At 53.0% G+C, this 242311-nt stretch overlaps 80 protein-coding genes across 80 annotated transcripts; 41 read left to right on the top strand and 39 right to left on the bottom strand.

The window, feature by feature from the left end:
* Window positions 1–1597: 1597 nt before the first annotated feature.
* On the bottom strand, window positions 1598–7354 carry JN550_007233 (uncharacterized protein; the record flags this gene model as incomplete). Its single annotated transcript, XM_049319061.1, has 1 exon — window positions 1598–7354. The coding sequence occupies one exon, from the start codon at window positions 7352–7354 to the stop codon at window positions 1598–1600; it is 5757 nt and encodes a 1918-aa protein (XP_049170807.1).
* Window positions 7355–8183: 829 nt separating this feature from the next.
* JN550_007232 (uncharacterized protein) lies at window positions 8184–10022 on the top strand (the record flags this gene model as incomplete). Its single annotated transcript, XM_049319060.1, has 4 exons — window positions 8184–8363; window positions 8424–8509; window positions 8563–9283; window positions 9354–10022. The coding sequence occupies 4 exons, from the start codon at window positions 8184–8186 to the stop codon at window positions 10020–10022; spliced, it is 1656 nt and encodes a 551-aa protein (XP_049170806.1).
* Window positions 10023–10226: 204 nt separating this feature from the next.
* JN550_007231 (uncharacterized protein) lies at window positions 10227–11113 on the bottom strand (the record flags this gene model as incomplete). The annotated part of the gene is made up of 2 exons (XM_049319058.1): window positions 10227–10433; window positions 10535–11113. The coding sequence occupies 2 exons, from the start codon at window positions 11111–11113 to the stop codon at window positions 10227–10229; spliced, it is 786 nt and encodes a 261-aa protein (XP_049170805.1).
* Window positions 11114–11566: 453 nt separating this feature from the next.
* On the top strand, window positions 11567–12552 carry JN550_007230 (uncharacterized protein; the record flags this gene model as incomplete). The annotated part of the gene is made up of 4 exons (XM_049319057.1): window positions 11567–11756; window positions 11829–11848; window positions 11905–12012; window positions 12073–12552. The coding sequence occupies 4 exons, from the start codon at window positions 11567–11569 to the stop codon at window positions 12550–12552; spliced, it is 798 nt and encodes a 265-aa protein (XP_049170804.1).
* Window positions 12553–15286: 2734 nt separating this feature from the next.
* Window positions 15287–23172, bottom strand: JN550_007229 (uncharacterized protein; the record flags this gene model as incomplete). The annotated part of the gene is made up of 11 exons (XM_049319056.1): window positions 15287–16513; window positions 16568–16733; window positions 16787–18219; window positions 18289–18501; window positions 18561–21406; window positions 21687–21765; window positions 21829–22039; window positions 22097–22405; window positions 22463–22700; window positions 22836–23069; window positions 23139–23172. The coding sequence occupies 11 exons, from the start codon at window positions 23170–23172 to the stop codon at window positions 15287–15289; spliced, it is 6990 nt and encodes a 2329-aa protein (XP_049170803.1).
* A 1019-nt stretch (window positions 23173–24191) lies between these two features.
* Window positions 24192–25162, top strand: JN550_007228 (uncharacterized protein; the record flags this gene model as incomplete). The annotated part of the gene is made up of 7 exons (XM_049319055.1): window positions 24192–24226; window positions 24283–24504; window positions 24568–24575; window positions 24629–24802; window positions 24855–24927; window positions 24984–24999; window positions 25058–25162. 7 exons carry the CDS (start codon window positions 24192–24194, stop codon window positions 25160–25162), a joined length of 633 nt encoding a protein of 210 aa, XP_049170802.1.
* A 560-nt stretch (window positions 25163–25722) lies between these two features.
* On the bottom strand, window positions 25723–26384 carry JN550_007227 (uncharacterized protein; the record flags this gene model as incomplete). Its single annotated transcript, XM_049319054.1, has 2 exons — window positions 25723–26064; window positions 26124–26384. 2 exons carry the CDS (start codon window positions 26382–26384, stop codon window positions 25723–25725), a joined length of 603 nt encoding a protein of 200 aa, XP_049170801.1.
* A 505-nt stretch (window positions 26385–26889) lies between these two features.
* Window positions 26890–27897, bottom strand: JN550_007226 (uncharacterized protein; the record flags this gene model as incomplete). The annotated part of the gene is made up of 4 exons (XM_049319053.1): window positions 26890–27146; window positions 27201–27483; window positions 27549–27796; window positions 27861–27897. 4 exons carry the CDS (start codon window positions 27895–27897, stop codon window positions 26890–26892), a joined length of 825 nt encoding a protein of 274 aa, XP_049170800.1.
* Window positions 27898–29595: 1698 nt separating this feature from the next.
* JN550_007225 (uncharacterized protein) lies at window positions 29596–30787 on the top strand (the record flags this gene model as incomplete). Its single annotated transcript, XM_049319052.1, has 2 exons — window positions 29596–30300; window positions 30356–30787. 2 exons carry the CDS (start codon window positions 29596–29598, stop codon window positions 30785–30787), a joined length of 1137 nt encoding a protein of 378 aa, XP_049170799.1.
* A 1444-nt stretch (window positions 30788–32231) lies between these two features.
* Window positions 32232–34609, top strand: JN550_007224 (uncharacterized protein; the record flags this gene model as incomplete). Its single annotated transcript, XM_049319051.1, has 4 exons — window positions 32232–33796; window positions 33851–33914; window positions 33969–34233; window positions 34296–34609. The coding sequence occupies 4 exons, from the start codon at window positions 32232–32234 to the stop codon at window positions 34607–34609; spliced, it is 2208 nt and encodes a 735-aa protein (XP_049170798.1).
* Window positions 34610–35448: 839 nt separating this feature from the next.
* On the top strand, window positions 35449–38125 carry JN550_007223 (uncharacterized protein; the record flags this gene model as incomplete). The annotated part of the gene is made up of 2 exons (XM_049319050.1): window positions 35449–35738; window positions 36160–38125. 2 exons carry the CDS (start codon window positions 35449–35451, stop codon window positions 38123–38125), a joined length of 2256 nt encoding a protein of 751 aa, XP_049170797.1.
* Window positions 38126–38813: 688 nt separating this feature from the next.
* On the bottom strand, window positions 38814–39203 carry JN550_007222 (uncharacterized protein; the record flags this gene model as incomplete). The annotated part of the gene is made up of 1 exon (XM_049319049.1): window positions 38814–39203. The coding sequence occupies one exon, from the start codon at window positions 39201–39203 to the stop codon at window positions 38814–38816; it is 390 nt and encodes a 129-aa protein (XP_049170796.1).
* A 623-nt stretch (window positions 39204–39826) lies between these two features.
* On the bottom strand, window positions 39827–41041 carry JN550_007221 (uncharacterized protein; the record flags this gene model as incomplete). The annotated part of the gene is made up of 1 exon (XM_049319047.1): window positions 39827–41041. The coding sequence occupies one exon, from the start codon at window positions 41039–41041 to the stop codon at window positions 39827–39829; it is 1215 nt and encodes a 404-aa protein (XP_049170795.1).
* A 1256-nt stretch (window positions 41042–42297) lies between these two features.
* JN550_007220 (uncharacterized protein) lies at window positions 42298–42798 on the bottom strand (the record flags this gene model as incomplete). The annotated part of the gene is made up of 1 exon (XM_049319046.1): window positions 42298–42798. The coding sequence occupies one exon, from the start codon at window positions 42796–42798 to the stop codon at window positions 42298–42300; it is 501 nt and encodes a 166-aa protein (XP_049170794.1).
* A 1106-nt stretch (window positions 42799–43904) lies between these two features.
* Window positions 43905–47318, bottom strand: JN550_007219 (uncharacterized protein; the record flags this gene model as incomplete). The annotated part of the gene is made up of 7 exons (XM_049319045.1): window positions 43905–44099; window positions 44153–44386; window positions 44438–45357; window positions 45408–45618; window positions 45679–46939; window positions 47008–47089; window positions 47285–47318. The coding sequence occupies 7 exons, from the start codon at window positions 47316–47318 to the stop codon at window positions 43905–43907; spliced, it is 2937 nt and encodes a 978-aa protein (XP_049170793.1).
* A 1090-nt stretch (window positions 47319–48408) lies between these two features.
* Window positions 48409–49308, bottom strand: JN550_007218 (uncharacterized protein; the record flags this gene model as incomplete). Its single annotated transcript, XM_049319044.1, has 1 exon — window positions 48409–49308. One exon carries the CDS (start codon window positions 49306–49308, stop codon window positions 48409–48411), a length of 900 nt encoding a protein of 299 aa, XP_049170792.1.
* Window positions 49309–50519: 1211 nt separating this feature from the next.
* JN550_007217 (uncharacterized protein) lies at window positions 50520–53084 on the top strand (the record flags this gene model as incomplete). The annotated part of the gene is made up of 4 exons (XM_049319043.1): window positions 50520–51004; window positions 51059–51276; window positions 51340–51766; window positions 51836–53084. The coding sequence occupies 4 exons, from the start codon at window positions 50520–50522 to the stop codon at window positions 53082–53084; spliced, it is 2379 nt and encodes a 792-aa protein (XP_049170791.1).
* Window positions 53085–53716: 632 nt separating this feature from the next.
* Window positions 53717–54713, top strand: JN550_007216 (uncharacterized protein; the record flags this gene model as incomplete). The annotated part of the gene is made up of 3 exons (XM_049319042.1): window positions 53717–54185; window positions 54241–54354; window positions 54517–54713. 3 exons carry the CDS (start codon window positions 53717–53719, stop codon window positions 54711–54713), a joined length of 780 nt encoding a protein of 259 aa, XP_049170790.1.
* Window positions 54714–56528: 1815 nt separating this feature from the next.
* On the top strand, window positions 56529–57049 carry JN550_007215 (uncharacterized protein; the record flags this gene model as incomplete). The annotated part of the gene is made up of 2 exons (XM_049319041.1): window positions 56529–56805; window positions 56889–57049. The coding sequence occupies 2 exons, from the start codon at window positions 56529–56531 to the stop codon at window positions 57047–57049; spliced, it is 438 nt and encodes a 145-aa protein (XP_049170789.1).
* A 930-nt stretch (window positions 57050–57979) lies between these two features.
* Window positions 57980–60260, top strand: JN550_007214 (uncharacterized protein; the record flags this gene model as incomplete). The annotated part of the gene is made up of 2 exons (XM_049319040.1): window positions 57980–58109; window positions 58171–60260. The coding sequence occupies 2 exons, from the start codon at window positions 57980–57982 to the stop codon at window positions 60258–60260; spliced, it is 2220 nt and encodes a 739-aa protein (XP_049170788.1).
* A 255-nt stretch (window positions 60261–60515) lies between these two features.
* JN550_007213 (uncharacterized protein) lies at window positions 60516–61039 on the bottom strand (the record flags this gene model as incomplete). Its single annotated transcript, XM_049319039.1, has 2 exons — window positions 60516–60637; window positions 60694–61039. 2 exons carry the CDS (start codon window positions 61037–61039, stop codon window positions 60516–60518), a joined length of 468 nt encoding a protein of 155 aa, XP_049170787.1.
* Window positions 61040–64856: 3817 nt separating this feature from the next.
* Window positions 64857–67203, top strand: JN550_007212 (uncharacterized protein; the record flags this gene model as incomplete). Its single annotated transcript, XM_049319038.1, has 3 exons — window positions 64857–65585; window positions 65643–65793; window positions 65957–67203. 3 exons carry the CDS (start codon window positions 64857–64859, stop codon window positions 67201–67203), a joined length of 2127 nt encoding a protein of 708 aa, XP_049170786.1.
* An 8271-nt stretch (window positions 67204–75474) lies between these two features.
* On the top strand, window positions 75475–76425 carry JN550_007211 (uncharacterized protein; the record flags this gene model as incomplete). Its single annotated transcript, XM_049319036.1, has 1 exon — window positions 75475–76425. One exon carries the CDS (start codon window positions 75475–75477, stop codon window positions 76423–76425), a length of 951 nt encoding a protein of 316 aa, XP_049170785.1.
* Window positions 76426–76608: 183 nt separating this feature from the next.
* JN550_007210 (uncharacterized protein) lies at window positions 76609–77214 on the top strand (the record flags this gene model as incomplete). The annotated part of the gene is made up of 1 exon (XM_049319035.1): window positions 76609–77214. The coding sequence occupies one exon, from the start codon at window positions 76609–76611 to the stop codon at window positions 77212–77214; it is 606 nt and encodes a 201-aa protein (XP_049170784.1).
* Window positions 77215–78505: 1291 nt separating this feature from the next.
* Window positions 78506–79903, bottom strand: JN550_007209 (uncharacterized protein; the record flags this gene model as incomplete). Its single annotated transcript, XM_049319034.1, has 1 exon — window positions 78506–79903. One exon carries the CDS (start codon window positions 79901–79903, stop codon window positions 78506–78508), a length of 1398 nt encoding a protein of 465 aa, XP_049170783.1.
* Window positions 79904–80619: 716 nt separating this feature from the next.
* On the bottom strand, window positions 80620–82243 carry JN550_007208 (uncharacterized protein; the record flags this gene model as incomplete). The annotated part of the gene is made up of 5 exons (XM_049319033.1): window positions 80620–80923; window positions 80983–81027; window positions 81089–81217; window positions 81312–81783; window positions 81850–82243. 5 exons carry the CDS (start codon window positions 82241–82243, stop codon window positions 80620–80622), a joined length of 1344 nt encoding a protein of 447 aa, XP_049170782.1.
* Window positions 82244–83010: 767 nt separating this feature from the next.
* On the top strand, window positions 83011–84443 carry JN550_007207 (uncharacterized protein; the record flags this gene model as incomplete). Its single annotated transcript, XM_049319032.1, has 3 exons — window positions 83011–83189; window positions 83270–83352; window positions 83437–84443. The coding sequence occupies 3 exons, from the start codon at window positions 83011–83013 to the stop codon at window positions 84441–84443; spliced, it is 1269 nt and encodes a 422-aa protein (XP_049170781.1).
* Window positions 84444–85213: 770 nt separating this feature from the next.
* On the bottom strand, window positions 85214–89959 carry JN550_007206 (uncharacterized protein; the record flags this gene model as incomplete). The annotated part of the gene is made up of 1 exon (XM_049319031.1): window positions 85214–89959. One exon carries the CDS (start codon window positions 89957–89959, stop codon window positions 85214–85216), a length of 4746 nt encoding a protein of 1581 aa, XP_049170780.1.
* A 1100-nt stretch (window positions 89960–91059) lies between these two features.
* Window positions 91060–91917, top strand: JN550_007205 (uncharacterized protein; the record flags this gene model as incomplete). The annotated part of the gene is made up of 1 exon (XM_049319030.1): window positions 91060–91917. The coding sequence occupies one exon, from the start codon at window positions 91060–91062 to the stop codon at window positions 91915–91917; it is 858 nt and encodes a 285-aa protein (XP_049170779.1).
* A 5013-nt stretch (window positions 91918–96930) lies between these two features.
* JN550_007204 (uncharacterized protein) lies at window positions 96931–97380 on the bottom strand (the record flags this gene model as incomplete). Its single annotated transcript, XM_049319029.1, has 1 exon — window positions 96931–97380. One exon carries the CDS (start codon window positions 97378–97380, stop codon window positions 96931–96933), a length of 450 nt encoding a protein of 149 aa, XP_049170778.1.
* A 368-nt stretch (window positions 97381–97748) lies between these two features.
* On the bottom strand, window positions 97749–98861 carry JN550_007203 (uncharacterized protein; the record flags this gene model as incomplete). The annotated part of the gene is made up of 1 exon (XM_049319028.1): window positions 97749–98861. One exon carries the CDS (start codon window positions 98859–98861, stop codon window positions 97749–97751), a length of 1113 nt encoding a protein of 370 aa, XP_049170777.1.
* A 1483-nt stretch (window positions 98862–100344) lies between these two features.
* Window positions 100345–103995, top strand: JN550_007202 (uncharacterized protein; the record flags this gene model as incomplete). The annotated part of the gene is made up of 1 exon (XM_049319026.1): window positions 100345–103995. The coding sequence occupies one exon, from the start codon at window positions 100345–100347 to the stop codon at window positions 103993–103995; it is 3651 nt and encodes a 1216-aa protein (XP_049170776.1).
* Window positions 103996–104609: 614 nt separating this feature from the next.
* On the bottom strand, window positions 104610–106160 carry JN550_007201 (uncharacterized protein; the record flags this gene model as incomplete). Its single annotated transcript, XM_049319025.1, has 1 exon — window positions 104610–106160. One exon carries the CDS (start codon window positions 106158–106160, stop codon window positions 104610–104612), a length of 1551 nt encoding a protein of 516 aa, XP_049170775.1.
* A 727-nt stretch (window positions 106161–106887) lies between these two features.
* On the top strand, window positions 106888–107838 carry JN550_007200 (uncharacterized protein; the record flags this gene model as incomplete). Its single annotated transcript, XM_049319024.1, has 1 exon — window positions 106888–107838. One exon carries the CDS (start codon window positions 106888–106890, stop codon window positions 107836–107838), a length of 951 nt encoding a protein of 316 aa, XP_049170774.1.
* Window positions 107839–108434: 596 nt separating this feature from the next.
* Window positions 108435–109506, bottom strand: JN550_007199 (uncharacterized protein; the record flags this gene model as incomplete). Its single annotated transcript, XM_049319023.1, has 4 exons — window positions 108435–108595; window positions 108678–108704; window positions 108863–109255; window positions 109479–109506. 4 exons carry the CDS (start codon window positions 109504–109506, stop codon window positions 108435–108437), a joined length of 609 nt encoding a protein of 202 aa, XP_049170773.1.
* A 2405-nt stretch (window positions 109507–111911) lies between these two features.
* On the bottom strand, window positions 111912–112355 carry JN550_007198 (uncharacterized protein; the record flags this gene model as incomplete). Its single annotated transcript, XM_049319022.1, has 1 exon — window positions 111912–112355. One exon carries the CDS (start codon window positions 112353–112355, stop codon window positions 111912–111914), a length of 444 nt encoding a protein of 147 aa, XP_049170772.1.
* Window positions 112356–114812: 2457 nt separating this feature from the next.
* JN550_007197 (uncharacterized protein) lies at window positions 114813–115645 on the top strand (the record flags this gene model as incomplete). Its single annotated transcript, XM_049319021.1, has 2 exons — window positions 114813–114860; window positions 114998–115645. 2 exons carry the CDS (start codon window positions 114813–114815, stop codon window positions 115643–115645), a joined length of 696 nt encoding a protein of 231 aa, XP_049170771.1.
* Window positions 115646–123603: 7958 nt separating this feature from the next.
* JN550_007196 (uncharacterized protein) lies at window positions 123604–124047 on the top strand (the record flags this gene model as incomplete). Its single annotated transcript, XM_049319020.1, has 1 exon — window positions 123604–124047. One exon carries the CDS (start codon window positions 123604–123606, stop codon window positions 124045–124047), a length of 444 nt encoding a protein of 147 aa, XP_049170770.1.
* A 5496-nt stretch (window positions 124048–129543) lies between these two features.
* Window positions 129544–134824, top strand: JN550_007195 (uncharacterized protein; the record flags this gene model as incomplete). The annotated part of the gene is made up of 7 exons (XM_049319019.1): window positions 129544–129721; window positions 129772–130026; window positions 130078–130204; window positions 130255–130566; window positions 130634–131294; window positions 131430–131893; window positions 131941–134824. 7 exons carry the CDS (start codon window positions 129544–129546, stop codon window positions 134822–134824), a joined length of 4881 nt encoding a protein of 1626 aa, XP_049170769.1.
* A 1709-nt stretch (window positions 134825–136533) lies between these two features.
* Window positions 136534–137247, top strand: JN550_007194 (uncharacterized protein; the record flags this gene model as incomplete). Its single annotated transcript, XM_049319018.1, has 1 exon — window positions 136534–137247. The coding sequence occupies one exon, from the start codon at window positions 136534–136536 to the stop codon at window positions 137245–137247; it is 714 nt and encodes a 237-aa protein (XP_049170768.1).
* A 218-nt stretch (window positions 137248–137465) lies between these two features.
* On the bottom strand, window positions 137466–139172 carry JN550_007193 (uncharacterized protein; the record flags this gene model as incomplete). The annotated part of the gene is made up of 1 exon (XM_049319017.1): window positions 137466–139172. The coding sequence occupies one exon, from the start codon at window positions 139170–139172 to the stop codon at window positions 137466–137468; it is 1707 nt and encodes a 568-aa protein (XP_049170767.1).
* A 435-nt stretch (window positions 139173–139607) lies between these two features.
* JN550_007192 (uncharacterized protein) lies at window positions 139608–140304 on the top strand (the record flags this gene model as incomplete). Its single annotated transcript, XM_049319015.1, has 3 exons — window positions 139608–139675; window positions 139734–139959; window positions 140023–140304. The coding sequence occupies 3 exons, from the start codon at window positions 139608–139610 to the stop codon at window positions 140302–140304; spliced, it is 576 nt and encodes a 191-aa protein (XP_049170766.1).
* Window positions 140305–140391: 87 nt separating this feature from the next.
* On the bottom strand, window positions 140392–140898 carry JN550_007191 (uncharacterized protein; the record flags this gene model as incomplete). Its single annotated transcript, XM_049319014.1, has 2 exons — window positions 140392–140712; window positions 140767–140898. 2 exons carry the CDS (start codon window positions 140896–140898, stop codon window positions 140392–140394), a joined length of 453 nt encoding a protein of 150 aa, XP_049170765.1.
* Window positions 140899–142476: 1578 nt separating this feature from the next.
* JN550_007190 (uncharacterized protein) lies at window positions 142477–143831 on the top strand (the record flags this gene model as incomplete). Its single annotated transcript, XM_049319013.1, has 2 exons — window positions 142477–143403; window positions 143451–143831. 2 exons carry the CDS (start codon window positions 142477–142479, stop codon window positions 143829–143831), a joined length of 1308 nt encoding a protein of 435 aa, XP_049170764.1.
* A 1599-nt stretch (window positions 143832–145430) lies between these two features.
* JN550_007189 (uncharacterized protein) lies at window positions 145431–146096 on the bottom strand (the record flags this gene model as incomplete). The annotated part of the gene is made up of 1 exon (XM_049319012.1): window positions 145431–146096. One exon carries the CDS (start codon window positions 146094–146096, stop codon window positions 145431–145433), a length of 666 nt encoding a protein of 221 aa, XP_049170763.1.
* A 250-nt stretch (window positions 146097–146346) lies between these two features.
* JN550_007188 (uncharacterized protein) lies at window positions 146347–151502 on the top strand (the record flags this gene model as incomplete). Its single annotated transcript, XM_049319011.1, has 5 exons — window positions 146347–146608; window positions 146747–146905; window positions 146959–149756; window positions 149855–150417; window positions 150470–151502. 5 exons carry the CDS (start codon window positions 146347–146349, stop codon window positions 151500–151502), a joined length of 4815 nt encoding a protein of 1604 aa, XP_049170762.1.
* Window positions 151503–152060: 558 nt separating this feature from the next.
* JN550_007187 (uncharacterized protein) lies at window positions 152061–153134 on the top strand (the record flags this gene model as incomplete). The annotated part of the gene is made up of 1 exon (XM_049319010.1): window positions 152061–153134. One exon carries the CDS (start codon window positions 152061–152063, stop codon window positions 153132–153134), a length of 1074 nt encoding a protein of 357 aa, XP_049170761.1.
* Window positions 153135–154805: 1671 nt separating this feature from the next.
* On the top strand, window positions 154806–156509 carry JN550_007186 (uncharacterized protein; the record flags this gene model as incomplete). The annotated part of the gene is made up of 1 exon (XM_049319009.1): window positions 154806–156509. One exon carries the CDS (start codon window positions 154806–154808, stop codon window positions 156507–156509), a length of 1704 nt encoding a protein of 567 aa, XP_049170760.1.
* Window positions 156510–159108: 2599 nt separating this feature from the next.
* JN550_007185 (uncharacterized protein) lies at window positions 159109–160564 on the top strand (the record flags this gene model as incomplete). The annotated part of the gene is made up of 4 exons (XM_049319008.1): window positions 159109–159229; window positions 159284–159307; window positions 159369–159556; window positions 159614–160564. The coding sequence occupies 4 exons, from the start codon at window positions 159109–159111 to the stop codon at window positions 160562–160564; spliced, it is 1284 nt and encodes a 427-aa protein (XP_049170759.1).
* Window positions 160565–161655: 1091 nt separating this feature from the next.
* On the top strand, window positions 161656–162406 carry JN550_007184 (uncharacterized protein; the record flags this gene model as incomplete). Its single annotated transcript, XM_049319007.1, has 2 exons — window positions 161656–161922; window positions 161990–162406. 2 exons carry the CDS (start codon window positions 161656–161658, stop codon window positions 162404–162406), a joined length of 684 nt encoding a protein of 227 aa, XP_049170758.1.
* A 1670-nt stretch (window positions 162407–164076) lies between these two features.
* JN550_007183 (uncharacterized protein) lies at window positions 164077–165597 on the top strand (the record flags this gene model as incomplete). Its single annotated transcript, XM_049319006.1, has 3 exons — window positions 164077–164244; window positions 164299–164698; window positions 164768–165597. 3 exons carry the CDS (start codon window positions 164077–164079, stop codon window positions 165595–165597), a joined length of 1398 nt encoding a protein of 465 aa, XP_049170757.1.
* A 741-nt stretch (window positions 165598–166338) lies between these two features.
* JN550_007182 (uncharacterized protein) lies at window positions 166339–166713 on the top strand (the record flags this gene model as incomplete). Its single annotated transcript, XM_049319004.1, has 2 exons — window positions 166339–166446; window positions 166540–166713. The coding sequence occupies 2 exons, from the start codon at window positions 166339–166341 to the stop codon at window positions 166711–166713; spliced, it is 282 nt and encodes a 93-aa protein (XP_049170756.1).
* Window positions 166714–167188: 475 nt separating this feature from the next.
* JN550_007181 (uncharacterized protein) lies at window positions 167189–168592 on the bottom strand (the record flags this gene model as incomplete). The annotated part of the gene is made up of 1 exon (XM_049319003.1): window positions 167189–168592. The coding sequence occupies one exon, from the start codon at window positions 168590–168592 to the stop codon at window positions 167189–167191; it is 1404 nt and encodes a 467-aa protein (XP_049170755.1).
* A 977-nt stretch (window positions 168593–169569) lies between these two features.
* Window positions 169570–169848, top strand: JN550_007180 (uncharacterized protein; the record flags this gene model as incomplete). Its single annotated transcript, XM_049319002.1, has 1 exon — window positions 169570–169848. One exon carries the CDS (start codon window positions 169570–169572, stop codon window positions 169846–169848), a length of 279 nt encoding a protein of 92 aa, XP_049170754.1.
* A 318-nt stretch (window positions 169849–170166) lies between these two features.
* On the bottom strand, window positions 170167–171910 carry JN550_007179 (uncharacterized protein; the record flags this gene model as incomplete). The annotated part of the gene is made up of 3 exons (XM_049319001.1): window positions 170167–170936; window positions 171026–171578; window positions 171632–171910. The coding sequence occupies 3 exons, from the start codon at window positions 171908–171910 to the stop codon at window positions 170167–170169; spliced, it is 1602 nt and encodes a 533-aa protein (XP_049170753.1).
* Window positions 171911–172554: 644 nt separating this feature from the next.
* On the bottom strand, window positions 172555–173421 carry JN550_007178 (uncharacterized protein; the record flags this gene model as incomplete). Its single annotated transcript, XM_049319000.1, has 3 exons — window positions 172555–172736; window positions 172789–172930; window positions 172990–173421. The coding sequence occupies 3 exons, from the start codon at window positions 173419–173421 to the stop codon at window positions 172555–172557; spliced, it is 756 nt and encodes a 251-aa protein (XP_049170752.1).
* Window positions 173422–173868: 447 nt separating this feature from the next.
* On the top strand, window positions 173869–177245 carry JN550_007177 (uncharacterized protein; the record flags this gene model as incomplete). Its single annotated transcript, XM_049318999.1, has 5 exons — window positions 173869–173974; window positions 174025–174070; window positions 174123–174167; window positions 174220–176874; window positions 176927–177245. 5 exons carry the CDS (start codon window positions 173869–173871, stop codon window positions 177243–177245), a joined length of 3171 nt encoding a protein of 1056 aa, XP_049170751.1.
* Window positions 177246–178126: 881 nt separating this feature from the next.
* Window positions 178127–180501, top strand: JN550_007176 (uncharacterized protein; the record flags this gene model as incomplete). Its single annotated transcript, XM_049318998.1, has 4 exons — window positions 178127–178214; window positions 178279–178504; window positions 178583–179234; window positions 179314–180501. The coding sequence occupies 4 exons, from the start codon at window positions 178127–178129 to the stop codon at window positions 180499–180501; spliced, it is 2154 nt and encodes a 717-aa protein (XP_049170750.1).
* Window positions 180502–180925: 424 nt separating this feature from the next.
* JN550_007175 (uncharacterized protein) lies at window positions 180926–181186 on the bottom strand (the record flags this gene model as incomplete). Its single annotated transcript, XM_049318997.1, has 1 exon — window positions 180926–181186. One exon carries the CDS (start codon window positions 181184–181186, stop codon window positions 180926–180928), a length of 261 nt encoding a protein of 86 aa, XP_049170749.1.
* A 401-nt stretch (window positions 181187–181587) lies between these two features.
* Window positions 181588–185092, bottom strand: JN550_007174 (uncharacterized protein; the record flags this gene model as incomplete). Its single annotated transcript, XM_049318996.1, has 4 exons — window positions 181588–181896; window positions 181962–183476; window positions 183537–184963; window positions 185020–185092. The coding sequence occupies 4 exons, from the start codon at window positions 185090–185092 to the stop codon at window positions 181588–181590; spliced, it is 3324 nt and encodes a 1107-aa protein (XP_049170748.1).
* A 720-nt stretch (window positions 185093–185812) lies between these two features.
* Window positions 185813–186589, bottom strand: JN550_007173 (uncharacterized protein; the record flags this gene model as incomplete). The annotated part of the gene is made up of 1 exon (XM_049318995.1): window positions 185813–186589. One exon carries the CDS (start codon window positions 186587–186589, stop codon window positions 185813–185815), a length of 777 nt encoding a protein of 258 aa, XP_049170747.1.
* A 3283-nt stretch (window positions 186590–189872) lies between these two features.
* On the bottom strand, window positions 189873–193809 carry JN550_007172 (uncharacterized protein; the record flags this gene model as incomplete). Its single annotated transcript, XM_049318993.1, has 6 exons — window positions 189873–190099; window positions 190175–192398; window positions 192456–192557; window positions 192613–192679; window positions 192761–192920; window positions 193131–193809. 6 exons carry the CDS (start codon window positions 193807–193809, stop codon window positions 189873–189875), a joined length of 3459 nt encoding a protein of 1152 aa, XP_049170746.1.
* Window positions 193810–194760: 951 nt separating this feature from the next.
* JN550_007171 (uncharacterized protein) lies at window positions 194761–196506 on the top strand (the record flags this gene model as incomplete). Its single annotated transcript, XM_049318992.1, has 1 exon — window positions 194761–196506. The coding sequence occupies one exon, from the start codon at window positions 194761–194763 to the stop codon at window positions 196504–196506; it is 1746 nt and encodes a 581-aa protein (XP_049170745.1).
* Window positions 196507–198592: 2086 nt separating this feature from the next.
* JN550_007170 (uncharacterized protein) lies at window positions 198593–199594 on the top strand (the record flags this gene model as incomplete). Its single annotated transcript, XM_049318991.1, has 1 exon — window positions 198593–199594. The coding sequence occupies one exon, from the start codon at window positions 198593–198595 to the stop codon at window positions 199592–199594; it is 1002 nt and encodes a 333-aa protein (XP_049170744.1).
* A 4669-nt stretch (window positions 199595–204263) lies between these two features.
* Window positions 204264–205941, top strand: JN550_007169 (uncharacterized protein; the record flags this gene model as incomplete). The annotated part of the gene is made up of 3 exons (XM_049318990.1): window positions 204264–204442; window positions 204507–204953; window positions 205008–205941. 3 exons carry the CDS (start codon window positions 204264–204266, stop codon window positions 205939–205941), a joined length of 1560 nt encoding a protein of 519 aa, XP_049170743.1.
* Window positions 205942–206906: 965 nt separating this feature from the next.
* On the bottom strand, window positions 206907–208929 carry JN550_007168 (uncharacterized protein; the record flags this gene model as incomplete). Its single annotated transcript, XM_049318989.1, has 4 exons — window positions 206907–207193; window positions 207283–208741; window positions 208795–208834; window positions 208901–208929. The coding sequence occupies 4 exons, from the start codon at window positions 208927–208929 to the stop codon at window positions 206907–206909; spliced, it is 1815 nt and encodes a 604-aa protein (XP_049170742.1).
* A 1505-nt stretch (window positions 208930–210434) lies between these two features.
* Window positions 210435–211099, bottom strand: JN550_007167 (uncharacterized protein; the record flags this gene model as incomplete). Its single annotated transcript, XM_049318988.1, has 3 exons — window positions 210435–210560; window positions 210618–210740; window positions 210788–211099. 3 exons carry the CDS (start codon window positions 211097–211099, stop codon window positions 210435–210437), a joined length of 561 nt encoding a protein of 186 aa, XP_049170741.1.
* A 3182-nt stretch (window positions 211100–214281) lies between these two features.
* Window positions 214282–216080, bottom strand: JN550_007166 (uncharacterized protein; the record flags this gene model as incomplete). The annotated part of the gene is made up of 3 exons (XM_049318987.1): window positions 214282–215656; window positions 215734–215822; window positions 216057–216080. 3 exons carry the CDS (start codon window positions 216078–216080, stop codon window positions 214282–214284), a joined length of 1488 nt encoding a protein of 495 aa, XP_049170740.1.
* Window positions 216081–216851: 771 nt separating this feature from the next.
* Window positions 216852–218070, top strand: JN550_007165 (uncharacterized protein; the record flags this gene model as incomplete). Its single annotated transcript, XM_049318986.1, has 3 exons — window positions 216852–217041; window positions 217142–217850; window positions 217992–218070. 3 exons carry the CDS (start codon window positions 216852–216854, stop codon window positions 218068–218070), a joined length of 978 nt encoding a protein of 325 aa, XP_049170739.1.
* Window positions 218071–218840: 770 nt separating this feature from the next.
* On the bottom strand, window positions 218841–220018 carry JN550_007164 (uncharacterized protein; the record flags this gene model as incomplete). Its single annotated transcript, XM_049318985.1, has 3 exons — window positions 218841–219219; window positions 219291–219856; window positions 219956–220018. The coding sequence occupies 3 exons, from the start codon at window positions 220016–220018 to the stop codon at window positions 218841–218843; spliced, it is 1008 nt and encodes a 335-aa protein (XP_049170738.1).
* Window positions 220019–220740: 722 nt separating this feature from the next.
* JN550_007163 (uncharacterized protein) lies at window positions 220741–221535 on the top strand (the record flags this gene model as incomplete). The annotated part of the gene is made up of 2 exons (XM_049318984.1): window positions 220741–221019; window positions 221092–221535. 2 exons carry the CDS (start codon window positions 220741–220743, stop codon window positions 221533–221535), a joined length of 723 nt encoding a protein of 240 aa, XP_049170737.1.
* Window positions 221536–222572: 1037 nt separating this feature from the next.
* JN550_007162 (uncharacterized protein) lies at window positions 222573–223292 on the top strand (the record flags this gene model as incomplete). The annotated part of the gene is made up of 1 exon (XM_049318981.1): window positions 222573–223292. One exon carries the CDS (start codon window positions 222573–222575, stop codon window positions 223290–223292), a length of 720 nt encoding a protein of 239 aa, XP_049170736.1.
* A 526-nt stretch (window positions 223293–223818) lies between these two features.
* On the bottom strand, window positions 223819–224613 carry JN550_007161 (uncharacterized protein; the record flags this gene model as incomplete). Its single annotated transcript, XM_049318980.1, has 3 exons — window positions 223819–224001; window positions 224090–224494; window positions 224563–224613. The coding sequence occupies 3 exons, from the start codon at window positions 224611–224613 to the stop codon at window positions 223819–223821; spliced, it is 639 nt and encodes a 212-aa protein (XP_049170735.1).
* A 614-nt stretch (window positions 224614–225227) lies between these two features.
* JN550_007160 (uncharacterized protein) lies at window positions 225228–226760 on the bottom strand (the record flags this gene model as incomplete). Its single annotated transcript, XM_049318979.1, has 1 exon — window positions 225228–226760. One exon carries the CDS (start codon window positions 226758–226760, stop codon window positions 225228–225230), a length of 1533 nt encoding a protein of 510 aa, XP_049170734.1.
* A 1657-nt stretch (window positions 226761–228417) lies between these two features.
* Window positions 228418–230621, bottom strand: JN550_007159 (uncharacterized protein; the record flags this gene model as incomplete). Its single annotated transcript, XM_049318978.1, has 3 exons — window positions 228418–228793; window positions 228842–229523; window positions 229586–230621. 3 exons carry the CDS (start codon window positions 230619–230621, stop codon window positions 228418–228420), a joined length of 2094 nt encoding a protein of 697 aa, XP_049170733.1.
* Window positions 230622–234548: 3927 nt separating this feature from the next.
* On the bottom strand, window positions 234549–235607 carry JN550_007158 (uncharacterized protein; the record flags this gene model as incomplete). The annotated part of the gene is made up of 1 exon (XM_049318977.1): window positions 234549–235607. The coding sequence occupies one exon, from the start codon at window positions 235605–235607 to the stop codon at window positions 234549–234551; it is 1059 nt and encodes a 352-aa protein (XP_049170732.1).
* Window positions 235608–236474: 867 nt separating this feature from the next.
* On the bottom strand, window positions 236475–237927 carry JN550_007157 (uncharacterized protein; the record flags this gene model as incomplete). Its single annotated transcript, XM_049318976.1, has 2 exons — window positions 236475–237491; window positions 237550–237927. 2 exons carry the CDS (start codon window positions 237925–237927, stop codon window positions 236475–236477), a joined length of 1395 nt encoding a protein of 464 aa, XP_049170731.1.
* Window positions 237928–238561: 634 nt separating this feature from the next.
* On the bottom strand, window positions 238562–240814 carry JN550_007156 (uncharacterized protein; the record flags this gene model as incomplete). The annotated part of the gene is made up of 1 exon (XM_049318975.1): window positions 238562–240814. One exon carries the CDS (start codon window positions 240812–240814, stop codon window positions 238562–238564), a length of 2253 nt encoding a protein of 750 aa, XP_049170730.1.
* An 871-nt stretch (window positions 240815–241685) lies between these two features.
* JN550_007155 (uncharacterized protein) lies at window positions 241686–242044 on the top strand (the record flags this gene model as incomplete). Its single annotated transcript, XM_049318974.1, has 2 exons — window positions 241686–241833; window positions 241884–242044. 2 exons carry the CDS (start codon window positions 241686–241688, stop codon window positions 242042–242044), a joined length of 309 nt encoding a protein of 102 aa, XP_049170729.1.
* A 42-nt stretch (window positions 242045–242086) lies between these two features.
* JN550_007154 (uncharacterized protein) lies at window positions 242087–242311 on the top strand (the record flags this gene model as incomplete). Its single annotated transcript, XM_049318973.1, has 1 exon — window positions 242087–242296. A coding segment is annotated over one exon (210 nt), but the record flags the coding sequence as incomplete, so codon positions are not given.

Here is a 242311-nt window from a genome sequence, read left to right as displayed (position 1 = left end):
CAGTATCACCAAGCGCGACCAAGTTCTGCATTATGCTTTGCAAAGCGGGATAGTGAGGTGTATCGTGTTTGGGTGTGCGGATGCCGAAGACTATATACAGCTCACTTAGTTTCGGCCTGTCATTCTCTGTCCGTTTCCACTATCTTCAACTACTCACCCATGGCCATAATGATGCTATTACTTAGCCGCCCGGGATGATGCATGAACGCAGTCGACTCCACGGACAAGTCCTTCAATGTTTGTGCGATCTCCGCCTCGATAAGAGAAGAGTGTTCGCTGTCACACTTCGATGCATTCATCAACTGAGAGTATAACTTGCGCCGTAGCCTCCATCGGCTGTCTGCGTTCATCAGCATAGTGTGGTCACCACCAAAGACAAGTTGGTCTATCACATATAGAGCCGGCCTGTCGCTGTAGTGCGATGAACGCTTTGTTAGGAGTTGAGTGGCATAATATGCTGAATTTAGCACAACGATGGTACCGTGTCCAACTTTGAGGGAGAATATTGGACCATAGTCTTTCGCCCATTGAAGAAACCTGTTGTAGTCCGAGTCAGAACCTAGCTCAGAGTCATCGAATGTCGGGTGTACGTACTTAAATCGTATGCCCGCCCTAGGCAGAATATGAATGTTACCAATGATTGGCAGTGTAAGTGGACCTGATCCATATCTGTATAATGCTCCTAAATCAATCTAGTACCAGCAGACTCACCTGGAGGAAACCCCTTTCCACGATAACCTGGTAGCGTAATGATACCCGTGGCTGTCAAAATTGCAAGAATTGCCGAAAAGACCACCAACACCCCAAGCATCATGATTGTATGGACTCAATCGTTCCCTTGGCTTAATACAGATTCCAAGAAATGAAGGCGAAATCGATGTCTTTGAATAGGATAACTTTTATCACAGCGATTTTTGACAGTTTAACAGGCACTTACGGTGGGTGGCATGGAAAAACGGAATGGTTATGAAGAAAGTTTTCAAGAGCACCCGAACTTGCTCCTCACCATGTAAGTTGCGAAAGGATGAACAGAATACGACTGCCACTTTGGTTATAAGATCGGCGGTCAGCGCCAAGATTCCTGCACGATTTGGCAGAAGTACTGTTTTGCCAGAGGACTTCTAAAGTTTTGGGATTTCTGTACCACGTACCAAATGCACTGCGACCTCAGCCTGCAAGTACAGGTTTCTGGTAGTGCCGATATGAATTCCCTACCATTAGGCAAATCAGCACAGCCTGCTTTTGTGTTCCACTGACCATAAAGTTGATCTTATCTTGTAAATCCCGAAATGGGGCAAGTATGGCGAAGATCTTTATTTGGCTGACACATTCATCATTTCCAGCGAAGCCTTCTTTCTGTTTATGTAAGCTTGGTGCTGTTTACGTTCGGGCCCAATCATAACACTCTTTGGCTCCATTTTCACTAATATAGGTTCTCATGTATGGTAAGCGAAGACATTCATTCATAATTCTATTCTCATTAATCAACGAATGTGTACTCTCGATATACTGCTGAAAGACAGCACTTTTCCGCATGTAAATTCAATTTGGATCGAACAAAACACGAGGCGCTTGAAAGACAATATCCAAATCAACTCTACCTGCTCTGCTCTTGCTTAGATATCAAGGCACCGACCGTCAGGCCCCCCTTTGTCTCGGCGGACGCTAGGGCAGCTAAGAAACCATGAAATTTGACAAGTACTTCTCGTGCCGCTACATCATCTATAACCACCGGGTCATGTATCGTGCTGGCTACTACCTGTTCAGTGTCGAGGCTACAAGTCAGCACAAAGGCAACATAGCCTGTCATGTCCATAATTATGGACTCCTGTCCCAGCGGTAAGGGCCGCGACTTGGATGGTGCTTCCACCGGATGCACCACTAGGTGATTGTTAAAGCTGCGGCATATGTGACCAGCCTCGGCATTCAACTCTGCAATGGCGCCAAGCCCAATCGTCTCATGCTCTAGGATATCGGCGCCGTCCACCTGGATTTTCTCCAGGAATTCCGCCACGGACAAGCTCTGGTCAGTGGTGCGTATACGGATGGGGACGTTGGTGAGTGTAGGGCCGCAGACGCGGTCGATCTCATCGAGGTCTACGGTGCGCCCCGATAGCAAAGCACGGAACACGACATCAGTGGAACCTGTATACGACCCAATGGTGAGGCCCCAGGCAGCTCGCACGAGAGTCGCCGTCGTAACGACGGAGCCGTGGCTCCGGAGCAACGGGATCGCAAGGCTTACGCTGCTAGCAGGCCGGGTCACGTAGTCGGGCGCGGGATTAGTGGGGAACACGGTGGGCGGGGCGCCGTCTAGGTACCCGCTCCAGAACTCCCGGGCTGGTGCAAGATCAATGCCGCCGAGGTGATCCATCAGGTACCGGTATGGTAATAACGTCTGCGGGACCAGTCCGGACCAGTACCCATCGCATAGTGCATTCCACACGACGTCCAGCGAATCGCGGTCGTAGACACAGTGGCTCATCGCGTAGACAAAGGTAGGGGGATGCCCGGCGACGTGGACAACCGCGGCTCGAGCGAGCGCTGAGCCTAGAGTTCCCGCCTCGACGCGCAGTGTGTTGATCCATGCTTCGGCAGCCGGCAGGCTGTCGTAATAGCCAACTTCCAACTCTGTCGACGTTGAGAGCGTAACGAGGCATCCGGAATTCTCCTTGGAACTCCAGATGACGCGTGTGCGCATGCACGGCATCGCGGCGCAGACGAGATCCCATGCCTTGCTAAGGCGGTCATAGTCCATCTCGGGTAAGATGGGGTACCGGCGAAGGAAAGTCCCTGCGCCAGGTGTCTGAATCATACCACCTATTATCTCAGTCTGAAAAGGCGTTGCTGGTGTTAAGTCCTGGATAACGGCTGGATCCACGGGGAGCTGCGCAAGAACCCACTCCGGAAATGTTGGCGGTGCCGTTCGGTTCGCTTGTGAGCCCGGCCGATTTCTATGCTGGGTCGGACTTGGCATCCGGTAGAAGGCCGAAGGGACCATGTTCACCGGTAGTTCCTCCTCCAGTCTATCACAGACCTGGGTCGTCAGACTGGCAAAAGCCAAATCTGTTACATCGGCATCCGAGCTGATAAAGGCGACGAGCATTGGAGCCAAGTTTGGTGGCACAAGGCTACTAACTGCGCACTCGGCATCCTTCGGCAGCCATCTTCTTATACACTCCTCGATATGGGCGATATCGACATGACTGACAGATGATTGCTTCCCCAAGATACTCTGGATGGTCGACCCAGGCGGCGCAGACGCGAGTCTCTGCAACACATCGGTAAACTGTGCAAGCGCTTGGTCTACTTCTTCTCCTTTGATTATGTTCTCGTCGTATTGGGCAACTAAGTGAACCCCTTGCGGTTTAACAAGGCAGCTAATCGCCAATGCATGGGTTGACTCCTGAAAGGGCTGCTCTACGGATTCCGCCCAGCTCAGTGCCTCGAAACCAGTATCGTCAGTATCGGAGCCCAAAATTTGGATATCCAGGATATTTTGAAACTGGCATGCGCGAAGAATCATTGGGCTGATACTAGCCAGTTGCGCAATGGGCGTCTGGTCGAAAGCCTTGGTAGTAGCCATGTCTTTATGTATCTGATCGATGAAGTCGCTGACTTGTACGCCTGGGTCGACTGCAAGTCGCACAGGCACGACGTTACGCAGAGGTCCCACCACATTCGTCGATCTCATGTCATTCCTACCATTCACAACGGCACCAAAAACGACGTCATTGGTTTTCGTCGTCTTTGCTACCATCAAAGCCCAAGCGGCCCTCAAGAGGGCGGCGGTGGCGTGACACAACCCAGGCACCACACGTTTCAGGCTGGCGGTCGCACGTACGCGCGCAAGGTTGAGGTCAGAAACAGTGGGAAAAAGAACACTATGACATCTTCCCAAGGTAGTCTCCCAATATGCCTTTTCAGCTTCGGTTATCAGAGCGCTTGCACTCATAGATGAAAACGAAGTGAAAGATTCCAGCTGTGGCATGACGTGGCCTTTGTACGCCTTGTCGACAGCATTCATGACCAGCTTCGCCGCGTACTCATCTACCAGGGCACGATGCACAGTCCATACCAAAGACTGTTTGTCTTCGCCAGGCGCATGGAATAAGACCAGATCACTCAGATGACCATCAGTCTTGGCCATTTTCTGACGCAGGTGAAGGCGCGCTTCTGCAGAGGCAACCCGACGTCGGACTTCCCAGTGAAAGTCGTCAGCGAGGACAACTTGAAGCAGGCCAGCTGTCGACTGGAAGAAGCGTGTCCGCAGTACGGAATTTCGGTCGACCACACGTTGCCAGGCGCCAAGGAGACGCTGATGCAATGTTCTGGATGGGAGCTTGAATTCCCATTGCATGATGTTTCTGGCATTGTCAAGATGCGACAGCGTCAAAGAGCTCTGTTGAATCAGTGTTGCACTAGCAACATCTTCGATGCATTCTGGCTCGATGGCCCATGAGGCAACGATCTCATTCATATTGAATTTTTGTGTCTCGGGGCCCTGACGACGATCCTTCAGTACACCATTCAAGAGAGCCTCGTGATCGGACGAATGTTTAGTCGGGCCAGATTTCCCTGTGCCGTTGACAACCAGTGCTGGTGTCGTCGTGTCCTCGAGCTTGGCCATCGGCGATATTTGCAGAGAGTTATGACCGTCGCCAGCAGACCCCTGAAGGCCGGAATACGCATTGGCGTTGCTATCCAAAGGAGTGGGGGACTTGCTAATGGCATTCGAACTCTTCTGTGTTCCTGCTGCTTGCAATGGTCGAGCTGGGAACGGAGCAAGTTTCGAAGCATGCGAGTTCTGTGGCGAGGTAGATTGTGTAGTTGGAGGCGGTTGTGATATTGATTCTATGGACGCCACAAGTGCTTGGAAGGTAGGGGTCTTGAAGATCTGAGCGGAAGAAATAGATATGGATTTCTTTTTGGCCATTGAGACCAGCTTCATGGCAGCAACGGAATCGCCACCAAGTCCAAAGAAATGGGATGTGGCAGTAATCTTGTCCGCTCCCAAGCAGAGAACCAGGGCCCACAGTTCTCGCAACAGCTCCTCAAGGTCGTTTAATCCGCCATTGGTGATAATGGTCTGGTCATTGGAGGCATTGAGCGCAACAGGCTCTGCCGAGTTTGGTTCCAGCAACTTGGTTGCTGAGAGCTCCATGGGAGCAGCTTCAGCCATAGCTCTAAGCTTCTTCCTATCAGCCTTCCCAGTGTTTCCCAAGGGGATGCGATCGACGAAAAGGAACGAAGACGGAAGAAATGCTGGTGGTAGGTACGCTGACAAGTGGCTCTTTAAGCTCTCTACGAGAGCATATCGAGAGGCAGGTAACATGCTATTGTCAACCTGTAAGAAGGCCGACAAGGCTGTGGTGCCCGTACGTAGCGTAGCTGCATCAACCACGACACTGGATCCACCGGGCATGAAGGCCTTGATGTGATGCTCGACTTCAGAGAGCTCAACTCGCTGCCCACGGATTTTTACCTGCGAGTCTTTCCGGCCTCGGCAGAAAAACAGCCCGTCTGCATTTATATAGCCCAGGTCGCCTGTGCGATAAAACTTGCGTGGCTGGCCATCAACGGCCGGTGCCCAGGTCAGGTTGTCAACGAAGGTGTTGGCAGTTGCCTCCGGATTCCCTAGATATCCCGCTGAAACTCCGGGGCCCTCGACAATTATCTCGCCGACAAACCCTCGGGGCAGCCGCTGATGCGGATTGTCGGGGTTGACCACGTACACGCGCGACCCGAATGGTCGCCCGATGCACCCATTGCCAAAGCCAGCTGCATGTAGTATGCGTAGTCCACAACATTCGTTGGTAATCTCGGCCGGGCCATAGGTCACAAGCACTTCTGTTCTAGGTAACCATCTATCAACTAAGGCTTGCGTCGTCCACTCTCCGGCAAAGTGTATGTGTCTAAGTGCTGGGAGGTCGGCAGGGTCCAGCAGTTCGGAAAGCGATGGTGTGATATGGAGGTGTGTTACACCGTTTCGTGCCAAAGATGGACCCAGGTCGTTGATCCGCTCTTCTTCCGAAAGAATGCATAAGCAGGACCCCGTACAGAGGGACACCAAGATCTCTAGGACACTCACATCCCATGCATAGGAGAGGATATGGCCCTCTCGAATCTCAGGACCTCCAGGATGTCCACGCAGTTTGATCCAAGAGGGTATGAAACTGCATATATTCTCTTGTGAGATTGTGATACCTTTCGGAACGCCTGTGGTTCCGGAAGTAAAGACCACGTATGCGCAATCCTCAGGCTGAACATCGCCCCATTCCTCCGCTCGGGACGTCGAGTCGTTGTGCCCGCGTACCATGTGGTTAGTGTGGACACCATTGGCTTTCGTTGGAGAACATATTTTTTCCTCAACTTGGATCACCGTATGGATAAACGAGGCTGCTTGGTCACGCTGCCGGACGGAGCTTAGGCAGACTTGACTCATTCGTCCACCGTTATCCTGAAGCTGGTCGATAATAGCTTGTACTCGGCCTGAAGGCATCTCGATAGGGATCGTCACCCACGGTGCCCCTATTTTCGAGCAAGCGAACACAGAGACTGGGTGCCACCTGGACTTCTCGAAGAAGAGAGGAACGTAAGAGCCACGAGCGACGCCAGCCTGCTGGAGCTTGCGCGCCACGATATTGGACGCATAATCAAGCTCTGCGTACGTCAGGCTACCATCCGAAGCTTCTATGGCCTGCGAGCCAGGGCTTGAATTCTTCAACATCATGGTATGCAGCGTACTGCGATTCCTTGGGGGTCGTGCTATCTCATCTCTGGCGGCAACCTCCCAATCATGAGGACTCATAAAGTCAATATTGCCAATGCGTGACTTGGGTATGGCCTCCTGAAGTTTGGACGCAACAGTTTCGAACTGGCCCATGATGCGCTTCGGCAAACTTGCATCGTGCTTGCTCGACGAAAGTGCTTCGTCGACAAAGATGTTGACCCCATGATCCTTGATGACTAATACTATGTGACATGGAACCAGCTGAGATAAATCTGCAGTTCGATGGCAGATCGCCGTCATAAAGTTGATATTGCCAGCTTTTAGGCAGCGCTCAGCTAAGGGGTACGTTTGTACAGGACCGTACGTGAAGCAAGCATCACCAACCATGTTCTTGCGTACCTGCTCCAGAAATATATGGATTGGTCTATCAGCGCTAGTATGTAGCTCAACAGAACCAGCAGAGGCGATGTCCTTCACTTGTATCACATCTGCCGCTGAATAACGGGCGAGAGTGAGAAGCCAAGCCCCACGAAGAATGTGAGGTTCATAGGTCTGACTGAGGCTCGAAGCATGGGATGATTTCCCCTCAAGGCGATAAATATGGTCAACCATTTCGGCCATGTTGGGAAGTGCTCCAGTTCTGGGTCAGAATAGTGTCCAAGAATTCTGCTCTATACTAGAGAGTGCGTGGGCTATTATAAACTAAATCCGCATGGGTCTATCTTACTCTCGTCTCTCCTGAGTTCGTTCAGAATAGTCCCCTAAAGACCTGATGACCACTACACCAAAACCAACCCAACAAACCACATCAACGCAGTGCACAAGATCTGCCTTACCATATGTGCTTTGCGGTGCTTCCGCTATCAGATTCTATACATAGGATCAATAACTAGTGGCAGAGGAGAAGGATCAAGATGCCTGTAGAAAGAATGCGATCCGTGCGATCAATAAGCTTGCGTGATCAGTCATACCATTGAGGTCTCAGATAATGAGTTGTCTCTGTTTTCGGAGACAAGTCAGAAACGAAGCAGGCGGGAACCTGTGATGTACTCTGTACATAAGGCCTAGAGCAAACGACTTTGCTGAGTGGCGCCTTACCCATCCGCCCCCAACTACTACCTAACGTACCGGCTGAATCCCTCGGTTAGCCTGCAACCTGTGCATCAAGCGACAATGTCAAATGCAGGACTTTCACGGTTCTAGATTGCTAATTTAGTCACCTTGCCGAACATCCCACCCCCTTACCCCATTTGTGCGACGTAAGCAGCTCCCTCAGTCACACCTATGCCCACTGTTCGGTTGGCCACCCTTTGGCAGTGTCCGACCAGAGGTATCGCAGATGAGCATCCCTTACTTCGGCCAGGAACCCCCACCAGCATATGGCATGAGCAGTTCGGCCCTTGAAAACAGTTTTTGGAGCAAGTTTTGACGCAGCAGAGACGAGTCAAAGATGGCAGTGAATGCGGCAGAAGAAGGGCTTACGCCGGCGGAATCAGAAAAGGCCCGTGGACCAGATCAACTACTTCCAGATCTCGGCGCCAACGTTGAGCAGCAACCAAAGAAGGAATCTCCGGTGCGGTTCGCTCTGCTATTCATCGCCCTTGGCGTTGCTGTATTTACCGGTGGTCTAGTATGCACCCTTACGAGTGGACCGCGTTTCGCGGCGCCGTTGATCCTAACGATGTATTAGGATGCCAATCTAATTGCGCCTGCCGTGCCGGCCATTACGGACTCTTTTGGAAGCACTTCAGATGCTGGCTGGTATGGAACCGCCTAGTAAGTGTAGCGAGCATTCAGATTCCACGCTATCAACCTGACTCTGACGACAGTTACCTCTCGTTATCATGCTGCCAGATGGCCTGGGCCCAGATCTATAAGGCCTTCCCAGCCAAGCCGGTCTTCTTCAGTGCATTCATCCTATTTTTACTCGGCACCCTGGTCGGAGCGCTTGCACCTAGCTCGGCGGCCGTAATCATCGGGCGAGCTATATCCGGCGCCGGCATCTCGGGGTCGTTCGTAGGCGGCTTGATTATCGTGTCGTATATCATCACGCTCCGCTGGCGACCTATCATTACCGCCATCTTCGCCTTGGTCATAGGGTCGACGATGACGGCAGGCCCCGTCGTTGGCGGTGCCTTGACGTCGCGACTCTCGTGGCATTGGTGCTTCTGGATCAGCCTACCAATAGGCGGCTTCAGTTTACTGCTTGCTCCCCTTGGAAGCCCTGTCAAAGACCCTGAGGGCAGGCGCGACGGCTTTAAGCAACTGCTTGAAGAATTTGATATTCTTGGCTTTGCTCTCTGGGTTCTGGCCGTCGTCTGCTTGACGCTTTTCTTGCAGTTCGGGGGCACTCGTTACGATTGGACAGGAGGGCAGCTGATTGCACTTTACGTGGTGACCGGGCTCCTACTTGTTTTGTTTTCCTTCGTCCAGGTCCGCCGTGGAGAGCGGGCGCTCGTACCTGGGCGTATCATTAAGCAAAGAAGCGTTGCTTGCTCCGCATTATATGTCCTGTTCATGCAGACAGTCAAAGCCCAGATCACCTACTTCGTAAGTCTCCAATCGCTGCACTTGTCAATGTTGTCTAACGTCATGCGGCTAATGTACTTTTACGTCCTAGCTGCCTATATTCTTTCAGGCTGCGCAAAACAAAACCGCGCTGGAATCGGGCGTGGACACAATCCCGAGCTTCCTCAGCTATTTCACTTTCCAGATCTTGGCGAACCTTGCTATTTCTTGGTTAGGGCTCTACACGCCTTTCATGCTGGTAGGCAGCTTACTAGGTACGGCAGGCACAGCTCTACTGTCTACGCTTACCACATCTACTCCTGCTCCACGATGGATCGGATATCAAATACTAGCGCTGAGTGGCTTCGGCATTGGGTTCAATGGTCCACAGATAGCCGCCCAGACGGTCTTCCAAGATCCTAGCGATGTCCCCACAGCGCTTACTATTATCACGACGTGCCAAGATCTGGGTGGTAGCCTTGGTACCAGCATTGGCAGTGCGATATTCACAAGTGTCGTACGCCGACAAGTCCAAAGTGTTATTCCGAACATCACAGCAGAGCAAATCTTTGGCGCGGGAATCACTGGCTTGCAGGCCATGGTTAAGCCCGAGCAGAGGTCTTCAATAGCCGAAGCTTATGCATACGGCGTACGTGTGATATTTTATGGTTCAACGGCATTTGCGGCTGCAACTTTCATACTTGCCTGTTTCATTGAGTGGAAGAGTGTGAAAGAAAAGCCCAAGGACTCGGAACGAAGAAATGAAATGGCCGAGACGTAAGCCAGGCCTCTGCACGCTTCGACGGCCACAGTCGTCCAAGTATCTTGGGCTGTGAACAAGACTTATAGATTTAGAATACACAATGGCATTAGAAACAATTTTTTTGGCCGTAGCCCTCCATTTCTTCAAGCATCAAGGCTGACCATTGTCGGTCTTTGACGGTGAGAGTTACGAACCCATAGGTGAATGATTCCATGAATAATCCTACTCGTCTGCGACCACGTCTAGCTCCTCGTAATATCGATAGACTCCGTAATTTGAATATTTCTGGCGCTTTTCAGTGGCGAGATACTCAGCGATGCGTGGCCGTGCCTTGACAGCTTCGTAGTGTTGGAAAACACGGTTGTATTTGCCCGACTGCTTTGCGGCAGCCACGGCTTTGCGGAACATGTAGCTGGTGCCATCAAGAGTCTTGGAAAAGAGTTGGTTATCAGCGAATCCATAAGATTACAAATGGTGCTGTGCGACTGGGAATCGGGAATGAGATTGGAAAACAAGGCAAGGTAGAGTACCTGGAAGAAGACCAGGTCTGCCCAGGTCAGAACACCACCATACAGCCAGGGACCCTCGCCACTTGCCGTTCCCGACAGAACTCGTTCGAAATAGCCGAGATACTTGGGCAGCCGATGCTTCACCCAATCCTTGACGCGGCGCAGGCACTCTTCCTTCTGCTCTTCGTAGTAAAGGTCGATAGCAATAGGATGGTGGCAGTTATGGACCTCGTTGCTAAAACCATCAAGGGCGGTAAGAGCGAGGGCGTTGATCTTGTAGATGTCATTGCCCTGGCCTGCAGCCAAACCTAGCCGTGGACCCAGGTAAAGCAGGATGTTGGGCGTCTGCGAGATAACCAGGTCCCCGTGCTTCAGGATAGGAGGGGCCAGAGGCGGTGGGTTCACCTTATCACCGAGGTTCTGTTCGCTGATATAAGTGTGCAAGGTGTCCATTCCACCCTCGATGAAAGCCGTATCCGAGTACGGGACCCCAGCTTCAACGAAGCAGAGACGGATATGCTCACCACGGCCAGGAATGACATGCCAATAGATGAGTTCATAGGGGGGGTCGTTATTGGTGTCTGGTTGTGGCTCTGGCATGTTGAAGGAATCTCTGTAATCAGAAGGGGATATCGTGGAAGGGAGTCTGTTTCAGGCGCTGTAATCGTCAGTCGCAGGTGTTTTCTTGCAAGGGAGAGAAACGCCCGTTTTCTTGTGAGCTCACTGACTCTGAAGAACCCCGCCTCATCAACTTGCGTGTGTGTAACGAGGCGGGTAGCACCCACCCTCCCAAAATGTACCCAGCAGTCAGCAGCGCAGCCACAATCCTGCCTCACGTCGCACAGCGTGAACGAGCTGAACCACAGACTCCTGGAGGTTGCTAGAGATCCTGACGGCCGGACGGGAATTCTTGTGCCGCCCTCGTGCCACATTATGTCTTCTCACCACACCCCTCCTCTCGAGCCTTTTCGCTTTTGCCAACTTCGGAATCTTGTCTATACCAAGTCTCAGAGGCCTGCACGGTGATAGTTAGTATTGATTCGAATCTCCATCATGGCAGACCCGGAAGGCGCGGTTCTTCCCCCACCCGATGGCGTTGAGCCTAACCTCGACAACCCACCGAATGGCAACGCGCTCATCAATGGGCTTACTTCGCTATTCCTTGCCATCTCGCTCATTTTCCTTCTTATCCGCGCCTATGCGAGAACCTCTTACATGAAGAATCGACCCGCACTGGGAGACTGTAAGTATTCCATGCACACTGGTCTCTGCTGATCTCGTGTCTGCGAATGTTTACTGATACGTCTCCCAATAGATGTGATACTACCAGCGATAGTAGGAGATATCACCGAAGAATTAACATCTGAAGTAGACTGACATTATCACCATAGGGCACGTACATTGCCGGCTGCGTTTTCGTGTTCCGCGTGGCTGCTACTTCAGGCTTCTTTGTCCATGGATGGGACTTCCGGCTCAAGAACCTGGCGTGGTTCTACTACGTCAGTTTTCTCTTAAACGTCGGTCTAGCCACCTGGACCTCTGACTAAAATATACCGCAGAATCTTTTCCTGGGAACTCAGATGTATTTGGCCACCATGATCTTCTTGAAGACAGCCATTCTCCTCGAATGGGCGCGCATCTTTGGCCCAGGTAGTCGCAAAGCCTTCCGGTGGACATGCTATATCATAGCAGGGCTCAATTCGACTTACTATATCATCAACATCATTCTCGAGTGCACGTCGTGCACCCCGCGAGAATACTACTGGGACAAGACAATCCCTGGCGGTCACTGCCTAGACGCGGCCGTCCTATCCCTGACCTCTGCACTCGTCAACCTCCTGTTCGATCTTGCTATTCTCCTCCTCCCCCAAGGTGTCATCTGGCGCCTGAATATGTCCCGGAGGAAGCGAGTTGGCGTTTCTGTCGTCTTTGTCATAGGTCTCCTGTATGATCACCATTTCCCGTACTGTCTTACTTTCTATGCAGATGCTAACCCGCACGATGTTGCAGAGGCTGTATATGTGCGGCGCTCCGAATAGCCTTTGGAGTTGTATATGTTTCGAGCAACGATTACACATATGAACTCTCTAAGCAGTCAATACTGTGCAGTGCCGAATTGACTGCGGGGTTCCTGGTGTTCTGTGCGCCTGCTGCTCCGAAGCCCGTCGTATTCTTGGTACAGCAGGCCGGAGAATCGATGGATCGCCTGATACGTTCCACCCTAGGTAGCGGCCAAAGGTCGCCGGCCGCAACAGGAACCGACTTGGGAAATACATCCCAATCAGGAACGCTCAGGTCCCTGTTCTCCCGGAAAAGGTCTCGGCCGAACTTACACAATCGGTATAACGAGATAAACGAGCAAAACTCTATGCCTTTGAGGAAACTGAGCTCCACAAAGAGTAAAGATTCAAACTTGAGCAATCAACAGCGTCCTGCGGTGCCGCCACTTCCTTGACATATTGGCGAAGTATTATGTACTACTCGGCGCTAAGCCGTTGAAATTCACGCTTCTGCAGATAGCTATACGAGACTATATCTGATGGTGTTTCTGAATATGGGATTGCCGGATTTCTGTGCAACTGTCATGGAAGGTCACTCTTAGCATCGGAAGAATGCATGTTCCTTTATCAATAGATTCTTCTTCTGTGTGTATCGACCATTCATGTTCTGAAATACTTTAGCCACTAAAAGGCCCTACTGCGACTCTTCGTCCCAGGTGCTCAACCTCTGGGTGAAGTTGAGCCGGGTACATAAATGGACGCGGACTATCAATAAGGCATGTCCATCCGCAAAGCCTTCTGGTCCACCAATGGATTGAGGCTTGCTTACTCCCCATCATGATCGGATCCCGCAGTTGGGGGATGACGCGCTACGCTGCAAGACCCCCGCAGATGTGGTGCGTCGAAAGTTCACTGCAGCTTTTCTGTCCATTGCAATCTAACAATAGTATAGTCGGTTAGGCGAATTGTTCATACGTTGACAAATCCATTGAGGGTGCCATCAAACGATTCTTTTGCAGTCCTCAGGTCTTTAGAAAGGGTTGTGTTGCGTAATGTGCTCATAACGCGGGCGGGCGGGCGCAGCTGCAGCGTGGAGGAAGGACTTTGCATTGCTGATCGCTCGCAGGACGTCTCTGGCGAATAGGAAAAGGATCATCTGAACCTCATCAGCCAAGTCAGAGGCAAGCGATTGCTACACTGGTCAATGCGTGCAGTGTGCGGCCCGCTCCTGCGCCCGGCAAGAAGGCAACGTCAGCCCCACTGGGCACCTTATAGCTCAGGTTGCATTGGGTTATGTATAATAATCGGCCGACTGATGCTGTCATCTTTCTTCGGGTAGTGCCAAGCTGACGTGCATGAATATTGGGGTTTTGAAAGAACAATGCTTGGCCATAGTGTCCGGTCCGGCTGGCCGAGATAACGACATATTTCACTTAGGAAGCAAGCATCTCGGTATGGTTTCAGGGTGGTACCATCTGACCAGGCTTTCTGAATCCTTCTGAAAGATACGTCTATTTAAGGCAGCTATGTAGTAAGTGCAGCTTTTATTCATTGGCTATACAGTTTTGACAGCGCCGAAGTCCTGCATATCTACGTCCAATATCAGCATACTTGAGAGCGACGGCTGACCAAGGCCGTGAAATGTGCATTTCTATAGGTGCTCCCCGATCCTTCCAATGCTACTTGAGGTTGTACTAGATAGCTGTGATCCGGGACAATAAGACGATAAGTTTTACCCGCATCACCTTCCCGTGTCCAACGTAGGATTCGTCATGTGCAAATAGTCTAGATCATACAATCAGGCACAGCACCTCGGGGGCTCGGTAGTATCTCAATGTTACGTGGGACGACAGTGCTGGCAGCGGCAGCCGAGATGTAAGCCACGGCCGGAGCATCTCATGTTGTGTAAAGATGAATTAGTGGAACCGATCGCTATGTACCACACTGCAGCAGTACTTGCGGCAAGATAATGCAGGCTGAAATTGACCTCGCTAGATCGGCGGTGGTACGATACCCGTACAGATCCCTTTTCTAAGCGAATATGCACATCCCACTCACACCGATAGATCAATTACTCAGCTATGTAATAATGGAAACCATCGCCCCCATACCGGGGTCAAAGTCAAAAGTCAAGGACAGGGCACATATCTCGTGTCAATCATCAATCAGTCACACTGTGCTCGGCATTACAGCACATACTAGGCGGCTAACACGCTGCCTAGGTAGTATCTATGAGGGTGATGATATGATGTGGCTCCAGATTTAAGCTGGCTCTCTTAGTTGGAATACCACTAAACTTTCTGAACACGGTGTTATTTCACTGTAAACTGATGAGATGTGCGTAGGGCTTATGGCCTGAACGTTCGACGTCGAACTTCATATACCATTCACTATAGCTCGCTCCAACCACTAGTCCGTGGTGCCTATTCGATTAATTTAGGAACTTTAAGCTCGTTGCACTATCATAATGGACATCCTTGGCTTTCTTCCAATGCTGTATTGATGCTTATCGAGTGTGCTGAATTGACCTCAAGGACCGCGACAGTTCATCTTGATCTGTTTCACTCTTACATCCTCACCACGTACAGTCTAACACCTAAGATAAGCTCTCACATTCAAGCAAGTGTACCTCATATTCACATCACTTCATCGTCAATGGAAATTCTTGTAGCTTGCTCGAAATGTGAATGGCACGTTACGGACACTTTTGGTTCTAGAATCTGGCCAATCTATGAAATCAACTTTATCGTCCACTGGTATGAACGGACACTACTCAACTCTGAATCAACTTGGCCTTGATGAAAGTCGAAAGTGCAAGCAGAGACTTTTCTTGGCTAAGGATATCCAGGAATGGAACATCCACTTTGAACGCACTCCAGAACCATGTACGGAATTCAGACGCAATCATGCTGTCTACACCGTAGGCATTCAGCGGTTTGTGCTCGTCTATCTGATCTGGTGCAAGCAAGATCAAATTACCGAAACACTTCTTAGATAGCCGTAAAACCGCCGCTTCTAACGAAGGCGCATCAGCCTGCTGCCTTAGGGTTGCTAGGGCGTTAGATGGTACATCCTTCAGCCAAGGAGCAGTGACCCAGGTTTGGGTCTCATCAAGTATATTATCATCGTGTTCCCGATCAGCCTCCAGGGCAGCCGATAAGATGGATGCACGAGGGTCCTGCGCTGTGTTGTGGCTGATATCAAAGCCTTGGCTTTTCAGTTGACGAAGTCTTAGCGGTTCCAACCCGGTGAGGAGGTGGGCCAAAGGTGAATCCAATGATGTGTTTACGACGCTGTCTTTCGCGGAGAGTAGAGCGAAATCCACCATCTGTAGGAATTCTTCCTCTGTGAGCGGCTGGATCCCTCTACGTAGCAGCAGGGCCTCTATCTCCGGGTTCTCGTGCAAATATCCAACCTCGGATACCATTCCGAGGCCAAGCGAGACCGCAGGCATTTCATCTAGGCAGCACTTGCGCGCGAAGGCATCGAGAAACCCATTCGCCGCGCAATAATTGCTTTCCGTAGCTGTCCCCACGGTGCCGGATATTGAAGATAAGAGTAGAAAAAAGTCGAGGTCATTATCAATCCCACGTATAGCGGAATGGGTGTTCCATGTGCCTTTCCACTTTGGCTGAATGGCTTTCTGCCAGGCATCGCCAGTCATAAGCGAGAAAAGGCTTTCGGACAACCCCATAGATGCTTGTACAACGCCTCCCAAGGGTCTCCCCGTGTCAACGCAACACTTGACTGCCTGAGCTACATCGTGCGTTTCACATACGTCGCCGCGTACTGCAAAGACTGTCGCACCGCCTTCTCGGAGTTGCGCTATAAGGTTCTTGGCTGCCGGCTTGTCGCCGCCTGACCTCCCAAGAAAGACAAAATTTCTTGCACCACGGGACAATAACCAACGACTGAGGCTACGTCCAAGTCCCCCAAGGCAGCCTATGAGAAGGTATACCTTGTCTGGATTCAGCACCGTGAGACATGGCGCAGGAGACACCTATCGGTAGTTAGTTATATGGCTGCTTGTTATAGTAGTAATAAAGGTACACACCGGGATGGGGCTCTCTTGGTTTTCCAATGAGATCACAACTTTACCTATCCTATCTTTCGTCGAAAAGTATCGATAGGCATCTGAAACATCTGCAACATCGAATTTTCTGGTCGGCATGGGTTTGATTTCCCCTAAGCGGAATAAAGCAAGCACCTCTCTCATTTTCCTGCATTATGTCAGTAGGAGGGCCGCATCGCTTCTGCGCGGAGGTTCACTTACCCGACGAGCAAGTCGCGATAGTACTTTTCCCTATGGAAGAACAATTCACTCAGATCGAAAGCGGTGAAAGTGGCATTTCTGAGGAAGACAGCCATGTCTAACTTGCCAGCGTCAACTAGCTCGCGTTTACCGACCTCGATGAAACGCCCGAATTCAGCTATGCAGTCCCAGCTAGCATGCATCAGATCGCCAGTGAGAGAGTTGATAATCACGTCGACCCCACGGCCTTGCGTTGCTTCCCTCACACCAACGACAAAACTGGCAGCTTCCCGGGAGTGGAATATGTTTGCGGGCGCTACGCCGAGGTTTTCGATAATCCAGGTCTTCTTGGCTGGGGAGCTGACAGTGGTGTAGACAATAGCACCCATACGTTGGGCTAGAGTGATGGTCGCAATGCCGAGGGCCCCCGTTCCCGAATGAATCAAAATTGACTCCCCTCGTCGAAGGTGCGCGCGATCGTCTAGAGCGTACAACGCCGTGCTGTAGGCTATGGGGAGCCCCGACATAATGCTGAGGTCCTCGTCTGGCTTGATGCGCTGTGCCGCCCAAGCAGGAACCCGTACGGTGGTGGTGAAGTGGTTCGGGCTGACAGCTACAACTCTGTCGCCAATGTTAAGCTGGGTGTCGGGCACATCGGGCCCCTTCGCTATTACAACGCCGCCGAACTCCATGGCGATTGTCCCCTTCTGAGTCTCAACGCGGCCATTGAGTGCATACACGTCTTTCGCATTCAGGCTCATGACCTGCATCTCGATATCTACGAAGCCGGTCGGCGGGTCGGTTTGTGGTTCCCGCAGCTGCTGGAAATGAATCGTGTCTGTGATTCCTACTTTTCCAATTGATAACCTTGCGGGTTTCGCTGTACCCAGAGTACACATCTCCTTGCGATCCGCTGGCTGGAGTCGGCGTTGGAACAGGGAGTTGAGGTTGCTGTCCGGACTGAAACGACTAACGTAGAGTATACCGTGAAGTTGCACATACTCTTTATCGTCAATCCTTCCTGCATGGTTCAGTGCAGCTATGATGTTGTTGCATGTATGTTCCTTTGTGGAGCTTTCAAAGGCCTCGGTCCCAATGTCCATAACGACGAACCGTAATGAAGGCTGTTCCAGCATCAGCGCTCGAGAGAGTCCACTGGATAGGGTCAAGTCTGGCTTGAGTCCTTTCGGGCTCAGCATACCAGCCCCCGTCACCCAGAGCAACTGTGTTGCAACGTTGGTTATGCAGCGGAGAAGATCAAGGTCAGCCTGTCTTATCCTGGCCAGAAAGGGATGTTCAATCTCAATCAACGAGATGCACACTGAGTCTTCGAAACTTGTCACCTCTGATATATGACAGATGGGAATGACCTGCACTCTCATTGTCCCAGCTTGTCGTAATTGTTCGGCAAGGAAAGATGCGAACTCCAGAACAGTTCCAGAAGGGTTGTCAACCTGAAGGTAATGTCAAACAACAATCTTTAAACAGACGAAACGACTTAGTAACGGAAGACTACTACATACCACAATGACCACAGCTTTGTTTCCAAGTGAGCACATTCGAGGGATTCGTCGACAGAGCAGCGATTTGCTATCAACCTCGGTTGCCCAAAAGTCTGCAGCTTCAAGAGCTGACTGAGCTGTTGCTGTTTTATGGGTAATAATGATACCATCGTCGGCAAGGCTGGAGATAATCGAAGTCGAACAAGATTTCCAGAATTTCTCCGAATTACTCCGCTGGATAAGTAGTAAGCGACTGCGTAAGATCTCTCACATTCCTGATTCCTTTCACTCACCCCCGTGACGATGATAGAATCAAATGGTCCCTTATCCACACCATCGAGCAATAGAGTCCCATCTGCTGTCATAGTAGCAGTGTGCCACGATAGGTATCTTGGAAAAGGAGTAGTCTTGTCTAAGAAACTGTCCCATCTCTTTGTTTTGCAGCTGCAACTTTCTCCGAGCTGGAGAATGCGCATTTGAGGATTCTTGTGGCCTGCAAGGTCGAGCAATGCCCCAATTGTAGCGATGTCCTCATCTTCTGTTAGGTCTGGGTCCTGATGCTGAAGAAAGGAGGCAATATATTTGCTCAAGTTGAATCTCAAACCGGGCTGCAGAAGATGGGCATCAGGCTTCCATTGGACACGTAGGCATGGATGGCGTTGGGAATCCATGCCCTCCTCTGTTTTACTTGTGTCGTTGCCAATTTTTCCTACGTACAAAGACATCCGCACATCTCCCATCTCAATCATTGTTTTCCCTGCAGCATCTCGGAGAGTACAGTGTATCCGTTGAGTAGAGACCCCAGTTCGGCAGGATCGAACATGAATCGTGGCTTCCGAGTCCAGCCTTGAAGATCGAGGTACAGTCTTGATAAGGCATCCCTTGATGAAGACAGGCAAATACCCTTGAAGCTGACTAATTATTCCTGCACATGTACTCATAATTCCTGCTTGCAGGCACGCATCAATAGTGATAGGATGCATGGGATAGTATGTGCCATGGCCTTCCGTAGGGTGAGTGATGAACTTTGTAATCGCAACGGCTTCGTATCGATCTCTACTACCGTTGACCTCAATGAAGGGTACTGAATGGAAGCTTTTACCGAAGTCCAGTCCTTCCAAAGCGAATTTTTCATACCAGCGGTCTGTGGGAATTCTCTCTAATCGATCCGCCTGATGGATGGTGGTACTTCTATCAGGTACCATATCATTAGTCTCCCGAACACTGCCAACGCAGTGTAGCCTTGATTTTCCGGTTTTCCACGAAGAGATGGAGAAATCATACCAACTGGAGGATATGCTTGTCGTGGAGATCTTCCGTGGCGATATAACCGTATGCAGCTCTGTATCTGCGGTCAATAGGCTATCTTCGTCATCGATCACCAGGGCGGCGTTGAAATTGACGTCGCAGAAATCGAATGCAGGCACTACTGGATGAGACAAGGCTTCATCGTCTCGAATTTGGCTTAAGCCCTCCATGACCATTGCAAGGTAACCCGCCGCAGGAAAGACAATTTGACCTCCAACCTTATGATCTCGCAGCCATGGCATCTCTTTGAGACGTAGCCTATCATTGCGCCAACTGCAGTCAATGCCGTTGCCAGTGGGCTGTTGTGACCCCAACAACTCGTGGCGCATATGTTTTCGATTCCGCAGCTCATGACTTGAGCGTGATTCGTGGTAAAGCAGCTTGGTGTTTTTGTAGTCCCACGGATACGGAGGTATATTGTGTAGAGGGCTTCGATTGCTCATGCTTACAGAGTTGACGTGTTGCCAATTCAAACTATAACCATGCATAAACAGTATACCAGCCAATTGCTTCATACATAGATCCGCGTCTCGGCCGCGGATCAAGCTTGGAGCATAACGGAAGCGATCTGTACCACGTTCCATGCTTGTGCGAATCTGGTTCACGGGCCCTTTCAAAGTTGCGTGGGGGCCGATCTCTATGAATTGAAGGTCCTTGGAAGCGGTTACACTTCTCAAGGCGAGGTCGAACTGGACTGGCTTCTCGAGGTTTTCGCGCCAATATTGCGCCCAGTCTGTACTAGTATCCGGGTTCTTCGGTGTGTCACCGTAGTTCCCCACTGAGGAATACATTTGCGCAGCTGCGTGCCGCGATGGGACGCTCTGGTGTTCAAATAATGAACTCAACATATCTTCGTAGAGTTTGCTAGCATCCTTCATCATATTAGAATGATATGCCCGACCGTCTGTTGAAAGTACCCGACAGAACGTCTGTTGCTTTCGCAGTTGACATTCCAGTGCTCGAATGCCCTCTGTTGATCCACTGAGAGTCACGCTCTCCGGTGCATTGACACAAGCAATGCACACGGACTGGTCGAGATCGTTCTTCCGGATGAGATCATGGGCAGTTCGAACGTCAAGGCCAACCGCCATCATGGAGCCCGTGGCTTTCACCTGGTCGACCGCATAGCCTCTGAAGTAGGCGACGAGTATGGCTTGAGTGTTGCTCATGAGGCCTGCAGCATAAGCCGCCGCAATCTCCCCTGATGAATGTCCAACCACGGCCATGGGTTTCACGTTCCAGCTCTTAAGCAGATCAACTATAGCAATTTGTAGAGCGGTACAAAGTGTCTGGCTGTGTATGGCTTTCTGCGTTTGACTTGTATCTCCAGGGTTGAGGATGGACTGCTCTATGGACCAGCTTGGGGCCCTATCCTTGGGCAAGGCTTGTAAAGTGCGGTCCAATTCCCGAATCCCCGCTAGGAACGACTCATTCCGAGCAAGGAGTTCTTTTCCCATCCCTGAGTACTGGGCCCCTTGACCACTGAATACGAAGACGAAAGGTAGTGGGCCTAAAGAGACATCGTTGATTTCGACATTCACCAGCTCGGTGCCTCCATCCTGGCCGGACTCAGCCAGGAGAACTTGCCTAGACTTGAGTAATGATCTGCATGTCGTCAAAGTGTATGCTAGGCTTTCCAAAGTCTTGCTGTCACAGGATGAAGCGATTTGCGATATTTGGCGAGCTCGGTCATCCAAAGCTTTGTTTGTCGCCGCCGAAACGGGCAAGACAAGTCGCCGTCCGGAATTAGCCACTTGAGCTTCATGGCCTAGTGGCTGATCAAGTATCATAGAAACGTCGAATGCTTCGAGAATAGCGTGTGCATTTGCTCCTTTTCTATGTTAGCACTGGATTTTGTAGTTCCAAACCGAGGAATTACGGCTTTGCAATTTGGCTACGAGAAGGGGATGACTTGCCCCCATATCCAAAAGAGTTGATGCTAGCTCTGCGCAAATGTCTAGGCCAGTCTTCTAGTTCAGTAGCAATCTTCATCTTCGATGAATCAAGCGGTACTAATAGAGTCAAATCAGTGGTTCAAATTGGTATGTTGGGGCGTGGACATTTACGATTGGGATTTATCCTCGTCACTCCAAATGTAGGTGGAATTTTACCGTTCTCGAAAGCCAAGGCAACTTTGATGATGGACGTCAATCCGCTAGCTGCCTCACTATGCCCTAGATTGGTTTTCACCTGCGTTTAAATATTAAATCATCCGGTATAATATTCCAGTGTATGATCCGAAGGCGAACTTACCGCTCCAATCAACAAGGGCGATTCCCTTGATAATGAAAAGCAACGAGAAATTGCTTCAACTTCGATGGGATCTCCTACAGGGGTTCCCGTGCCATGGCATTCGATATAGTCCGTGTCTGTAAAACTTAGACCCGAATTGCTGTACGCTTTCCGAATCACAGCTTCTTGTAAGTTTGCACTGGGCTGAGTAATCCCAGGGGTTCTACCGCAGCTATACTCATGCATTAGGCCAAACATTGACACAGGACTAGTACCAGTATCAACTCACGCGTTTACAGCAGTAGCACGGATCAGTGCCCATATCTTGTTTCTATCCCTCATTGCAGAGGAAAGGCGTTTCAAATAAATGGCGTTCACACCGTCTGCTCGTCCATAGCCGTCGGCTGAAGCATCGAACGTGTGGCATGTAGATGTAGGGGACAGAACGCCAGCTTTCATTGTTGCCAGACATTGCTCTGGGGAGGTAATCAAGTTGACAGCCGCAACCACAGCGCCATCGCAGTCACCTCTCTTAAGGCTGTTGACAGCGCTGTCCAGACAGTATAGTGAGGAAGAACATGCTGTATCAGTTGTGGAGCTAAGTCTGGGGATCAGCAAGGCGGTTTGTGCTGCGTGCAGTTTGGATTTTGTTCACCTGGGCCCCTGAAGATCAAACACGTGGCTAATTCGGTTGGCAAGAATGGTCGTACTGCCCCCAGTCGCATTATACCGATGGATAGTATCTGGGTCCCGCGCTTGGATCGTTTGATGATCAACGGTAAAGTTTCCAACATAGACCCCAGTATTGGTCCCAGAAATCTCTTCGAGGGATACTCCTGCGTTCTCGAAGCATTCGAACACCACTTCAAGAAGCTTTCGTTGTTGCGGGTCCACTACATTTTCCTGCCATCAATACATAGTACCTTTGACAGAAGATAACATGCTTCCAGGGAAGATGATCTTTGGCGGGGTGCCACACGGGGAAGTCTCCTGGTGAGCCACGCAGGTAGTCTTGAAAAACAACTTACTGTATGCTGTCTCCATGCTGTTGATCCCGAAGAACCCATTCTCAAACAGACGCACGTCTTCTTGGAGGAAGTACCCTCCGTCAGCATTCATAACCCCCGCTCTACTCCCATCCGGATGATAGAAGCCTTTGATATTGAAGCGACTCGCTGGGACTCGTGACTGAGCGCTTCGTTTATGAATCAGGAATTCCCAAAGATCAGAAGGCGAACGAATGCCCCCAGGAAGGTGACAAGCTATACAAAACATATTTGAGCATTCGAGAGGCTAGCAGGAGCACCGGAAGAATAGAAATAAGCGCATACCTATTCCAACGACACATACCGGGTCGTCATCCATCTCTGAAGTCATGCAGGTTACAGTATCCGGCGTGGGAATGAAACTACTGCCCTGGGTAGTTGTTGGCTCAGACATACCGAGGCTTATCTCTATACACGTTTCCCAACACACGTTAGCTCAAGTAGACTTGAAGTATAAGTAGTATTCAGGCAGATTTAGTTGATGGTAGGCATAGTCTATCATGACGGGACGAGTAGTACGGACGGAGCACTAATATGGCGTTACGTCTCCCGCTTATAAATCTCAAATCGCTAAAGGAGAAACAGACTGTCTACATGAGCATGCATTGCGCCATAAACATTGTGGTGTCCCTCGGCTTATTTTCTTTTGGATATTCGAATTGATAGTATCAAAGTTCGATATCGGATAATGTTATGGGAAAATCGTGGTTATTGCAATTGATGGCTAATCTGGGTTTCGGGGTAGGATTGGGGAGACTCACAGCTGAACCCTGGCGGGTACTGCAGCAATCTGCGTAAGATGTGCCCGATCGAAAGTGCATCGTCAGCAGCACGGTACACTTTTTGTGTAACTCGATTTCAGTCTGTATTGAGTACCTCAAATCCAGATCTCGAAGAAGTATCCTTTAAGTTTCCTGATACCTCAGGAAACCCTCACACAACTTGACCTCAAGCGTTCTAGTCTCCTTGGCCGCATAGTGACGACAAGCGCAGGGGTCACCTACCAAACGTTTGTACTGAGAACTCGCACTTCAGAACGATCTAGACGTACCATGTGTTGATACGAAGTCATCCAGAGGGTGCTGCATTGCATATTTCTGTAAATCGACGGCACAGCATGCTTGCAGTGTGCAGTTTGGTTGCCCACGAGAAGATAAGGTACCTCATCTGCCCCTCTCGTTGTGTTGTATTCCCATTGGCCGTTTTCCGAGTATTTGTGTGCCATCGCTGGTCATCAGTAGGGTGGCAGCCCATCCTTCTCTTGGCTCTTATGCCTGCTTCGAAACGACAATCATCTGTATCTCTCTCTAAGCATCGATCATACTATTCAAGGCCAGCATGGCGGACAGGAAAAGATTTGCCTTGGTCACTGGGTGAGCTTATGTTGTCGTATCTTTGGATTGATTGCATCGTTTGCTGACAAGTGTAGATGTGGCCAGGGCGGCATAGGGGAGGCCCTCGTCCGGGAATACGCAAAGCAGAACTTCCATCCGATTGCTACTCTTCTTCCTAGTCAACCTTCAGGTCATCTTGATAAAGCCGGGATCATTTATTTTCGCCTTGATGTAACTGATGAAAAGTCGGTGGTAGAATTGAAGAGAAATGTGAAGATTCTCACGGGAGGCTTCCTTGAAATACTTGTCAATAATGCGTAAGATACCCCATTGTATAGTTTATCTCCTACAGATCTCTAAATAATGTTTATCGATAATAGTGGGATAGGTAAGATGCCGCACGGGGCAGTGTAGGTCTTTAAACTGAGCTAAGTTTGCCAGCCTATACCATGACTGCCATCGATACGGATGTATCTGCCGTGCAAGCCATGTTTGATGTCAATGTATTTGGGCCGATGCGTATGGTCCATCATTTTCATGACATGCTCATCAGGTCATCTGGAACTATTGTTAACATCGGCTCCGTTGGTGGTATCGTGCCTTACGTATACGGATGTAAGAAACCATCTTTTAGTTCCTGAAATCATCTTACCAACCAAGGAAATAGCTTCATACAATGCCTCCAAAGCAGCTCTACACCACTGGTCAAACACACTTCGGGTTGAGATGGCACCACTTGAGTAAGTGATCCAGCAAGCGCAATGAACGGTTCTGAGCTGCTCACTGTGACCATTAGCGTCAAAGTCCTTACCGTATGTGTAATCGTCAGTACTCTCTATACGTTAATAAAACTGATACGTTTCATGTAAGGTTATCAGTGGTGAGATTGGCACGAATATCCTAAGTAACGATGTGGATAGAGCATTGCCGGAAGGTTCGTACCAAGTACTAGCCTGGATCTCAACGTCGAGATAGTCCTTTTGCCGTTCACCGTTCACAAGCATGAACAGATTCATTCTATGCCCCTCTCTCATACGCTTTTCGACAGCATGTTAAGCGAAGCCCAAGTACGTATTTGATACTTGCCTTTTCCGTTTCAAGCGAAGTAATCGTCCTAGAAACCACCGACCGCTTCACATATGCGGAGAAAGTAGTCAAGCAAAGCTCGAGTCGGTCTCCGCCCGCTTGGTTTTGGTATGGAAACACAACCTTTCTGGTGCGCTTACTTGATATGGTTGGATGGCGCACTGTATGGGTAAGGTTTAGAAGCATCGCTACCCAGTCTGCTGGATCTGATCTCTTTAGGATTACATCTTCTCGCTTCTGTTCGATCTCGAGAAGATCAGAAACGAGAGGCAAAGGTGATATGAAAGTGGATAATTACAACTAGATGTGGGTTGTTCTTGCATAGTTACTAGTAGTGCCACTTTAAGAGCACTATACTTCAAAATGGAGCGATGCTTCATGTACACAAACTCCAAGTGGTCAATCGCACACCACATATATTCAGGCTTAAGGTGTAGTAACTGGATGAATCAATGCTGACTGCCTTGGTAGTACTGGCCCAATAAGCCAAGGTATCCTTCCATCTTCTTCCCCTCAACATAGACGTCCTTGCAGTCGAGAAGAATATACAGCATACGGCCTGGCATTGTGCCATTGCCGGTGATGTTGCGCCACTGGTGAGCCGCAGCCCTTTGCACACTGACGTCTCCCCTTCTCATGATGCGCGTCTCACCTGAGTCAAGCGTCAGCTCAAAGACACCTTCCAAGACGACGCCATAGTCAAGAGAAACTGCGCGATGCATAGGAGACTTGACTCCAGGAGCAAAGTCGACCATGCGAGCCACAGTGCCATTGGGGTAGTGAAGCGGCGGCTGAACAGGTGTCATCAGTAGTTCCCAGATAACAAGCGCGGTTCGGTTGGATCACAAACCTCGTTCTCCTTGGCATGCTTGATATCAACTTCACCATTGCATTCAACAGGGGTCTCGTTCGTCGAATAGATTATGTTAGCGACAGCCTGTTGTTCTCCCATTATCCGGTGGTGGTCTCCTGAGTCGGTACTGAGAAATACGGATTCGCCTTTCGAGTTGAATCCAGTAATATGACGCATCGTTCGGGGGAGTCCAGGGGCAGGAAAGCCATTAGTGACATATCCCGATCCCGTCGTGTCGAGCTTCTCGGTTGCATCCATTTCTGCCTTAGGCTATAACGGAACTTTTGAATTGATTGTGAGAGTAGATGACAATACCTTGTGGACCTGGTATCAACCCAAGCTTGTTCAGTGTGAAGTTATATGTGGCTTTGGAAAGCCAGGTTTCTATTTTCTGCCGATCTGCCTGAGCTAGCTAGGATCATAAAGCCAGGCAAAATGTGGCATACATAGTACCATGTACATTACATAAATGATACCTGCATAGCATGCATATGTGCAACCTGACACCATCTTGATAAGGCTGCTATGTTCAGTTGACTGCAACGTCGGGACAAGATCATTTCCAGGGGCTTCAATTGGAGTTAGCGTGGCCCCCAGTTCCGGACCTGGGATGACATACGCATATGCAGGTAAGCAATTGAAGTCGGGACAGAGGCAAATGCATGATTCGGTTCTTTGATACCCCGTTGATGTTTACTATTGAGAGCCAAGATTCCTCCAAGCTGACAGAATCTCCTCCTTGGCAGGATTCCCGAACGTAACATTAGAGTTTACCCGAGAGCGAAGTTCCACCATCCACAATGAAGGCACAGCCAGTCATGTAGCTCGACCTATAGCTACACAAGAAAATGACTGCATCGGCCACCTCTTCGGTGCACGCTATGCGTCCCATTGGTATCACGGATTCGATCGTCTGTTGTAACCCTGGTACGCTGTCCACAGCCTGCCTTACCATCGGAGTATCTACCCAAGATGGACATAGACAGTTCACGCGGATGGCATGTGCCGCATTATCGAGTGCTATAGTGGCGTCAGTCAAGGATGATATTTGAGGGAGGGTGGGATTCCGCTTACCGGCGTTCTTTGTGACACCCAACACTGCATGCTTTGATGCTGTGTACTGGACCTGTCCGGGTTGTGATATGAATGAAGCGAGTGAGCCGAGATTTACGATAGCTCCCCTCGTAAGACCACGTTTTCCGGCGGATGAAGCAGACACGGCCGTGGGTGCCTGAGTTCTCATTGCCGCAGAAACGTAACGCGTAACTAGGAATGTCCCCATGACATTGATGCGTAGGAAGCGATCGAAGTCAGAGGGGTCAGCTTCTGACATTTCTTTCGCGACTTTGACACCTATCTAAGTTCGATAATCGTCAAAACATGCGACTGGGTGATAGTGAATAGAACGGAGAGTCGACTTACCCCAGCCGAGTTAACGCAATAGTCGATGCGTCCCAAGTAGCGGACAGCTTCTTCAACGGCATTCTTTACTGACTCTTCTGACGCGACATCGACTTTGATTGCTCTGGACCTAAAGCTTTCTGCCGTAGCGATACCAGTAAGCCCTCTAGCAACCTCCTCTGCAGCATCAATATTGAGGTCTGCGATGATTACTTCTGCTGCGCCTTCTAGGGCAAAAGCCTCTGAGCACGCCTTTCCAATCCCACTCCCTGCAGAAGCCGTTAACTTTCAGGGGACTCAATGCTTAATACATAGGTAAGTTGCAATACTCACCTCCACCAAAAATCACCACGCTTCCGTTGATGTCCATGAAGAATCTTATGCTCTACGTAACCAAACTCAAGCAAAGCTTTGATATGCAATGTTCACGAGTGTCACTGTAACAAGGGCGCTGGCTGGAAAGGAGGACACCACAAACTTAGGTTGCCTAGACATGAAGCGTCCACTTGGGCGGATGCACATACCATATATATGTGTTCCATTCATACCTGTTATAGCGCGCGATCCAACATAGGCCGAGAACCCCTTGTCCAGCTGCAGTCAGCCACTGCCGGGTAGTGGTCTCCAAGAGTAGCATGCATGCTAGTCCCCTACAAATGGTCAATGGTCATTGGCCACCATTGAGAAATGGCATATCGTCACCGCATCCTAACATCTCATAACTTATATACTCAATTTGTCCGCTATACAGGAACGCCTGCGCCGCATGTCAAGCATATCTATCACCCTTATTACCTGATGTGAATATAAGCTCCCGGCGCAACGGAGGAGTGTAGCGGGAAACCCAGCCGAGTTCACAGTCGTATTGAAATTCGAGATATTTCTGGGCATGAAAAGCTTCATCACTGTCGGGGCCTCTGCTCTAGTCTTGAGCAATATATTATCAAGTGACAACAATGCCTGGTTACCTAGAGACGTTTATTGTAAGGAGACGATGGTAGTGCCAGCTGCCGACTGTGCGACAAGCTGCCTTCAGCTGCGGGATAGATAAAGAGATAAGCCAGCACTGGCATGGGATAAGTATGTACTGTACTGTACCTACACGCTGGTGGGCACAGTGGATAGCTGCGATTCCCGTATGTCAAATATCACTCATTGCACTCCGTAGGGATTGCATCAGCCTCGCTTCAGAGTGTACTGCTCCATAGTGACACAAAGCGCTACAACTGGGAGAATAGAATGTTCGAAAACTGGAGGCCAAACCGCGATTTGAGACTAGCTTCCTGTAGGTAGCTTCGTCCTGTAACTTGGGTTCCCATTCCAGTCCGCAAGTATCGGCTGCGGGGATAATCCGCTTGCCGACCTTTTGGTGGGTTCCACCAGAGACACCCCAGTCCGCGTCACGTCAGGAGTCTCTCTTGCACGTCAAACGCAAGTGAGTCAAGACGTGGCGGCTTGGGCTTTCCTTTCTCCCTCCAACCACGTAAACATGGCAAAACAGCGTCCAGACCACGCCACCATGGCTATACAACAATCGCTACCGATGATGTTCCCACGCATCTCTTTCATACTGGATAGCCCCAAGGGAGGGGTTTCCATCATTTAAACCCACGGAGTTGATCACCCTCCTCGATATCACGGGGGGTGAGGTTGGCGAAAGTTTGGAAGCATTGTCCAAATTTAGCTTTGAATTCGACTTGCTCAAGTCGACAGTCTTCTCATTCGTGAGAGCTGAGTAAACGTGAAATAGAGAGCAGTAGGAGGCCGGGATACTGCGTTTAGTAGACTGCAAACACGTTGCATTCTCGTGTCAGCGGTAGACCGTTATAGAAGGAAAGGAGTTCCAAGAGAGGATACGGCGTTCCGGAGAGCTGGTCCAACAGGCAACCCTGTCGCATTTGTTATTCGCCGTCAACATATAATCCAAGGTATGAAGAAGTCTGACGCCTCGGGTGTTTGCACTGGAAGCTCACTGTCTTCAGACTACCATTCAACTCTTTGATCGTGTCGCTTCATCCAGAGTCAGCAATATCCGAACAAGAATTATCTCATTAGCAGCATCGTCATCATGGCCTCCCGGATTTGTCGTCCCTTCGAGGTCATTCCTGCCGAGCTCATTCTTGCGATAATGAACAACATAGGCGTTCGTGATCTCACGACATTCGTCCTCTTGAACAAGAGGCTCTTCGGCATTTTCAAGGAGAATCAAGCTGCAGTCATGACGACCATTCTCGCTCGACTGGTAGAGTTCGAATCTCTGCTTCTCGTGTACACTGTTGATAAACGGGACTTTTCCCCAGATGCCATGCTGCACCCTCGGAGAATCAGCGTCGACGTCGGCAGAGGCCCAGGTAATCACGTGGATCTTATGCAATGTGCCGTCGGGTTCAGAGACGGCAAGCTGATCTGTCCACGAAAGATTGTTCTAAACTCTACTGATCTTGGTCGTATATGGAACATGGTGAAAGTAGTCGATTGGTGGGTCGAGGAGTACCCCAGGCATCGATGGCATAAAAACCGAGAGGACAGTCGCTGCCTAAGACGAAGCGAAGAGCTCAGGTTGCGTGGAGCCGTTGCGAGATGGTGGCTTTACTCTGAGTGTTTCCATGGTGTCTACGCCTCATACGCATGGATGCCCAAGATGTGGGAACCCGATGATAGGCTTCATCATTTGCGTGTCATGAGTTCCATGGAGATTCGGGAGCTGGAGGATCTCTGGGAGACGCTGCGGGTCACTGTTCAACGGGATATCTGCTCATCTATCTCAGTCGAAGTAAGTCCATCGTTGATCGACTTGGTGCCAGGAATCATCACTCACCTGACCTTAGGACTGGAAGCCCATACCTTGGGGATGGGACGATTGGCGCAGCAAGCATATCGTCAGCACTTACATGAAGTTGGATCCACGACAACTGAAAGACCTGATGGAGAATGCGCTGCGGCTTGGAAAAGCGGGTATCATCTATACCGCCAGGAAAACCCAGCCTGACTTCACCGCCGAGCAAGAGACGTTGTCTTGGTCCATTGATGTTGTTCTCCAAGAGAGACTCCTCCTCAAGTCAAACGCTGTTACAGATATTCCGTCAAGCGGCATCATTGATGATGACAGCTGGTGTGACGAGCAGGGATTGTTCACGGCAGATGCTTGGCCAACAGGAAAGCCTCCGTTGAGCAAGCAGGAACTCTTGTCGTATCCGAACTTACCCCATAGGCCCATCCCGTATGGCGACGATGGTCATGACTTAGACTACGAAGGCTAGCTCTTATGCTGTCATTACGCTTTCCAGCAGGCTTTCACGCAACGACTTCAATGTATTATTCCACCATGTACAGCCGTTTTGGATTGGATCAGTTCTAGATGGGTTACAAGCAAGCGTCTCTTGTACTATAGAAACAGACTCGAGCGTGTATGATGAATTGTTGAGAATAGACAAAAGAAATCCAAGTCATGAAGCATGGCGCATTACAAGAGATATTTACACCCGGCTCCGCCTTCCACTGGCTATCAATAGTGACTCGGCTTCAATGGCCATCCGGGCCATGGCCCTGGTATTGATAATCAATAAACAGTCAGAATATCACAGATGAATTGGAAGCCTTTCTCGAATACATGTGGGAAGTGTTGTGTAGATGTTCAAGATAGGTGCCTACAGGTAATTAGGCGGGGATGACCAGAGGTGGCTGGTGCCAATTGGCGGCTGCCCGGGGTGCCAATCAGCCGCGTTCTCCTTCCAGTTCTAGCGCGACTGTGGTGCATTTCCCAAATCCACGAAACCCTCAAGGTCCGAGTTGGCGATAGCCGTGTACCCCTAACGCATCGCGAGTTTGGACTGGCCTGTCCTGTACAGCATTTAGTCTGTGCCTACAGCCCTGACCCTTTCTGACTGATCAATCGCGACCGCACCGCAAAGGCCCAGGGCGTGCACCGCGCTTGCTTTTGTCAACCCGGACCTGCTCATCCCCGTGATAAGTGTAAGTCGGTCTCCTTCATCTACGAACGAATCCCTACAACCCCCAAACGACATCTCGGCTCGCGATGCGCTCGAGCACATATGTGTATCTACCCTACTAAAGCCCTGCGCCTGGCAAGGCTGCCTTTCATTCCACTGCGCGGCATCGGCATCTTGAGGTTATGGTAACCCAGATGCGACTTTGCGAGCATCATACACCACCACGTGCCACTTTCATATCAATCCTCTGGGATGGAACCGTCTCTGGAGTTGCTGACAGCCCTTTCAAGGACACTGAGGAAATCGGGGCTTTTTTCCCCTGAGAGCATGTGCGAACTCAACATTCACCTTGCTAGAAGGAGCAATTTTCACACCTGCTTCTACCAAGGTATCATTTAGGGATCTTGTTTGCGTGTCGCAATCTGGCATTTACCCTTGTGGAATCGAAATTGAGGAAAACGTCCAGCAGCTGATGAAGGTGGCTCTTTGGCACCGTCATCGGATGAAAGGAAAGACATAGGTTTCCCCCAAGAAGTTCGAGCATCGCCCATTCTTCGTATTGCACACAAAAGCCTGGGAAAGCGTCGTGTATCTTTGGCCCCAGACGTGGAGCTATTCAGAACGCAGGCAGGTGTTGCGATTGATCTACACCCTCATTCTGACAGTTTCTTCTGCCTACAGAAGCAAGTCAAATATCACTCTTGGGCCAGGCCACGTTGCTCAAAGCCAAGTGTAACTTGCCATGCCTACCATCATGGATGCCGAAAACCTCGAAGGTGATGATCACGCCATGATCGATGCACCCAATGGCTCAATCGATCCGCAAGGGAACGGTTCGGAAGAAAATGGGGAGGAGTACCCCGGTGAAGAAGGACTCATCATTGATGAATATGACTCCTCGTACGAGAACGATGATTTCATCAAGTCACTAGCTAACCTGAACATGTTGCCAACTGGATGCTGCTACGACGATCGCATGAAACTCCATGCCAATGCAGACTTTGGGCCTACACCTCATCATCCCGAGGACCCCCGCAGAATCGAAGAAATCATGAAGATCTTCAAGAAAGCAGGCCTTGTCTTCACCGGCAAAGACACCGAGCTTGCTGAAATCCTCCAGGCAACTCCAACAAAGTACATGTGGAGGGTACCCGCTCGACCGGCAACACAGGAGGAGATATGCTCTGTGCATACAACAGCCCATTATGACTGGGCCGCAGGGCTACCGGACTACGACACCCATACCTTACGCAACTTGAGTCACGCTATGGACCAAGGCAGACAATCGCTGTACATAGGCGCTATGTCGTTTGAGGCCGCCCTCCTCGCAGCCGGAGGAGCTATTGAGACATGCAAGAACATTGTTGCCGGTAGAGTCAGGAACGGCTTTGCCGTCATCAGACCCCCCGGGCATCACGCAGAATTTGATCAGCCAATGGGCTTCTGTTTCTTCAACAATGTGCCCATAGCCGCCAAGGTCTGCCAACTAGAGTACCCGGAGACTTGTCGCAAGGTACTTATCTTGGACTGGGATGTTCATCATGGCAATGGTATCCAGAACATGTTCTACGAGGACCCTAATATCCTCTACATCTCACTCCACGTGTATGACAACGGAAATTTCTACCCTGGAAGACCAGACAATGAGTATATCGATGACGGCGGTATAGATTCGGTGGGCAATGGACTGGGCAAAGGGAGAAATGTCAACATTGGCTGGGATAACCAGGGCATGGGAGACGGAGAATACATGGCTGCGTTTCAGAAGATCGTTATGCCCATTGCCCATGAGTTCAACCCCGACCTGGTCATCATCTCGGCTGGCTTTGACGCCGCTAACGGCGACGAACTTGGCGGCTGCTTCGTGACGCCCGGTTGCTACGCCCACATGACACATATGCTTATGTCACTGGCAGGCGGTAAAGTTGCTGTCTGTCTCGAGGGTGGCTACAACCTCAGAGCGATATCGCAATCGGCTTTGGCGGTCGCGAAGACTCTGATGGGCGAACCGCCTCCACACATGAAGATTCCACGAATCGACAAGGGAGCAGCCAAGGTGTTAGCCAAGGTCCAAGCCGCCCAAGCACCTTATTGGGAGTGTATGCGCCCTGGAGTGATTAATGTGCAAGACATGGGCGATGGCTCTTCGAGGCTCCACGACGTTATTCGCAATTACCAGCGCCAGATCTTGTCTGAGAGATTCGGACTAGTGCCATTGTTCATACAGCGCGAGGCTCTATTCAAGTCTTTCGAGAACCAGGTCATTGTCACACCAGGTATCTCGGAGAAAAAGAAGGTCTTGATCATCATACATGACCCGTAAGTACTACTACTACTACGAGATCTCTCTGCGGCATCAAACTGACTCCACAGGCCTGAACTCGTCGCCATGCCCGACCTGATCGATAACACTGTCGATCCTCACAACGCATTTGTTGTAAGTGTCTACTCCCGAGTTGAAGACAGGACTGAGTAATTAACTGCATTGAAGTCGGATGGGGTGATGAAGTACGTCGAATGGGCCCACAAGAACGATTTCGGCATTATCGATGCGAACGTACCACACTATATCACACACCCCGAGGATATGGATCCATTCATCCCAAGAGCGAGCGAGCAAACATTGTCAAACCAGATCAAGGAGCTGATGAACTACATTTGGGACAATTACGTTCAGCTATATGACGCCGATGATCTATTTGTCATGGGCGTTGGTAATGCTTACCTAGGAGTGAGGCATCTCCTAACGGAACGACGTGAGTAGTTTTAGGGTATTCTATGTCAGCTCTTGGGACATGTTGCTGACAAGCATACGCAGAATGCAAGGACCGGATCTCCGGGGTCGTGAACTTTGTTACTGGCAACTTACGACCCTTCAAGTCAGCGACGGACGAAGACCTGTCGCCGTGGTACAAACGCAACTCGCTGGTCTATGTGGCCAAGGATCACGCATGCTGGAGTGACCCCGAGCTGGAGAAGAAGGTCTACAAACGACGTTTTGGCGGCGTCCGCAAGAGCGACCAAGTTGGCCTCAACCGCATGATGCAGAGACATGCTGGTGAGGTATACGAGTGGATTGGGGAGCGGCTATCGCAGAGTGGTAACACAACAGAGGATGAGAAGATGATCTGAGGATGACGAAGCCTAGGATGGATGTTCTACAGATTTATGGTTGGGTTGGTTGGGTTGGTTGGGTTGGAACGGTGAAGTAAGGACCTGGTCGAACAAGGCGTTGTAAGTCGACGACGTAGTCACTGCAGTGGCCATCCGCGGCTGCCAGGGGCAGTATGTAACGACTGCAGTGTGACAGAGGGGAATGGTGCGCGCCAAACGAGAGATTCTTAGTCTAGTATGATGAGAGACAATACCCATGATTCTTGATCCCGCGGCTTGACAATGCTAGGACTCAACACGAATACATGCCTATGAGCGTTCATGTTCTGAGGAGTACAAGTCCAAGGCTCGATCAGATTTGTTGAGCCCAACTTGAAAATCCAGTCCTCCATGGTGTTTAGCTTGCACGCAATCTCCATAAATTTAATATTTAGCACTTGTTCATCGTAGAGATGAAAAATTCACGTCTCCAGACATCAACCTTGTATGGCTCTGTTTTTCACATGCGTTTGGCGATGTCATTTCCCGTGGACGATAACGGCAGTGCGGCAGAGGGGGACTGAGCTACGCTCCGCTTTAAATCGATTTGTGAATAGATGGGTTTCACTTGGAAGCCTCGTTGGGGCGGCAGGGAGACAAGGCAAACATTCGAGGGCTTGTCTAGGTAGGTAGTCTTTCATCCTGTTTTTTGAGGCCCGGTTGCCAGCCCATCAATCTCAACTTTGCACGCGAACGAGACATCCGGCCAAGGCTTGACTACTTTCGGACACGTTCAGAGAGCAGCCGAAGGACTTGTCGCAAGCCGGCTACTTATCGATAACCACCGCTAACTGCAGTGCCACCCGCGATAAGAAGAAATGTCCGAGCTTCGCGGGCGTCGCAGAGGACGCGGACGTCTAACGAACGCGGGTCGCATCTTGAGATCACACCACCACACGGACGCGGCGTTTCGACCCTACGAGCAGGACAGCTTCAACTACGACGAGACTACTCCCATAGACAGTGGTGAGCACCCCCGGCCCAGTCGCCTCGAGGAACTGCGCGCCAGGAAGCGCGATCTCGAGCTGCAGATCCTCAGCGAGGAGATCGGCCGCGAGCAGCGGAAGCAGCTGCCCATCATGGAGCGCGATTCACGAAGCAGCAGAAGGTAAGAAAGTGCAGCTCGAAGTTTGGGTGTCTTCTCTTTCCTCTTTCGCTCCCAGGTACAGGACGACCCCTGTGCAGAGCTGCCGTCACGGGTGTCCTAGCACGGGCGGTGGTAAGCCCATCTAGATGACACCTTGGTATCACAGTGCCATCTTGGGATACCTTCATGCTTATGTCATGCCAATGTGTTCCAAACAGACACTTGGGGCGGCGGACAACACACTCTGAACCACCCCTTTCAGCGGTGTCTCTCGTTGGCAATGGTACCCAACATCTCTGGCTGTCCTTGGCTGTCATGGAACCTACCTCCTATCCCTTCCGCCCCACATCATCATTCCTCGACTTCGCCGCTGCCTCAGATTGTGTGCGCGGTGATGACCCATAGACTTGCAAGAAGCACTGCTGACCTGGTACCCCCGCAGATACGACGATGGCGAGGTCACTAGATATGGCGCTGGCGAGTCGTACCGACCCTTCAATGCGACCGCTCGACGGGCTAGATCCCCTGAGAGGGAGCGAGCGAGAAGTCCCCCTCCGCGAGACCAACGGGAGCGAGACCGACCGAGAAGCCCTCCGCCTAGAGAGAGAGCCCGCAGCCCTGTCGGACACGAAGATCGCTACGTTCCTGATCGCACACCGCGGCGCCGCTCACGAAGCCCCGGCTTCAGAAGGGATCGATCGAGAGGTCGGGACATGAGAGGCCCGGCAGCTGATACATGGCGGCGACGTGACCAGAGTCGAAGCCCGGGCAGACGGCCCTCCCCGCGACGCTCACCCATCAGGCGCAACAGCCCGCCTCCTCGCCGGTTTTCGCCCCCGCGACGTGATATGAGGGACGACAGGGATCGCCGTGGTTTTGAAGCGAGGGACCCAAGGTCATTACCCCCTTCTCGTTCTCGTTCTCAGCAGAGTGATGCATTCGAGCCTGTCAGCGGAGGATGGGGCGACGATCCCAACGCCGTCCCCGTCAGCAACAAGCGCAGTTTCCAGCTGCCTGAGCGTCCGCATGACATGCCGTCAAGTGACTTCCGTAGTCCTTCTCGACGCTTCAACACGCCGAGAGGTGCTCGGCATATCTCTGGCCAGCGCCAGAACGATATGCGCCACCCCAACCCCGCCTCTTCAGACCACATGCGATCTGATCATGCGACTGATTTCCCCCACGGGTACGGTCCTGCTCATGGTCGTGGTCAAGAGCCGCACTATGCTCCCGACTTGTCCCCTCCCTCGAACTACATTAACACCTCTCACAGAGGCAGATCCAGATCTATAGAGAGAGATCGCCGTGATGTACGGGATCGCGACAGGCGAAGCCCTCCACGTCGGATTAGCCCACCTGGGGGCCGTGGAAATGCCTTCCGGCGTCGTTCACCTAGCATGGATCGGCGCGACGATCGCTTTGTCGGCTCATACAGACGATCTTCACCCCCTCGCGATTCTGCCATGTCGTCTGCCCTTCCTAGCAGAGATCAGTCTCGACGGCCTTCCCCCACTCCCGCTGTGGTCCGTCGTGACGATCGATCCAACGTCCAGTCACCTCGTTCACCCCGTCATCAGTCCAGATCTCCTCAACGCGCACCTCCCAGGGAGAAGAGTCCGACACGTGCTCCCTTAGACGGGCCTACCACCAGGTCGCCCCCGAGAGGCCCTGCAGCTCTTCGGCCGCCTCCCACCGGACCGCGAGGTGACAGAGATCGCCGGGACAGCCGAGATGCCAGAGATACCCGCAATTTCTCTGGTCCGCCCGCCTCTACGACTGGCCCGCCTAGTCGACCTGCACCTTCACCCGCGCCTAGTCGACAGGGTGCCACTAGTCCTGGTATTCCTCCCTCTGGCCCCAGAGGTTATGGTACCCCCCGAGGCGGCTATGGCCGTGGCGGACGTGGCAACTCCTGGACCCCGACAATATCAAGCAGGAACCTCCCCCCCGCAGCCGGCCCGGCTTCTGCTACTACCGGCAGCAACAATATCCCCAGTGGTCCCCGTGGACATACTCCGACCTCGTCTTCTCTACCTTCGACCCCCGTGTCGCAATCAAAGCCTTTCAACCCGCCCAAGGGGCCGGCAGCCGAGAAGCGTCAACTGTCCGTATTTGAACGGGAGGTGGCCACAATGACACCCATCATTCCTGGTGGGAAGATGAGTCTAGAAGACGAAGCAGCCATGGAAGGCGTTCTGCCGGAGCAGTTGGTGAGCCACAGGGCCTTAAAGGCCGAAGGCGAGCGGATCCGGGCGGAGAAGGAGAAGACTGACGAGAGGACTCGGTCCTTGTTGGCTGGTTGGGACAAGATCATGCGTGAAGTTGACCTCGCACGACTCAAGACCGAGCTCACCGAAGAGGCCCTAGCCAAATCATCCGGCGAAGGCTATACGGGGTCGGCCTTTTGAGGTCCCGAATAGCAGTCACGAAGTGCACAGAGCACTTAGGATCAGAGAGTTTTTCAGGGAAAGGCAAATTCTTCTGGCAACTGACAATATGGATCAGCCTGCCAGCACCCGTCCTAATTCGATTGCATAGATAGTACTTTCAGAATGTTGTATGAGTATTCATGGGAAGCAAGATACCCCAGATAAAGCCTGGCCATGGACCGCAGGCAGGCGTTAATGAGCCCCGATGTATTTGGCTGGACATTCAGCTGGAAAGGGTTTTCGATGCAGGATAGATACGAATCAATGATTGACCAAAAGAAGTTCAAATGTTGTTTCTGAGGTAAACCCCTGAACTAGTTATTTCACGTGACAAGTCTATTCAGTAAAAGCGCGTACTTACTAGATATACTGTAACACTTGCAGCATTTCTTCATGTTGTCATGACATTTTCCTACCTAAGGTTGGTCTCCTACCTCATCTAGCCAGCAGGCTCACCTTCTGCATCGCTCTCTGTTTACCTACGCCTTGCGTTCTTCATGCTCCTCCCTGCCATCCGCCATCTCAGAAGCATTGGCCGCCGGCACAGTCGCAGCAAAGCGCAACGGCAGGGAAGAGGTTACTCCACTTGACACGAAGTCGATGTTCGTGGTGAAGCTCGACGCGGTCGCGGCCGTGAACGGAGGAACCTGTGGGTTACAAGTCAGCTTCACGGGGCCCGGCGGCGTCTTTCGAGCGCGGTGGGTGTCGCGGCACGTGTGTCCGTAGCAGTCTCGGCCGCGGTGAAGTGCATGAGGCCGGAAGTCGCACCGCTCGGCACAAAGTCGACGTCCGTGGAGAACCGCATCCCAGTCGGGGCGACGAATGGCGGCACCTGCAGGTTGCTGGCCAGCTTCAGGGGGCTCGGTGGCGGCGGCGGCGTCGCCGCCTCGGATGCACTCTCCTTCGGGAATGGTGTGTTGGTCAAGCGCTGCTGCGACATCTCAGAGGCGTTTTCGCCCTCGGCGGCTGCCGTCTCCGAGATCTTATGTTGCTCGACGACTGCATCGACAGCGCGAGGCTTGTCTTTCGCTTCTGGCATGGCCTGGGAATGAGACATCTTTGAGTGAAATTGGAGACGGTCTGAAGCTGGGTAGTGGCGATGTGGTACTAGTCCGTATCAGTAGTCACAGAGCTCTGTACCTGTTCAGCCTTGTTAGACGGTTGGTGATCAGATGGAACCCATGGGCGGCTCCTCGCGAATATATAGACGCCGCGGGACTACAGAATGCTTGTTGAGTGCCACGGAGACAACTGCAATGTTACACACTCGATATAGAGACGAAGTGGATGGGTAGTATTATTCTCTACACAGAAAGTTGTCGTACGAACAATGACCGAGATGAACATTGTATCCATGTTCTCACCGGATATGAAGTCGCAACAACTATGCTGTTCTTTGTCCTGGCTATGGCTCTTTCATGAGCAGCGGACCATCAACTTTCTTCAACTACTTCAGGTACCTCTTCAGGTTGTCCCTTACTTGGAGCCGACGCAGTCCATTGTTGGTGACATGAGCTGATAGTCATCAAAGGCTGGGGTTACGCATAATGCGTTAGTCGCCCATAGTCAATAGAAGCTACGTTGTCTAAGCGTGTAGACAACTCACACAACAAGGACCACCTGTTTGGCTTCGCCAAGCCGCTGTCCTTGTGAAATATAGGGCAGGTTGAAGCGATTGGCTCAACCAAGCTTCAAGGTGAACTCGGCCAGCTCCCTGCTCACATTCTCATCCCGGGGCAAATACACTTTTGCGACCCTGAGCAGCTTCTTCGCCTGGTCCTTGACGCCGAGCGCCTTGTAGCCCATGGCGGTCCTGTAGTAGATCTTGCCCAGCTGGACGGCAGCCGGGAAGCCGAGCATGGCCTCGTCCTCGGGCGAGATGTCGTGCTCGTTCGCGCCCGTCGCCTGCTGCATCATGCCGATCGTCCGCATGCCCCAGAAGATGAGCTCCTCCCAGTCCTCCAGCTTCAGGTACGCGAGGCACGTGTTGGCGACGAGCTGGACGCGGAGCTGCAGGCGCTCGGCCTGCCCGTGCCGGCCCTTGTACGGCTCGTCGTGCAGCTCCCTCGAGAAGTACGCCTCGGCGTGCACGTGGCGCTGCCGGCCCTTGACAATGATGAACATGGCCTCCCAGGCCTGCGCGTACAGCCTGAGCGCTGTGTGGTAGTTGCCGGCCGTCAGCTCCTTGTTTCCTTCCGTCTTGAGTCTTGCGCATTCGCTCAGGCACTGCTCGGCGGTCGGGTATGGTATCTGCTGCTGGGCGCGGAGCTCGGTCTCGATGGAGGCCAGCGGTTTCGGGTCCCCCTTTATGGTCAAGGACTTGAGATTCTTCACGTCGCCGAACGGCATCAGCAGCTGGCGCTGCACCCACTTCGGCATGCGCTTCTCCTCCCAGTCGGGCGTGTATGGATCGCGCATATCAAGCTCGAGGCTCAGAAAGCGGTTGAGTCCGGGATTGGTGAGATCTGAGTAGAGCCATATCTTGGCGAACTTGTCCAGGTCGTCGAGGAGGATGACGATGTAGTTGGGCTCTGCCTCCTGTATCGGCGTGTCCGGGGCCCCAATGACGACGTTCAGACTTTGTCCCTGGAACCTGGCCGCGGGCTGGCCCTTCATCAGGATAGGGACGTGGCCCTCGAAGGCGACATAGTCCTGGGCGTTCGGAAACGGCGTCTGGATGCGCACGAAGATGTTGAGGTCGCGAAACACCTTGCGCGCCTCGTAGTAGATCTGGCGGTTCAGCCGGAAAAGCACCAGCGCATTGCGGTAGTTGTAGTCGGTGTACTCGTCGGGATGCGACAGGCGACTGGCGTCCGGGTTGAGAAGGAGGTGGTACACCTGCTCTCGAATCTCGGGCGGCAGCGTGAGGAAGTGCGGCGCACTGTCGCTAGCCATGGTTGCGCACACTACTGGCCCCGGTGGTCCTTGTCGGTTTTCTGGTCGTTGGACACTCGGACTTGACCTTGGAAGACGGACGTACTGCCAACGTGTCTCGCTGGTGACCAGTTCCGCATAACATCATGTCAGCAGGTGTGGAAGGTTCCAGTTGCCGAGGGCCTCCGCCGTCAGTCGTATCGTCGTCTGTCGCACAAGACGTGCCCCACCCCCTCCGCCTGGAGTGAACCGGGGTTAGGAGATAGCCGCTTGTGTTAAAGATCACTTACATACCTCGGCTCGATGTCATTGGTCTTCCACCGAACATGAGGATTTTGATGAACAAATGTCTGGCTTGCAGGAATCATATTTGTTGCCATGATGGAGACATTTGCCAAAGTGATGCGGAAAGGCGGGTTCACAAGCAGCTGTTGTAGACTTGTCCTAGGGTTTCCAGGGAGCAGGGCCCAAGATAGGTGTCCAAAGCATTAACACGAGTTGCCATTATAAAGACTATCGTGGCACGTACATTGTTTGACTCACTATATATAAGTATCGTGATGGTACCTTTGCTTTAGCCTGGGGCCATCCTAGGCTGCATGCGTTACGCTCGAATCTCAAGTGTCATGTAGCTACTGGTCTGACCCAATGCGCCACACCTTCACCTGCAGCGTTGACACTCACAAGAGGCCTTTCTGTTGATGTCCGTGCTGCCATTCCTGTTACTCACGTTCGCCGGATTGTATAGTGGAGCTCCGGTTTCCTGGTGGGGTTCTTTCCCAGTCAACGCTGTGAAGGTTGGATTTCAGAATAGACTTGGTCTCAAGGAATTGTTTGACCCAGTCAAATAACCATTGGCGTATAATTAAATACAGTCACAGCCTGCTTAGACAAATACACCGGCACCGCACCCAAGTAGATGAATACAGTTCAGTCAATTCAGTTTGCCAACATAAATATTGATGGAATGTTTTTATTCCTTTCGCCACCACGGCGAGTCCACCTCACGGTGTGTTACTGTCATCCTTCGTATAGTTATGTGTATTCTAACGTCCATGTGGAGGTCGGCCATCCCATTGTATTAGTGCCCAACGACGAATGAAGAACCCCCCAGTCTGTTTAGACGAGTTCGGTATCATTTAATTAATTAAACATTTTGACAGCTTGGGAAGCCGTAGATTGATAATCGCGGCTCTCTCTCTCTCATGCCTGTCTGCCAAAAACCTACTCTCAAAGCGACCCTGGTCTCCGGTATCCTCCCACACAGTACTTTTCAATTAGAGGAGAGCAGCCATACCACCGACAAGTCCGACCACAAGGCCAGGCACGAAAGGCGCAGCCGTGGCACCGGGGCCGGTGATGGGCGAGGTAGCACCGCCGACGGCGGACGTGAGGGTCGAGGCAGCGCCGCCGGCGCCCGAGGTTAGCGTGGCGCCCACACCCCCGGCGCCCGAGGTGACAGACGAGACGATGGCACTGCCCCCGGATGTGATTGTGGTCTCGTAGCCGCTGGTGTGAGACCCGGTGTCAGTGGCGGACCCGGTGTCAGTGGCGGACCCGGTGTCAGTGGCGGACCCCGTGTCAGTGGCGGATCCCGTGTCTGTGGCTGACCCGGTATCGCTGGCACTGACGGTCGTCGTCGGGTAGCCCGAGGGCGTGACCGTCGAGACGATTTGAGAAGTGTAGGTCGACACTTGGGGTGCGCCTGAGCCCGAGGAGGTGTCCTGGGCGACACCAAGATAGGCGAGGGTGAGGAGGATGACGGGTTGCAAGTACATGGCGGCGAGCAATGGGTCTGTAGTAGATTATAGAATCAAAGTAAAGAGTCTCTCTGGAGAAGTAGTCGATACCTTGGGACAAGACCGAAAAGCGCCGTTGCGGGATAGCGGCTTCCTGGCTTTATATAGAAGAGCGTTATGCATGAGCATGCTTCTGGAACGTGCCGGAGACAAGCTTTTCTCATCATCTTGCAGTGACGCTGTGCATCTCGTATTGAAGTTACTAAAGGCCATGCATAGAATCTCGGATACTTTGGTCTACGGCGTCAGCAAAGTGTCATCGTGCCTGGGGAGACGCGGCTCGAAATGTGTGGAACGCAGAGAAACGGCAGAGGATTACAACGCTTAATTCAAGGAGCAACCTGGTATGAGTCCAAAATTATCGTTGCGCTACTGAGCGGGGTATACATGAGACACGAATCTAAATCCAGATTTTCTCTATACTAGGCCCAACTTTCACGGCAACGCTATAGTCAGCCGGGCAGGTTTTTGCAGCAGGACTATGGTTAAGAAAATCAGGAAGCACGCTGGGCACGAGGCGCTGGTTCTGTATGGTGACATGCCCACAAAACTATGCTTGTCAAGAGAAGTCAGATCGCTGCCACGTTCACCTGAAGTTTTCGACAAGCTCGTCATGTGCAATTGAATCTCACATCTCCATGTGCCATTGGCAGCCTAATGGACTGGGACAGAAATGCAATCTGGTGTCATCCCTGATCCCAACCACGAACTTACGCGTCATGTTGGGGAAAAGTAATTTCCATTCATAAAATCCTCAATTAGCATGCAATTCAACGATTGCGAAATGTGATCCGTTCATAACTGGGAGATTTGCTCAAACGTCCCGGTATTCAAAATTTGCATGGGAAAGAACCATGACCACATGAGAGCTCACTGCTCCTGGGTAGGGGTATTTAGGAAGTTGAGAAATATGCTGTCAGATATGCAGCCTTTCATGCGCGATGCTTCAAAACATGCGGTTCCGTGAGCAGCACATGAATCTAGCCGCGAGTGCCTGAATTACGCCTGACATTTTTAGACCCTGAAACGCAAACTACCAATCCAAAAAGCATTGTCATCTCCGCAGAACAGTAAGTCATGACACATTACCCAGCAACGGCTGTTGTTGGTAAAGCAGCAGGTGCAGCTTCGGTGTCAGGGACTGCGGGCTGTTCGATGACCTTCGGTAGCTCTTTAGGTATCTCTTTTCGACCGTTTGCTTTGTAGTACAATACGACGTCGTTACCTCCCTTCCACACATGTGCCCGCAGAGTTGCAAGGCTCATTGTGTTTGGCAGCAGCTAATGACGTGTTAGCATGCAATGGGGAAAGAAAGTCAGGACTGGTGTCTAACCTGGTCATTACAGTAAAGCTCCAAATACTCCTCTGGTTTCAATGCGTTTTCCTCAGGCTCCTCGGGAGGGGGGTCTATCCGCTCAGCCACGTACGCCAATATCTTCTTGACTCGAAGCATCCTATTTGCATTCAAGCGATTGTTGCCGTCTGCAGTCGCGATACTAGGTAGTGTGTCTTTCCAAGGATGAAGAACGAAGGAGACCTTGACTGGATCTTTCGGCGGTATGTTGTTCTGCTGTTGTTAGTATTGGACAGAATTACAACAGATGAGGAGGTGTCTTACCAATAACAGAACCTCGCCCAGCCACATGGGTGCTTTCTGCTCAATAATGTCCGCATGTATACCAACTGTCTCAACAGTACCTCGATATAGATTGGCACTGCCACCAGACGTTTCTTCTTGGATGATGACTCTTGTCCCTGAAGGTAGCTTCAGAACCGGGGTGTCAATAGGTAAGCTTGGGTTGATCTGTGTTTCCACCAGCTGCTCCGGGTTGTCTTGCAGCTGCTTCTCATATTCGTTGTGAATCTTCTGGATCACTCCGTAGAAGCTATCATCTACTTCCTTTTCGTGGTTTGATGAAGACTCGGACTTGTTTTCCTCGTCTTTTTTCTCTTCTACCACAACCGGCTTCTCAGGCTGTGTGGAGGAGGCCGACCGGCCCAATTTCTTGGTGCCAAACGACATGCCCATCCGAAACTTCTTTCCAAAGGCAGTGGGAGACTTGCCGGTATCTTTCTCTTTAGCGTCGGTGGGTGACTTTGGTGTCTCGGGTTCTTTTTCCGCTGGCGCTGGTGTCGTGGCGGCTTTTGCTGGCGCATCCGCAGCACTGATGCCACTGCCGAAGTAATCTTCGGATGGGCGGCTGGTTTGCGAGGACCGCTTGTCGAGAGGGCTATTTGCTGAGTTCTCGGATACAGGTTGTAAGTGGCTGCCGAGACCTGGCGTGGCAACCCCTATCCCCAGACCTGGAGTTGCAGGTACATGAGCTCCGTTTGCCCTAGGTGTAACAGCGGCTGATCCATTCTCCTCCAAACCTGGTATGGGAGGAATGGGTATCGACATTGGAGGATTGGCCTGTGCCGCAGCCTGGCGGAGCTGTACGCTTTCGTTTAATTTCTGGCGGTGAACCTCGTCTTTCTTGATCTCTACGTCAATAAGCCTCGCAAACAAATAGCGGAGTACCCATCGACCAAGGTTTACTGGAAAGACATTAGCTACAAGCCTGTTACAAGGAAGTTTAGCGACTTACTCCTCTGGTCTTCACGGAAATCGACGGGCTCTTCCAACGTGAGCTCGTCAGCGTACATTTCCGCATCAAAGCAGTTAAACGGCTCCAGCACAACGGTCAAATTGCCGGAACTTGTGTCAATTGAGCACCATGGTGCCACAGCCTCGAGGGTGTTGACTTCGGGCTCCACATCTTCGAGATGCCCCTTGCCAAACCTTTGTATAACCTCGCACTAGCTGCTCATAAGCAGGTGTTTTATACTGGCTTGAATTGCACAAATCCATAGACTTACCTTGATTAGATCCCATAATAGGACGTCTCCGGCTGTATCCAGAGTCAAGACTCGCCTTCTGTCGTTCAGTAGTTTGTGTTTTACTAGACCGTTCTGGCCTTCGATTGTTTCCTCAGGCAGGTGGTCCATAGGTTCAATGGTAAGTGCATCGGGGTTAATTATCACGTCGGACCCCTTGCGACCGTGTGTAGCGGCTGCTGCCAAATTGGACTCAGACGGGCTGGCGAGGTGTGGTGGGAATGACGCCGTGTTTGACATGCGCAGGATCGACTTGGCTGGTATCTCCTTCCTCCCAGTTTTGTTGGTAGTCGGCGGCGGAGATTGGTGCGTTTTGGAGGAAATGCTACTCGCCCGAGCACGTCTGAAGGCCTCTGGTAGCAGGGCATCTGAGCCGGTATCGACATTCCTCCACCTGTTGATTGACGAGCTGGCACTGGCCGTCCATATGTAGTCCTTGGACGCAACGATCTTGCTAACACCGTTGTGCTCCTGGGCTACAGCGACAGACAGGCCTTCGTCCATGTCCACGGCGCCCCTGACATCAGTCTTGACAACCCACCCTGACCGGTCGCTGCTGTAGAAGACGCCCAGGTCGGGATGGTCCGAGAACAGTGACCACACGCTGTCATTGTGCATGGTAAGCGTGTACATGCATCGGCCTGCGGTGACGCTCCAGACTTTGACTGTCTGGTCCGAGCTCGCCGTCATGACGGTATCCCCGGCCTCGTTAACGAGAATCGAGCGCACGTTGTCAGTGTGACCGACGAACTTGGTGATTCGCTTGCCCGACTTGGGATCCCAGAGGCGAACGACAGACTCGGGACCGCCGCTAGCTAGGATGCTGCGGCCGACACTCAAGGCGTAGACGGACCCCTTCTCCGTGATCTCCTCGCCGCTGACATCGATCTCGAGCGATTTGCCTTTGCCGTTCAGGTCCCACAAGGAAATCTTGCGGTCGAGGCCGCCGGAAGCCACCCAGTCGCCACCCGTCGGAGTAGCAACGCACTTGACATAATCAGCGTGTTCGCCGAGGGTGTGGGCCTCGGTGTCGCCCGCCAACGGTCGCCATATCTTGACGGTGAGGTCGGAGGAAGCGGAAACGAGGGCTGAGTTGTTGGCGGCGAGGACAATGTCGTTCACCCAATGGGTATGCGCCTGGGTCGAGGCTCGGAACTTGGTCGTCGATTTGGCCTGCGGACCGGATGCGCCGGCCACGTCTAGGTCCCAGGCGCAGACGACTCCATCCCGGCCTCCAGAGTAGCTGTGGCGGCGGTGTTAGGCACTGGTGGACGTGGCAGAGGCCGTGGGAGGGGTGTGTTGGGAGCTTACAGCACAGCATTGTTCGGATCGACCGCCAAGCCGTTAACGCCGAGTCTGTGGCCGCCGGAGGAGCTGTGATCGAGCTCGCAGACTATATTGCATCGGGCACATGTTAGATATAGCGATTCGCACAATGTACATCTAGGTTACAATAGTCGGAACGAAATGTCTCGGGAGGGCTGTCAGGCCACGCGACGACTCGGATGCGGGGTTTCGAGCACATCGACGGCAGGCTTAGGGGTCCAAGCTGGAGAGAACAGACGGGATGGGACGAGGCGAGACGAACCGTAGCTTATCCTCTGACGCGCCTTCTTGGCCATATCGATCGAGAGAGCGGGCGGGCACTCATGCGAAGTTGCTTATTCTGAAACTGGAGCTCTCGCTGCGATATTGGGCATGCGACGTGCGGTACCGAGGGGGAGGGACCCGGGGACCAGTATCGAGGTGAAGGTAGGGGGAGGATGGCCCGGTGGTTGGCCAGGAACTCGGGTTCGGGTCGGTGGTCCAGTACCGTCTGGCCTGGAGTCCTGGAGTCTGGGAGTCTGGCTGGAGTTTGGCTGGCCCCGTCACCCACATGGATCCTGCCATCCACGCCATCCCCCCATCCCCCATCCTGCCATCCTGCACCGTCTCTCCTGCGGGCGGAAGCTTCCAAACATTCGGCGCTACTGCCGCTGTAGGGCCTAATGACGCCCATGCGCCAGGGCCATGCTCAGCGGGAACCCGTGGGAGGCCAACCACTGCCCTGCAAAAGACGGGGCCTGGGGGGGCCTGGGCTCCCCTGCCCTGCTGATCCCAGCTGCTCGGCGCCGCTAACTGTCCCATGCGGGTATAGCTTTTCCCCGCCATCCCATCATCCCCCGTCCATGGGTTGACCGGGTCCAAGCCGTTGGCCTCGAAAGGTCGGGGTTCGGTTGCACCTGCATATCACCAGCCCTCCACTACACCATAGTGCACGGATGGAATTCATGCCCGTTGATCATTGCTGGCGACACGAACAAGGAGTATACTTTCATCATTTTCAGAAGCCGTGGCTCGCATGGTCGTCTTCGACTCCGCGAGACCATCTTGCGAAAATGTGCCAACCCTTACGGCATCTGCTACCTAGGCCGACAACATTGACAGAAACCAGGGCCGCATCCAAGCCCGAGTCAGAAACGGCAATGAACCATGGTAGTTCATGGGTGATAATTAACATGGGGGTCAGTGATCCTTACTCGATAGTCATATCCCGCATCATCAAGGGCTTGAGTGGGGGTATGCTGGAGAGAGGGTATGATGCTCTATGAATTGATTGTACATGTTCCGCTGAGGGACCCTTCTAGCCTCTGCCGTTCTATGCATATTGTACAATGTATAATAAGACAGAAAGCCCTGTCGGCCTTCCATCTCATCACGGGAAGAGCCACCTCACAGCGCCTTGAGCTGCAGGGCGTTGACCGCCCACTGGTAACTTCCCAGAAAGATAGCGCCGCCAGCACTGATCCATCCGACTCTTGGTCCTATGCCGGCGAAAAAGGCACCGACGCCATGTGTCTTCAAGATGTTCCGCAGGAGAGGCAGCACCCTTTCCCTCTCCTTCGACAACATGATCCTCGTCTTCAACACATCCAAGGGGGTCGTGATGCCAGCGGCAACGGCACCCGATATGCTCCCGTACAGGGCGCTCTCTGCTGCGCTGACCTCCGAGCCGGTCCCGTTCCGCCTCCTTCCCCATGCCTTCAGCGCTTCCCAGAGCGGAAACTGGATGACTGTGAAGGGCACCTCGCGCATGACCGTGATCCCCCACCCTCTATACAGCTCCCTCCAAACCCCGCCGAACCCGACGTTCTTGTACTGCCCCAGTATCGCCCCCAGGGCCGCCGCACTCGATCCGCCGTGCAGCCCTGCCTGCGCGCGCTGCTTGACGACCTCGGTCGGGACTCGGACGGCGCAGGCGGCCACCTCGCCCAGACTGGCCGCCGCCATGTGGTCGCGAGCCTCCTTCCAGCTGCTGCGGGCATTTTGGCCGTGTACTAGGTCCTCGCCTGCCACGAGCAGCTGCCCCTCCTGCCGTCGCGCGGCCAGGAAACTCTTGACGCCCTCGTACGTGCAGAAGAAGAAGGCGGCACCTGGTGCCGAGCCCACAACCGCGGAGCCCACGCCACGGTAGATGCCTCGGAAGCCGCCGGAGGCAAAGAAGCCTGCCTCGGATTGGAGTCGGGTTTTGAGCGTGTCGAGCGGGAACAGCGACAGATCGACGGTCGTGCCGGCGAGTCCGCCTGCCACCAAGGCCGTCGCGAATGGCGGTTGTAGAGGTGAAGTCGACATGTTTGACGGAGGCGGTTTCCTAGATTAGGGCGGTTGACTTGTGAGCTTCGAGGCTCCAGCCCTTTGCTTTACTGGAGGTTTGCCGGCATCGGCGTGGGTAGTGACTTCAACTTGTGTCTGTTGGTGATGGACCCTTTTCCAAGCTCGTTGGTGGAGCTAAGAATTTTGGAGCTCAAGTTGCCTAAAGCGGCTAGAGGAACACTAACGCAAGACAGCACCTGGGAGGATTGATTAAAGAGACGCCGCAAAGGCACAACTACATGAGGCCGGAACTTCCTCCTAAGTTAGAAGCCTCTAACCACACGATGAGAGAAGCATATTCTCCATGATAGAGTCGGCGACTCAGATGGAGATCGTCACAGCCTCCATTTCAGGAGGATTTACCTATTCTCAGACTAGGCAGGGAAGCGATGCCGGATAATTAACTTCATCTGGGAATCCATTCCTCTTCAACCCAGCCCATCGGCTGCCCAATCTGGTGTCTCCATTACATGTACAAACCGCTCTCATGGTTTCAATGACTGGCCTGACTGGGGCCGGCCCAAGTCACTCGTTCAGTGGAGTTTCGACATCATCCCTGAGTTGCAACAATAGTGCAGGTAATCCACGGCGATCCGCACCAACCACGTCTCTCGGTTTACTTGAAGTAGCGCAGGGGGGCATCACTGGCGTCCCGTATTGCCATGGTAAATACCTGACGTCTGCCATCATTCTTCCAACAATTCGCGGGGTAAATCAGGCATCTATGATTCGCGGAAATCGGTTCTCCTCATAGTGTATGCACGTCCATGCTGATCCTGTCAAGCTCCCCCGCATTGTGAAATATACGACGGACCATCTCTATACATACCAGTCCATGATCTTGATTCACTATGATGGCATACACCAATGACGTCCAAGGATTTGATGTTGGGAACATCTGAGCTATACCAAGGTTGACTGTCAACTGAGCCGCCATGCTCAAAGCACTCTGGCGTATCCGACGCGTATAAGAACGTAACATGTCACTGCGATATGTTGTAGTGAGGGCCCACATGCACCAATGCCGACTGACATTCACTGCATGCTTGGAGCCCCGTCCGGGATGTAGCAACGTTTTGGAGAAGAAAGTTATATCAAGGTCATGGATCCCGTCTTCCCTCCTAGTTCCGTGAACTGTGGTCGGGTCACGTTTGGTAGCCTCCTTCTTATGTACTCTCAGAGTCAATCCAATGCGCTTCTCACAGAAACTCCTATTCGTGATCGGGCTATCCACCTTCGTGGATGGCCAAACCGGCAAATACTCTGCCGCTCGGCATCTGTGGTATAACACCCCCGGCGATGGGTTCAGCCAGGGGCTTGCCCTTGGGAATGGGCGTATAGGAGCTCTCGTGTTAGGGTCGGCCACTGAGAAGATCATTCTGAATGAGAACTCTGTCTGGAGTGGGCTCTTCGAAGATCGCATCAATGATGCCTCCTTGGAAGCAGTCCCTCGCATCCGTGGTCTGCTCATGAATGGCAATTTGACTGAGGCTGGACAACTCGTGCTCGCAAACATGGCAGCAAACCCTACAACAAGTCGAATGTTTGGCGTCACTAACGACCTCGTGCTCGACTTTGGTCATTCTGATGCAGACTGGCAAAACTATGAGCGCTGGCTGGATACACTCGACGGAAATGCGGGTGTCACTTACGACTACAATGGTGTCACTTATAAGTTCGTTCCAAGAGATTCCCCAATTTCGTAACTTGCTAAACTAATTTTCTACAGTCGTGAGATCACAGCCAAGTTTCCCGAGGGTGTACTTGCCGTGAGATTGAATGCCAGTGAGGCAGGCAGCCTCAACGTAACTGTCAGCCTGTCCCGTTCCAAAGGCATTATATGGCAGGGAGCTTCACTCGAGAACAACACAGTGACAATGGACATTGGTGGATCCGAGGCCGGTTCTATTGCTTTCTCATCGGCTGTACGTGTGATTGCAGACGGAGGTAGGCATATGTCAGCCTGAAGGCTTCAAGAAAAGAAAGTACTGACAATGTTTCATCCTCAAGATATTACAAGCAACGGTACAAGTCTAGTTGTGACCGGCGCAACTACCGTGGACCTCTTCTATGATGCCGAGTCGGAATTCCAATGGGACAGCGAGGACCTGTACAAATCCAGTGTCACGAGCAAATTGGAAGCAGCAGCTTCTGATGGATATGAGACCCTGCGGACTGAGGCCATCAGTGACCACAGTTCTCTTGTTGGTCGAGTGGTGCTCGACATTGGATCAAGTGGCGATGTTGGCCTCCTTCCGACAAACGAGAGGATTGAAAAATTCAAGGAAGAACCGGACAACGACGTGGAATTCGTGACACTCACGTACAACTTCGGCCGTCACCTGCTGGTCTCATCGTCCCGAGACACTGGAGGCGTAGGTCTCGGCGTGCCTGCAAACTTACAAGGTATTTGGAATGATAACTATACACCACCATGGTAAGTATGTACCCGAAGCTTTCACCCGACGGCCGTTCGCGCGGCTTGACTGACTTCTCACCTTCGCAGGGGAGGCAAATACACTGTCAACATCAACACCGAAATGAACTATTGGCTTGCCGAGTCGACCAACCTCGTGGAAACGCTCCGACCTCTTTGGGACCTTATGGAACGCAGCCACCAGAGAGGCAAAGACGTCGCGAAGCGTATGTATGGCTGTCCGGGCTATATGTCACATCACAACCTTGACCTATGGGGAGATTCAGCACCCCACGATAATGGCACCGAGTATACCATGTGGCCAATGGCGAATCTCTGGCTTTTGTCCCATATGATGGAACATTACCGCTTCACCGGGGATCGGTCTTTCCTGGAAAAGTCGTGGTCCTTATTCTACGACGCTGCTACTTTCTACAATTGCTACCTGTTCAAGTTTGAGGGCTATACTTCCAGCGGGCCATCTATCTCACCAGAGAACAACTTTGTCGTTCCCGATGATATGGCCGTTGCAAGGAAAAATGAGTCTATCGACATCTCACCGACTTTAGACAACTCACTGCTCTACGAGTTTTTCACGAACGTACTAGAGATTGCCTCGGTTTTGCAAATTTCCACGACCGGTGATGAAGTCCTGTCCAACGTGCAGTCCCTCAGGGATCAGCTACGACCTGCGCAGATCGGGCAGTTCGGCCAGATCCAAGAATGGCGAATCGACTACGAGGAGGCGTCGCCAGAACAACGCCATATTTCCCACCTCTGGGACCTGTTCCCCAACAGTCGCTTTACCCCGCTCATCAACCAGACACTCGCCGACGCGGCTCGGGTCTCCTTACAGCGGCGCCTCGATCACGGCGGTGCCGGGACAGGCTGGTCGCGCACTTGGACGGCAGCCTGCTTCGCTCGACTGCTCGATGGCAACCAGTTCTTCAACCACACGCAGATCTTACTGCAGAATCACCCGTTGCAAAACATGTTCCACAGCATTGATGGGTCGCCTACCTTCCAGATCGACAGCAACTTTGGAATCGTGGCGGCAGTCACCGAGTCGCTACTTCAAAGTCACGCTGGTGTGGTGCATTTGCTACCCGCTCTGCCAGACAAGATCCCGTCTGGGTCTTTCAAGGGCTTGGTGGCCCGTGGAGGGTTCGAAGTCTCTGCTAGCTGGAGCGACGGGCAATTAGTCTCTGCGAATATCGAGTCCCGGCTCGGTAACGCTCTGAAGGTCAGAGTTGCGGATGGTGTAGAGTTCAAGATTAACGGCACTGTAGGGGATGGTGTAGAGACTGCCGCGGGCGATATTTTCACCATTACTGTATAGTTTCACTGGTAGATCGGCTGGACCGTCCGAGAAAGCCGTGGTCACTGGCAGTAATTAAGTTTTCATTGGAGTACCTTGGCAGACGCTAAGTGGTACCCTTTGTTCCCATCCACCGGAGTTTACATTGATTGAACTGAAGTTCAAAATTTCAGTTTCACCAATATCTCTGCGTGTTCTCATTCCAGTATCTAAGCTCATGCCCAGCACTTCAAGGACGTGTGTGAATTCTTGTCAGTGTGGATACATTGGTACCGACTCATTGCAGACTCTTAGCCGTGCTTCAGGGTGACCTGCCGACGGATATTTAGGAATAGAGGAGGCTCCAAATATCCCCACCTATAGCAGGTGCAGCTTCTCCGCACCCCTGACCCCAATCCATCACTGGCTGGACTAAGACCGAAAGGAGGCAAGGGTTTCGGCGTCAACCTCGGACTGTGGAGTATCTGAGCGCGGAATTCACGATAGTTATACTGGATCTCCCAGATCTGATGGCCCCATCTGACAGCAGTGGAGTCGCTAGGAAGGGGTTCAAAAACCTCATACTATACATATAGTCTCGTGGCGACAACCGCACCTGCCATCTGATCGCCTTCAGTCTATCACATTTACTTTGGCGGTCGAACTTGGGCGCTATGTCATCCTCATCTAACTCCGGGCTGCCCCTCGAGGGCAAGGTCTTCACCATCACTGGCGGCGCCAGCGGAATCGGCCTCGCGACAGCCAAGATCTTGTCCAAACGGGGTGCGGCAGTATGTATAGCAGACGTTGATCCGGAAGCCATGAAGACCGCGGAGGCATACTTCGCCCCTCTGAAAGTCCCGTTCATGATCACCAAGGTCGATGTGTCGCGCAGAGCCGAGGTGGACTCGTGGATAGATGCCGTCATCGAGAAGTACTCAAGACTAGACGGATCCGCGAACGTGGCAGGCATCATTGGAAAATTTCATGGCATTGCGACCGTGGCCGAGCTCGACGATAGCGAGTGGGACAAGATCATAGCCGTCAACCTGACGGGGACGATGTATTGCATGCGCGCTCAGCTGCGCAAGATGGTCGACGGCGGTTCGCTTGTCAACATCTCATCCATCCACGGCATAAAAGGTATCACATGATTCGCCTACAATACAGACCAAGCCGGCTAACTGCTGGCCCTCAGGATTCGGAAAGCACAGCGCCTATGATGCGAGCAAGCACGGCGTTATAGGGCTCACTCGAGCAGCCGCGCAGGAAGTTGGTGCACGAGAGATCCGCGTTAACAGCGTGGCACCGGGTAAGTACAATTCAACGTCGTTCTCTACGTCTGTTTCCCTGGCCAAACTAGCAGCACACGAGTTTTGGCTTGAAGGCGGCGCGCGATGCAAGTGGCCCAGGCACGCAATGTACCCCTAGCAAGCTTGTTTTATACAGGTTTACTAATCTGCAATGTCAAAAGGGGCGATATATACACCACTCATGCAAAAGAACTGGGATGCACGAGGGCGACCAAGCGACGCCCCATTTGAAGAGCCCACTGCGTTTCAGAGGCAAGGTACAGCAGAAGAGACAGCCAATGTCATTGCTTTCCTGCTAGGACCGGAGAGTACCTTTGTCAGTGGAAGCGTCTATACTGTAGATGGGGCTTGGACGTAAGGACTGCTAAGTCGGCCGCGGTTGTAGGATGTTGTAGTTATCGATAGTGAGTCGAATGAGTTGACGATTTACGGGCCTAGATTATGCCTGACTTTCACAAAGCATCCGCTGTCATGTTTACGGGAATCGAATGCAGATGGACCATATGGAAGGACGAGGTCGTAACGCATGCCAGGTGATTGCTACGCCTGTTCTGTCACAGCTCTATGCACTCGCTCTGATTGTAAGAATTTCAATTATCCAGCGCGATGTAATCCGGGTGGCAAGTAATTCAGACAAGCACACTCACATGTTCCTTAGACGTCGATTCTGTTCTTATGAATGTAAACGGGAGTTGTTGATGGTTCAGAAACACAGGGCGAATTTTGCCCCGATCACGTAGTATGGTGGCAGCTAGTTTCGGTGCTCAAGTAGTATGAAAATATCCGTCGGGTGATTCTTTGGTGGCAACGACCCCGTCGGAATCCACCACTGAGACTCCAGCGTGCAAGGACAGGTTTTGGTCCAACAGTCGCAATTGGGGAATTTTCCTCTTAACGCGGTCTTCATTTTTGACCGATGCTCTGACAATACCAATTCACGTTCAGCGTTGGTGAATGGTTCACTTATTCGTTGTGCGATGATTAGTCCAATTGTAGAGCTTAGGTGCGGTTACGAACTCTGGGGATATTACACATCCAACATTAACAAACAACTTGACGATAATAGGTATTTGCATCTAGGCGCGTGGATGCGTAGAAATCTGGTCTTCATCTATACTTCCGTTCGAGTCATTATACGTATCCAGAAGCAACCATCATATCATCTTGTAGCAGTTACCCGACACTCAAGTCACTTCGCTTGGAGTACGAATAAAACCTGAGAAGACCTGAGAAGGGCGTGGTACTGTGTTCATCAGACTTCAGCTTCCTATTCAAGTCTGAAATACTCGGTAACAAAGACTCATTACCAGCAGGTGCCGAACTAACGTTATGAAGTCCGGGGCGACAGCTCTGGTCGAAGCCACTACGCAGCAATTACGAATGCTCAGCGACAGACTCCCCAGTCCGGCAGACCTTGGGGGGGAATTCCAATCCCACATTAATTCAAATAGTCCCTTTCGGAATCGTGGCTTGTTTAGAGTGGTCTCAAGCCCCCGAGAACCAGAGCTGGCCCTCACCCTCAGAGGGTTTTCAGACATTCTCAAATGGGCAATGTACCTTGTAGGTAGGAGAATGGTACACCACATGCAAACAGGTCATGAATTAGGCAAGGATATGTCAGAAATATTTGAAGCGCTTATTATTCTATGCATTAACACATCGCATCTACGATGTCCGGCTCTTGGTCATGTCTTGATGTCGACCATGGATATTCGTAGATAGATGGCTTGGGTTCTTGCTGACCATCACTGCAACTTGCTGTAAGTATTTAACTTGAGTAGACAGCGCCGTGTCTATGTAACTGAAAGGTAAGAGCGTCGAAGCGTACATGGAGGAAGACATCGAGCGTTGCTTGAAACTATCTTGGCAAGGCCGTGTGTACCTAACTAAGTATGGACAACCGATCAGGTGCTCCTTCCCAACAGTGTAATGTTCACTTTAAAGCAGTGAATCCATGGGACAAACACTTGAATTTTCTGCATGTGTTCACTGTGCCGCGCAAATTCAATGAATCAATTCACTGCGACACAATATCGGTCCCCCCCTCGGAGCCAACTCTACATAAATCCGTGACCACACTCTCTACTCATTGCATCAAACCCAATATCATCATTCTTCTGGTCGCCATACATCCTCAAAGAACCACCAAAGCCATCTGCATCAAGCCGACAAGATGAAGCTCGTCATCCTTTCCCTCCTTGTCACATCCCTTGTGGCTCCCGCCATCGCGCACAACTTCTGGATGGTACTTTACCACGGCTCATTCTCCGAGCTGGGCTTCAAGTTTATCTCGGAGGCACCGCAGTGCACTGCTGAGCTACACGATGCCAAGCTCTATGCAGACCGATCCGATGTCAGCGGTGACAAGTGGGGAGTTCGATACGAGCTTTACGGTGGCATTACCGACATCGTCGAGTGGAACACCAACGACGAGAACCTCGGACATCACAGTACGTCCACTTCACAGGCCTCTGGGAGCTTGTCATCTGTCAGAGCATTTTTTGGATTAGCATAGCATTTCTGACCTGCGCAGCTATGTACAGAGACCGTGATTACGGCATCTACGACACGAACGACAACAGGAAGGGCAGGTGTATTCCTGACAGCACCAGAGATTTCGATTGCCTGTTTCAGTTCACTCGCGTGTCCGGGTTCTCGATATTGAACTGCACTTCGGATTCTATCCACGTCTAGAGCTTCAGTATGGGTCCGAATGATGATCAGGGTTGACGGGCATGTGGCCTATGGATGAAGGTGCGAGCAGGGTGAAGTGCGGTGTCTTCCCAGTATATACACAGCGGGCACTACATCCAGCCATGAATTGACGGTCACATTACATAAAATGAATGTTAAGAAACGTTCTCGCTCCTTTTTGGATCTTGAATTCATTTTGACTACGGGTAGTTGTCCATCCTCGCTGGCCATCACGCATCACTACAGAATCTGGCTTCCGCTGCATCGTCTTATAAGACGGCCAATCGGAAAGAGTCCAAGTACAAGATAGCAGAGTGGCAAGAAAATCCAAGGGGTTGGAACCCAAGGTGGTGATAGAGCACCATCATGTCAATGCACCATCTCGATGAGCTTGGCACTGTGTTCTCGAAAGACCAAGTCACTATTCAGCTGCGTGCAACGGCGTGGCTGTAAATCTGCGTCATATTCCAGAATAGGATCTTGAACACCATTGGTAACTAAGTACGTTTGTGTACCTGGATGGTGAATGGTAAGGTTTTTGACTGCAACGCTGTGCACAGTGTAGTTTCTACGATTGGTGCTCGCCAGGCTGATGCTTCCATGTTGTCATAATCCGTGACTCTTCCCACGGCCGTATGCTGAAGTGGCAATTACAGAGGCGGGTCTCGTAAACCGGTCATTATTGCAAATAAGGCAGCGAGGAAAAAGGCAGCGTTCGTGAGAGGATTGGGCAAGCAGTACGGAGTACTGCTCCTGGCGTTGGTGCGTCTACCCAGGAACTACCCAATGGGGTTAGTATGTCTTGGCAGCCTTCTCGTCGCATCGGCTCCATGGATATTATTTTAACTGGCCAAAGCTCCAACAGAGCTCCGAAGTCGAGGTTCACGATTAACAATAGCCCCAAGGAAGCACAAGGACCCGGGGCATGGAATGCACGCGATTCAGCAAGTCTTGCACAGGAGTGCCCGGCCAATCTCGGTGCATGAGTTTCGCGATGCCATCCTCGCGACATGCAAGCCCCGATTCCCCGAGGCCAGGGGTTCTATGCACAGGCCCGTTGGTACGCGTTCAGCCTGACTTGTCGCCGCGTCAGTATAACAGCTAACCTTGCTGGATGTTAGGCCTTGCAATAAGCGGTGGTGTGGATTCCATGGCACTGGCCTATCTTTGCTCTCAAATCCGCAAGCTGGATCCTGATATTATGATCACTGATCATCCATGCGCTGGGTTCCGGGCCTTCGTTGTCGACCATCGCCTCCGCGAAGGCTCGACCGAGGAGGCACACAGTGTCATGAAGGCCCTTCATGAGATGGGTATCCCCAGTGATCTCTTACCAATCAACTGGAAGAAGGAACTTGGTGAGAACGTCGATGTCAAAAACCTATCGAACATCGAGAGCGCCGCACGAAGGGCTCGATATCGGAAGCTTGGCCATTTTGTCGCCTTCCGCAAGATGGCCACGCTGCTGTTGGCCCACCACCAGGATGATCAATACGAAACAGTTCTCATGCGCCTGATCAACGGCCATCGTAATCGTGCTCTGATTGGCATGCGGGAGGCATCTGATATACCTGAGTGTGAAGGCCTTTTTGGAGTTTATGGTAGTGGCTGGGTCGACGACCAGACCCGAAAGCACCCATTCTACAACACCAAGCTCTCCAAGAAGGAGCGCAAGAGTTTGAAGCAAGAGCTCAAGTTCCGCATCAATGAACTGATGCACGAAGACCAGCAAGCAGAGGATCAGCTCGCCAATCTTGGAGTATTTGATACTACTGGGGCCGACGATTCACTGGGGAAAACACCCATCAGGTTCAACTGGTCACCGCAGCTCGGATCTATGCCCATTGAAAACGGAGGTGTCAGTATACATCGACCGTTTCTGGAGTTTGGCAAGGATAGACTCGTTGCGACCTGCGTGGAAAATAATGTTCCCTGGTTTGAGGACCATACTAACACGGATCCGACACTGACTACGCGAAATGCGATTCGTCATATGTACAAATCTTGCGAACTTCCTCGCGCTCTCCAGAAACCGGCTGTTCTGGCGCTCTCCAAGTCTTGTCAGCATCGAGCTCGAGCCCAGGATGCCGAGGCGCGTAGACTACTCCAAAGGACAGTGCTCCATGACTTCGAGCCGCATGTGGGCACGATGGTGGTTCAATTCCCGAACTTGCAGGTTCATGGCTCCAAAGGAGCTTCGTCCTCGAACGAGTACCACCAACACCGGCTCTCCCAGAAGCGAATAATTGCAGCACTAGCCCTCCAGCGGGTCATCGCTCTTGTTAGCCCAGAATATCAAGCCCCCTCTGTCACGAACTTGCAGAATGTGGTCTCGAGACTCTTCCCATCTCTTGAGAGCCTGCCAGATGCGTCGAGGGCGGCACCGCCTAAAGCCTTCAACGTCGCTGGCTTGCACTTTATGCCTATTGAATCATCGCCGCCGTCGGTCGCTTCCTCCGCACTATTGCATCCCCAGATATGGTACGTATCGCGCCATCCATACGTTGCGACCGAGCCACTCCCTCAGTGGCGCATTTCAGCATGGTCACCCGGATTGGAGAGAAGGCGCAGACCTCGTAAACCGAGATCGAGATGGTCAGTTTGGCTACCTTGGCATTTTTGGGACGGTCGCTTCTGGATTCGGCTCACGCATCGTCTACCTTCCCGTCTAGTTGTGATGCCCTTCCTAGTCGAACACAGCAAGGACTTCCGGACCGCACTACCTCCGCAGGATCGTGCTCGTTTGGCCGCGGTGCTTAAGCAATACGCCCCTGGGAAAACCAGATATACACTGCCCGCCATCTATGCGGAAGAGCCTGTAGACTTCGACAATGTAGTTTCTCATCCCAAGCATCCAGAGCCTCGAAACGATTTAGCGATAAACGCAAGTCAGAGAATAATCGGCAAGCCCATACTGCCACCTATTGACCGCTCAAAGATGAGGCTACTAGCTCTTCCGACATTGGATTTCCAACTGCCTGGATTAGAGAAGTTGTTGCAACATGAAGTTCGGTTCAAGAAGGCAGACCGGGACACACTGCGGACGATGGGCAGTTTCGACGGCGGCTCTTTCGCTCCACTTCGAGCCTCCAGTATCACACATCGCAGTCGCAATATACGCAAGCTCTGTATCAACTCGAAGAGACGGGAGAGACTCCTTCATGAACGACAGGGTCACCTCGGTGAAGGTCATCAGGCAGCTGGTGGGTGAAAGCTTCATTCGGTAGCTCCATAGATACCAACGAATAGATGTTGTATACGTCAGTCTCGAAAGCTAGTCTGGTCCGTCTATCAAGAGTATTGGCTGTGAGTTTACTTAATTTTTTGTTGTTAATGGAATGGTGCAATGCCGATATCTCAGCTACCATGCTGTGCTATCAAGCGGAGTGCCCAATACCCTTATGGAGATATCCTCTACGCTCTTCCACGAAGACTTAGATTCGTTTATTATGTCCAGCACCTTATGTCATCTTTCAGGTGTCAGCCTTTGTTGCATGGACAAGCGGTTGAGGCTCTTCTGAACAGCCTTGAGGGCGTCAACATCAGGACTAGGCGTTTCCTCGCGAATCGTGCCACACGGTCCTTCACCTAGTTCTCGAATAGTTAGCATGTCTCTTGCATATGCCAGGATATTCTAATCTCACCTGATGGGCTTTGGTCCTTGTGATCGATTTTGCTCACCAAAGCGCCACTGCTTTCTATGTCGCTCCGCTGGTCCCGCGCATCGTGTGCCTTCTTTCTCGCCTCTGCTCTTTGTCGGACTTCTGCCTTTTCGCAGTTGGGGCATCGACCCTTCTTCGGCGCTATTAGAGTCCTCTGTTTGCAATCCAGCAAGCCAGGTGGTATCTTGGGCAATTGCGGCAGGAACACTGGGCTTTCGAGCAACATGTCGTCGGCAGGCTTGCAGCGGCGGGCGACGTGACAATGGGAAGTGTTCTGAAAATACCGGTGGTTGCACTCCTCGAAGTGAGTGTATATGTTATTGCACATGGTCACGATGTTTGGGTGCGAAGCACCTGGCGTTTGCTTGGGCGAGAGCGAGGTACCAGTTTCAGACTAGTAAGAGGACAAACGCGGCTCCCTCGAGCGGTAAAAGAATGACACAGTTCGAGGGGCCGTGTGGTGAGAGAGAATCTGAAGCAAGTAGTATGAACAAATTCATTCACCAAGTGGTGATTATCGGAGGCTTAGTTGTGTGGATAAAAGCTGACCATTGCAAGGTGAATGCATACCCACCTGGGCAGCTTCTACCAGAATAAGAGTCCCTTCAATTTTCCGACGGTTTCAATCAAATTTCATACAACATTCTCTTTTCAACATGCAATCTCAATATCAATGATTAAGTTTAAGTCTCGTATAAAGCAACAGAACTCACCGAGCCGTGACCTGCCTTCACTCCTTTTGTTAAAAAGGTTTGGTCAAGAATGGACAAGTTCTAGCGCCTGACTTAAGGCTGGGATGGATTTAATATGTGTAGTCTCTGAACCAGATTTTTTTTTTAATGGAATCATCTCCGAGCTCTAAATGTCGCATGCGGCCTCTGGCTCTAACCTTCAATGTATTCAATATGCATACTCAACGGTGAACGGTCGAAAGGGAACGTGACAGGCCGGGCCCCCATGTGAGAATCTAGCAATCTTGAGATAACGCTGCACTGAATCGAAAAGCGCATCAATGAATCATCCGACGCTGTCATCTGCCACCTGTGGTATGAGAAGGTGTCTCAAATACAAATTGTCGTTTTAGCGTTAGATGGTGGGACTAGAGTAGTTGCGCCTTCTGCAATACTGCATGATCAAATAGGATATAGGCCTCCATCATGGCTTCCTTCGGCATCCATTGACACAATACATCGGCAGCTGTGGAAACCACAATGGGAAGGCTAGTGATTCGAAGCATGGTCAACAGCAGTGGCTTTCGCTCGCGCAATACCATTTCTCGCATTTTCATGTGCTATTTCTCTTAGCACAACCAAAGCTCCTTATCTTCAGGCTTCTTCACACATTTCCACTGCTTCCTTGCTTCCTTGCTTGCCGCAGGGTTTGCAAATAGTCTTCGATCTTCGTCCCTCGCCGCAGCTTAACTTTCTGGACAACCTTCGCACTCTCGTCCGTTTATTGTCCTGCAACCACCAATGACTCCTGTCGATCTCTTCTGCTTCGTCGTTTCACTGCTCGTTCTTCTCTACTTACAGGGCTGTCGCAGAGTTCACCCATCTGCGTCCGGGTGGAGTAGAGCAGAGGAAATTGTGTAGATACCCAGGGCCCAACCCAAGGGGAAGATATCAAACTCCACGTCAAGTTGTCATGGCCTACACGGTCTGTGAGCGATGCAATACTTACATTGCTTCCGGCAGGGTAACATGCCTTGGCCCAAGCGACCCGAGGCAGTCAAGCCACTTCGACTGTACTTTCTGTCTAATGACTGCCCATTGGATCGCCCAGTACATGCGGACACTTAGATGGAGTATTTTGAGGAGACTCAGGCAGCTGCCTCCAGGGCCGTGTACGGTCGTTTTTGGGAGCCCTGACAACTTGACTGAGTCTGGGTAGGATCAACTCAGTGCCAATCGACTCCGCCAGCGGATTGGGGCAGTTCAAGTTGTTGTACGACCACAACACACGGCCCAGGTCCAAGGCCCATTTCGTGGGGGTAATTTGCAATCAAGTACCGCCATCCAACAAACCGACGAAGACATACGGCGACCACGAACATCTATACCGGCGCCAGGTTTATGGGTTCCTCGAATGAATGAGGCATTGACAAATGGCGGGTCCTTTGAACCTATGCTTCGCCGTGTCCGAAATAGGCCAAGACAGGTCGTACATGTCAACCGTGGCGGCGAGGGTACTGGTCAAGGCTACGAGGAGCACCACGGGCGTGAGACCAACGAACAGAGTGGAATTACAGAAGCAGACAATATGACGCGCCCATTCGATCTATCGAATGAAATGCTTGCGGTGCTATTGGAAGAAGCACCCTCTTCGACACCACAAGCCCGTGATAATGGACGACGACCTGATAGACCAGCTCGGTGAAAGTCAAGTGGTGCCCCAGGGCATCGGGACTGGTGCTCTCGCATGGAGTAGCGAATGATCTGCAGGCTTTTCTTGTTTGGAGTGGAAGATGTTCTGGATCGCCAAGGACTGTGGTTCTCTCGATAGGTTTACACTGGGACGAGTTTTATAGTAGACTACACTTAGTCCATAGCGATGTTTCATCAGTCTATTGCAGGTCATTGAGCCTTCTCATACCTCCATATCCCAGATGGACATGAAATCTGTACACAATGTGAATATTGTATGAGTACCATATGGAAAAGATACATGATCATTGCGATATCGTTGTCGGAAAGGTAATATTAAACGTGCTTCGCGGTGTATCACGCAATAAGTGACCGACGATATGACCCGGAACAGACCGGCAGACAGACCTTGCGCACGTGGGTACTTTACCAACAGTCTGGAACTTGGCAGACCATCCATGCGAGACAGTGTATGACCATGATTGAATTGTGAGCTGATCGGAAGGACTCGACCTTGACGTGTGAGGGTGACCAGGTAAAGTGCAGTACTAGCTAGACACTTGGGGCTTAGCCTGGTGAGACTCCCAAGCTTCTTTCAAGTTGAGTGAACAGTACTGTGTCAAGCCATGCAATGATTTACATGTACAGAGATGGGCTGTTTGTTTATTGTAGTATCTGATGACAGCATATATCTGGTAGTGATAGGCAACCCTTCGCGAAGACGCAAGTGATACATGGTCAAGGAACGGTTATCTCTACCTTCGCTTTGCAATTCAACCAAAAAATTTCGACAGAGTAGATATAAATATGTTCGACGACTAGGCAGCTCTTTACGAAGTACATCGGCCTATTCGCCGCAAAATGACCTTGAGCGTGAGTAAGACAGCCAAAGCTTGGCACTCCTTGTACGTTGTTGCAAACGTCACCGATACGCAAGCTGCATATGCAAGTAATCTGAGGGGTTGAGTGCCCATACCCTTGGGTTGGAACTATGCACGAATAGTCGCCGTTCGTCTAATCGTACAAGTCACGTCCGGGATGTCTCTCGTGTCGTCCTATCAAGCTTACAATCAAGCATAGGCAAGCATTGAGGAACACAGAGCGATCAGTTCAGACGGCGCAGCGGAGTAGTGGGGAAACATGGTTCACGAATTCGGTATAGTATACTCCGTAAGTTCCCCCGTAATCGCGGGTCAACTCGGCCAATCCAATGCCCACGTTGATAATGAGCTGCCTATTTGGCAACTAGCCCAACGTCTTGGAGGCTCTCTAGGACTCTGGGCAAGGCTTGAACTGAGCCAGCGACCCCGCTCAGTACTTCGCTAACAGCCAGCCTCTCGTGTGCAGTCTAAGTCACCGCAAACAGAGCATAGTGACTGCCTAGAGGTCTACGCAATCACACCTGCAGGGCTTACGCCAGGCCTTGGTTCTAACGGAGACTGGATCAATCGGAGATGCAGCCGACGAGTATCCTGGCCGCTGGAATTCGGTTATGTGATCAGGCAAATTCGGTCCCCACCACCGTCAGCTCGCCTGGCTCACTTTCCTTCCCATCCCAGATACACAGTCATCGTGAGAGTTGACGACTGCACATACGCGCCCTAGGCTTCCTTTCTATCCTATGCCAATTTGGTGCTGCATGCCATTGGCGATCTAGAATCCCAAGTCGCTTGCGGTAGGACGGGCAATCTGTTTCGAGTAACTACCGAGCACTCTTGGCAATAGTTTCAGCAGCCCCGCCAAGGCCGTTTCAACCGCCAAAGCATGCCTTACTCTGACAACATGTACTCCCTCGAGGCCGAGTCGGACGACGAGCCTGGGGATCAGCTCTCGCCCTCTGACGGCAACTTCGCGAACTCGTCATCCAATGTGGTACCCAACGTCCCAAACGTGGTAGTCCCTGACCCCACAGTCCGGGATTCAGAGACGCCCGCTGAAAGAAAAGCTTTGGAGGCAAAAGAGGACGAATTCTTAAATAGTCCTGGGCATTCACAACCCCAAGCCGTCTATCCTTCTAGAAACCCTTCCAGAAACCCTTCCGTCCTGGGACCTAGCACCTCTGCGCCGTCCACGCGGTCTTACTCGACACGTACATCGCACACGCCACCCACATCGTATGCGCCATCGTCACAAGCTCCATCAACATCACGGCAGCCGTTACGAACACACCCCTCCAGAGAGCGTACTCCCTCACTATATTCAGAGGCCCCTCCAGCATATACGCCTTCTCAGACAACACCTCTTTCTCCGACCGCTCCGAGTGACGAGACCAGGAGCTACAATACATTCTCTCCCAACATGGGTGTCGAAAATGAGCGTTTACTGGACCGGGACCCCGAGAGTATGGGTCCACCAGACGATGAATCATTGCACTCACCCCGATGGAGTAAGCGGATCAGAAGGAGGCTCCCGCCGTGGCTGAATTGGCGAGTTGGCTTGCTGGCAGTTGTTTTACTTGCAATCACTCTCGGGTTCTTGACGAGTGGATATAAAGCTTTCAAGGGAGGCGATGTAAGCTGGCTGGCTCTAGACATACATACATCCTTGATTACTAACATGATCATGCAGAAAACTACCATTAGGCCAACCTTGCCTCCTGACGGGGTTACGCAACCTCCAAAGACACCTGAAGAGCCGGCGCAGCCAGGGTCACCTGGCAAACAACCGTTGGAGCCCACATATTGTAAAAATGCCGAATTTCGGTTCCCTGACCAGATTTGTAAGTTACCTATACATATACTATTTCATGGCGTTGTTTCTTGGGCAGAACTATATTAGTCGACCCCCTCACTATCCGTGGGACTAGTATAACGAGAAGCTTGTCATGGGCTAGAGTCATGTTGTACGTCTGCAACAACATTACTGACATTTTCCAATCACAGTGGCCGTTGACTTTAGCAAAGGCAAATTTCTGAGTTTCATCCAAGAACAACATGGTCATGGTGGAAACATGCCTGTGAGAGTTGGCGGTCAAGTCAACATACGCCAGCTTGACGAGGGCGGCTATCCTCGAGTTGTTTTGGAAACTGTCACCAATGACGAAGCCCTGAGGCTAGAAGTATACATGTCGGAGGAGGACCAGAAGATGAGGATCAGCGTCCCGAAGAAGTTCGAGTCCGAAAATGCCGACAACCCACCATGCATTGAGATGCGCGCTACTGTTTGGGTCCCAAAGAATGCCGAGCTCCGAGAGCTCTCCATCGCGGCCCTCCACCTTGATGTTTTGACTCTCGATGACTTGTCCATTCATGTGGATGATTTTGCAAAGCTCTCATCAGTCGTGGGAGATGTCGTCTCGGCTGCCGCAACACCGCGCTCTTACGAAAAAAAAGGGTTATCTTTTGATAACACCCCCGATTTCACGTTCGTCCCAGCCAAGGAAACATATACCCTGGACTCCCGTGTTCTTGAGGTCTCTACAACGTCGGGGAACATTTATGGGAACTGGCCCCTTTATGATATGCTTGGCCTCCACTCGACTGCTGGAAGCATCAAAGTTAGCATCACGCCCGAACCAGTACTGGAGTCAAATCCCAAACCAGCCGTTTTGTCCATGAGCTCCATCTCGGGGTCTATCCATGCTACAGAGCCAATCCATGTACAGGATCAGATGCCCATTCGTGAATATCTCGTTGATGTCAAGTCAACGTCAGGAGGGATTCACTGTGCTCTTGCTTTCGGTGGGGGAGTCGAGTTGAAGAGCACGGCGAGCGACATTGCGGTCGACCTACTTCCCATCCTCGATGCTTCCAAGCTTTCTCCCACAAGCCCGGCGCAACTTGAGACTGTAACCACCAGTGGTACGACCGCGGTTCGCATCCTCGAGCCAACTTGGTTCAACGCAAAAGATGCTGCCGCACCCAGAGAGTTCAACTGTCTGCAGGCTGTGCACAAGTCTACGAGCGCCAATGTGGGCTTGAGATATCCTCAGTCATGGGTCGGAGACCTACGAGGCGAAACCACGAGCGGAAGACTCGCGGTCAAGGGCAAGGACGTGAGGGTCACGAAGTCAAGTGGCGGCTGGCCCGGGAGCACGCTGACGGCTTACAAGGGTAGGAGCGGCGGCGGCTCGACTATCTCGGTGAAGACGATGCTGGGAAGCTTGGATGCAGTGATCGGCGACGAGTGATATGGCCGTATGGCCCGCTGACCAGCTAAGGAGATATGGCAAGTCCATATGACACAAGCGTCGAAAGTGTGATGAGTTAGAACGATTAAAATACCCCAGCATTCGCTAAGTCACGGTTATGGTTTCCTCAATGGCGTTTGGGTTGGTTGCCCCGAGGCACTCTTGCAGCAAGAAAGTTTGAGGGTTTTGCAAGGCGATATATATCTATTAGTCTAGTATTTTCCAGGAAAATCGAACATTTTTGGTAATGTATGCTCTCAACACTGCATGGCATTGCTCGATGCCTAGGATTTTCGAGGTTTTTTTTTTTTTTTTTTTTTTTTTTTTTTTTTTTTTTTTTTTTTTTTTTTTTTTTTTTTTTTTAACGCGACCACCCGAGTGTTTTATTGTTCTTGTTCATTCGCTTACTATCTATCAATGAAATAGTGGAATGGAATAAGGCCCTGGTGATCTTCCTTGTTAGTTACGTTCTGGTGGGGTCGAATACAATAGCGGGATGTACGTTGGCCATCAGGCAAGGCTTTCCCTTTCATTTATGGCATATATTTACATCAGCGAGTTGTCACCACGTGGGACCTCTTGAAGAGGTATGGCAGTATTGATAATGATGTCTTTCACTATTTTGGAGTACACGGTTCAGGTGCCCAATGGCGCAGCTCGTGCACATACCAATAATAGTAGCTACAATCTCCACAACCGAAGGAAACGCTGCTATTCGAATTTTTTATGGGTATCACGTTAAAACTTGGAAGTTTTGGGGGCTAAGTTGTTCACTCTCGGTTCTTCACTTGCGTTCAAACATCTGTACAAGCACGGAACGCTTCGTATCGAATGCTGCACTAGTTCTGAGGTACGATCTTCGTCTGCCAGGTCCCGCTTAACGTCGGTCTGCGGTCTACAAGGTTGTTGATGAGAGATTGTTCGTTGTTACCCGTCCCCTGAGAAAGGAGTCTAATCGAACGCAACTGTGACGTCTTTCCGTTTACCATCTTGGGGGGTTCGACGCCCGAACGTACGATTCTTTTGCAGCGCCACTTTTCTGCCCTACACCAGGTCCGCAGGTCCAAGGCATTTCCAGGTGTTGGCATTTGTAATGGATGTAATGCCCATTTTGTTCACAAGCGGGTTTCACGAGACGGCTCGGTTTTCAACGGGTGTAACTATCTTGAACTACAGCGGATGACATACCTGGCAAGAAAAAAATCTCTGTAGCCTTGCATTGCACTAACCGGGAGGTCAATATACCAAAGAAGCCTTGCTGATCGACTGGAATACTACATCCGGCAGCCTTGGCGCTTCGTTCCGCCGTGCATGCGCAGGGCTTGGGTGCGTAGCGACTTCCCAGAGTAGCAGGCCATCGGAAACATCGACAGTTTATTCACGAAAAAAAGGCTTGTCGGTAAATGTGAGGCTCTTGCAGCTCGGCAACGCGGGATCCTTCGTATGTTTTTTTCTTTCTTCCACACCGGTAAGCGATACTTCTTTCCATTATTGGTTGCCAAATAGCATTATTGCCAAGCAGCATCTACGCCTTCATGCTCTATGACGGTCTCCATGTTAGCCACGGCCCCCAATCAAGGTCACCGTCAAGCTTTTCATGCTCAATCAGGCAGTTGAACGTTGATGGATCAGGAGTAGATTCCCGATTACTCATGGGCCTACAAGCCCAAGACCTCTGGAAACCTTGCGGGACTAGTGTGTAGGTCAAGGATGGAATATACTGTGCTGTACACGATAGATCCGACGCCTTGTTGGGACGCTGGAAATTCCTGAGCAACTTAAGAGATGAGACATGTACAGGCGCCGAGACACACATATGCAAGCCTCAAACCATGTTTGAAGCGCCCGCGGCCCGCAGCTGGTGGCCGGAACAACCTAGTTTTTGAGAAGGGTTTACGATAGTACTTCAGCCACGAGAGACATAACCATGATACAGAGAGTTGGTGAGGTGAGTCATCGACCCCTATACGGAGCAGAATTTACGTATTATGTAAAAACAATCATTAGAGGGCAAAGGCAAGAGTCGAGCCTCGTACGATACGAATAAATCCCATACAGTGCTGACGAGTATGATTGTCAGCCATAGGAAAACCGCGAGAGCCGCAGGACAACAGTATATGCCCGCGGCTGGATCCGGACGCCTTTGGAAAATCCAGTTGGGTGGCCTGAGCCGGAGGCGAGTCAGTGAAGACCCAGCCTGTGTCGTAAGGTCAGTGCGTACCCGAGTCAGCCCGGCTTCTGTGTCCCTTTGAGAAGGTGATTCTCTGGTATCCATCCCAGCAAACGCCGCGAACGGAAATTCCGGTAGACGGTTGGCAACCTCGGAACAAGCCTGCACGACCTTGGGGGCCAGTCCGTTCGAGGCTCGCGCGCCAGCAGAGCGCTTCCAGGTCGTGCAAGACACCTCACCTTGCTGGCTGCTGTGGCCGGTGACACGAGTGGCGTCCGGGAGCGGACAAGGCTGTCGGAAAATTCTGGAGTCGTACGAATGAGGAGCTCCGGAACAGGAAGGTGTGTTGGCTGGACACGACGCTGGCCCCTGGGGCGAGCGCTGAAAACGGGGCCACGAGCACGAACCAGCTACCAGCCAAGCATCTGGTCAGCATTGTGATCCAACGCAGCCATCGTGATCTGGACCGCGCCTCAGGGGACTGACGAACTGGAAGGTCATGCACTAGGCTGCCAAAGCTGAAATTAAGCGCGCCCACTCGCAAATCCATGCCCCATCCTCCCTAGGTGAGAGATCTAACGAAGACGTTTCAAACTACGGGCTACCGAGACCGAGGTGGCGGGCTGACCGTTCGGTGCCTTCTCACGACTTCAGGCTGGCGGCAGGCAAGCAAGCAAACTTGGCAGGGCTTGATCCAAATCCAAAGCGCGCAGGCCAAGCAGGGCGACAGGGCGACGGTTTGTGGGACCCGCGAGTGAATGATTCAGTGACTGCGCGGATCCTGGATCTCGGAACACGTTAATTCTGCGAGTCGAGAACCGAACAATTTCCGTGTGTCATGAGTCAAATAGAAAATCCCCGGAGTAACGCGGAGTAGGGTAGATGCCCCGGCCCCGAGTGTCCATCACGGATCGCGATCTGTGGTCAATGATCACCACGGACGGGACTGCAACAGGACCCATCTCGGGGTAATTTGGGCGGGGATCCCATCGCTGTCTAACATCGCGTACTTTTGCAACGTGCTGTCGTGGGACGCCCACAGGAGACCCAGAATGCCGAAACCAGCAGGCCATTTACTCAACCGCCCAACATCCCTGGCCTGCCTGGTGTCTCTTTTTTGTCGTTACATAAGTGAGCTCTGAGACCGTTGGCCCCATCAAAAAGACGAAAGAGAATGTAGTCAGACGGCACCATCAACGAATGACGGTGCCGAGGGGTAGATTACGGCAATGCCGTTCATTTCCAATACGTGTGATCGTGTATTCCTATTCTCAGAAATAAAAATAATGGCCCCCGGACCACCATCATGCCACGCATGCACCGCGACGGGCTTCCGGCATGACCGCATGCAACCCAATGTTAGCCCAACAGCCACTAGGCCGCAGGTGGAATCATTCTAGACGCTATTCGAAGCCTTCCAGAATACTGGGAATATTCTGTGGTTATACCATATACGGTTAGTGTGCGCATGGGGCCCCTGTACCCGCTGTTGAAGATTCCGAACTCTGACAGGCCCTGTCGTGTTCCAACAGGATCAATCAGGCTCGGATCAGCGCCTTGGACACCCCTGCAACATTCCCTTTGGGACCATAAGCAATCGTCGTCTGTGCTGTGTTCGTCAATAACTGGCCCTTGCCCCTTACCCCTGTTGTTTGTTCGGTACGAGTAGGTAGGTCTGTTGCATAGACGACTCTCATGACATTCCTGTGGTATATTGCCGGAAGAAATAAGATGACCATAGTACGATGGTGCAACGCTCCACATCATGCTGATACTACGTAACGCAAGCGGGCAATTTTGAATAAGTGAACGTAAGCTAAGGGTGCCCAGAATTTGCACTGAATAGGAGACAATAGAGGTCACCCGCGAACGCGAGTCTATACCGGCCAGACTATTATATTGTACAAGTCATTGACAGCCAAGATCGCGGGCGTCCACGTCCTCAGGGACGCCAAAGCCGGCAGATCATCATTTCCAGCTGGGTGGTTCCTGACCTTACGACTCAAGATAGCGCTCCCGGCGGACTGGCGACGACTTAGCCATGTTGAAGGGAGGCCGATGCTACGGTCCAATAAGCGGGGAACAACTTGCTATATGGCGCCTCTGGGGAGTAAGGCCGAGCTTGACACGTGAGCCCTGGAAGAGGGTCTGATCATGATTGATCCTGAATAGGACGCGTATAATCCCATTACGCGCTTGTCATCATCGCCGGGTTATTGCTGGCACCTGGCACCAATTGCGCTGCACAAGTTTTGCCCGGTTTGGCAGTCGTTATATATCGATAGAGTTCCTACGTCTGTTGCACACGACAGCCAAGCGCCTCACTATGGGGTCGGTTCACCAGGACTGAAATCACACTCTATGACTTCAATGACTTCGGGGACAGCAGTTGCATTGCAGGGCCGATCTTTGCTATGCTCAACCAGAAGCTTTCAGGTGCTCGACGTTTGTGGGGTTGCTCATACTAGTCGAGGTCAACGATCAATCACAACGGTCTTTGGTATCATTTCTAGTGCTTATGCCCGATGATGCAATCTGACCTCACCATTAGCAGCAACGCTTTCCAAAGCAGCGCTCGAATCACGGCATTGCTTCTAGAGGTATATACGGCTTATCTACTCCGTCGCACCAGAATAGTATTTAAATGCCGGCCTTATCACGGTCGACTCTATTTGCTCTAATCAGCCCCAACTGCCGATGCTAAGACGTGATCGACAACACCATCTCTCTGGGGGGATTGGGGCGCAATCGACACCAACGCTGTTTCGCGTGTCTGATCAGCGACGCACAGTTTAGTGACCTACCAGCGCTACCCCTCTAGCGGCTCTCCTCAGCGTTTCAATGGCTCCAAGCTCACCCCCTTCCTGTTTGCGTATGATGCTATGCACTGCCGCACACACGTTGTGTGGTTATGCACCTTTTGAGGATATGATGAGCCTTCTAGTGAGATACCCGAGGCCGCTAACGAGAGGCTGTCGTCTCATCGTAATTACAGCAGACAGATGGGGTGTCATCTAGCATAATATACAGCCAGCCAGTCAGAGGCTGCGGAAAGCCACATTATAACCTCGAGTGCGCTTGAAGTAGGCGCGGAGATAGGAAGTTAAGATAGGAAGGTGGCAGTTGGCGGGTAAATCGCAGCCTATGAGACGGGTAGCTAATCCAGAGCGTTCAGCTCTGAACCTGCAAAAGGGGGAAGCTTGTTGCGCGACGTTCCGTTCGCATCCAGACCTATGACCGCAGCGTGCGTGATGACATGCAACCAGAGCATCAACTAGGCTTCTCGCGGGTTGGTCGTGTCTTGCGAGCAGAGAGAAGAAGTCGACTCCAAGATAGATTATTAATTATTGGGCAGGGCCTATTCGGGAATAAGAGTACGATTGCAGGCGCGGGGAACCTTAGCCCCAGGCTCTCAGAACGAAAACCATATGCTATCCGACCCCCAAAACTGCGGAGTGTGGCAAGTGATAGGAAGCCGTCTCGAAGAAATTGAAGCACATGATATCCCGAACAGGTCTATATTGGGGCTTTGCATAGGAGTATTGTCAGTCAGTCAGTCAGTCAGTCGGTCAGTCAGTCAGTCAGTCAGTCAGTCAGTCGACGACGGAAGATCAGCCAACGGATCTCGTACGTCGGGAACAAGCCCCGGATGTGCAGCCTACAGTGGTAGAGTGGTACTGTGTAGGTGATGGAGTGGATACCAGCAGCCCACCAGCTGAAACATTCTCTCTGGTTCAGTGCGCCCTTCCAGATGGCAAACGTGCATGCACCAGGACTCATGGCTCCAGAATCGTGGAGACACAGCAGCATGGAGTGCGACGACTTTCGTGCATGCCCATGCCGTGACCACAACGGACATGCTAGTGGCGTGGGTTGCTGCTTTTTAACAGGCTACCGTCGGCGGGCGCTGGCTCTGTGCCGCCAGCGGCCGTCTTGGCCGTCCCATGAGGTGCAAGCCTGCTTCCAGCATGCTTCGATTTCTCGTCGCTGCTTTTATCGTGGAGGGCAGGGGGGCCCTGGGGGGCTGGGCCGCCACCGCGACAAATGGAGTATTCATCAGCGTCAATCTCGTCGGGGGCCAAAGTGGGCTTCGGCTGTGATTGGGCGCCGTCTGGTTCTGTCTCTCTTCTAGCGCCATTCTAGCGTAGCGCCACGGTGGCCATTCTTGCATCTTCCCTCGTCCAAGCCGTTCGCCGTGCGAATTGGATTGCAGGCGTGCCTTGTCCTTGTCCTTCCAGGTTGTCCTTGGGGTCTTGGCCGCTGCCCTTCCCGAGGCAAAAGCGAGTGAAAGCAGAGCGACGTTGGACGGGGGCACAGAAAGAAGGAAACGGGCCCCTTCTCAGCCCTTTCCAGAAGCCGCCGCCTCTTGTCGCCTGCGGGAAGAAGAAGGTTAGCAGCCGGGCCCTTGTCGAGCCAAGAGTCCCCTGGCGCTCCCCCATTGTTCTGCTGTTGTTCTCCCGTCGTCTCTGGAAAGACGTGAGGAGTACCGCTCCACTGTAGCGCGGCGGGGCGCCTCATTGGCCGTTGGCCCCTGTTGTCTGCCAAAAGGAAACCATCCACCAGACGAATGCAATGCTGGATCTTAGTCGATGGGGTCATTGGGATACCCATGCTCCCAATGTCAATCCCTGCAATTCTCTTACGGCTTTAGGCCTCTGGACAAGTACCCCCCCGGGCCTTGGGTACTTCTCCCTTTTCTTAATCTATCCGTAATGCCCGCGCCCTGCTTGCCTGCCTGCAACTTGACTGAGACTTGCACTGGCCCAAACAAAAACCCGGCTGCGTCGTTCTGTATCGCTTGCCTTCACACCTCGCTCCTCGTCGTCGTCCTCGTCGTCGTCGTCCTGGGCCACACGGAAGCTTCTCCTTCTCCAAGCAAGCCCGTGGCCCTCGCAAGGAGACATTGCAGGATCCGCCGTGTCCCTGAACTCTGTCTTCCCACGGGTCCATCGCGTGCGTCTTGCCGTGCGGTCATCGACGCCCGCCCTAGCAGCACTGGACAAGATTCATCCACCACACTAGCAACTCGCACCATCCGCGGCATCCACGAGGCTTAACACTAGATCGCTGTCGCCGGTCCAACGCCAATTGGACTGACCAACGCTGTGTCCTGTGTCTGACGACAGTCTCCACTCGTCACAAGACTGCAAAACGGGCCGCCCGTCCTCTTTTCTGCGCTCCATCGGCTGTGCAGTCGTCGTTCTGGTCCCAATCCCTTAATCGCGGACCACCCAGCCGCCCCTCGTTTCTCGTGCGACTCTTTCGTCTGCTCCTTTCCATATTTCTCGGATTGCACAATATTCGCCAAGAGCCTTTCAAATAAGTCCCCGTCGAACCCTTCGGATCCTGGAAACTTCTGCTGTGCCTCGAGAGCCAGCGTTGCAACCTTCCAGGGCGTTAGCACAAAGTTAATCTTGTACTATCATCGTACGCCGCTGCTCATCTAGAAACCCTATTTGCATTTCGACCAGCAGTTCTCCCACGGAGAATAGCTTTGCGGCCAATCACACAAAACTTTGGACTGGATTGCTCACAGCCTTCTGGTTAATTCCGCACTCTCTCCGAATCCAGGTTCTGTCCTGAATCGAGTCCTTCGCCTCTGCCATCATTCACGGTCCGGCCGCATCGGGTAGCAGTTTGGTGGTAATCGGAATCCGCCGAACGTGTACAGACTTCGGACGTCATCAGTTGTCGAGAGCAGGAAGTCGGCGCCTCATTTGGAGACGGCCATCTCTGACATCCGTGCTGGTAACCATACGACTCACCAGTCACAGGACATACGGGTCGAATCAATCACGGAAATCCCGGCTACTCGCAGAGAATCAAGGCAGCGTTGTTGTTGATTAAACGCACTTGGTAGACCTTTTTTTGAATGGAGCAATAGCCTGTTCGGGGCAGATTCGCGACTGCAGGACTACCTGTTTGTTTTCTGTCCAGCAGATTCAAGGCGGATTACCCCTGTCTCTTCATCCTCCCTTCCTTCGCGCGAAGAAATGGGTAGATCAAGAACACGCGGAAATTCACCAACTTACTTGAACCCATCACCAAGGCAGTTAACACCCCCGTCTTCAGTCCACGGGGACTGGGACGCAGAGACCGCCATGTCTACATCTAGGCCAACCAGCTTGGCCATTGCTCGCGCAGGATCACCAATCATCAAACTCCCCACCCTGAACGACATATTATCGAACACGGCACAACCACCATGGACCCTAAGCGCATTCACGGCGTACTTGTCCCAAAACCACTGCCTCGAGACCTTGGAATTCCTCATGGAAGCTGAACGCTATCGGGCAGCACATGCCAACCAGTCAGCGGCCCACGGGCGCCAATTGCATTTCGAAGACGAGAACATCTGCTTGCTGTGGCATAGACTCATGCAGGCATACATCATGCCGTACGGCCCGAGGGAAGTGAACCTACCGGCTCCAGTTCGCGATCGCTTATTGCAGCTCTCCTGTTCCCCCGCTTCTGTACCACCGCCGTCAGAATTAGATGAGGCTGTCGGCATCGTACATGAGCTCATGAGCGACTCGCTGCTGGTACCTTTCCTCCAATCCGTTGCAGCAGCCGCTAGCGAATCCTCCCAGCACGAGGAGGTAGCGGAGGGCAGACGGAGTAGGTCGAGATTACGCATACCCCGGGACCTCATCTCGCCAGCAGACGAAGGATCGCAGTCGCCGAAGACGCACTTTCTTCCGTTACTTCTTGGCCGTAACAGCCCCGTGGTCAACCGATCTAACTCGGGGTCGGGCTCAGAAACCATGGAAGTTGACCTCGTTACCGACGACAGCAGTCCAAACTCCACACCCGGCGCCGAGCCCATGACACCGCCTACCACTCCACCAACCTCGGACTTCACTTTCAGCGCCTCTCCGAACACATTACAGCGGGCGATTACGGGGAATAGCTGGAAGAGAATGGGTGCGCGACTAGGGCTGAGCAGGAAGAGCCGGTCCATTCGGCGCTCTGAACCGACCAATGTCCCACCAACCAGTACCGACATTGAAACGATGCCATCAAGACACTCGTCTGGGCCACCTCCCTTATAGGAATTACAGGCCATACCATTACATGAAATCACTAACAATCAAGAGGCTTCCCAACCTGAACAGGATGACGCTCAATCCTCCCCGAGAGGGTCATGGGAAGACCCACACCCAGGACAGCGGCTCCCCACCCCCGGGGTGCCTGCTGGAGTGTGTGGGCTTCCCCATGTTGTTAGTAGTGATCCAATGGGTGGTGTGGCCGCAAAAGCCGTGGGCGTACACTATACCGGCAGACCTGTGGTCCGCAAGAGCCTGCGGGCAAGGCAACGCAATTCGATGCCTAAGCCGCTCAAAATTCCTGCAAAGGTCCCTGAAGAGGCCCAGAGCAAGAGTGCCCCTCTTGTCATGTCTCATCAAATCAACTGCGTACCACCAAGCTGCCCACTGCGGTTACCTGTTCTTCCCATGCCAGAGACCGTGAAGGCTTTGGATCTTGATACGGACACGGAAACCGAGGTTGGCATTCCGCTTGAGGATGTAGACAGGGACGAGGCCAAGATGGCGCCAACACCGCCGTCCTTGACAGATTTCTCCAACTACCTTGGTATTTCCATCATGGACGAGGTTTGCGACGATTCGTCAGTGACACTGGCGGGCTCCGAAACCTACAGCCGAGTACAGTCTGTAGATGATCTGTATGGTTGGGAGGCGGAGTTGACTCGCAAAGTCAGTTGCGGCATTGCTGCGACCAACGCGTGCCACTGTGATTCCTTTGATTACAGGCGAGCCAATGGTCACAAACGAAGCTTGCTCCATCGAGTCTTCAGCATACCTTCAAGTCGCCGAACTTGATAAAATACCTTTTTGCATCTTGCCCCTTAAACCGGGGCAAGATTTGCATCATTTTTTCACCTCGTTTCACATTTACCCGGATATCAAAAACATGATTTTAGTTCAGGGCATCACACCACGGCGTTATCTCTAGGTTGACCAGGCGACTGGAGACCTGGGGTGTTGATTTCGCAAAGAAAAAACCGCAGGCATCGATAGACACGGTCGATTTGGATCCTTTGGCGAGGAGTTTACGATATCAGGACGACGGAGTTTTGGTTCTTTACCCTCAAAGCATTTTGTTTGGATCACCGAGGTCCCGCTTCCCACTCACTCTTGGAGACGGCATCTATTTGCTACGACGAGGCTCATCTCGTAGGGCTTCCCCACACGCAAATGGAGAAGACAAAAGGAAAATGAGAACGTTTACTTTCGCAACGCATTGCTCAGGAGCCAGGGCGGTTGAGGGTCAAAATACATGCATACGTGAGCATTTTCGGAACGGAGTCGGCATGTGTCATGAATATGGGGTCTGATTTATTTTAACGAAGCATCATGCGCGGAGAGAAAGGGGACGCAATAGGGAATCACTGGCGAGGCGTCGGCGCGCGGTCTCACTCTGGCTGGAATTTAGATATCATTGTGCGATGTGCATGAGCGAGCGTGTCAGCGTAGTCGGCTTGTAATGTCTAAACTCAGTGCATAATCACTTCCAAGACACATCTTACCTCAATTCGTTCTTCATTCGTGACTTGTCTTTAATGATGCCATAACTAGCTGACTGATACGCTCAATGGCAGCTTGTATCGACCTGTCCCGAGATTGCTGTAGACCAACGCGTACCCGTCACTAACTACCATACTTATTTGTACGAAACATCGACTATGATCACACTGCTCAATGGCATGGGGATAATGGCTTTTTTACTGTATGTAGGATTAGACCATTAATCTTCTGCTTCTTGTCCATGGAGTTTATGGAGGAACGCCCGAGGGCGAGCCCGACACTCCCATGACACAGCATGTGTACCATCTATATGCAGACCCTCAACATCCGCCCATGTCTCTCACTCTGCATAGCACGTACGTATATATCACATAGCACGCCATACCCACCACAGCGTGTTCAATAGACATCGCCGCTGCCATCCTAGGCAACTTGGTCGTTTTCGTAAATGCCATGGCCAGTACAGCCACCCACACATGCCGGCAAAAGCTCGCGGCGCCTTTGATCCGTCGACCCCTGGACGGTTTGCGCTCCATACCATCCTCACCCATACGTTGTGGATTCACTCCCTGCTCACGCATCCCCATCACGAGACCTGCCAAGGCCGCACGACGCCGTCGTCGCCCGTCGTCACCAGCATCTCCTCGACACCCCGCCGCTCCGACGGGCACGCCGCGTCGTACCGCTTGCACCACGTGATGTGGTTGACCTCGTACGGCCCGTGGGCGCCGGCCACGGTGGCCAGGACGCGCCAAGCCGTCGGCGGCGCCTCGGGCGTCTTGCCCCCGCCGGCGGTCGAGTGTCCGTTGGTCATGGGCACGTCTCCGTCGAGCGCCGCCGCCGCCTCCGCATCCGTCATCCCCGTGCCGTTCCCGGCGGCCGCCGATGCCTGCTGCGGCTCCTCCTTGTACACGGCTATCACGCCGTCGCTGCCCGTGCTGGCCAGCAGGCCCGAGTCGGCGCTCCAGGCCGCCGAGTAGATGTCGCGCGTGTGCGCCTGCGGCAGGACGGCCGTGCACTTCCACTCCTCCTTGAGCGAGCGGCGCATGGTGTTGGGGATGCCGCCGAGGCCGCCCCAGGCGTGGCGGGGTGCGGTGCCGGCGCCGTCGTCGCCGTCGCCGTCGTCCTCCTCCTGCAGGGTCCAGAGGCGGACGGTGCGGTCGGCGCTCCAGGTCATGAGGCGCGGGAAGCGGGCGGCGGCGGGGCGGGGCTCCCACTGCAGGCCCCAGACGGTGCCGTCGTGGCCCTCGAGCACGGCGACGCAGACCCACTCGCCGTCGCCGTCCTCGCGCCAGACGCGCACCGTGTTGTCGTAGCTGGCGCTGGCCAGGACGTCGGCGCTGTAGCGGCCGCGGCCGGCGCGGTTGTGCTCGGGGCACCAGGCGACGGCCTTGACGTCGCCGTCGTGCTCGTTCAGCACCGCCACCGTCTCCCACTCGTCGTCGGCCTCGGTCGCCCCGACGTCCTCCCAGATCCACACCGACTTGTCGCGGCTGCACGTCGCCAGGTACTGGCCCGCGGGCGAGAAGGCGGCGCTCTTGACCTCCGAGTCGTGGCCCTCGAGCACGAGCGTGAACTCCCAGTCGTCCTTGTCGTCACCATCGCCGTCGTCGCTGTCTGCGGCCCCGTTCCCGCCGGCCGTGATCTCGACCTCGAGATTATCCGCCTTGTCGCCGCCTTCCCAGCGCCACAGACCCGCGGTCGAGTCGAAGCTGCCTGTGACGAGGCAGAGCTTGCCGGGCCCCAGATTCGGCTTCCAGGCGACGGAGCGCACAGAGCGCGAGTGGCCGCCGGTGAGGGAGCTGTGGGCGGACAGGGTCGACAGCGAGAAGACGGTGACGGACTTCTGGTGGGCGGTGGCGATCAGGGGCAGGGTCGGGTGCGGTATCGAGGTCCAGGCGCGCTCGTACAGGTCTGGCTTGAAGGGCGGCAGCGCCGTGAGGGTGAGGGCCGGCGCCGCCGTCGGTTCCGGGTTCGCAGACATTTTGGGAGGCGGGGTGGTTTCTGGTGATGTTCGGCGGGCGCGCAGTCTGCCCAGGAGAGGGGCCGCCGAGGGTCAGGGGAGATGGACGCCGCAGGTAGAGCTCTTCAGTTGAAACCGCTGATACTGAGATTCACACTCGATGAGAAAGCGAGACGCAAGCTACAGAGAAGTGGGCATTGCAAGAAAACCGTCGGGCCTGGAGAGTCTGCGCCAGAGCGATATCGATAAGTTATTTTCTCCCCCTGCCCGGCCTGCATCGGACTGACGTATGCGGGGCAGCTTTTATCATCCAATGGCCCTCATTTAGATGACCACCACCCACCAGCCCAATCAAGCCAAGAAGAACCTTTATAAACAGAACAGTACAGTACGACGGCTGGGTGCAATCAAGTTGCTCGTTGTACACACATGAAGAGGGTATGTGGGTTTCATGGCATGCCTTGAACTGAATCTGGCGGCCTTGGGTAACACCACCTCCAATGCCCTGCTTGTCGCATCCACACGCACATGTTGAACCGGTGTATGTCGGACGCAGCAGCCCAGTCTTTGGAACAAGTAGATAGATGTATTCGTCTGAGAGTTGCCATTTTCGACAAAGCAGTCATCTTTCTCTCATCAACGCCATATGATGTCTATATGCCTGGTATCGCATTTTCCGAACCGACCAAAACGCCATGCAAATGCAGCAATCAAAGTACGCAACGGAATGCCGCTCCCTACTTCTCCCGGGCCAGAACCGCCTTCTCTCTCTCGTTTCTCCTCTGTTCGAACTGCTTCTTGGTGTGCTTCCGTTCGTTCTCCTCGCGGCGCTTGATGGCCTTGAGCTCTTCGCCCTTGATCTCGCCGGCCTTCTTGACCACCTTGGGAACGTGCCTGTGGCGCCTGATCCTGCGGATCTCGGGCATGTGAGAGTACCTCTCGGCCAGGGCCTCGTTGTACTCAATGGCCTGACGCTGGCGAGCTGATTTGATGCCCTCCCGCTGCGACGCATTGGCTCTCCACAGCCGGATGTTTCCGTCACTGTTTTACATGTTAGTTCAATTTGTCTTTTGATTTGTGTGACAAGGGGCCAATCTTACTCTGAACCGGATAGAATATACTTGGAGTCGGGTGTCCATTTGGCACTGGTGCGCTGTTAGCTGGACTTCCATTATGCAATAAGTCCACAGAAGCCCTCAAACATACCTAAAGACCCTCTGCATTCTTTTCGTGTGGTAGATGTCTCTGGAGTGACCCTTGTCCCTGCTCCACAACCGGACGGTTCGGTCATATGACGCAGTTACCAGCTCTTGGCCAGTAGGCGAAAACTCGACACTAGAGGAAGTGGTTAGCAAGAACTGCCCGAGTCGTACCAGGGTCATGGGAAAGCCTCGCTACGCGGGCATTCTCCAGGGCCGGACAGACTTACTCCATAACGGCAGCGACGTGGTCCTTCAGGACGTTCAGAGCTCTGTCAAACCTCCTCATGTCAAAGATGTAAACGTTGTGGTCTTCGCTGGCGGCGGCAATGTTGAAGGCCTCCATAGGGTTCCAGCTCAGAGCGTTGGTAGCAAAGTTCAAGACCGTCTTGGCCAGGGGCATGCTCGTCCTCAGATCATAGAGAACGATGCTGCGGTCCGACGCACAAGAGGCCAGAACCGAGGTCTCGACCTGGTTGAAGGCGACTTGGTTGATGGTGTCGACGGAGTTGGGCCAGGCCAGCACGTCCGGCGCCGAGCCCTGCCGGTCGATATCGAAAATGCTGATGTTCAGACCCGAGGAGGCGGCGAAAGAGTTCTTTGACCGGTGATGCGACAGACTGTTGTAGGCGGTGGCACCTAGCCAGGTGTTTAAGGGGGCCGCATCGGAGGGGGTGTCGTAGGGGGCCCAGAGCTTGATGGCTGGAAGTCGGGATTAGTATGAGAGGTGGAAGAAGGGAGGGGAGACTTGGGGCATGGGCAGCTCACATCGGTCAGCAGCGCAGGTCAGCAGCTTGCGGTCCTGCGTCCAGGTCATGCCCTTGACAATGTTCTCGTGGGCCTTGGTGGTGTGCCAGATCTCGTCGCGGCTGGTCAGGTCCCAGACCTTGACAACACCGTCGCCAGAGCCGGAAGCAAAGCGCTCGAGGGAGTTGGGGTCCTTGGCCAGCGAGTAGACACCGTCGACGTGGCCGTCGCCCAGCTGGGCGATGAAGGGCTGGGCAAACATGCGCTCCATCTTGGAGGCGGTGACGGCACGGGTGTACTCGCGCGCGCGCTCGAAGGGGTGCAGGGCGGGATCGAGGTTTCGGGGCTGCTTGGGAACATTGGAGCCGGGCGGCGCGTAGGCCTGAACGGAGCGGCTGAGCGCCTTGATCTTCATGGCGGCTCGCGGATCGTGGACCGTGGACTGTGGTTTAGGCTGTATACCTCGCGGCGGGACCTCGTTCGTTGATAAACCGAGAGACACAGACACACACACACACACACACACAGAGAGAGAGACAGACGTTCGAGATGGGAACTGTGAAAGACTCGACTCCCAGCAGCAGTTTAGTCCCCTCCAACTTTTTTGTGGGGAAGCAACCCGTCCCCTGCCATTGGGTCAACGGGCCAAGGGGCCAATGGGCCAATGGGGGACAGGGGCGCTGGCTGGCAAAGCGGAACCTTGCCGCGGCCTGGTCACGTGCACGGACGCTGCCCATTGGATAGGCGTGCAGCGCTTACGGAATACTGAGCACCTTGGTAGGCCCGTGGGCCACTCAGGTACCTGGTTGCGCGGCAGTGGCAGCCTGTAGGTGACTGGCGGACAAGCTAAGGTCCAGCTCGACAGCCAGCAGCCCCCCCAAAACAGAGCTTAGGTCAGCGATCTAGGTACCCGGACAGCGGCTCTGCAAGGCTGTGCACAGGCGGGTGGCCCTGGAGCTCCAGCGCCCAGGTCAAGCTCATCTCATCGTCCACAGCAGCATCGTCACCATCAACACCACCCACCACCACCCACCACCATCCATCAACCAACTGCAGACCCGCATATAACGAGAGAACCCCGAGATCCAAGTCGCGCCTTTCCACCCACCAGCTGCATCGCCGTAGCCTGCGCATCCCCCGGCAGCTCTCCCCCATCTCCCCCCAGCCTAGCTAGCAGTCACCATGGCTGCTGGAACGTCCGCCGTCCACGAGGCGCAAACGCTCGAGAGCACCGATCCCCGGAAAGCCGAAGCCATCTACAAGGACATCATCGCCAAGCCGCCCTCCGTCACCTCGGACGCCGCCATCAAGGAGTATGAGACCGCCCTGTTGAACCTCGGCGGCCTCTACCGGACCCAGAAGTGAGTCCCCGGGTCCCCGACGATTGCTTCCTCCAGTCTGTCCGTCTGTCTGCTCCATCTAGTCTAACCTGCCCGCCCAGGAAGCCAAATGATCTCGTCAACCTCATCACAACCAGCAGGACCGTGCTGTCGTCGTTTGCAAAGGCCAAGACGGCCAAGCTGGGTATGTCAAGGCCCTTGAACTCCCCAAGCCCTCCTGCGTTACCCCCCCCAGACCGGCCTCTCTAACCACGAGCCCGCCTCACAGTCCGCCAGCTGCTCGACCTCTTCCAAGACATCCCCAACTCGACCGAAACCCAGATCTCCATCACAAAGTCATGTATAGAATGGGCCACCTCAGAACGCCGCACCTTCCTGCGACAGAACCTCGAGACCCGCCTCGTCGGGCTCTACATGGTCAAGCAGTCCTACTACGACGCCCTCACCCTCATCAACGGGCTGCTGCGCGAGCTCAAGCGCCTCGATGACAAGCTCGTCCTGGTCGAGGTCCAGCTGCTCGAGTCCCGCGTCTACCACGCCCTCGGCAACACGGCCAAGGCCCGCGCCGCCCTCACCAGCGCCCGCACCAGCGCCGCCTCCGTCTACACGCCCCCGCTGCTCCAGGCCAACCTCGACATGCAGTCGGGCATGCTGCACACCATGGACCAGGACTTCAACACGGCCTACTCCTACTTCATCGAGGCCCTCGACGGCTACTCGACCCAGGACGAGACCCCCAAGGCCACCGCCGCCCTGCAGTACATGCTGCTGTGCAAGATCATGCTCAACCTCGTCGACGACGTCAACAACCTCATGGCCTCCAAGCAGGCCCAGAAGTACGCCGGCCAGAACCTCGAGGCCATGAAGGCCATCGCCCGCGCCCACAGCAACCGCTCGCTCGAGGAGTACGAGCACGCCCTGGCCGCCTACAAGTACGAGCTCGGCAGCGACGCCTTCATCCGCAACCACCTGCGCCGCCTCTACGACGCCATGCTCGAGCAGAACCTGATCAAGGTCATCGAGCCCTTCAGCCGCGTCGAGATCAGCCACATCGCCCAGCTCGTCGGCCTCGACAACCAGCAGATCGAGCGCAAGCTCAGCCAGATGATCCTCGACAAGGTCATCATCGGCGTGCTGGACCAGGGCGCCGGCTGTCTCATCATCTTTGACGAGACGCAGAGGGACGAGAGCTACGACGCGGCCCTGTCCACCATCGACAAGCTGGGTAGCGTCGTAGACCTTCTCTACACCAACCAGGCCTCGATGCTAGAGTAGCGGGGGTTACGAAGAGGAGAAGCAGCGGATGGCAAAGAAAGCTAGAGCGGCGGGGAGGGACAGGCACTTCTGTGAATCATAGGGGGGAAATAGTGCCACCGCGGACACATATCCCAGGTTTGGGGATTCATCAGGGGAGAGCGGAGCCCGTGCTGTAATACTACTAGAGTAGACGATTTGAACATGTCACGGCCAGCAGAGGGCGTTCATGCGAAGAAAGGCCATCCGCTCGAAAGATCTAGTATGCTTTTGTGCCGCATATTCTGAATGTACTCGGAACAGTTATTTGTACAGCCCCCGTTCTTCAGTGTGTCGTGCCCATTGCCTCATCGATGCGTATCACAAACCCTGTCCTGAACGCCTGCCTGTGTCATGCTTCTCCAACACGTGGGAGCAAAAAAATAATAAACCAACCAAAACCAACCAAAACTAACAAGCCATGTAGAAATACCCGTCTGCGATGCTGAAAGTCTGGCGAACAGGGTATCTTGATCGTGGGAAAAAACAAAGCACAAACAACAAACACCAAACAGGCCTTCCCCTATGTACTCCAATGCGGTGCCAAGGGATATATCCGTATGCACAACCCGCAGTTCCGATCCCTTGCCTATCCAATCCTCGTTTCCTCATGTCATCTCGCCGAGGCTTTTGTCGTTACGAAGGAGAGCCCGACACACTTGACTTCGCGATCAACCACACGGAAGAACAGTCTCCTGCTCCTTCTCCGTGGGCCAAGTACGCATACATTGGTAAACCAGCAGTGCGCCAGCTCAGTTCGCAGCGAAAGCAACACGCCCGCCTCCCCGGCGCTGCTCACGCTCACCCTGCGCCTGGGTCTGCGCCCTCGCACTCGTCCTCCCGACCTGGCCCATCTGGCGGTTCTGCTTGCCGATGATGAGGGCGAAGAGGCGCTTGCTGAGGCTGCGGGCGTCCCAGCCGGGGACGTCGGCGCGGAAGGCCTCGACGACCTCGAGGTGCCAGGGCAGCAGGGTGAGGCTCTGGCGGGCGGTCGAGACCTCCTTGCCGGCGAGCGGGTGCTGCTTGGTGTCGGGATCGACGCCGCCGGCCGCGAGCACGCGCGGGTACAGCATCTGGAAGCGCAGCGGGTCGAAGGCCCGCAGCCCCAGCAGCTCGTCCAGCCGCAGCCAGTGGTGCTTGGTCCAGGCCGTGGCCGAGAGCGCGGGCTTGTCCGGGGACCGGGGCGGCGGCGACGGGCTGTTCTCCTTGTCGAGCTCGGACACTCTCGGGACTGCTGTCAGGACAGGAGCCTGCGAGATGAGCCGGTTGATGCCGCCGTCCAGTGTGCTGAGCGCCCGCTGTTGGTCGTCGCGTGCCCGGAGGCGAGCGTCTGGGTTCAAGACGCTGCTCGTAAACTCGACCACCCGGCCTGGCGTTTTCGGCTTAAGTGGAGAGCGCAGGCAAGACTTGGACGGGCTGAGAGTCTTGTCCCAGTGTGAGGGCTTCTCACGCGGCGGGATGCGCTCGAAAGATGGCTCGTCTGTCTGCATCGAGGAGCCCTCGCCACTGTCGTACGGCTCCTGGGGAGGATCACTTTCGGGTGACGGGGTCCGCATATCCTGAGCTGGAGTAGAGCCTTGTCTGCTCGGTGTGAAGAGCGAGGCCGTGTTGCGAGATTGGGCCGACAAAGGAGTAAAGTTGCGTTTCTGCGGGATAGGGGGGAAATCTTGGCGTTCTGGCGTCGACGGCAGATCAGCGGTACTATCTGGCACAGTGTCATTCGACTTAAGGGCAGACCCCGGCGAAAAGAGATCGTTTCGGCGTTCGGGACTGGGGTTGAATGCCTTCTGTCGTATCGAAGGGAAGAAACCAGTTGCCCGGAGTGCAGACTGAGGCTCGCTAGGAGGTTGTCGCTCGACACTTCGGAGAGGACGAGGCAGAACTTTGGAGGTGGTCTGGTGTTCTGGGGTCTCCTCCACTTGTTCCTTAGCAACCGGAGGTCGAGGCGATGAGAAGAAGGACAAGATGTCAAAGCTTCCAAAGAAACTCCTTCGAGCGGGCGCTGGCTTCTCCTGGGCTGGCGGCCCGGTATTGTGATCGTGTTTGGATACCATAGAATACTCTTCAAGCAAAGAAGGCTCTGGTGCCGGTTCGACATTTCTGTATGGTTCCGGCGTCGGGGAGTGTTCCTGAGGCAGGTCAAATTCACCGCCATCAGCGCCATCATCAGAGTCGCTTCGCTGGTCTCTGAGCTCTTCCTCAATGTCGTCGTGTCTCATGTCCTCGACATCAGCTTCAGGCTCCACGTACTGCCTTTCCTGCTGGACGGCAACTGGAGGGACTGGACTGGGTCTATCAACCTCACTTGGTGGGCTGTCTTCCATCTCAATCTGAGATGCACTCTTAAAGTCATCTTGGTAGATGAGCCGTCTAGTGTTTCGTCTCCAGGGGCTGGGGATCTTGGCACGACGGGCTGGGTTGCTGCTGACTTGCGCTGGCTCTGACGCTGGCTCCTGCTCCTGCTCTTGTGGTTGCACTTGGGAGCTTGGTTGTCTTCGTGCTTCTGCCTCAGCTCGAAGGATCTTGGCTGATCGAGGGGTCGTGGGTGTAGCGCGCGAGGCTTCAGCTTCCCACAAATCAAGGTCGTCAAACCCTTCTTCTTCCTCTTCTTGAGGACCACCAACGAGCTGATCTTCTGGTTGCTCATCCTCTTGCTCATCCGGCTCCTCCGGCTCATCCGGCTCCTCTGGTTCTTCCGGTTCTTCTATCTCTGCGTCGAGTTGATCATATTCGTCAATCTCACCAGGAGACGAACCTTCCTCTTGTTCTTCGGGTTGCTGTTCTTCCTCTACTTCTTCCTCTTCCTCCGCGTTTTCAACGTTTAAGACGCGGCCACTGTTGGAGCCACGCGTTCCGACAAGACTCGAGTTCACTGATCGTAATGTCGCAGACATCCGCCTGGATCGTTGAGCCGTAGGGCTGCTCTGATCACCTGCCCAATTCACTTCACCTTCGCTCGCCGGCGCAGCCCTGGTAGAGCTGGTCATTGAGGGAAAGGGCTCTTCCTGAACTGGGAGGGTTTCGGTCTCGTTATGCTCAGTTCCTCGAGGTGAGGTCCTAGGAGCCTCGGTCTGCTGGTCGCGATGCATGCTCGGACCGAATGGATCTTCAGCCTGGCCAAACGTGGGAGCAGGAGCATGCCGTTGGCTTGAAGCAAACGCCGATCTGATGCTATGCGATAACGAGGCCAGCGGATTAAATCCAAAATTCAAATTGGACTGATGAGTTGAATGCTGAGGATCGCGGATGGGGGATTTTGAGATGGAGGATTGGCGTGAGTCGTTCTGGACAGACCCTCTAAAGGGACTTCCCAAGCTACTTTCCCGCCCATCGGGAGATGATCGATCTGTCATTATATTTTGTAGAGTTCGACCCGCCCGAACGATCGGAGACAATGTCGGGCGCCGCTGCGGCGCTGGTGGTTCCAATGTCTTGGATTGTCCAGGTGATCCGGATGCAATTTGAGACACTGCAGGCGATGAGCTTCTTCGTGGTGGTGTGCCGGCGGTATCCTGCTCCACCTGCCCGCCCTCGGATTCTATGTTCATCGTGGTGAAATGGCGACTGATGGTAGGCGGTGAGGAGCGGATGTTGAGATTCGAAGTATTTCGCACTGCAGATGATATCGCAGCCGTCCCCTGGGTTTCTTCACCAGCGCCGTTCTTAGCGTCTGTGGTGGAAGAGTTGGTGTCATCAGGTGTAGGCAATCGGTCAGATCCAATATTGGTAGATCTGGACGCTGAGTTGCCTTCAACGTCGGAGGAGAGTTGATCGCTGTTGTTCTCACGGTAGGCAAAAGCGGCGGACCGTGCTGCCGGCTTGGGCGTGGCAGCTACAAGGATCTCGTCGGGGATCTCTGAGAAGGAATCGTCGTACATTACGGTGTCATCGTGTGCCGTCTCCATGGAAACTTGCTTCGTCGATATCCTTGCCGGGGTTGCTGCATGTAGAACGCTGTCTGGTATACTCGAAAATGAATCGTCCACATGCGGTGCTTTGGGCGCAAAGATCTGCCTATTCAATGGCATTGCCTTTGGTCTGCGCGGGCTCCTTGAGAAAGACATCTGACTCGATCGCAAATCAGCCGGGCTGCTTTGTGCTGCCATTGAGTGGTTCTGCATCACCGAGAGGTTTTGCAAGCGGCTTTCATGTGCCAGCGTGGCTTCTGGTTCATCTTGCGATTCAGTCTGAGTGCTTCGTCTCAGCGATTCCATAGTCTGATTGATGAGGAGATTGGTCTCCTCGCCAGCGTCGGCGTAAGAGTGCTCCTCTTCAGCAATGCCACTCAGATTGCCCTGAAATGAGGCCTGGAACGAGGGCAGAGACTCGACTGCTATCATACTAAAGTCGGATGCATGGGTTAGGTTGTCTTGGCCGCTGTACGTCATGCCGTCCTCGTCACCGGCTTCCGATTCAAAATCACTCTGAGGTTCTTGCAGGTAGTCGTCGAACATCGGCCCATCGGATCCGCCTGCGCGAGCTTCATGAGCCGATGCACCGTCAATTGGATCCGAGCTTGGGGCCGGGCCTGGCGAATGATGCTCCTCGGCATGAACGGAAAGACCCAGGGCCGTGTTTTCTCGAGTTGGGGAACTGGCTGAAGCTCTCTCGTCGCCATGGGTGGGTTCATCCTCGGGTCTCAGGTCGTTTTCATCCATATGGGTTTCCCCTTCGGAACGGGCGTCACCGAAAGTCGGCGCATCCTCATTCGGAAGCATATCCGTCTCGTCAGCCCGAAACTCGGCCTCGCTCGTCAGAATGGCCACTTCGTCGGGCATCAGAGCTTTCCGCGGGCGTCCACGTTTCCTGCCAGTCGGTTTACTTGACGGTGGTGCTGGGGTGCCGGCTTTCTTGGGTGTTTTCCTCGCCCTCGTCTTCGCTTTGGGGGTTGGGTCTGCTGTGGAATTGGCGTCCGTGTCCAGAAGCACATCGCTGGGCAATGCCGCTTCCGACGATGCTTCGCCGCTGCGACGCTTCGCTGTAGGGGCTTTGCGTATAGGTGTGCCGGCCCTCTTCTTGCCCCTGGGGGGAGCTGGTGTTCCATTCTTGCTTCCTAGGCTTCCCCGAGGCCGGCCGCGCCGTCTCGGAGTCGGATCGTCGCCCAAGTCGCCGCCCTCATCGTCGGTCAAGCCTCTGAGAGGCACAGTCGTAGTCGTCGTCGCCGCCTGTCGTCTGCGGCTGACACTTCTTGACGGCGAGGCGGCAAACAGGCGCCTGCTCACGCCGCTGTCTCTGCCCCGGTCATCCTCTGCCTCGACCGTAACCAAGAGCCTCTGGGGCGAGCGGCCGTTGCCAACGTCCAGTTCGAAGGTCTGCTTCCTGGGCGACTTCGAAGTCGACATGACCTTGGTTGAGGTGCTCGGGGGGACCTTGAGCGACGAGCTCTGGGCCTGGGGGTGGAAGTGGCGGGCGATGCGCCGCGTGGAAGGCCGCATCGAGCTCGGGGCCTCGTCGCCCAGCGGGTCCGGCGACGAACTCAAATCCACGAAGCTCGCCATGGTGGCGCCGCGCGCTGGGCTAGGTGATCGGTGGTGGTGGGCGCTCGCGATGCGTGTCGGAAGTGCGTGCAGTGCAGGCGGGAGCGCATTCCAGGTGCCACGGAGCAAATCGCGATGCCTACACACGTGTTTCTGCGTGGGGTGAAATGCCACCAGGAAGATGCCGGGGTCCCAACTGCGACAGACAAGGCAGTTTGTTTACTCGGTCCTGATCAGGCTAGTGCCGGGCTGCGTCCCAGCGTCCCAGCGTCTCACTGCGCCCAAGGCCCCAAGGGACCCAAGGGACCCCAACTTGGAACGGACCCAGCGTGGGGCGTTACCTGGCGCCGCTTGTCAAAAGTCATCAGAGGCCAGGCTAGGCCAGATCTGGACCAATTAACACGGCCTTAAGCCGGGCCATAATCCCCCGCATGGCATCGGTTAGCTGATTAATAGTGCTCAACCTCAACGTCATGTCTGCTTGTAGCAGTTTGGCTGTACTTACACTGGGCTTCCTTCCCCGAGATTCCCCCAAATCGCATGGCAGCACCCAGGTGGCAACGATTATGAATTGCCGAGAACAATACTCCTGGTTCTGCTCGAACGCAGAGCCTCGTCCGTGTTATTTCCTGACCAAGCTTTGAGCATTGGTGCTCTCTCTACGCCCTTCCGCTAATTACCTAAGAGGAGCAATCACCCGGGCGTCTGGCGACACCATTAGTGGTGGGCTGCCGTCTTACAAACACACATGAAGCTTCAAGATGCAGATGACGTGATTGCTAGTGGTATCACATCTACTTCTAGTGATATCCAATGCTGCCTCTGGACCCCTTCTTGATTTGAAATACCGTTACAAACTCGGGTTGGAACCCTTCTATAAAGAGTGATCCCCTCGACGCTCAACTCAGCTGTTCAATATCTTCTCAATATCTTGATTGTCTATATACGTACCTATACACATCCACCATTATATACCGAATACAAACTTCTAATACAGTGCTTCTTGAAAACGCACCCAGTCATTGCCTTGGTTTATCATCCTCAGTCAATTATTGCCTAGAAGAGCCATCCTTTTAGGAGGAAACATACCAAGACTCTATTGCCCTACAGACTCTAACACCATGGCCATAACGCCGGACCCCGTACCACGCGGCCCTGTGACGGCAACCATCAACTTCTCCCACCGCCCACCACCGGGCGTGGTAGCCGTGAACTACGTCGAGGACCCGCCGCCGGGCGAGCCAAAGCGCAACGTGGACACCAACCCGCAGGACGTGCTGCTCACCGACATCCGGGGGTCCGAGTCGCAGTACAACCTGGACACGGACGCCTTCGCGGCCATCCGCGGCGTGCCCGAGTCGGCGGAGCGCGACTTCGCCGACGACGAGAGCATCCGAGCCAGGTACTACCCGGAGGTGGAGCGGCTGCTGCTGGAGCACGTGCCGGGCAGCACCCGGGTGTTCCTATTCGACCACACGATCCGGCGGGCGGTGCCCGGGGCCAAGCGGCAGCCGGCCATGGCGGCGCACATCGACCAGACGCCGCAGTCGGCAGCGCAGCGGGTGCGGCGGCACATGGGGGACGACGAGGCGGCGGCGCTGCTGCGGGGCCGCTACCGCATCGTCAACGTGTGGCGGCCGCTGAACCGGGCGCCCGTCGAGTCGAACCCGCTGGCGTTCGCGTCGTCGTCGACCTTCCGCTCCGAGGACGCCATCCCCGTCGAGCACCGCTACCCGACCGGCTACACCGGGCAGACGGCCATGATCGCCCACAACGAGGACCAGCGGTGGTACTACTGGAGCGGCATGACGGGCGACGAGCGGCTGCTGCTCGAGTGCTTTGACAGCGAGGGCATCAGGGAGGGAAGTGGCGTCAAGGGTGGCCGGGTGCCGCACACGGCGTTCGCGGATCCTAGGACACGTGAGGGTGCCGAGCCCCGGGAGAGTATCGAGGTCCGAGCGCTGGTCTTTGGCCCGTAATGATGGCTCAGGTCAGAGCTGTTGAGGTTGTGTCTCAGTATTATGTTGAAAATTGGCTACAATAATGAAGCAAGTTTATAGTCAGTCTCGTTCAGATATCCATTGCGATCACAAAAGGGTTGTTGATCACAGTGCTACGTGATCATTCATTGCGTCTGGTCTCGTTGGAGGTGAAATCAAAGCTCAATATTTTGGTTCTCGTGTATCTAGAAAGAAGCGTTCGCCATGTCCTTCCATTAGCCCTGGCCTGTCCTAACCTGTGCTCCTTATGCAATGCAAAGTAAGCCTAATAAAACGACCTAGTGAAATCATGCGCCATGCCACCTCATGTGTGGCGGGATATAATAAACAACGTAAAATATCGAGTTACACCGAAGCCAGCTACCCGGCTTGGCATTCAACGAGAAGGTTGGCGAATCTTCGAGGACGCATCCTCCACCCATACACTCTATAGCGTGGTTCGTCTCCTTGAATAGCCCCCGTGGTCTTCGTAGTGGCATCCCTCGTAGGCTCCCTGGTCCCCTTGAGATGCGACTCGTGGATGAATTCAGCCCTGTGTTGGTTGTATCGGTAGCAGCTAATTGGAGGGTATTGCCCGAGGCTCCAGCTTGCTGCTGAGTATATTTGATATGTGTATCGGGACTTGCGGCAAAATTGTGATGGGGTTATCTCCTCTAGCCTCCTCTCCTCCTGCCTCCTCTGCCGCTTCCTGATCGGCTCATGGCAACCCCGCCAAAACTGCTCTGTCGAGACATGGGAGGAGCCGGGGACGCGTGGCTACCTGCGGCAACACCAGGTGCAAGACCGCTGAGAATGGTGCTACCCAAGCCAGGCTCGTCTCGCAGGCTAGAGGCAGCAACCCCGAGCCCATCAGCGATTTGATCGATAGGAGGACGAGGTCCCTGGATCAAGGCAGCAAATGGTCGTCCACTCCGCTGGGGCACGACCATGTTTTCCAGTAGTTTCCGACCACCGTTGACGGAATCGAGGTTGGCACCGGTGCCGTGGTGGCGTTCGTATGACTTGAAAACACTCATGATGGTGATATCTTGCGAAGCGTCGTCCATGTTCAGAGCCGACGGGGTGTTTGATTCGGACTTCACGTATGCCTTGGAGTATTGAGAGTGTATCAAAGGCGGCAGCTTGGGCTCTTGTGCGTCCATCTTCTCGAGATTACCCACAAGCTCAAAGTTGGCTAGACCTTCCACACCCAGGATCTTGTCGTCGTACCAATTCTGGTGATTGTTCAAGGTACGAGTGCTGCGGGTCTGGTGCGATGGTTGGCGCTCCATGCTAGGGGCAGCCAGCTCCTCTTCCTTCTCATCGCCGTTGACCTCACCGTTGCCAGCCTCGCTCTCCTCGGGAGACGGAAGCACATTGCCGCTAGCGTCACGCCGGGTGAGGAGATGCTTGTACGCAGCTATAGCTGCCGTGTTGTAGTTCATAGACAGCTCCTTGTCAGTAAAGAGCTTATCGATACTGAAGATGGGACCATTTTCTTTGCGAATGCTGCGGATTCTGTCACTCTGCCACAGCGGGGTTGTGCTGGTGGTATCGAGGGCTCTGCGGATAGGAGCAGGCGAGCCGTCTTCCTCGGCAGGATTCCTCTTTCTCTTCTTGTCTGTGAAACCAGGCAACTCATCCATCTCCCTGCGCAGGCGAGTCGCGCGCTTAGAATGCGTACCGCCAGGGCTCGCAGGGTTCGTGAGCGTGAACTGGTTCGGGTGGAGAAACAAGGCCGAGTTGTCGGAAATTTCGAGCGCCTCCTTCTCTCTGTTCAATCGTAACTTCTTGGAGGTGATTGCGTTCATAAGCCGGTCCTTGAGCGTCGCCGATAGGGCTCTATGTTCTCGCCTGGCGACCTCGACTTTGTACGCGTAGGTGTTGCGGTGATTGAGACTGCGGCTGTCATATTCGTGCTGTTGTGGAAAAAATGAGTTAGCCTACAATTCCCCTCCTCAAGTATAGAGCTTAGTGGTAGTCAGGACGAGCTTACCTTCTGAGTTGTCAACTCGTAGTCACGAGTCTCAAGGAGATCTTTGACGTTCTCGATCCACTCTTGGAAAGACGGGCCAGCCATCTCCAGCAGTGTGCGCGTTGGGCGATCGGTGCCATTGGCATTGGCACTGGCGTGAGAGAGTTCACGAATGTCGCGCTCGATCTCGTCGAGAGGGCGGTCTGAGTAAGGGTCGACTCGAGAGACAAGGTGGACGTCGGCTTGGATCTTCTGCAGCTCTTCTCTATAGCTTCGGTCTCGGTCGCGGCTCATGTTCTCGGTGAGCAGAGCTAGCTTGTCGTAGATCAGCTGCTTCTTACGTTCACGTTTCGACTGAGCCGGAGGTGACTGCGCTCGGGTCGCCTTGTGTGAAGTGGCGGCCATGGCCGACTGGGCTGAGTCGGCAGTTGCCATCGCGCCTACAGTTGGCTATGGCAGCACAGCGCACAGGGGCAGGGGGTGTGGTGGTCGAGGCAACAGGTTGAGATCTGGACTGTTGCAATAGTCCCTTTCGAGGCTCGATGGGTGTGATCAGGGGATACCGGCAACAGCGGCGAGTGAAGTCTGGCTGTCAGAGTTGACTTGCGTGCGAGGTATGTAGATTGGTGAAAGTGGGAATTGGCGTGCAAGCAGCTGAGCGGAAAGGTGGTATGGGGTGTGTGTAGTTGAACGGAAACAGTCTCAGCTCCGAGTATGGAGAGAAAGGCTGGCCCCAACCGTGATGCTACCGTTCTACCATTCGACAGAAAGACGGAAGAATCGTACGACACGCACGGCAAGTTCGTTCAGCGGAGCTGATTGTTGTGAATGGGGAATGCGAAAGTGAAGTCTTCGCTGACCATAGAACAATCAACCGTCAACCCCAGCCCAAACCAGCGCAGCGCCCTGTGACCGAAAAGTGGGTCCATCACCAGCCTGCCCGGTGCCCAGCGCCCAGTGCCCAGCGCCCAGTGCCCACTTCCAGGCCAGCGCAGTCCAAATTTTGCGCAACCTGGGAGGAGCCCCGTCCCCACGGCCCCAATCGCCCGTACTCAATTGGTTTGGCTCGGCCACTTACACCCGTGGACCCCGTGAACCACTTACACGCAAAGCTCAGAGAGCAAGACTGTATATATTCCCACCAGAGTGCTATTTGCCTAGCTAGTTGGTCTTGGGAAAGAGGGAGTCTGGATCCATGTCGTGATTGAGGTGGACAGCTTGCATGCTCTAGTTATAGCATAGGTCGCAATGTAGAATACCTGTAGAGCTTCAGGAACACGGGATCCCTCGTGAAAGTGTGGTGCGTCTTCGCGAGACTCGTTTATTAGACCTTTGACAATGGTGGGCACGTCTAGAAACGCTGGTCTTTTAGGAAGATTGCTTCTTTCACCACAAACCAGTGTCCAGCTTATGAAAAGCGAGGGTTCTGATGGTAAGAAAAGACGTGACAGGGCGTGCTATGGTACTGATAGTTAGCAGGATTTTTGTGGTTCCATGCGTGAATCCACCTGCTCCCATCCCGACGTCGCCGGACCCAAGTCCCACAATGAGGGGTTTCCCCCTCCTCACATAGCGTTAGGGCAAGCTAACGGCTCGTCTGTCATCCAACGGTGAGATGGCCGAGTTGGTCCATGGCGTGAGGTTAAGGTCAAAATCTTAGCATCAATTTCCTCATCGGGGTAACCCGGCGTGGGTTCGAATCCCACTCTCATCAACAAATTTTTGTCTTAATTCTATGCTATCACATCAGATGAACATGGACTCGAAGAATCTTTTTTGTCACTAGTCTTTTTTGTTCATTGTGTTCCTCGTCTCACGTGGTGTTGTTACTTGTCCTGGAAGGGCAGGCGATAGGAAATATTCATCTCCGTCCGAATTGATAAACATTAACCGACGCCATACTTGGCCTCGTTCAGTACGTATCATGTATCCGTAGCCATTCAGGGGACGTGTCGTGCTATTCAGTAATATCGTCATGACTTGCTAAGGTAAGCATGTTCGTTGTGGTTTTGTAGACTGTTTCCAGCATATCTAGCGTCCATCAAGTATAGGTCTCGCTGGCTGGCGGAAGTTCAGCTTGTGCTAATCGTAATTGCTGTTCGACATCTTTCAACTGAACCCGTTATCATGCTCTAGGGTGAGACGCCATTCTCAAACTCGAGTAGTCCAAAGGGCCATATGTGTTTTCTCGACGAGTAGACAGCAAGCTAAAGCGTCATGGGTTAGCATTAACCTATCACTCTTTAACATGATCCAAGCCACGAACCGACTGTCGGTGCAGAACCAGGTAGAAGCCCAAGCACACCAGCAACACGGCTAGGAAGCCAATCCTCGAACAGGTGTTACAAAGACTCGAGTCGTCTCTTGGCTGCTGCTGCTGCGTTTTGACGTCGAATTTAGCTGCAACGCTGCGAATGTAACTCCCGCTTATCAACATCCTGGGATCGGTGGTCTTGAACAGAAACGAAGTTCGATCTCCTCCTGAAATGCGGCGCGCAACTCATGGTGAAAATAAGGACAGTTTCTTATTCGGATGTTGATCTGGCGAAAATGCGGGACGATAAAGTTTAGGAGTACCAGGGCTACGCATGTCTCAGCTCTTTGGCTGGCTTGGGAGACCTTCACGTTGCTTTCAGGACTAGTGGGCCGTATACATGTCTAACATTACACCCAAGATCACCCATTAGTCGACTTCCCATTCCGTCGGGCTCCAGGTATTTGAGGAGGGAAAGAAGATTGTGTGCAAGTGTTCAGAATCCCACACCAGGTGCGCTGCACACTGTTTAGCATTGCCTTTATGGGGTAAATCAAGTATACGCCCTCTATGTCTATCTTTTGTACATCAAAGACTTTTTCCATCCGTAGGCGTGCATCTCGGTGATGCCACATGCGTCAATAAACCCCTCAAGCAGTCGACTATCATCAATTCTGTTCTCGACATGAAAAACAACCAAACCAAACAAGATTGTGCTTCTCGGTGCTGGTCGCGGCGTGCGGCTCTCTTCAGAGACGTATTATCTCGGGGCTCGTCGGTCTATTTATGCACCCGCTTCGTCTAATCCGGCGCCCTCCGCAGCATCTTCCTCTTTGGAACCGGTCGCTGCTCGGCGCTTTAAACGTCTGTTCTCGCGCTTCTTCTCCTTCCTGGCCACCGCTCTCTCTTGCCGTAATCTCGCCTTCTCGTCCGCCGACTTCGTCCTGCTCCGCTCCGCAGCTCGGATCTGGGACTTCTTGGGCGCTCTGGTCTTGGGCTTGGCAGATGCAGCAGCTTTGGATTTCTGTTTGGCCGACTGAGGTGCTGGTGCCGGTGCTGCGGCTGCAGCTGCAGCTGCCGCCGGCGGTGTGGGAGGTGCGGTCAGCACGCCGACATTCTCGGCCTCTGCATCCGAGCCAGGTGCCGAGTTCTGCTCTGCTGCAATCCCGTCGAAGTTCCACGCGATGTTGGGAAACTCCTTGGTCGGGTCAAAGGCACTTGTTGTTTCGGCCATGGTGGGTTTGGCCTACTGGAGGCACTCTTTTCAATACAAAGATGAGCTGCCGCAGATGCAATCGTTGAGCAGAGATTTTGGGCTGGCCAGTGGTCAGTGAAAGTTCAAATCGCGTAATACGAAAAACATACTTACCTGCGCGTGTATAATTGAGAGTAGGATGTTGGGGCTGAAGGTGAAGATATTCAGATACCGATGTTCAAGGTCAGTGAGGAAATCTCTTAGGTACAATTTTTTTTTAAGTGGTACAGTGTCGATTGGCGCGCGCGGGCGAGCTAGCCACGACTTGACTACATCCTTGCAACCGCGTTCACTCTATAACGACCGTTCGCAAGATACGTAACGATATTTTGATTGCATCCAACTATTTATAGCCCGCTTCGTAGTTTTTGCAGTTGGTTCATAAAGCCATATCCTGATATTCCTCGACTTTCTGCGGCGCCCTCCGTACTCTTTCGGGGGCCGTTTTCTGTCTCTGTCCTGACATCGCGTTTGCTGCCTTGCTCCATCTCCCGCAGCAGGTCCTTGTGCCTGTCTTCCACCATCTTCGCCAGACCGTCGATGAACTTTGTCCTGCCCTTTTCCTCCGCTGTGCCCTTCCAGACTTGGGTCAGCACCTTGAGCTCTTCAACCTTGAGCGCGGCTTTCTCAATGCCCTCGACCGGGTCCTGGCTCTTGAATACCAGGTCGGATATTTCATCCTTGAGTTGCCTCAGGACTTGCTGCCCCTTCTCCTCTGTGCTGTGCTCCCGACTTCCAGCGTCAGGTGCAGAGACAGACAAAAACGAAGAACTGACGGACAGCTCTGAGGGCGGGAAGACGAACTCCATAGCATCGCCAAACGTCTTGATGACGGAATCAAGACGCGCACGCACGAGGGTCAGCGTACGCAGTTGGGTGATATACTCCGGGTCATCGACGGGGTCACCATTTGTCCCTGCATCTGCGGATACTGCTGTTCCCGAAACTCTCCGCTGTGTCCCCTCGCCTGCTCCGTTTATCTTCAGTTCTCTGTCCTCTCGTATCCCACCCGGGACAAATTTGACCACGTCCTCTTGTAACCCATCCGATAGTGACTCTGAAAGACTGAGTGTCTCTCCCCTGAGTAGTTCCACTTCGTAAGCGAGCCTGCTTCCACTCCGCAGTATATCGTCCGTGAGCTGTGTCAGAGTGTTCGTCAATCGTGTCGTCTGGGCGTTCAGCTGCGACAGTAAAGCCTGTGCTTGTGAAGATAACTCAGTCAAGGGAACGGCGCCCTCCTGGCTCGGTGTGATGGAGGAGACGTGGGCCTGGAGCGGCGGCAGGGAGGAGTTGAGGTAGTCTGCGGCATCGAAAGATGGCGAGAGGAAGCTCTGGAGGAACTGGTCGGACACATGGGCCGATTTGGGCTTGATTGGTTGAGAGGGTTTGGAGGGTTGTCGTGTGTGGTGAGGTAGCCCCCGCGAGGACGCGCTCAGCGAGCTGTTCTGCCGCCTTCGCATGGCTTTGCGGTTGGCCCGAAGTCGCTATACACGGTGTGGTATATGTGGAATGCCACAAGAATGCCCACCGGTCTCTGCGTGGGCAGGCTCGACGTCCGTTGCTGTCTGTGTATCGCTGGGAACGGATGCTCAACCGTGGTCATCAGTTCTGGCCACGGCTTGCTCAATTGCAGCCCCACCATATAAGCTCCCCGCAGCCACTCCCAGCGGTCCCCTGGAACGGGACGCTAGGTGCCAGGGGCCCTCCAGCTTCCAAGGTTCCGGGGTACCTCTCAGCGCGCCTACTGGCGCTTAAGCGGCTACTTAGGTACTTCATCAGGCACGACATCTGACTGTATCTTGACTCACAGGCTCTGCCTGTACTGTAGAATATGTATGACGAGACAGTCTTTGGCAGTTCAATCATGTCGGAATCCAATTTAGTCACCCGCATCAGGCATGTATCCCACTTACTTTAGAAGAATGTACCAATCGTGCTGAAAGAGCCCCCCCCCCCCAGATGCCCACTGTCCGCAGTCTGCTAGCCCAGGCTGCAGCGGGCGGTGCAGGCAGCTTAGACCCAATATTGTGCCTTCCTTGTTTGCCTTGAGCTATGCCTTTGCTTTTCAATAATTCACAAGTCATTCCATACAATTTCTCTCGGCTCAGCGTGAATTCATGTCAATATTGCGAGCAGAGCCGCTATCACAACAAGCTTGGCCGTCTTGACGGCACATAAATCACTGTCATGTCCTGACTTGCACACGGCCACTTACAGGATATCAGGCAGAGAATTGGCCCGGTTTGCGTTGTTCACGCTCACCTGAATGTTCAACCCTACCATTCTCAAGAGGTTTGTTCGCAGATGACTCATCAACGTGTGTCAACTGACATTTTCCAGAACCATTCCTGAGGCTTCGAGGACTGTTGCCCGGGACCCGTGGTTGCTCTCGCAAATCCAAGGCAGCCCCAACAATCGTCTGGTGCAACGCATCGCCTCGGCCGTCACTTGGACAAACAGAACCCATGCATTGAAATAACTCTTTTCTTCCGAATCAACCGCCGACTGTTGACCTGGTCCTCGTATCGACAATATTTGCGGTCTAGCTTCTGGACGCGTGTACCGACCGTCATTAGGATATCCGGTTCGATCTGAGCAGGTGAGCTCAGACCCTCGCCCTTCCTCAAACAGCAAGCCCAACGCGTGATACAAATATCACCCGAGGTGACTATTCGTCACCTTCAACCCATACCATACCTCATTCCACAAGGCCAGGTTCAGTTACAATATCACTTCCCTTGGTTCATTCAGGAAATCTCTAGTCTCCCGTCACTGGAAATCATAAACGAGAAGCTCAGTGGAAAACACAAGGCCTTCCTTCTGCAAGGCAGTTCAATGAGCACTTTGGTTCACCAGAATCATACTTTGTTATCTTCAAGATCGACCCATTAGCCCACACTGACCCATTTGCTTAGCTTCTCATCTCAGAGGAGAACGCCCACCATGGCGAGACCGGGGTATCGGGATCGCTACAGAGCGGACCATGATTCTGCTGGGCTGCAAAGTATCCCAAACATCAACAGCATCTCCAGACTCGAAGGCGACGGGGAGTTTGTCTTCACCTACGGTCACCCGCAGCTCGGGACCTCATATGTTCTGGAGGTACGCGTAGTCCCGCAAGAATACTCTCGTTACCCATCCGAGCACTTCTTTCTTGTTTTTGCCTGCAACCAAGACATACCCTCCACCATCTCAAAGACACTTGAGGACTTCATGACACTATCCAGTGGCCTCCGAGTTCAGGAAGCACTTCGTGTACTTTCACAAAACATCACTACATCAATCGTGGACGAAGGGAGAACAGGAAGCGTCATCGATGAAGACAACGACACCGTCATGACAGACATGGAAGACGAGGGCTTTGGTAGCAATGAAGATGATGAAGAATTTGAAAATTTCGACTTCGGCGACGAAGATGCCAGTCACGATGATGCTATCTTTGGCTTGGGCAACGACAACAAACATTCAACTTCGATGGCCGGCGTTAAAACAGACCCAGAAGTCCTGCGCCGCATTCGCAGAGACTTCCGCGCCGTTCGCAAGGCAGGCTTCAAAGTGGGCCGAATATGTGGCTTCGATGAGCAAAATGAGAACCATATCGTCTCGATTTCGGTCCGCGTGGATAAACTCTGCCTCTCCGATGAAACTCGCGAGGCCTGGAATCTTAGGCCAGAGGAGTTTATCGTCCTTCTCATCAAGTACAGCGGTGACTATGCAAACTTCGACGAGGTCATAGATCGAGCGGCAGGCGCGTCAAACCTCGACTTTTGCCTGCGTAAAAGTACCAAATACAAGCCAACAGTACGTCAAGCAACCAGCGCATTCGTGTCTGGAAAGGACAAGGACTCCGAAAATCCAGCCAACGCCGCAAGTCAGATTGTCGATGATGATGAAGATCTCAACCTGCTCGCCATTGGCAAGTCAATCGACACTTTCATGAGGAGTGATTTTGTCTCCATGCTCAAGCTTCGCTGGACCAAGGGCTTGACATGGGATTCTGCCAAGAGAGAGCTTGTGCGTTTGGAGAGATCAATGGACTCCGCGCCGCAGAATAACATCGACGTTCCAATGCTCCAGAATGCGAATGGCGCTGATGAAAAGAGCAATGAAGCGAAACTGCCTGCCTTCCTTGCAAAAGAGTACCTCGTGCAACACACAGAGATATCATTGCCCGTGGTTGCTGCGCAATTTGCCATGCGTTTCTTTGTCAGGTGCACGGATTATTGCATGGTCTGTCACCAGAAAGTGGAAGGCAACTTTGAGGCCCTGAAACCATATGTATGCGGAGACTCCCTATGCCTGTTCCAATACATGGCGATGGGCTTTGGCCCCAGCATCGACCTTGAGGTCATCAACCATCCCAATGTGGTCGATCTGCTCATTAGCTTCTGCTACGCTGGGCTTCAAAAGGTGCTCTTCCATTCACAAGGCAACCCAGCCGCGCCAGCTCCGACCAACGCCTTTCGAGAATTCCCGACCGGGCTCAACCTACAGGTCCCTAGAATTGTCCCTCAAGGATACCCAGTCGCCGCTGAGCGTTTCGAAAAGGCGGAGCAAATAGCAAACGCAATGCTCCTGGATCCGATATCAGTTCAATTTGACTGGAGTTGTTCCACTGTTAAGCTCACGTATGCGAACGATGCCGACAGACTCAGGGCAGGTATGTGGGTTGTTGTCGTAGCGAAACCACTGGGCAAGGGACCTTCTCCAAGCTTGGACGTCTTACACCACGGGCGTATTGAAGCCATCTGCGGGCGAAAGGTGGATTTGCACATCGCGTCGAGTCACACATTACCCCCTTCAGGCCGGACTATGGATGATCTACCGGCAACTGGGGACGGCACATCACAGTGTCATATGGTCCTTTATGATCAGAACCTGGATGACCTCACCAGCCATGGGAAAGCATTCGCGATGGCGCTACTTCTGTCAGCCACGCCTCCCGTAGCATCGATGAGAACACACATCACCGAGAATCGGAACCGCCAACTCGATCGTTGGAGCCAGCTCGTGCCTTCCGCTGCCAAGCTGCTACGGTGGATTGTCGCCTCCAATCGGTCTTTCATAGTCCAGGTTGATGATCTCTCAACGGACGACGACACTGGTTTGGCACGTCCGAATGAGAGAATATCTGGTGTTGACGGCTGGCTGCAGTTCCGCTTTGCACAAGGGTCCCCTGAAAAGGAGGTGCGGTTCCAAGAGGAGCTGAAGACCGTACAGAAGCCTCAGAAGACAATTCTCGCCTGGCATGGAAGTGATGTCTGCAACTGGCACAGTATCATACGCCAAGGACTTGACTTCAAGGTAGTCGCCAATGGCAGAGCTTACGGTGATGGAGTCTACTTTGGACGAGACTTCGCTACAAGCCTTGGCTATTCTGGTCTTCGCGGCATGGGCAATCCTAACGGAGCCAACATCTTACCACTTACCATATGGCCAAATTCATCGCTGAAGATCACATCAGCGCTCAGTCTGAATGAGATTGTGAACAAGCCTCATGAGTTCAAGACAAACGTACAGTTCTGTTACGTAGTCCAGCATGTCCATTGGATTCAATGCCGCTATCTCTTTGTCAAGCCGGATCCTTCAATAGCCTCTACCCTCATGGGGTCAATGTCAAAAGGCACCTCGAATATCATGTCGAGTGAATTCGAGCAAGACCCCCAACACATAGCAACTGGTCCTAGCGGTACAAAGCTGTGCGTACCTAGGGTCGCAATACCTTCTGCCCAAGAGCACACTGTGGAGAAACCGCTGTCTTCTCTGAAAAGACACGCGATGGGACATTCAGGAGACAGCGACGATGAGGATGCCGATGACATCAGCTTTCTGCTCTCTGATGACGAAGCACCAGAAGGAGACACCCGAAAAAGGCTGCGTCTGGATACATCTACTGCATCGGACATTATCGAACTGAGCATCGTGCAAACCGACAAGACCGACTTTCGACCTGGCACTCTGGATCTGACATCACTCCCACAACTCGCACCGCCTTCATATGCGACGTCTCAAGCACAGAAGACTATCGGCCAAGAAATCAAGAAATTACAAAAGATCCAGGCAAGCACGCCACTGCATGAGCTGGGTTGGTACATCGACTTTGAGAACATGACCAACATGTTCCACTGGATCGCTGAGCTGCACTCCTTTGATGGTTCTCTTCCTTTGGCTCAGGACATGAAGAAGGCAGCCGTCACCAGTATTGTCCTGGAAATTCGGTTCGGTCGCGATTTTCCCATGTCGCCGCCATTCGTGCGTGTCATACGCCCTCGCTTCCTTCCCTTCATGCACGGCGGAGGTGGCCACGTCACCGCTGGAGGCGCCATGTGCATGGAGCTCCTGACGACTTCAGGCTGGACTCCGGTAAATAGCTTGGAAAGTGTGTTGCTACAGGTGCGCATGGCTATGTGCAGTCTTGAGCCTCATCCCGCCCGGCTCGAGTCTACCAACCAAGCTCACCGAGCGGACTATACTATCGGAGAGGCTTTCGACGCGTATACTCGCGCTGCGACTGGCCATGGTTGGGTCGTGCCGAAGGACTTGCAGGAGGCTGTCACTGCTATGATGGCTCGAGTGCCGAACGAGACGAAGTGAGCTACTTGACATCTTGGACTGACTGGTCCGCTTGGAGGGAATTGGTAAAACTCTTCCCATGCTTCTAGGGAGAGATACCACTCAGATGGATGAATGACTTTGCTTGTAACCATAGCTCATAGAGAATAGCTACAGAAGGGAAACAGAATCACAACCATCTTGCACCTTGACACTTGATCCGTATCCATAGCAAAACGAGGAGAGTGTGTAGCGCACGGTATGGCAAAGGAGCGCCTTGAAGCATCGAGAGCCACGATGCTGCGCTCTATCGCGATTAGAAAGATGAACTCAATCAAAGCTCACAACAGGGTGCCGCCTGGGTTGCCCCGAAAGTTTGGGCATCCTAATGCTATACAAAGTTACGTCGCCCTTACATTCATATCGCGATTTTAAATCACTATACCACACTAAGGCCGAGCCTATATTGAAAAAAAGTGAAATGTGAAGACTTACGCAGTCTTTTTGTAAGTGGCTTGCGAATAAATAGTATTCATGCCCGCAATCTCCGGCAATCTCGGCTCACGTCCACACCAACGCCCTGTAGTAAGGAACGTATGTTTTCATCCTTCTGGACTCAGTAAGCACGATAGTTTTCAGTGTCACCAACCACTCCTTCAAACTGCCAAGACCCACCCGGCTCTCCTCTCAGACTCATTCGCTTCCAGTTCGCTTGCACTGACGGAAGCAGCGTGGCCGGCCCAGGGACCTTGCTCGATATAGAAATGGAAGAATCCCAGCACTACACCGTCACTATCCCAGATTGCTGAGCCACATGTACCATCAGGGATGCGTGTGCCTCCCTGGCCCATCCACGCCCAGTTGTAGATTATATATCTCTTTTGGGCCTCAAAGCTCACAGCCGCTTCCAGCTTCACAGACTTCATCATGATGATGCCGTCCAGGTGGCCTGTATATGGGCTGTTGAGATAACAGTCGTGGCCCATTCGGACAGGGTCTGTTGATTTGGCGAGGCGTGTCAACTTGGGAGCGGTGCCATTACTCTCAAAAGTCTCGTTCTCAAATACGACATCCCTTGCGAGATCAACCAATGCAATGTCAGTGAATGCGACGTCGATGGCCGCCTTTCCAATGGTACGCTCTGGTCGGCCCGTCTGGAACACCGTGGTATTCTGTCCGATGCCGTGAGAGGTAGCCGTCATGAACTGGTTTCCGTGATGGTCCTTGACAAGAACGCCTGAACTCGTCGATAACTCCGAAGGGTGGCCGTGTTCAACCAGCTTCGAGCTACTAATCATAACGCCAGGGCGGAGGGTGTCGTATGCGGTCCTGTCGACCACACCTGACACTGGTTGCGGCGCGATGGGCCGCTTAGGCTTGCGGTCCGTCCACGGGGGCCGATGAAGCTCATGATCGCGCAAGTACCCAGCAGGACAACCGGCGATCTTGCCAGGAAGCAGAGGCCTAAGAGAGTTGATGTCAGCATGGTCTGCGACAACCACGTAGAAGTTTCGGTCAGAAGTGAACATAAGTTCGATGAATTCGAGTTTGGGGATGTTCTTCTCGAAGTACTTATCGGTCTCGGCAGCTATCTGGCGCAATATCTCATTAGTCATCGGAGCTTGGGCGTTGAATCTTCCATTGCAGATAGATATCTGGATGTTTCCCAGGTTCAATCTTGGGAATAGTGTGACACGGCCTTGCTGAGTTTCATCAGCTATGACGAATGGGCGGCCTCCAATTGTCAGTGGCCATGGCTTCTTGGGCAGTTCTTTGACTTGGAACAGAAGATAGGACATGCTAGGAGGCTCCGTGACATTTTGAGTACCGGGGAAAAGGCTATATAAAAGATCACGAGCCTCTCCGTGAAAGATGTCTGTGCCTGGGTCCCGCAAGTTCATAGGGAGCAGAACATGCCTCACATGCCATGCTGCCTTGTTCTCGTCTTCCCGTGCAGGCGCCGCATGGCCATGGACGAATTCTTCAACGATGTTGGCGGTATCGCGAAGAAAGAGGTTCTTCGGGTAGAACCGCTCAACGGAAAGTTGATTGCCTTGCTTGGCCGGACGCTTGGTAGGAGTTGTCAGAATGAGGCTTCGCTTGGAAGCATACGCCTCAGCAGAAGGTACGACTCTGCGTTTGTAGCTGGCCGGCGTGGAGGTGACCACTGGCGATATCGCCACACGAACTACCTGAGGCGTTGACATGTTGCTGGTTATGAGCGAACTAGAAAGACGAACCAGCAGGACACTTGGGAATTAGGAGCAGACGTATTCAGAATACGGATGGTAAACCCCGCTAAAAGACCAGTCTCAAGCGGCGAAGAACCCCGAAATGAATAAAGGAAGAGGACTGTTTGTTGTATGTTCCACACTCTTTGAAATTTGGAGTTGTGGGTGTAGACTAGGGGCCGGTTGTTTCTTGTTCACTTGTTGGACAGCTTCGTCTGATGCAGTGAGTCACATAGGTCAAAGTTAATACAACGTGACTCTGTCCTGATCTTTCAAGAATTGGTTGTGAATCACTATAGCCTTAAATTTACCAGACTTGAGGAGGCAAATAAGGTTTGTTTTGCAATACCTTCAAGGGATGAAAGATATCCGGAAACTTGCGCACAAACTTAGTCGACCACATACATTGTATCTCCGATGCCAAAAGAGGATTTGACCATAGGTATTTAAGAGCCCAACGACAACTACCGCATTCACTAAGCTCGAGAGTCATAAAGCAGAAAACAGATGATCACTATCCAGGTTCCACCATCAAACTCCTGGCATCTGGCATCAATCAGCAGACGCAAGATCACAAGAAACGCTTCTATCTAACAAACACCTCTAATTCATTTTGAACTAGCAATCATATCACCTCATTCTACTGACACACAGATCGCATGCTACCGCAGCTTCACTACTAATATCAATCTCGTGCCACAGCATGGCCATCCCGGCCGTAAGACGAAGCCGTTGGGGCCCCGAGAATCCGGCCACGCGGCTGGCCGGGCTGCCGACCGCCATCACGGCGCCCATGACAAGCGAGCAGCTCGACGCCTACGTGCTGCACGTGCGCATCGAGGATATCACGCGCCGCCTGGAGACGGATGATGCCGTCTCAACGACAGTAACAACGAGTGCTGACCGAGATCGCAGGTCCCTGAGCCCGCCGCCGCAGTACGACGGCGCGGGCCGGCGCATCAACACGCGGCACCGCCGCCACCGCGACCGCCTGGAGCAGAAGCGCCACGAGCTGGTGCGGCCCGCCGCGGCCACGATCCCACGGTACCGCGCGCCCGCCGGTTACCACGCCCAGGCCCGGGGTCGGCCGCCGCGGGCGCTGTTCGAGGACAAGGTCTACATCCCGTCACGGGACTTCCCTGAGACTAACTTCATCGGCCAGCTGCTCGGCCCGCGGGGCCGGAGCCTTGCTGACATGAACGCAGAATCCGGGGCCGCCATCGCCATCCGCGGCTGGGGTTCGACTAAGGAGGGGAGGACGGGCGCTAGGGGTGGCCGCCAGTACACGGACTCGAGCGAGCCGCTGCACTGCCTGATCACGGCGGACGCGCCTGTCAAGGTGGCCCGGGCCAAAAAGCTGGTGCAGGACGTCATCGAGGGGGCCGTCGGTACGCCGGAGCATGAGAACGAGCGGAAGCGGCGCCAGTTGCGGGACCTGGCCGTCGTGAATGGCACGTTCCGCGACGACGAGGGCCGAGGTTTGCGGCGCGGTGAGCCGGCTGGTGTGTCCTGCCGTGTCTGTGGAGGGGGCCATCTCTCTCGGGACTGTCGAGGGAGCGGTACCACGATTGCCCCATGGCGGAGGTCCAAAACGAGAACAGCAACGGCCGATCCTGTGGATGTAGCATGCTCTCAATTTCTGTCAGAGTTGTGAACCAATTCCTGCGTCGTGGTTGTCGGCCATGTTTGCATTCTCCCCCCTGAATATAAGGTACCTATCTTAGGTAATGAATTTAGTACAGTCAACATACTTGGAAACTACCTCTTGCATGATTCTTAGCCGCAATATTCTCCTCGAGAATTGTCTGGCCAGGCACATAGTGAACTCTCCGCATTCACTCGACCTAAGTCGCACCAATGTCTAGTAGGTAAGTTTATGATTTCATAAGTGATGGCACACAAGTTTGAGAAAGAGGAACATGTTCTGGCAAATGTTTCGAATTCACCGTACGAAATCAAGAGCAAAACGGCAACCCGGAAGGACTGTCGTTCACAGACCAAGTCAATTACCTAAGAAGCATTCATTCAAGGTCATTGATGGCCTATCGCTTTACCAATACCACGCCAGCAATCCGAAACATTCGAACCAATTGTGTAAACACTGGGGAATTTCGCCTTTTTCTCCCATTTCATCTCTCTCTAGGTACGCCTGAACGATTTAAAAGGTCCGGGACCTGACATGAGTTATGTAACCTCGGACGGGTGGTCGTGATGGGGTAGTCGGGTTCTCGTATGGCCGACGACCGCGCTTTAAGCAGCAGCCTTCTTGCCATCCTTGTCCTCGGCCTCACCCTCGAGAGCAGGCATGTCATCGTCGCTCTCGTCGTCGTCATCCTCCTCCTCCTCATCGTCGCCTGGGGCAGCGCCGCCGCCAAGCTTGGAGAAGTCGATGCCGCCGAAGTCGCCGCCACCTACAGTCACGTTGTTAGCGCATGTCCACGTGAATGATCGTTACCAGTGTTGCCGATCCAGGTATTTGTTTTTTTCACGTACCCATTCCTCCCATGCCTGGCATGCCTCCTGATGGTTGCGCGTGTTAGTTGGAGTAAGAGAGTACACGGGCGTAATTCCAAAGGGTAACGGCATGCATGCAACCAAGCAATTGGACCAGGTACGCAGAACGGAGGTGAAAAGAAAGCCGAAGTGAGTGTAGGAACGTTTGGGAGGCAGTCACTTACCCATGCCGCCGAAGTTGGAGAAGTCCTCCTCGGGAGCCTCGTTCTGCTCGTCCTCATCGACCCACTTGTCGAAGTCGGTCTTGAGGAACTGCAGCTTCTTTTGCTCCTTGAGCAGGCGGGGCCAGTACTCCTCCTTGAGCTCCTTCTTGCGCAGCTTCATCTCGACATTGCGCGAGGTGTGGTTGATCTTGCTGTTCTCGGGGTCGATCTCGGCAAAGAACTCCAGCTCGAGGTGATAGGTGCGCTTGAGGGTGTCGGAGTGGCCCTGGAAGTTGAGGGTGGTGGGCTTGAGGTCCAGCTTCAGGTTGCCGGCGGGGACATCAGGGACGGTGATGGTCAGGTAGATGAAGTTCTTCTCCTCGTCCGTCTTGGAAGAGCGCTGAGCCCAGAGGACTGCGGGCGGGTGCGTCTGTCAGTCCCCAGCGTTCCAGGTAGATCATATGGGAGTCATATGGGAGAGGCCAGGGCAGGGCAGGGATAGGATGGGATGGGATGGGAGGGGGCGGGACGGAGGACGGAGAGCTTGCCGCGACCGTCAGTGTCGGCCGGTGCAAGCTCGCAGCGCTCCTGCGTGCCCGTGGACTGGCCGTGGCCCAAGGTTAGGAGGCATGCTCACCTTCGGGAGTCAACATATCCTTGGACATCTTTGCGAATTGGCGGGGTGGAAAAGTATGAAGTCAGAATTGAGGGTAGCGGATCTGGCGCGAAATGGTAGTAGCTGGGAACTAGCGGGCTACCGGGCGGAGCTTTGGTCACCAGGTGATTTGACGGACACAAGACAGGGCCGGGTCGGTCAAATTGGGTCGCCAGAGAGAAAAGTCTAGATTGTTGTTTACAGGGTGTGTGAGGCGGGAAGAGAAGTTGGAGGTTGGGAGAGCAGTTCAGTTTCCCGAGTGGTCTTTGATTATGTGATAAGGCTGCAGCGTGCCGGATGTGCGTGCAATGGGGAGGTGGAATTTGGGGCAAGACTCCAGGACCTTCTACCAGAAAACGCGGGCGGAGGCTATGCCAGCTAACTACAGCAGGTACCTAGGTATCCTGGAAGGGGGTCTAAGAAGGTCCCAAGCAACCAAGGTATGTGATGCACGCGAACATGGCCAGTACCGCACCAGAGCGAGAGTCCCCGAGAGCACGGGAGCGACAGACAAGAGAGACAAGAGACAGAGCCAGGGAGGGGTCCCACCCCACGCACAGCAACACCCGTACCGCACGCCCATTGGAAAGCCGGTGACGACGGGTTCGAACAATGGAAATCCTCAGAAGGCTCAAGAAATAGCAGGGCTGAGCGAACGCCCGCCCGCTGCCGAGAGGAGCCCTTGCGCATTGCCGTTTTCGGCTTAGCCTGTGCAGGAAAGGTTGGCCGGAATGTAATCTTCTCTTCCCCTCCAGCCGTCTATTCATTCCAGCACAGTATAATACGTGCCTATTGTTGCCTCGCCCGCTCGCCCGCCTCACTTCACACAAAGAGATGATAACCTGACACTTCACATGCATACACTACCGATGGGCCTCGGGCGCCTTTCCCGTAAAACACCAGCAGGAAATGCCGCCTCGGTGCGGTTCACAGCGAGGCCCCGTAGTTGACAGGGCTACCAGTGTATGCCCCAGGTCATGTCCTCCTTGGGTTTGTGATCGTACGGTATAAAGCAAGACGGTTGCGTACTCCGCATATTCCAGGATAAAATCAAAGAGCATAATACTGGACCCTGGATTTGCCTTGATGTCGCCAGTCTGCCCCTGCCCAGGAACTCGGGTCTGACTTACATGTCCGACCATCAATCTACCGCCGGCGAGTCTGCACACACTGGAAATGACACCCAATCCAGTTTAGCGACCGGTTTATTGAGATGGCGGGGTAAGAAAACGACGGCCGGACCTGGGCCCTTGAGGAGCTGAAGCCTCCCCATTGGCTGTAGCACGCCCGGAGTGGGATGGCTATCCGCCAGCCTTGGGTACACGGAAGCCTGGCCGCCCCGCGGGTCAGGGAGCTACGTACCGTGATCCTGAGTGGCCCAGACTCTATCACGTGATGACCCGTTCCCTTTCACATGGTTGGCCCAATTGTGACAATTTTCACCAGAGGCTCGAGGTTGCTGGTCGGTTTTGGATGACAATGGAGTATAATGTAGGGTGTGTATTGTCAAGGTAAACATGCCTGTCCTTCTAGCTCTGCAGTGCGACTTCCAATTGTACTATGTGGGTACAGGCCACCCCATAACACCTGATAAACCAGAGCTACATCATTATAAATCAGTCATTCGTGTTCATGCGCGATGCTACTATACGCGAAAGACACTCGTTGTCTATGACCACCCCCGAAACACGGTTTTTTGCAACGAGTAACGGAACAGGGGTGAATAACCTGACCCAAGAGGCGAATAGCAGTGATCTTTCTTTTCAAACTTTTTTTACTGCTTGCTCATCCAACCACGCCCTCAGCTGTTTCAACCTACTCTCCGACACCCAAACCTCTTCAGAAGGCGACCCATCGGCATTGCGCCGGAATGCCAGGCGGAGAATTGCGCCAATCTTGCCTGCGCCTTCAGCTAAACCCCGTACCCTGCTCCTGTGTTTGTCCCCTTCGATCCCTGAGACAGCCCAGAACTCCTCCCAAAAGGTGTCTCTCAGCCGTGACTGACAAGCATAGTCACGCCAGCCGTCGCGAGTCATGAACCCCGTGGCTAAGAAGAGGATGTCTAAATCCATGCCGAAGGGCATAATCGTCGCCAGAGACCAATCGACGATACCTGTGATTTCGAAACTGGCTTCGTCAAGTAGAATATTCGTTACCGAGAAATCCCCATGCGTGAGTACTTGAGGGTAGTTTTGATGGAAGAGTGATGGGAGGTTTTTGATAAGCTCAGACAGCATTGAGTTCGGCAAGGTCGAAAGCTGTGGTTCTCCCACAAGCTTAGTGAGCCTTTTGTAGATTCTTTGTTGCTGCTCTGCTTGGGTTTGACAGTCAGCGAGCTGGTGGCTTGACCAACTTCGTGCAAAGTATCTTGACGCTGTAAGCAAAACGGCTTTCGAAGGGATGTCGACCTAGACCTTACTGCGCCAAGTTCTTAATAAATGTTAAGTGTTTGGCTTCTTCACCAGGGTTCATCTCAACTTGGAAACTCAGGACATTAATGTACGATGATCCTCGCAGATAGGGCATGGAGTAGATAAGGAGCGGTGGATCAGCTCCCTCCAGGGTTCCATGGCAGGTCGACTCTGGTACCAGACCTCCGTGTATCGCCTTGGCCAACCTCATCATCTCGCTGTTGAGTACAGCGCATGGTTCTCTAAAGGAAACAACAACATCATGATATTGTCCGGAGCATCCATTGCAGACGACAGTGTAGCTCATGGAGCCTGGGCTGTCGACAGGGCCGACGATCGAAGCCCCAGAAATAGCTCGTGCAATCTCGTTACATTGCATTTGTGAAGGCGATGTGCGGTCGCCAAAGAAGCGGTCGGTTTCCTGCTGAGCCCAAGAAGCCTGAGTCATTGTTGATGGACTTCACTTCGGTCGTGCCAGCATGAGAGATCGAAGCGTGAAAACTCCCAGACTGGGGCGGAAACTCCCAGTTTCGGCGAGCGGGGCATTAACTACCACCTCCAGACGTGGTGCTGCAGACCAACTGCATATTCTATAACCAACATGCATTGAATTAGGGAGCGGCCCGTGCTTCTGTCTTGCAGTGACAAGGCTAGCCTTCAGGCGTTTGTAATGGCTTAATTTGGCAGCTGTGGCCAAACTTGGGCGTACGTACTTCTGGGTCAAGGAGGCTCTGAGAGCCTCTACTTGTGGCTCAAAATCACGAATGGCACTGATTGGGCCCGCTACCCTTAGTATCTCGTCAGAAACTCTCCTTGGGGCATTTTCGTCCTGACCGATGCCCAACTGATAGAAGATCGCGAGATCGGGAGATTGCGTGCCACGCTTGGAAAAAGACATCTTGAACGACAGTGTCCACTGTTACACTATGTTAATGATGCTGGTAGACTGTGCTTTTGGGTAGATACCTTCAAAATTACACTCCTACGATAGTTGTCTTCCCGGCGTAAGCAGTGTTCACAAGGGTGAGTTGAAGATTGACCATCGAGAGTATCGGAGCACCCTTGACGCTAGTTATACTGCGCTGGTCTTCTGAGAAGATCCATAGGTATTCTCAGTTGGTTGGAATTACTATCAAACACGCCTACAGTTGCGGGATCATCTGACTTTGCCCACAAGCGCTGGTCTGTCGAAGAATCGAGTGCTTCGGCCACGGCGTGTTCGCTTATGCCGTCCAGCTGTCGAGTCAGTACGCGAGAACTCTTTCGGAATACAGGTTTATGTAGCCACTCCGTTCTGGAAGCTTCAAAGCCCGGCGATTAAGATTCGTGTTGAAGAAAGGCTAGGCACTAGTCTAGTGTCCATCACTGGCAATGACACCTTCGGAAAGGGCCTTAGCCAGAATATAGCTAACATAACAGAATATCGGAAGATCCTCCTCGACGGAAAATGAACCAAGTTGGGCTGATTTTCTAGTTCCCGCCTTAATGCCAGCGAAGAAGAACTTGCATCGCCAGGCGGTCTCGACCGCCGCGCCTGCTCGGATCGCGGATAATATAGACGTCGAGATCCTCCCAGCAGGGAATCTCTAACCGCCCATTGTTGCATCGCTCATCTCGTTCACTGCAGACTTAACACTTCTTGACGGGGAGGGCCACGTACTCGTCTGCCACCTCAACATCTGTGTAGGCTTCAGACTCCTCGTCATAACCTCCGGCCTCTGCCGACAGGTTTGCTGGTTTGGCATACACTAACTCATGCTTTCGGCAACTTGTCCATTGGTAGAAAAGACGAAGACACACGCCATCTATTCGATCTGACCCGGTCTGGAGGGTTGATGTATCTCGCACCTAAGCAGACTAGATGTGGAGATAAAGAAATCGGGGTACATCACGGAATTGACTTTCGGCTCTCGTGTCAATGCCCATCTTTCGGTCATCTCGGGTATGTTAATACTTAAGAGATGCTCTCTGAGGTCTGTCTTTCGGCGCGCTCTCGTGTACTTCCTATACAAGCTCCTGGGCCTGCGGATAGACGCCCAGATGGCATGCCCACTCTAGATAGGCCTTTTTTTTGTGCGTGATTTGCGCATGAGATAACGCATAAATACTTAGACAAGCCCTTTGTTCTCGAAGGACTGCGATTTTATCGGGGCTTTCCGGTTTTTCTTATTAAGCGTCTGAGCAAAGGCGATCCAGCGGTCTTTCAAATTGATTACATCTGACTTGAAATTATCGGAAACTTCGGCGGCACCGGACGACATTGGTTTCCCTCTTGCCAGACAGCATGGAGCTCTTATTTTATATATGAATATTTATAAGAGCTCGGGCGCAGGCGTTTCGTCTTCAAAATAGGGTCGTCCATCTTGAGAGCGTCAGCACATCAGGCGGCAAAGATGGTTGAAAGTGGAAAAGGGAGAGCTGCCGATAAGTGAGGGATACAGATACTTGGTGAACCCCTCGCGTGCAGCCCGCAAGCTGGGCGCTGGATTTTTCTGCCATGCTGGCGATGCCTATAGAACGACGGGTTTTCTTGGCCTTGTTGGCGATGCTGGCGTCTTCGGGTTACTAATATCCACGCGAAGTGGACTTTAGGTGGTGCCTGCGCCGGGCGGCGGGGTACTTCAAAGGGCGGGCTATAATACGTAGTGAATCGCAGGGGGGAGGGGGGGGGGCAGGCGGGTCGGCAATCGCCAAGTTGGACGTCAGACGTCAGATGTCAGTCGCAATTCAATCCACTACCTAAGTAAATAATCAGGCACCGTTCTCGTCGACTTCCGAGGTCCCTGCTACTTGCGCCAGCGCCTCGCGACGGATCTTTATTTCCAACCCAGGAACGACGCACCCTTCTCGCGGCGTGCGACGCAAGCGCTGTCCTGTCTCGACCTCCATTCGCACCTCTCCCAGGATGGAGGGCCTCAAAGCGCTCTTCGTCAAGCCCGACCCCAATGCTCAAGTACGCGCTCGATCGCCTTCCTCCTCCTCCTCCTCCTCCTCTTCTTCCTCGCCGCCCCCTTCCCATGCCAGGGCCGAGAAAATAGACGGGCCAGAATGATTTGCTAACCCAGACGGTGGCCCCCGCCGCCCACGCAGCTACGAAAGTGCAATGCCCTCATACGCGGCAACATCCGCAAGCTCGACCGCGACATCAACGCGGTCAAGCAGGTCGAGATCAAGACCAAGAACCTGATCATCGCCGCCGATAAGCGCGCCCAGCGCGGCACCAACAACCAGTCACGCCAGCAGGCCGCCCGCGAAGCCCGCGACTTCGCCAAAGAGCTCATCCGCGCCCGCAAGGCCTCCAACCGCCTCGTCACCTCCAAGGCCCAGCTCAACAGCGTGCAGATGCAAGTCAACGAGGCCTTTGCCGTCCGCAAGATCGAGGGCAGCATCCGCGCCTCGGTCGGCATCATGAAGAACGTCAACTCCCTCATCCGCCTGCCCGAGCTCGCCGGCACCATGCGCGACCTGAGCGTCGAGCTCATGAAGGCCGGCGTCATCGAGGAGATGGTCGACGAGACCCTGCCCCAGGAGGACATGTTCGAGGACGAGGAGCTCGAGGCCGACGGCGAGGTCGACAAGGTCCTGGGCGAGATACTCAAGGGCCGCATGGAGAAGACGGGCACCCTGCCCTCCGCCCCCATCGCCCAGGAGCCGGCGCCGGCTGTCGAGGAGGAGGAGGAGGACAACGAGGCCATGATGGATCAGATGAGGAACAGACTCGAGGCTCTCAGGAGCTAAGACACACAGGAGCATCATTCACGCCCAACGGAGGGCTCGTTCGGCGTTTGGAGTTGGGTTTACAGGTTAGCCTTGGTTCTGTGATCTATCTACATTGGTGCTGCGTACGGCATGGGGGGGTTTGACATAGCATGGATTGTGTTCTCTATATATACAGATTGCCACATGGCAAGAGTGGGCGAGTGAAGAGGCTGCCTCAACCAAGGAGGCACAAATAAAGCTTGGTTCTGCGATCGATTCCTATGTTCCTCCACTTTCACCACTCGTAAGTAGAGACCGCTGGTCATACCTCGTAATACGAAAATATCATCACCACCGAAGTTCTGCAAGAAGTTGAAAGGCAAATCCTCGACTTGGACTGTTCGCCAGCGGCTCAAGCTACGCAATGGTACTTGGCAGCTCTAAGTGCACCACCAATCCAACCTTTCAATACGCTATCCCCGGCATGGAAGTCGATGCCCCAGCTGGGCCCATGGTATTATACTCTATGTCGATGGTCCACAGGCTGGTGTGTCCAGAGCACTCTTCGAATCGGATGAAGTATTTACTTATCTACCGTACCCTAGACATTGGCCGTGATCCATTACCACACGCCAGCATGCGGTGGAGCTTGCCAAAGCAAACTTCACCACAAGTTTGTGATATTCTATCTCTAGACCGAACCCCAAAGTACGAAAACGGCCATGATGGCCATACCCACCGCAGCCGGTTTGCCTCTAAGTAGCGAACAAGCCGTTAGATTAAAAATAAATATCGATCACATTGGTCTCAAGACAGACAATTATATGGTCTATACACCATATCCAGGCTCGGAGGAACATACATGTTATGTGGTTAACACAGGAACGCCTCAGTAATTTAAACGCAAGCCTGATAATCTCGATGGTCCTCTGATTACCTTCAGGCTACGCTCACTATATAGACCGTACGGGATAGTCTCTGTGCCGGTACGCTCTTACGCCTCAGAACTCGGAGAACCACGCGAATCATCGCAGTCATCTGAGTCGGCGATACACATCGCGCAGCAGGTGAGCTGTACGGCCGCGAGGAATAGTAGGATAACAAACAGGGGCAGCTCAAGCATTGTGATACGAAGCTTGTAGTACAATGATGCAAGATAAGAAAGAATGCGGCCTTAAGACCACAGAAACGTATGACGCTGTGGGAAGGGACTGTGCGATTCTGCAGGGCTTTGATAGCTAATGAGCCTTATATAGGACATTTCCCACTCGACTAAGGTAGGGTCACCGAATAACTCTGAGTTGTACAGAAGACAAAAAGGAAGTCCAAACACCATGTTCATGATCGACTCCCACTGGGAATGAGTCGGCATGATAACGCTTAGCTACATGACCCTAACATAACTCAATGGTACTCCATCACTCTGTCACAAGCCCTAGGATGAAGTCAACTGACAGTAAAAGTCCAAGTCGACACAGAAATATGGTCAATTGGCCATAAGATGGTCTTACATCACAGTTAGACACTCGTTATTGGGCCGTGAAAGACAATGGACTATTTGTACAAGTTTCAAGTTGTCCCGGGCAAATCTCTAACTGTAATTTCTGAATTGTTTTCTCACGAACAGCCGTGCCATGCTAGACTTTGCAATGGTATCATAAGTTAACTAGCCGCTCAATAGCTCATTGAATTTGAGCCTTACCAGGGGTTGACTTGCTGAGATCGTCTCAGATAGCCAGTCGTATCGTGATGGGGCAGCAATAAAGCATGAAACTTGAGCTTAAGGACTCCTGACGTATCTACAAAGCGCTTTACACAAAGCGATGGCCATACCATCCGCCTGACTTACCGCAACTTCTTATGCAAGAAATTATTCAGTAGAGATGAGTTGCAACAGCACAAATGTTGCGTATGTTATGTCAGTCTGCTGGGAGTAACGACCAGCAGAGAGTGAAAAGGGAAGAGAGTGCACCGCATCATTAACCTTCAACCGACATCTACCACAACCATTTACTAACAGATTTGCGTCAAAGTCATTTCCGAGAGATAGAACCTAGTACACCATCAAACAGGCTACTCAGCCGGTGTACGCTCTGGCTCCGGAATGATTCACTCTATTAACTCCACGAATGTTTGTCGTCTCTCGTGATGGGATGGCTCCGTAACATTGACTATGACTTCGTGCTAATGGGTCAAGTTGACCACGGCTGTTGAATCAAGATACATGTTACTCACGCCAGTGTCAGAGGTTCCAGTACAAAACCGACAGCATCATTTCTTGCTTTCTACCTCCCTTTATCACTTGGTATACCGCTGCTGGCCATATGACACGATCCCTGCCATCAACTAATCTAATCTTCAATGTCATATATTAGCTTCCTCGTCATGATGGAACTACTGTTCCTCCTTCTCGCGGCATGCCTCATAGGTGGCTTAGTACTATGCTTTAGAGCCTCAGCCCACACCACAGAAGACGAGCCCTACGATGGCGAGTTGCGTCACGAGTAAGAACTTGTTTGGGCCTTGCTTCGGTTCCGGGCACCACGTCCACGGCTAAGAGTGTCAGCAGCGGACGCATTAGCTTGTCAATATTTTCCAGCTACAGCCGATCAATGACTGTGTATTCCAGCCTGGAAGCGCAATCATACGAAGTTCCGAAAGATCAACATAGTATCTAGTATGCAACTCGCGACCGCTACTTGCAAGCGACTCGCAACAAAGCTGTGTCACGTAGAATAAAATCTTTGCTGGCATCAAGCCGGCTTCTGCAACATTGCTTTTTGTCTATACCTAGTTGAGCACGCTTATCAAGGGACTTGGCGGTGTGGCAGTGGCAGTCTAGCTGGCAGCCGGATGCAAGCATGGGATTGCGCCATGATAACCTGTTGACCCATTGCTTCCACGGTGGTGCGTCTTGAAAAGAAATATTTCTATCAAACCTCGTTTCCGTTTAATGTGTCGTTTCAGAACTGCAATACAATACTAACCCAAGAAGCGCCGACTAGTGCATAGACCCGAGCGTGATCCAGTGGAACGTCTGCAATAGTATAGCATACGACTAAAAGGATCCTTAGCGCCTATAGCGCATAATAACCCAGCTATAGCACAGTGATGCATCTCACTGCATCAAATGCTGACAGCAACGAGCTCCTCCTCGCAGATCACATCACTAGGGGGATCCCTCCCCAGCGGTCCGCACATCGGCCCGCCCACGCTGGTCACGATCTAAGCGCTTGTGAAAGGGGGCAGCTCCCGACACTAGTGACCACGAACTGCTCGTCACATCCGCAGGCGCTTTTTACTGGCTCAAAACGTCTGGCCGGTGCGGTGAAGAGCTGCCCCTTTCTACACTCGGTGCCGGGGCCACGATCATGCCTCCCTTTCGTCGCCAGGTTTAACCACCCCTCTTTCAGTATTCTAGAATGCAAGGCGTGCGCCGGCATCGCAGGAGGACAAGCACCAGTGAGTGGTCAGCGCTGGTTGCGGTCTTGCTGGATGATATGTACATGGGTGATAGAAGGCACTAGTCGGTCTCGGGGTGATTGTGCGGAAAGTAGATAGCGGGACCAGCATTGATGTGATAGTATCAGAATTGCGTCGCATAGCGCGGCTGCTGATCTCGACTTCCCCGACTCGTCTATTCATCACCTTGTGAGTGAATACTTGAGGACAAATCACATTGAGCTATCGGCCTCTCAACAAAAAATGATGAGACCTCGCAATACCTGTGAGGCCGTCAATATCTAACCTGTCATTTCTGGTTCCTTGCGAAAAGTTTGCGAGCCGACACACTATCACGACGGTTTCGAAACCCATTTGCGTGCAGTGAAAGCACAGTACCTAAGCGAGCCGTTGGCCGCCTGTGACGGCCATCTGAACACTGTGACAGGGCCGGGATGCGCAGCGAATCAGCTGTGCATCGTCTGCTGTCAAGACTGCAGGGACTCACCATTCCTTCTTCAGCCCTGCTCAAGCCTCACGGCATTGGGCCGCAATGGTGCACTCGCATCGAGACGTGCTGTGGACGGATGGTGGGCTGGTAGCAGCCACACCTCACCAGGGTGCCATCTCCACACCATCCTGACCCTTCGCACTGGTATTGCGCCGAGATGTATGCAGATTCATCACAGCTTCTGGACTTGACGCCGACAAATAATTGTGACAAAGGACTCTTGGAGCACGTTGGATGAACAACAAATGAAAGGCTGCCCAGCGCAACATATGGCCAAGATGTCCTTCAGATTGGCGACATCGGAGCGTCACAGTCGGAATGCGATGCGTCGCACAGGCAATATCAGGTAGATAGGAATCCAGCCGCCGGAGATGCGGCCTGCCTCGAGGCCCGCCAACACTTGGTGACGAGATATTCAAGGAAACGTTTCATAGGAATGTGTGGCGACCCCAAGGTCGAGCTCCTGGAATCCTGCCTTGCACTTTCTAGATCCGTCAGGATCCAACTGACGTAGTACTATGGTATAGCGATGCCTCCGTGATGACTTGCGGCACGTGTAAGTCGTTATGGCATCCAGTGCAACGTATGCGCAGCGCTGACTTTGCAGTGATCAGTCGTGTGTTGCAGCGATTTTCAAACTTAAGAGATGACAAAGCCTCCACCATTCCTCGCAGTGGCGATGGTCGCTGATGTTGCTTGGTTACAGTGTGGTGATACTGACCCCCATGTGATGATCCGTCGCCCCCAGAAGGACCTCGGGACTTTCTGCTGCCACTCCAACCCCCACTGTACCCACGCCGTAAGTCCCCGGCATACACGGCGTTCATCTCGGAAGGAGGTTCTATTATAAGCTTCATTTTCGTCAACGTCGGTTCTACGGAAATTGGGTGAGTCAGACTGATAGCGAAATGTGCCGAGGTGTACTTCGTAAGCTGCAACCTTAGACACGTATTCATATATTCTCCGGACCGCCCGGAATAGCTGCTTTGCGGCCACCCGCTCTCAACCTGCCAGTACCTTGGACCATCAATACCCACGTCAAGAAGAACATGGGTGGTCAGCATTTCCGAGATGTTTTCGGGTTGAAGCTCGCGATCGTTCCCAACAAGTCCATGACTAGACCGGTTTGTACGGTGCTTGGCGGTAGGAGATGCTCTTCAGAGTAATATGCACGGATACCAAGACTGTGGGCCCGAAGTGATTAATTTAATTGTGCTAGGCGGAAGGCAACTATGCGTTTTGGGTGAATATTGGGTTGTTTGTCATGTCCTCAGCTAGAAGGAGAATATCCGGGATGTGCTATAGAGAAAATTTGGTGGCTGCGTCGATTACCCACATTAAGAACGCGCAAACATTCCATAAAGGCCCCGCGATGAGCCCGACCTTCCATGACTACTGTAGCACGAGATTGAGTTTCAACCACGTTTCTGGTCTCTAGACTCGAGGTTGTTGTGATAGAGTTCACCAAACGTGGCAGGCGTGGTTGACAGGGAGCTGCCACGCGAGCTCCATGACTAGTTATTAGGAATAACACCGAGTGAGGGAACCAAGTCTGGTATCTTTTACTGATCTTGTTGAGAAGTAACTTGACCCGAGATCAGGTATGTAATAACGACCTTGATCATCGCAATTTAAGGGTACTGGCTGCACATCGCCGAGGTTCCCCGATATATCTGGAATTTGTCGCATGCCTCTTCAGTCGTTTACCGAAAAGCGGCAAGCTTGCCTTTTACCCCGGGATTTCAACCCCACGATCCGGCTGAAGGGTGTGAGACTCATTAGAGCAGTGGCCCGAGCGGACGGAGAAGAATCCGCAAAGTGTCCAGCCATGTGGCAATGCCTCCCACAAGGCCGAGGACTAGGGCGTTCACCAAGGCTCGTGTCGAGGCTGTCTTACCTAAGGATGAGAGGAAAACGGCGTGACCACGGTTCTACGTCGAGCCGTCTCTTGTATCTAAGTTTTGGCGACAGGCGGAAGCTAATCGCGAGGGATTACTGTCCGAGGTAAAGCTTCAGTATTCCGAGTCATGCCGACCTTCTGGTCGCCTTCTAGCGCCCGGGGTAGTTCCTCCGCTCTTAAGGCTCTCCCAGTCTCTGAGCTCCAACGTGGAGAGAATACTGGATCAAGAAGCCATACCTACTGTCACTATCAGGCTATCGTGGCATGAATGTGGAGATGCCTGTTTCTGATAGTGCGCGCCGATGGGAAAGTTCAGATTCCCAATCTGGAACCCCGATGCGGCAGCATGTGCTTAGGAGGGCGGTCAGGGTCCTTCTGGAACACTGCCGCAATGGGGGCCGCCCACATTGGAAGTGGCCGAGCAAGACAGCCCCCACTGATCTACGAGCCTGGCCGTTATTTCCGTCCTTCGAAACACCTGAGCCCTGGTGTCCAAGGGTCGTGACTGGTGGAATGTCGGAGTTGCGCCTGAGCGCTCGCGCTCCAGACCGTGCAACTGGAGAGGGCAATGTTTTCCAGAATGGCAGGTAATACGGTCTAATGGCAACCGTCGGCGAACGGCCGCAACATCCAGTAGGTTGCACTGGTAGTCTTACGTTAGCCTCGAGTTGGGGTCAGCTCGCCGTAACTACTGGCTGGCGAACGGCCACAAGTGTGTACAGATCAGACAACACGAACGGCGGTGCAAACGACGTATGACTCAGTCATGATGATTTGTATGGGCACAGGTGTGTTCGCCGAGTTTGAGGTCGTGGTCCAACAGGAGTTGGTTTTTGAGACACTATTGGAACGCGGAAGATTACGACTGGCCAGAGCTGGCTGATATGCAACAAATGTTGGTGCCGGCGGTCTGGAAGCCATCCCGGTATTGGTCCGTCGCCGGGCCTTTGGGACACGACTGGGTGGCCTGGGTGGCCTGGGTGGTGCGCGTTGGTACAGGTCCAACAAGCCTGATTCCCTGGCAACCAACGAGTCTTGGCCGCAACCTGATTGTAACTTGATTCTGACCACACTGCCCTGGCCGCCATATCGGGCTGACGTAGGCGGGCAGCGGGAAGCAATCAGTTGCGATCCTGAATTAGCAGCTTACTCACACAGGATCAGATCAGGGTAGGAGTAGGAGCCGTGAGTAGGGGGGCCGCACAGGCAAGCCGCCAGAATAGACATATCAGATTACTATTGCTGACGGCGCGAGAAACTCATTTGGCGAGACGAGACAAGCAAACACAGGTCTCGACGCGAACGACTGCTCTGGCCGTGGAAAGCAGTTTCACAAGCCTGTCAAAAGCAAGACCCCGTTCGCCGAAGTGTGGTCGGGTCAATCAGGACAGCGTTCTGCCGTGGGCCCGAACAGCGCAAGAAGGGGCCTTCTCACCGCGGCAGAGCGCCCTAGCGTACCGGGAGCAGGGCCAAGGACGAAAAAGAACGGTCAGCGCCCCGCGGCACAGGGCCGTGATTGGCCGGGGAAGCTCCTAGCCCGCTGACCATGGGAGGCGGTCTGGCTTGGACCAACGGGCTGTCACTTTCCCAAGTCAGTGCCACCCCCCCAAATCCGCCCAGGCTGCCCCGGCTGCCCCCCCTTGCCCCCTCCAGGCGTGCGGATTACCGCCCCACGGACTCACGGCTAGGCGGTCGATACCCGCGGTGTCAGCATCCTAATCATGGCAGCGTATGCGAGGTCAACCTTACCGCTACTTTCTGACTGTTTTGACTTTCCGCGTGGGGGAGCGTGCCGCGACCCTAGGCCCCAGACCCTGCTGCCTCCGTAGTCTCGGCCTTATGATTCATGCCTCCCCTTCGCCTGGTATATAGGAATGCCCATGCCTCGCCCACGATGGCCCACGGCAACTAGTCCTCCTGCTTGATAGCATATTAATCCACTAATACCTTGGATACCCAAGCCTGTCTTGACCAAACCAGACTTGCCCAACCCGTCCAACATCTTGAACGAGTACGGTTGCGTGCCCCGACTACTATACGCGGCCACCGCTACCACTTACACGCGAAAACCCCACCGCGCATACCTATCATTCGGAGAAGCGCAACCCGACAGGACAGACACCGCCTAGGGCGCCAACACACAGAATGTACAGCTCATTCGGATCATACAGCTCTATGAGCTCAGTCACCCAGCCTCTGGACATCACGCCCAGCAGCTACCTCTCGAGTTCTTCCGCATACCACGCCAACTGCGCCTTTCCCTCGTGGCCGCAGCAAGAACGCGCGACGTCCTACCTTTCCGACGACGACCTGCTAGACCTGGAGGAGGACAACCACTCGCACAACTACTCGAGCGCCAGCAGCAACGCCTCCGGCTCGCCCTTTGTCACCGAGCAGGAGCTTCTGGAGCTGCAGAGGGAGCAGCAGGCAGCACTGCAGCGCGAGGCACTCAGGTTCGTCATGCAAGAGAAGGAGAGGCGCAAGCAGGCCGCCGCCAAGCGCTCGCGTCGCGGCAGCAACGGCTCTTCCAAGAAGAGCCCCAAGTCGCGCAGCAGTATGATGACCTCCATCTCTGAGGCTATTGAGTGAAGAATGACGTTATCCAATTCGGAATGGTGAGTCACCCCAAAGAGATCCTCTTGTCTAATACGACCTGGTGCTGACCAATACTACAGAAGAATGACTTATGACTTATAATGATATACCCAATGATACCCCCCAATATACCCCTGTGCACATGAGCTTGCAGTCACGCACTCGAGCCTGCACAGAGAATACATCAACATCTGGTGGATAGTGGCAAGCCACACAGTTCTTTGGCCACTCGCGAGAGGGCCTATGAACGCGATACGAGTATGACAGTAATATCTCGTTTGGGGAGGTTAGGATACGGATTTATTGGCCACCCTTCAGCTGGCGAATCAGACGACGTTGTCGACGGAGGTCACACCTTATCGGTCCAGCTGGGGCAAGGTTGACTGCCAATAGCGTTGGTCAGATTTGTTTTCAGCGGTGGAAAAAGACCATTAATGGGAGAGTGCTTAGTCAGTACGGCTGGAGCTTTTTGGGTGTTTGAGTGCATCGTGCATCACGTATGCAGTGCAGAAGGTTGAGATGAGAGCGAAGGTTTACAGGCACATCGGCCTGGGATGGACAAACGTATCCTTCGAGATCGTTTTGAGTTCATAATGAGTAATACGAAATGAGACGAGCAGAAGCTCACGAGCCAAACCCATCACCTGCCAATTTTTATGAGTGTCCTCCTGTGATGAATATTGATTGACTGATCATTGTCTGGAACTTGGCGACGCGACTTGGTCTAGTGCTTGGCGTACCTATACTAGCCATAGTCCACCGCGACGAGCTAACGAGGTGAAGCTAGCTCCGCGGAAGACGAATGTGATCGTCACAGCGGCACGCTTCCGGAGGGTGCGCGACTGCATGGAGATCACTTTGACGTGCAAGGGCTGCTTACACAGTACAATGTGCTTTATCCCTTTTGAAGTGAAGCGACCAGGGTGCTGTAAAGCTTCCTGGCTTCATCACATATGTCACATTTCCGTGATATAAGCCAGCAAGCGGGGTCGTCACGGCGCCGTTCGGCGCGGTCAAATCTCGCGTAGTCGAGAACACCACAAATCATTCGAGTCAAGTTTGCGAAATCGTAGGGATGCTTATTCGATGACAAGCGGGCACGGGCCCTCATTGGGGAAGACTTAAACCCCATATGCATGTTCCATTACCGACTCAATAGCAGCCACGGAGTTTGTGAGCGATGTGGGAAAGCGAGGCCCGGATGGATTGGGAAAAGGCCAATCATCACGCGAAACTATCACTCAGAGCTCCTATTTGCTGGAGCTGGGCCGAAGTCGCTAGTTCGGATCTCAAGTTAGTAAACCTGGAATCAAGATTTATGACTTGTCGTCCAAGGCTTTTCTTCTATGTTTAGGCCGGATCCTTCAGGCTTTCTTCTGTGCGAGATGCAAATAGAGACGGGCGTCACCATTCCGGGGGGCTGCGCTCACCAAGGCAGAGAATCAACACACCTGTAAATAGCAAGATTGTCTCGAATTTGAAACGGTTATGTCTATCTGTCTACTGTCGAAGATGTTGGTAGTGGGATGACCCTTGTTGTGGCTGTCTACGCATTGCATATGTACATGTAGGTATGGAGGGCAGTGGTTTGCGTGTAACACCAGGTTAAAATAGAACACATAGCCTACACGTATCGAAACCTAACAGTATTGTACAGAGCACGGGTAAGCCAGACGCCGGCGGCTTCGCATCTGCATTCCATGACTCCGAAATCTTCCCAAGCCTCCAGATCTGATCCGTCGCATCTTTTGGAAATGTTTCGCATGAAGGGAGTTCGGACGCATTTGGTTTGTATGACCCCCCATCTTCGGATTCATCATCGTGCGCGACGGGCTGTGTGCAGCTTCTGCGCATGGACGGCACTGCAAGAAGTATCACTGTATTTCCCTTTTGGCATCCGGAGCATTGGCAAGTACATGTCCTCGAAGTGCTTATTGCCTTCGGATGGCAGGATGCTTATCATGCTGCATGTCGTCTTATGCAAAGTACACTCTCCAGGATGGCAGTATGTTCAATTCTGTGGTCTGCTGCATTGGCATCTAAGCGATTCTCATGCGGCGAATAATAACAGACCAGCTTATTACTTCGTTAGCAACAAGAGGTAAGCTTGGAAACCAGGAACGCGGGAAGAGCAATCCCCAGGGTATCTCTCCAATCCATTCACTCTGGCTGTGTGGAAGGGGTCCTAGGTTATCTGTACCACTCGCGTTGGAGTCATTTGCATACAGGTTGGCCGAAGGAATTGAAAAATACCCAATCCTTCCCGGGCCGCTCGATTTACCTACCAGATGACTACTATAGCCGACGTAAATCTGGGTCGTTAATGGCGACCGTCCAGGGATACCTCTTATCCTTGTTAAATGCCACCACCTCAATAACCCGCGAAAACTTTCCTGGACTTTTCCAAGCTGCCACTAGTCTTACTGTCCTGTGTCATATAACCTCCGTGCAGAAGCTGTCGCAGCGCGATATCTTCCTTTCTGAATGCTGGCGTGATTGACCATGAGTAACGGGAAAGATGCAAGAGTTACCGAACCAAGTACAGTATGTGATTCTCCGCGCCACGCATCAACTGGGGGCCCGTGTGGCAATCTGGTCGAGGGTGGGACGACATGCAACAATGCAAGGGGCTTGATACGATAATTGGGCTTCAGCAGTGGGTGATGCGGTATTGGTATCTATGGTACGGCTGGCCGCCTTGCATGAAGACGAAATGGCTTGCAGCCAGACGGCAGTGGTGGTGGCCGCGGGGTAACGACCGGCTGCGAAGATGTTGTGCGTTGTCATGTCCTTTGGATGTCCAATCCTTATGCGAGTATATATGAAGTATTGACCAGCCAAGCCGAAGAAGTGTAGTATACAGATGTGCTGCATGCGATTCAGATGTAACGAGTCAAAGGGGGCAATTGGAAAAGATTGGAGAGTGTAGCCAGAACAGAAAAGGCACCCTCTTCTGGGATGCAGATCGTGCAGTTGTGTCCATGGTGTCTTGTGTATGTGACTTGGTACGTTACCAGATATCACCAAGCCTATGGCATATCTCCTATTGGGGTCAGGGTCTACCTAGGATTCCAAGGGCCTTTGGACACCCGGCCTTCGGTTCATGGCCTAATCAGGGAACCCGCTCGATGCTCACCTGGTGCGTGGTCGAGGTGATCCTCGGACTCGAACGATATACCATAGTACCCCGGATCATGGCACCGCGCCGCACTGCAAAGCTTACACGATCTGCTGCTTGGCTTGCGATATGACCTGGCGACTGTGCTCCATGCCTCCTTCGAGCATGCAAGTTGAGACAGCTCAGCCAACAATGCGCCGCTGTCGAGCACCTACATAAATACATACATACATACATGGCGCCAGCTGCAATGTGCATCGGCCGGCTTCCACGAGTCTGCGACACGCCTCGGATGGTGTCGTGTCCAACGCGAGGTAACGTGGACAGAGTGTCGGTACGCAGTGTCGGTACCCATCGGTGAAGAGGGCGGGAAGCATGGCATGGAGCAGTCCGACGTGCTTTGGCGGGGTACCTTGCAAGCCGCAAACCCATCCAAGCCCCGGCCAGCTTTTGGGCATTGAAGATATTCATGGCGAAGAATGCTGTGCAAAGTATTATTCGTGAGAGGCACTGGGGACGCTCGAGCACATCCCTGCAGCCGTCGACCAATGGGCGGGCTGATCACGCTTTTTTACCGCCGCGCCGAGTCTTAGCAGCCGCATTATAGCCAATCAACCCTCCCGTCCCTAGCCACCCTGGAAATAGGCCAGCCAATCCTCGACCTTACCCGCCCTCGCACAGCAGGTGGCGCTACTGCGAGGAACGACGTCCGTCAACAGGCCCCCTTCTCAAAGCGTTGCTAACCCGCCATTGTTGCCCAACCACACGCCGAGGGCTGGCTGGTTGTCCTCGCCAGATCCTCGCCAGAGCACAATGCTGCCAGCTAACGGCCGTTGGTTCAGAAATGAGCCTGCTAGAGCCCTGGCCATTCACGCCTCAATGCCATTGTCAGGCGAGCCCGGGAGCCCATCTGCTCAGGGACTGGGCCTGGGACCATGGCAAGCCAGTTATCATGCCCTGGATCGCAATCAATTTCAGCATTAGACCGCCCCTTGATCACGGGACGACGGGGCTCGCAGAACGACTGGACTCGGTGTTATCACAGGATTGCTCATGTGATCGCGGCCGTCCTGTGAAGCACCACTGAGCATCGTGAAGAGCGATTGCCAGCGTATATCAGTGGAACCCTTTGACCGTTGTGCTCAGTTACTCCGAGAGACCTGGCAAGGCGATAAAGCCTCGTGGGTCGTGAAGACGCCGCGACGGTGTTCGGGGCCAGCCATTGGCAGCTCCTGCCTCTATCTGACGTATTCCTTCGTAGTCCTCAAACCCCAACAGCGGATACTCCTGTCCCGCCTCCTTGGTCAAGTGACAGAACTATGGAGAAGTCGTCGAGAGTAGACAAGCCACAGTAGCTGCAGCAACAGAAAGTGAGGCTAATTATATCGAACATCGCTCGCCTTTTGGGGGCCCCATGTCGGAGCTACTGCATAACCAGCCAGTCATTTACAACAAGCACGATTGATCCCAATTCGATCGCCCTGATACCCTGACTTTGTCCCTTGTCGATTCGGCATGCAATGGCTCATCAGACCCCTGCCAGATGCTAGGCCATGCAGACCTTGGCTTAGCCGGACCGTATCCGCTCTAGATTTGGCCGCTCGCTTCTATATGCAACTCGAGCCATTGACAGGCCAGGACGACTCCTGTTAGGCGCTGACCTGCTCAACACGGCGACAGAGCACATATTGCACTCGCACACCCCCAAGCTGGATTTCATAACATTTCTTTTGCTTCTTCTACATCTTGCTAATGCGAAAACCTGCGATCCTGCATCCGAACCCAGAGAACCACGAGGTTTTCTGCAGGACAAGCGCCAGTACACCGGTCTGTGCCAACTATAGTTACACCAACAGCGCCGCTCCGCATTCCCACGAGGGGGCGCTCGGTCGAGCCAGACAACCCTGTGCGATCGCCCTGAATTCGCTCCGGCATCGTTTCTTCTTCTACAACTGAAGCCCTCTCAAAAACGTCTTCAACGGCCAGAAATACACCGACGCTACACTCCGAGACAGCAAGTCATTGTGAGACCTGGTCTGATCGTATCGGCTTCGCGCTCCCAGTACACTCCTGCGCTCGATCTAGCATCCCGGAAAAGTCTGGGCTTGGGAAGAGAAGTGGTCCGGGAACGGGCAGATGAGTGTTGCGTGTGATGTACGGGACCCGGATTGTGTAGCGCCCCCGCTTACTTAGGTCACTCGAAGACCTACCTCGAGGAGACAGTCGCACGTGGAGGTGAGTAGGTCCATTGTATGACGAAATATTCTTGGCTGTATAAGAGTCTCGGAAAACGCTTTGCGCCAAATCTGAAACTAGCGGGCAGTCAAGCTGAACGGGATGTTGACTGACATCTACAAGGCAATACCGTCGCGATGTCATCCTCGAGCCACCAGGCGATGTCTCGCCATCGCAATACGTCCATCAGCTCAGCTGGCAGGTCGTCGAGGAAGGGAAAGGTAGTAGCGGAAGCTAAAGACTTTACCTCGCCCACATCATTGATGAAATACTTTGAGCCTACCGCGGCCACTGCTTCAATGCTACTATATGGCCGTAAGTTGATCATAATCCTTTCGCAACCCAAAAGCTGACAAGCGGTACAGAGGGAAACTCGGTAGTTGTTGCGCATCATGACAGTCTAACGATAGAACGGCGATTCTCGCGCCATTCATCGGAAGTGCAGTTACTGGCTGTTGATACGCAAAGCGAGATAGGGGCTGGCCGGTTGGTAGTCAGTTACGACGTCGACATGACTGCTATTGTATGGGACTTGATGACCGGTGATGAAGTCGCCCGTTTCGCATCTTATGAAAATCTTACATGCGCAGCTTGGATGCGCAATGGAAATGTCGCCTTTGGTACGTGCTATATTCGGCCCACTGGACGTTGTGTGTTCTAACACGCGCTAGGCAACTCTCAAGGGAACATTATACTATTCGAGCCTACAACCTCGGAGCACATTTCCGCAAGGACAATAGACCAAATAACTGTGACGGCTATTGCTCCAGCAGCGGACTGCCGGACATTTGCTATCGGGTAGGTTACCTGCATATGTCCCAGCGCATACAAGTCTAACCCAAGGACAGGTATCAGAATGGGTCTCTACTAGTTGCAACCTTGCAACCTAGGTTTACGATTCTTCACAATCTGAGTACATCTCGTGCTCCTTCTCCGATTGTCAACCTGTCATGGCATGCCTCATCTGCACGCCAAAAGTCGGATATGCTGGCGGTGCAGACCAACGACGGTGATCTGAGAGTCTGGAGTGTGGCAAAGTCTCACAACAGTGACGATCCCGCCAAGGTAGTGAGAATTTTAAAGCGGACTGATAACTATCAGAACGGACCCAATTGGATGGGATGGTCAAAGAACGGCCGCATTATTCAGTACTCGGATGGGTAAGTCAGAGCCTTGCATGCTACGCGCGCGCTTAACTACATGGTAACTAACTTCATTCGCCACCAGCGAGACTCTGTCATGGGATGTTAGGACAAAGCACGTCACTTATGACAGCATACCGACACTCGAGCATGTACGAGGTCTTGCTGTCTATGGCCCTGGCGCAAGCCTGTTCACCTTGGGCGCCAACAACACGGTGCAGCAGTTTGACCTTAACACTCCTTCGATGATGGTGGCCAATGTGCAGCATCCAGCCAATCTTTTGCCACCTTCTCCTCCAGTGTCTATCGAGGAGCAGTCCGAACAGGGTGTTGTCGTCATAGCTACCGACTCGGACTCGGTCTCTATTCCAATCAACTCCGAAGTGTCCGAGAGCGACGAGGATCACATGTCACCATTGGCTCGCATCGCAAGGGGGGCGGATATCGCCAATGACTCCTTCGAACAGGACAGGTACATGTCGGCAAGCCCTGCATCCACGAGAAGTCGGACATCGACTATGTCGAAGTCCTCTGCAGGTTCTAGTACCCGTGGACGACAAGCCCCTTCAGTCCTCTCACGTGGTATGACCGAGAATACCTACATCTCGGCTGGCTCTTCTCAGATGTCCTCAGCCGCACCGCCTTATGGGGATAGAGATGCTTACTCCATTAGCAGTGTTAGCTCTGCATCAATTACCTCGTCCTCGCGTGCATCTCGCCATCGCCCCTCGCGCTTGAGAAACGAGGTACCCAGGAGCCCAGACGATAACAAGGTCCATGATCTGTTCAAGTTTACCCGCAGCAGACTTCATGATATCCCTTATAAGCGAGCTCCACTGGCTGACCACACTCGTCTGACGAACGATGACCTTCGGAGGCAGATGATGAGTATCATCTTTGGTTGGACCAAGGATATGCAGGACTTGGTGCGTGATGAGATGTCTCGTCACCCTAATGGTTCTGCTAGTCGCATCCTCCTCGCCCGGTGGCTCGGTGATATCGACTCGGACATCATGACAGCTTCTTCGGAAAACATGACCTCGTCGGACTGGATGCTACTCGCTCTCAGTGGAATTGGAGGGCAAGCATCGCAACACAAACTCGGCCGTGCTTACATCCAACGTCTCCTGGAGAGTGGTGACCTACACGCAGCGGCTACCATTATGATCGGCATGGGCGACTACAACGACGCCATTGAAATTTACGTTTCCCACAAGCGATATATGGAGGCATTGATTCTGCTTTGCCTTTTCTTCCCCAACGTGTGGGAGCGACAAGCCCAGATCATCAAGAAATGGGGCGAATTCGCTGTTCAGCACGGCCAGCAGCAACTGGCGATTCGATGGTAAGTAATATTCCACCATGGCAGTGTATATGCTAACATATATGTAGCTTTGCTTGCACAGGCCAGGAGTCCACGGAGCCTTGGACGTCTCCATCTGCAGCTCAAGTAACTTTCCAAAGCCTGAATGCCAGCATTCCGGAAGTCCTCAGCCCACCGCTATCGCCCCCTGGTGTAACACGCGGCCCGCAACGGAGCATTGCAAAAACTTCGGCGTTGAAGCTCATCACATCCTTTGGAGATCAAGGCGCCAAGTCAAAGTTCTTTGCTGCCGGTGATGGTGGCAAGACACCCATCGCCGCTGGCGTTACTCCAATCGCCGAGTCTGCCGTTTCCCCCGGCGGCCATGATCCTACCACTGCGTTCCTCAAGCCGTCCTCCAGAAGTGCCTTCAACACCCCTGCCTCGGCCCGTGCTACTACGCCGGGTGGGTTCGGACGCCCGAGACTCCCATCAATCGGCGAGGCGCGCGCTGAGGTGCCTTCACCACAGGTTCTCGAATCTCGACCTCGTCGAACACATCATTCGCGAAAGTCTTCTTACGAGGATCAACTCGAGACTGGTCTAGCTCTCGCAAGAGCTGCCACTGCAAGCCCCATGATGATGAGAGAAAATCACCGGAAGAAGGAGCCTCCGCCTCCATCCCCTTCTCCCGAGTCCTTTGCAACGCTCATGTCTACAGGCCGTACTAGTAGAAATGGTGCCCGTGATCGTGTGCCGGACGGTATCGATATGAAGCTTCAATCCATTGATGCTGCCGTCACCGGGGATGTTACCTCTCCTGAACAATCTGTTGCCTCTTCAACTCGGTTCCATTGGCCTTCGCGGAGAAGAGGACCGGGTTCCGTCGCAAGCTCTGTCACGTCAAATTCGAGCGCTGGCCGAAGCTACAGAGCAGCTCAGCCGGGAGGCCGAAGTTTGAATGACTATATTCACAGCTTAGAGGCTGCTCAGCGTCTGCCAAAGAAGCAGCGCAGCCGTGAGAGCAGTCGCCAGCGCCAAGGTGACCGAGCCACACGCAGCCGGGAAAGCAGCAGAAATCGGAAGGACCACACTCGCGAAAGCTCAAGCGACCGCGGCCGCGGAGTCACCAGACACTACACTCCCAAGCCTGCGAAGCGCTCCCCGACCTCTCCTATTCCCATGTCTCCCGAGGACCTCCTGAATCTGAGTACACCGAGAGTGAACGAGGCGACCGTAAGTAACGAGTCGGTCATCCCTTTTCACCTTGATGGCAGTGAGCCTTCAACCGTGCGCAAGTCCAGCCAGATTAGGGTCTCAAGCAGGGCATCTAGTCGAGGTCGACGGAGGAGCCCGGAGAGACGGCCACCAGCTCTCGATCTTCGCGGCAGAAGCAAGAGCCGCGGGGATGGCTCTGTCACTCGCTCACCATCGTCTCCCCTGCCCATGTCGAGTCAAGCCGCCCAATTCTATGGCGGTTCCGATGATGAGGACGATTACAGAGCAGCCCTTGAAGCTCAGGAACAGTTCCGAGCCAAGCACAACCGCAGCCGTGGCATGAAGGAGCCTGCCTCCCCAGCTGTATCACGAGCTCGCGAGGGTTCTGAGACTCGTCGTAGGCGTACAAAGACTCCCGTGGAATCTGACGCACAAGTTCCTGTCTTGAGCACGCTTCAGTTTTCATCTGGCCCTGTGCCACGTGGCGACTTGAAGCAGATCCTAAACGAGAGACAGCTCAAGAAGGAAGCCGCCGCTCGCGAGCTGGAAGAGCGCCGCAAATCATTGGCACGGAGACCTTCTGCTCCTCCCATCCCTCATCCTGATGAGTTGTCACCAATAATCTCTCGTCCCCCGACTGCTTTTGAGCTTCCACAAACAACCTTCTCGGCTGCAGATATCCCTCAAAGGAGCCAGACAGCGGACTTCACCAGGAGTTCCTCATATGCTCGAACTGGGAACAGGCCCGTGATTGGTCTTCCAGCAACACCCAAGGCGATGCGCCTCCAGTTCGAGAATAGTGGCTCAAGCATGCCTACTGTACCACCAATCCCTGTGGCCTATGTCAAGTCTTCGCCGTCTTCATCTGGCCAGCCGTCACCAGATAAGCTCCCAAACAGCTCTCCCGAGAAGTCTCCCAAATCCCCGGAACAGGGGGAGTCACTCTTGACTCTGCTTCCCTCCACGGTGTATTCTCCGCCAACTCGTCCCAACATCCCGAGATGCATGTCGGCACCGATCCCCGAGGAGCCGGTCGCACAGGGTGGTCTCCCCTCGCATCCTTCCCAGCAGTCCAGCCGGCACGGAAGAAGGAGCTCCGCCTCGCGGAAGATGAGCGTACCCGATGCCCAGGTTCCCAACAGGGGCATTGACGAGGTGCTTGGAGGCTCGCGGCACTCACGTCAAAGTTCACGAAGCGACCAGATCCCTCCTCCTCCGCCACCTCCACCTCCAGTCCTGAGGGAGCTCCAGCACTTGGCCACACCACCTCCGCCACCGCCGGCCCCTTTACCCGGATCCAGACCGCAAATGTTTGGTGGCGGTTCGGGAACTATTGAGATTGTCATGGATGACGACGACCAGGTGGTACCTACTGCGGCGCCCATCAGCGAGGCTACGGTTCCGATAATTGCACCGCCTGCACCACCGCAGCATGCCCGAAGCAGCAGCCACGCTCGTGGCCGTAGCATCTCCGACAAGGACAACAGCATCGCAAGCCGCATCAGCCGCGCCACCGAGCGTATGCGCTCTGCCAGCCGAGGCCGCAGCAACTCCATTCTCGGCAGCCGCACCAAGTCCCCCGAGCAAACGTCGCCGTACGAGAGTGTCCTCCCACCCGTGAGCTACACTGCCCCTCAGGCAGTCTCATCCCCACAGATGGTTGAGAGACACCCCCGTGAAGTACGAGCTGCATACCAAGCACAACAACAGCAGCAGAGTTATGGCACCGGCCTACTTGAAAACGAGATGTTCTAGATCATTCTAGCCTTACATCGCAATCGTCAAGCTTTCCTACATATGGTATGTCCCATTTCTTCGCTGAAATGGGACTACCGCAACGCATACAATACCCGTTGATTTCAGTATATTTCACTGCATGGCGTCGGCGCTTCTTTTCCCGCGACATCTTCCATTGATACCACATCTTGTCATGACTTTCCCCATCTACTATACACCTGCTGTCCCTTTTCGGGCTTTCGATCGACAGACAGGCTTTTCCAAAAACAGCGCATATCTTGCTTGATCCACCAGATGACGACCATTGTTCTTCTTTCGATTCTAGACACTTGTACACTTCGCATCCTATCCTTGACCGAGGTTATACGATGGGCAGAGATTGATCAGGGGCAAGCCCTTTTCAAACTCGATGGATACGCATTTGGATTTCTTTTTTTTTTTCTTTCTCGCGCCAAGTGGCCATATATCTAGGCAAGCAATGGGACGGAAGAATACGGACTACAGCGGAGGTCTTGCCTCACAGACAGATTGAAGCCACGCGGCTTGAAATGAGGGAACGCATCAATGTACAGAACAGGGCTCGTGGAGGAAAGCCCCTTCATGACCAGTGTGGCACGCGGAACCTAAAAAGTCAGCGGAAGAAGACGAGAATCTCAGCAAAACAAGATCGGGGGAGAGGGGGGCACAGAGAGAGATCCTTACGTCTATTACATCGCTGCCTCACGGCACCTTGTCTACGATTCAAATGTTAGGAGTTTATGCTGTTTCTTTTCTGGTAATCTCTACTAGCTAGTAATGAATTCAAGATGGTGGATATATCAAGCACATAAATTCGGGTACAATCGTGGCTTATGATACCGGTCTTGTAGGCTGCCTGCTGTGCATACTTAACTATGAGCTGAGCGTTAATGTTCGTACTACTACGGTACGATCCATGCGCAAAGTGAGATAGCGATGTCGCATAGTAAAAAGAGAAATATTAGAAGGAAGCAGGCAGGTAACAAACAAATATTGTGTTTATGTTGTGTGTATGTGTGATGGATATGAGCGTTGCATTTGGTTGAGAACAAAAGGGACCCAAAAAATAATAGCGGAGTTGACGATCTCCATCTCAACCCACCAGCTCAAGTCCCCGAGCCAACGTGATCCAGCGCGCCATGCGACGGGGGAGATGCTCTGCTGAGTGAAACCTCCCTGAAGCGTATTCTCCATTTCCTAGGGCACCCTAATCAACACGAGTTACCTACGCGGATAGGGCACCACCGCAGCATTCGCACTGGGCGAAGCATCGGGGGATCTAACGGAATTGAACATGGCGGGTTGAGAATTTCAAGTGCCTTCAAACCAATTGGACCATTACAGTCGACGATTTAGCTGCTTATTAGCACCCACTTGACATGGCGCAGACGCCCTGAGTTTACCCGCCCAGCTGTACATACGATAAGGCGCGTCCGACTGTACGATAAGCATCTGCCTCCAGCTATGTATGTACTGTAGACGTTTGTTCCAATGCCATGAGCTCAACCATCCTGTCGCTTCGCTGAGCATTGCGGCATGCCTTCGTTCCAAGAGTCTCATGACCGGCACCTGATACCGAGAGGTCATTCGAGGGCTGCAAGGAATGGCAATTGACGGGGCACTGAAACAGTCCAGTGCAATTTGATCCTGACACCGTCACCACACCATACCACCGACCACCACCACCACCAACAGACGTCACCGTCGCCATGCTTACGACAGCACCACACCTGCACATCCGGCGGCCCTCGCCGACCACGACCGAGTTCACCGTGTCGACGCTCCCGCCCCAGACGATGCCGCTGCGGCTTCTCCTCGCCGTCGTGAACCTGCTCCGCCTCCTGCTCGGCATCACGGTCCTGCTGGTGCTCTACGCCAAATGGTCGCTCTACTCGCCCTACACGGCGCCGGCGAGCCCCCCTGAGGCGCTCTCCCTCGCCTCTCTCGCGCACGCGCTCCAGCACGTCCTGGACTCGGCGCCGGGCCGTCTGGCGCAGCGCGCGGCCGCGGGGACGCCGGCGTGGGCGCTGGGCCCCGCTGCGCTGGTGGCGCTGTACGCGGCGGTGCGGCGGGTGCACGCGGCCGAGTCGCTGCTGGTGCTGCGGGGGCTGGGGATCCAGACGAGCAGCTCCGGGGCGACGGTGCTGGGCGCCGCGGCCACACGCTTCATCCCGACCGAGAAGATTCAGGACGTGCTGATCAACGAAGCCTTCCGCGGCTTCGAGGTCCGCCACTACCTGATCGTCGTCGTCGACGGCGAGGAGGACGTCGTCGTCGTCTTCCCCAAGCTGCTGCCCCGCCGCGACGTCGTCGAGCGCGTCTGGCGTGGCGTCCGCGGCTGCCTCTTTGATGTCAAGCCCAGGCCCAAGGACGATGACGGGCAGGCTCGCGGGAATGGGAGGAGGACGAACGGGAAGATATGATGCGTGGTTGGGTTGGGCTGGGCTAGATGGTGATTATTTCCAGGAGTTCATTATATACATGGCGTTTGATGGCGAATGCGGACTTCAAAGCATGGCCTAGCACTGTGGAACACAATAGATACCCGGATTTCCTGCACACGAAGAAGTAATAATGGATGGGTATATTCTGTTAAGTCAGAAAAGATGGCCAACATGGTGGGTGATGCGCACATGGTTCATCACTCCCCTTCATCCATCGGGTCTTTGGTGAACTTGGGCTTCTTCGCCCTCTCTTCTCGCCACGCAGCAGCGCTGGCGTACCCCTTCCGCTTAGCCTCCTTGTCATATGTCTCTTCAGGAGACGGCAGCGTCGACTTCTGCAGAACCGGCTGGTACTTGCCCACCATGCGCTCTCTGTTGCCGCCCTCGAACATCCTCTGGCTTAAAGGCACGCAGTGCGGAGCTCTCGGATCCAGCCTCTTGTTGATATCTGCCATGCCGGTCACGAGGTTCAAGAGCTGGCTCGACAGTATCTCGTCCATCTTCCGCTCCCTCCAGAATTCCCACATGTCGTCCACCAGCCCGTTGGCCCCGTGTTTGGCCAGGGGGTTCTCCTCACCCAGATACACCCAATGCATAGCGTCCTTGCGCTCCGGGTCCCCTTCCTTGGGGAAGACGCAATCCCAGAGGACTAGAGGGTATTCACTAGCCAGCACGTAATTTGGTCGTCTTGGCTGCGCTTTATAGTCGAGCAGCTGGTCTACGATCTCGGGCGCTTCTAGCCCCTGCCCAACCATGAATATCACGGCAACCATGCAGCGTATCTGGTGCCACAGGAACGCCGACCCTCTGACATGGAAGTAGTACACCTTGGGGCACTTGGTACCGTCTGCCACTTCGGTGCCGGTGCTCGAGGGGCGGAACTCGGCCTGGTTCAAATACAGCAGAGCTGATTCCGTGTCCTTGACCTCCACGATATCACACTCGAATATACGGCGCTCGAAATTAGTGATCAGCTTGTTGGGGTCGATCTTGCAGAAATTGCGGAAGTCATGAGCGCCCTCAAACTTCTTCGCCGCCTTGCGCATGGCGTCGATGTCGAGCCAGCCGTCCTTCACCTTCGGATTCGCCTTGGGGTTCTCGAGACTCTGTGGTATCGGCGAGTACGCGGGCTGCGTGAAGAAGTACCGGTACTGCCTCTCGCGACAGTCATGACGCGCGGAGAAGCCGGCCGGCGGCGCAGGACACCACGCCAATACCCTGATGTCAGGGGGCAGGAGGCGGTTCAGGATCCTGCAGTACTGGAGTTCGTCTTTGAAATCGTCAAAGGGTTTTTCCTCTTCCACAGCGCTCTCTTCCCCATCCGCCTGCTTTGGCACTGAAGCCTCGCCAACAGCTGGCACATCAGAATCATCAACCTTCATCGCATCGCCCTCGACAGCCACGGTCTCCTTTGCTTTCGGAAGGGGTCGGTTACTCCTCACGCGCGCCGCGATGACCTGGCCGAAGGCGCTGACGCCGCGGTCCGTCCGCCCGCACTTGCTGTACTCCCAGTCGTCCCATTTCACTTCCTCGGGCTTCTCAGGCCAGATAAGACAACTCTTGACCATGGCCTTCCAGAGCTCTTCCTCGATGGTGGACAAAGTGGCGCTGGACTGGAACTCATAACCGCCATAGTTCTTGCCCACATAGGCAAGCTTGAATGCCACAAGGCGGGTAGAGTATTTCGAAGGATCAATCTTCTTGTCCCCTTTCTTCTTCTTGGGCTTCAGGGAGCGGCCGTCTGGCAAGGAAGCATCTACAGAGGCAAGCGACGCTTCAGGAGCGTCTCCTGACGAGCCTGCAGCGCGTGCTGCAGCAGGATTTTTGCATTCTGCCTCCAGTTCCTTGATACGCTTCACAAGGCCTTCCTTCGTCCATCTACTGTAGTCAGTTCCCTTGTCCATTTTCGGATGCCTGAGCTGTAAGCCGTTGGGCTGTGTTGGTGGGTGAGTCGAGATACAGCAGCGCTGTGTCGCCCCAGAGTAAGGATAGGCGATCCCGACGAATTTGGATGGCCGGCGATGAAGAGCTCGGCTATTGAAAGCTCTCATGCAGGCCGGTACTAGGGATTTAAATGCGTCGACACGCCGATGGATTATACTCTCTTGGGAGGAGTATGAAAATTGGGAAGTGTGGCGCTCTGGCGGACAAATTTCATTGGCATCGCCACAGGACCCTGAACTAAACCCGTGGCGCTTGCGCTACATAACTACAGCACGGCGTGCAGGGCCATGGATCAGCCTTCAACGTTCAGCTTCCTACAACAAAATGCCGCGTGCTGTATTCTAGTATGATTACTGTAGAGTCGCACAGCCCGAGAGTGTGAAAAGGACTAAAGCATGGAGCCGTTGCCCATCAAGATTCTGCTGTTGGGGGATGCCAACGTGGGCAAATCGACGTTCTTGGCGTTGGTGCAACCTTGAAAGATCCAGGGAGTTATGAGTACACACGCTGATGATATCCAGTCGCATGAGCAAAGGAAGCAGCGCCTTGGAGGGGAAGGTCGAAATCGCCTTCCTACGTGACACCGACCAGCCTTTTATATTTGAGGTGAAGAATCGGAAAGGCGGTTATCGTCTAGAGTTTTACGACACAGAGAGCCCTGAGAATTGGCGACTTCTTGAGCCGGACTTGATCATTATTTGCTATGATATCAGCCAGAGGCTAAGTCTGATCAATATGCAAAGAGTTGTACGCAGCCCCTGGGTTTGATCCATCTGTTCCATCCTAATCTTCCATTGACACTCTCTGCAGTGGATAAAGGAGGTTCGCTCAACGTTTCAGTCCGAAGCTATACTGCCCATCCTTGTGCTGGGTCTCAAAAGAGACCTCAGGTCGGAGGATGACCCAAACGGCATCATCTACCCGCAGGAAGCTATGAGGGTATCTCAAGAGATGAGAGCGGATAAATACGCCGAATGCTCTGCCGTCACTGGCGAGCTTTTCAAGCTGGCCTTCGAGGAGATATTTAACACAGCCGTGCAGACGACCACAGCCAAGGGCGGCCAGAGTGACGGCGGCTGTGTGGCGATGTGAGCGAGTCGAGATGCGTCTTGGACCAGTGCAGGTTCACTAGGTCCAGGGGCTCGCGGGTGTATTATGAATACACACCCTGACCGACTTTTATCGGGCTTCGGTGGTCTCCATCACATCGCCTTGGTTACCCTCGGGCTCCTCGTCCTCCTCTGGGAACTCACCGAGGACCTCGGCGATGCCGGCAGAGATGTCCTCTTGCTGCGACTGGTCGAATCGGTCCTCCATGTCTTCAATAACGGTGTTCAGGGCCACGGGGTTAGTCGGACGGAGATTGACAATCATGATCATCTCTCCTTTGGTGATCTCATACGGTCGCAGCCTCTCCAGCAATCTTGAGATTGACTGCTCATTGTATGTGCATGGTTCTTGGCTGAGAGGACTAGGCTTGCTTTCAAAGTACTGAAGTAGCTAGAGGAAACACATGAGCAAATGCACCATTCCCGTCAAGATTGAGTGACTCACCTCCCTGCGCAGGGTCTCTAAGTTACCCGGCCCGCGACGTTTTTGCTCTTGGTATTCCTTGGCCTGACGGTTGAGGAACTGGTAGACCTCAAAGTTGGTCAGGATGGCAGACTGGGCTTCCAGGATCTTCATAATCAACGTTCCCGTGCAAGCAACGGGGCGGTAACCCGGTCCGATGGATTTGTGCTGTGGTAAGTTTGGAGGGTGGAGTGACTGCAGAGGCCTGCACCTGAGCAAATTCGAATCCCACGAATGCAGGCGGGATGGATTGTGACACGGCACAACGTGGTGCAGGTCAGGCCCGGCCCAATGGCAGAAGCTAGCGAGGGCCTCGTGTGGGAGATCCGGGGTCCTGCTGGATGGCAACCTGGAGGGTGAAGCTGCGGTGAGGCTGCTTGCTCGGGATCCGGGCGGCCCAGCGGCAGGCTGTGATTGATGGCGATATCGATTTTGTGATGCCTCGCCTGCAAAACCAAGCGAACCAAGCGATTGGCTTGGACCGAATCAATGCACTGGAGATGGATTGTGGGGTTTTCTTACGAAGCTAGCTGGTTGGGCGGTGCCTGAAGCTTTGCAAGGTGAAGGCTCCCTAGGTACCTAATGCAGTACGTACAGGCATCTAGGTACACAAGACATGTGGGCGATAGCAGAGGTCCAAGTTTGTCTACTCTACTCCCGTTGCAAGTCATGGGCGGATGGATGACGACGATGCGCACACGGCGGTGATACGCAAGCCGGCCGTTCCAGAACACGAATGCAACAGTTCCCCCCCGGTGCAACCAGGACGGCTAACTTGTCAGTACCGCATCACATGAAGCTATGTACAGTAGCTTAGCGACATGATGCAGCAGCAGAAGCTGTAACCGTTATTTGGGTTGCAGCCAGGGCCCTGCTAAAGGCAGCTTAGGGCATTGCATCATAAGCCTGTGCGCCAGTGCCGACACGCTGATCGCAGCGCTGACATTCGCCAATGGCCACCAAGGGCCGCCAATGGCCACTGCCTGGGGCGCCGTGCTGCCGTGAAATGAGCTTAACCCCCCGCCTGCAGATTGCAGATTTCTCCTGGTCCCTGCTCCCCCACCGGTGCGAGACACGCGCCGACAAATTCTTGCTCCACTAACACTCTGACGGCGGGGAGGGAAGAAAAAAAAAGAGTCAAGTCGGGAAAATCTGGACGAGCCCAACGGCCACCAGGCGATTGAAACTCTGCCCGCCGTTCCCCTTCTCCATACTAGTTATTCCACCTCCCATCTCCCAAGATTTCTCACAGATCTTGTGGACCAGCCAACCCCCGAAACCAGAAGCCATGGCTCTCCTCTAACCATCTGCCCGTTGAGGATCACTCCCCGTCTGACGAGTAGCTTTTCTCACTCATCCCGCCCCCCTCCACCTGCGGCTCGCTTTTCGCCGGCTAAGCGCTGTTCCCTCCCGACTTTTCAACGTCTCGACGCTACCTCGGTCTTCTCTGTGCCGTCGGGCCCTCCGCGACCGGCAGGGACTGCAAAATCGCTCGCCATCGCGTCCGTCCTCCTCTTGGACACATCGTCGACGGGGCTGCCTACGCCTACGCCTAGCCTGACCAGCGGCGAGACATCTTATACTGCCCAGCAGTATCTGATTGCTTTGTCCAGCTCCCCCGCATATCGCCTTCTCCAACAGACCCCACATCCACATCCTGCAGGCCAAGGAACGTGACTGTCACGCGACAAGATGGTCCGCAACATCGTCATCCTCGGAGGCAACTCCCACCCAAAGCTGGTCGACAGCGTCTGCAGCATCCTGAGCATTCCTCCATGCCAGAGGATCCTCTCGAGCTTCTCTGTCGGCGAGTCCCGCTGCGAGATCAAGGACTCGGTCCGTGGGAAGGATGTGTACATCATCCAGTCGGGCGGCGGCAAGGTCAACGACCACTTCATGGAGCTCTGCATCATGATCTCGGCCTGCAAGACTGGCTCTGCTAAGCGGGTCACGGCCGTCTTGCCCCTGTTTCCCTACTCGAGACAGCCTGACATCCCCTACAACAAAGCCGGCGCCCCTTTGTCCAAACAGCCGTCCTCTGTGCCGAATGGCTCCTATACCTTCGACAGTGTGCCGGCCACACCCGCCCCAGGGATTCCCAAGAGCGCCGGGCTTGCTAACGGCAACGGCCTCGACGGCCTGAGCAAGCGGCTAAAGGGGGCCACTATTGCGGAGGCTCCCGCCAGCACACCTCCTGTCATCAACGGCGGTGACACCTACTTCAAGAAGGTGGAAGAAGTTGAAAGCACGCCGACCCAGGCCCCTTCGATTGTACGGGCATTCACGACGCATGACTACGAAAAGCAGCCCTTCAAGAATTTCCAGGCCAAACCTGGTTATAAGCAGTGGGTGGCTCAGGCCGGCACCCTGGTTGCTGATCTGTTGACTTGTTCCGGCGCCGATCATATCATCACCCTTGACTTGCATGACCCGCAGTACCAGGGTTTCTTCGACGTCCCCGTCGACAACTTGTACGGCCGGCCTCTGCTCAAGATGTACATCCAGCAGAACATTCCAAACTACAAGGACGCCGTCGTCGTCAGCCCCGATGCAGGGGGCGCCAAGCGGGCAACTGCGATTGCCGACAGTCTCAACATGGACTTTGCTCTGATTCACAAGGTAAAGTGCTCGTTTTCTTTGACATGTTCACTCCTGAAACCCTCTAGGAACGTCGCCCTACGAAGATCACGGACCGACAGAATGCCACCATGATGCTCGTGGGTGATGTCAGCGGCCGTGTCTGCGTGCTGGTCGATGACTTGGCCGATACCTCCAACACCATCACGAGAGCTGCCAAGCTGCTGAAGAAGGAAGGCGCCACCATGGTGTATGCCCTCGTCACCCATGGCGTGCTCAGCGGCGATGCCATCTCTCGGATCAACGCTTCGGCCATCGACAAGCTTGTCGTCACCAACTCCGTCCCCCAAGACGAGCACAGGCGCATGTGTCCGAAGCTGGAGGTGTTGGACATCGCCCCGGCCTTCGCAGAGTCGATTCGCCGTGTCCACCACGGAGAATCCATCAGTGTCCTTTTCCAGTACGAGTAACGACGTACTGGCGTTTTTTAATCACCCGGCATTCATTACTTGCATTATCCAGAAAGGACAGCGGCGTTCCACAGAATTATGAAAGTGTAGGGGCTCTCATACAAGGGCGGCTATCAGACTTTCTACTGCGCATAGAGTCGGACTTTGGCGTTTCAGAGTCATTTTGTGCTTTTTACTCCCAGGCTTTACCCATAAAGTCCTCATTGGCCTCTTCATTCAAGGGCGTACGCCCCACTTCATCTCAGTGGCAGAAGTGGCTTTGGTAAATATTAGACATAAAGAAAACAGTCCTCCGGGGTTGCTTTCCTTGACACATACTTGTGATGTTAGACCTCGTAGAGCACGCGATTGCAAGGCAGCTTCTGTGTGAAGTTGCTTCAGGGTCGGTCATCCGTCACGGTCCATGATGCTTGTCAACGAGCAGATCTTTCCGGGTCCTCTGCATGACTTGTCCCGGCCGCTGGCGTGAATCTGTACAAACCGTAAACAAAATCTGAATATATACAATCGTCCATATCCGTACGTTTCTATCGATGTGTTCTGCATGGGCCATAGTCTTTTTGAGGGCTGTGAAAAAGATATAATTCGGGCCAACATGATGTCCTTGACGTGATCCCTTGAAAACGCGGACTGAAGCCTGAGGTTTTCCTTGGCTTTGATGATGAAGGTACGGAGCTCTAGTAAATTGGTGGTAAATGGAGCATTTCGGTTGTGTTATGATCGATGGTTACCTCGGAGAAGGAGCTCGCAGTGATGGGTATAGACGCAATGCTCAACAGATCACTTGCCACATTGTGTCTCAATGAGGATACTACGCATATGCCGTAGTGGTTGCTTAGGTTTCCGTCTTCTGAGACAGTCTTCCGATATCATCTTCGTTAATCAGAGATCGTGTTCTTACGGGCCGTTGCCTGATGTCTTAGACAAATCGTCATCGATACATATCTGGTCTACGATCCGCACTAGCCGCACGATCTAGGCAATGATTGATTCTGAAACGGGTATTTGAAGATGGGAATGCTCTTCCTGTGATTAGGAATGGCGGTTTACGCTTCACCGTAGCTATGGCAGCAGATGTCAACTTCGACAGCATGAAAACGTCGCTGAAAGACGTCGTGCACCAGAAATGGACTGCCAGCTTCTTCTGGCCTTCCGTCTGGCCCGACAAGGTTACTTCACACTCTTTTATCTGTCTTGTATTGGAAATGAGACTTTCCCTAGTATTATGCTGGGCCGCATCGCCGTCCTCGCTTTCCTGATTTATGGAGGATGTGGGAAGATGGCCACGGGACCCGGGACAGGACATCGTGATCCCGGACCCCGTGCCAGTGTTCAGGCCCGAGAGGTCTGCCGTACCTATGTCACCACAATGCTGGTTACGATACAGGAAGGTGGAAACACCACTTCATCGGAGGAAACAGCATTTCCGCAATCCTCAGGCAACGCTGGCTCGGTATCTGATGAGGAGGCCCCTTTTCCCTCCACAGCTGGCAATCAAGGTTCGAGCATACAGCCAGAGGATACATATGCTTTGAGCTTCTCGGAAAATGCAACGATTATTACCATACCCACATCCTCAGCCACACTGTCTAACGAAACTCATTCCCGGGATGCGTCGCAGGGGTCTGAGCGACTAACCACATCCCCGGGCGAGACTGTATCTGGCATTTTGTCCTCATCCCGATTCATTTCCGCGGGCCCGTCAACCTTAGGTACCGCCTCGTCCACGGCAATTTCAACAAACTCACCATCACCAAGCTCATCGAATGAGAGTTCAGATACAAAGCTATCCACCTCGGGCATCGCCTCGTCTGCGGCGGTTTCAACAAATTCACCGTCACTAAGCTCATCAAACGACAGTTCAAATATAAAGCCATCCACCTCGGATCCAAAAGCCATTTCTGTGTCGACCTCGCTGTCAATTGGTGGTAGTAGTAGCAAAGTCACGCTCTTGATAACAAGCTCGACGTCGGAGCTCTCTACGAGTTTGGTGTCGAGCACCGCGACTGATAGGGATGATGGGACGGAAGCGACTTCAACCGGATCGTTATCCTTTGAGCCTACCTCCTCGCTATCCCCAGGCTCTCCGAGAACATTGCCCGACACCTCGGACAATATTATCAGCATGTCGCTTGCTTTCACCACGGAGCCAATGACCACGGGGTCAAGGCGCTCGGTAACAGGGTCTATGACTCTAAGCACTGACTCGGATATCTCTCCAAGTTTCTCGTCACTTTCTGGGAGTCTGAATGCCTCGGATCCCATGTTGACCTCTAGCGTGGCATCGGATTCTGCGTTGACCTCTGGCGTAGATTTGGGTTCTACGTTGACCTCTGGTGTGCCTTCGGATCCTACGTTTACGGCTCCAGATTCTACATTGACTTCTGCCGTGGCTTCAGGTATCGATTCTACAGGAAATGAGAACTCACAGACAGAAGGCCCTATCGTCACCAATGCACCAAATCCCTCTGACACTAGCTTTACATCGACAGATAGTCTCTCTTCTCTTCCCGCGATGTCGACCGTTATACTGAGCGTTGAAATAACCACCCAAGAAATTAATGAAACCCGCAAACGTGGCGCACAACTATGGGCGCGCGATGAGACTTCTGGTTTCGTAGGGGACGAAACCTTCCAGCACCCCGAGTCTTGCAGCAACGCGACCCTGTTCCGCAGGACGAATGGCCAACTCCTTAGTCGGAGTAGACCTCTTTCTGTTGACCCGGGCGTGGACTTCATCAATATGTCCAACTATCCGGGAGGTTCGATTACAACCAGTAAGTTTCGCTAAACGTATTCACTTTAGGCCGTATCACTTCCAATCTTGCATGGATTGTGTTCCATTTCTTTCAAATATATATATATATATTCTATCGCCAGTACCATGGACCAAACATTACTAACTTCAAATATAGCCTTCGTTGTCGTTGGCGGTGTCTTGTACTGGGATAATAATGCGTTTTATAATGGCACAGCTGGATTCTGTGAGGGGACTATGGGTGAGGTATACGCAACGTTTACAGAAACTGGAGGACCGCCTAACTGTATACCAGTAAAACTAGTCGTATACACTGGTAAGCTCGCATCTGTTTTTGAGGTAATTATTAACTAAAGATATAACTATCAGCGAATCAATGCCAAAATGGCGAGATTGTCGGCGTGGAAGGGGGAACGACGACTGATGTACCACCCTCACCAAGCAACACGGAAACACTGGCGTCTGAGACCAGTCCCAGCCTCAGCGATACCGAGCCCACCACTAGTGTGATCACGGAACCTGTGTCTACGTTATCTAGCAGTGACCTTGGAGAAACACCATTATCGAGCTCAACTGAGGTGGATGAGTCTCAGGCCAGTTCTCCTCCAGGCTCACAAACCCCATCGGAACTGCCAACTGCGTCTTCAACGGAAAGCACACTGGACAACGGGGAGAGTTTGTCCACCGCCACCGAGAGTGCCGGTTCAACTAATCATCCCTCTTCCACAGCAACACCAGATTCGCCTCTTATGTCAAGTGCAAACCAAGGTAGCCCCGATCAGAGTACAGGAGGCACAGACACAGCCATAATCACGTCTTCTCTCACACCCGGTGACACAGAGACCGAACGTTTCAGTACTGGCCTGACCACCATTGGCGCGCCCGCCACATCGACTGAAGGCAGCGCTGAAGAAACCACTAATGGCACTACCTCAATTCAGACAGCCTCGTCAGTAATAATGAGCTCTACGGGTCTAACTACGAGCGAGCCGATCGTCTCAAGTGAGGATATGTCAACGATGATTTCTGACTCTAGTGACAAGCCCGTGATGTCCTCCTCGGAACCAGCCGCCTCAACCCAGTTTCTGACGTTCGAAGAGTCGTCTTTAGGGTCTTTCATGAGCTCGAGTGAAGGAACGATGACCACGACCGGAGTTGACCCGGTAATCTCGGCCACTGGCACAACTGCCTCAAATTTTGATACCACCTCGAGTCCGACCGTCCAACAAAGATCGAATGACTCTTCCGATGCTGCGACAATGACAGTATCTGATACGCCAACGGTGTCCATGGAGTTATCTGACACGTTTTCATCCACAGGTTTCCCAACAACTCCTGTGTTGCCAGAAACCTCAACCACAACACTTAGCATAAGCCAAGAAGAACCTACATCATTGACCAGTGTTGCATCTTCTTTGAGTCCCCCAATCACGAGCCTAGATCCTTTATCATCAAGCACCTCTGTCCTATCCGAATCCAGCAACTCTCTACTTACCAGTACCGGCGAATCCACCGAGAATTCGGAGTCTATATCGTCCATGGAAACAGACCAAAATTCTCCCAGCGCAGGAACGTCTATGACAAACGATCCGTTATTAACTACCATAGAGACATCCAGCGAGCCAGACACCGTTTATTCTTCAGGAGCGAGCAATATTCCAAGCGCCACAAAGACATTAACCGAGGCCGATACAACACAAGAATTACCTATTCCTAGCACGCAAACATCTTTCCTTTCACCAACATTTTCAGACAATCAAACTCAGGAGTCGACTGCCATCACTGATTCTTCCACCGGATCACTAATTAGTTCCAACTCTGGCCAATCGCTTAGCACACAGACTGTTGGAACTGGGACGCTGCTGATCACCGATGTCACCACTTCCTCCACCAATGCAGAGGCCCCATCAGGCTCTACTGCTGAAGACATCTCAACAAAAGTCCCCGGCTTGACGACTTCTATGGATTCAGGTTCCACCATGCCAAATTCTGATGTCAAAACTTCGGCCAGTCTAGAGACATCTGCTGCAAGCATTTCCACTAGCACTCTTGACCTCAGCTCCGTGGATACAGCACTCTCGACTAATACATTCGAGACCTCGACAACGATAGAGTTATCGACAACTTCGTCTGAGGCTTTCGAGTCTTCTTCTCAAGGGAAATCTTCCTCTGAAGATTCGACAATATTTCCTTCTCCAACCACTGCAACTATAATAGTGACAAGCAACTCAGTTTCTAGCCCCATATCTATAGTGGAAACTCCGGGTTTAGCATCGTCTACATCACCCTATACCAGCGCATCTGCCGTGCAAAGTAGCGGCCAAAGTTTTCCATCAACAACAGAGACCGTAACTCCTGGTTCTCTGGTTGACACGACTACGTCGGACTCAGAATTTAGCTCAAGGACCATTAATCAAGACAGCACTACATTGACATCTAGCGATTTTCAAACTAGTCCAAGTAGCCCGAATACCGCTGAAGCCACCCCTAGTTCTATGGTTGGTACGACTACGTCAGACTCAGAATCGACCTCAAGGAACACTAAGCAAGACAGCACTGCATTCACATCTAGCGCTTTTCAGAGTAGTTCAAGCAGCCCGGGTACAGCTGAAGATACCACAACGAGCCCACCAGAGCCAGTATCGTCGACGAGCAGCAGCACCGAACTACCGGTGTCAACAAGTTCAAGTAGCAGTATTAGAACGTTGGAAAGCTCAGAGTCTTCGAGCTCAAGCGACAACGCGGTGCTGTCAGGGTCAGCAAGTTCAAGTAATATCGGTACAAGCGGACAGTCTGCCTCCAGGACTACAGAAGGGCCAGGGGTTTCTAGCTCCAGCCCGGAAGCAGTCAGTAGTTCCACCGAAACAAGCCTCTCCACAGGGTCTTCAGTAAGCAGTACAAACAACCCGGATAGTCAAAGCAGTTCAAGTGGCACCAGTCACGTTTCAAGCTCAGTGGTTATCTCTAGCAGCCTGGCTTCGTCACAGACAACAACTTCAAATGCGAATTCCGAAAGTTCGCAATCTGGACTCTTCACCACCTCCATTGCCTCGTCTACTTCGTTTGCCCCCGTCGTTTCGACGTCGAGCAGCAATTCCTTGGGAGCGACCACTTCACTCAGCACAGCCGAGCCAACTTTTGACTCTGCCACTAGCACTTCGTCTGCCGTGATTTTAACTAGCACTTCGACAACGCGCATCAACTCTTCGGGAACAAGCACCCCTCTCAACACATTTGAATCAACTACCCAACCCTCTGCCACAAGCTCGGTCTCAAGCCAGAGCCAGATGGTTTCCACGTCAACGTTGTCGAGTACGAGTTCACTCCAATCGAGCAGCACATCCGGACCAACTGCCCAACCATCCCCTACAAGCTCGATTTCAAGCCAGATCCAGACGGTTTCCACGTCGACGTTGTCGAGTACGAGCTCCAATGCAAGCATCGTCTCAAGCCAGACGGTGTCTACGTCAAGTATGACTTCACTCCAGTCGAGCCCGTTTGGATCAACTGTCCAACCCCCTACTACAAGCTCCGTCTCAAGCCAGAGCCAAATAGTTTCCACGTTGACTTTATCGAATTCTACTTCACCCCAACCGAGCAGCACGTTCGGATCATCTGTTCAACCCTCCACTGTAAGCTCCGTCTCAAGCTAGACAGTTTCCACGTCAAGTATGACTTCACTCCAATCGAGCAGCACGTTTGGACCAACCGCCCAATCCTCAACTGCAAGCTCCACTTCAAACCCAAGCCAGACGGTTTCCACCGCTTTGTCGAATTCTACTTCACTCCAACCAAGCAGCACAATATCAAGAACCAGCTCGTCCACTAGTTCTAGTGTTTTGTCGACGATATCCAGCAGCATTACGAGTTCATCGTCCAGCCGAGTCGTTTCCTCGTCGGTAATTACAAGTGCCGTCTCAACATCAACAGTGTCGCCTGTGTACACTACCGTAAGCACCCTTTACTCGGGAAACTCAACGACTACCACGACAGTACCGCCCAGTGGCACGGCAGCTGGGACCGTTATCATTCAGCGGCCGAGTTATGTAACCACGACCCAGCCATATTCGGGATCAGTAACTATTACAAGCACACAGACAGCAAGCGGGGCAAATCAAGGCACGGTTTACGTGCAAGCTCCTTTGGCTACGTTGAATTGTGACCCGAACGGCTATCTCATTCAAACCACCACTCTCTATAGAGTCAATATCACGACGGGAAACACCACAACGGTCAAGAGTGGAGTCGGTGATGGCCGCGGCATTCAAGCAATAGGATACAACGTGGCGGACAATTTCATATACGGCTCCATTGGAGTCACCCTCAATGCCCCTGTTGACCTTATACGCATCGCGGCCGATGGAAGCCACACAATAGTCAACTCCCTGAATATCTCAAACACCTGGTACCCTAACTCGGGAGATGTCGATGAGAGCTCGCAATACTGGGCCTCATTTCAAGGAAGCTATTGGCTCCAGCTCGACCTCAAGCCCGGCTCGCCTACCTTTAACAGGACGGTAAATAGCGGCCAGATGACGCCCCCTCATCTCATCCTGGACTGGGCATACGTACCCGGCGCCGGCAACTACCTCTGGGCACTCGGATATGACTCGCCAGCCATCAACAGTACCTTCCTGCAACGATTTGATAGAGCCAGCAAGAGCTGGACGGTGGTTGCCAACCTGGGAAACATCGGAGGAAGCAACAGAAACGCATTTGGTGCTGTCTACGCCTCGGACGACGGGTACCTCTACGGATCTGAGAATTTCAGCGGAGGCATATACCGCTTCAACATCCCGCCGAACGGCACAGTCACGGCTGGTTTCAACGCCACATACACGAAGATTGCCAATGGGCCAACCTCGTTGTCCAATGACGGAGCCAGATGTATAAAAGCTGCCAATATTTCATAGTTGGGTCTCGCTACATCGGAGGAAAATTGCGACGACTCGAGGGATTGGTAATAAGTATTGAAATTGTCTTCACAAGCAAAGTTGAACCCATCACATACACGTATGCGACCATGGTTCCTTAGAACAATCTATTCGCCGGTTTCAGTGAGCAGCATCGCTCCGTGACTCGTAACCTCCTAGGTGGTATGTATTCATGAGGACCCCTGCCCCTACCTAGGTAGCTCCCGTCTGGTGGGGGAAAGCCGCCGATTGGGCGGACCCTGAAACGCTCCAGGGGGCCCGGGCGCTTGGGGGCTGGAGTTTCACACAGCTGCAGGGCACAACTTGCGACATCTGGTGCCCGCCATCCGCCGAGTGGAGCTAGGACATCGCGATATCTGTTCGTCCCATGTATCCGACCTCGCTGTCAGCTTTCTTCACGATTGTTCGCTTCTCGCAATTGAGGATTTGTTGCGCCCACTTACCTTGAGATACCCCCAATTCACTGCCTGCTGGTCAGCAGTTCTTTGCGCCTCTCCCGTCCTACCATCTAGTCCTAATTCCAGTAATCTGCCCACCATGAACGACCAAAGACCGCCGACGCGGGACTCATGGTTCGCGCCCCTCTCCGTCGACCTCGTCCTCAAGGCCCTCAACGTCACCTTCTTCCACCCGTTCATAGCATGGCTGGTTCCGCTGTGCTTCCGCGCTCGCCACATGAACTACGATGCGATGCCCATACAGATTACGATCGGCTGGGCGGTGCTGGTCACGGCGCTCTGGGTGCTGAATAAGTTCAGCCACAAGCTCGCGTATGGGATGCACCGTGAGGTTGACCTGAGTGAGGAGGTTATAGTCATCACTGGCGGCGCCAGCGGCCTAGGCTTGCTCATTGCCGAGGTGTACGGCATGCGCGGAGCCACGGTTGCCGTGCTCGACAAAGCCGAGTTGGAGAGCACAGACGCAAGGGGCATCACATATTACAAGTGCGATGTCTCGGACAAGGCGCAGATTGCGCGCGTTGCGGCCGAGATTGAGCGTGACCTGGGCGTGCCTACGGTCCTGATCAATAACGCGGCCGTGGTCGTGGGCAAGAAGCTGCTGGACATGGAGGTGGAGGAGGTCGAGCGCAGTTTGTCGACAAACCTCCTGAGTCACTTCTACACCATCAAGCAGTTCTTACCCGGCATGCTACGGAACGAGGTCGGTGGCACAATCGTCACTGTTTCCAGCGTTATGGGACATCTAGGTGCGGCACGGCTGAGTGACTATGCCGCTGCGAAGGCCGGCGTGACAGCTCTCCACAAGTCTTTGGCTGCAGAGCTGAGGGAGTACCCGGAGATCAAGACGATCATTGTCACACCCGGCCAGCTTAGCACCCCACTTTTCTATGGAGTGCAAACTCCCAACTCCTTCATTGCGCCGGTTGTCGAGCCTGTAGACATCGCCAAGGAGGTCATCCAAGCCATTGACCTGGGTGTTAGCGATCACATTGGGGCTCCGCTCTATGCTCGTTGGATCGATTGGTACAACGTTCTGCCTGTTGGACTGCAGAGAATCGCACGCGACGTGGCTGGTATAGATAGGAGCATGGCACATTTCATCGGCAGAAAAGGCACACAGCTGAGCGAGAAGAACGGTTCGGCAAGGTGAACGACACCCGTGATACCCGAATGTATGGCTGGCCAGTAGACTTTCAAAGTTGCCACTATCATGGACTCATGGGCCGTGATGCGGGCGCTCGCAGGCTGTATTACGCACAATAGCTGGAAGATGTGACTGCCCACGAGTTCTGGGCCCAAGTCAGCTTTGGTCAACGTTTTTGATAAGATATCAGACACAGTAGCGACTCTGTCTAACGCCGGAGATATCCAGTTCGATCTACAGTTTGCATGGTGTGGCGATCGCTCGAACACGACACCGACGGTCGATCAGGGATGCAGAAGTCAGTTGTCAGTTATCACATAATAGCGCACAGGGCTGTGAAGTCCTTCTCCCAAGGAGTTTTACCCTTGCATATGTACCACCACCTTGACAACCCTGTATATTATGATTGCTTTTGCTCGCGCCAATGACTGCTTTAGTCTGACTTGACCTTGGACCAATGCTGCTAGCCTTGGAGTGACAATGTTCGTTGCGAATCAGTGTGCGTGGCCTCGCGTGACGTTCGTCAACTCTGGATAGGCACATCCACTAGTTGAAAGCCACCTTGGTGACCGTTTATTTAGACGCTTCTTTCGCCTCGGCTAGATCCCACGCGCGCGGGACCTGTCCTAACCGCCGAGTTTACCGAACCTCTCACCCTCTGTAGAGCCCTTATCCAGAGTTTGCGCTACACCGGGAAGTGGGTGAGACGATGTCTTCTGGATGACTCTAATCCTTCGGGAATACCACTGTTGTAAAGAGGCATGTCCAATGTGACAAACTTTGATTCCCGCCCTTACTCTTCTCTCCCGAGGTCACCATCCTTGCTCCAAGGCCCCTGTGTTATATGCGACGGCAAACTCCGAACAATGTGTTGTAGGAGTACCCCGGCTGTCAAATTGATGCCAGATTCACAGGCCGCCAACGGTGCATCTTTAACACTAAGTGGGTAGGACGTGGGGGACGTGGACCCTACACGTCTATTGCCAGCACTATGATCGCGTGCGCCTTCCTCTCGGGACAAGCTCAAAAGTCACAGGAACTCTATTCCACTAACCTGCCAGGCGAGCGCTCTGCTCCTGGCCGTTGCAAGGTGAACACTGCGCTGTTTTTGTTGCTTGCAGTTATATCCGTCTTAACGTGGCAGATATGGGGATGGAGTGTCCCGCATGAAGTGCAAGCCCTACGTTAACCATGTCATCAATCGGGTTTCCGACGACTCAATCAATGCCTTGATAGTCCTTATCTCTACCCCAGATCTGACCAATGACAGTTCAAGTTACATCCCAATGCTTCACCAAGAATTCCGAGAGGGAGCCCAAATCGCCAAAGTTTATTACAATATCCCTACTAGCTCGATGCTTGACAGCCAAAGAGCACTCAGTGAACGGCAATAGTGGTCTTGTCATGCATGGAATCCTTCTATGGGTCCCCTACCGGTTCCGAGGTGGTGGTGGTGGTCTATTAAGTTCCCACGTCGGGCCGGCTAGAACATATATCTCAAGAAACATTAGTAGAAGAAATGCCGATGCGTTGCCGTTGCACCTACGAACCATAATATTCAAGTCTAATTATTCCTCGACTTTGGAGGCTTTCGCTCAGGACCCACTGCCTCTGCCAATTTCTGATACTCCCACGTGCAACGTTTGGCTGCCAGGCCAGCAATGATAGGCCCTGTCAATGGCAGCTATATGGTGGAATACAGCTCGAATTGAGAGCACTGTCACCCGGGACTTCGTTTCGTCCCGTATCCCAACGGACAGGATCGATGACTTGGACGCGGCGACAGGTTTTGGCGATGGCTTGACGGATGGCACCTACTGGGAATGGATTGAAGATAAGGCGAAGCGTATCTTCCTGATTCTGGACGACATCGGCATCCCAGAGAATATATTTGGTGTGGTCGACAACTCGTGGGACGACGGCGATTTGCCCATCTCTTTTGAGCAACTCGACCGTTTGACAGGCAAGTCGGATGTGAAGCTGAATTGGAAATTCTACGACCGACAGTTTTATTACATGTTGAAGGAAATTGACGAGGGCATCCATACAATATATGAGGATGATGAGGTTGTTCCTATCAACGTCGTTGAGAAACGACCAGTCGCAGCGCTGAACCAAAACCACTCGATCGACAAGGTTATCGTGCCGAGCAGACCCGACTTGATTTTCTCACGCCGAAGGATACCCATCGCAAGCATTCCAAAGGACGCTGCCTACGAGGATTTCTTGGGCGAGGTCAGAAGAACCCGTAACTCTCAGAACGAGCACGTTGTATCGTACTTTGCGTCTTACACACATCTTGGAACATTATATGTGCTGTTTACTTCAAGCGACTACAGCCTAAAAAATCTACTTGCGACAATGCCGGCACCTCTGAAGGCACTTTCAAAACCGGAGAGACGAGCTCACACAATGAACTGGATTCACTGTCTGGTGGATGGCCTGTGCTATTTACATAGCAAAGGTCGATCTCACAGAAACATAAAGCCATCTACAATCCTCTTCGACTCAGATCATCGGATCCTCCTTGCCGATACCGCCCACCTAAACGTTGAGTCGGGCGGCAGCTCCTCGGACACGGCTGCTTTCAATAAGGAGTCGTACGATTACGCTGCTCCCGAGCAATGGTTTCGCCCTTCCAACACCAACTCGGCACATCGGAAGGGCCCCATGGCTTCTTCTATGGCATCTTCCGCTGGGAATTATTCGCTCTCCATCAGCCGCGGCGGTCCAGAATTCGGCTCTGCACACCACGCAATAACGCCCAAACTAGACCCTCAAGCAGCAGATGTCTTCTCGCTGGGCTGTATCATTCTAGAGCTGCTAAGCCTCCAGATGAAGCGGACCTCCAAGTCATTTGCCTCTCACCGGGGTGCCAAACACAAGTCAGCCGGCCGAGGCGGTGCTGTCCTGGATACTTCTTTCCACAAGAACCTAGGCCAGGTGGAGTCGTGGATGGCGGGGCTCGCGAAAGACGCGAGCAAGAAGGACGAGCCTATCTTCCATGGCGTGGCGCCTACGCTGCAGCTCGTCGCTCGTATGCTGTCCGTATCGCCACTCGACAGGCCCACGGCCCGCGAAGTCGAGCAACACATGTACCGAACCCTGACGGAACACTGCCAGATACTAGAGCCGCATTGCGTCCACCAATACGGCAGCCTTGGCTCTGCACTAGATAACCTGCGGTTGAGCGACGACCCTGGAGATATATCCATCTACACCAAGCGGCATAGCGGCAATGCTTGGCCCTTGGGCCACAGGCGGTCGACCAGCAGTGCGACGCCGCGTAGCCCAAGGGACAGCGGCTTCCATGCCATGCAGGCTATGCGAGCACCTGGACCTCAGAATTGGGCTGCACCCGTCTACGCTGGTGGGATCTGACACACTTCCCGTTTATGCGTGGTACATTCGGAGGTTACCAGACGATTCAACCCCCGGCCGCCGACAGATACCTTGATGACAAATTATGAGCACATTAGTGAGAAATATTGACAGGCTCGAGGGAGTTTGGGCTTTTGTGGTAAAGGGAGTTGATCGGGACTTTGATTTGCAGATTGAGGAGAAACAACGCTCTCTGGTAATGAAATTGCTTGATGTTTGCAGCCGCCGTATTGACGGCGAGCTCCGTTCGATGGTGAACCAAACAGGGAGTCTGGGAAGATGATATCCTTTGCCTTTCTTAGTTACGAATGTGTTACAAATAGACGCAGCCAGATGCCCATTTAACTGCCTTCGCCAATGGCTTTGTTTCGCATTGTGAATTTGCTTTCGCCCACTTCGTGCTCACTTCGTGCGAAACGTAGTGATCATTGGCGTTGTCCAAGCCAATGATTAGAGCTATACTCTGCATCCTGCACCGGTTTGGAAAGCTGCAGGTTAGGGAGCCGGTAGATCTGACTATACATGCTTCAAGATCAATCCCCCTGACTGATTGCTACATAATGTAGCGTGTGGGTTGCTAAGCAAACGGGTGAGCAGGCTTGCTACATGTTGACCTGCGACAATTCATTGGTATCAATTAGCTCTGCGATCACATCTATTTATGCAACAAGATAGCTCAGCTGCTTTGACTTCGATATGTTGAATTGTGCAATACTTCAAGATCACTTCGATGGTCGAACAAATATACAAAGGACAACTCCTGTGATAGACACACATTGGCGCGATATACACATCCTGGAATCGGTAGGATCCGTGCCGTCCCCAATCTGAAACGAGGGACTACCAAGTCCTCTGGAGTTACCGGGGATGCGCAGCCTCGCGATATATTGCATATTGACCTACTTCCCGGGCCAGACGGAGGTTGTACTCAAGAGGCGTGAAGAACTCCTGGGGCCAAGGAAATGGGATACTTCCTAGTAGGCGCGTCTGATTGCAGCTAAAAATGCATATGCCCAGTGGCAGGTATTTATTAAGCGAAATGCATACCTATTAGCGAACGCGTGCGTCATTCAGATTCGAGACTATGGTTCCTAACCGGTCATCGATTTCCCCATATGGAGGTGACCCTCATTCCTCCATGTACTATGGTAAGCGCATGTTGCTATTGGGATTGGGCCAATTTCACCAGCGCAAACCCCCAGGATGAAGGAGTGGGACACAGGGCCCCCGTCTGCAATCTGTTCTGGGATCTCCTCCACCTATATTGGTGTACCAGCGCTTGCCAGGTGCTGAAATTGCGGGATTTGCTCAAGCAGTGGCCATTGCGCAGCCTAACAAGCCTTGATGATCTACATGCTTGTTTTGTCTTGCCTGGTCATGTCCAGTCTGGTCTTTGTCTGGAGAAGCCGGCGTGGGGGATGAGACGACGTGCTGGCTAGCCGGCAGTGGGACTCGACGTGAAACAAACGGCTGAAGGTTTGGCAGCCCATCGCTGCCGAGTCGCACGCGAGATCTGCAGCACAAACAGGAATAGATCAACTGCGCGTTCCAAACTTTGGAGCAGCCTCAGACCGTACTTTGAGAAATCCGGTGTCTTTGCCAGTTTGTCGATGCAGATGCAGCAGCCATCATAGGCCAGCTCGCGGGCTGGAAGCCACCAGGGGCCAGTCCGCTCTAGCCGGCCCATCCACGCAAGCAGTGGCAGCTAAGCTGGAAGCAGCCGAGTGCTAGTAGCTGCTAGGTCGTTTTGGTCGGCTGCAGGCCCGAAGGACGGGCGAGCCTCCTGCAGCTTAGCAGAGAATTCACTGGTGGTTGCAGGAAAACCTCCGGAGCTATCCATCCTATCCATCCTGGCGGGCCTATCAAATCGAGGATTCGCCCAGTGATCGCGTATACCTACAGCACTTCACCAGGAAATCAAGGCACGCCGACCCAGGCTGTTGGCCGTGTAACCGCTAGGGTGCCCTGCACCCAGTGCTAGCTCCCCATCCGCGTTGAAGCTTGGCTGTCCACGATCGTTTGACACTGACAGGGTTGGATATGTGGTACACGACGCCCCGTTGTCGTAGCTAGATTGATGACTACGTGATGATGATCGATTTCTCGTCTTTCCTTGTCTACCTCACGGCCTCCCCTCCTTCTCTCTTCCCCCAATGTTCTTGCCCGAGGAGCATCTGATCCTCTGATCCCTTCGTTTGGCGAAATAAGTGAAGTTGAGCAAGCAGGCGTCATCAGATTCTGCAGCGACTGTGTTTCGCGAGTCAATCGTCCCTCAGGTGAAAACAACTCCTAGTACACGTCCGGCTCCCGCCCGCTTTCCACCCGCTTTGCGCCGTGTCACGCTCGTTCCCTGCCAGATTCTGTCGACTGTCTGATTTGAGAAGGCTGGGACATTGGGAAAATACATCAAGTTGGAAACTTACGACTTCGAACTGTTTGTGCTGTGTCATTCGTTTGGCAGTCAAGTTGGCAGAATCGTCCCTCGTATCCTTTTGGTACTTTTGGTAGCGTCGTCTTTGGAATACTTGGAGGTATTGCAAACGATCGTTTTTGGAATATCCTTCTTGCGCACTGCATTCTTTCTAAACCTTCGTTCGCCATGCGCTCTTCAATCTGGCTGGCTGCAGCTGTGGGCAGCGCCACCACGTTGGCTCTCGCTACTATTGAGGCCGTGGGAAACAAATTCTTCACCAAGGATGGTGCCCAATTCTTCATTAAGGGTATGTCTCATAATCAGGGTCCTATCGGCTGGCAGTCGACTAATGAATCAACAGGAATTGCGTACCAATTGGTACCCGGTTAGTCTAAGAGCAACTCGGCTGAATGCCTCGACACTGTGTTTGTACTAATCGGCCACAGATGACCCTTTGATCGACACCGAACAGTGTACGCGAGATGCCACCTTGATGAAGACTCTAGGCGCCAACACGCTTCGAGTTTACCATGTGGATTCTGACGGAGACCACGACGGCTGCATGTCGGCATTTGCAGATGCTGGCATCTACCTGATGATTGATATGGATACCTTCAGTACCTACATCTTGGCTGTAAGTCTCAACGCTGGTGTGATAGGTTGTGGGTGGCCAGATGCTAACACAATGTAGGAGAATCTTTATTGGAACCAGACTCAACTTGACCATTACTCCAAAGTTATGGATGCTTTCCAGGGTTACGACAATCTGCTTGGCCTGTTCGTTGGAAATGAAATTATCACAACGAACAACCAGTCACTCGCTGCTCCGTTCATCAAGGCTGCCGTGCGCGACCTGAAGGCCTACCGGAATTCGAAGGGATACCGCGAGATCCCCATCGGCTACTCCGCGGCTGACATTGCTGAGCTCCGACCCATGCTCCAGAATTACTTGACTTGTGGTGGAAATGCGTCAGAGAACGTAGATTTCTTCGGCCTGAACTCGTATGAATGGTGTGATCCCGCAACCTACCAGAACTCGGGATACGCGAACCTGCAGGCCGATACTGCCGACTTCCCTGTTCCCATTTTCTTCTCCGAGACAGGGTGCATCAAGCCTGGCCCGCGTTTGTTCCAAGACCAGACTGCTATCTTCGGCCCAGAAATGGTGAACGACTGGAGCGGTGCCATCATCTATGAGTGGATCCAGGAGGCCAACGAGTATGGCCTTATCTCATACGGCCCAGCAGTGGCTGCTACTGCGACCGGTGAGAACATCGACGGTGGATATACCCGCAAAGGAACGCCAACGCCCAAGTCTCCTGACTTCACCAACCTGCAGAGCCAGTGGGCTACCATCACTCCGACTGGGGTGGCAAAGTCTGCGTACGATGCCAAGAGTGTCTCGACGCGAGAATGCCCCAAGTCCACAGCTGGTGGGTGGCTTGTGGATGGTAATGTTGCCCTTCCCAGCCTGGGTGCCACATTCACTGGGTCCAGTTACTCTGCGGTGCCCTCCGCAACCGGCACCGGCACTGCCGCTGAGCCTTCGTCAACAAAGAACGCAGTCTCCGGATCCAGAGAGGTCACTGGGATGGCTGCAGGCCTCGCAAGTGTCATGATAGTCTTCACTTTCTGGCTGTAATTGAGTAGCCTGAGGGGCTGCTTGCAATGATTTACGAGTTTCAACTGATGAGCCATGGCATCCACCTTTTGACACCATTCCAGGGTCGAAGTGTTGACGATTCCAGATACACATACCCAGACACAAAGGCTTAGGAGCGATAAATGATAGCCCTCTGACTACGTTTCGACATTTTTACGCCAACTTGCGTTCCTCCATTCAATCGCATAGAAATTTGGAAGCGGCTTCGCGCCGTTGGAAGCCGGCCAGTCAAGCACGATGAGTGGCATCTGTTTTTGGGTGAGGAAGTCGTGGGCGAAGAGACGCAAATTTTATTCGATGCGAACACGAAAACACCAGCTGCCCACGTGAACGGATTTCATCGGGCTGAGAAGTCTGGGTTTCCAGCATTCAGCATATTTGCACATAATTACTAATGAGCAGTCAAGTAGATACATACAGATACCCATCGGGGTCTACAGCATAGTAATAGGAATGTTGCTGTATACGAATAGAGACAATGTTCTAAGTTATTCAGCCATCATGCCGCCGACCTTGCCTCGTGAGCTCGAGTCATTTACGGTTTTATAAACAAAATCCATTCAAGATGCACCTGTGACTGGACACCCACGTCTTAGCGAAGCATGGGAATTCACTAGCCATTGTTCATTGTAGCAAAGTACCGCTACTTCCCAGTCCAGCAATTCCAGCGCGGCTGCCGATAGCAGTCTCATGCGGACTTGCATGTACAACTCCCAACGCGCTTGCCAGACGTTTTCCTCAGCTCTGCACCATCTTCACGATAAGAATACGTTGATCTCTCTCAACTGTCTCAAGTTGGCCGTCCTACAAATGTCATACAATCTAGAAGCCTACTGTCTCTATTCATCGTCCTGGAATACCTAGCTATCTAAATTGATTAACGCCAATAACGCTTCATGGAAGAGAATAAAACGGAGCAGGCAGACAGGCTGCCATGTCCGTCGCACAACAAGAAGAAGTGGAACATCGACAAGGCTGCCTTCGACTGGCATCGATGGCTGCCGTTACATGATCGACCTAACTTGCGCTGGTTCTTGGCTATACTGTTGGCCGTGATAATTATCGCTATCATGATTATCGGCATCGTCTTCACCGCAGAGTACTACGCCACATACTACGCGTCGGGCGCTTGGATCTTCACCAAAGAAAGGAACGACACTGCCCAGCTGCAGTCGCATGGGGGCAAGCAAGCGGCCATGGAATCTCCGATGCCGAAGATCACTGGCGAGGGAGGAGACGAGGCATTCACAAAGAGCCTGTGGGTTTCGGAAGTAAATGGGTTTTACAAGGCGGCTGCTTGCGACAACGTCACCAGCTGTGCAGCCTACGATCAACCTGTAAGACACCCCTTTATTCCCTCTCGAGAAAAAGTCCCCTACTGATCAATAGGCCATATGTTGTGAGCCTGGCCTCGCTTGCTTCGCCAGTAGGTCCAGCAGCTCCGGCATCTACTGTTTCGCCAACCAGACATCCTACCACCACCCTGAAGCGGACAGATCCGTAATGTGCCCACAACATCTGCTCGAGTGTGACAAGAAGGATGGTGGAGGCTGTTGCCCATATGGCACGTTGTGTGCTACCGAGGGCTGCCTGATCTATACCATGAAACCCCCAAAGTCGACGGGTAGCACCGCTCCTACGACCTCCACTGGACCCCCATTCGTTATAGCCACTGCACACAAGATGGGAGAAGTGCCTCAGAGCAAAGGAGTTGAGGGTTACATCCCATATACTTTCGGCTATACCAGCAATCCAGCGCTTAAGGAAGGGGCACTGGGATGTGCACTACTGGTTGCTTGGATGATGGTACTCATCGGTTGATAGCACTGTCTTGTTCCTGAGATAAAGGAGACTATGTCATGCGGAATAGGGAACTGTCGCCGACACAACTAGCATTGGAAGGAGTATGCATGACCGCGCAGAGGAGTATTTGCCAACTGGACCAAGACTCAGGACCACTCTCACGACAGGATTGGACCGCCGAGAGAGCTTCTTATCAGCACACTGACATATGCTATGCATCGGCCGTATCCTCCACACCAGACAGGATCAAGTCTAGTGTAGTTTGATGCAAGATTGACAAGTACGGCAACGTATCTGATGGCACCCCTCAACATGTTCATGTTCCTGGTTCCTCAATCAGATCCTCCCCCGGAATGCCACTTTGCCGGGAATATCGTGGGGGCTCGTGGCGTCCGCGACCGATTTGCTCAGAAGGATTTTGTATGTGGCGGCCGAAAAAGGTTTCGGAACAGTCAGGAGCAGGGGTCACAACTCTCAGACATTGATCGTCTGCAAGTCTGAACTTAGGAGGCTTCGGTTCATGCACCTCCAATGACCGATGTCACCGAACAGAGAATGCAAGGCACTCAAGATCAGACGAGATCTAGGACGCTACTCTGAAGGATGAGACGAATTTGTGTGTCTCTAGTTGACCGAGGGGTCCGGTCAAATGCGAAGGCACTGTGTGTTATTACAATCGAGTGTTCAATACGAAAGTGTATAACTCAATTTACCCATGGTGTTTCTATACCAGTTTCAAAAATGCAGCACTGCCCCGCTACTCGATCTGGAGATCGTATGCAAAGCAAGCACTACACAAACGACTGTGCCGCGTGTTTTGCCAATCAAGAAGTCTCGCAATCAACTGCTTTGATCTTCAATTTACACGCCCGGTTCAAGCATGCTGACCGATGACCAGGGGCATTCTGGTCTTTTTTGTGTGGTTGCATGCTGCTTTTTTTTTCTGATCGCTTGACGAAGCCGAAACACGGGAAGATCGACTTGGTCTAAGTATCGATATCCCAACCTCAAACCTGGAATTCGTGGAAGCCAATAACATTTCATGGCGTATTGATGCCTCCTGCGAAAAAAAGTAAATAGCTTAATGATCCTTACCTACCCTGTCCATGTAGGCCAGGGCTTCTCCGCGATCATGTGTGCCACTCAACAGATCGATGAGACTCTTTGACCCCGGCTCAGATCATAACAAAAGAACCTTATACCTCGTCTCGCAAGTGTCGCGAGATTCACCGCTACCCGAATCCTCCAGCCAGCCTGCTTAATCCCGACGACTTGGGGCTGAGATGCATCAAGGGCCAATGAGTTGAGACCGTACGCCGCTTGGCAGGCATATGACCGTTATTATCCCCCAAGGTTACACCTTCCGCGGGGCCTATCGCGGGAGACGCAAGGAACGACATGGAGGCTCCTCGTGGAGACACTCGGCATTATATGAGCCAGATATGCTATAGGATTGGTTCACTGACACGGGCCATGTTTCTGCGAGGCCCTTAACTGAAATGGTGTTGGCCGATCAAGCCTGATGAAGGTGCAGTCATTGTAGACGGACCCAACGGCTCGGCAGAGCGATCAACTTCGTTTATTTAGACAGAAGACGTGCCGCGACCCGCCACCCAGCCTGCTACCCCGTTCGCTCTAGGTCATGCTGTGTTATTGTTCGTTTTTGCCGTAGTTGGCCTCATCCGAACATGTCTCTGCTTTTCTATCGGCGGCCAGACTACCTGAGCCGAAGCCGCAATAGACCTGAGCTGGCCGAGTCCCTCTGTGCCTCGTATCTGGAGGTGGCTGAGGCAACCAAATCAAAGATACCGACGAATCTCTCTTTCGAGGAGATAGTCAAGAACAACACCCTTCCGGTAAGCTTCCTGCCAAAGAGTATACTTATGATGCACGACGCTAACGTATGCAAGCCATGTTCCCTCAATGATTTCATGGACTACTTGATGTACGTTGAGTACAATGCGGAATGCCTGCAGTTCTTCCTTTGGTACTGCGATTATGTCGAGCGATGGAGCAAACTACCTCAAGAGGAGAGGGACTCGTCACCTATGATACCCTCCAATAAAGGGGCGGTTAACAGGCGCAAGCATGCGCGGACGAACAGCTACACAGAGAAGACTGAGCGGTTCAACCGCATCCTCGCCATCTTGGAGAAGAGTCCAAAGCATGACAGCACGGTATCCAAACCGGTGGGTAGAAAGTCACGGAGAAACGACTCCGTGTCGACCAACTACTCCTGGCCTCGCCCAACTTCTTCTTCAGGAGCCAGTCACTCCAGCTCAGACAGTTCAAGACACAGCTCGGCATCGTGTGAGTGGGCCATCTATCAGGTCAAAATCCCACCGCCAGATTGGTACTGACAGAGGGGTTATGATACAGCTAAGACGCAGCCCTTCCGCGATGAGATATCCCGTGTCGTCCGCCACTACATCTCTACCGGCGGACCACGGCAGTTGAACCTCACACACCAGGACAGGACGGCCTGCATCGACGCCGTGCACCAGACCACCCACCCGTCGGCCCTGCTGCCCGCCTTCGCCGCGGCTGAGGCCATACTCAGGGGCCAGTGCCACCCGAACTTCATCAAGTGGAGCATCGCCAACAGCAACCGTCCACGCGTTGTATTCGTCCGCGGCCTCGCAGCGACGCTGATCCTGCTCGGGTTCGTGCTGGACGCGCTGCTGGTCCTCTCGGGCCTCAACCCGCTCCTGAGGCTCACCGCGGCACCTCTGTGGTGTGCCGGTCTCTCGTTCCTCATTGCGTCCCGGCATGGCCTGTGCATCATCCTCCATTGCAACTACAAGAGGAACCTGCGGCCTTGGGAGCAGTTTAGCGACGACGATGTAGGGAGCGTCTCGGACATGGACGAGAAGGCGGAAGCGCTGGAGGACGACAGCAAAGAAGACGTCCATCGGCACAAGAGGACGGGCACCAACTTGTCCGTGGGCAGCAGCCGGACTGACCCCTTGCGAAAGCAGAGCCTACAGAGCTTCGGCGCCCCCAACACCTTCGACGCGGAGCCCTGGGTCGGGCTGTACCACGAGAAGCCCCTGTGGAAGCGGGTGTTCGACGTCTCGGTCATGACGCAGAACAAGCACCTCAGGGCCATTCAGGATCGGATCGTCTTCAAGGCGATCCTGGGCGGGAGTTTCTTGGCGTTGGCCATGGCGGCTGGCTCAATATTTATACCCTCTGCTGACTTGTTTTGACCAAGGAATTTCAACGTTCATATTCATCTTCTTATGTCTTACAGTCATGTGTGTATTGTCCCTAAGGTTGGATTTCTCTTCCGAGAAACACTAGGATCTCTTCGGTATCGCCTGTCTCAGCGCTATACCCGACAACAAGACGCGGTTAGTTTCTGTAGACGCATGATGACCAACGAAGGGAGTAACTCCACAAGGCAAATTCGTAAGTTAGATGGCAGCGGTGTAATGCTGCCTTTATGATGTATAATGCAGCTCTAGTGAAGAAGTATGAATAATTGATCAAATGGCGAGGTGATCTAGACTCGTTGTACTTGATATAATACAGTTTGATATACTATCAAACATGAGGACTGATGTAAGTTACCTCTATAGGTATTGTATGCTTCAGGGCGGCACAACCAATAGCACCCCTAAGCTCCGGCGTAACTTCACTTCAACTAACCGACGGAACTACACGTTGCGTTGGGTATTGTGCATAATGGAATGAGGACGCAAAATACGTTAACATTTTTAATGTCTTATACGTCTTAAACTCCCCATCAGGACTCGAATAACTCGACAGTTATTACGGGCAGGCTAGAACGTCGACCCCACCACTTCCCCAACTCCCGCGGGGTTCCAACTCTCTCCAAAACCCCACGCGACCGAAACGCGTCCGACGCAGTCAACGTCACTTGTCACTTCTACCTACAACCTGCCATTGTCTGGGCTCATCCACCGCGAGCAGCGACGACTCCCACGATGGACCCAGCCTCGGCCAACAACCCGCTCCTGTCGCCGCCGGAGCTGTCGCCCCTGGAGCAGGAGGTGCTGGAGGAGTACGAGCGCCTGGCCGAGAACATGAAGAAGGTAAAAGCCCCTCCGACCACCGGTAAAACGTGGGCAGCGCAACTGGCGATCCTTGCAAACAGCTGACCAGAGCCCCCCGTGCTCGAGCAACAGATGGCCACGATCCTCGACACCATGGCCAACCAGCCGACGACCGAGATCCTCGACGGGCTGCGCGAGCTGGAGCGCAAGACGAGCCTGGTCTTCACGCTGCTCAAGGCCAGCGTCTACAGCATCGTGCTGCAGCAGGAGATCGACTGGGGCAGCGGCGAGCAGGGGCGGCACTGAGTATCGGTGTCTGGGGTGGCCTGGTGGTAACGGAGGCTCAAGGGAGAGCCTTTAAGCTGGCGGGATATGGGGGCCAAGCTGTTGGACGATGGCCGCCGTCGCATAGAGCAAAAGGGAAAGGAGGAAAGGGCGCCTGGCATGTAACGACACGACACACATAATGATACCCATATGAGCAAATATAGACGATAAATGCACGGACAGTACACGTGTGATCGAGTACAAGCTTCGCGGCAGCGTCCTTCTTATCGGGTTGTATTCAATGCCTCATTTCAGAGACACCGCATGAAAATAATACGTCGGGTTTAGAGGGGACAGCGACATCTGTTCACAATGACAGATCAGGGCCTGATTGACCCTTCTGATGAGCATACAGGAACTCGCTGTACACAGGGAAAGATGGCGCCATGCTCCTGTCGGCTATGGGCTGGTAGTGAATTTTATATCTACAGGTTTTTATACAAGCGGGCTCTAATTATAACACGTTGCCTCCATAGTACACGTTTCGTACATCGACGAGCTTCTTACCCCTTCCGACGGCGATCTCGTTGGGGTCCTTCTGGTTCGTCAGGGCCTGGAAGGTGGCCTTGACCGAGTTCATCGGGTTTCTCGAGCGCGGCATGTGTCCGGCAATATCGTGGATGCCGCAGGCGCGGAACATCTCAAATAGTCGGGCGGGGACACGGAGACCAAATCCTGCGAGACGCGTAGGTAAGTACATGGACGTGATGTGGTGGGGGCAGTCATCCTTACCTGGTGGGCGCGCATTGAGCCTGACGATGGTAGCTCCGACCTTGGCCTCGACGTCTCCGTGGATCGTCCTGTCCTCATATCGTCGGATAGGCTGCATGTTTCTGATGGCCAGAAGCTTGGCCTTGATGGTCGAGACGGCAATCTCTGTCGACTTGGCCTCGCCAATGCCCAGGCGTCCGTTCTTGTTACCGGCAATGGCCATGATCCACATACTTCGAATCTTTCCCAGACGGGTTTGGTTGTGGACAATACGTGTGACCAGGATCTTGACGCTAAGATCCATCATCTGGCGAACCGTCATGCCCGTCCGTCTCTTGAGCTCCTGGTAGACACCATCATCGTCCAGCCCCTGGTCCTCCGGGTCAATGGGGTTTTTGTACATGCCCGACACGCCGGGAATTTTCTTCCCTAGCGACGGCGCCAGGGCCGAGTTTGACGGCGCATTGTTGTCGTTGAGCATTGACCGCTCCATGAAGGTCTTGGTCGACTGGACGGGCTCGGGAACGGCGGCGGCCTCCTGGTGCTCCTTGATGAACTTCTGCAGCTCGGCCTTGATTTGTTTCTTCTCTGCCTCGGGCATCGTGGCCCACTTCTCTTCCGGAATGCCGGCCCACCTCAGCAATGGCATCAAGTCCTTGCTGTGGCCCATGAGCAGGTCGATCATGGCCTCCTCCTCTGTCAACCATCTGGCGTTCGGGTTCGGCGGCGCGTGTTTCTTGGGCTCCCTGTCGATGGAGGGCACGAGCTGGCTGAAGTCGTCTAGGTACGGCAGCTTGTAGGGATCTCTCCGCAGGCGACCCTGGATCGTGAGGTCCTTGGGATCTATCGCCGCCTCGCCGGCCTCGAGGACCTCCATCTGTTCCGGGGTATAATGCTTCTTCAGGATCTCGAGCTCCTCGGGGCTGTAGGGCTTGAACTGCTGCTTGGTGAACTCGTCGACGGCGGCGTCATCGAGCAGGCCCATCTCCTTGGCGCGCACATTGGCGAACCGCGTCTTCCGCTTCTCCAAGGGCGCCGAGCTGTGAAAGGAGGCGGCGAAGCATTGCGGTGCCGCCGTCGCTGGTCTGGCGGCCGCCGAGGCGAGGCGCCTGGACAGCAGGCATTTCAACGGCCGTGCCACGCTCATCGCATCACTGGGGGGGAGTTGGCCTCGGGGTGCGTTGTCGAGGACTCCTGCAATTGGACAGGACAGCTACAGCGCTCACGCGAGGATAGCTTCAATAATTTTTCTGACATGGCTTCCGTTGCACGGACTTGGTGCTCAGCCGGCCGCCAGCTGCCCAGCTTTGGGATCCTCGAGCTAAGGCCGTGTTCGCGTTCTGTGGAACTCTCGGCAGGGGTCGGCCACCAAGACCAGGGGTACAGGTGCTGTGGTAAGCTGCCAGGGATGCGTCCATTCCTCTCTGATAGCTTCAGCGGCCTCGGGGCTCCAAGTTCTCACCTGCAGGAGACCACCAATGGAGGATCCAAAGAACCTCGAGTCCGCCCGGACTTCAGAACATGACGTGGCCTGCGAGAGCTTGCGACGGTCCTTGCTAGAGCTTCAAAGAGAAGCACCTGCGAATCGTAAGGCCATCGCGCCATCTCTTCGCGCCCACGAAGTCCATGGCCAGCCAATCACGCTGCCGCTCCAGAATCAGTCGACTCTGCCGCATCTCTGAAACGCCAGAGTTTCGCAGGGATGGCCACCACGCCTGCGACCACCGTCCCAGGCGGGAATGGCCCCCTGCCTTGAGCCTCCTCGACCTTGACGTCTCTGGTTTCGGGTTTCGCACCCTCGGGTGAGTGAGTAGGTCTTCTAGCAGCCTGTAGCCAAGATGCCCTGAGCCATCCTGTTTCCACCTCTTCTTGCTCTTCCTTCGCCCGTGTGTTGCATTGCGCGTTCTCTCCTTGCCGTCTTCCTCTCGTGACTGGTGCACCGATATCTACCAACTACACTCTTTTCTTTTCGTACTATCATAATCATCAACCGGGACAACTTGGGTCCTGCGTAGCCCTTTTGGTACCTACCCAAACCTGCGAAGGAACGTCAGGAACGTCGCAGGCCGCTTTACTTCACGAATCACAACTCGACTTGACATACTCGACACTTAATAATACACCATGGCTACCTCGGTCAGGGATGCGAATGGAAATGATATCAACGGCGGAGGACAATTCGGGTGGTTCCTGAAGATCGGCGCCACACCAGAGGCCGTGGCCGTCTTGAACGACCAGCCATACCTCTTCACCATTCTACTCGTTGTGCTGGTCCTCGTCGCGCTGCAAATCACGCTGCACTGGTACATCCATTACGCAACCATGAAGCCCGAGCAGAAGAAGAAAAAGAAGAAGGACGACAAGAAGGCGGCACCTGGCGGCAAACCACCGGCGCAAAGATAGTTGCGCTTCTGAGATGCGTTGGCTGTGAAACACCTGGGACGGCTGAGGACAGTGCAGGGTGGGCAGAGATGTCGCAGCCGGTGGGGCGACATGCAGTCTTGAGCTGGCTGTGTACATTCTGTGGACGACCTATATCCACGCTGGGCATCGACAGCAACCCTTGGGTTCGGGTACGGGAGGCAATTACAGCAGGTGGCGATTGTGGTTCGGGAAGACAGCCAAGATGTATCTGCATGTGGTAATATGCTTGACAAAGGGAGTTCTGTTTTTTGCCATTTTGAAACATTCGACATATCCTCATTATCGTTCATATCTAGATCATTCATATAGACCATCAGGTTGACCCGGTATTCCGTCCCCGTCCCACCAGTACTGTTCTGTCCGTAAGCAGGACCCATCAACGGAACTCGTCTCATCGGGATCGTCCGGCACAAGTGAGAATTCATTGTAGCCCCGTGCAGTGTCTGCCGGTGGCGCATCCATCTCCTGTTGATGAGTCCATTCAAGTCGGTGTGCCCATTGCGTGCCTTCAATGGGGAAACCTCCTTCGGGAGTATGTTCCATCATGGTTGAATCTCTCACCTCCCCATACCCGGAATACTTCTCCTCAAAGAAATACTCGCCGTTTATCTCATTGATCGCATCTATCTCATAGTCCTGACTATCATATTGGTGTTGGGTGTGATGGTTATAGAAATCGTAGTCGCGATCAGCTGCGTCCATCATCTGTTGCGTCTCGGTTTCAATGTCCATATCGTCCAGACAGGAAATGTCCCGTGAACGGACATCGTCTTCCAGCCCATCGTAAGTTTCTCGACAGCCATAAACTTCAGGATATAGCTGGGATTCGAGTTCTTCCATTACGAGATGCTGAGAATCACGATGCACGTTCTTGGCAGCAGATTTGATCCCAATATTTATCATGAGCGTTTTCTTCAGCATTTCCCACAGTCTCTTTTGCACTAGTTTCGACGCCGACTGTTCGCGATCGTTCCAATTGTCTGGTTGTCGGTTTCGCTCATCCGCCAGGAGTCGATCAATCTTTTCTCGCAACGACGATCGCCAACCTCCAGACGCTGTAATGATGTCTGAAATGAGTGAGAAGTTTGTAGCGTAGACTACGTTGGCCTAGGCCTTCTGTCAGTGATGCACGTTGCATTGCTTGTGGTGGAAATACCTGCCTTCATGTAGTGCGCGTTCCAGACAGAGGGCGCCATTTCTAGCAAGGTTGGGGAGGCGGAGGTGTCGATCCTGATATTGGGAAGCTTTCTTCTCACACCGATGATGCTGTGCAAAGCGGCGATAGCTAGGTCTGCTGTCCCGCGCCGGTGCTGCCGGGCTTGATCCAAGGCAGTGGCAGCCCTCATTATCTGCATCTCACCCATATGTTCGGCGCATGACTGGTCCTCGACATACAGAGGACCCGGACTTCGTCTTGCGTCCTGTAGGCGATCTTGGGGACCGACGTGAACGCGTTCTAGCGTTGTTACCTGGCCAGCTGTGTCGTTATCATGACCTTCGTAATGGGCATTGTCTTGTTGAGCACTTGACTTGTATTCAAAGTAACAGACAATACCATCCATGGAGCAAGTCTCAGCATCGGGTGGAGATAATAGCGCAGAGGACTTATCAGGGTGCTCTACTTCAAACCATAGGTTGGGTTCGTCATGGCTGCTGGTATGGTATCTGATCTCACTACAGCCGATGGATATCCCAAGAATCTCCCATAGCTTTCCACTGTCAGTGCTCATGGACTGTACAAAGCTTGTGAGTCGGCATGTACCTTGGATAAACAGATCGCACCAGCTAGAAACTCAAGTATGTGGCTCTCCATGGGAGCGTCACTCATGTCGCAATCGTCAAAACGAATGATTATCTGAATGTAGAAGACTCTGGGTGGTAGAAACCAGATTTCCCCTGACTGGACACGTTCGAGAATATCAACGTTGGTCAGCTGGGAGATCGCCGTACTGGAAACGAAGAGCTGAGGGGAGGCCGATAGAGATAGTTCAAGGGATGGATGCGATAGGCCAACAGTGCTCAATTCGACGCCTTCAGACATGGCATCGGTACGACCGCGACTAGGACGCTTCAGACCACGCTTTATTCCTGGGAGAGCTCCGAGCTGCACTGTGGACAGATATAGCCAAATGCCAGCCTCACGACCGACGATGCGAAAGAGAGCAGCCTAGCTGCGGAGACATTAAGAAGCTGAACTCGACACAAGGGACAAGATGATGTGGATCGTTGGCAGTTTTTGGGCCGAGACACTGGCAGGCAGTTCTGGATTTGTGGCCATTCTCAAACGAGGAGAAAGGGACACGGGCTTGTTCCTGCTCTGCCATCTCCATGTGCAGCCTTTCCCCTGAGAACTGAACAGAACGCGCCTTCCAAACTCTTCCGCAAATTGATTGCAGTACAGTACATAAGGCAACTACCTGGGTAGGGTACCTGCTATGTAGCCTAGGCGATAGAATAACACTGTCTTGGGTTCCGACTTTCTCGCTCATATCCAGTCTTTGAATCTGAATGATGGTCTGTAGCAGCACGCCTTTCTTGCTAGTCATTGTCACAACTTCGGAGCAGATGGAAGCCCTGGGCGGCAGCCCAATGGACGTCCAGACCAGTATCTCAGATTTGCTGGATGCATACAACTTGTACATATGTTACAATTCTGGGGTATTGTACATGAACGATCAAACTAGATCATGGAGCTGCGCCTAGAGGCTCGGGGGCCTCTGATGTTGTAGACGGAGAGGGCACTGGCTGCAGCTTGTCGGCCGAGACTTTCCTCCGGGGCCTCTTCAGCTCCTCGAGGGTGACACCCTTCCACAACTTTGTCATGCCCACCACAGGGGGTGCTCCCTTCTTCACAAACTCCCATTGGCCTGCCGAACGAGTTAGATGCAGCTTCACAGACGATACAGAACCGACGCTTACCGGGTAGCTTGTTTCCTGCGAGACGGAACGCATCGCGGACAATCTGTTCGTGGACCATTCCCTTCAGCTCCAAAACGATCTGGTTGACTGCGACCCTTGTGGCCCAATGATCGAAGGATCCTTTTCCTTTACCCATACGCATCTAGACGAGGCCCTGATAAGTCATGGTGTCGAGGCGGAATTGCTCGGGGGAGAACCAACCTCATTGCCGCTCACGAAGACGCCAACATCGCAGTTCACCCGCTTGTACAGTCGGTACTTCTCACCACGCAACCGCGCCTTGATGGTATCTTCGGCAATCTTCAGCTGCTGGGCACTGATCCTTCGGTGGTGATCGGTCATGCGCAGGCCGTAGTCGCCCCAGGCCACTGTGGTTCCCTTGATGGAGCCACCGGTCGCTACGCGCGGGCGCCCCTTCATCATCTTCTTCTTTCTCTCCATCCGCGGCTCCAGCCAGTTCGCCTGGGCGGCCGTCGCGGAGAAGGCCCTTGCATTGCTGGGGATCGGGGATGGTCTCTGCTGTCGGGAGGCGGCGGCGAGGCAGCGACCCAGCGAGGGCCTCGTGGCCGGGGCCGTGGCGATAGAAAGGCCTCTGAAAGCCCCGAGGAGGCTCATGGAGGAGCTGGTCGCCATCGTGTTCGGTGAAGGTGGGCGACGTCGATCGTGTGCCGTCGCAGTCGCGCCTGTCTGGAGCTCAAATTTCGAGGTCGACGGCAAGCTTCAAGTCAGAATTTCCGGGCCGGTACGTACCTCGCTGGTGCAGCAGCCGCTAGGCGCGATTGGTAAGTTACCTACTGTGTACTGTGTACCTAGAGCCTGGCAGTCAGTGCCTGCGGGCCTGCCTAGCACCGGACGCCGTAGAGAAGGACCCCCCTGCCAACTGCCTAAATACGGGGTCTGTGCGTCAACCGCGAACCCATTAAACTCCAGCGCGTCATCGCGTCTCGAGCTCGGGTCTGCCTGAAAGACATCCAAAGCTGTGGTTTTCCACAGCAGTCCCACGCCGTCCCTCGTCGCTCTGGACGACTTCCTGCTGGTGCAGCATTCAATCCCGCAGCAAGAACCCGCTGTTCGCTCGAAATGCCCGACATTCGCTCGTTTTTTGGCCCCAAGGGAGGCGCTGCCCCGGCTGCCCCGAAGCCAGCACCAAAAAAGACCGAGGATGAATCCTCAAAACGTCGAGGCAGTATGTCGGTACAACTCCTCCCAGATGCAAATTTACTAACTAGTTTCCAGAGGGTCGCAAGGTCATCGAAGATGACAGTGACGATGAGGTTATAGAGTATGTAATTCTGTCAGCATCAGCTGGCAAGCTTCATTAACGTGTGAATCAGGACCAAGAAGCCGGCCACGCGAAGCACGCCCCGGAAGAAGGCAGCGTAGGTTTCCGAATCTCAATTAGATACTAGGAAATGCTAATGGCCACTCCAGAGAGAAAGAGCCTCAGGGCACAGCCACTACAGCAAGCGAATATTTTTCTTCGGGAAAATCTAAACCCAAGCCTGCCACCAAGACCGAACCCAAGTCACCAGCTGCAACCAAGTTGGAAGTGCGATCCAGTCCAAGAACCTCCAAGAAACCGGCAGCTCCCGCCAAGCCAGAGCCGGCACCTGCGAGGAACGGAGCAGCAGGTGCAAAGAAACGATCCACAACTACGCTGCAGAAGTACGACCTAGATGACGATGACGACGCATTCGTAGATGGCGATGAAGACGCTGGTGATGACATATTCGCCGCCGATGCCCGAAGCCGCAACAAGAGAAAGAACGATGATTACGTTGAGGAGGAGAGCGAGGAAGAGTTTCTCCCCAAACCGAAACGTATTGCTTCGCGGGGAAAGCCTCTGCCCGATGACGATGATGACGATGACGACAAGCCTGTTGCTCCCAAGTCCACCAAGAACGCGAAATCTGCAGGCGCTGGCAAGAAGAGAAAGACGCCGGAGGCTGAATCTGATGAGGATGAGATACCCGTGTCACGCAAGAAGCCGGCTCCTAAGAAGCCCAGAGCACCGCCGAAATCTAAGAAGACCGATGAGCCTGAAGACACCTCTATCCAAGCCATCTTGGATGACATCCCTACCGTCAGACCGCCATCACCCCCGGCGAAGGATCCCGATGCTCCAAAGTTTGATTGGAGAAAGGCACAAGCTGGCGGAGGCAACTCCGGGCCTCCTCCTAACCCGACGGCTGAGCTGCCAGAAGGCGAAGAAGACTGCCTGGCTGGTCTGACCTTCGTCTTCACCGGGCAGTTGCAAACGATTGCTCGTGAGGATGCCCAGGCTCTGGTGAAGCGCTACGGCGGCAAAATCACTGGTGCTCCAAGCAGCAAGACCAGCTACGTCGTACTTGGAGGCGATGCGGGACCCAGCAAATTGGCCAAAATCCGCGACCACGGCATCAAGACCATCGATGAGAATGGCTTGTTTGAGCTCATTCGTCGTCTCCCTGCTAGTGGTGGCAGCGGCAAGGGTGCTGAGAAGCTGCGGGAGAAGCGCAAGGCGGAAGAGGAGAAGATCAAGAAGGAGGCTGCCGAGATGGAAAAAGAAGAGAAGGCTCGAAAGCTGGAAGCCGAGAAAGCTCGCAAACTGGCGGCTGCTCGAGGTGCAACCGGACCAACCCCCGCCGCGGCAGCTCCTACCTCGCAGCTCTGGACTGTGAAATACGCACCAACCCAGGCAAGCCACATCTGCGGAAACAAGGCTGCTGTGGAGAAGATCCAGAATTGGTTGAAGAACTGGTCAAAGTCACGCAGATACGATTTTCAGAAACGCGGTGCAGATGGTATGGGCGGATACCGTGCCATCATTATATCAGGGCCACCAGGCATCGGCAAGACCACCGCAGCACATCTTGCAGCGAAGCTGGAAGGCTGGGATATCTTGGAACAAAATGCCAGTGACGCTCGAAGCAAGAAAATGGTGGAATCTGGTGTTAGTGAAGTCATGAATAATACCTCACTCGCTGGATACTTCGCCGGTGACGGGAAAAAGGTTGACACCACCAAAAAGAAGCTTGTCCTCATCATGGATGAGGTTGATGGCATGTCGGCAGGTGATCGCGGAGGCGTTGGTGCTCTCGCCAAGTTTTGCAAGAAGACCGAGGTCCCGCTGATCCTCATCTGCAACGAACGCAGACTCCCTAAGATGAAACCTTTCGACTTCGTCGCTGCTGACGTCAAGTTCCAGCGGCCGACTGTTGACCAGATTCGATCGCGCATGATGACAGTCTGTCACAGGGAGGGTATGAAACTATCGCCGCAAGTCCTCGAGGCTCTCATCGAGGGCAGCAACAGGGACATCCGACAGATCATCAACATGCTTTCCACCATCAAGCTGGACCAGGCTGCCATGGACTACGATTCGAGTAAGAACATGTCCAAGGCGTGGGAGAAGTCCATCGTCCTCAAGCCTTGGGATATCTGTCAGAAGATGCTCGCGGGCGGTCTTTTCTCCCAGGCCAGCAAGGCAACCCTGAATGACAAGATCGAGCTATACTTCAATGATCATGAATTCAGCTATCTCATGATCCAGGAGAACTATCTTCGAACGAAGCCGGCAGCATTGAATGCGAACCATTACAATAAGCGGGAACAAAATCTCAAAGCTCTGGAGCTTGCCGACCAAGCAGCTGAAAGTATCAGCGACGGCGATCTGGTAGACCGCATGATTCATGGCCCTCAGCAACAATGGAGCTTGATGCCTACCCACGCAATCTTCAGTACTGTTCGGCCCTCGAGCTTCGTAGCTGGGCAGCTCCTTGGATCCAACTTTACATCTTGGCTGGGCAATAACAGCAAATACGGCAAGTTGGGCAGGTACATTCGTGAGATTCATTCGCACATGCGACTGCGTTCTTCAGGAGACGCGAACGAAATCCGCCAGCAATATCTGCCAGTGCTCTGGAACCAGACCGTGAAGCGCTTGGCCGTCGAAGGCAAGGAGTCAGTTGACGATGTTATCGATCTCATGGACAGCTACTTCCTCACACGAGAGGACTTCGATTCCATTAAGGAGCTTGGTGTTGGTCCGCAGAACGAAGAACTGGTCAGTATCGAGACTCAAACCAAGTCAACTTTCACCAGACTGTAAGTATTCCAACGAAATCCCAATATTGGGATTCAAATTAATCTCAACTAGTTACAACGCGAAAACACATCCAATCCCCTTCATGAAGGCAAGCAATGTTGGCCCCGCTCCGAAGAAGGCTGCCAAAGACGTACCGGATCTCGAGGAGGCAATTGAGGAAGAGGATGAGGGCGAGGCCGTTGAAGCCGCCGAGGCAGTTGAGGATGAAGACGATATCAAGGGCGATAAGTACATCAAGCAGCCGAAAGCAAAGCCCAAGAAAGCTGCAAAGAAGGCGAAAGCTGCTGATGATGAAGATGACGAAGATGATGAGAAGCCCAAGGCTCGTGGACGAGCGAAAGGTGGCGCCAAGGGCAAAGCAAAGAAATAGGCTTACGCTGTGGATTGGAGGCACAATTATATCGCTCGCCGAGGATTTGCTGACCAGAAGAGCGGTTGATTGTAAAATAATAGCATTTGCCGAGGGGAAGATGTGCCTTTCTCCGTAGCTCTCGACTAGACATATCTTATTGACCAACAGAGACACCTTGGGACTACTGCATGGGTGCTGCTTGCTTCATGAAGCCGATCAGCTCAACTTACCAGCCCATTCTATCATCAGAGGATAGGCAGGACTTCATTCGAATTAGTGCCCGCATTGCATGGAGCGTAGCCACAGGGTACTCAAAAGTACACCGATATGATGAGCATGTATTTCGCTGCCTACAAGAGCTTAGTGAAAGCTGCCCAGCACTCAGACTGACTGAAGAAGATGGTTCTTTATCTTATTTGGCGTTCACATCAATGAATCATTGTACTCCAGTGTCAAATTGTAGCTTGGTATCAAGCCTGCTGCGCTCAGGAAACTGGTCATCCAGCGGCAGCCTGGGCCATTGCATATCTTTGTTGACTTGTTGAGGGCCGATGTGAGCCAATTCACAGCTCAAATCTACGTTAGCCCTCCCTCGCCCTGGCAACCTCGACGATACTGTCGACAAATTATCAGCTCTGTTCCCGTCGCTTTAGGGTCAGTTGCCGCGTCGAACTCGCTGGAGGCAGTCCAAAATCCATCGCTCAGGTAATGTTGACCCGCTTGACCCCCGTCAATATCGCATCGTTTGTGAGATTCGAAGATCGACTCCCCTCCACCTCTTCCCTTTCCTGAACGCAGCTCCTTTCTCAGCATTGCTAGAGGGCCGTTTCGCAGTTCAAGTTGTGGTTCATACAGGCGCCTATCTTACGCCTTTCCTCGTCTACAAGAACGAAGACAAGATGGGCCCGAACTCTACTGACAACGGTAGCAGCATGGCTATGCCTTGCGATGGCTTTACGAGCCCCATTGCTAGAAGTGTCCTGTCCGGTAAGCTGTACCCTGCAAAACACGTTCAAGTAGACCCTTCACGAGTTGTTCTGATTTTGAGTAGATCTCAAAGCGCCCGACGCCCCTATCTTGCCAGGATGTACTGTTGACCGTCCGCAAGATGGCCCTGTCGTATTCTCCAAGGAGATGCTGCAAGCCTACAACATCATGCGCGGGTCAACGAATGGAATGGGCGGAGACAGAGACGATCCGCTTGCTGAATGGATTCGCCTTCGTGGGGTTCTAAAGGATACAGTTGAGCCTTCGGAGGGAAGACGGGATCTCAAACAGTATGCTTACTCGGATATATTATCTCATGTTGCTACGCGACTTTGGACTGCGTTCTAACCATCTACCAATATGTTCAGGGCGCTGTCAAATATTCGCAACCATCTTCAATCCGAAAAGTGCATGGAGAATTCTCCTGTTGATTCGATCTTCGAACTTCACCGACCTGCCGCCGAGCACGAACACATCCAACCGCCGCCTGGTATGGACTTCTCCGACCACAAGTTCAGCGCCTGCTGCGCCGACTTCGTTTTCAAAGAAGACGACGACGACGACGAGGATCAATTACCGCCCGGTCGGATCTCTCCCTGTACTTTTCTCGCCTGGGCCAAGGACTGCAACTCGTGGAAGAAGGATAAGGACCTACTGAAGGAGAGTGCAGAGCAAGACCTCCCCTTTGCTATTGCTCGCCAGCGACCTGCTTCTCCTGAGCTCTGCGACACGCCTCCCGTGATCAAACGCCCGGATCGCTGGCCTCAACAGTTTGACGGCCAGGTATGCCAAGAATCTGGCACTGCCCTGTCGCCGTGCTATGCCGTCCCTTCAAACCCGTCGGTGCTGTGGACAGCTGAGGGCATAGAGGCTGATCGAATGGCGTCCATGCCCCGATTCGAGGACCATTACTCGCGCATGGACCCTGTCGCGGCAAAGCAGCTGCAGAACCTCAAGCAGGTGGGACGACCGACGTTGGGAGGACCCAGTCCAGCTGGTCAGAACGAGCATTATACAACAGTGTGTTTACCACTTTTCCTCGTATCTTTTCTCCATTGTTGTCAGATATAGGTCAGGGGATAAACTGACACAAAATTAGTCCGAGGTGAACGAGGCTGTTGGCCAAGACATCGCGACTCACCATCAAAATGCCAGCAAGGAGATTTTCCAGGCACACATTGGATTTCAATACGCCGCCATCGCCGCCGTCGAGGCCGAGACCAACACCCTCGCCGGTGCCATCCGCGAGCAGACGACCAAGATCCGCTGCCTAGAGTCCGAGAAGGAGACGGTGGCCCTAGCGGTCTGGAGCTTGAAGCACAAGCGCTTGCAGGAGGCGGCCATGAGAAGCCACGCTGAGCAGGAGAAGCGCCGCGCGCGCGTCGTCGGCCACTTCCATGACCACGTCCGGGACCTGGACTACAAGCACCGGCACAGCGCCGCGCAGCTGCTGAGGGACATGAACAAGAAGGCCCAGAACGACCAAATCATCCAGCAGCTGGAGCTTGACATCGGCTGCCTGTGCTTCGAGGTCGGCAAGGGATGCCCCGAGGAGGTGTATGAGGAGCTGAGCGCAGGTCCAGGTCCGAACGCCTCTCGTGATGTGTCCGCCGCCGCCCACCAGCAGAAGGTCGAGGACGTTGCCGCTCGGGCGAAATCCTCCCCTCTCTACGTCGCGAAGCATGGAGGCCAGCTGAACCTGGAACAGCACCCCTTGTGTGCCCCTAGCACTCACCCCGACAGTAGTTCCGCAACTCAAGTTGAAGACTTCGAAGGCGAGGTCCAGCAAGTCGTCGGCCATGGGAAGGCCACAGTTCAGCCCCATGCCACCCGCGTTGGCCACGACCGTGCCGTAGACTCCGGTGCAAAAGATGTGGACGGAGGTCAAATGGAACTCGAACCGGGAAGATATCACGACCAAAACGAGTTACAGTGCGATTCCGCGCGGGAAATTGACCCGTATGACTCTCAGGGGTTCGCCATATCTCCTCGCGATCTCGCCGTCCAGTCTACCCACGCGTTGCCATTCCAGGAAGCAAGTACTCCTTCTCGAACAAGCAACGCCATGCCAGACCTGCCATGGATGGAACTGCTGACTGCCGACGTCCCAACCAAGGATATACAAGGGATAGACAGCATCGTGGACCCTGCAGATGCAGAGTCGCCGGGCTATGCTCTAGGATCGACATCCCTGGAGCAAAACCCCGACGACACGTTTCCCAGTCCTTCTCATGCTTTGAAGGGTAACAACACCTCACGGACTGGCATACTCGCCACGGGCTTGTAGGCTTGCCACATTTAACCACGACGGAGATCCTTTTGACTTTATGCATGGGGTTTAGGAGTTGACAACTTTCGCGCCAGAAGCGTTCTAGGCGCAAGGGAAACTGGATGGCCCGTCTTCCGCACTCATTCACACAATGGGAGGAACGTCGTACCCCAGGGGACTTGAGACTGGATCTTTTGGGTTGGTCAGTAGAGGCAGTTTTCCTGCGAAGGAAAGAAGAAGCCGCGCTGGCGTGCTTCATGCGATAGAACAGGGCGACTTGGCGTTTAAATGACGCGCCCCTTTGGTACTAATGCTCACATCCACCGCTGACATGTTGGCGTTGAAATCTGAGAAGAGATGCGTACTTTCTCCTTAGGTGTTATAAAATTGAATCCATGACACCAATCAAGCTCTTTCTTGAATTCTTTGAGAACAACACACACTACTCTCCAGGAGTAGTCACCACACACCCAAAGCTCAAGAAGTCCACACCCAGTAGCCCGTGCAGGTCGCCCCCGTCTACCTCGCTACTAGTGTCCTGGCCCTGCTCTCTACACTGCGAAAACGACTCGGTGACTCTCATCTGCCTTGGGCTCGGCAGTCTCAAGACCGGCGCCCCACAGGCGGCAGCATATAATAAGCCGGCGAGGAGCTTGATGGCAAGAGTGTCGGTGCCCTTCATGAACTTGTTGCTAAAGAACATTATGCCACAGAGGAGCCTGAGGAGATGCATTTCTGTTCGAGGACCCGCAGCCCTCCTCGCAGCTTTCCAACAACGGGGGTTTGGGCCAGTATTGGTTGGAACTCTCGCGGCCACTTCTCAAGTGAGAGAGCATGCGCCGTTGCCCCTTTTACAATGTGCCGCTGCGGCCATGTGGCAACGCCCATTGTTGCGGTAGACAAAGCATAAACGGAACTCTCATTGTCTCTGTGCTATCTGGAGCTGACCAAGCTGACATGTTCATGGCGATACTTACGAGGGAGAATGATTAAAGAGCCTGTTCTAGACCCACTCAACAATACATTCAGCGAGTCTAGTCTGTTGCTCACATACTGATAATCCGAGGATTATTTCATTCCGTTTTATTACTTGCTGTATAGAACTTAACTATCTTCAATAATAGAGCCACCACTTGGCACTCCTGTCAGGGTCTTCTCGAAGATCGTCCCCAACATGGGGTATCGAAGACTGCCGTCAGTCCGTCTGGGTATGGCCCATATGCCCACAAATCCGCCCACCTCGTCCGGCATGCTGGCAACATGCTTCCTGTCCGTCCCGACTTCGTTGTCTGACGCGGGAGCAGATGCGAGCCGGTGAAGAATGTGAGTTTCGGTCTTGTGGATGGCATTGATGGGCGAAGGCCGTCGGGTTTTCGGCACGAACGTCAGTTTCCTGTTTTTGTCTGTATAGAACTGGTAGGGGTGGTTGATGTGTTAGCATAGTGGGAAATATTGGGTGTCTTAATAAGAAGACTTACGACAATAGAGCCCAGTCTGTTTGCTCTTAAGACACCAAACTCTAGTTTAGTTAACGTCTCGTCTTCTTCCAAATCCTCAGATATTCCACGCTCTCCGCGTACACCAATCGTGCTCATTCGTCCCGATCGGTATATGAAGGATATTCCAACTGGTTCATCGCCCATATGCCTGAAGGTAACCTCGATAGACCCCAGGGGGGAACAGCTACCATCAGACTCTGCGTTGTGCAGAAATAGCCTGTCCATCACAACGTAGCCAGGGACTTCGCGATAGGTCGGACCATAGATAAGGGTGCTGTATTTATTCGTGGGTTGGTAGAGAAATCTCACATGATCCCACTGATAGTTGTAAACCCAACCGATGCTGCTTATCGTCTGGAAGGGGTTGTCTTGGTACTTCAGACACAACTTGCTGTCAAGTTTGTCGAGTAGGAATTCCCTCTTTGTGCCTTTCGACGTAACAAATGACATACCGATAGTCGGCCCAAACTTAACGCGGTTGAACCTGTTGGTATAATCATGCCACGTCGTGATCTGAGTCAGACGTTCATCGGCATCAAGCTCCATGGATGCGAATTGATTGATCCATTGACCCATTATCAAGGGGTAATCACCATTGGAATACTCAAGCCTGAGGCCTGAAATATGATGTAAACCGCGCGACGATGCAGTATCCCCTTTTGAGAGGTGAATCGCCCGGAGGCCTGTAAGTTTAGCGGCTGTCACGACATGACCTCCAGGATATGACAACATCTCTTTAGCGGATGAGATAGTCTGAGACATCTCCAAGGGATGCATTACTTTTTGCAATAAGTCCCTTGCGTTTTTCGTCGGATATTTAACGTTGCGCAGGGCGAAATCTCGAATATGTCCACCTTGGGACTGCAAGTTGACTAGGAATGATGTGATAGCCGAATCTGGTCCCGAACCGTTTGTCGTAGTTATCGAACGATGAGAGTCGTCAGAATACGCCCCATTTCCATGTAAGCGGAATGTCGTTTGTCTGCCAAAGTTCGTGACAAGCTCGACGGCTTGAACTAGATCCTTCAGTTTGTCGTACACCACATTGACCCTGTCAATTAGTTCTCCCTTGTTTCCGGCAATGATGAACGACTGGGTGACGCAATGTCGCTTGACACCAAGATGATCATAGTGCTTATGACCAAAATGTCGCTCATTGCCGTCCACATAAGAAAAGGAAAACCCAAACAGGACTCTAGGATGATCGCCCATGAATGCAGTAACCATACATAGTGACGGAAGACATTCCCCACTGGGTCCACCGAAGTCCATATCAAGGAACAGGTTGAAGGTTTGCGGCTGAGGCATAAGTCCATGCCACTGTTTTGATTCGGTTTCTTTTGGCATCCTTGGATTCCATATCTGGATGGGCGCATTTTCCTCTGGGTCGCTGGGGTAGCGCACCCAGCCATTGAGCCTTCTGCTAGACTCTGTTATTGGCAGTAGCTCGCCAGAAGCGTGCTTAAATAGCTTGAGCGAGACGAGTTTACAGGCCTTTTCATTGTTAGCATGAGCCTTGTCTTACCCTTTCCAGGATGTAAGGGGGAAACTCACATCAAGGCCAACCAAGAACGTAGCTTGACTCAACAAACAAGTAAAATCAATCTTCGCAATGCCGCTCTCGAAGCCGATTACATCCATATTACCGAATGAATAGGACATTGCGTTTTCGTTTCTCTCCAAAATCAGACGCAAGCCGACAAGTCCTTCCCAAGTCACATTTAACTCGACAGCTTTGACGAAGGCATCACTCGGCCTCAGGTCGATCACCTGTTCATCTTCCCGATTGATGTAACCAGCTCTGGAAAATTCAGAAGCACCAGAAATGGACAACAACCTCAGACCGCTGATAAAACTCCGCTCATCGTGGTGGAGGAAAGAAATTCCAAGTTGGACGGGCATCTCTTTGGGAGCTTTGGACCAATCCAAGGCATGCCTCTCGAATAAGCGGCACCTTTTACGCAGCTCCAAAGGTGAAGACACACTCTGATCCCCTAGATCAGGCGGCGTAGACCCATGATCGAGTTCTCCGGCGACTTCGCCGGATTGAATTTTCCCTTCAACCAATGCGTCACAGTGACTGTATGGTGCGTCCACTATTCCGCTCTCATTGGCGAGGCGTAGCTTGAGTGCAGGAAGTATATGACCTAGCATACACCAGATGTGACGCCTGTTCCGTAAGCCGGGATACGTCAATCGTGAGGACTTCAGCATGGTCTCTACTTGAAGGTAGACCTGACGCCAATCGTTCAGACCTGGCGGTATCTCGGTCCTCCTTTTTGCGAAAACGAATGCCATTTCGAAGTCACCCTCGAAACGACTTGACCAAAACGACTGAGGGAGGTAGGGCTTTTTCGCGAGTGCGGCCACAATGCGAGAGGCCAGACGGAGGTTGCAGATAGAACTGGAGGGAAGATTAGCCAGTATCAGGTATATTATCTCGCTCGGCAAGCTGCGTAATGCATCTCGTGTGTCTTCGCTGCCGTGATCTGAGATGTCCTGTAATGAGAAGCCCTCTCGGAACTCAAGGGCCAATTCTGGCTCAAATTCGAACTCGAATTCCTCGTCGGGATCATGCTGCAAGTAGAAACAGTCCGAGTTATAGAGATTGCCCCTGAAGTCCTCTTCTCGCAAGTGCTGAAAGGGGCCTGCTTCACCGTAGTGGTGGCGAGGAGACAGCGACAGGGCCCCGCTGCCATCTGTCGGGGTATTGTACAAGAGTGCAAAGAGGTGATGGGCAATCTTCTTGGGACTGATGCTAAGCTGAGTGTCGACTCGGTAGCATAACAGTTCCCAGCAGAAGTCATGGACAGGGTAGCACCAGTAACGCTGGGACCTGTGGCCAAGCTCGTGGCCCTCAAGTTGCACATCTGGGCTGCTACAGCGAACATCCGACCGCGGGTCGGCACAGATCACATTATGGAAGTTCAGATACCCGGTACCAGTTACGAACGGATCGCTCACAAGTGATGTAGTTCTGACTGATGAAATGTGAGCGCGAGAAGTTACCGAAAACCCGGCGTATGCCTTGACTTACTTGCTCGCACCCGACAGTACCAGCGTAGTTCATCTTCGGTTGTTACTGGAGTGCCGTCGTGGGCCTCAATCATAGTGCCACACAGGGCACAGAAGATATGCCTTTCCATGACTATGGCCACGCGAAGCTCGATTCAGAGGCACGGAAATTTGCAGCAAAGGGTTCCCGGAAGAGCGGGTTGACGCGTGCTTTTGTTGATATGATCAGTCGGCGGATTTATGTAAGTGTTCAGGTGTCGTTGCCTGGGCCCCACAGTCCGGCGGGATGCTCCTTGCTTCCATCGCTATTGGCACCTGTGACCAGGGTAATTCACGGAGTGCATAGGCATCCAACAAAAGTGTGAATTCCAAAGGTGTACAATGTTCCAAACACATGCCCAATTTCAACAAAAGACTACATGTAGTAAACAAGAAGGTGAGATAACTTAAGCCCTCATTCAATTTGATCGTCATGATGGAAATTAGATTCACAAGACCCGAACGACGTTTTGATATGTAGTGGCTTCATTTACTTTTTGGTGCTGTGCCGATTATGGCATCCCTGCTCTCTATGATACACTTGCCTACTAATCATGAAGCCCAATATCAACAACTCTTCGCCGTACTCTTCCCCTAAACCCGTAGCCGACTTTGATCCATCACCGGTCGCTTCTCATCGAGGTGCATAGACCACTGATCAAATTTATGCTTAGACGCCGTGCCCTGCTGTGAAATGGTTGTGCCTCCCAACGCCGAACGTGCATAGAAACAAGAAAAAGGTACTTTCAAACGCTCAAATCGATCCATGGTCACTCCTATTGCCCCATAAGCTCGACCGGCGGCCTGGAGGTATGTGCCATGATCGGCTTCTCCAGTCCGATCGGGCTCGGGAGCATGTCGGTCGGGGAGTCTGTCATGTCATCCACCGCGATGCATGGCAACGCGGGGCTGGACCCGGTCGCCTCGCCGGGCTGGAAGATGAGCGTGCTGCTGCGACTGCGCGTGGTGGCCGAACCGCCTTCAACGGGCGAGATGGGCGACTCCATGGGCGCGGCGTTGCGGTGGTGAAGCTTTGCCAGCGCATCGGCGAGATCTTCGGCGTGCACCTGCTTGTTGGGCGCGTCCTCGAGGCGCATCTCCCAGCCGCAGGGTGGGCTAGGCGGCGGGCTGATGAAGAATAGCTTTCCGGCGTCGGGTAGCGCAAGGTGCTGGTCCTGGTTCAGGTTGAGCGGGGTGTGCTGACCAAAGTACACGCGGCACCTCTCGCCCATGACGGCTTCGCCATCCCAGACCGAGCGAACCTTGATGGCCGCCTGCTCGTCGGCGAACGAGCAGACAATGCGGCGGAACGATTTCAGAGGCGACCAAGTGCAGACGGGAGCAGTCTGGCTAATCAGATCGCGGATGGTCTGCAGGTTGTCCGGGCGGAAGATCTCGAGGTCACCAAGGTTGGTGATCAGAAGGGTGTTGGTCGGGACGACGGGTTGGGTAAGGGGCGGCAGGTTGGAGAGGTCGAGCTTTAATGACGCCCGCGAAGCCGAGCGTGTGGATGTGGGCCGCGAAGGCAAGGAATCCGTCGGAGAGGTCGACATTTTGATGTGTGGAAGGTGTATGATCCGGTCGAAGTTCAACTGGAGAGTGGCGACAGAGGGCTGGCCGTCGCTATCGTTGCCGTGATGGATGGCGCAAGATACGATCTGCAGGTACCCGGCTGTTCAGCGGATGATCTACCGTGACGTAGCGATGGCGATGAAAGTGCGAGTGCCGGGTGCTTCTTGGCAAGAAGTTGTGTAGATTGCTGTTGTTGTAGTGCTGGGAGGAGGAGAAGCAGAACAGAGGTGTGGTCGACGAGTATATGTACGGACTGGCAGGGTGGCTGCGTCGAAAACGGACCAGAGCGGCGGGCAGGGATCCAGGGCCGTTTGGAGTTTCGCGGGCAGACGGGCAGACAAACAACCTAGTGGCCAAGCCCAGCACATGCAAGATTGTGATGCATGCAGCCACCGTACCTTAGCTGCTTGGGTCTTAGGTGCCGCCGCCGGACCTTCCAGCGCGCCCTCCCTGCCCGCGCTCTGGGACTTTCTGGGCCCAACCACAGGGGGGGGCTGTGAGTGCCTGGTGCCACCGCCGTAGTGGGAACCCCTCCGCCCGCGCCAGCCAGCCAGCCAGCCAGCCCAGTTCTCGATGGCAACGCGCCGAAAGCTCACATGGCGGAAACGCCTACCTGGGCCCACCGGGGCTGCGTGTCGTTCAACCGCAGAGCAATGACTTGTTTCTCGTCGCAAGTCTGGAACCAAAGGATCCATGCCAACATGCCGGGCTTAGCTGGGATGGGATGTCTTTCTTGCGGGGAGACGTGCTGCAGGGGGCCATGTCTCCCTCCCAATCCGAACTTCCCAGCAATAGTTACGGCAATACGACAGCCAATACACAGTACCCAAGGTAGGCCTAGGTATACGCAGCCAGCGGATACACCTGTCCAGCTTACAGCCGCCCTCTGATGGCGAGCATTTTCTGGGTCGTCGAGGCAGGACACAAGCCGGATCCCCATCCTGTTGGCCATCAGGCGCTCGCCTCAATCGATGCCGACCCAGTGATCCGGTCAGTCGTCGGCATGCGATTTCAGAGTTTCCAAGAGTCTCGGCTTTATCGAGGAAGTGCCTCGCAATGCCTTGGCTAATGTCACTTGCCACCACCGCGAAGGCGCAGCGATACTTCTGCACATTCAACCTGACGTCGGCACGGGCTTATCCCGCACCGGCTATCCCAATGCGACAGCTGGTCCACCCCAGGAATCCCAAGAAGCCTTGGAGACGCTTGTCAGACGGAGAGACGGGATGTTGGCACCTCATCCAGGCATCTGAAATTCTTGTCCTATTGGCGAAGCATACGATCACCAGCCGATCGACGTGACTGTTCACAGCCAAGGCGCTCGTGGTTACAACTGCAGGCCTCCACCGCGACTGTGTGGGAGTACGGACTGTACAGTGCTATACTGAATACTACGTAGGCGCGCGGGTGCACCCAGATCTGGCCCCGAACGGCAGGGACCAAACAAGTCAAAATGGTTGCGTCCCGATGGGCCCTGTGGAGTGGAGTTCTGTAACCGCTTTGTTTGCTCAACAAATACGCCATCGACGAATTACGAGTTGGCTACTCGTGTTGCGGTAATTGGCTGCGATCTTGGATGCTATGGGCATTTGCACAGCCTCGTTGGCCTCCCCCCGCACGCTGCAGGACAAGCTGCCAAGGATACCTCGCGCATCGTAGTTGGCAGCCATCCCCGACCGAGACAACGCTCCCGAGACAGACCTTTCTCTGTGCGGTAGGCCCCAAATGGTTCGCTCTCCCTTGGCTCAACTCTAGAACGCTCTCGAAAGTCCTGTGTTGTGACATTTCATGCACTTCTTGCCGGGGATTCCGTCTCATGCTCACCAGCCTTCCACGCGCGCAATGTAATGCGCGAGCTTAGATGAGCTTTTGATTCAACATTTTTCAACACAGCCTGCCTCTAAGCCCGACCTCAGCTTTGTTTGCGAGTCGTCGTTGCCATCGCAGCCATGGAGGAACTGGAGCGGCCCCACCGCGTTTCCGAGCTAACTTACGTTTTAGTGGACAAAGCCTCAAACCATGACAAGACTCTCCCGTCTGATATCTCTGACACTACAACGTGCACGCGAGACACTGATGAGGAGGGAGCATGTCGATCGGCCGGCCGGGGCTAGAGGCAAGCCTCACTAACAACAGCTTTGACTTTCGCAGCTCCATTGCGCCGCAACTGTATGCCCTGAGAAACACCCGATGAGACGAAATTTTCATCACCATTTGCACAGCCCGAAGCCTAACGGATGGGTCTATAGACTTGGCATTCTCCAAACTCCTTCCGGATCCGGTAATTCGCCAATGTTATATGCCGCAACTCTCCCGGCATTCTGGGTAGCATCTTTGCTCCGAAGGACACCGCCTGACCGACCGACCGACCCGTTAGTTGGTACAGCAATGTTTGCGATGATGTAGGTTTCTCAATTGCCACTGCATTGGTAACCGGCCAAGCGTCGCAAACGAAACGAGCCATCTGTAATTCTACAATGGCCAGCTTTGCGGCTCACCGCTTGGCATCGCATGTTTGGCGCTTGGGCAATGCAGGGCACATCGACCATTTCGTATGAAAAACGGCAGCTGTATGCCTCGCTGTCAGCCAAGCCGTCGTGTGTGTGAGCCGGGAACGGTCAAGGGCTCGCTCGGGAACTTCCCACAACGCCGATCCCCCGGATCGATGCTGCGGCGCCGACATGGATTAAGTAAGACCACATATTTCGCAGCTCATCCCGATGCTGTCGCCAGCGGCGCAAACAGGAGCTTATGCCATGGCCATGATACAAACAACGTCTTGGAGTTTTCAAAATTAGACCATGTTAATCTGCCTTACCTTACGCTTCGACTGATTGGTACCGCTTCGTTTCATTTTTCTACTGCCGTACATGGCTATGAGTTTCTCCGTTTATGTTTGACTCAATCTGCCTTATCCTCGATCTAAACAGAACCGTGTTTCCAGGACTGACTGTGTTTCTCAACCCAAGCACACGGGTGCCGGCCCGCTCAATCGCGAAGTCCACGGCCCATAACGAGCACCTCACCCACCTTACCACTGTTGATCGCATCAGAATCGTAGTCATTGAGTAATGGTCCATTTAGGTTCTTGGCCCATGCACTTTGACGAACCTCGCCTGGCCTGTCAGTCATTCTCACGCGTGACCCCGTCTCGTGCTAGACTGCTCAGCGTATCCCGCTGAGTAGCATCCATCGATGAGCCTGCTATAGTAGCCTGATGCATTGCCAATACTGGACTCCTAAGGTAATCTAGCTTGGTAGATCTCAAATCGTGACCCAACCCTCACTTTGGCTCCTTAGACCTAGGTTAGGAAGATCTGGAGTATCGACAGATACCAAATCTGTCGCATCAACTTTGACCGCCCCCTCAGGTTCACTTCCACCAATCGCATCGGGATTGCCGATGAAGAAACAGTGGTCAACTTCGAGCTCGCTTGTCTTCTCGAAAAATATGGTATCGTGTAGCTCCCTTGGCAGTGGTTTGGGGACAACTACTCCGTGAATATGGGCATCAGCGAAGAGATAGCTCCGGGGGCCGGCCATGGGAGGGAGAGGGGCATACTTACAAGGCATAAAAACCACAGCTTCCTCAACTCCTGGCGTGATCAGTACAATGTCATCGGGTTCTGTGCGCACTACCGCTGCCCGTAACTTGTTTGCTTTGGCGCCTACCTGTCGAAGCAGTGTGAATATCTCCAACGATCGGTGAAAGTGGCTCATGTCAGCTTTCCCGCGACTACCTGCAGGAACTTCCCAGAACTCTATCATTGGGCTCTGACACCTGAAATTTTTCAATGCGAGGTCCATAGCAGTTTCTGCTGCGTCGGTCATCATATCTCGGTCAACATCCTCCTCATCCAGAAGAAATCTCACCCCTTCCGCATTGCAGGTTATGACCGCAATGTGCAAGGGCGTGAAGCCTCTATAAGGACCGTCTTTGATTTGGAAGTTCAGCTGCCACGGTTCGTTGTATTGTTCCAAGACCATTTCCAAGATCCGCGGCCGCATGTGGGAACCGATGCGGTATTCGGCGTGGAAGACAGACATGTGAAGGGCAGTGAATTTCGAACCACCAATGATCCCAACATCGAAGAACACTTCCTCGGGAAGACCCGGAAGAGCAAAGAATTGCTCCACAGCGCTGAGAACACTGCTGAACTGCTTTGAACGAACGATGAGCATTCCAAGGAGAGATCGGCCGTTAGCCGGCCCATCCGTGTACACTTTGGCAAGATTACATTTGGCGTTCGTGTAAAACCACTTCCCAACAGCCGGACAGCCTGCATGAAATGAACGACTGACAAGTTCCGAAAAATCGTCAGAGGGATCTAGATAACTGACAAGACCCTGTAGCAAATCTGCATCATTTGTTCTATCAGCAATGCCTCTGAAGAACACTGTCCATTCTTTGCTGGGGATGTTATAAGACATCCGGTATTCGAGGAGCGCGTTCAAAACTACTCTGTCGTGGTGACGTATCGCCAGAGCGAGGAGTCTCTGCCATTCAAGAGCTGACGGTCTCATGATCCCGCCCTTCCACCCCATCAGGTAGCGGATTACGAAGGGTTGACCCCACTGTGCGGCCTCTTGTAATAACCTCAAGCTAGTTGCACGAGGGTCTATGCCATTACTCGCTAACAGCTCAAACGTTTTTCGGAAGGCTCTCCGGTGCTCCTTGCCGTGTAGGAGAAGTCGCTTGAAGGCCCCGGGAGTAGAATACCGCACGCAGGCATCCAAAGGGGTCGAATTATCAATGAAACCCCATGGGCCAACAGGCCGCGAGCCATGTTGTAGGTGCCACAGTGGCCCGCGACCCAAGAGACTCTGCATTCGGGATCTAAGACCCGTTATACCAGACGGAAGAAGGACCTCCAGGTGTTGCCACTGATGGTTCATCGCAGCATACAGTACAGGGTTGGTATGATAGATTGTTGACCAATCGTCGCCCACAGGCACGTGCTTAGAAGCTTCATCAAAAGGATCTGCCCCCAGCCGAATCAGTGTCTTGGTCGCCATGAGGTTATTTGCTGCGACCGCCCACGTCAAAGGCGTTCCGTTTGTTAGACCATAGCATGAGTCTGTCACTGTGTGATAGGTGTGTGCTCTGGTTGATCGAGCTTCTAACGAAGCATTATGATGAACTAGGCTTTCGGCTACAATCGACATGTCCTCATCTTCAAACGAGCTTAGAAAATGTAAAGGCGTGACACCTTCGTCACTCGCTATGCGCGGATCAGCACCTTTCCTTAGTAGGTAGAGCACCATTTTAGTATGGCCTGAACGTGAAGCCATCAAGAGAGGTGTCTCGCCGAATTCGCTGGTGAAGTTGACATCAACAGTGGTTATTTGGATCAGCTTGCGCAGTAGGCGATATCGCCCAGTCGTTGCGAAAGCTTGTAACATTGAATAGAGCCGCTTGCAAGAATCGTCATCCTGGAAACCAAGTTGGACGTAACTTATCGCATCATTAAATTGCTCGTCCGGCCCATGCCAAGATTCCGGAAGCTCCAGTCCAATGCCGCCGCGCTGTTCTCGCAGTCGCTTTTTTGCCCTACGATACGTCTCTTCAGATAGGATTTTCAGATGTCGGCCGGCTGTTCCACTGCCCTGAAGGTAGGCTGATTCCAACCAAGACTTGATTTTGTCTATTTCAAGGTCTGAGGGCAGGTGCTGGTCGAAGGTATCGTATAGCCAGGCTACGAACCCCTGTGCCTCAATACTGCCAAGACTTGCGCTTAGACTCAACAACTGCAGGGCTTTCGTGATAAATGGGGTGGCTTGGATGTCCAACTGAACTCTCGAGATTACCATGATAGCAAATTGAAGACCTGCCTGCCTACGTCTTACAACGTCCTGCTTCACATCATTGGCAATTTCCTCAAGCTGGTCGGCTATCTGCCGTATTACTTCTGGAGGCATAATTCGAAGAGTTCCAAGAGACCTGTCAGCCTAGAATACAAGTTCTGTCAGCAACCAAATGTAGTAAATGCTGGCTAGCTCATACCTCAAGTACTGCTCCAGGGCTTCGTACGCGGAAGACTCTTGGGGGCTTCGGGGCTTTTTGAAGCTGCCTATGGACATATTAGCGGCACGGCTGACGATACACTCGTCCTGCATATCAGAAAAGGCGTGCGTTATTGGGCTACACTCACCACTTATCTAGGATTGTCTGAATATGGTGTGCGGCGTCTTGGTCCGTAATTCGTTCGAGTGGCACAAACCTCCCGTTCTCAGAGGCTTGGCGAATCATCTCACGGGACTTGGCGAACAACCAGACCCTTTTTAGATCTTCCTGTGATGGCTCTTCAAGACCTAATTCCTGGTCAGCAGGTACAATTATAGTTACAGTGAGGTTTACCTGAGACATACCAGGCTGTAGCCAGATATCTTCCTCTTGAGGGTTTAAATTCAGAGATGAACTGATCGTACGATAGAAACAATCAATTCTCAGAATTCTGTGTAACAACAGTCTAATTTGATCGAGGAAGTCACTGATACTATCAAACGGTTCGCTCCCATTACCTAAAGCTCGAAAAACCAGATAAGCAGCCGAGGTAGCGGTATCTTCGACTTCTCTATCCCTTGAAGTTGTATCAGACTGAGAAGCCCTGCTGTCATTAGCTTCTGGCTCATCTATGGTCCCGAAAATTTCTCCATTTTGCTCATCATAGAAGGCTCGTCCAAGGAAGCCGTTCATCTCCATATCTACTGTCTTCGCCACAAGACTGGCAAAATCGGATCCGGTTTTAAGGTCTTGTAATGCCTCCGGTTCCATTTCCTCGAGTATGACTGTGGCGATCGCATTGCCGGTCAAAAGATTAGCTGTTATAAGTCCTAGGGAGTAAATGTCCAATTTGTATAGATCGTGTTTTTTGACTGGCCTATCACACCCTGGAGCTTGCCACATTGAGGTCCCTGATTGTATATTGATCTCGCCCTCAACTTCATCGACGATCAAGGATGAACCGAAATCGGAGATTTTTGCAACTATGCCAAGCTTGTCGTGTTTGAAAAGAAGTATATTCTGAGGCTTCAGGTCGAGATGAGCAATTCCGACGTCATGGAGAGCATTTAGACCAGCGGCGATGTCGACTGCGAGGCCCAGAGCCTTTCGCAAAGTAAGGATTTGCTGAACTTCTTTGCTCTGCATGCCTGTTGCCAGATCCCCGAATTCAGCTGCCTCAAGCACGACTACAGGCATGATAGTGTCGCAAGACTCAAGCTTTCGCCAACATACTCCTTGCAAATGGACGATATTTGCATGTTTAAAAATGTGTTCGTTCTTGAGGATCTGGAGTTCCTGTGCCATGGAGCTCCATAGCTTCCGGCTCCTTGGGCTATTAGAGTGATCAGTAAGAACAGGAAGTTTTAAGGCAACGAGCTCAGGCAAGCTCTTAGTGTCGAGTCCTATGTCTTCCGGCACGAAACGAGATTCTAGAAGATCCTGAGCGGGTACCAAAACAACTTGGAAAAAAGACCCAGAAGAGGAAGCAGATGGTAAGCTGGGTCCACGTTCGTCCAATAGGACGCCGAGAAGAGTCAGAGAAAGGCTTAACTTGTCGAACAGCCGCACAATTAAAGAAGAAAAGGAGGCAAAGTCATGGTCGGTGGGGCCAGGAGCTGGGACGGCCATACTTCCTCCATCCCTGCCTGACATTGTTAGGACTGGACTAATGTGGTAACAGTAGTGAACGTGTCTGCACGATCTTGCGTGCGGATAAAAACATGCTTAGAAGGCATTTCTCCTTGCTGGCGTAGTAGATGAACAAATGTAAGGCCGGAAAAAAGAGCCTCGTTTCTGCCGAGGCTGACTCTGGGGAGCCCAACCGGCTGCCCGTGTGACCCGAGACATCTGGAATAGCCAATGAGACCACAATGTTTGCGCGATATCAGGAAGATTCAGGCCATCCGTATTCTGTCCAATTAGCTCCACGTGGTGTGAATGCGCGTCTGGTCACGCTGCCGCCCAATAATTAGCTGGTTAGAACGCCACCACGAAGATTAGGCGTACAGGCTGCACCCCAAACTGAAGAAATAAAGATAGCTTCTGCCTCGGCAGTGATAGCGACTTTCACACACCAAAACACTCCGATTGACGAGGAATTTTTCCAACATCGATTATATTCGAATCTACGAACATCTGCAAGGGAGTATGGCTGAGGAAGCCTCCAGCCCTACCGGACAAGCTGGCACAGCAATTGGAGCCGCTAGCCTTTTTATACAAGTTTTTCAAGGATGCTTAACAGGATTCTCTCTTTGGAAGCACGACAAAAATGTAGGAACAGATGCGCTTATCTTCAAAGTACGATTAGACCTCCAAGCTGCAAAGTTCCGGGCCTGGGCTTTCGAATGGGGCTTGCACAAAGGAACTGATTCGCCTTATTTCCGCGACGAGAGATTCAAGACCTACAACGACGAAGCAGTCCAAGCTGTTTTGACTATCTATTCGATTCTCGCTGATCTAGGAGGCCTTCAAGTCGAGAACCCACTCCTTGCTGCTGCTGGGAAACACGAGGTTACGCCAGCTGCCTCGTTCAGCAACATGCACCGATTCAGCGATCCAGATTCCATTGAAAGAAAGTACTGGGTGAAAAAGATGGAAACGATTCGTGAAGATGTCAGCCTTCACCAACGCCTTCGCTGGGCTCTTGAAAGCGGAACAGCCGATAAGATACTGGAAAACCTTGAGAGGATGATAGGAGATCTCTATCAGTTGTTCCCTCCTGTGAGAAACGATCCAGCTGTGCCAGTCATAATGAACCAGTCGCTGCCTACGGAGCAACTTCCAGTGTTAAATGAAATCAACCCAAGTACAGTAGATGACCCACTACTGATCGGTCTCGCTCGACTCAAAGCTGCTACGACCGACCTGCAGGCACGAGCCAGCGCTTTGGAACAAATTAACGTCAATAGAAAAATGCGAGATCTCAAAGGAGCCAAGTATAGTGGCAAGGAGAGACGTTCTATTGGAAGATTTCAGAACGAGGATGTGCTCGTAGAATGGAAAGCCGTGGACGCCACACTTGCTGAAGCAAGGGGTGACGGTGTTGTTTTCGGTACGGTGATGGACCAACGCATTAAGAACATTGCCCGCCTTCTTAGGTCTGACAATAAGCCTGAGGAGCTTCGGACACTGACCTGCCTTGGCGTGGTCACCACTACCGGGACCTCGGACTTCAGTAAGCAGTATGGTATGCTCTACCAAATACCGAGTACCACATACAGCACCCTTTCTGATGCCTTGGAAACTTCGAAGAATGACTTCTTCCTGGAAGATCGTTTCTCATTGGCCGTGGTTTTAGCCAAGGCAATGCTGTACTTGCACTTAGCTGGATGGCTGCACAAGGGCATTCGGGGCGACAACATTGTGTTTTTCGTTCAAGATGACACAAAGTATGACTTAAGCAAGCCGTACCTGGTAGGTTTTGAGTACAGCCGCGAAAGCAGGCCGAATGCTCAGACCGAAGATGTACTCGAGGATACCGAGTCAAATTTGTACAGGCACCCCGAGGTACAGGGTGTTCCTCGGGAGCTGGCCGAACAGAGTGGCTTATCCGAAACCCAAAAGACCCGACCTCCCTTCAGTGCGAAGCATGATATATATAGCCTTGGCATTGTTCTTCTTGAAATTGGACTTATGAAATCCGCATGGTCCATGCTTGAGACAGCAAAAACACAACAAGACTACAAATCTCACTCGGCTGCAAACTTCCGAGCATGGCTGCTAGAGAGCCAAGTTCCTTGCCTGGGGCCACTGGCTGGCCGGAGCTATATGGAAGCCGTTAGGTCTTGTATCACCGGCGAGCTGAGTCTGGAAGGACGAACTCTTGCAGAGGCGTTTTACGTCGACGTTGTGCAGAAGGTTACCGGACCTTCAAGCGTTGATATCGGTCCTTAAATTCATACGTTGTGCGTATGTACATAATTTTAGATCAAATGACTGCTTTAGAATAGGTTGATATAATTCGTTAACTTGAACAGCTAATATTACAATTTCTGTTGCCTGCAAGACCTATGGTGATGCGTATCGTAAGGCCTAGAGAGTAGTGTGTAGAGTACTATCGCCAGCTAATCTGCGAGGTGGCAGAATTTGTCCGAAGTGAATAGTCTCCATTCTTCTGTACTTATCTATGATGGGCTATCTTGCAATGATCATTGTAGCTGCATGCTTTGTAGGGAAAGGGTTAAATGGGATGCTCATGACTCGAATCAATGGTGGTGCGCGGATGGGTTGAGGCTGCATGGTGGATTGCGACCGCCACCGAGCCCCCCTTGTAGAACTGCAAAAGAGATGATTGTTAGATATGATTGAGTGCTTGAGTACTAAATTTTATGCTAGAATATGAAAGTGAATATCGCGACCTACAGGCCAGTCCCGATGGAACAAGACGGTGTATGTGTGAGAGACCGATTGTCGAAAATTGATATAATTTCCAGGAGAACACTTTTAGCCATGATGGTGGTAGGAAATTATTAGCACACTCCCGTTCCTTGTGAGACCTATGGACCATTGAGGGGGAAGATAAGTATTGATTATCAATGTCGTGGGACTGAGTCTCCCAGATTTCCAGGACCCTGGGCAGGGATCGCCCTCAATACCAAAATGCAATTGGTCGAGCGCTCCCTACTTAATCTGTGTAAGACTCGGCTCTACCAACAGTGTATGCCGTGTTCACCCGTCGGCAAGGGGTTTGGGATTCGGAAAGGCATCCATCATGCATCCCGGAACCAGATGCCGCCAGTGCTAAAACAACCGACTCAGGCAGGTACATGCGCTATCAAATATGCAGGTTGGACAATGTGATATGCAGTCATGCAGATACTTTTCGCCCCGCCTAGAACTTGATCGCTTGGAATTGGAGCGCCTATGGGCACTGACTATTTTGTGCAACACACATCTGCTGCGCCGTTGAGGAGAGGTTTGCAGTGTTTTCTGTGCGAATCTTTCGGCTCAGGAAGGTATGCGGCCCTTACTTCTCGTATTGCCTACCAACTTTTACATCCGTTGATCTTCGGTTTCTGGTAGTTCTTCTGTCGAACAACAAAACGACCCGCCGAAATCTCAACACGGGAACTTTCAGGCGTAATATATAAATGCTACAGTCTAGCTGAAAATCGATTGCTTGCGGTCTTCTTTACTGCCTGATGTACTCGAATACTCGATCGAATCGTCAGGATGAGCCTCGAGAGCCTGGCTTCGACGCTTGTAGTTTATGCTGCCTGCTTTTCCATATCCTATGTGAGAACGTCTGAGACTCCAAGAACTCTGAGGCACAGAAAACTGACGCTGATCATAAAGTTGGTATTGCTGATCATCTTTCGCCTCTATTTCCATCCGCTTCACAAATATCCTGGACCGCTCGTCGCAAAACTGACTGATGGATACGGCGGCTACCAAGCAATAGCGAGACGCACTCACACGAACATATGGCATAACCCTGGCAAATATGGCCAGTATAACAAATAACAACGGGGGATAAAAGGGAAAGCAACAGCAAATCTCATTTGCAGATGTCATTTGTGCCTTATAACGACTTACGCATAAGTCCACTAATTTTAGTGAAGGCCCCGTAATACGGTATAGCCCAAACAGACTTCTGTTCAACTCTGTTACCGCATTTCAAGGCACGATAAAAATAATGATGCAAGATGCATACCGGTTCTAACAACAGGTTACAGACATTTACACAAGCCCGCGAATTACCAAGTCTCATGTTTACGTCTCGTCCCGACTAGGCAATAGCCCCAGCATATTCAGCACCTTCGACAGAGAGCTACACCGCCAGAAACGACAGATCATGGGCCAGCCGCTCAGCGATCGTTCAATGAGGATATTCGAACCGACTATGGCGCACCAGATTGGCATTTTTATGCAGATACTATCACGGAGTTGTAATGGCACTAAGCCCTTAAACATGACGGATCAATGCCAACATCTTGGCTTCGATATCATTGGACAGCTAGCCTTTGGCTGCGATTTAAAAATGCAAACGGAAGAATCCAATCGCGCCATAATCAGGCTACTTACTGCTGCAAAGATGCGGGTAAACGCTTTCATGCACTTCCCGGCTTTGGAGTCACTTGATTTCATACTTACCTCCCTGCCATCGAAAGATCGTCGCGACTTCCAACGCATTATCACAGACATCATTAACACTCGCATTTCTGAAGAGGACAAAGGTCAATATGATTTATACGCACTGATGGCTGAGCATACCAAGCCCGGTGGAATCTACGAAAACATACTTTGGAGCGAGGCTATATTTTTCATGACCGCTGGTGGCACACCGCCGGCTACCGCTATGAGCGCTCTTTTCTTCTATCTATCGCGTTTTCCGAAATGTTATGAGAGGCTAGCAAAGGAGATACGCACCAAGTTCTCTTCAGGCCACGCTATTCAGTCTGGCGCGACGCTTGCGTCCTGCAAGTACTTGCGAGCTTGTATCAACGAGTCGTTGCGGATGGCCCCCCCATCACTTGCCACGTTATGGCGGGAGCAGGCAGCTGACGACCTGCAACGCGGTTCAGATCCATTCGTCATTGATGGACATATCATTCCACCTGGTACCCAATTTGGGGTTAACCTCTATGCGATGCACCATAACGAGAAATATTTCCCCGACCCATTCACCTTCAACCCCGATCGGTGGGTGAGTACTGACAGCAAGATTGGCGAGAGTGATGAATCGGGCAGGCATCGGGCGTTCGCGCCATTCATTGTGGGCCCAAGGTCATGTGCAGGAAAGCCCATGGCTTATTCGGAAGTCAGCCTCGTCATCGCCAAAACACTCTGGTACTTCGACTTCCAAAAGGCACCAGGACCTCTTGGAGAAATTGGCCAAGGCAATAAGTGGGAACAGAATGAGATTGGGCACGTCAATGAGTTCCAAATTCGGGATATGTTCAACGAAAACCATCAAGGGCCATACCTGACATTTACTCCGCGCGATAGCTTGCACCATGAACTTCGGTCATTGGGTACTTGATTACAATCTGCATATTACTATATCGCGCCCATCGAATGAAGCTCCGAAATACTTTGGCAACCTGGTTTACCCGGCTTTTTCTTCTTCCGATATAACCTGATGTGTTTTAATAGTGGATTCCCCTTTTCGTTTTCAAGGCCCAAACCCGTGTAATTGTGGCGCCAGCCACTCCCTGACGTAACATTTCCGCACCTATCCCCTGATAACTACTGGCTCGGGGCGCTCACACTCTGTGTTTGATCCGCCTGAAGTGTGTATCTCAAATTCTGTTCGTTTGAGAATGGCATGGTTCGTGTTGGATGTGCCTCCCTGAGCTTCCAGGTCGGGGAGTTCAATATTAGCCATGTTGCCGTTGTTCGTTTCACCTCCAGTAATCGTGATTATACTCGTGCCAGTTTCGTATCTGTTATCCATGTAGCCCAATGTACTATATGGCCAGACAGAAAATTCTTTCGCATGCGCCCTACCCTGACTTCGGTGTCTTCTTCGAACCCATGTTGACGTCTTCAAATTCATTTTGTTTCTCATAAGTCGAATCAAAGGGTGCAGCACTGGGAAGCAGGCAGTCCACAGTCCAATGTGGCCTTCCAGATCAATCCACGGAGCTACTAATGCCATTTTGTAAGTTCTGAAATGTGCCGGAGATTAGCAGTTGCTCTTACAAGTTTTTCCGGTATCACTGTTGATGGTAAAACATACGTGTCAGCCGCGAAATCAGTTTTGATCAAGATGATTAACCTGACAACCCCCGTGATCACAGCGAAGATCCCCACAAAGAAAACAAGCAGAATCGGCATAATCTTTACTGAGAACTTAAGCTGTGAGTGTAGTGCGAATATAGGAAGTATTACGAGGCAAATGTCGATGAATATGCTGACTGCCGAATAAGCTAACATCATTAGTCTCTCTCTGGATGAGTCACGACAATGCCGACTGGGTGCCGCGATGTCCCACAAATCTCTGAGAGAAGACGTCAGATCTGAAGTTCTAAGGCATCATATACGAAGGAGGCTAAACATACGGGACATGCTCGCATTTGAATAGTTCGAAGAAGAAAGCGGTTGAAGTAGTTGCAAGAATGCTGCACGCAAGCGCATAGACACATGCGCGGAACTTGTCTGTGTTGCTTCGTTAGTGGAGGCGAGTTCATAAGGCAAGACGGTCTATTTTCACATACTGTTTTGGCTTAATCGTAGATGGAACGCAGCCATAGAAAGTCGCACACCCCCTGTACCCCAGAAATACAAAAATTGACCAGTGGGTAAGAGCTGAATACGTATTGATTAGTGGCTTAATTTGCTTCGCATAAAGGGGGGTCTGCGTATACTGACCGAAAAAAAGATGGGAATATTCTGAGCTGGTATCTTTTGAACATGAGTCCCGGAGCCTACGGTTACAGCCTTAATCTCGAGCACTGATAGCCCTGTTAAAATAATCTGTAGGGGTTACCATCTAGGTATTCTGTTTCTTGGCATATTGTAACGTACATATGAGATCGCAGCACATATGTCGTCGAGGCCAAATTTTCTCATAATTGTACCTCGAATATAGAACCTTATGCCAATCAGAATTGTTGAGATGATAATAAGGGACAGGTTCAAGTTGAAGAGCATGCGACCTTCGGATTCGACGGGGAGATCGAAAATCGTAAATTCGACGGGCCTCGTGCTCATACTCATTGTGTCGTGGAAAGTGTATAATACGGCTGGGTTCTCAGATAAATGGGCGTTATGGCGATCGGACTGCTTTAAAGAGACAATTGCCAAGGAAATACGTAGTGCTTAGAACCGCTGCTCAAGCTGAACACGTTATGCACAGAGACCGGGAGAATCTTTGACTTTTATATGCTGTGTCATTTAGAAATACCAGTATGAAAAGATGGCAACATGCTACTGTAATGCCAGAACTGTGTAGGCATGCCCAACTCGGGCAAGGGTCAGATGGAGCGCAACACCTTGTTGGACGAGCTTTAGTCATGTCGATCGCCAGTTTAAACTACCACTATCACGCAGCAGGTCAGAATGATGCTTGGATATCTCGACTCTGTTCGTCTTCATTACAAGCATGCAGGGAGCGCATATAAATCTTTACCTAACAGCGTCGGCGGCGCCTCCGACGATATGAGACTAGAGTGTTTTGAGTAAACGTCTGAGAAAAGCACAGGACGGTCTGCGTGTGTAGAAGATGGACTACTGCAGATAGTAGAAACTACAAAAGTTTCCTGCATAAGTAGCGAGAGGCATACTAGAGAAACTTTCGATGGCCCGGCCGCCGAAGTCCTCCTGTTGTGTAACCTGAAGGAATCCAAATCACTATCTAAGACTCGTCAATCATGAGGTGTACTTTCCTATCGCGCGGAATTTTATAAATTTTCCAAGCCAAGTGTTACTTTCAAAATGATATGATCCTTTAAGTCGGCAACAATAACACTCGTTGCTCATTGATGAGTATCGTGCTGGAATTCTGTATACAGCTAAGAATTCGGAACGAAACATTAGCTTTAGGACAGCACATATTACACTCATAGGTCCAGACGATCCGGAGCCCCCCACGTTCCGTTCTTCTCCTTATGCAGGCTAGGTAGGACACGTGAAGGGCAAGCTTCTATGCAGGGAAATGCTGAACTTTGAATAACGACTACCCCACGACCTGACGTTTGCCAAGCCCTATGAGTTGTGGTTACACAGCATACAATACGGGGCAAAGGCTCCACGTTCGCTAACGCCGAGCGATAGTCAAGAAATCACGTGGGCCATCAATGGGTGAATCTGGGTCACGAGTCCATTTCTGATAAGGCAGCCAACTACGGAGTATGCATGGATGATGCCTCTGCTATGATTGAGTCCTGTCGCCTGATTCCTGCAATCAGTGGATCCCGTGTAAAGGCTTATATCTTGACCGTAGTAGAAGCTCTCCTACCAATGATGCCGCCCTCGTCGGGCGGCATCCGATTCGTCATCCTCGTAGCACTTTGTATAAATTGTGATAAACACCGGGACTTCACAGGTGTTTGGAACCTTGGCAAACCATTATATCTAACTTGAAAATTCAAACTCCAGTGAGAAGCAACATCAACAGCCTACTGACGGCACCAGGAGGCAGGTCATACCCATGAAAAGCTATAACAAGGCATATAAGGCGTTGTTAAATAAACATGTTTTCATAGACTGGTTTGTGTTTGCCATCTGTTGATGCGAATATGGTTGAAGGCCTGTCAATGCAACATTGTCGGGGCGGAAGCAGGGATAAGCCTTCCACTGCCCTCGGCCACTGCTAGGCCGTGTCCGGCCAGGATATCTTTTTCAAGGTGTACTGCATCTTCAAGTGGCGGCTTGTTGCTGGCCTTCCCGACAGCATGGCTCTGAACCCCGGTCTGAACTACGAAGGTGCGAATACTGACCAACCAGAGATCCGGCCCGGTCGGGGCATAGTTTTATCAATGACTCGAGTCTGAAATTTCATGCTTCCAGCTGTCCATCATTACCGGTTTAAGAGCAGATATGAAGGTTATTTTAGTGCTTAGGCAGTTTCATACCTACATATGCTTTTTTGGGCGTTACCAGGCATTCGTTACACTGCTCCGCAATTCTCATTGTAGCTCATAGGCACCGCATATGCAGGCAAGCTGCTTGCTACATTGTGTTAAGGACAAATGACGCATGGTTGACAGCCACTAGTGTCGGTCGATTACTCTTGCGGTTGTCAAACTCACTTTGTATCGCCCCGTACGATTCATTGGTAGCCAATAATACCTGGAATGCGATGGTCGTTATACGATACTTGAGTCAGTTTCCAAGTAGTTCTACACACTGCCCCGACAATGGAGCCGACTACATGAAACTAACAGAAAATACGCGATTATAGTCCCAACTACGTGGGTCGCTTAGATATGAAAGGATGTCGAGAAAGTGGTCATATATTGTCGTTAAAACGCGTTGCTAATTATGGAAGAGAATCTCGTCACAATAGATACTTGCAAAGCAATTGGTGTTTTCATTCTACAGGCCGTCGTATCCATATGGGTCCGGTGTAGGCCCTCAAATTGCTGCAACTCTTCTTCCGGGCTAAGCTTGGAGAGTAGCTATCCTAATGCCTATGATGATAGAGCAGTTTTTCGGGAAGACTCAATTTTCATTGCGCATCTACCCGGCTCTTGACTTGTGGCTCGATGTCAAGAAACATTTTATGCGAAGCTGAAGGGTAACTGATTACATTTTGTCGTGATTGACTATCAGTAATATCTATGAGTTATTGAGCCGGGCTGATTAAGTCTTTGCCGCTACGTAGAAAACGAGTGTTCAATGCAGACAATCTCATCTTCTGGTTGACGGCTGCACCTCAGTAGTTAGCGTCCGTAGATAGTGGTGGATAATTGATCCCCAGAGCTAGGTAGCTCCCTTGCTTTGCCTGCGGCTGCAGAAGCATCAACATAACGCGTTATTGCTTTTGGCCAACATTTTCTTTTCTTTTTCTTCCCTGAGGCTCGCCGATCTCACCGCTGGCAACTTCCCAAGGCTAGAGGCAAAATCGCTCAATGACGGCTTGCTCAACCCACTATTGTCTCGTACTCTATCGTAAAAACTACCTCATAGGATACCAGACCCTCATATCAGTCAAAGCTCGTCATTGATTGACCCCAAGCACCCGGAGGAGCAGGAATATGTCCAGCATGGGATTCAACCTCGCTGTAGTCATAGGCGCCGTTGCGGCCACCTACGTCTTTCTGGTCACCCTTCTCCGACTCACCCAGGATGCAAAGGAGCCGCCGTCAATAAGTGATGCTGTGCCCTTTGTCACACCGATGGTCAACCTGGCTTCCAAAGGTGGAAGCTTCTACCATTTGATGAGGTGTGTCCCTGCCACATCCCCTTGTTGATTTGGGGGGCGGATCTGATGATAACGTGGTCACCAGGGACAAATACAACCTGCCAATATACACGTTGCGGATGCCGGGCTCGCGGCTTTACATCGTCAACTCCCCCTCGCTACTAACGCCGATCCAGAATCAATTTAGAAAGCTATCCTTCACCGCCCTAGAGGCGATCGTAGCTGTCAATGTCTTTGGTGTGAGCAAAGACACCAATGCAATAATAGGGGGCGACGTGACGAATGATACGGGCTATCTAATGAATTTCCCCAAGTATATTCATTCCGCTCTGAGTGCCGGACCTGGTCTGGACGCCCTCAACACAAGGTCAATCGAAGTTATCACTCAGTCTTTGGATACCTGGGTCAGAAGTGGATCGACAACCGTCAAAATGTTCGAATGGGTTCGTCACGAGCTACTCTTAGCTTCCACCGAAGGTGTGTATGGACCCGGGAACCCCTTTCGCGACCCTGCTATGGAGAAGGCTTGGTAGTAAGTCTCAAATGACTTCACGAAGCAAGTGTGACTACTAATTAATTATGAAAGCACATTTGAGCCACATATTATGATGTTTGTTTTAAACATATATCCTCGCATCTTCGCCAGGAAGAGTTTCAAAGCACGCGAATATATGGTGAAAGTCTGGGAGCGCTATTTCGACGAGGGCTTATATAAGAAAGGCTCTGAGCTAGTCAAGGCTCGTGTCAAGATTAACGAAGACTTTGGAATCTCCCTTGAAGACACTGCACGAATTGAAATCGGTGGTAGTCAGGCTATCCTCGCAAACACACTGCCGGCAACGTTTTGGGTTATCTACCACGTATTTTCCGACCCGGTAGTCCTTCAAGACATCAGATATGAGCTGCTTCAAGGCGTGTGCGAAGATAAGGACGGTAACTATATGATTGATTTGACCCATGTCAAATCGTCTTGCCCGCTCCTGTTGTCCACGTTTAAGGAAGTGATGCGTATCCACTCCACCAGCACGGCCACTCGAATAGCCATGGAGGATCATCGGCTTGACGGCAAGTATCTCCTCAAGAAGGGAAGCACTATCATGATGCCGTCAAAGGTACAACATACCAACCGTGCCGTTTGGGGCCATACGGTGGATGAGTTTAATCACAAGCGTTTCATGCGCGAGCCAGGTGTCAAGCGTGTCAATCCAGTGGCTTTCCGCGGATTTGGTGGGGGTACGACGCTGTGCCCTGGGCGGCATTTTGCATCCACTGAGATTTTGATGTTCACAGCTCTAGTCGTTCTGCGGCTCGATCTCCACCCGGTGGACGGCAAATGGGCCCAGCCCTCGACGGCCAAGTCGCCAATGGTGAATGCTATGCCGATTCCGGACTTAGATATCACTGTTGAGCTTCGACCTAGGAACTCGAGAAATTGGAAGGTATCCTTTTCCGGCTATGCTAAGGACATGGAGATATCAGCAGAAGACATCGGAGGGATCACCCATGTTCCAGAGCATTGAGAACAATCGTTGATCCTCTTGGGTTATATATATATATATATATATTTAGGGTTAGTTCGCTATTCTTACTGCAACACTTCTCGTTCAGAAATACCGACTTCCCAGCCACCTTACTGGCTGCCTTGTGTAGCTTGCAATAGGATGGTTCCATCTCATATGCTTATCGACCGCTTCGGCAAATCCTTCACTGGAGCCCCAAATGTACAATCCAACAAATACAGCATCAATATGTTCTCCATGGTAGTTGCCGGCTTATCTGTTCTCCGTAAATTTCAGGACGGGCAATTTCTTGCACGAGAATGAAATTAAGCGTGATGAAAAGTCAGCCCACAAGATCCACTTCTACTTATCGCTGACTTTGACTTTGGAAACGGCCGGCCATGTTCCTTCAACCCACCCTTCCCACGCCCACCCTAGTGTCCGTTCGCGTCAGACGTTGTAGGTGGTTTGAAGGGACATAAAAGTTCAGATCAGGCTAAACTAAGACCGGAATGCAGAGATTTATAGCCACCTAGCAGTTTATCGGCAAGCTGCTGCCTTACATCGAATGCCGACCAGTGACAAGGTGAGAAGGAAAATGGATTGTGCATCGGGGAGGAACGCAGACTTAAGAAGGCATAAGAGCCCGATGTCCCGAAGGGCCAAGTACACGCGGAAGCAGCCAATCAATGGAGCTACACGATTGATTTACAGTTCCGCTCATCTAGTAATAGACGTATAGCGTAGTGTTGCCTGGCGCAATATCAGGTGAATCGCCGACACGGTTTCCATGTAATTAGCATGCATTTATGGGCGACCCACTTTATTCAAGTTACGGTTAAGGCTTTCGCAACGAAGTTTACAGGCTTCGATAACGGTTGAAGACGCTGATTGAAGCAACTGCCACAGTTATTTCTCTCATTTGGCCACTAAAGGGGGAACACCAGGTTGTCACTGGACTAAAGATTGTTGTGATATGAAGCAAGCTACATCAACGCCTCAACTAGCATCCCTTTCCGTTCTCTGACTACCCTCGAACACGCAAGTTGAAGCGCCTCCTTCAGATCTTTCACCGTTCTCGCTCGTACGCCTTTTGTCCAGCCTTGTGGCTGTGTCTGGCCCCCCCAGTTTACCTCAGAACCGGTCGCTGCCTCGGCCAAAGCAGCATAATTGGGTGTTGGACGGAAGGAAACGTTAACTTCGTCGTCGGAGGCGGATGTACTTAGACCAGTGGGGTATACAAGCTCCGTCGAGTTTCGGGGAGCTTTCCAGCCTGAAGAGCAAGAAGCGTCAGCGGGTTCGGTATAGGAAAATTGGGTTCAGTTTTTCTAGAAGAGCAAGGAAAGAGGCACTATGACTTACCGCCGTTGTTTAAGACAATCGTCAGGATTGGAATCTCGTATTTGCTGGCGACCCATAGCGCACTGGAGGGTGCTGCACACATAAAACTTCCATCACCGACAACGTGGCACACAAGTCCTTGCTTGCGCTCACCCTTACTCTCTAAATCTGTGAGTGCCATCTGGACGCCTAGCGCCGCGCCATTGCTCCATCCGATACCTGTTCCACCACAATTAATCCAGCTTCCCGCTCGGCTGGGCTGCAACTGATCGTGTAATATCTGGGAAGCTGTGACTGCTTCGATAACAAATGTTGTGGAGTCCGGGAGTATTTTCTTGAGAAGACTCCCAATGTTGTGTGCGTCTAATGGTTCCGAGTCACCTAACCGAGGTTGAGAAGCAATATTCGCTAGGCGAGCCTTATGGATTTCGGCGCGGGCAACTTTGCGAGCTGCAAACTTGGGATCTTGAATCGCCAAAGATTCGTGACTCTTTATGCAGTTGACTAACTGTGTTAGTGCAGTGAAGCTGTCGGCTTTCCAGCGTCCATGTGCAGGGAAGAAGGATACGGGAATCTGTTGATTGAGGGGATCAATATCCACGTGATATATCCTAACACCCTTTTGTGGCGGGTTGCGAGAGGGGATCCAGGGGACATCGCAATCAAGTAATAAGATCATATCCGCATTTTTCGTGCATTCGTCGTAGCTAAGGCGGAAGCCTTCGGACGCGATATGGGAGAAAGGGAAGCATACATCGCTCCCTCCCGTGTCATGTACACGTATACCAGGAAGTAGGTCGGCTAAGGCGACGAGGAGTTCTGGTGTTCGTCGATCGCGGCCAGAGTATCCTGTAATGACCAGTGGGCGTTCAGCTTGGACTAACGCTGTACAGATATCGTGAACAGCATCGGCTGGAAGTGCGCTCGGCCCGATCGGCACCCATTGATCGTGATCCAGTGAATACGGCGGAATTTCTTGAGCCAGAACCTCTCGTGCGCTAGCGATGTATACAGGGCCTTTAGGCGTGCTTTCTGCAAATTGAAGGGCGCGCCCAATGGTCTGTTTAATGTTGAGCCCAGTACGGACTTCACCTGTATACCTGCAATATTGTCGCACAATAGCTTTCTGATCTGGCGCTTCTTGCAGCCAATGCATATATTCAGTCCGTGAGCCGGGGAGCTCTCCAGATTCGGTATATGGACAGAGGCCTGCAAAAATGAAGACCGGGGCGCGGCCGATGCTTGCGTTATGAACACCTTGACCCAGAGCCTGTGTACCAACGTCGACGTGCACAAGCACAGCCTGTGGTCGTCCTGAGACTCGTGCATAGCCATCAGCCATCGATATGGCAGTGATCTCGGAAGGGCACGTAATCATCCGGGGCCAGGAATTAGGCCGTTCTCTCTTGCCTTTGACGATGGCCTCGATAATGGACGGGTGATCAGATCCGACGTTGACGAAGCATGCCGTGATTCCCGCCTTTGAATGAAAGTAAGACTTGGACTTACTGATAGGAGCCTGGTAGGACTTACTTCCCAGAGAGCCTCGAACAGGGCGAACGCGGTCGTGTAGCTATGGGAAGGTCAGTTTGGTGCTCTTCTTCAAGCGAATTAACGCCACAAGGAACTTGCTACTAACGCTCCAGTGCTGCTCTGAGGCGACACCATGGCTGCTTTACCTTGGGAAGCTGTATGGTGCGTTTGAAAATTCCCCGAAAAGACGGTGATGGACGCAGCTGGTGATGGCTTGCAAGACCAAGCAACGAAATGTAAGAAAGGTGTTCGATGCCGTAGTCTCAGGCGGCAATTTGGCTTTTGAGCAGTATTCATCGTCGGGCTGCGGAAGGCACGAGCAAAGGAAGGTCGAAAAGCCATTCTGATAATTATAGATTGGGTGGGTGTATTTCGCCGTGCAAGAAAGCAGCACAAACGATGGACATACGCAGCAGGTGGAGGGGCCAACAGAACCAAGTAAGCCGGAGCTGCCGAGCGGGAAATGGGGGCAGCAGGGCCCTGGATTAGAGAACGCTGTATGCCCCCTTGCATGATCTGGCCCACAGAGGCCGGCGTGGCTCGACTGGCAAGCCTATAGGAATAGAACAGCCTGCAAGGGGTCAACAACCTCCAAGGAGCCCTGCCATACAGCTAACGCCATAAAGTCCCGGGGACTAAAGCTACCTAGATGCGATGCATCTAGGTAATGTACAACATATCTGCAAGGGAGTTCACATTGGTGATGCTAATCGCGAGACATATACCCACTGTCATCCGTAACATGGCTACAATCATGTACGTATTTCCCCTCTTTGTCCACAAGGCAAGTCTCAATTGTGACATTGTAGAAAACCTCGCGAGTCAACAGAGGCGATTGGCGTGTCGCAAATGTTCATGTGATTCCCTGCGCCAGATCGCTCTACTACTGAGGAGTACTTGATTGTGGCAACATGACCTAAGATACAAGCCAAAACGATGCAGAACGGAAACTATTGAAGATGCTAGGCACAGGTTGAAAACGTGTCAGATGCACTGTTTTGCACAATTCAGGTCTTATAGAGCGATCTAGGTTGCGAGGTTTCCCTTTTCTGGAACACTAGTTGTTCAATTTTAGCCGCGCTCCATCTTGAAGATTTGTATCGGGTTGAGACAGGCCGACAGCAATTTTGTAGAGGTCAGAATACTTTGATATCAAATTGCAAACCGGTTCATAGTCGCCATTAGGCTTTGAGCAGTAGTTCGCACACGTTTCCAAACAGTGTCCTCCGATGATTATATAGTATTGCTCGGGTGAATAGCAAATACCTTGCGCTACCGGCAAGATGTCTCTGTATGCAATAAGATACAAAGGTGGACTACAAACCCGACTGCAATGATAGATGCTTGAAAAAGAATCATATAGCGAGGTACATAAGCATTTCCATGTTCATCGAGTCAGATTTACGTATAAGTACTTATTTTAAGCTCTGCAAACATATTTGTAGTCAATTTTGGAGATTGACTAGCTGCAACTATTTCATTACACTTCCAATTAAGTGTTCCTAAGCATGGCTAGGCTCATGCTCATTACACTTGAAAGTAACGCTCTCAACATCCCACCCCGACGTCTCCTTCTCTCACTATTTTGATCTCCATCGTCCCTTAGATCACTGGTTATAAACAAGGCAATAAAACCCCGACTAGGAGAGCTGGAGGCCCTCGTATTGTTGAATTGCAGTCTGAACAGTCATTCCAAGAGATCCAGCCTGGTTTTGAAGATCGGTTGCACGACTCTCAACCTGATCAATGAGTGCAAAGGCGAGGGTCTACTAGAGATTAGCCGAGAACATTTTTTATCAAAGGGAGGAGGGACAAGTTCTTACGTCGACGATTGCCTCGATCTGACGTAGCACTGCAGCAACGGGAGCCCCGATGAAAGGTACAGTCTGGAAAAGACCGGCCTTACCAATGAGGATGTTCAAGAGTTGCTGGTGGATGCGTACGAACTGTTGCATTCGTTAGGCCTGTTTCTCCAACAGTAGAGAATACTCACCTCGCGGAAGGCATCGAAGACATCGTCAGACTCAGTGCCGGCGGGGATCGGTTCCATTCCCTGCATCGATGCCAGGGCGGCAGAACCAGTAGATACGATGTCGGTGAAGCCGGTGATAATCTGAGGGAAGGGCCCTTGGCCGGCAACGACGAGCGGCCCGTTGACGATTGTCAAGCTCTGTGCTGGCGCTTGCAGAGCCTGAGACTTCTCAGTCAGCATGTTGATGTTGTTCACCACATCAGCAGGAGTAATTGCCAATGCTGACGTGGCGAAAAGGGACAATGCCACGCTGATGATCTTTGAAGCGAACATGTTTCGTAGAAGTATTCGGTGTAAGGGGTACTGAGGTGTGGGAAATTGCTGATGAATGTTGGTGTGTGAGGATTGGATAATGCAGTGCTTTTTGGGAAGAAGATAACTACGTATTTATATTCTCTTGAAGCAACTATCTCGTCAATGGTATCTCTCAATTCTTTAAAGATTTGGAGTAGCTAAATGACAGACATAGCAAGCTGAACCCTGATCAACCCTCGAGGCTCCATGAGTAGACTGATCCACTTCGAGTGATCGGCCGCTATTGAAAGAGAGCTTCAGGTGAATATGGAAAAGCGTACTCGTCTTCGGCCAGCTGAATACTACTGAAATTTTGAGCGCTGTCTAATTACGTCACAGGTGAACATGCCGCTTGGGACCCGATAGACTTAAGTCCAGTGTTTGAATTGAATAGAGCTTGAAGCTCCTCTGTATGGCTGGAGGAAACTCCACGATGTCGATGTGTCACAAAAATGCACACAAACTATTGGCCAACTATCCGAAGGTGATCTTGAATAGACTGCTCTAGTCTATTCTTGGCTGACGCTAATTTCACCGTCACATTGAGCGGAGAAGGCACTTCTATCTCAATACAATACGCGATCTGCAAAGCTATATACTAACAAAGCCAATTAGCGGCTCGGGCCTACCCGCCAGACGGACTGCGTCTTGCCGATTGGCCCGTTCTTTGCTATGCCCCTGAAAGTCAGATATTATACCCCTGCAATATCTATGACTACCAGTACTAGTGTCTGGTGCGCCGACCTAGCAAAGTTCTCAGCACTTCAATGTGTAAGATAGACAGATCGACCTCGATAATAGCTACTTTCACAAGAAGGAGGGACAAGAAGTGTGTTGGAGCGGATGCCTCCCCGATTAAACTTACAGGGTCGCCGAGTTTGACTAGGCATGTGCCCAGATCTGCCTAACCACCAAAGATGGTGGGCAGTTGATGTGATGATGACAATGTGTTTCTTTCCCCACACGGAATCCGGGGCAGTGAATCTGAAGAATGTTTTCAAACAAATGGAATGAAACAGCGTAACAACATTGAGTCCAACGTCCATTGTGGCCAACATAGTGTTACCATGACAGTATGATGGGTAACGCGGCAAATCATGCCTCTGACCAAAGGATGTCTTCATGTGATTCCCTGGAGCTAGGAACATATTCGTGGTTAGTGACATATAGTGGTATCACTCTACATGCCGGCTACGGCACCCTGTCACCAACCCAATGAACGCGAAGATGGATGGACTATAGCGTGCGGATCCCAATGAGCTGTAACAGGCGATCATAGGCTCTGGCACCACCAACACTCGGAAAGACCCCAGCGGATGGCTAACTGTAACATTCCTTCTTTGTCCTCCCTGTTGAAATAAACATTTGGCAGATATCCCCGGACATGGTAAAAGTATTGTTTTTTGAGATCTATCGCAGCCTACAATGATCCCTCATCGTGGTCGCCGAAGTCTTCGAAGTGATTATGACACCCTTGACGATCAGTCAAGTGAGTTGCATCATTGTGGGAATAGGACCCTGACAAAATGATGACTTTACTTAGAGGCTAGCGTTCGGGATCTTGTGCCTCCGTGAGGTCGCCGATATGCGGCCTTACTAAGTTGCTAACTAGTGCTCAGAGGCTAAATATGTGGAGATCGAGAATACTGAATGAGATTGGCCACATCCTGGACGGCTGGCTCCTGTGAAGTCATCGTGGCTCCACAAAGCGACTCCAGGCTAGCTCTTGCGGAACATCAAAGACTGTGTATGAAGCACGACGCCAAAATGTTGACCGCATGCCACTGGCTCGTCGTTGCCAGAAACACGAGCTTCCCCAACAGCGAGGGTTGCTTTAACCTTAAGATGTGGATCTTCGACGATCGGTGGATAACACGGTGTTATGGCATGCAGGCGTGGCAGGGCCCATGATGTCCTTGTAGTATTTCCGGAACTTGCACAGCTCGACCTCCACTAGTACTTGACAGAATCATCAAGTAAGTGGCCAAAACACATCAGAGTACATTGTCTATTACTAGCCACCTTAGCCCCTCGTCGCTTATGGTACAGCCATATGGCGGACGTGCAACAACGGCATGATCATCCTGTCTGAATGACCATCACCGATCTCAGAGTCTTCTATTGTCCCTAGTCACTCACACCCCCTGAGTTGTTGAGTTCGTGTCCCATATTTGCAAGACTATCGAAATTTTACATTATTCATGATATTTTCTGTCAAGTGAGCGGTGTATCATGTCCCATATCGAGCTGTCCTGAAAGTCCTATGGTGTGCTTCAATATAACAGAGCACTCGGCTATGGCCTGTTGAACGACGACGGAAAGTCTTTGCGCTAATCCCCCCTTTCTTACGCTCGCGTGTCGATAGGGTTTGGGGCAACCGAGGAGTTAAGCCGCGTTGGTGTCTTGCCAGCAAGGTGGCAGGAGGCGGGATGCAACCCAAAGCCAAGTGTACAAAAATTTATTTCGTTGCAAACGCTCGGGACATTTCGCTGATCCATAGTGTCAGATCTAAAGGGTGGTAGTATTCACGAATTATTCAATGTTTCACCTGTCAAAATATCTTGACTGGCTCCAAGGTACTGATCCCAACGTCTTAGACCAATTGGTATAAACCTAGACCTGCCAACTGCAAATCTCGAGCTGGCTCTCACTATGAAAGGTCAAGTCATAGAAGTCTTCAATGTCATCAAACCCACAACCAGTTGATTCGGACACTTCACACGATGCTTGCAGATGACTGTCGACATATTGGCGAGTCAGAAGATACTGGTCCACTCGCCAAGTACCACTTTGATAGATTACACTGCTAAAGGTCTTCCACAGCAGCAAGTGAGACTTGAGAATGCGAAAGCCGCCCGGCAGGGCCTCAGGTCGGGGGTTGGTAAATAATTCGGGACTTCCGCCGTGCACAGGGTTAAAGCAATGGCATGGTAGTGGCGAAAAAAAAGTGATTCCGCCATCCAGCGCTCAGACGCAGAGTCCTGCCACTCCGGATCCTTCGCTAAATGCACACGGCGGCTCCAGGCTTGCTACCGGAATGCCTAGTATTACATAACTCTAGTCTTACATGCAGATGAATGGACACTGCCGTCTCGTTGTGAATTACAAAAGTTGAGTCGTAGCTTGTCGCTCAGATCTCATCGTGATATACCACGGACGAGCTATCGAATCTCAACCCCAAGCTTCTCCACCAGGGCCTGCGTAAGCCGGTCGTGAAGCTCGTTGGTCTCGGTGTTCGTCAGCGTGCGCTCAAGGCTGCGGTAGTTTATGCGGTAGCATAGACTCCTGCGGCCCGTCTTGGGGTGCGTGAAGTCGTCCACGACCTTGGCGTCCTCGACGACATCCCCGCAGACGCTGCGGACGATCTCCATGAGATCATTCTCGTGAAAGCCATGGGCGTTGGCTTTGGTGCTACCCCCCGCGGCCGACGTGGACTTGAGCCAGAACGATACGTCCTTGTAGCAGCCGGGGTACTTGGAGAAGGGCACGAAGCGCTTGAGCGAGTCGAGGTTGTCCGACACGCCGACGAACTGGTTGGAGAAGCGCGGGTCCTGTGACCAGAAGAGGCGGATGTCGGGGATCTGGAAGAGCAGCATGGCGATTCGCTCCAGCCCGATGCCGAAGGCCCAGCCGAGCTGGTTCGGCACGCCGGCATTGATGTACAGGTCCTGCTTGACCACACCGCAGCCCAGCACCTCGAGCCAATCCCCGCCGTAGTAGACCTCGAGCTCCCAGGACGGGCTCGTGAACGGGAAGTAGGCCTCGACCCATCTCACGCGCAGCGGCTCGTCGACAAAGTCGGGATCGGCCCTCTTGGCGGCGCGGGCGGCGCGGCTGAAGATCTCGACGACCATGAGCTCGAGGCTGCGCTTCAGATGGGCGCCGATGGCCTCGGCCTCGGCGGCCGAGTGGTGGTCGTCCTGCAGGGGGTTGCGCTCGGCGTGGAAGGGCGGGTTGGGGTCCTCGACCTTCATGGCGTGAGTCGGCAGTTTTTCTAGGTCCGACCAGACGGCGGCAGCGACGTCGCCGCCCGGGGCATTAGCGCGGTCCCAGCTGCGGGCGCCCTCCATCTGGTGGAAGACGGGGTAGTGGCTCCGGTCGACCTCATCGCGGCGGTAGACGTCGGCGCTGATCAGGTAGCCGGGCGACAGGTTGGCGCGGAAGAGGTCGGCCTGGTGGGCGGAGGTGTGGGTGCGCAGCAGGGTCGACTCGTTGACGTAGTAGGTGTCGGACTTTGCGCGGCCCGGGTGGTCGAGGGGGAAGCCCAGCGAGTCGAAGTTCTGGTGGGTGGTGACGACGGGGTCGAAGGTGTTGTGGTACTTGTAGGTGGGCGCGGGGAAGACGGACTCGATGATCTGGCGCGTCACGTAGACGGGGTGGTCCTTCTGGAGATGCAAGCGGCGCGGGACGTTTGCAATGATGTTGGGGGGCGTGTTGAACCAGGAGTCGGTCTTGTAGCTGGCGCCATTGATGTCGACGGAGGACTGGGTCGGTGGCTGTGCGGGTTTCGCGGGAGTCGTGGCTGGATGTGCTGTGCTATATATCAGAATCGGAGCTCTCTGGGTAGCAAGCAAGCAGTGCCGTGCCGTGGGACCACCTCGCTGGAAACTGACCTGACGACAGTGTCCTCCTCTGCGCGGTCCAAGCCCTGCAAGGAGCCGTCAAACAGGGCGAACTGGCCCAAGAGATGCTCCTTAAGCAGCTATACGCTGCATTGAGCCGGGTCGACCGCATGTTGAGCCTGGTCGCCGGGGGGTGAGGACGCTGATATGTGGTCGCGAAAAATCCAAGAAGCTCTCCACGGTCCCAGCACGGCCGACTCGGTTCGTTCCGGCGTGTCGGAGCCGCCTTTAGCATCGTATGGTACTATGATAGTCTTTACAGCCAATGAGAGCCCCTGGGCTTAGCACCACCAGGATCCTGGCCAGGGTCTTACCAGGGCCTCGCTCACTCTTCCCATTGCGGCAAGCCGGGGAGGGGGGGGGGGGGGGGGGGGGGTCTGCACAACAATCTGCATCTGCACAATGACGCCGGCAAAGGACGGGATTCCATCATGGTGGCTTTACCTCTGATTCTCCAGCAACCTTGGCTCGGAACTTATTACTGCGCACTGCGAGCCGTTCGTCGAGCAAGCTTTTCTGGCATTCTGCAAGCGCCCTGCGTCAACGGCATCCAGTCGTGCAGAAAAGTGGGATTCTCCCAAGGTTGAGTCGACGATCAGCCCGTGGGCGTCGGCCGTCACCCGTCTCTTGCTGCCGCGCCTCGGGAAACCGCTCAAAAATTTACGACCGGCGCGCCCCCGATAACGTCGTCACCTCGCTCCGCCTTCCGCGCGCGACAGCCTTATTATCTCCGTCCCGTCCTGCCTCGCTCTTCAGCCCCGCGCCATTGGCACCACTGCTTCTTCTCCGACTGCCCTCCTGGACCGAGCCTCGCCCTGCAGCCTTTCCTGTCTTGTCGCGAAACATCTCTTATTCTATGGCGCAGGCGTGCCGTGCAAGCCGTATACGCAAACCTTGATTAAAAGAGAAAAAAAAAAAACTCTGAGCCCACAACCGGAAAGCAGAGCAGAGAAAAGCCATGTTCCAATTGGGCTGCCAGTACTAGAAGTTCGAATTGCTAGCCGAGAGCCGCGCCACATATCGCGAACACTCCTCTCCTCCTCTCCAACCGTCTTCTCTCCTCCCGCCTCCGGCGAGGCATGCAACCGACCGTGTGCATGACAAGCAAGATGGTGGCCTCCCAAGAGACAGTGCCCGTCGCGGCCGCGGCGCCGACGACGACCATGACCACGGACGCCGCGCCGGCCGCCAAGCCAAAGAGACAGAAGAAGCCGCTGCCGAAACAGATTCACTACCCTTTCTGGTTCGGTGGCTCGGCCAGTAGTATGGCCGCCTGCGTGACGCATCCTCTTGACCTGGGTAAGCAGCTCCGCGGGCTCCTCTTCTCCCCCCCCCCCTCCCCTACCTCCCCTTTGGAGGAGACGAGAAAAAAAGACAGCGCGCTGACACCAGCCTGCAGTCAAGGTCCGGCTTCAGCTGCGCTCCGGCGACGCGCCCAAGTCCATGATCGGCACCTTCGGCTACGTGGTGCGCAACGAGGGCCTGCTGGGCCTGTACTCGGGGCTGTCGGCGTCGCTGCTGCGGCAGATGACGTACTCGACGGTGCGGTTCGGCGTGTACGAGGACCTGAAGCAGCGGTACGGGCCGCGCGACGGCAAGCCGTCGCTGCCGCTGCTGATCGGGCTGTCGACCTTCTCGGGCTTCCTGGGCGGCGTCTCGGGCAACGCCGCCGACGTGACCAACGTGCGCATGCAGCAGGACCGCGCCCTGCCCGAGGCCCAGCGCCGCCACTACCGCCACGGCCTCGACGGCATGTTCCGCATGCTGCGGCACGAGGGCGCCGCCTCGTGGTTCCGCGGCATCCTGCCCAACAGCGTGCGCGCCGCCCTCATGAACGCCAGCCAGCTGGCCTCGTACGACACCATCAAGACGGCCCTGATCCAGCACACCCCCATGGGCGACACCACCACCACCCACTTTGCCGCCTCGCTCATGGCCGGCTTCGTCGCCACCACCGTCTGCAGCCCCGTCGACGTCATCAAGAGCCGCGTCATGAGCGCCAGCGGCAAGGGCCAGAGCGTCGTCGCCCTGCTGCGCGACATCACGGCCCAGGAGGGCGTGCGCTGGATGTTCAAGGGCTGGGTACCCAGTTTCCTGAGGTTGGGACCGTAAGTTACTCCTGCTCTTCCCCCCCCCCTTTTTTCCCCCCTGTGTCCGAGCGGGCCCCAGGTTTTATTATGCTACGGGAGGAGTTGGGATGGGGTTTGCCCTCACCATGGGACGAACAAGGCGCTAACCAGTGTGTGCAGTCAAACAATCTGTACATTCCTATTCCTAGAAGCACACCGCTCGACCTATAGACGTCTCATGGGCATCCCGGATTCTTAGTGTGGGATAACCAACCCTCGCGGGGGCTTTTTGGAAAGCAGGCAACACGGCGATTGGACAGGACACATGATAGACACGCCTGGGTTTTATATATATGGGCAGTAGGAGGATATACCTCGGGGCGTTGGTGGGAAACCTTGGTCCTATTTGCATATGCATGCGTTTGCATCGTTGCCGGCGTTTCTTTTGGGCACGGATCGAATAGAGCTCACAGCACCAGCAGCACGTCATTTGGTTCAATGCATCTTCTTATTGATCAGAATGCATATGCAGCTATTAGTTTTTCCTGTTGCGCTACGTCCTCGAACTTCCCCAAAAATTTGGGAAATGGTGCATTAATTGTTTGCGACGATGCTGGCTGCCATCGAGCCTTTCCAGGCTGCCCGTCTTTCGCAATACACACCTCGAGGTCAGACCTCTACGTTCAGTAGAAGCAGGCAGGATTGGTCTTTCACCAATACACTGGCTGCTGATTTCCTGATCGCATAACAGCCCTGCCGAGTCCCTACCGAGATCCGGTAACCAGACTTCAGCCTCCACCGCTGGCACCAGCCTCCGTACTGTTCGCTGCTCTGATATACATGGCGGGTGGGGGAAAGTTCAGGGGGCTTCCCGCGTTTTTCACAATCAACCACCAGAAACAGTCGTCGAAGCCACTCGACGTCAACTCCAGAACGCCTCCCACTGTGTGCGAGAATGTTACATCTCAAATCACCACGCTTTTGACCGCCCGGTATGGAATCCAAATTCTCGTGTCAACAAAAGGACATTTAGCTCCAGCCGCCCTGGCCAGAGTTTCCATAAGGAGTTGTGCCGTAGGCAGTAGCACCTCCACCCCATGCGCTTTGCGCACCGCCGTTACCGTACGCCGTCTGATAGCCGTCGTTTTGATACATGGCGCCGTCGTCCATGGCACCGGGGCTCTGGGGGCCGTCGTACTGATCATCGATGTTGGACTTCTCGCCTAGTCCTGTTATGAGCTTGGCGAGCTTCTGCTGTAATTCGGAGATGCCAAGCTGGATGATGGCGTCGGGGTCGATGTTGCCAGCGCTCTCCACCTCGAAGTAGAATCGGTTGGGGACAGCGTCGTAGTCAAACGGCTCTCCCTCCTGAGGAGGGTCCTCCCAGTCTGCATACTTGCTCTTGGGCCTAGATGAAGGGTTAGACAACGGATTCCAGCTTCGGTCGTAACCCAGGGACACGGTGGGGTGTAAACATACCATTCGGCCTCGGCATCGGTCTCGTACCAGAGATCCAGGTGATGCAGCTTGTTGTGAGGGTCGTACTCGAAACCGACGGCGGACGTAGGCATCCACTTGGCGTGCTCCTTGGCGATTCCCTTCTTGGCCATGCATTCAATGTGAAGCTCCTGGCCTTTGCGCAGCTTGCAGATCAAGGGGCCGAGACCCTCGGGGTCGGTGATGATGGGGTTTCCGACGGTCTGGTTGGGTCTGGCCGAGCTCACGCTGAAGTCGCTGGCGTGCACATTCATGATCTCGTCGCCCAAGCACTTAGCGTGGAGAGTCAGGATGACGGTACACTTGTCGCAGTGGCCACCGCAGTCGCAGTCGCGGGCCATGGGCATGTCTTTGATGTTGCGGGAGTCGAGGGGGATCAGGCCCAGGCGGTGGGCGATGAACTCATCGGCCAGGACCGACGTGTTGGCCATGAACTCGACCAGGTCGATTGCGACGGTGGGGACTTCGGCCTGGATGATGCGACGCAACGAGTTGGCGAAGGACAGGTCGACATTGGACAGCTCGAAGTTGACGTGTGTGGAATCGGCCTAGACGGTGGGTAAAGGTGAGCTTCCTTGTCCTTCTTCTCCATCACCACGACCACGACGAGAAATCGGAGAGGCACGGCCGCAACCACCATCACATACTTCAGAGATCTTGACCGCAGGTCCCAAGGCCTCGGTGTCCATGTCCATCGCGTCGTAGTCCATCTTGACGAGCCTCAACGGGCGGGGCACGCACACGCGCAAGGAGCACGTCGGCGAGATGGGGAAACGTCGGCAACAGGGAAGGCGCACGAGAAAGGCTGGCGTCGACGGGCTCGCGGTGAGCCAGGAGAGGGAGTCGGTCTGGTCGGCAGGCGGGAATGTGAAGTGAATGATTTCGAGGCTGAAAGAAACGGCCGCTGACAGCCACACCCCAAGGTCGCTAAAGGTCGCGCGGCTAAAGGTGGGCCACCGCGCCACACAGAGCTGCAGGTTCTGGTGCAGGTGCTGTGGCGTTACGTTGCAAGGCTGCGGCTGTCCAGCGCCAGTTTGCGAATGAGTCTGTGGCTTAGGTACCGGTAGTCGTAGCCCAGCTGGGCTCAACCAACTTGACCTGCCAGCCTGCCTGCTGGAGGACCCCTGCCAGCCCCCCCCTCCCCCCGGGCCCCGGGATCTGGTGCACAGAGGCCCGATATAAGTCCGCGACAGCTGGGGCGGTGGGTCCCGATAGGTCCCGAGCTCCCAAAAATTTGAATTCAATGCATGGGTCAAGTAGCGCCGGTGCTCATACAGCCCGTTGCGACTTATTGTTATATTGCCGCCAGCACAATACTGTACCTCATCTCTCACCTCCCTCATCTGCTATCCACCTTGCGCACGCGACCTCCTGCATCCTGCCACTCACGCACATCTACCCATCCTCCTCCTCCTCCTCTAGCACAATCATAATGTTCAGACAAGCACTGTCCACCTCCTCCAGAGCTCTCCGCCCGAGCACCAGAGCAGTCGCAGCTCGATCCTCGATAGCGTCGCACTTCTCGCCAGCTCCCGTCCGCCTGGCTCCGTCACAGCTGTCCAGGTCGAGATGGTACAGTGATCAGGCAGAGCCGGCCGCCAAGAAGGAGGGCGAGGAGGGCAAAGCTGCAGACGCCGAGGCTCCTGCCAGCCCCGAAGCTGAGCTCAAGAAGAAGCTCGAGGCCAAGGAGAAGGAGGCCATCGACTGGAAGGTACGTCTACAGTCCGATCCTGCTTCCACCCACGTCTGCTCGCATCGCCCCGGCTAACTCACTCGCCCGCAGGACAAGTACCTGCGCTCCGTCGCCGACTTCCGAAACCTCCAGGACCGCGCCCAGAGAGACCAGAAGTCCGCCCGCGACTTTGCCATCCAGAAGTTCGCCAAGGACCTGGTCGACAGCGTCGACAACCTCGACCGCGCCCTCACCATGGGCCAGGAGAAGCTCAAGGCCCTCGAGGGCACCGAGCAGAAGAACGAGGACCTGACCAGCTTCTACGAGGGCGTCAAGATGACCGAGGGCCTCATGCTGCAGACCATGCAGAAGCACGGCCTCGAGAGGTTCGACCCCGAGGGCGAGAAGTTCAACGCCAACGAGCACGAGGCCACCTTCATGACCCCCATGCCCGGCAAGGAGGACAACACCGTCTTCCACGTCCAGCAGAAGGGCTTCAAGCTCAACGGCCGCATCCTGAGGGCCGCCAAGGTCGGCGTCGTCAAGAGCGCGTAGATTTACGACGGGATTCAGATGAGATGAGATGTTCGAACATGTTGTTGCTGCTTAAGCTATATAGCCTTGTACCATTATTACGAAAAAAGCGCTTTGGGCAGGCGTTGGGTATACTTGTACAAAAAACCAGAATGCTCCTCTCACACGGTGGGTCTGGGAGGGCTACTCATTGCATGGCTGCTTGGGACTTGGCCGGAAAGCAGCTCTGATCTAGACTTGGGAGTTTACGATCATATGTAGAAAATGGCCCGGGGCACGGAGATGCCACCCTGGAAACTACCTAATCATGACAAAATAAAGTCAACTTGCATACCCGTCAGGGGGCGTCCCCTGATAATCAAGCTTGTCCAGAGATGCGAGAGAATGATACGAAGACCAGAGGCTCCTCCCACTACCACATGTGGCATGATGGATACAGACGGCTGGATAGCATTGGTTACGTCAAGCCGTGACACAAGTATACAAAGTCATTACATATGGTTGTTGCCGAACCCAACTCAATCTCCTGGGAGACTGACAGCATCGTGTAGTCAGCCTGATCTTGCAATTTGTTAAGACTTCTGAGGATACAGTCGCATCGAAGCTACGACTTGTCAGAGCAAACAAATTGCCAAGGAGGTCATACTGGTGACTCACATATGCGACACTACTCCGACAATAAGACAGGATCATGATCTGAGAAAGCATTTTTTTCCAGGACTACGCTCGAGCTCATTCAAGTGAGCAACTGGTTCATACGACAGGTTCTTCTTCCATGCAAGACGATCGCCGTGGGGATACAATGAGCTGACTTTCGTCATCGCCCTGGAAACTCTATACGGCATTCCCAGAGGCAACAAGCCATCGAAGTCAACAGTTGCTGGTTATTGATCCTACTCCCAGCGTGACTCCCACCATCCCGAAGTCGCCTTCATGCTCTGAAGCTGGTGTCTCGTTATCATCACGAGTCTTCGCCGTTCCACTCCTTTCACCCTGTCTATCACTCCTACACGCCCCCGTTTCCTCACCACCTCATCCTCCTACCCTCGCCATCCGACATGGCGGCCGCCATCCCTCCGGTCACGAAGGACAAGTTCGCCTACGCCAACGGCGACCTCCTCGCCGAGGCCTCGGGCTCCAACCGGCACCAGCGCATGGCCGTCGCCGAGCTCAAGAAGCACTTCCAGACGCCGGGCAGCGGCGAGGCGCGGCCGGCCCACTGGTACGAGGCCCAGCTGCTGCACTACGGCCTGGCGCCGTCCAAGAACAAGTCCGTGGCCCGCATGCGCCTCTTCGACGCCGTCAGCGCCGGCGGGCTGCGCGTCCCCGCCCGCATCACCAGGCTCGAGGCCCAGCTGCGCAGGGAGTGGAATCTGCGGGAGCGGGAGGCCACGGCGCCCAAGGCGACGGCTACTCGGGGCGGCGGCGGTGGCAGTAGCGACAGCAAGGCCCGCGCCACGCCTGCGCCGAAGACGACCAGGAGGAGCACGAGCTCTGCGCGGCGTGCCCCCCGATCCACGGCGGCGCGAGCCAGGGCCAAGACCCCGGCAGGTACACCCACCAGACGTTCCCGTTCCGCGCCTCGCCAGGCTAGCCGGAGTGGTCCCTCTCGGGCGTCTTCGTCTGGTAGCCCTGCTCCTTCGGCTCGTGCTGTACCGTCTGGGCAGGTTGGGGGCCGTGGTGGCACTCCTGCAGCTCGAAACCCCGTCGCTGGCGCTCCGCCTGTATATGTGGTCATCGACGATGACGACGAGGCGCCGCCGCCCTACTCCGTGTAGTGGCCGACACGAGCGCTTATCAAGTAATTGCTCTGGCAGCAGTGGGCGAGGTGTCTTGTTGATCTCACTGCGGTCTTGCGTTGCGCTATTGCAGTTGGATTACACACCAACAAACAAACTGCTGACGATGTTGCGCCATACACGCCAATATCTATAGCGAACTATGTCTTGCGCGTTGGGTTAGCGGCTGTTCCCGTGGAGGGTGTATGAATCCAGGGGCTACATTCCTTTGCGAGGTTGCACTCTAGGCACAGAATTAGGAGTAAATCCTGGATGACTTTGCAAGCACTTCGGGCTTAGATGCGCAATGATAGTATGCTTTGATGAGAGACGCAGATGAATTGATGGATGACTATGTACTTCCTAACCATGACGAATAATATGCTTATTTCCAAGCTAACGATACGAAACTGCATCCAACCAAGGTTTTTTGTCAATCCCAGACAACAACAAAAGTCCTCCTGGATGCGACAATGCATTACTCTCTCTCTCTAAAAGCTCGATTCCGAATGCCGCCACCCAGGTTTCATTGGCAGATGGTCGGACCGTCCGGGTCGTCTCTGCCGTGGACGCGTACGTACCACGTGTAGTCGGAATACGTCTGGCTGCCGTAAACGCTGCGGCCGTTGGGCTGGGCGCACTTGTCGAGGATGATCTGCGCCAGATCCGCGATGTCGGAGAAGGACTCTAGCTTCTTGTTTTCCTTTCGCTAAGGCAAATATATTAGCGAACCGGGTCGTGGATTTCAGATGGGAGAAACGCAGGAGGGGGATGAGAGTCCCCAGGTTTTGACTTACGTCGTTGCACCACGTTATGGCAGAGGAGAAGGAGCACGATACCTGGCCACACTCATGGGGTCCAGGGCCCAGAGCTGGGGCACCCAGTATCGTTCTCAAGTACCTGATACCTTCTCTGATAACACCTGGTTTTGCGCCAAGGTTGCCCCAGTCGCAGAGGGGACGAGGTAGCTTCCCGGAAAGCTGAGCATCGACCGGCTCAGCTGAGGGTGTAGTCGCCGTCTCTCCCATTGCCGCGAAATCTGCCATGTACTGCGGGTTTGTCTCGAGCAGCTCGTCGAACACGCGCTCGACTGTACCGTTGATAATGACGGTGCGGTTGTCGAGGAAAGGCCGGACCTCCCAGGAGAGCTCGACCATTTTGTACCCATGCGGGACACCACTGTCGATAGCGAGACCGTTGGCCTGTTTTAGAAAATATGTCAGTTCAAGAAAATGGATATTGTAAACGTGGAAGAACGAATGACACATACAGCAGAGAGGGAAATAGCACCGAGTGCCACAACAGAGCGAAAAGAGACCATCTTGAGCTGTGGTGTATACGTTGGGAAATGAGATGAAAGAGCGTGACCGATTGAAATGTGTTTGAAAGGGAAGAAGTAAAAAGACGGAATTCTTATATAGACACATGTTTTTAAATACGTAGGCCTTGGTCCTTTCGGAGAGCGAGTATTTTGAGTTTGGTGCTGGAGAGCGTGTATAGATATAGAGTTAGTACGGGAACTGGGCCAAGGGTGGATATCCGCAAAACTTTGGTGTACTGCTCGTGAGATAGAAGTGGGCATATGAACCACTCTGACAACAAAATTTAACACGCACGAAGCTTGCATGAAGAGCCAACGCCATGCTGATGTAGAGAATAGAGTGCAGCTTTCCTTAGCACAACTAGCCATGATCCATGTAGACTTGCTCCGCCTCGGCGCAATCTCCTACATCAAACACAATTCTTGATACAAGGGCTCTCCTGTGTATGCGCTGCTTGTACCAGTCTCCAAAAATTTGAGCATCTTCTTTGCTCTTGGGTGCCTCCGAGGTCCTCAATAGTAAAGCCATGTAAACCGTATCAAATCAAATCTTAACCCAGGCCTCAAACCACAACCTCACTGGAACCACGTTCCACCTTCAATACTACAAGACATTATTCTTCGGTCGACATCATTTCGTGTAGCTTCGGCCTCTTCCTGTCAGGCAGGACAGGACTCGCGCCATGCTTGGCGTTTGCATCATCCTCTTGCGAGCTGGAAGGGACAATCTCGTCGTTCTGAACATCCTCGCGGTCTACGCTCATGACAGTATCGTCACTGGTAGGCATAGTTGTCTGCGAAGAGGCTCTTCCATGACGGAAATCCATGGTAGTGCGACGCGATGACATGCTTCCAGTGGAGGGTGTAGGAGCCGGGGATGCCTTGGCCACGTACCCAGTGGTGCGCCGCAGCCCCAGTGAGCCTCCGGACCCGACCGACGGCGTAGCGGAGACAGCACGCGGCAAAGGCGACTTCAGCTTTGTTTCCAGCTGGACGATCTGGGATCTCTGAACGGCGATGTCGTTTCGCTGCTCGCGCACCTCCTTTTCAAGCAAGTCTATCCGCTTCTTGGTAGCGTCGTACTTGGTGCGACACGGCTGCGCTGCATCGTAGGCGGCATCGTTCAGTTTCTCCATGATGTCCTTGGAACTCATGATCAACTCGACGATCTTTGCCTCGGTGAGCTTGAGAGCCGCCTCCTGGACGGAATGCTCCAGGATCGGCTGGAAAGCCTCGCTTGCGATTATGACACTGGCGGCGGTCTCGGTGTCGAATCGAATGTTATCCTCCACAAGTTCCTCGCCATCGTCCATGTCGAAGTCTGCATTGGCTCCGAGGTCCAGCAGATAATTGTCATCCGGGAGGACTTCAAGTTCGCTCCTCTCACTCGAACGCCGTGCCTCCTCTTCGTCGGATACGACTATATTGTTCGGGTCGAATTGATGCTCATCGAAGACCTCGGGATCCTGCACTTGTTTGCTCCGAGTTTGCCTTCTGGGGCGGCTTGAAGATGATGGCGGATGCGCTGGTGCCTTGCGTCCACGCCGAGCTGCGGACATTATTGCCTTTCCAGGGGCTGGGGATCCAGAACGACTGTCAGGATTCTCAGACGCTGGATAGTCTAGCTCCAGTCGCTTCTGCCAGTACGGGTCAACATCCCTTCTGGTGGCAGGGTCATCAATCAGGAACTCGAGCCTCGTTTCCACGAGTCGTTTCCAAAGGCTGTCGGGAATGTTCCCGTGGCCGCCGCTGCGACTACCCAGGATTCTAAGGGCATCCAATATCTCGTAAGACGGGAGTTCGCCTTCGAAGGGGATTTCCGGGGACCATTTAACGGCTTCGCCGATACCCTTGACCGAGCTGAGCTGCTTGTAAACCGAACCTAGAAGAGTGTGCGTGGTGGTGTCAAGGGTGCACTTTTTCAGGTGTTCCCGAACCTCGTCCGCGTCGCACCATGGTCTGGGCTCGTGGATAATCGTGATCGCTTCGGCAAACTCCAACTCCTCTCGTTCCATGAGGTCTATGACTCGGTCTGCTCCGGGAAACTCTCGGAGCTTCTTGCTGGCCTTGGATCCCTTCTTGATCTTCCCGTTCGACTCGTCGTAGTCCGCATCACTTGCGGCAGAATGACTGTGTCGGGAAGCCATGGCTGATCGGTGCTCAGGGGCAGTGGTCAAGGGCAACGGATGTTCGCAAGAACCGTGAGTAGCGACGAAGAGGTTGGTTGTGTCTGAATAGAGAATTCTCGGATTCTGTGGAGATGGAAATGAGAACCCAACTGAGTGGTATGTCTGTCGCTGAGGGAAACGTAATCAACGACGAATTGGGTGTTCTTATATAACTCTCAGATCACCAGAGCCTCAGGTGTATTTCTACCAAGCTTCAGTGAGAAAACAAGGCCTCAAAGGCATCTTTGGCCTCGCACGAATGAGACTGTCTCATTGGACTACCTATGACCAACTTCCATTCAAAGAGCCCTCGTGAAGTCATTTTCGTCGCAAGTCTCTGCCTCTTCTAGCAGCACTGGGTATCACAGTTACGGATGATACGTGAATGAATACCAACCTGCCATGTTACCAAGGCGAGAACCAGGGTCAAGTAACAAGTTCTTATGTCAAAAGATAGGGACCAATTCCACTCTGTTCTTCACAGTGGCAGAAGTGGCGAGATGTAGAAGCACATTTATGGGCTCACCACAAAGAAACTCACTGGTTTTCAGCATTTCATAGCTCAAGGAGCCGGTTAGACACAGCCTAGGCCTCGAAGTGTCTATGATACAATATCAGACTCTCAGGGTCGTCCATTACAGCTGGCGACAACACCAGAGCGTAGGACCAGCAGGGCAGCAGATGAAGGTGCAGCGAGGAAACAAAGTTCTCGCTGATATAGTCTTGAGTCCGGAAAGCCCATACCAAGGTAGAGCGTCTGGCACCGCCCAAAGCGTTGGCTCGCCGACCGAGTTAATCATTTAGCCTCAAACTTGGTGCTTGCCAACCTGGCGGTTTACTTGCATCGAAGAGGCTGGTGCTAGGGATAATCTTATATTCAACCGTCCTCCTGTCAGACGTGCAATGAGAGTGCCACTTCGCCTTCCGGGTTATGGCCTAACCCAGTTTCACCGCCGAACATATGCTATTGAAGTCCCTCTTTCTTGATGTCCATCCACCCTACCTTTACAGCCCCAGTCACCGAGCTTACAGTAGCAGGCAAACTCACTTCTCGAGGGTTGTTATGCGTCACCAGACTTGATACTAAATCACAGGCAGGATAAATCTTCTTTGTATTGTTTTGGTCTTGGCTTCCGACGAATGAACAGCAGTCCACATGTCCATTTGCTACAAATCTTTTCCCCGGGCAAAAAAACGACATCTTCTCTTCCTTGTACAAGTAGCAAAAACTTTACCGGAAACTCCTTTGAACCCTGCAGTAAACGCCGGTGGTATGACTTGCTCGATGCATGCTTCTGCTCTTGCCCTTCGTCCCGGGTTGGCCCTCAGCGAAGAGCCGCTCGCCTCACGCTTTGGGGTTGAATGAATGATAGAAGGATAATGTTGGAGACGCAACGGTGGTTGCCCTCGTTTTTCATGAAGTATTCCAGCCCGCTGCACGAATGATGCTGCGATAACATTTGGTGGAGTCAGAGGCCAATTTCTAATAATACCGTAATAATGATGGCAGGGCATGGCAGTGAAATCCCGAAGAAGCACTCGCGATACAAGAATCTGGGGTGGTCGATTGTCATCAAATATCGTCATTAGGCAAGTCCATCTCGTCATCTGGATGAACTGCCTGTCTTCATGGCTATCATGCTGTTGACCCTTGACTGTCATAATGGTGGTCATCACCATCATGATGTAACGTCACGCTGTTGAACTCCTCAAATGGATCAACGACCTCGTTTCCTGGAGTTGCCAGGCCGCTGTCAAGAGGGACGCCCTTGAGATTCCTCGTCTTGGTATTACTGATGTCGACACTTTCGCTTTCCTTGACGTTTCTAAAGTTGATCGTATCGTTGTCTTTACTACTGTTGGGGACAATCGGGGGTTTCATATGTCTGATCAAGGCCCACTGTGTCGTCCGGAAGAAAGGGTGCCCCTTGATGTCTGACGCACCGGCACGAGCTCCTAATCTCCGAGTCTCGTCCTTGATCAGCAATTTGCGAATCAAAGATTTACATAAACTGTACCCGTTAGTATGTTACTGATGGTCGTGCTGTCGAGAAACTCACTTTGATATCTGTGGAGCACCAGAGTGTTCCGGGAAAGGAATTTCTTCCCGAAGAATATTTGCGAAGGTCGCATTGCGATTCTTGCCCTTGAAAGGGGTGGTTCCGTAAAGCATTTCGTAGATCAGAATGCCCAAGGTCCACCAGTCAACGGCACTGGTATGCCCACTACCCTTGATGACTTCAGGGGCAATATACTCTTCAGTCCCCACGAAAGAATTTGTCCTGAAGTTGGCAATACATGACTTGGTGTCTATCGCAGGCAATGAGGAGGTGCTGGCGCCGTTCTTCCCCATGATCATCGTGGGCTTGCCGCCCGGGTCCGACTGCTTCGAGAGGTCAAAGTCCGACAACATGATGTGCCCAGACTGATGAAGCAAGATGTTCTCCGGCTTCAGGTCGCGATATATGAAACCCATGAGATGCAGATACTCGAGGGCAGCTGTGACTTCGGCGGCATAGAAGCGAGCGTCGTCCTCCGGGATGCACTTGCCAGGGCGCGTCTGCAGAGCTCTGAAGAACTCTCCACCACTGCAATATTCCATACACAGGTAAAGATGATCTTCAGACTGGAATGAATGATACAGCGTAACAATGAAGGGGTGGTTGCTCGTTGCAAGGATCTCCTGTTCAGCGAGGGCTCTCTTGATCTTGTTGCGCTTGATCATTTCCTTTTTGCTCAGAACTGCATATGGTCAGGATACACATCTGCTACGTGTTGTCGATCTGGAAATGATTAGAACTCACCTTTCATAGCATAGAGCCGCGTGCTCTTCTTCTCCCGCACAAGATAGACCTTGCCGACATCTCCCTTTCCAATGAGTTTGATCTTGTCGAAGCTAGAGGGACCGACCTCGACGGTGCGGACCTTGATGGAATTCGAGCTGTACGTCCTGCGGAAGGCCAACGGACTTGGGCCAGGTGAAGGCAGGGCACCGAGCCCGTCCCTATCGGGCACGGAGAGGCTCCCGGATTCGATGATGCCGGCCTTGTCAACCAGGCCGACGCCGGCAGAATCTGGGCCGTGGACGAGCGGCTCCTTGCCCAGCTCGGCGGTCGCGGGCCTCTCACCGCTACCTTTTCCCTTGGAGAAGAGGCCGTGGGCATTCGGAGCACTTGCTACTCTGCGGAGTTTCCTGGCCAACTCCTCCTTGGTAGCGTTGGTGGCCTGGGGTTTCGATCCGTCCGGGCCGGAGATCTTGAGGGTGGGGGTGTCGGGGGGGCTGGGCGGTATGGAGCCGTCGTTATGATGTTGGATGGCGGGCTGGCCCTGGAGAGCGTAGTAGGGGTTGGCGTGGGCGGTCGGGCTCATGGCCTCGTCGAGGGTGTTGCCCTCGCTGGCGGTGGTGGTCGACCGAAGCCGGCCGACGGTGGAGAAGAACTTGGTGTTCCGGAAGCCATTGCTCTTGCTGTCGTTGTTCTTGAGAGCGCCGGTGTCGAGAGCGCGGTCGGAGGCGTGGGACGCCTTGGAGTCGTTGTTGATCTTGAAGAAGTTCTTCAGCTTCTGGTTGAAGTTGCCTCGCGGCGACTGGAGGGACGGCATGGTGGTGTCGTGGTCGGTGTCGTTGCCATGCAGGTCATGCGCATGCCATGTTGCCAGGCGGTGCCTGATGTGGAAGTGATGGGTGAAGCGACGGCGACCTTGGCCCTGCGAAGTTGCCAGTGCCAGCGGATGATTGACCGGAGGCTCTTGTGGAGGAGGTTGAGTCGGCGACGGGGGGCTGCTACTACGAGTACCGCTGCCAGCACTGGAGTGGGCGGCCGGCGGCGATGAGGGCCCCATGGTCGATCACTGGCTCGTGAGTGGCCTGGCCCTGGTTCGGCGCGCAGTCCACTTGGCCTCCTTTGTCGTGCTCGACCCTGCTTGGTAATAATCGCTGCCTCAGGCCGGCAGTTTCTCGCTGCGAGCCGGGTCCCGATGAACCGTTTACGGGCGACCTAGCCAGCCGGGCTATGGCAGAATGCGGGTGCAGATTCCGAGGCTTTCCCCTTTCCTCTCACTCCCTTGTCGGGCGTGTGTGCTGCTGCGAGACAGCTCGACTGACTACGAGAGGATGGCGGCGGCTTGGTTGACCAAGCGTCGAGACGAGACGGGGGAGGACGGCAGTACACAGCGGGTACTCCGGAAGTTGCCAGACGGCCGAGGGGGGGGGAACAATGGGAGGGGCTAAGCGAGAGCCTAGATCTTTCACCCGACCTGACAGACAAGCGATGGAGAGAACAAGTTACAGCGGGCTGGCTGGCTGGCTGGTTAGAAAGGCAGTAACTAATCCGTAGGCTATGGGGGACCGACAGAAGACGGGCAAGCCAAGGTCAGGTTGGCAGGGCAGGGCAGGGCGGGACGGACGCGCCAGATCTCGCGGTTATTTCTCGAGATTGGACGGATAGACGGCCTGCAGCTCCCAGATGCCCGGTTGCAAAAAAAAAAGTGAAGATTGAAAAAGAAGGTTGTCAGATTGGGGGACGCCGGGCCATGGCATCCAGGTTCAGAGCTGCATGCAGGAGGACTGCGGGTGGCCCTGAGGTCTGCTTGATAATTGCTTCCTGGCCAGGGCTGTCTCTCTGGCTCTGGCTCTGGTTCTGGCTTGCTCCCTAATTCCGGATGCCCTGGAAGACACAACAGACTGACAGACGAGAAACTTGGCCTCTCGGATCCGCGTGGGTCAGCACTTGCATCACCAATTGCTCCACCGATTTCCCACGTCGGTCGTTCGTTGATGGTCTTTTTCGGGACCCGATGCTGTCATTTCGGTGGAGAGCTACGTGAAGCGAAGAGGGGGGGCCAAAAGTTATGCTTCACTGCCCCATTCTCGTGTCGTTGCCAATCCGTCTTTCGCAACTCCTGGCTCCGAACAAGGCGCAGTGCGCTGTCGTTCATGCTTCCCATGGAAGTGACCATAGGGGCCGACTAGCCAGTCCCCACGCAGCCACGGGTGTGTTCCCAGCGCCTGGGCTCGTCTGTTGCCGTGAGGCTTTCCACTAACGTGCTGCCTACTCGCTGATCTTTGCCTGGACCTGTGTCATTGTGTGCTGGGCGCTACTTGCGCAGTACTTGTGACTACTTCGCCTTACAATCGTGCACAGTGGGGTCCCAGCTTGCATGATTAATGGCGGTCCCCAAACCAGCTTCCAATGCTACGCTTCAACAGTCATGAACAGGAGATGTCTGCCGTACTCAATAATGCTGCATCTGACAGCTCGTCTATTTGGCCTATATATGCAGTCCAGGCTTAGTAGATTCTGGGGGCAAGTTCAGAGTCATTGCGTCGGTCGTCTCCCATGCCGCGCGTCCATCCAATGATTGCCTGGTCTGCGTTGCATACAGCTAATTCATAGTTTATGTATACATACCGCATGGATAACTATAACTTGAACACGCGTGCGCTGCGACCGGGATGGATCGCTTTCACTCGCCCTGGTCCAACGCTTTGCGATCAGGACATCGGCCAATGTTATATCCCCTGCTGCCGACTCGTTCGTGAAACGTGCACCGCTCAGTGTCCATGATAACTTTGTCAACCACGGCAGTTTGCGCTTCTGAAATGGTTGTCGAGTTCCAAAATCAAACTGCCGTCCATCTGCCCAATGACTACCGAGGGTAGGAAACACTACCATCAGATTATTCGATTTCACCGGCGCCCTGACTCGTGGAGTCGCGCTCCCACTCTATAAATGTGTATACGTTTGAAGCAGATTTCAAGAAGGGCGGGGCGGCATGTGATTGCCAGTATCGGAATCCAGTGATAACTATGCCCGACCATATATAGCTTCATGGCGAAACACACAAACACACACTCGTAATCATCATGTGTTACAAAGGTTGATTTCAACTAGACCAAGCTTCAGCAATTGGGCAGCCATAGATACCAAATACCTGAATGCTATAGGACTAATCCATCGAATGGTCTGCAAAGCAAGATTTCTTCGAGAACAACTGGCTTGTCTCTTATCAGGCCGATCACTACCGTCTTGACCACAGCAGAGGCCAGTATGTAACTATGTAAACTTTGGCCGAATCCTGCAGAACGTCGGCTCGGCGATGCAGCAGTCATGGGTGCGATGGTCGGCAGCTCGCCACTGCAACCGCCTGTGCCTCTCACGCACTGGGACAAAAAGTCCTACAGCCCCCCAGGTGGTGGCTTAGGCTTCCATAAGCCGCCGGTCTTACTAAGTTCATCGCCAGAATACTTCGTTCCATTCTGTTTTTCTCGACTCTTTCTCTTCATTCGATCTCTTCCCGCTCTCTCTCTCTCATCCCACAGAAAACCGAGATATTCAAGCTGATACAATGGATCACAAGGGGCGTCTCGTGCGCGATGATTCGCCCCGGAGGAGGCCCTCCGGTATGCTTGCCCGGCTCTTTAGACCCCCTCTTGAATCGTGAAGTCGCTATCGTATTAATGCACGTGCAGGTGGTTCCTCATACTCATCGGCATCTGACCTACGGAAGTATTATACAGACGTCTTGATGGTATCGTGCCTTTTTAGCGCCTTCTTCAACGGACTCACGTTGTATCACGATTTCCAATCTTGGGCGCTCATGAGCAATCTTGATTGGGGTAGACTATACGTCATTGGCTTCATGGCCGTGGAACTTCTCGTATACGCCTTCAGTTCAGATGCGTGGAGCCCACCCGGCATTGGCAGGGCTTTCTTGTATCTTATTGGCCTTATCGGTTTCAACGGAATGATGGTATACCGCGATATTGAGTCTTGGGACCGTTTGAGCGCGTTCGATAAGGTCGACACCAGCTTCAATGCCGTCGCAGCTTGTCTTATCTTGTGGTACTTTCCCGGTACGGTGCAGACTCATTCTCGCTCGCACTCATAGACGATCAGGAAATGCTACTTGCAACTGCTGTTTTCAAGTTTCCGGTCGATTTCTTGCTGTATTCCTGGCCGCCCCGTACGATGCGGATATGGGTGGGCGGTGAGATAACCATGTTCAACAAATCTTTAGAGACGATCAAGTCATTTGCTGACACGAACATGTTTTTATTTTATTTTATGAAATATCTGACGTAGGGATGATAGAGATCTATGAGATTGTACGTGTCTCCGTTACTTTTTCGGGTGAAGATGAGGGCATGTGGAAACCCGTTTTATTATGCATGGGTCTATTCAGCAGCAATCCAGGGCTAAACAGAATGCTACAAGTCGCCTGACGTAACCTGCAAAACCATGTCTATGAACTTGTTCTCTGTCGATCATGCAACGACTTCGAGAAGGGTATTCTCCTTGCAACACAATGCGAGCACATTCGACTCAACTACCTTCGACTCATCCACCTTGGTCGGGTTTCCATCTTAACTCCCAGCGGCACGATCCACAGAATCAACTACTTCCGAAGGAAGCGGCACATTAAGAACATGTCTAGCCGTGAAGAATTTGGTCGTGAAGAACGGCATAAGCTTGCTTTCCGCTGTGACGGTGCTGTAGATAAAGCGTGATGCCTGCGCTACTCAATATGCATTGATGTTTAGACTGAAGAATTTCAGTCAATCGTCAAAACCTTGTTCAGTCTTTTGATGTGCAGAGGGCCCGGAATTCGTTCCGTACTGGTATTTGCAGGGATATTTGCGGCTCTAATAGTGACGAACTGCTGCAGGCCAAGTTGATACGCGTGGAAGCCCAGAAAGTCCATCACACGAACGAACTTTGCTGATTGGCCGATTGATTGGTCTTGATCATGGTAAGGGGGATATAGCACTCAGGGAAGGCCCTTGCTATGGCCTAGGATCTGCTTGAGGTATTCCTTCTCCGTGGGCGCGTTCTCTTCTGCGAGCCGTCTGATTTCTCTCAGCTTCCGCTTCCTCTCGAGCATCCCGGCATGATCCTCGAGCTGCTGATCGTGGATGGACGGTGTGACCTGGTTTCCGTCTTTGTCAAACAGGTAGTCGGGCAACTTGTTAGGATCCTGCTTGAGCGTCCATATGCCGTTGTTCTGAATGCCGTCGCCCATGTGCCACATGTAGGACTCGAGATGTGCCTCTTCCATATGCAGTCTGAAGGCGTCTTCGTCCACATATTCGGTGGGCGGCTCCTGTTTTGCGCATTTGCCCCATCGACAGATGAGTGGATCCATGTCGCCGTGAACGAAGTAGATGTGTCTTCGGAGTGTCTCCATGTTTTGGAGTTCGGCAGGACAGATGTCGCTCGTGACTTCGTCATGCCAGACACACCCAAACGGTATGTATCTAGGTGTAGATTTGAGATACGTCTCTCTCATCGAGAATGTCAGATCCTTGTGAGGGCGGCCTCGTTTCTTGGTCTCTCCATTGACCGGAGTGCCACTGCCTGACTTTGCGAGAGGTTTCTTGGACTTCCTCGGGGGAGGGGGAGGATTTCCTCTCATCTCTGCATAAGACATGCCTGGCTTCCAACCCTTGGGGCGACCACGCTTGCGCGGAGGACCGACTTCTTGATCCATGCGAGCTAGGGCTTCCGTCACCTCAGCCGAGTACGTCGAATTAGTCGGAGGCCTGCTACGCAATCGGCCGCGGTCCATTTCGAGATCCTGCTCGGATACGGGAGTCTGGTATGACGATGTGAGGGCGGAAGATATGGTGGATAGCTTCTGCTTTGACGACAAGACTTCAGGTCTAACCATCGGTTCTTTTGATGCAACCACGTCCGAGGCAACAATCGGTGTTAGCTCTGTAAGATTGTTTGCATCCAACCTCGAGCTGGCGTCTCCTCCCATTTCCTCACTGCCGGATCCACCATGGTCAAAGATCATCTCATATTCACCAACTTGCACAGTAGCCATTACATTGTCCTGATGGAAAGAGCGTGAGATGTTGGGATGACCCAGGCGAGGCAAAGCGTTCAGCTTTAGCCCGGACTAAGAACGATGAGAGCCAATCAACTGAATAACCCTAGAAAACCAGATCTCATGCGTTGCAGTGAATGATACCAAAGAGAGCGTGCTGAGCGAAGCTTGATGTTGAGCTGCTGTAACATGATACTTGGGTACTTGGCTTGGGTTATTGACGCGCGCTACTGGTACGCGTAATTTAGCTTGTTGAGGTGTAACCCGGCTAGAAGCATAAACTCGTATAAGTGCAACAGCATCTCATTCATCATGAATCACCTTTTCCATCCCGTCGCAGGTGATGTTGACAACTTGAAGCTTCGGGGTTCCCAATTCAAGTAATGAGGGCGCATACGGCTTCGGAATGGACTTCAATGCTTGCGAGGTCTAATCGCTGTTTGTCGTGACAGTGGACACTGGAACCCAATATTTAGTGTGAATATTGAGAGACTATGCGGATTTGGTATTGTACGAATGCTGGAGAGGAAGAAAAAGGTCCAGAGTATTATTGTTGAAAGCATGGAGAGTAGGTGTCGAACGTGATTCTAACGCCCGAGGCCTTGGCTGCAAAACCTTTGGCAGCTGACATCGTGAAATCTCACAGGACGCTCACGTCTGGCATTTGCACACATTTGTATGTCGCAATGGAGTCGTGCTCAATACATCGCGTGGCTCCTATCTCAGTCCATAGGTATGTTGTAACTCAAGAGTGTGCACTCAAATGCATATCCATATCTTTACTCCAGATCCTCAGACCAATGTATCCTTGCTTTGACTCAATTTTAGTAGGCCGTTCAGCACACAAAGCATTGCCACATAAGATCACAATATAACAAAGCTGACCATCCCTCTCCCCGGCACTGATCCTGTGACAGTTCCTTCCGTAATTGACGCCGGAGTCGCCTCCATATCGTGGGTGTTATCGGTAACCCACGCCTGCACAGCCGAGCCGTTGGACCCGGAGAGACTGATACTAACGGCATTGGCCCCGGTGTTGATAACATTAACGGCCAGCTTCCCGTTGACGTTGACGAACGCAGTTGTTTTCAGCCCGCTTCCCCCTGATGCCTTAACCCGCACCGCACCCGGTCGCACCGTCCGGCTGTACTGAGCGTACGCCCACAGGCGTTTCGAGACCTGGTAGTCCTGCCCGTCCACCAGGATCAGCTTCTCGTTGTTATTGTTGTTCGTCGCCCGGTCCTGCGTGCCCACCCACCACAGGTACGCCGACACGTTGCCGGTGGTCAGGCCGGTGTGGATGTTGTTCGCCCAGGTATAGCCGTCGCCACTCCCGCCGTTACTGTACCACGCAGTCGACCAGCCCCCGCTGAGGTCCGAACACTCTGTTTCCCAGACCTTCTGTGGGGTGGGCTGGCTTCCGGATATACCAGACGTGTAGGTGTGTCCTGTGATCACGCCCACCATGGACTCGACGCCAGCGGCCTTGAGCTGCTGGGTGTACTGAGATTGCACTGACCAGCCGGTTGCTTCGCAGCAGGTTATGGCAATATGCGACATGTTGCTCTTCGCCAGAGTTGGATGAAGGACTTTGATGAAGTCGGCCGCTTGCGTCCCGTTGACCAACATAGACGCGTAAGCCGTCTTCAAATCCGGCTCGTTGACAAACCCAAGGTGTGTGACATTGACGCCTGCTTCAGCATAGAACTTGACATACTGGACCAAATAATCTGCGTACGCCTGGCGCCAGTCGCCGCTGCTACACGTGGCCCCGGGCAGACCGCATACAGTGCCGCCGTTGGCATCGTCCTTGTTGGTTTTCATGAATCCCGGCGCAGACCAGGCATCGCCATAGAACGTCTTGACACCATATCTCTTTGCCTATTTGCTCCAGATTAGGACTCGTCTTGGATTCATGTAACCTCAAGAAACCGCTTACCGCCTGTTGTGAGAACCACAACTGGCCCGAGTCCTTTCCATCCCAAGTGTATATCGGCGCTGAGGTGGGACTGCCAGGGTCTTCTGCGAAAGTGATCATCCAGTCATTTGCGTTGCTGGGACTGCTGCCGATGCCATTCCGAACGATTGTAAACCCGGCCCCATTCGTAGTGTTGAACAGCAGGTCGAGGACCTGGGTTTGCTTGGGTTCCTTCAAGTTCAGAATACCGTTGGCGCGCTGGAACGCTTCAGATATGCCAAAACCATCAATGATCTGGTATCTCTGGGTGACGTCAACTGTGATCTTCTGGCTCGACTGTCGTGGGCCAATGTTACGCGCGGCCACTGCCAGCGGCAGAATCGCTACTAGTGAGCGCATTTTGGACAGGGACTGGAATTTATACAGAACTAGATCTACTTTCAATTGAAAACCACGAGGGCTACAGTGCAAGAGCTTACAAGATCCGTGAGTGGATATAGATCGCCAGAAACGCCAAAACGTCGATTATATACAGCGTCATTGTATTGAAGCCGCGCCTAAAGTAACTCGGATGATCTTGAATACCAAGGCCGTATTGATGAACAGCTCATGCCAGCCCAATTACTTCCATTTTGAATGCCCCCAAAGATGCCATACGTTGAGAGCCCATTTAGCCTGAGTCTGAAAGTTAGCCGGGTCTCGCTGGTACGGAGAACCTCGTTTTGCTCCCATGCAAGGCACGCAGCGCACCTCATTGGATAGCGCATATTTCATGGCCGATGTATCGAAGTGTGAATTTCTTTTGGGTAAAGTCCCAGTTCCCCAGTTCTCAACGTCAAATAGCTGTCTTATGTGAGGTAGCTTAAGCAGCGCACCGACTGAGCGGCAGATTGATATGACTTGGAACCTACCCCTTAAGGTTGACTGAAAATGATTCCTGCTCAGAGCATTATGGTAAAGCACAAGGGAGTCTTGGCAGCTTGACGTTCATGGGCGTAAACATAAATCATTATTTTCTCGCTAACAATACATTCTATTTCACCTTGCTCATGATGGTCTCCGGTCCCCTGATGATCTCCATCTGCGCCGCCCTGGCTTTGACGGCATTGATCATGCTCCTCTCGAAATCATCACGCGACCTGAGGACGGCCTCGACCCAACTGATCTGCAGGTCCCAGTACCTCGCCTTGAAGCTCTCAAAGACGTCTGGGATTGCTTCCTTCTCCGCAGTGAGGAGGTCGAGGAACGGCTCTGTCACGCGCCACGTCTGTGTAATTGTCTCGCCTGAGTTGGGAAGCGACCTGAAGAATTCAAAGGCGGTGGATATATCGTTGAAGACCTTCTCCTGGAAAGGGTCTGCGCGGCGGAACTTGGCGCCCTTGTTGCGCACACACATCAGGTAGCGAGATAGAAGCTCGTCGGCAAAGATCTCTGTGAAGATGTCCACGAGTGAATGATGTAATACGGGTCGATAGTCGCCGAGATATTCTTCGAAGGTCGCTATAAGCTGCTTCATGGTAGCCTTCTGATACCACTCGGCTGTGAAGAAAGAGCTCATGGCGCTCTTGAAGTCAACAACGAAGATCAGCTTGATGAAGTTTCTTAGACACCATGTGCTGAGATCAAAGTAGTTTCCTTGAAGCAGTTCGTACTCGGACTCAGCGCGCTCCATGTAAGACGGGCTCACGAGAGGTTCAAACTTCTGCTTGAAGCTTGTCAAGTAGCCGAAGCGGCCCTCCTCTTCGATATCGTCGACGCAAGCGATTTGGTCGTTGGCTGTTGCCACGAGCCAGTCCTGTAATGACTGCATGCCTTCAAGTTCTGTTGGTATCTTGCTTGTCTCAAATTTGGCGATTTCCTCTTCAAGCATTCTCTGGAAGGACTGTTGCCGGGCCCGCAATCGCAAGAACATAGCATCGATCACGCCCTCGGCAACATCCTGCCGGCCAGAATTTCCAGCAGCGTCAACCTGTTCTCGCAGCATACGCCACATATCGACCAGGTTCTTTGTTCTGAAGTATCCGTACTCATCAGCATCGAGGTTGGACCCTTCGGCATTGCGGTCATTAAAGTCTCGGACTTCTTGCGAAAAGATTCTGTCGATCCATTCGTCGAGGAACTTGATAATGAGGTCGCGGAAGCCCTTCACTAGTTCTTGCTCTCTGTTGTCAATCACCTGTGGTTTGAGGTCGTTTTCGGGGAACCCAAGCTTCTTCATCTTCTTGTAATACTGCTCCGGCCAGTTGATGATGGCGAGCGTGTGCGCTGAACTAGCCTCGGGGTCATCGATCATGCCCACGAGGAAGTCGTGCATCAGCTGGTGATATATATCACCGTATGTCTTTAGTATCTTCCACTTCTTGGGCATAAGCGGGACCATGCCTTGCTTGACAGCGTTGAGGTCGTTGAAATACCACTTCATGATTTTAGAGAGACCATCTGCGTTGCCGAGAAACTCTTCCTTCACCTCTTCAAACTGTTGCTCGCAGTTGAGGCTGATGGCCTTCAGGAACTTGTCCTTGTAGCCTCGCACCTTCTTTGCGCCGTCTGTAATGCTCTGGAACCGCGTGGCCATCTCCTTGTGGTCCTTGAGGGCTTCCTGCAAGGCTTCGACCCTCTGATCGCTCTTCTCCTCGGCCTCTACTATTAGCGCGAGGCGCACGACCAGTCCGTTGTTGTCGGCGATGAGCAGGTTGATCTGATTGAGGGCAATCAGGCCGATATGCTCGTCGAACCATTCGATAGCATCATCCAACCGCGAGAAGTAATCCTCGAGTGTCGAGAGCAGACTGGGGTCGTCTGCGCGTTGTATCTGTTCCATGGCATCGTCACGGATATTCCGGAGCTGCGTGAGCTCGTAGTGTACCGCCAACAGATTCGGCATGTTCTCCTTGTCCTCCTCGTCCTCGCGCAGCATGAGCTCGACACCGTTGAGGCGCTCGTTGAACACCTCGAGGTTCTTGCGCATGGCCTCGACGGCGCCAAAGTTGCGGTGGGCCTGGGAGACGAGGTTGATGCTGGCAAAGTCCTTGATCATGTTCTGCGACTCGGAGCACAGGCGGTCGATCTTCATCATCTCCTCCTTGATGGCCTGCACCGTCTTCTGGCCGTCGGACAGGCCGTTCATGCCGGCCTGGGTGGTCTCGAGCTGCTCGCGCAGGCCGCCCCGGAGCTGCGAGTCGACGGCCGTCTTCTTGCGCGTGAATTCCAGCTTCAGCGCCGGCAGCTTGTCCAGGTCGTCCGGGTGTCGCAGAAGCTCCGAGAGCTTCACGGGGGGTGCGTCCATGTTGGCGGAGGGCTATGAAGTGTGATGCCGGCGTGGCAATGATTGTCGGGGAACGTTCACGACATCCCCAGTTTCCCGTCCAAATCACGCGGTGCGCTGTTCGTGCGCTTGGTCAAAAGCTCGTGGTCGTCAACTCGCCGTTGTCTTGCCTCGGGGGGCGTGAGGTCGTTGTCAGGGATAGGTAAGCGTTGAGGTGCACGGGCCTTGGCGTTCAGTCCAGGTACCTATGTAACCCCTCGATTCGATCGCTGGCTAGGTTTTGTTCTGAGCCCGTCAGACATACAGATCCATCCGCCAGATGGCAGCGCAGGCCTGCTTGAAACTGGTCCATATGAACCGGGGAATGCCTTGTTGAAAAGTCCGAAGGAGATGCTTTCCTCTCTCCGACGGGTGTTCAATCGCATCGGCTCTCTAGTCCCGTAGACCCATGAATACCTGGTCTTACACGGAGCTTCGACCCATCTCACCCCGCCCAGTACAAGCGCTTACACCTGCCCATTTCCACTCAGAGGATACGACTCGGCTGTGCTATATTTCCTCCTTGACCGCCAAAGGATGTATGAGACCTAGTCGGACCCATACCAGGCATACACGGTCCGGAGGCCTTCTAACGTAGCGTAGATCGAGTACATCTGGCTGCATGTATATGCGTATGAGGGTCCACTATATCTAGGAAACTCAGTCACCCACACATCTACAAGATCCGGATCAACTATTTGCCCCTGTGGTATACCTCAACTATATAGGTTCCCGTTGCCGGCCAGAGAACTTGCCTCTGACAGCTTACATATTCTGGCTATCCCACCCAGCGAGTCCTCCTCATTAGACTTGCAAGTGTATTCATTTGCCGCACCTCCGCTCGCCACCCAAGATGTCGACCACGGCCGAGAAGAAGGAGGAGTCGAAGCCGAGCCAGACGTACGAGTGCGGCTGCCATTGCGGCTACATCAAGTTCGCCATGACGCTGTCGCCGCCTCTGACGGGACAGGCCGACGGCGCCAACTACAAGGTCTTGCAGTGTAGCTGCTCGGCGTGCACCCGGTTCGGCTATCTTCTCGTGTGTACGTAGTGCCCCTTGCTTCTGGCCCTCTGCTCTACATTGTGCTTTCGTCAAAGCTGGACCCCCTCTCAATCCTGGAGCGCGCCCTCGTTCCCAGTCGCAAATTCATGTTTGAGCGGGACTTCTGTAGAAGCCGAAGCAACTTTGCGTCTCATCTGACCGAGGGATGAGGAGCGAGTCTTCCCAGGGAGGGACAAGAGAATCGAGCGAAGATGGAAAACGTATCCAACACTGACATCTTTGCGACCCTCGGAACAGACCCAGACGCCACCGAGGTGACTTGGCACAACGACGGCCGCGCCCGCTGCGCCAACTACCGCTTCAACACCAAGCAGAAGGACCAGATGTTCTGTCCCAAGTGTGGCGCGAGCCTGGGCATCGACTTCCGCGAGGTCCACAAACCGCACTGCTACGGTTTCAGCGTACGTTTTGTTCTA

Source organism: Neoarthrinium moseri, assembly GCF_022829205.1.
Source record: "Neoarthrinium moseri strain CBS 164.80 chromosome Unknown scaffold27_Wmoseri_CBS_16480, whole genome shotgun sequence".
Taxonomy (NCBI): domain Eukaryota; kingdom Fungi; phylum Ascomycota; class Sordariomycetes; order Amphisphaeriales; family Apiosporaceae; genus Neoarthrinium; species Neoarthrinium moseri.
This window is presented reverse-complemented; position numbering and strand designations above follow the sequence as displayed.